The 251,347-nt window shown below is 40.7% G+C and overlaps 1 protein-coding gene across 1 annotated transcript; it reads left to right on the forward strand.

Annotated features, from left to right (window-relative positions):
* Nucleotides 1-10,162: 10,162 nt before the first annotated feature.
* prkn (parkin RBR E3 ubiquitin protein ligase) lies at nucleotides 10,163-243,580 on the forward strand. Its single transcript, XM_056250233.1, has 12 exons — nucleotides 10,163-10,312; nucleotides 77,543-77,706; nucleotides 117,987-118,203; nucleotides 123,493-123,611; nucleotides 142,095-142,178; nucleotides 143,333-143,448; nucleotides 149,185-149,321; nucleotides 218,619-218,680; nucleotides 222,214-222,363; nucleotides 239,896-239,982; nucleotides 240,244-240,361; nucleotides 243,439-243,580. Exons 1-12 carry the CDS (start codon nucleotides 10,207-10,209, stop codon nucleotides 243,546-243,548), a joined length of 1,470 nt encoding a protein of 489 aa, XP_056106208.1. The 5' UTR covers nucleotides 10,163-10,206; the 3' UTR covers nucleotides 243,549-243,580.
* The last annotated feature ends 7,767 nt before the right edge of the window (nucleotides 243,581-251,347 follow it).

The following is a 251,347-nucleotide window of genomic DNA, read 5'->3' on the forward strand; positions in this document are numbered from 1 at the left end:
AACCATAGTGAAATGCTCAGATAGATGGGATGATGATGATGATGATGATGATGATGATGATGATGATGATGATGATGAAGATGATTACTTCAATGTATGTTCTGTTCTTTTTTTTCTTTTTCTTTTTGTTGCTACATTTAGACTGTAATGACCTTTCAGCCATATTCATATAGAAACTGCATTAAGACAACACAGAAAACATTGCATTTTGCATTGCATTTGGTGGAACGGTGAATGTGTGGATGTGTATGAGCTGTAATGTAAATCTGGAAGTGACTTGAAATTGGAAAAAGGGCTTGATTGACAAAATAAAAAAACGACAAACCATTTTGTTATTTCCTTCTTTTCCACTTTCTTCATACAAGAAAGAATTGACCTTGTAATAGCTTTCCATCTCCTCTCACTTAATTGCCATAGTTAAATTCCATAACATGCCAATTACATGTGATACCAATTTCATGTTCGCACATATACAGTTCTTGCATAATTTATTTTTTTAGTTAGTTCTAGTTATTGCCTCGATAATAGAAAATATGAGCTAGGCATCATGTATGACAGTTGCCAAAGTGAGGTATAATGACCAGATCCTGCCATGAGCTATATAGGAGTCATGTATGCACATATAGGGCTTATATGTGGATAAAAAGAAGCAATACAGGATACCTATATGCCTGTATATGCACATATATGCACCTCAATTTTGCCTGTATATGCACATATATGCACCTCAATTTTGCCTATATGTGCAATATATACGCATATATGCAGCATATATATTATCATATATGTGCATATATGCTGTATATATGAAGCATATATGTGCATATAAACTGCATATAGGTTTCATATATGCGCATATATCCTCATATAGGTTCTTTCCATGTGGGATTCAACAGTATTACTGATCTGAATGTACTGACGCTGTTGAATGAGACCTGAACTGAGCTGGACAATGACTTTTTCTTTTTTTTTGCAAAACTGCTTTATAGATTAAATTAACTAATTTAATGATTGATGATCTTTACAACAGAACCGAATCAACACTGAACTGACTTCAGCTGAACAACATCTGGAATGCATAATTTTCCCGCTATCACTGTAAAGCTGCTTTGAAACAATCTGTATTGTATAAAGCGCAATATAAATAAAGGTGACTTGACTTGACCAAACACAAGCAAATCTGCTGCACCCTCTTAGCGAACATCTTTAAAATGGTAAATGGACTGCATTTATATAGCGCTTTCACAGACCCAATGACCACCAAAGCGCTTTACATTTGCCTCACATTCACCCATTCACTCACTCATTCATACACTGACGGCGGTGTCTGCCATACAAGGCGCCATCCAGCTCGTCGGGAGCTGCCGGGGTTAGGTGTCTTGCTCATGGACACCTCAACAACTGGTCAGGTGGAACCGGGGATTGAACCACAAACCTTTCGGTTCGAAGACAACCTACATGAACCACTGAGCCACTGCCGCCCCCTAACAATCCTTTATTCTAACAATCACAGATCGCAAAAACGCTCACCATCACACGCATTTGAAACAAAATAACTTTCTGACATAAGTCCCTCTTCTCCGACTCACAGTGTATTTGTCAGTTGCAACCGCCCTGCTACAGTTTCCTGGATCTGAGGCAGATCTCTGACAGCTTGGAGTTGATCCCGGTACCAATCTGGCCCCTCCGTGCCAAAGGGAAACATGCCAGCATGGCATCTGCGGAGGGGGATCGAGCGACACTGCGACAACAGTTGGAGGCTCATGAGTGAGATAGAGGGACGGAGAAAGCGACACAGCAGTTCCTCAGCATTGCCAGAGCTGTCAAACCATTAAAAAGCCAAATGATGATGAATGAGAGAGATCAGCCTGTCGGAAAAAGCCCCCCTGGCTGTCATCAGCCAGCTACCCCACTCTCAATCCTCATTTCACTTTTGAAGGGTTTTTTCCTTTCAAATCATTCCCATCCCGATGCATCCCGATCCCCGACACACCTCCGAGATACACACTGATCTTGTTGATGATTTGGTGTCAGAAATTGAATTATTGCATACGGTGATAACAGTCACAGAAAAGAATATTCCCGTGCCTCTATCTATAGGGACGTAAAATAGCAGAAGAGATATTGAATGAATAGAGTGGGCTTATGGAAGTGGATGGGAACTGTAAATCAAAGACAGTAAATGGATAAGAGCATCCACCTACGAGTGGAACTTCACAGCGGCAGGAGTCTAAGAGCAAGCTGAGATTAAGTCGTGATGAAAAGCTAAGAGAATTTGTTTAGCTGTTTTGAACCAGAGTAGTGCCAAATCTAGTAGATATTTACTGTACATAACTCTGAGTTAGAAGGGATTCAGGGGAGCAAACCGGCTCCTTTCCAAAACCTAGCAGGCTGCCACACATAGTTAGCTGCCTTCAAAGGTAGCATCCTAACTGTCATACCTCATAAACGATTGATTTGAAGTGCTTTACAAAGGCAGAAACTCAACAAGAGAGACTCGACTTGCAATGATTTTGATAGTCTGACAGTAGCATTTTGCTAAGCTAACGACATGAAAACAACCACACGTTGCAAAGATTTTATCCTTCACAGATATATTGGATTGTGGAAATCAAAAATTGTTTTGAAGTACAGGAAAACATAGCATGACGCCACAAGATGAATGGTGTGCTGTATTAAAATAATATAGCCTAGAAACATTATAAGATTTATCGACATAAACAGTTTTAAGTGTTTGAATTTGTCATACATGTAACAGGCTGTTCAACGATTGTGCCAAATAAAAAAAATCATAGAAAAAGTAAAGACAAGAATCTTTGGAAAATGAATTATTGATAATTATTTTTCATTAAAATAATACTTTATTTTCTTTTGGCTTTAGTAAAGTTTTTCATGTTTAATATCACACAGTACACATGAGTTTTAAGGCGTACGAGACATAAGAGTTTCACATGGCTTTATAATCATAACACATTTAAAAACCTCTGCTTTAAGGGAATACTTAAAGTGGCCCTATTATGCAATTTAAAATTTTAAAGGTTCCTAATTTTGTTTTAGAGTCTCTGACAATAAGTTTACATACATCCAAGGTCAAAAAATATTTTAATTTTTTCATAATATACACTGCAGCATCAACTAATTTCTCAAAGAGTCTGGAAGCGGTTCGTTTCGAAGATTCAGTCTCTCTAAAGACTCTGCTCTGATTGGTTGCGAAACGCCCATCACCATATCTGCATTTCAGCTCCGGAGGTTTCCAAATGAGTTATGTTGTTATGTAGGAACGTAAAAGGAAGTGAGAAATTACTGATAACTGGTTTCGGCAGTTCAGAATCACTTCTTTATTTTAAGCCTGGAACACACCAAGGCGACGGCGACGAACTAGTGCTGATGAAACCCGACTGTGTTGTCGCCTCGCGTCGGGGTAAAAGCTGCACTTCAACACACCGAGAGAACTACTGCCGACTGTTAGCTAGAATGCGCATTTTGCACCTGCATGAGACAACTGACAATTGTTGAGACAACTGTCTATTTCTGCAGATATATTCGTCTATTCGTCATTCAAAAAGGGAAACCGACGCTGCAGGCTGCAGATACACATACCGTAAACCAGGGGTGCCCAATCCGGCTCCTGCCGATCGACTGTCCTGCACAGTTCATCTCCAACCCTAATCAAACACACCTGCCTTTAATTTTCAAGTGATCCTGAAGACCTTAATTGGTTGCTTCAGGTGTGTTTGATTAGGGTTGGAGATGAACTGTGCAGGACAGTCGATCGGCAGGAGCAGGATTGGGCACCCCTGCCGTAAACAATGCAGTGGGTGCTTACCGTTTTGAATATCAAGCCTGCTAAACACTTTCTTTATTCCACTCCGCTCATGTTAATATTGAAATATTCGCCAAGGAACAGCCTTCTACCTGTTCCGTTTTGACTTCTTTGCTCGCTGTTTTGCTATTATTCTCGTGCACTGATATTTCACTAAGCTGAACAGCCAATCAGAGTTCCCTCTTTCACCGGCGGCCCGACGCTGATTCAACATTTCGAATCGGCCGAAAAAAACTGCCCGACGGCCGACCGTCGGCTTGGTGTGTTCCAGGCTTTAGGAGACAATAACTTTATTAGTCATGCACGTTGACCTTTAAAACTTTGTAGAACTTTTACATTCACAAGCAGCTATATTCAACACTGCATGAAAGATAATATCTGAAAAAGCACAATAGGGGCCCTTTAATACTTTCAATATATATATTTTTTCAAAATACATCCTTGTGGAAATCCTTTCCACAACCAGGGTTTCACATGTAGCACTTTTCCAAGGTTCTTGTTTGTAAACAGTAATTTTATCTATAAGCCAATTAGGTTTTTTAATTGAAAGGCGAGACTTTCGTACACAATGCAGTTCGCTATAAGCACAGTTATTTCCTGGATCTTGATAAGCCAGCTCGGGCATTTCCGGTGAAGATGTTTTTCTATACTCGCTGCCTTCAAGATCTGCGTCGGGTCAACATTTTAATCAATTCATATTTTGATAAACCAATATCGATTCTTGTGGCATGGCAGATTGCTGTCATTCAAGCGCTGTTGAAGCTACCTTTAGAAAATGTAATATACCACCACACCAACAAGTGACTTTTCCCCGAAAGTTTTCCAGCTGGCTTATATTATTGAGCAAGTTCGTAAGAACGCTCCATGCATATAGCGGATTCCCATTCATTTTTCAACTCGTGGCTTGTCTCTTATATGTCCCGCAGCTACAGAACAGAATTGTTGAGTGATAAGGCATGGGAAAAGTACCCATGGAAAGGGAAACAATAAAAGAAAAAAAGGAAAGAAAAGAAAAGAAAAGAAACACGTTGAGAAAACAAAACATTTGGAAAAGGTCAGGATCAAAAGTGCAGTATGAAAGATCCCAGATAAAGACTGGACAGATGTTAGAAACACACAGGCAGTCATGGTGTGGCAGCCCCAACTGAGCGAGAGCAGCTTCGCCTGTGGAGACATCGATCCACGTATTGACCGAATCCCCTCGCACCTGCCTTTATCTTACTACAGCTCAGCAAGGCTCCTAGAGGAAGAGTGACCAGCGAGAGGACAAAGAGTGTACGGCAGGAAGAACAGGTCTCCAGTTATTCATCACATATCACCGCCGATGCTCTTGACATTTAGTCTTTGACTCTACATACAGATGACACTTGCTGCAAAAGATATATTCCTTTGTCATTTTCAGATAGGAAGGTGAACAAATATGGCTAGAATTTGAGTAGAATTATGCAAGATCCTTGTGCAGGTTTTGACTAGATGAAGCTAAACAGAGATGGGGATTCTCAAGGCTCTTTCACATGAATCGCATCAAGGCTTTTGATTTGACCTCCACGTGAAAAGCGTTGCAGATAGTATCACGGATGGGCAATTTGACAAGTTTACTATACAGTAGATATAGGAAGCGGGTAGCCTGAATGCCAGCCCGAACCCCGCCCACAACATTTTTTGGTCGGGAAGTTCGGTCTGGACTCGATCCATTGAGGAGTAATTATGATCGGTTCAGAATTAGTCGGGCCAATCAAATTGCCAGGGAGGGCTTTATACGATGATGGACAGATGATCTGCAGTTACGTAATCATCACGTTATCAAAGAGCGCTTGGGTTGAACTGGTTTCCCTCAGAGATGACTGCAGCTGGAGAACTGAGATGTAGAGATCACGCTATCGCGTCTGTTGTAGAAGAAATCGACAGCGCATTAATTTTAAAAGACGAACAGAGAACTGCAAACAAGGCATTTGTCGATCGGAAAGATGTGTTTGCCGTCCTTCCTACGGGATTCGGCAAAAGTTTATTTTATCAGCTGGCTCCGATGGTCGCTAAGAAGACGGGACGCAATGAAAACCCTGTGGTCGGTGTGGTTACTCCTTTGGTCGCACTCATGGAGGACCAAGTAAAAGAAGCAACACTCAGTATTTTACTACTTCTTCCAGCGTGCGTGTAGTTGAGTTCTCTGTTGACAACTTTGCGTAGCTCATTAAAAAAAAAACACTTACTGCGTTGCTCTGATTGGTTGTAGGTCTATCCAATTGAGTGCAGAGTTTTTTTTTTTTTTCTGGTTCGGTTAAGACACGCCTCATAATCAAAGCCCTATGGAGCAGTATCAGACTCACATTCTGACTAGAATATGAGTATGACGAAGTCAGGCTAGGAAGCAGGGAACATACTGAAAAAATTCACCGTTTTTGAGCGGTAGTATATGTGAAGTATATATCTATGCTGCCTTCAAACATCCATCAGATGAAGGTATCTTCAGGAAGTGAAGCTAGCATTGGATTCGGACGTGCCTTGATTTTTTTTGCTTTCGGGCGCAGCTCTAGAGATTAGTTGATTTAGGTGTTTAATGATGTTTGGAGCTAAACTCTACAGGACAATGGATCTCCAGGAGCAGAGTTCAACACATGAGTCATGTAAAAGGTCCTTTACATTTGCACAGTTTAGTCTGAAGAGTCTGAAACCTTCTAATCATTTTCTTCTAATCATTCTCATTGGAGTGTCAACACTAAATCTGGTTCAAAAACAACTCTATCTCTTTCTCTATGATACGGCTTTTCCACAGGGGTTGGTGCCAGAGCCAGTGCCTAATTTGTAACCGAGCTGCATTTTTCCACACAAAAAAAACTTGGATAAGTTCCAAATCCTGGTTCCGAACCAGCCCCCAAAACATTGAGAAGAAGTGTAGTATTTTTAGTTTTGTCAGCAAGAGAAAATAACTGATAATTCTATTCTCCTTACTAATATGACTTTGAGCCATTGATTTTCTGTACCCTTTTTCTCTCTTGCCAGTAACTGAACCTGAAACCAGAAGAACTGAAGCTGGTAGTGTTGTTAAATGAGGGTTCTGGCTTTAAGGTCAAGTCTAACATTTGGTAAAATTCTCAAAAACCTACAACAACCATGCTAGGCTGCCTCCCATCGATGAACTGAGATACCGAGTCAACTCTCTGGTCAGGCATAGGTGTTCTTCGGTGAGAGAGGAGGATCATATAGACCATCTCACGTGGTCTGATGGAAAATGGGGGTATAGTGTGAAAGTGCCATTACATTGTAAGTGAATCTTGATTAAGGTCTAGCAGCACATGTAAGTGTGTATGTGGTGTGTAGTGGTGGTTAAGGCCGCTTCATCCCTGCAACGAGTGAGCCATGAGCCATCACTATTGTGCCCTTGAGAAAGGCACTTAACCCCAGGTTGCTCCAGGGGAATTGTCCCTGTAATAAGTTCATGTGCTGTTCTATGGTGACATTGCGTGAAAGTGACGGAAACAAATTCTGCAGGCTCTGGTCGTGAGGCAATAAATACAGATTCTAATCTGTTTTATATAGTAGTGTCACAATGAGAGCTGTAGCTAAACAAGCTGCTGGCAGTCGTGAGAAATCATGGCCAAAGGAGGTACAAAAGAGAGCAATAAAACAACAAATAAGTCGTTAAATGTTTCCGGCATTTCGCATTTTTATGTCTTGTTTATTATTATAGTATTTTTTTTTTCTTTCTTTCCTGAACTCTGTCATTTAAATAAGATTTGACATTAACAGCTTCCTGGCCAACAGTCCTCATTGTGCAAATTTATGTAACCTTTTTAATTGACAGGCATAGAAAATAACAGTTCTGAGAAGGGCAATTGTTCCACACAAAGCCAACATTTAGAAGAAATGCCTTCATATTTAAACAGGAATGCTGAAAATAATGTGTTCAAATACTTTTGGGAAGAGTTCAGAACTCGCAATTAGGCTACGTCATGCTGTGATAGTCATTTTGTCCAGAATTTTTTTTTTCTTTCTTAAATTTACAAACAAAGAAAGGTTTTTCTTTAGCACTAGTGCAAAAAATGATGTCCTTTAGGTGTGAAATTGATGCTCTATCAATGTATTTTATAATTTTCTGCACCCGAAATTATGAGAAATGTAGATTTGTTGACCAAAGCTCACAAATCGGAGCAATTAGTTGTACAAATACAGTCTCAATTATAAATACAATTAATCCAACATGACTTGAAGGCAGCAATAATCATTCGCATGCGATAGACTACAAACTGAAAAGATTCATGATTGTTTCCTCAGAAGTGCAACTGTTAGCTATCTCGCATAGACTAAAATGTTTACCTGATGAACACAAGATCAAATTAACTTCTATTGTTCTTTAAGTTATCGTTTTTGTTTTGTTTTTTTGTTTTATAGTAATCAGCTATTCCTGGAAAATGAAACATCTAAAAAGGAGTCTGTCCCTTGAGGGAAAAGGAAAAATATTATAATCTGTCATCTAGCTCATTAATATGCAAATTGAATCCTGTTTAGTCAGTCATTTTACCATGCGAGTAAGGTTGTTATATGCCACATCATATTTGTAGAGATGTAAAAAACATAACATTGATGCCTTTTCAATTTGAATATTAATAAGGTTTAAATCATTTGCTGCTCTTCCAGATTTAACAGGTTCTTGGATTTATTAAAGTGTACACAACAAACATCTTCGTAAGATAGATCTTCAAACAGGGCAAGCAATCCTGGGACAGACCAAATCCTATTTGGAAGAGTTAAATGGCTCTGTCTTTGAACTGAATAATGCATTGACAGTGCAAATCAAAATATGCACTGAATTTTAGAGTGAAAGACCAAGTAAACCAAAAGCCACTCGTACAAGTGCAGCAAATACACAACACTTTTACAATATGAGAACCTCAAAAGGTCAATATTGAACTTCACAATTTCCATGAAACAGTCTAATTTGGGCTTGCAGATTTAGGTAACCACTAAACTGTTCAGATATTCTTGGATGTTGATCCAAATGGGATCTGTGATTTTGACACGGGTAACTGCTAAACAATATTGGTATACAGTTGAAGACACTGCCATGTAAGTTTGCAGAAATAAAATATTTTAACTTGTGTGATGGTGAAACAATTTGGAAGGGAGTGTGCACCCAATTCAGCTGGCTTTATAATATTATGTAGATTGTAAACATCTCAAAAGTAAGACCACAAGATATAACATAAAACTAGTAGAGGTACATTTATTTCATAACTCACAATTGTTCGAGAAGAACCACTCATTAATCATTAAAACTCATCTGACCAACGAGTTATTTTTATTGACTGTTAAGATGAAACTCGGTTACAAATAGTCAAAAGGTGAAGAAACAGGAGGATTATTCCCAGGTCAGTATTGCCTGGTGACGGGAAACAGGCGAAAGAACAAAACATAAATCCATTTCACACTTTTTTAAGCCCTCCAAAAAACAATCGGGCACTGGTATAACATCTAGAATTAATATAGGGCCTTATGAAATACCTGCAATATGCTATACCTGCAGGAAAATTATTTTGTTAGAATTCAATAAATAAATAATGGCTAAAATAATAATAATAATAATAATTACAAAAAATATAATATTTATCTCTGTCCCACATTCTGCCTGCAACTGTGTTGATAATAAAACTTAAGAAGTGACACAATTTGGAGTCGGTCATCAGCTTGGCAGGAAGACAAGAACATATCTATCCATATATCTATCTATTCTCATTTTTTAACACAATATTGTCAAACTTCTTTTTGCTTTTATTTATGGGAAATATGATGTAGTGTAGGCAAAATCTATAACACTGTAATCAGTATTTAAAATGTATTTACTTTGTAAATTTGTATTTAATTTTATGTTAGCAGCTAGAAAATAACAAGAAACTAAAAAACAAATCATGGTTTTAAACTGTATTTAGACACATTTTGGCAAAGATTGGGAACCTTGTTAATAAAATAAACTAAAGCTCATATGAGGTGAATAAACAACATTTTGTGACAGTTTGTAAAAAAAATTATTATAATAATCTGCTCAATTATACTGGCAATTGTATGATTTTATGAACAGAATCGTTCCATATTTGTGTTACCTAATTTTATATGCACCTGCTACGATCATCACCATCAACCTCAAATAAACCACTTGCAAAGAACACGCTGGTCCAATAACTTCCTCTGACGTTTATCGAACCAGGAAATGTAGTTTTTCTACCGCTCACGTCTTTAGCACTGTTACCAGTCAGACCCACCTGAATTTGAACTAATCATGTTGTATATGAATCAAATTTAGAGAAATTCAGAGAACGTGTCATTCGTCATCTCCTACGCTAATTATTTCCCCTCCGCTGCAGAGCGGGCTCTCATGGACTACATTTCCCATGATCCCGTGCTGCTTTGCTCTGTTAGCGCACGCGACATGTCAACAAACACCAAAGTCACACACTGGAGTGAATCTGGGCTGTAACAGATATCACAGCATGATCGGTAAGCCCATATTTATTAACAGCTACCTATGGCTGTCCGTAGGCTATAATAACTATGCCTTTATTTCCATTTGAAACAGATTTCAGACGGGTGATGTTTTGTCATGATGTTGACATTGGGCTACCTTTAAATGACAGCTCACTGCGCTCTTAAAATAATCAACATAACACAACATAATTGTTTAATAAAGAAGTGTGAGGCATAATCATATAAAATGTTGTTATACTTAAAATTACGCGAATTCAAAGAAATGTAAAGGAGAGTGTTGACAACATGGACAGTGAGTGTTTCACCAACAAGATCTACTACTACTAATATGAGGCTTGTTGACTTTTTACCTTTTTTTTAATTCAGGGTAAGTTTTGGTAGTCTGCATTTATTTGCAGACACCTTAAAATATTTATGAAATATATTACAAACCAATTCAAGAAACAGCAAAAATGACTAGGTAACAAACAGAAATATCCAATATTTGTTTTCATCTTTAATGTGATTAATAAATTGTATAAATGTATAGCATTTAAATACATAACACTTGCTCCAACAAAAATGTGACCGTATACAGTAGGCTACCTGATATTTATATAGCCTAAAGAACACATTTCAGCCATTTAATTAAAAAATCCACCTTGTGTAGTTGACTGAGTATATGTCGGTGTGATTTTATTGTGTGCACCTGTTTACCCAACAGCTGTTAAAAATGATGATTCTAAAATTTGGATTTAGAGGACATAATTAAAAAAGAAGAGCTTTAGAAGTATATGTTTGAAACATACAAAGAGAGCACAATAATTACAGAGAGCTGTATGACCTTTAAGAAAACTTTCCTGTGTGACACAAAGACACGAATGCATGCATTTAATACTTGTTTGGAGGAAATCATATTTGCAGTCTTCTTAGATAGAATACCATTATTTACTTATCTGAGATTAATGTTTGTTTTTCATCTATAGGCCTATCGTTTTTTAAATAATTATTTTATTGTGTCAGTAAGCATACTTTATTTTTTTACTTTTTAATATTTTATCAGTTCTTTATAGAAATCAAAGGAATTTCATGAACAGTCATTTTGAACACAAATGAAGATCTTTTTGATGAAATCTAAGAGCTTCCCATTGACAGCTACGCAACTGACATTTTGATGCTTAAAAAAAGTAATAAAGAGATCGTAAAACTAATCCATATGAATTGACCGGTTTATTATTAAGGGAGCGCACTTCGCGCGCATTCAGTCATGCCAAACCATGCACTCAGTTGCTTTTATGTTAAATGAACATTTGTGAATGTTAATGCGTTAATAACAAATAATTTATCGGGAGCATTTATGCTGATGTGTAGTGCATGGTGGCGACACGTAGGCTAACTTGAAAGTAGGCTATTTCATGGAGGTAGGCTACAGAAAAAAAATCTATTCATACTTTTTTGCGGGCGGGAGTGGGACAAAACATAAATGTTGTGGGCGGGAGCGGGAGAAGGTAACATATTTTTGCGGGCGGGAGCGAATGAACCTCATTGGTTTGCGCAGTCTCTAGTTGGAGCATTTTTAATTACTCGCACTTGCTTCTCGCCTCCCTCTGCCATTGTATGCTACCACGACAAAGCACGTTCGCGACAAATGACGTCAGAAAAGCTTCAGTAGGCTACATTATAATCGGTTATGGTCTATTACTGAACCGTTACCGAATCGTCCTCGTCTGCATGAGGTTTATTCTCGTGTTACGCATCACGTTTGAGCTTCAGCAAGAACCAATGAGGTTTATTCTCGTGTTACGCATCACGTTTGAGCTTCAGCAAGAACCAATGAGGTTTATTTTCGTGTTACGCATCACGTTTGAGCTTCAGCAAGAACCAATGAGGTTTATTCTCGTGTTACACAGCACGTTTGAGCTTCAGCAAGAACCAATGAGGTTTATTCTCATGTTACGCAGCACGTTTGAGCTTCAGCAAGAACCAATGAGGTTTATTCTCATGTTACGCAGCACGTTTGAGCTTCAGCAAGAACCAATGAGGTTTATTCTCATGTTACGCAGCACGTTTGAGCTTCAGCAAGAACCAATGAGGTTTATTCTCATGTTACGCAGCACGTTTGAGCTTCAGCAAGAACCAATGAGGTTTATTCTCATGTTACGCAGCACGTTTGAGCTTCAGCAAGAACCAATGAGGTTCATTCTAGTGTTACGCAGCACGTTTGAGCTTCGGCAAGAACCAATGAGGTTTATTCTCATGTTACGCAGCACGTTTGAGCTTCAGCAAGAACCAATGAGGTTCATTCTAGTGTTACGCAGCACGTTTGAGCTTCGGCAAGAACCAATGAGGTTTATTCTCGTGTTACGCAGCACGTTTGAGCTTCTGCAAGAACCAATGAGGTTTATTCTCGTGTTACACAGCACGTTTGAGCTTCTGCAAGAACCAATGAGGTTTATTCTAGTGTTACGCAGCACGTTTGAGCTTCGGCAAGAACCAATGAGGTTTATTCTCATGTTACGCAGCACGTTTGAGCTTCGGCAAGAACCAATGAGGTTTATTCTCATGTTACGCAGCACGTTTGAGCTTCTGCAAGAACCAATGAGGTTTATTCTCATGTTACGCAGCACGTTTGAGCTTCTGCAAGAACCAATGAGGTTTATTTTCGTGTTACACAGCACGTTTGAGCTTCGGCAAGAACCAATAAGGTTCATTCTCATGTTACGCAGCACATTTGAGCTTCTGCAAGAACCAATGAGGTTTATTCTCGTGTTACACAGCACGTTTGAGCTTCTGCAAGAACCAATGAGGTTTATTCTCGTGTTACACAGCACGTTTGAGCTTCAGCAAGAACCAATGAGGTTTATTCTCGTGTTACGCAGCACGTTTGAGCTTCGGCAAGAACCAATAAGGTTCATTCTCATGTTACGCAGCACGTTTGAGCTTCGGCAAGAACCAATGAGGTTTATTCTCGTGTTACACAGCACGTTTGAGCTTCAGCAAGAACCAATGAGGTTTATTCTCGTGTTACACAGCACGTTTGAGCTTCGGCAAGAACCAATGTGGATCATTCTCGTGTTACGCAGCACGTTTGAGCTTCAGCAAGAACCAATGAGGTTTATTCTCGTGTTACGCATCACGTTTGAGCTTCAGCAAGAACCAATGAGGTTTATTCTCGTGTTACGCATCACGTTTGAGCTTCTGCAAGAACCAATGAGGTTTATTTTCGTGTTACACAGCACGTTTGAGCTTCGGCAAGAACCAATAAGGTTCATTCTCATGTTACGCATCACGTTTGAGCTTCAGCAAGAACCAATGTGGATCATTCTCGTGTTACGCATCACGTTTGAGCTTCAGCAAGAACCAATGAGGTTTATTCTTGTGTTACGCAGCACGTTTGAGCTTCAGCAAGAACCAATGAGGTTTATTCTCGTGTTACGCATCACGTTTGAGCTTCGGCAAGAACCAATGTGGATCATTCTCGTGTTACGCATCACGTTTGAGCTTCAGCAAGAACCAATGAGGTTTATTCTCGTGTTACGCATCACGTTTGAGCTTCGGCAAGAACCAATAAGGTTCATTCTGGTGTTACGCAGCACGTTTGAGATTCGGCAAGAACCAATAAGGTTCATTCTCGTGTTACGCATCACGTTTGAGCTTCTGCAAGAACCAATGAGGTTTATTTTCGTGTTACACAGCACGTTTGAGCTTCGGCAAGAACCAATAAGGTTCATTCTGGTGTTACGCAGCACGTTTGAGATTCGGCAAGAACCAATAAGGTTCATTCTCGTGTTACGCATCACGTTTGAGCTTCAGCAAGAACCAATGAGGTTTATTCTCGTGTTACGCATCACGTTTGAGCTTCTGCAAGAACCAATGAGGTTTATTCTGGTGTTACGCAGCACGTTTGAGATTCGGCAAGAACCAATAAGGTTCATTCTCGTGTTACGCAGCACGTTTGAGATTCGGCAAGAACCAATAAGGTTCATTCTCGTGTTACGCAGCACGTTTGAGATTCGGCAAGAACCAATAAGGTTCATTCTGGTGTTACGCAGCACGTTTGAGATTCGGCAAGAACCAATAAGGTTCATTCTCGTGTTACGCATCACGTTTGAGCTTCAGCAAGAACCAATGAGGTTTATTTTCGTGTTACGCAGCACATTTGAGCTTCTGCAAGAACCAATGAGGTTTATTCTCGTGTTACACAGCACGTTTGAGCTTCAGCAAGAACCAATGAGGTTTATTCTGGTGTTACGCAGCACGTTTGAGATTCGGCAAGAACCAATGAGGTTCATTCGTATGTTACGCATCACGTTTGAGCCTCAGCAAGAACCAATGAGGTTTATTCTCGTGTTACGCAGCACGTTTGAGCTTCAGCAAGAACCAATGAGGTTCATTCTAGTGTTACGCATCACGTTTGAGCTTCTGCAAGAACCAATGAGGTTTATTTTCGTGTTACGCAGCACATTTGAGCTTCTGCAAGAACCAATGAGGTTTATTCTCGTGTTACGCATCACGTTTGAGCTTCTGCAAGAACCAATGAGGTTTATTTTCGTGTTACGCAGCACATTTGAGCTTCTGCAAGAACCAATGAGGTTTATTCTCGTGTTACACAGCACGTTTGAGCTTCTGCAAGAACCAATGAGGTTTATTCTCGTGTTACACAGCACGTTTGAGCTTCAGCAAGAACCAATGAGGTTTATTCTGGTGTTACGCAGCACGTTTGAGCTTCAGCAAGAACCAATAAGGTTCATTCTCGTGTTACGCATCACGTTTGAGCTTCAGCAAGAACCAATAAGGTTCATTCTCGTGTTACACAGCACGTTTGAGCTTCTGCAAGAACCAATGAGGTTTATTCTCGTGTTACACAGCACGTTTGAGCTTCAGCAAGAACCAATGAGGTTTATTCTCGTGTTACACAGCACGTTTGAGCTTCAGCAAGAACCAATAAGGTTCATTCTCGTGTTACGCATCACGTTTGAGCTTCAGCAAGAACCAATGAGGTTTATTCTCGTGTTACGCATCACGTTTGAGCTTCTGCAAGAACCAATGAGGTTTATTTTCGTGTTACGCAGCACATTTGAGCTTCTGCAAGAACCAATGAGGTTTATTCTGGTGTTACGCAGCACGTTTGAGATTCGGCAAGAACCAATGAGGTTCATTCGTATGTTACGCATCACGTTTGAGCCTCAGCAAGAACCAATGAGGTTTATTCTCGTGTTACGCAGCACGTTTGAGCTTCAGCAAGAACCAATGAGGTTTATTCTCGTGTTACACAGCACGTTTGAGCTTCAGCAAGAACCAATGAGGTTTATTCTGGTGTTACGCAGCACGTTTGAGATTCGGCAAGAACCAATGAGGTTCATTCGTATGTTACGCATCACGTTTGAGCCTCAGCAAGAACCAATGAGGTTTATTCTCGTGTTACGCAGCACGTTTGAGCTTCAGCAAGAACCAATGAGGTTCATTCTAGTGTTACGCATCACGTTTGAGCTTCTGCAAGAACCAATGAGGTTTATTTTCGTGTTACGCAGCACATTTGAGCTTCTGCAAGAACCAATGAGGTTTATTCTCGTGTTACGCATCACGTTTGAGCTTCTGCAAGAACCAATGAGGTTTATTTTCGTGTTACGCAGCACATTTGAGCTTCTGCAAGAACCAATGAGGTTTATTTTCGTGTTACGCAGCACATTTGAGCTTCTGCAAGAACCAATGAGGTTTATTCTCGTGTTACACAGCACGTTTGAGCTTCTGCAAGAACCAATGAGGTTTATTCTCGTGTTACACAGCACGTTTGAGCTTCAGCAAGAACCAATGAGGTTTATTCTGGTGTTACGCAGCACGTTTGAGATTCGGCAAGAACCAATGAGGTTCATTCGTATGTTACGCATCACGTTTGAGCCTCAGCAAGAACCAATGAGGTTTATTCTCGTGTTACGCAGCACGTTTGAGCTTCAGCAAGAACCAATGAGGTTCATTCTAGTGTTACGCATCACGTTTGAGCTTCTGCAAGAACCAATGAGGTTTATTTTCGTGTTACGCATCACGTTTGAGCTTCGGCAAGAACCAATAAGGTTCATTCTGGTGTTACGCAGCACGTTTGAGATTCGGCAAGAACCAATAAGGTTCATTCTCGTGTTACGCATCACGTTTGAGCTTCTGCAAGAACCAATGAGGTTTATTTTCGTGTTACACAGCACGTTTGAGCTTCGGCAAGAACCAATAAGGTTCATTCTGGTGTTACGCAGCACGTTTGAGATTCGGCAAGAACCAATAAGGTTCATTCTCGTGTTACGCATCACGTTTGAGCTTCAGCAAGAACCAATGAGGTTTATTCTCGTGTTACGCATCACGTTTGAGCTTCTGCAAGAACCAATGAGGTTTATTCTGGTGTTACGCAGCACGTTTGAGATTCGGCAAGAACCAATAAGGTTCATTCTCGTGTTACGCAGCACGTTTGAGATTCGGCAAGAACCAATAAGGTTCATTCTCGTGTTACGCAGCACGTTTGAGATTCTGCAAGAACCAATAAGGTTCATTCTGGTGTTACGCAGCACGTTTGAGATTCGGCAAGAACCAATAAGGTTCATTCTCGTGTTACGCATCACGTTTGAGCTTCAGCAAGAACCAATGAGGTTTATTTTCGTGTTACGCAGCACATTTGAGCTTCTGCAAGAACCAATGAGGTTTATTCTCGTGTTACACAGCACGTTTGAGCTTCAGCAAGAACCAATGAGGTTTATTCTAGTGTTACACAGCACGTTTGAGCTTCTGCAAGAACCAATGAGGTTTATTTTCGTGTTACGCAGCACATTTGAGCTTCTGCAAGAACCAATGAGGTTTATTCTCGTGTTACGCATCACGTTTGAGCTTCTGCAAGAACCAATGAGGTTTATTCTCGTGTTACGCAGCACGTTTGAGATTCGGCAAGAACCAATGAGGTTCATTCGTATGTTACGCATCACGTTTGAGCCTCAGCAAGAACCAATGAGGTTTATTCTCGTGTTACGCAGCACGTTTGAGCTTCAGCAAGAACCAATGAGGTTCATTCTAGTGTTACGCATCACGTTTGAGCTTCTGCAAGAACCAATGAGGTTTATTTTCGTGTTACGCAGCACATTTGAGCTTCTGCAAGAACCAATGAGGTTTATTCTCGTGTTACGCATCACGTTTGAGCTTCTGCAAGAACCAATGAGGTTTATTCTCGTGTTACACAGCACGTTTGAGCTTCTGCAAGAACCAATGAGGTTTATTCTCGTGTTACACAGCACGTTTGAGCTTCAGCAAGAACCAATGAGGTTTATTCTGGTGTTACGCAGCACGTTTGAGCTTCAGCAAGAACCAATAAGGTTCATTCTCGTGTTACGCATCACGTTTGAGCTTCAGCAAGAACCAATAAGGTTCATTCTCGTGTTACACAGCACGTTTGAGCTTCTGCAAGAACCAATGAGGTTTATTCTCGTGTTACACAGCACGTTTGAGCTTCAGCAAGAACCAATGAGGTTTATTCTCGTGTTACACAGCACGTTTGAGCTTCAGCAAGAACCAATAAGGTTCATTCTCGTGTTACGCATCACGTTTGAGCTTCAGCAAGAACCAATGAGGTTTATTCTCGTGTTACGCATCACGTTTGAGCTTCTGCAAGAACCAATGAGGTTTATTTTCGTGTTACGCAGCACATTTGAGCTTCTGCAAGAACCAATGAGGTTTATTCTCGTGTTACACAGCACGTTTGAGCTTCAGCAAGAACCAATGAGGTTTATTCTGGTGTTACGCAGCACGTTTGAGATTCGGCAAGAACCAATGAGGTTCATTCGTATGTTACGCATCACGTTTGAGCCTCAGCAAGAACCAATGAGGTTTATTCTCGTGTTACGCAGCACGTTTGAGCTTCAGCAAGAACCAATGAGGTTTATTCTCGTGTTACACAGCACGTTTGAGCTTCAGCAAGAACCAATGAGGTTTATTCTGGTGTTACGCAGCACGTTTGAGATTCGGCAAGAACCAATGAGGTTCATTCGTATGTTACGCATCACGTTTGAGCCTCAGCAAGAACCAATGAGGTTTATTCTCGTGTTACGCAGCACGTTTGAGCTTCAGCAAGAACCAATGAGGTTCATTCTAGTGTTACGCATCACGTTTGAGCTTCTGCAAGAACCAATGAGGTTTATTTTCGTGTTACGCAGCACATTTGAGCTTCTGCAAGAACCAATGAGGTTTATTCTCGTGTTACGCATCACGTTTGAGCTTCTGCAAGAACCAATGAGGTTTATTTTCGTGTTACGCAGCACATTTGAGCTTCTGCAAGAACCAATGAGGTTTATTCTCGTGTTACACAGCACGTTTGAGCTTCTGCAAGAACCAATGAGGTTTATTCTCGTGTTACACAGCACGTTTGAGCTTCAGCAAGAACCAATGAGGTTTATTCTGGTGTTACGCAGCACGTTTGAGATTCGGCAAGAACCAATGAGGTTCATTCGTATGTTACGCATCACGTTTGAGCCTCAGCAAGAACCAATGAGGTTTATTCTCGTGTTACGCAGCACGTTTGAGCTTCAGCAAGAACCAATGAGGTTCATTCTAGTGTTACGCATCACGTTTGAGCTTCTGCAAGAACCAATGAGGTTTATTTTCGTGTTACGCAGCACATTTGAGCTTCTGCAAGAACCAATGAGGTTTATTCTCGTGTTACGCATCACGTTTGAGCTTCTGCAAGAACCAATGAGGTTTATTTTCGTGTTACGCAGCACATTTGAGCTTCTGCAAGAACCAATGAGGTTTATTCTCGTGTTACACAGCACGTTTGAGCTTCTGCAAGAACCAATGAGGTTTATTCTCGTGTTACACAGCACGTTTGAGCTTCAGCAAGAACCAATGAGGTTTATTCTGGTGTTACGCAGCACGTTTGAGCTTCAGCAAGAACCAATAAGGTTCATTCTCGTGTTACGCATCACGTTTGAGCTTCAGCAAGAACCAATGAGGTTTATTCTCGTGTTACGCATCACGTTTGAGCTTCTGCAAGAACCAATGAGGTTTATTCTCGTGTTACACAGCACGTTTGAGCTTCTGCAAGAACCAATGAGGTTTATTCTCGTGTTACGCATCACGTTTGAGCTTCTGCAAGAACCAATGAGGTTTATTTTCGTGTTACGCAGCACATTTGAGCTTCTGCAAGAACCAATGAGGTTTATTCTCGTGTTACACAGCACGTTTGAGATTCGGCAAGAACCAATGAGGTTCATTCGTATGTTACGCATCACGTTTGAGCCTCAGCAAGAACCAATGAGGTTTATTCTCGTGTTACGCAGCACGTTTGAGCTTCAGCAAGAACCAATGAGGTTCATTCTAGTGTTACGCAGCACGTTTGAGCTTCGGCAAGAACCAATGAGGTTCATTCGTATGTTACGCATCACGTTTGAGCCTCAGCAAGAACCAATGAGGTTTATTCTCGTGTTACGCAGCACGTTTGAGCTTCTGCAAGAGCCAATGAGGTTCATTCGTATGTTACGCATCACGTTTGAGCCTCAGCAAGAACCAATGAGGTTTATTCTCGTGTTACGCAGCACGTTTGAGCTTCAAGGGTTAGTTCATCCCAAAAGGAAAATTCTGTCAGTAATTACTCAACCTCATGTTGTTCCAACTTCCAACCCCGTAAGACTTTCGTTCATCTTCGGAACACAAATGAAGATATTTTTGATGAAATCTGAGAGCTGTCTCACTTCTCTATAGGCTTCTATTGTAATTGAAACCTGCCAGCCCAGAAAGTTAGTAAAAACATCGTTAAAATAGTCCAAGTGACTACAGTGGCTCAACCTTAAATTTATCAAGCGACGAAAATACTTTTGCACAAAAACAAACAAAAATAACGACTTTATTCAACTATTAATTTTCTTCTATGTCGGCCTCTGAGTGAGTTTACGTAGTTTAACAGCGCAGCGCTTCTGTGTTATACCTAAGGTTGAGCCACTGTAGTCAATTGTACTATTTTATTGATGTTTTTACTTACTTTTCTGGGCCGGCAAGTTTCAATAACATAGAAGCCTATGGAGGAGTGATCCAGCTCTCAGATTTAATCAAAAATATCTTAATTTGTGTTCCGAAGATGAACGAAAGTCTCATGGGGTTGAAACAACATGAGGGTGGGTAATTACTGAAATTTTTGGGTGAACTAACCCTTTCAGCAAGAGGTTTGTTTTCCCTCATCAAGCAGGTTCGGTTGAGCTTCTGTTTTTGTTCGCTGATCAATGTTTATGTGAATAAAAGCCTAAATTCAATCTGTTCATCATATAAAGCAAACACTTTATGAACTTTTTGAAGCGTCAAAGCGGTAGTTGCGCAGCTGTCAATGGAGGGACAGAAAGCTCTTAGATTTCATCAAAAAGATCTTCATTTGTGTTCTGAAGATGAACGAAAGTCTTACGGGTTTGGAACGACATGAGGGTGAGTAAATGATGACAGCATTAAAAATTTTGGGCGTTAATCTAAGCCCTGTCTGTGAAACCGGGCCTATATAGAATTCGATTGTACCATATTTTCTGGTAAAACTTTCTCTCATGAATCTTTCAGCAGATGTTTTCTGAAAGCAAAATTCTTTTGTCCTTTTTAGGTGTCTCGCATAATTTTCGGACCCGTCATATACCACTTCCCGGTGCCTGCCTAGATTATCTGTGAAAAATTATATCAATGTTGAATCTGAAATAAATCGTTAGAGCTTCTCCTGAGTCTGCCTTTGGACTGCTGGGCTCTGAAGAAGACGTATTGATTGTGTCTTTTCGAGTGTCTCGGTACGGGGCTCGCTGATCCCCGCGAGACAGGGATTTGGTTTGAGTGAACTGACTGGCGCTTGTCTGGCAGAATGAGCATGAATCAAGCAGCACGCCTCCACCCTCAGGCACAGCATCTCCTGCTATTGGAACAATATCTGTGCCAATAGTCATGTCACGTAAGCTTGTTTTTATATTGACTGAGCTGTGAGGAGAACTGACTCTCGTCCCGCCAGGGTAGAGCATGTTCAGCAGCACCAAAATCTGTCTGTCTTGCATGAATGGATCTGGATATGTTTTTTAATTAGAAAAGATTTAAAATGGCTTGAATTGGATGCAATAATCTTATAGTGAGCATAAAATATTCTGCATCTTTTTAATGTTCAAATGGTGCACTCCATACAAATGCTTCTATTAAGAAAATTGAGCTGAACATCTGAATGCTCTTATGACAGTCTGCAACATAATGAATTATTTTTGAAATATTTTAGCTTTTACTCAAGCAATTATTTTAGGGTTAGGTGTCTCTCAATGGTTATAGATCATGTCATGATCATTTACTATATCTGTGAAAAAATGCAAAACAAAATGTTCCAATGTGCTACTTTTTGTCCATACAAGGAAAGTCGATGGTGGTTTACTGTCATAAATGACAAAAAAGCTCCTTAAAAGGATAATAAAAATAGTCGACTTGTACATAAGATTCTATAAATCTCCTGAAGAAATACAATAGCTTTGTACTGGAAACAGACCTAAATTGAAGTTGTTTTTCACACTGTTAATTTAGTGTCGTTAGTACTTCAATATCAGCTTACTTTATTTTAGTTAGTTGCCAAGGCAACATTTCAAATTTTAGTCGTTTTTTTAAGTTTTAAAGGTTCTCTAAGCGATCCTAGGTGACGTCACTTCTTGTTGATGTTCGAACTATTGTCAAACAAAACGGAGGCTAGCTAGACCCTCCCTCCTCCTCATCCGCACACTAACCCCCCAAACCACACCCCCCAAACCCTTCTTGTCGGTCATTGGCTGGAACAGTTTGTTATGTTTCGGGGAGCGGGTCGCCGCAGTTTGTTTTTGTTGCTGTTTGTGGAGCCTGGGCTGTCTACAGAGATCGCGTTTCTTTACAGTGTGTTCAGGGGACAGGCAGCCAGCAGATAGTGAGGAGATGTTTGCTGTATGTGACAAAAAATGTTTTGGCCAAAAAAACGCGTCACATCGCTTAGAGCACCTTTAAGTTTTTTGTTAAAGGTATAGCGGAGGATCTTTCCGAATTTTAGAGAAGACCCACCCTCTCCAATTTGTTTTAAAAGTGCACATGCGCAACACTCTATTTGCTCCCGAGAGGGAACGCCTATTAAACGTGTGCACGAGAGAGCATGATAGCTTACATTAACTTTTACTAGCAGTGATTTTAAATGGATTTCTCCAAATAGCATGACAAACTTTACCTGTCTAGTAGAATCTTCGCGACTGCTGCATTAGTGGGAAGCCCAACATGTGCTTTTAGCGCACGCCAGCGTGTGAAATATTCACCCCAAATCACTCTGGTCTTGTTTCTATATCCTGCGGCCTTTCTCTTCTTATACACTTCGTATACATTTTTTCTCTTTCAACCCTCAGCCATTTTCAAAGGAATGGCTGAAACCGTAACTCATCACACATAATACAACTGAAAGTGCGCATGCGCAGAAAGCGAAAACTACATAGGGACGAGCACGTACGACGGCCTTACGTAAACATATCACCAGAATGATTGACACTTAGGTGGACCAATAGTATAGACTACCCACCCGGAAAAAGAAAATCCTCCGCTATACCTTTAACCATTTATATTTTATTTCAGCTTTATTTCAATTAATGAAATCGATCCTTAATAGTTTTAGTTAGAGTTTTAGTGAAACTATAGTGTTGTGTCACGATATGTCTTGTGACACATGTATGCATGTATACTTTTGTGGTGCTTAGGCAGTGAAAATGTGTTTGTGTTCCCTTTCAGTCGAGAACGTCAGACGTAGTCGATGACGACTGAATGGGGATCACGCTTAGGGAGCCTGTCTTTTTCGTACTACTATTTAATCGAGCCAATTCAACATTGGCGTGCGTGATTACACGCTTTGCCCCGCAGCGCGGGTATACGGAAGTGGACGCACGCACCAGTTGCCTTTCGCTTCGGAGCCGATCGGATGTCTCTGAAGAGTACTATTGTTTAAACAAGAGTGTCGGTGTTCTTGTGGGAAGACCTCCCACTGTTGGTGTTCTACAGCACGAGTGCAGTGGTGATCGCGAGCTTCTCAAGCTCTCAACTGCTGTTTTAACAGCATCAAATTTCTGTCGGCTGTCGGGCTCAAGTGGAACCATCCACCGTGTCCTGCTCAGTCTCAGTTGGATGATTGGTATTCCGGGGCGGCCCGTGCTGGTTTCCCTTCTTTCCCGAAGTGCATGGAGAGCTTACTAGGTTGTGAACGGCTTCTTTATAAACTCTTTCTTCATGTACCTAGTATGTGGTGGGTCATGACCATCTTGGCCCTGTGTCACTTGAATGGGCCCTTTCTCGAAAGCCTCCGTCCAAGTTGCTACACAGAGAGGCATTTTTCAGAATGCCCCGCCCCCAAGCTTGGTCTGCAGCGTTTGACCTGAATGACATGTACTTCAGATCTCTAGCCTTCCGCACCACAGTCTATCCTGCGTGTTGCGTTTGAGGGTTCAAAGCATCAGTACAGAGTCCTACCCTTTGAGTGCTCTGTAGCCAGTTGGGTCTTCAGGTCAACTGGGAGAGAGTATCTCTTTTCCGGTTTGGAGAGGACTCGGTCCAACATGCCTCTTTAAGAAGAGAGTGTGTCCGGTTGGTGCTATATAGAAGTGAGAAAGGGTCCCACTGAAATAATTTTCAGAGGCTCCTGGGGCATATGGCAGACGCAGCTGCATGGCTTCCTCCATAAAAAGACCACTTCAGCACTGGCTTAAAGTTGAGTCCCGAGGTGACCGTGGCAGAGCGGCACACCCTGTGTGACAACAGATCACCCCGGCCTGCCGCCAAACCCTCAGCTCGTGATCAGACCTTTCGTTTCTCCAAGCCAAACTGCTCCTAGAACGAGGTCCACTAACACCGACTGAGGGGCATGCTTTAACGGAGGCCTGGGCGACCTCCGACTGCATTGGTGTAATACCTCTAGTTGTTGCAGTTCACCTCGCTTTGAGACACCGCTGCTCAGCGAGCTGGTACTGATCGGGAAAGACAGCATTGCAACCGTTGCGCTAAGCTTCCCTCGCATGTCACAACTCGCCCATCACCTCCTCCTTGGAGTCAGAAGCTTCTGAGGTCGCTTCATTCCACTATTTCTTCCGGCCTGCTCAATCGTGCCGCCGACGAGCCTCACGACAGTTATGGCCAGGGAGAGTGGAGACTCCATCCCCTGGCGGTCCAGCTGGGCAGGGACCACCTCAGGGCCGCACAGTTACATCTGTTGCCTCTGGATTCGTTCCTCTACCAGTTGTTATTTCTGTCCGAGCAGACAACCCTTAGACAGACACTGGCTCTCAGCTGGCCCAGGGGTCCCGCAGAAATGCATTCCCCAGTGAGCCTTCTAAAAAAGCGGCTATGCGATTCATTGTCGCTTGGTGCCCACTTAAGTTCAGTGATTTTCATCACACTCAGGTGTTGAGCAGAGATGCTCCTGAAGCTCAGTGATTTCTTCACACCTAGTGTTGAGCAGTGCTCCTGTCTTGTGCACGCATGGCGCTTGCACCTACTGTGTTAGGTCAGGAGTGGAGCTGATCTTGATAGTTGCCCCTTATTGGCCCAACCAGACCTAGTTCCCCTCGACAGCCCTTCCTGACTTCCCCTGAATACATTCTCAGGGATGGGGCATGATGGCACCAGCGTTCAGACCCCTGGAGATATTCCAGGCCGGTCCTAAAAAATAAACGCGGCGGTTCAGGTGGCTATCGCAGGACTATGTGATAGTCACCATCACCTCTGCGAGAGCACCCCCTAAGAGGAAGTGTTGCTTACGCCAAATAGAAGTGGAACCTATTCATTGAGTGAGTCTTATCTCCGTGAGGAGATCCTGAAGGCGTTCAGTCATTTCAGTGTTCTCTTTCCTGCAAGATGGGTTGGAGTAGGGCTGTGTCCTCCACCCACAGAATGATGTTGCCTCTATTTTTTCTTGACACACATCATGATGCAGTAGCATGGCCTGATTGTCAGGTTCCTGAGGGAGCATGGGATTCTGCCTTGCTCCCCTCTTTTATCCTCTTGGGCCTTATCTCTGGTGCTACTGCACAGCAGAGACCGCCCCTCAGCCACTGCAGACAGTGAGTTAAAAATTCGTTTTTAAAGAAGCAGTTCTCCTGCTCGCGTGGTCTCTACTAGATGGAAGGGACTTGCTCGCTTGCGGTCAACGAGTTGTGCCTGGAATTCGACCTGGCTAACTCTCACGAGCTGAGACCCCGGCCTGGATATGTGCCCAAGGTTCCTACCTCTCCCTAAAGGTGGGACCAGGTGGTGAGCCTGCAAGCGCTGCCCCGGAGGAGGCAGACCCAGCCCTGGCTTTCTCTGTCCGTCCGCTTCATTACGGTTATACGTGCACAGAACACAAGCCTTAGGACCTCAGACCAGCTCTTGTCTGTTAAGGAAATCAGGAGAGAGGGAAGGCTGTTTCCAAGCAAGGTTGGCCCAATGAATGGTGGCTGCCTTCATATTGGTCTACTTAGGTCGTGAGCTCCTCTGAAGTGAGTGTGTGCCCCCGCCTAGGCATTGACACAGAGTGCTTCGCTGACAGATTCTAGAGTTGAGGGCTGGGCGACACCCATAGTTGAACTGCTGCTTCCCGTGGGCTCCCTTCTCATGAAGCCAGTTTACTGTGAGCCTGGTTCGAAGTGTCGGCTTGCTGCGCCATTCCCCTCCTATGGACTGGATATGTGCGCCATTTCTGCTCCAGTTGAGTTCCCTTTAACCAAAACCTGTTGAGTTCCTCCGCACCCCTCTGACATCGGACGCGGCGGAGCGTCTGGTGTTAGGCCTACCACTCGTAAGCAGTGTGGAACCTGTGTTAGGCTGGGTCCATATGTTGCGATCCCTACGGTGATACCATATGTGTATTCTTCCACGGTACGGCTCCCTGCGGCGAGCCCGTGTCTTCCCTCGGCAGAGCAGGCCAGTGAAGCCTGCTCTCCTGTCACTGTCCGGTTGAATCTCCCCCTGTCATAGGCTGGAGCCACCCCAGTGACATTCCATTTGTTGTACTGCCAAGTTCATCCGCCCAGTTCATATGTGTATTCTCCACATGTTACCTCCCTTCGGGCAGGATGTGGCTTCCGCAGCGTCCCTTCCTTCCATGTACAGGGAACGCTTTCCCAGTGGTCCTGTAGGAACAGCAGTGGCTTCCCTGGCCTAAAGCCCTGTCCCTTCTCTGCCTTAAATTTCGGGAGGATCGGGAGGCTTCTGTCTAGGCACTGGAAGGTGGCAGCACTAGTGGCGTTTTCATTAGATCCCCATTCAGTCGATGACGACTACGTCTGACGTTCTCGACTGAAAGGGAACGTCCTGGTTGCGTATGTAACCCACCGTTCTCTGAAGGAGGGAACGGAGGACGTAGTTCCCTCGCCACTACTGCTGGACCACCGCTGACTCCGGGGGCCGCTCGGCTCCTCAGCTAAAAAGCAACTGGTGTGTGTGTCCACTTCCGTATTTATACCTGCTCTGCGGGGCGGAGCGTGTAATCACACACGCCAATGTTGAATTGCCTTGATTAAATAGTAGGACGAAGAAGACAGGCTCCCTAAGCGTGATCCCCATTCAGTTGACGTCGACTATGTCCTCCGTTCCCTCATTCAGGGAAAGGTGGGTTGCATATGCAACCAGGACGTTCTTTTTCTTGCCAGTGTAAATTTCAGCACTTTTTATTTTGTGCCTCACAGAAGAAAATTAATGATGTGTGGAGAAAGGTCATATGAAGCCTCTGATGGGGAAGAATTGTTGGATTTTTTTATAAAAAGCCATGGATTTTCTGAAACAGAATGATGATTTGGCAATATATATATAATTTTCATTACCTGTTTTTTTCCATATTTTTTTTTTAAATGTCAACCAACCTTATGACAAAATAAAGTGTCTGTTTTATTCCTGAGTTGTCAGACAACTTTGTGTAAGAGGTATTTGTGTATGTGCTGTCTCAGGATTCAGAAATGTAGTCGCTGTCTTCAGTCAGGTCCTCTTCTGATGTCTTTGAGAACAGAGCAGGTGTTACAAGAAGTTGAAGGAGTCACATTTTCTGTGGTCTAAAACCATCTATATTTGAGACATTTCTTTAATACCTCTTGAGTTACAGGTACGCAAACTTCGGGCAAAACACACAAGAAGCATTTTTGCCATTTTTGAACTGTCACCATTGGCATTTAATGCAAGATTTCTAAAGTGAACAGATGTAACTAATAGACCTACCAATCTCTGTGTAAAACTAAAATAAAGAGACTGTCATCTTCCTAAAGTCATTTTTACCCCCTGTAATCTGACTTCAAATATCAGGTGAAAATATTCGTTTTGACCCTCCTCTACAAAATAGTGGATTACTTAGTAAATATACATCCATGACACTTAATATTTTGAAAAATCAATGTTTTTAACAACACTACATTGCATTTAGATTATTATTCCTGATCTCTTTTTAAAAGACTAAAATTACAAACTGTATTATATATACAGTATATATATATATAATTCAACCCACCAAAGTGGCTAGTAGGAGTGACTGCGTTACATGCCACTGCTGGAATCCACACTCATTTGTCGGGTGTTAATGTCAAGCCTTGCTTATAATAACAAATCAGGGTTTGTGAACTGTTATGACCATTACTTTTTATAGCTTTTAGTGTTTTGAAAATTGTGATGGGATTTGGGGCTTCATTTGATGTTAATACGGACTTATTAACTTATTCTTTTTGGATGACTAATACACACACACACACACACACAAAAAGCTAGCTGCTCCCTGACTCTTCTTTGCTGTTTTCAGGGCTGATATAGAGACCGATGTCTCAGTACAGCTATTTCAGTGATGTCTGTCAGGCAGTAGGGACATGTAATGTGCAATATACCCAAAAATATAGCTTGCTGCATTTTTAAGATGGAATAATACTGTGTGCACGTCTCATAACAATCATATTTTGTTGTAAAAGCCATTTGAGGTTTGTAGTACCTTCCCCAAAGCAGATTCTATCAGGGGGAAACCAACCCCACTATAGTCCCTGAACAGAAAAACAGGTAAAGTAAAGGTCGGATCAGGGTGGTCCATCAGATGTGGTTGGAATCCAAAAACAAAGGGATTGCATATTGGGTTCAGCGCTAATGTTTTTCCTGTGCTGTCCTCTGGTGGAGACGGATAGAGACAGATTGACAGTGGATATCTGTCCAAAGTGGAAGTGATCAGGGGGTCAGGAGGGTCTGCTTATAAACTTAGTCAGAGAGAGAGAGGAGGAGAGAGAGCACGCCGTGTTGGTCCTCTCTCGGGACGGCAGTGCAAAGGGACAGGATTATTTACTCGCTGTGTTTGGAGTCCAAGGAGAGAATAAATTGCTATTGATTTTTGCAGTTAAGTGTCTTTCCTGCCTCCAGACTGACTGTGGGCAAAGAATAATTTGCTTTAATATGTATCCACATTCGTCTTACCTCTTTTTCTCCATGTCCAAAGTGGAAAGTTTTTTTTGACGCAGCATTTTTTCTCGCTGTCAGCACTCAGACCCGCTGTGTGTATGAAAGATGAAGAGTGATTTTAAAGAATCCTGAATGCAGAACATAGGGATGGACGAATGCTGCAGGCGTAAAATCATATACATTGGATTACACTCAGAGTCTTTGTGTACATATGTTGAGGCTGCTGCTCATAACTGAATTTGAATTTTAAATCTTGAAGTTGGCTTGTATTAGGAATGCTATTTTCGGAAGTGAGGGCCACAGAACAGCAGTGGACTCAAGCTGCATGCGTCTCTATTTGCATGCTTTTATCTTATGCAAACCTTCTACTTCACTGGGGAGTTGAAAGTATATGTTGGAATTTGTAGGAAGACAATGTGCCTGTATTGTAGCGGTAATACAGTGAGACCAGTTACTGCATATAATGAATTGTCTATTCAAATATCAGATTATCAATGTACAATTTGCAATTAAGGAGCAATTTATGAGTGACATTGTTATGTGAATAATCAAATATATAAGGCTGTAGTATGTTCATGAGGCACAGTCAAAAATGTAGGGGCAGAGTTAAGTTTTTAAAGAAATTAATACTTTTATTCAGCAAGGATGCATTATATTGATCACAGTTGACAGTAATGACATTTATAATGTTACAAAAGATTTGTTTCTATTTGAAATAGATGCTGTTCTTTTGGAATTCCTGAAAAAACATTGATTTCAACATTGATCATAATAAGAAATGTTTCTTGAGCAGCAAATCAGAATATTAGAATGATTTCTGAAGAATCGTGTGACACCGAAGACTGGAGTAATGATGGAAGATTCAGCTTTGATCACAGGAATAAATGTTATTAATAGTATTAATGCTTTTACTGTATTTTTATCAAATAAATGCAGCCTTGGTGAGCACAATTGGCTTCTTTCAAAAACATTTTTAAAAAATAAGAAAAAAATAATATTCACAAAGTATATACATCGGTGCCGATAAGCCTTTTTTTATCTTAAATATGTGCAGCATTAACTGATCAAATAACTAAAATATATTGTTAATGACAAATGAAAATTAATATAAAGTGCTATGAAGCATATTATTCTCATTAGTATGAAAATTCACATTCATTAACATTCAAATATATATAAAATACTTTAATCAAACTTCATAACTAACGTTCTTTGAGGTGCACATAAACTACCTCACATTGTTTTTTAATTGAAGATGTCCTACTAAGCTGTCTGCTTTGCTCATGAATATTAATGACATTACTTGACATTAAGTAACTTATTTGCTGACTGGCAGATATTTTGCACTAATCAGTTGGTGAATTAAGAATCTGGTGAAATTGTGGCTCATGAATTTTTAATGATGTTACTTGACTGGACTCTTCCATAAGGTTTCCGGGCAACATCTGGATGACCCTAGTACATTTAATAAGAAGTTCTACTTGTTCAGAAATCATAATTACAACGTGCACTTAATAAAGTGCACGGAATAAAAAGGACTTTCATTTTCCATTTCATAAACGTCATGCCACAAAAAAAAAAAAAAAAAAAAAAAACACACACACACAGAATACAAGAACATCTCCTGTGTGAACCATAGACTGTAAAAAAGGTGTGAACACAACATTTTTCTCGATGTATTTGCACGGACATAAACGAAAATAGCAGTCTGAAGCATCATTTGCCTATAAGGTTTTATTTTAAGGCGGTTATCTGAGGTTATTATGGTGTTATTTATAAGTATTAACCATGTGTCAGATGGGCAGGTGTTTGCACTGCTCTATATTATATTATGAACATTTTCGGATTGCACAGATTCGGCCTGTTGCGTTTATGACCACGCGTCCCACTGTTTTAATTAGCCTCCAGTAATAAGCCTCAAGTAATCAAGCTGGACTTTACACAAAATGATCATTTCATTAATTAGCAAAAGTTTCTAATGCACAATCTAAGCATATCTATGCCACAGAGCCCCTAGTCACATTCTGTTTCAATTTGCATTTAAATGCAAGCATCTACCTAAATTCATTACCATAAAATTAATTTGTACTCAACTTTGAGGTTTGTACATTTGTCAGAAACTGAATAAAGTCACAAGAAAACCATCACAAAATCTTCCGTTGCGTAAGAGACTGTTGGCAGTATTAGTAGTAGAGGTCGAGTGATTGATCGGTTTTGGCGATTAATCGGCACCGATAACCGATTTCTGGAACAATCGGTTATCGGCAAAAATCCATACTGATATTTTTCCGGGTTGCATCCGTTGTTTGAGCTGCTGAGAAGGGTCCGCTGGCATTATACAATACGAGAGCGACCCCTAGAGGCGAAATATAAACTATCAATGACGCCTCTTGGAGTTTGTTTTGACACGCGAGACTGCGCTGCACAGAGCATGACACTTTATATGTGGATTTAAAACAGACAATGAAATGGTATGTTATACAGTGACAATAATACGAGATATAAACTCGTAATTGTGAAAAAAAGTCAGAATTGCGAGTTTGTTTCTCGCAATTGTGTTTTTTATCTCGCAATCGCAAGTTTTTATCTCGCAATTTTAACTTTATAACATGAAATTCTGACTTTATATCTCGAAATTCTGAAAAATAAAGTCAGAATTGCGAGATGTAAACTCGCAATTGTGAGAGGAAAAAGTCGCAATTATCTTTTAAAATGTTTTATTCTGTGGTGGAAACAAGCTTAAATTTTCATTAAGTATCTATTTTAAAAACTATCGGTTGATTAATCGGTTACCGGCCAGCGTGGGCCAACCTAGTTGTCGACCAATAGTGACATTTACCGACAACGATATCTAATTAGCAGTGACTAGCAAGCATGAAAAGGTATTCTTAATCTCATGCTGTTTAGGACTGATGGTATGTGCATCAGGAGAGAGTGTAATTATCAAGTGAGGTTTTGGGTTAAAGGTTAAAATCCAAGGGTGATAGACAATCTTCATTTTCAAACGCAAGCTATTTCTCTCTGGGGCAGAACTCTTTATATTCCTTTCATAGAAAGTCAGTTCATTTCCCGCCGAACATGGAAATGACTAATTTTCCATTTACATCTTTCAACATTTCAGAGCTTTTTATAACCCGATGACCTTTCAAGAGAACAAATTTGAGATTTAAGGCCAGACTATTTACTGCTTTTCAGGCTGCCAAGAGGGAATTCAAATAGCGTATTTTAATCACATATTAACATTCGGTAGCTCTTTTAGCTCTTTATCTGAAGCCTGATATGTCTTTTCAGTCATATTTCCGCTTATTGGTTCCACCCGAGGCTCAGAAAAAGAAGAGACTTTGAGAAATCGTAGCTTTGGCGTGTGCTGGCAGAAAGGAAATTGGTGTGTCAATCACAGGTTTTCATATCTCCAAGCGAGCTGTCATGAGAATCAGAGAAATGGATGGAGACGCTGAAAGCAAAGAGTGGCAATAAATAGCATAGGTTGGAGAAAGTGAGTAAAGGAGTAGATACCACAACACCAGAGTGCAAGTGCTGCTATCTAATTACCCCCGCACATTGCAGAGCTATTGCTGAAATTGAACAGGATAATGACTGCACTGCTGTCAGTCAATACCAGTACAGGGTCAGTGGATTTGCACAGATATGTTTGTCGCCCGAGCTTAAAGTCTATCATTAGGCCACTTTTAAGGGTCTACAAGGTCGTTTATGTCCTGAATGCTGTCATTCATTGCAGCGGTTTCCAGATAATGGAATACGTGCATCGTGACTGAATGTCTGCGGTAAATAACAGCATAAAAGGACAGCTTAAACCCTTGTGCGTGAACAAAATACAGCGCGTGTTGTTTTACACTGTGACTGGGGAGACTGAAAGTTTTTCAGAAATTAATGAGCTGCGAAGATTTCTTCATAAGATAAATTTCATTCTTTTTGAGCACATCTTTATTAGAATATCACCCTGACCTTTTTTGACTCGCAAAAATGTCAAAATGAATTATAATTCTGAAATTAAAAACATGTTCTTTGTAGAAGAAGTGTATTGATCCAGTCTCTGAAATGAATTTTTATTGTATATTTTTTTTTAAAAATAAAGTATTAATAATAAAAAAAAATGCAGCTTGTTATTTGTTACTATTTTCACTGAAATGAATGTAAATGAGGACTGGGCTGTCTGTCAAGCTCCAAAAATAGGTAAAAGGGGACGATTATCAAATGGAAAGCTTGAAAGATCAAGTCCCCGTTAATTGTAATTGTATGAAAAAGAGCAACCAGGACATTCTTTAAAATTTCTGTTAGAGATGCACCGAAATTTCGGCTACTGAAATTTTTCGTCTGAAAAAGCTATTTTCGGTTTTGGGCCGAAATGGTTTTGGAGGGCCGAAATTAGTGACGGACACAGACGTTTCACTTCTTCTCCGATGGAGCATTTTGACTGTTCAGCGTCTATTTCGTGCTCACAATGTGGATTTTATGTTTCGCAGAAGTCATGCAGGTTTAGATGAGGGTGATTTAAATAAGTATTTTTGGTCACTTATTCCACTGTGACATTTGAAACGCTAAGTAACTGACATTGTAAGTGTAACTGAGAACGTAACTGACAAAGTATGCAATCTTAATTTTTCTACCAAGCACAAAACCTCTGTCTCTAAAATACCTAAAATGTATGTATGTATAGTCTTGCTGCAGGACTAATGCGTTTTCCCTCTCTTGCTCTTAGGACCCCAATCCCATTCTTGAAACACCTCACTTTGATCCATTTTCCCTGAATTAATGTTTTATTGTTTAGTCAATGATTAGACCTAGGAATAATTTCATGGTTCAGTTGTGCCAGTGTGTGAATAGCCACCTGAAACACGCTGGGCTCCTTCTCTGAATACCTCACTTTATAATTAAAACTTGAGGATGGGGTCTGGAAAACAAATTCTGCCTGAAATTGGAATTGGTTACACAGACTCATGCAAAATGTGAGATGGCGGCAGCCGCCCCAGGCCTGACGTGAAGGACGCTGGTGAAACGTTTCTCACTGGAAATAAATCACAAAATGGTAAAAACTAGAGAAAAGATTAGAAGAGCAGTACAGTATGTTAGTCATAGGCCAAAATCTTCACAATAACGATAGCACAAAATAAAAAAGATTATTATATACAATCGAATTATCAAATGAATTAAATACTTCATTAATGAAACACTTCCTCACTTTTTATTCATAACAAATGATTGATAAATGGGAATCATTTCATACTTATAAAACAGGATATAAATACACCTAAGAAAATATTATATAACATAACTTATATAACATATTCAGTATTTATATAGATGCTAGATGCAGAAAAAAACCCCATCAGACACACTACAGTGGAAAAGTTTGGGGTCAGTAAGATTTTCTTAAAGGACAAGTTCGGTATTTTACACTTAAAGGGATAGTTCACCCAAAAATGAAAATTCTGTCAGTAATTACTCTCCCTCATGTTGTTCAACCCCGTAAGACTTTCGTTCATCTTCGGAACACAAATGAAGATATTTTTGATTAAATCTGAGAGCTGGATCACTCCTCCATAGGCTTCTTAAGGGATCGAAACTGGCCGGCCCAAAAGTTATGAAAGACATTGTTAAAATAGTCCGAGTGACTACAGTGGCTCAATCTTAAGTTTATCAAGCGACGAGAATACTTTTTGTGCGCAAAAAACAAACAAAAATAACAACTTATTTCAACTATTCATTTACTTCTATGTTGGCCTTGAGATTTCACGTAGTGAAACTACGCAAAGCTTCTAGGTTGTACGTTACACGCATCACACACATGACCAGCGTCGGCCAATAGTGAGCCTGCGTGTGACGTGCAACCTAGAAGCTTTGCGCAATATCACTACGTGAAATATCACGGCCGTACAGAGAAGGAAATGATTAGTTGAATAAAGTCGTTATTTTTGTTTGTTTTTCGCGCAAAAAAAAAATTCTCGTCGCTTGATGAACTAGTCACTCGGACTATTTTAACGATGTCTTTCATAACTTTTGGGCCGGCCAGTTTCGATCGCTTAAAGGTTCTCTAAGCGATCCTGGGTGACGTCACTTCTTGTTGACGTTCGAACTATTGTCAAACAAAACGGAGGCTATCTAGACCCTCCCTCCTCCTCATCTCCACACTAACCCCCAAACCCTTCTTGTCGGTCATTGGCTGGAACTGTTTGTCATGTTTCGGGGAGCGGGTCGCCGCAGTTTGTTTTTGTTGCTGTTTGTGAAGCATGGGCTGTCTACAGAGATCGCGTTTCTTTACAGTGTGTTCAGGGGACAGGCAGCCAGCGGATAGTGAGGAGATGTTTGCTGTATGTGACAAAAAATGTTTTGGCCTAAAAAACGCGTGACATCGCTTAGAGCACCTTTAAGAAGCCTATGGAGGAGTGATTCAGCTCTCAGATTTAATAAAGAATATCTTCATTTGTGTTCCGAAGATGAACGAAAGTCTTACGGGGTTGGAACAACATGAGGGAGAGTAATTACTGACAGAATTTTCATTTTTGGTTGAACTATCCCTTTAAAGCCTTGTTTTAAGATCGTTTCTGATGAAATAGAACGGTTAAGATTGAAATTTGGACACATGCTGCTGGTCCGAGTTTTCGGTTTCTGTGGTTGCACCCCCCCCCCCCCACCTCCCCCGCCTCCACAATGGTTGCATAGGTGCACTGGAACAATCCTTCATAAAACACATTAAACTTTAGTTTACAAAGACGTGAAACTCACCGAGTGGTCAGGGGTGTTCACTGATGATATGCTCACACAAAAATCGCTGCAAAAGATGCTTTCCAACAGGTTTTGTCGTAGTTTTTGTCTAACTCCATTGACTTGACTTGGACAAAACTACGATAAAACCTGTCTGTTCATCAAAGAATTCTGAAAAACAAATATATCACGGTTTCTGTTGAAAAACTGTTTTTAACATTGATAATAATAAGAATCAGCATATTATAATTTCTTAAGGATCATGTGACACTGAAGACTGGAGTAATGATGCTGAACATTCAGCTTTGACCACAGGAATAAATTACATTTTAAATGTATTCCAATACATTTTTTTATAACAAATTAATTTATAGAAATATAACAGTCATCTATATTGTAAAATATTGTTTTTGCTGTAAGTAAGTTTGGTGAGCATAAGAAACTTTCGAAAACATTATAATCATCATTTTCTGTAAAAATATATTACTGACAAACCTTTGAACGGTAGTGTATGTGGATAAATAGACAGACAGACAGACAGACAGATGGAGTAGGCTGGTTGTTTATAAGAGCACTTGTGCAGTGCTTTTAACTCTTGGACCTCTTGGATTCAGGCAAACAGAACACTTACTTTAAAGAGACTGCAGCTTAATGCTAAATAAACAATACATTTTTCATGTAGAGCTCTTGAACTAAATCTAGCATTTTCAATTTCATCCTAGCTTTTCCTTTTTTTACGTTGCCTCATCCTTGTTTTAAGTGCTTTATCGTTTTGCATCTTTCAGCTGGTTTATAAGTGGCTGGTGGGCTGAAGCCAGTGTCCCTCAGGTGTGCTGGCCCCGGTGCCACCGCCACAGGTCGAGCCTCACTACTTAATTACCATTGTTAATGAATGCCTTTCTGCTCAACCTGTGGCTCAGTGATGGGCCATGACAGACAGACAGTCACGCTCTTGTGTCCAAAATCATCAACACCATTTGGTCCGCCTGTCAGTTTATTGCCTCCAACAGCAGTATATGAATTTATCTTCACAGAGATGATGTCAGTAGATGTCAAGGCGAATCAGGGATGTTCATAATCTGATTTGAGGGACCAGCCGGGGACACAGATCTCAGCCGAATGGCCTGTGACATCATTTTAGGCTTTTTTCACACTTGCTTCAATGGCTTGGTACGAACCCTAGTTTGATTTCACCCATGTTTCTCCATGCTGGTCTCTCACATCGGGGGGCCTGTGGACCCTTAAGGGATGCTAGGGGCTCTATGGAAAAATATATTAAATTAAATAAAACTGCAGTAAACTACACTACTTTTCCTACAAGTCTTTAGAAAGCAGAATTGGGAAATGGTACTTTAAAAATATATATATTTTTAGTTTTTCTTATTCCTGAAATGTCCCCAATTTCAAAACCTCTTCCCCAGACTACCTTTTCAAGAGGATTCATGTGTGATTCGCTAGTGCAGGTTCAGACATGATGCTCAGTGTTGGGGGGTAACGCGAGTTATGTAATCTGATTACTTTAAGTAACTAGCAAAGTAGCGCATTACTTTTAAATTCGTTTTTTAAATAAGTAATTCAAATTTATATACTGATGACATCTTCTGTCCATGAGACATATGCAAACTCAGAATATTATGCAAACTTGCAAGAATGATAAATAACACATATAATCTCACTTTATTAACCAATGTCTTTGCTGCTTACTTTTGATGACCCAGTTCAACCATACGAATAAGCAAGTTAAAAATCACATGTGTGTTTCCTTTTTTATTGCTGAAGTAAGAGTGTTGACTCCTGTGTCCTATACTTCTGCGATCCAGAATGGCAGTGCAACTGAAAGGTTTGTTTGAGATGCGCCCTCTACTGTTCAGGCGTGAGTTTGCATTTCCTTCAGCCTGAAGCTTATTCATTTCACTTTTGGTGTGAAAGCAGCATCTTTACATTTGCCAAAAATAAAAAATAAACATTTTTATTAAAAAACAAACAAGCAAGCCCAGTCCAAGTTAGAAAAAGTAACGCAACACATTACTTTCCATAAAAGTAACTAACACAGGGAGTAACGCAATATTCTAACACATTACTTTTAAAATAAACTTTCCCCAACACTGCTGCATGGACACACATACTCCCGTTGCAGATCTAGGCAGGTGGAGCTGGGGGAGGTGGAGGGGTTCAGAGGAACTCTGATAGCGCACTGCAGGACTAGCTTACAGCAAACACTGAACCAGACTATTTAAATGTTGAGCAAGCAATCTCATTGGCTGCAGGATCAGCAGAGGCCAATCAGATTGCTCCATGCGGTAATGATGTAATTGCATGCAGATTGCATGTAAAAAAGAACATATCAGCCAGTGCCCTCTAGAGTTTCATGACTGAACTACATATTAATCATCCTTGGTGTGAGCCAGATTCACAGATAACTTTAACAATAACTGTAATTAATAAAAAAAAAATAGGCTAAAGTGTGTCATTTGTAATTAAATTATCAATTGTTTCAACACTATATATATTTATTTCCTTTATTTATACCTGAAGTTGTAAATTGTTATGCGGTGATTTACTGCATGTTTCCATTAGCTCTTTCCAAAGAAAAATTACTCGTCCACTGTGCTAATAGGAGAGGACGGATGGAGGAGGGAATATTTCCTAGTGCCACTGCGCGCCTGATGAACAGCGCTCGACGGAATCAATTTGGCCATTGGTCTGCGGATAACTCTCCTCTAGACAGTGCCGCGGGCCTCTCGTCTTTTGCTCCTGTACTCTCTCCCTTTCCCCATTTCTCCTCCACCCTCCTCCTTCCCTTCCATTTGGATGGATAGATAGCACTATAGGTAGTTCTATGTCACTACCACTGAGTTGTGGCCCAAACAACGCAGTCTATTTTTGTCCTTCCAGTCATATCACTAAAAGTCGAGAGGCAGGGAATGAAAAAGCCTTACAGTAGTATTTGTTCTCTTAATTGCTCAAACGGAGTTCTGGAATGGAAGAATCAATCTTCTTTATTGTTATGGTAGGGGAAATTAAAGGCAATGGAGTTGGCAGTATTTTATGGTGCTTTTGTCAGCGTTGTAGCGGTGCTTTATTGCTAATCAATGGCAAGTAGACCGACCCGAGCCCAGGGAAAGTGGCCTGCAATGTCAGCTGTTGTTCCTAAGGTGTTTTTACAGTAATCACCTTCTTATTTCCATGAACATTATAGGGATGTGCAAAACGACATATTTTCTAAATCGACTAGGGCAGTGGGTTAGTCAATGAAGCAGTCCATTAGTCCTTTTCAAGGAAGTCTTGCTAATTAGGGTCCATCAGACCCCGATCAGATGTGTTTCGACTTAGAGGGAGTGCAAACAGCTCAAATTCTTGTATAAAAAAAAAAAAAAAAAACTTGACGGAGCATCACATTGACTTTTATACGTCCCCCAAAATAAGAATTTTTTCAATTCGGGAAAGAAGTTCATTGTCATTATTTTTAAATAAATTAATAGATCTGACAAAATCGACAGTAATGTCATTAACCCAAATGTATAAGCTAAATATTTATTTTTTTATTGCACAAAACTATTAGCCTGGCTCCGCCCTCCTACGTACTTCCGCTCAATTTTCATTTTCCTTCAGTACTACGTCTCATTGTGGTGTATTCTTTGCTTTTCTCTGGTCAATTTTTTACCGGGCCAATCAGCGAACAGAGGGAATGGCTGAGAACGATGACGTTGACGTCGTGCGCTGGTTTGAGTCGTCATACGTCACGACCAAACGTTAGCGATTGGTTATGGCAGATCCAGAGTGGCTCTGGGCAGATCCAATAGTTTTAAACTTCACCAGAGTACCCACCTACAAGGAAGTTAAAGGGATACTTCAGGATTTAGCATTAAGCTTTGTATTAGTAGAAAACCTGTAGTATCCTCAAATTACCGTGCTTTCCACCCTCATATCCCCCTGAGATGAGAGATTTATGTATTTTTTGTCTGGAAAGAATCCTCCGATGACGCAAAAATCGTCATTTTGCGTCATCGGAGGATTTTTTGGCCAGAGGCTAAAGACTACAGTCAGTAGTAGGGGCTGTCCCGCATGTTCTCAACCCGCCCATAGAGGGTGGGATCTCACTCACAGAATGTACACATAGTGTCAGCCATCTTTTTTTGGAAGCTAAGCTAGCAGGCTCTTGTTCTGTGGAGAAAGCTGAGTAAGAGGACCATTCATCCTCTTTTTCCTGGACATGTCCGGCCGTCGAGATCGTACAAAATGTCCGGGATTCAGCTTTTGCTTTCTGCAGTCGCCATTCATTGTTTACATGCACACCTTTTGTTTCAATCTAACTGAATTCATTCCGATTGGTGAATCTGAATGTAGTGTTTACATGAACGCTAAACAAGTGATCGGTTGATGTGCGTTTTAACATTGCTAAGAAAATTCCCGCTCCTCCGTGAGAGATACGAGACCGGTGCGTCTCACAGGTGTCGCTCATCGGTAATCACGCCCTCGGCCTCATCCTGCTCGCCACAGTAAACATAATGAATGACGACTGTAGAACGCAAAAGCCGAATCCCGGACATTTTGGGTGATCTCGAAATCCCGGGCAGACTCATCACGGAGACTCACTAGTTGTTGTTTAACTACTGCGCTCCGTTACCGGTAGGCGTGGCCTACTAGGGCAGCGAATCAAGTGCATTCTGGGAGTTGTTGTCTTTCATCCACATAAGCCAAAAATACATTTTCTGGCTTTTCTCAGTTTAGAAAGCTCCAAATTCAAAGATAATTTCACATTTTTTCTACATAAATGACCCATTTTAAATACACATTCATCTTTCCAGAGGTGAAGTATCCCTTTAACGCTTGTCAATGGAGTGAGGCCAGACTCTCTGTACAAATGAAATGTACGAGAGTCTGGTGGGACCAGGCTACAAAACTATCATAATCCTCCTAAAAATTAGAAGACTTATGCATAGTAACAGGAACATTGCTAGCAGCTGGCACTTTAAAGTCATAACAGTTAGTGTCCTGACATTTATTGTTAAAGATGGTGGATCTGTTACAAAAGCGGTGCGTTCATTGCTGTAGCAGCTCTGCTTTAAAGTGAATGCATTTAGAGATGCAACTTGTAAAGGGTTTTACTGTGCTGACAGCATGGGAGACTGTTAGCAAACTGAACGTTCAGCCCGCTGTCAGCACGCTAAAACCATATCCAAGACGTTGTGCTTCTTAATTTATCCGCTTTAATACACCACTGCTAAAAAGGTATTAAAAGTTCAATTAGAAACAATCAAATCAAAAAATTCTGTTCTTTGTGTGCCTTCAGTCAATTAACTTGCAATAACATAACTTTGTCATGATTTTTCTATTGGCTATAAAAAACTTGTCTGGAACCGAATTCTGGAGTGACTGCAGTTGAGGATAGCTGTCTTAAAGAGTTAGGCTCACACCCAAAATAAGACTTTTGTTCCTCTTTGACCATAAGACTTTTGTTCATATTTGATATCTTTAATGAAACCTGAGAGACTTCTGTACCTTTACTGTCATTTCCATCATAACTTTGACGCATCAAAAAGTTCAGAAAGACATCATAAAAGTAACTCATATGATTATGAAACCAAGTGTTCTGAAGCATCACGTTTGTTTATATTATTTAATTTAGGCATTTTTTTAAATATATATAAACATTGCTCAACAAAACGCACAAGAACCAGAACCAATGAGGTTTGTTCTTGTATTTCACACAAACACACTTCCGCAAGAAACTAAGAGCTTTGATCTTTTGCGTTACAGAAACGCATTCATTTACCATATTTAAAGGTCCCCTGACATGAAATTTTCACTTTCTGGTTTTTTTTAACATTAATATTAGTTCCCCTAGCCTGTATTTGGTCCCCTCGTGTCTAGAAATTTCAGTCGGTGTAAACCAAGTTTTGGCTATCTTTCTCTGCCTGTGAGAAAATGAGATCTCAGACGGGCTGATCTTGAATCTCCCCTATATGACGTCATATAGGGGAAAGGTTACCTCCTCCTTCTCTGCTTTGCCCGCCCGGAGAATTTGGCTCGCCCATGAGAAAACGAACTAGGAACAGGAAGTACGAACGCGCCGGCGCGATTTTAGTTTTTCCTGGAGAATTAGCTTTGAGATTTGAGTTTTTCCTCGAGAGATATCATGGCTTGCAAACGAGCGAAGCATAGCAGTTGATCAGTGTCGGATGTACAAATGAACACAAAAGTATTTTTTAGTTCCTTCATCCGAGCCTCTGAAGAAACAATGGGTTAATTTTATTTTCTCTGGAAATGCGCCGATAAGTTGTGTATGGTCCAAACATTTCACCGACGACTGTTTCCTCAACTCGATGAACGTCTGAAAATAAATCGATCGAGCTACCAAGCAACAATTTCTGATGTGTAGCCTAATTGTTCAAGTTCAGACATAGTTAATCTTTCTCTCAAAATCGTTCAATACTGTTTATGCATCAGTAAGTCAAGCCAGTGACTAAAATATCAACTTCACATCGTTTCTTTTAGTAGGATGAAAATAATCTTATTTAAATTCTGAACAAATTATACAGAAAGCCATCAAAGAACAATCTTTCCACACAGCGCGAGTTTATCTGGACAACTCGTTATGAAATCATACACTGCACAACGAAGCTCTTACTGTATTAGGTATTTACATCATCGTGTTTGCATTGGGGAAAGCATTAGAGAGAGAGCAGAAACTGAGTTGCAATGATAAGATCTTCATTCTCGCGATCATCTGCTTGCTCAATGTTCATCACGGCAACATTTTATGTGATGGGAATAGATCTAAATACTTCTCACGATTCCTTAATCTCGATAGCTGTAATAGTAAAAACGTATAATAGCAGTAGTAAAAGTATTCGAGAAAGTTTTGCATGTAATACAAAGCTATTTCATATGCAAGCTTGCCAGCCAATCACAGCAGTGGCCGGTTACACTGAATCCCACAGAGACACGCCCCTTCAAACAGAGCGTTCAAATCAGAGGCTAAAATCAGGCTAGGAAAATTGCCTTTTATTTCTAAATTATGACTATTTTTGATCTAAAAAACATACTAACATTATAAGGGCAACCCAGGAAACATTATAAAATAATAAAATAACCCCATGTCAAGGGACCTTTAATGTCCTTTTATGTCTTTACAAGCCTTTTAAAGAGTCAAAATTTTGATTGCTTGGGCTTTCAATAGAGAGACGGAAATTTCTCAGGTTTCTTTAAAAATGTCTTCATTTGTGTTTTGAAATCAAACAAAAGTCTTATGGGTTTGGAAGGACGTGAGGGTGAGTAAATGATAGAATTTTCATTTTTAAGTGAACTATCACTTTAATGTATTATAGACATCCTTGAGATGAGCTAGTCATGTGTTTGATGACTAATCGACTAGTTGACCCTGCTGATTTATCCCTGGAACATGAGGAGCCATCTCTGTCCAAACCTTCAAGTCTTCCCCATTCTATTGGGTTTCACATTTACATCTTTCCCTTCGTAAAACATTCTTCTGACCCTGCCTCCTTTCTGTCTCCTTTCTTCTCCTCCTTGGTTCTGTCTGGCTCCAGCGCTAAAGAGTCCCCAGACTCTATTTCTCTCAGATGCTGCAGTACAGAATTAAGCCAATCTGTCTTCATATTACTGACTGCGTGCGGCCTAGATTGATCTGGCCGTCTGCCACTCCAGGCGGACACAAATCATTGGCTGGTCATGAAACCCCGGTCACCCCTCTTTTGATTGACAGCACTCTGCCTCGTCTATCTTGCACTCTTTTATTCTCTCTGCTTTCTCGGTATTACAGTCTCGGCATGTTATCTGTAAATAACACACATTTCATTATAAGATGGCTGGCAGGTAGATTTTCTTCTTCCTAAGCTGCTAAGAAGAGTTGTTTTCTTTAGTCATTCAGGGAATGTGCTCGCTACTGGCGGTTGGTTGTAGATTTCCTTAATAAGAAATGCTTTGGAAAAAAAAGACGGTTTCATACAAATTCATGTTACTCCACTATCAAATGGTGTGGTCTTTCTGTTTTCATGACAAAATGAGCAGGTGGGCATGACATGACCTGCTAAAATAAAGCATTTTTTGACCCAAGTGATTTAGTCATGAGTACCTGTTCCTGGTTCAATAACCTTTGTTGGTCCTGGAACAACATTCCATGAAAACAAATAATAGGCCAAACTCCATCCCTAACCTTACACCTAACTTAAAGGCTGTAGCAGTTCCAGCATATTTTCACTGTTACTGGCAGAAAATAGTTATTTTATAATTATCTTCCTGGTCACCAGGGGGCGACGGCCACAGGTGAGGGTGTTAGAATATCCATATAAGCAAGAGCTAGTGATGTAAGCAGTAGCCCTTTAACTCTCTGGGGTCGGCGGTCTCGCCGGCGATACCAGCTCACTTTTTTCCTTATCAGTGCAAAAGAGACTCAAATTACTCTGTTAATTTTGATCTTACATATAAGTGTTGTACATCATTCGATCCTGTTAAGTTTGTATTTTTTTTGTGGAACCTCATAATAAAAACAAAGTGTTGTGCTTTTCGCCTAATAAAGAAAAATAAACATGATGCGCGTTCTGCGTTCTCTCTGTCAGTGAAGTCCATTCTGAAACGCGTCCGAAAAATCATCTGTAACTCTGCAAATACTCAGTCAAACAGGTATACAGGCACACAGGCATGAAGCCTGAATTATCTTCTTTTAAATGAAGTAATTTATATAAAAAATTTTTTTTCTCATTTTATGTAATCTGTACGAAAAGAGAGAGATGATAGTCGTTCTCGTCTCAGCTCATTAAAGTTAATTTGACCACGCCCACAGAGCGCGCGCTCTATTCAAACACAAATGCGATCCACGCCCACATCAGCTGGATAACCCACGAAAGAGACTCAGATTTACGACGCTGTGAGGAATAATAGTTCTATCTTAATAATAATCCTGGAATAAATTACCTCAGAAGTAGGCTACAGGTAGTTTCATTTGGAGGAGCAACGGATCCAGCCGAGGAAATAGGTACATTCTTTATTTTCAAGTGCTTTGTGCTAATCGCGATATGGAATAGTGTCTGTAAACAAAAAGACTGTTTGAATCGCGTTTTTGTGTGTGAATGAATGAACAGCTTTTACCTAACTATATTCCAATACTGAGATGAGTAAAAATCGACTGAAATATGTTGAAATAAAATATTTTTGTATAAGCAACGTATTAAACTGCAAATTAACATTTATATGTCCTAATCATAAAAACGATGTGTTACATATGAAAGACAAGATGTCGTTTTTACTGTAAAATACTGCCACATCAAATAAGCTTGTTTGCTAAGATGTTATTATAGTGTTTGTTCGATTGTAAGCTATATTCAAACTAATTAATCCGCAACTGTGAAATATGTATGATAAAATGTATACTTTAGTATATAATACAAAGAAAGATTACATTTGAAATATAGTTAAAATTTTAATTGTTGTTGTAATTGTAACCTTTTTATTAAAATAGCAAAAATATATGTAGGCTACATATAAATAAATCTTAGGTAAATCTTAAAAGCTCAATATAAGCCTCCTCTTTAAATTATTTGTATTGTGTTTTATTAGTGACACATTTGGGATATATTCCCAAACTTTCTGTAAAAACAGTATGATAATTAACTGCACAATTACTAGAAATTTTTACATTTGATATTATACAATTTGAAAGCACAATTTGAAAAATAAATAAATAATTGGAACTGTGAACCAATTTTGTATTATATAGGCATATATATATATATATATATATATATATATATATATATATATATATTGTCATTGCATTCTTGTGGCTCAGTGACACACCTGTATGAAAGGGTCATTAGTATGCAGCCCCATTATGCGCTCATTATGCGGGCCATTGTCTTCTCAGGTGTGAATCACAGCAGGTCACACCCCTGCGCATATTGCCTTTCCAAACAAAAAGTGTCATTTTTAAATTTAAACCAATCTATTGTTTTACGGAATGATAAGGCAGGATGATTTTCAGATCATTTTGAAGAAAAAACTCTAGGCGACAACATCCATTAGTCAAAAGTCTTGTGGACAGATATTTAGTATGTGTTTTGTGGCCTTATTTCAGAAACTTTAAGTTTTAGTTTTTTCAATAACCACGCATAAACAATATTCTCTCAAAAATACAAAAATGTACATACATGTTGATAACACATTATGGTAGCCCTGTGTGTGCTAAATAGAGTGTAATTACACCTTTGCCAGTAATATGTTTATAAGCAACTGAAAAAAGCACAAATGTCAGAGTATGTCAAAACATCTCAAGGACCCAAAAAACACCTTGGACCCCAGAGGGTTAAGCCGTGTGGTAATTCAACTTGGTGGATTGCTCACATTTTTTTAAAGCGAGGTGTTTGAGTTCAAGCTCAACTTTTAAGCCAAGAGGGCTCTTTAATTGAGGTACAGTGTGTTAGTAATGCTTGTTTTCATCGACTGTGTTTGTTTGATGTGCTACCCGGAATCTCTGCATTCGCCACAGACTTTACGCCAGCATCAACTCTCCTTCGTTTGGTTTGCCCTGCTAAGGTCGTCCATTCATTGGACAAGGATTCTCAAGTAGGGAAATCAGGAAGTGCAAAAAAGGCTCAGCATGGAGATATTTCATACTGCAATATTTGTTCTTTTACTAATTTTGTGTTATTCTGTGCTACATGGGCATCTGCCCAAATGTTAATAAGGCAGCTCGTCTCTTCGAAGCTCCAGGTCAAACCACGACTCATTTTATCAAATGTAGTAGGCTACAACAGATCACTTTCCCATAACGCAACTCCGACTACGGAAGCCTGTTAACTCAAAGGCGCAGTGTTTTCTTGCAATCGGGTCGGTTCATGTTCACACCGTAAACGAACCGTACCAGAGTTCGTTTGGAACCGTAATGAGACCACCTCTTCAGCTGGGTCTCGGTTCGGTTGTTTGGTCCGCACCCGAGTTCGATTGCTGTATTCACACCTGCCCAAAAGGTCCGCACCAAGGGGGGAAACGAACTAGAGTTTGATTCAATCGAACCAAACAAGGCAGGTGTGAATACACCCTTAGTTATATTAACAATTTTGATTAAAATCATTAAAAAAATAAAGATGAACAAAGTGAAACTGACATCATATTTGAGTTTATTTGTTTTATTACCTGGGACGGATAATGAGCCCTGGGCTCTGACCTGTCTAGTGTACTGGGCACGTTCCCAGTAGGTCCATGCTTTAATTCATCCCTGTTTATGACAACATGTACCGGAGGTAAATACCAGCTTAGAATGGAGGGCCTTCGAAAATTGTCTCAGACAAAGGGCGGTCTTGGTGTCAAAAAAGTTCACACCAAGAATGATAAGCATCCATACCAACAGATGATAAATTCCCGTTTATTATAAACACGTACTTCCGTTATGTTGTCTCCTGCTTTAAATCCTCTAGCTCTTTAAAGTCAGTTGGATTCTGATTGGCTGTCAATGTTTTCAGTGTTCATCAGCTGGGGAAAAATGCTCTGAAATTGGTTCCAATGATATTTTCCCTCTGTGTCGTTATCTTTAAAGGTGTGGTGTGTCCTTCCCTATTCTCTTATAATTAGAATCCATATTAAAAGTTAATAGTTATTGTTAAAGTAATCGCTCTTGATGTGAACTGGCCTTAAAGGCAGGACTTTCAAGGTGTGTTACTTTTCACTTCATGCTGAATTCTGGGTGTTATTGAAGAGCACCGGTAGAAAGCCTAGAATTTGTGTAAATCAAATGAAAATTACAGTCTTGCATCAGCATTTTCAAGTCTTGTTTTCAGCACATTTTCTTTCAATGTAAGGATGACATTTTGCAGGAAACCAAAATGAATTGAAGGTTTATCATGTTCTGTAATAATCGGTGTTTAATCGGTGCACTCACAGAACTGAAGCAAACATTTTAAAGATTCAATTTCCAGTGAGATCCTTTTAAAACTGCAGGAACACATTCTGTGAGATTCAATAAGTCTCTCCCTTACCTGCACTCTTTATGCATCTCTCCCCTTTTTTTCACTTCACCCTGTGCTCAGTTTACTCTTAACACAAATTTATTTTAGATGGTTCAAGCAATTTCCACTGTCATGGTCCAGTGTAACCAAGACACGAGGTCTCAGATAGCAGACGTAATGGGAGCTGCGAAACTGGGGGTTAATGTTCTTGTTGGTTGCATTTAGCTTGTTGGGACCAACAACATCAAGGTCAAGGTATGGGTTTGATTTTCACCTAGTCAACCAGTTTTTCACTTTGCAGTGTAATTATTTGCACCCTGTGTTGAGTAGACGTGAATCTCTAGAAATTATGTTCACCACATTTATCACAATACTCATGCAGACATACAATCTGCAGTTTGTCTGTTTTTGCGACTTAGTTCAGATCAGATTCAGTTTTATGACCAGAACGCTGTACACAGACGTCAAACATTGCGTCAGCTTCCCAAATAAACACATCTGCCCTAGAGGATGAAATTTGATTTCTGCAGCCTGACATTCAGATGAAGGCAGAGCTTCTGCTGGACATTTTTGGAACTTCGATGAGAGAAAATATCCCAACATCAGAAGATGTGCACTGAACCATGACAGCCTTGTTGTTTGGCTTAACATACTTGTGTGAGACAGCATTCTCCCACATGAAGATAACCAAATCCAAATACCGCTCAACCTGAACTGATGAGCACCTGGATGCCTGTTTAAAACTTGCCTCAGCAGCTTCTGATTACATTGGCCTGGCTGATTCATTTGAGTGCAAGTCATCTGAATTTTGTCCTTTCTTTGAATGAAAAGATCTTGCATGATGTTATTTGAATAAAGAAATCAGAACACCTCAACTCAAATTTACAATGTATCATCGAGTCTAAGGCCATGTTTAAGATGCATTTTAGTCGATCGGATCACAAGTAGACGAGGGAGACACATTCCCATTTACACGTGTATTTTAATCCGTCTCTTTTGTCCACTTTCAACCACTTCTGTCCTGAATTCTTCGAGGGGAGGGTCTATGAGTGGGTAAATATAGGGCCTTTTTCAAAATCTTGATTTAATGGACAAAATAAGCTACGTTTTTCATCTTAAACCTAACGTGGGTACCCAGCCAACAAAGTTTAAATCCTGTCTGGCTAGGGCGCTTCCCATAATGTTTTTAAGCATTAGATCTGTAGGTGGAGATTACGCATCTTTTGTGGCTGTATGAACACATTTGATCACATGAGCATCTATCTGGTCGAATGCGTTTTCAACTACCTCTGGGAGTGGTTAAAAGTGGACAAGCTCAAAACATTTTAGATCCCGTTGTAGCGTTTATACGCACGTATAAATATGACTAATTATTATTCATAACGGATTATGATCAATAATTAATAATTTTATTATTTTCAGAATTTACTGTAGCAAAATCAATAGTACGATCAGTTTATCAGTTCATCCAATGAACGGAAAGCATAAACAATTATTAATTCTAGGAAATATAATATCTTCTTGGCCAAGAAAGACTAATTCCCAGCTAACAGCTAAATTAAGAAATAAATCAAGGGTAAAAGCATAAGTAGCTTAGATTGCAGTTCTGCAATAAATCTGTAAGCACATAACACAAGTAATGCTTCTCTTTTCAAATACAAACAATACTTTATTGATTATAAGCCTATGACTAACACATTAAACTAATATCTAACACAAACACACGCATCACGCATTAATACAAGTTGCCGAAAGAAAGAAAGAGTTTGGAAAGAATGAGTTGAAGAGTGAGATGATGAAATCTCAAGATTCTATGCACTTATAAGACACAACCTGAACGAACCATCAATACTTAATTTCACCCTTTTGTTTCTTAGGTTACTAAATCTGTATCAAAATACACCAGTTCAGTTTAAGAGTCTGGAGGCAGTACTTGCTCGTTTGCGTTCCTTTTTTTCTCTTGGGATTCCCTTTCGTCGTAAAAGGGGGTTTCCCGGTCCGTTTGGCTGATCTTCTCGTGTGCCTGGATAGATCTTGGACAGCCAGTCACGTGGTGTGTTGGCGCGCATGAATGAAAGTCTTTAAAGTTGGAAGCTGGTTTTGCAGTTGAAACGTTAAAACGAAACTTTGCAGCAAAACTTAACTTAGAACCGAGACTTTTAACGGAAAAGAAAAGAAACTAAGAAAAGAAAGAAAAATGTGACGAATAGATGGCTTGAATAAATCTGTTTTAACCCTGATCTTGATTTGGGGTCATTTGTCTCTGCGTCTACATGGTTACTATAACCATCGTCTGCTCCAACCGACTTGTTGTTCTGCCGAGACCTTTTTCGAGAGAGAGCCCACCCGACTTCTGTTCTATTCTTCTAGCGCATTATTTTTCCTGCATTATTCTACTACAGTTCTGTTCGGGTCTAAGGTTTTAAACTCCAATGTTTTGTCCCGCCTCCTGGAGGAATTTGGAGTTCGGAAAAATAAGATACTATATGGTTATTTGAGAAGGGGTTCTTTTCTATAATTTCCATTTTAAGAACATAAACATTTTTACACAGATTTCAATCAAGCCACCTTCTGAATTAATAATATACGAGCATAATGATAGGAAACACAACACTTTCATTCATACCTCTAATATTTAAAACAATTATGGATTGTTATGGCATTTAAGCATATTAGGCACACACATATAACATAGAATAACATAGAACTGTGCAGTTGCATGATTTTTGAATATAAGTCCATCAAGAATTGTTCTGGGATGAGTTTTATGGAGTTTGATATGGAGGAAGTCCTTATGTGTGTGTGGGTGTCCTTACGGTCAACATCTGTCGCATTCGTGGTGTGTACCACGTGAGGGTTTAGTTCGCAAATGGTTGTCTTCAAGACAAAGGGTAGTTTTGTATGTACATCCACAAGGAGACGTACTAATTGATGAGGGGAGAAACTAGCTCGGGACCCTGAATGGTTCAGTCTGTTTAGTCGCAGGGGTCAGGTGACTTCTTGTTAGGGCCTCTTGTTTCACCATTTCTGAACAGATCTGTTCTTGCCAAATTATAAAACATTGACAACAAAGGGTCTTTTGGCTTCAGTGCCTGGGGGTAATCTGGAATATGCAGCATCTTGTGTTTGGTTATGTATGAACGCTTCACTCGTGTGGGGTTCATTCTCGTTGTCGCTACACCGTTTACACCTGTATTTAGCGTCGTCCACTTGTGATCCGATCGACCAAAACGCATCTTAATACCTGGTGTAAACAAGGCCTAAAAGTCTGGGTCCGCATCAGAAATCTGGGATTCCAAAATTGTATTTAAATCCTGGAAATAAGCAGAATTTTTTAGCAGAAAGTTTGTTGACTTAAAACTTTTTGAACATAATCCGAGGTGTGTGTACACAACCTCCCTATTATGCTAAAAATCCATCCATTCCATTTTTTATTTTCCTCATGAATCAGAAACAGTGTCTCAAAATAAGCTGTTCAGGAATGCATCCATAGAGTGGTGCCGGTGTGACGTCAGAACCCGGAAGTCTAATTCGTTGCTGGTTCCTTTCAGATTTTCCTATGGGAGTTTATAATAGGGTTTTTGAATTTATGGGGCTGTTTACACCTGGCCACTTCATGCGTTTTCTGTGATCGGATAGCTATCCGATCGTGAAAAGACCAGGTGTAAATGCCCTCCGAAACGCATTCGAGACGGATTTGAATCCAATCGCTCAAACCACTTCCATTCCAGATGAAACTGGACAAGTGTAAATGCATCTGGTTGTTGAAACCACATATGTAAATTTTACTCCTCCCAAAAATGCTAAAAAATTAACGTGTGAGAGCGTGTTATATAGGCTATATGTAATGTTATAGTCAGATATGACGGCGCTACTGCAACACACATCACCTCAGATGAGCAGCTGAGCGTCTATTCATCAAGCCAACGCGCCGCAAACTATCGCAAATCAAAGTGAAAGTAAGTCGCAGACGCTTAACACACAATCATCTTCATTAAAAGTAAAGAAACGAAATGATCTTACCAGGGCTGTGTCCGCTCTCTCTTATCGCCGTCTTTGATTTTGAAATTAGCTGATGATCAATAAAATGCAGCGCTTATCTGTTGCTTTCGGTGACGTGCTCTCCTTAAATCTGCATATAGCCCGGGAATTGAAGATCGGATTTATATCCGTTTTGCAGAAACACATTTATGTGACCAGGTGTAAATGGAATCGTTTTGATAAATCAGATAGCTATCCGATCTGAGAAAACGCATGAAGTGGCCAGGTGTAAACAGCCCCTATGAGTAAAATAAAGCCTGTTTTCGATGTGGGTGTGTGTAATTTATGTTGTAGAACAAAACGTAGAAAAAACAACAACATAAGACCCCATAGGAAAATCTCGAAGGAACCAGCAGCGAAGTCTTCCGGGTTCTGACATCATACCTGCACCACTCTATTGTGATGTCACTGTAGAACAGGCCCCACCTACGACTGGCTATGGAATAGGCTATATGCACGCATAACTTCTGCCTTTGACGCAAGGCTACTCTTCAGTTTCCAGTTGGGGAGATTTAAAACGGAGGAAAGCGGGATTATGGCAGAGTCTTCAAAATTTGCTGTCCTCCTGTCTTTGAAACGAAACTTTCATACGTTTAGATGTCATTTTATATATATATTAGGGGTGGGAATCTTTTACCATCTCACGATTCAATTCGATTCCGATTCTTGAGGCCACAATTCGATTCAAAATCGATTTTCGATTCAAAAAGATTTTCGATTTAAAACGATTCGATTTTATCCATAATGATTTCTAATCGGGTTTCTGATCATGATCTACTCTCATCTGCTTTGCTATACAGAATGTCAAACGGAGACCAGTGTTTCCTCTAGGATTTTTTCCAGCTGTGGTGGCAGGCCCATTTCGCCAGGGGGAGGGGGCATGGCCCATGAGTGATTGCCATTGGCCACGCACCCTTACCCCAGGTGTTTAAACCTCCCCTAAGTATTATAACATTATAACATGAAAGGCTCGAATAAGAGCGGCAAAGCGATTATGCGCATCCCGTGCGCAGAATGATGCACTTGAAGCAACGCGAAGTCACAGCGCGCAGCGCTCCGGATTGAAAAGTTCAAAGCACAAAGCGAAGAGATTATATCTGTCTATCTATGCTTAATGTATTATATATTTGCAACAGTTTATTGAGCATTTTCTTTTAACAGTTTTAAATTTCAGTTACAGTGCGGATGAAGAACAATTCATAGCGCTCTCCAGTGCTGTAATCTAACAGACACCCGGGAGAAAGGATTATGATTCGCTATAACGCGACGCGCTGTGTGAATGCTGAATGGAGAATGACTGAGGAGAGATGAGTTTCCATTAACTTTAACTAACGACTTAAATATTCATTTTTACCTCACATTATGCTATTGAATGACTTTAGAAGTCTTGGAATATAGTGCGAACACTTTATGGTGCTTTACAATGTTTTTTATGCCTTTAGCTTAACAATAACACAATATGCACATTAATATCGGACCTCACTGAGAAGCTGCAGCCGTGGCGGGATTATTTTAGGTGTGGCGGCCCGCCACGGCAGAATGAATGTAGAAGCATCATATTTAGAAGCATCAGAAGCTCTATAAAAGCATCCATATTTGCTTCCTCTGATTTGCCGCTCACGTTCAAAAACCGGCTGCGTGCATGACGTCCGGACGTCCCGTATAGGCTATAGTTACAAAAATGGAGGCGAACAGCCAGCTGATTTTATTTATTTATTAAATCGATTCTTGGACATTTCAGATCGATTCTGAATCGTTGCAAATGAGAATCTAGATTCTTCTGTGAATCGATTTTTTGGCACACCCCTAATATATATATATATATATATATATATACACTCACCGGCCACTTTATTAGGTACCCCATGCTAGTAACGGGTTGGACCCCCTTTTGCCTTCAGAACTGCCTCAATTCTTCGTGGCATAGATTCAACAAGGTGCTGGAAGCATTCCTCAGGGAGTTTGGTCCATATTGACATGATGGCATCACACAGTTGCCGCAGATTTGTCGGCTGCACATCCATGATGCGAATCTCCCGTTCCACCACATCCCAAAGATGCTCTATTGGGTTGAGATCTGGTGACTGTGGAGGCCATTTTAGTACAGTGAACTCATAGTCATGTTCAAGAAACCAATTTGAAATGATTAGAGCTTTGTGACATGGTGGAAGTAGCCATCAGAGGATGGGTACATGGTGGCCATAAAGGGATGGACATGGTCAGAAACAATGCTCAGGTAGGCCGTGGCATTTAAACGATGCCCAATTGGCACTAAGGGGCCTAAAGTGTGCCAGGAAAACATCCCCCACACCATTACACCACCACCACCAGCCTGCACAGTGGTAACAAGGCATGATGGTTCCATGTTCTCATTCTGTTTACGCCAAATTCTGACTCTAACATCTGAATGTCTCAACAGAAATCGAGACTCATCAGACCAGGCAACATTTTTCCAGTCTTCAACTGTTCAATTTTGGTGAGCTCTTGCAAATTGTAGCCTCTTTTTCCTATTTGTAGTGGAGATGAGTGGTACCCGGTGGAGTCTTCTGCTGTTGTAGCCCATCCGCCTCAAGGTTGTGCGTGTTGTGGCTTCACAAATGCTTTGCTGCATACCTCGGTTGTAACGAGTGGTTATTTCAGTCACTGTTGCCCTTCTATCAGCTCGAACCAGTCTTGCCATTCTCCTCTGACCTCTGGCATCAACAAGGCATTTCCGCCCACAGAACTGCCGCTCACTGGATGTTTTTTTCTTTTTCGGACCATTCTCTGTAAACCCTAGAGATGGTTGTGCGTGAAAATCCCAGTAGATTAGCAGTTTCTGAAATACTCAGACCAGCCCTTCTGGCACCAACAATCATGCCACGTTCAAAGTCACTCAAATCACCTTTCTTCCCCATACTGATGCTCGGTTTGAACTGCAGGAGATTGTCTTGACCATGTCTACATGCCTAAATGCACTGAGTTGCCGCCATGTGATTGGCTGCTTAGAAATTAAGTGTTAACGAGCAGTTGGACAGGTGTACCTAATAAAGACTATAAAATACTTTGCTTTAAAAGTACAAAGTAATGACGCATAAAGAATTAACGTACAATATATTTTATTAACATTGCAAAGAACCAACAGGAAAATAAATGTGTGCCTGAACTAGCAGCATACTTGTAGTAAATTAATAATATAACAACGACCGGTAGCCTACAGCCGAGTGTTTTTCCTAAACGTGTCATATGGCTTCATCATGTTTCCGAAATATTTTAGTTTTATTCTATAAAGCTTACAAATAGTGTGGCTCTTGTCCAGCTCCTTTCCCCCTTCAACTTCATAGAAGCCAAAATATTTCCACACGTCAGCTTTTAACGCGGAGGGTGTTTGGATTTCGCGCTCAGCCATCGCGTCTCTGTTATGTGCACGCCACAGACGGTCCGGGCACTGCACTTCCGCGCTTCAGAGATCCGTCTTTTGCGTTCTGTCAGTATTACGGTATTATAAATATATATTTTTAAAAAATATATATTTTTTTAAAAATCGATTTTTGACATTTTGTGAATCAATTCAGAACCGTCCACGTCCGCATCGCGATTTTTTCCCCCACCCCTACAGGCCACCATGTTAATCTCCTCGCTAGAACATTTAAAGCTGCAGTATGCAATTTTCAAAATAATTGTTGAACACTGTTGATATTTGAAATCAAACCAAACAAACACACCCCTCCGTTCATTGCTCCAACCCCCAAAATGCACGAACACGCAATGCAAGAGTGTCTCTTTCATCATAGCAGAAGTGAAGCAAAATAATGCTTTGTGAAGATGACGTACGAATGACAAGGAAGCACAAAAATGTAACATACAGTACAAAAGAGTATATACAAGCAAGAGTCCATTGTTAGTCACCAGCAGCACACACTCACAACCATGTTACTCACGTGTGGAGCAGAAACAACGCAACATCGGCGTCCATTTTCAGGCCTTCCCGCTTAGGTCTCTCCAGTGCTGGAAAGCTTTTCTAATATTAGCACGAGTCCTAAAGCTCTTGCCTGATCATATCCCCTTCTTCTTCCAGTGATATTCCTCTGAGCCTTTCTCTTTTGTAATGTCTCTCTCTCTCAGCCATCTCTCATTTCTTCAAATCTCCCTCTTGCTGCTCAGCTCACTCTCCTCAGCACTCATGAGTGGACACGCCCTCTACCGCTGACTGGCTGCAAGTTTGTTGTGGTGCTCGGTCTGATGCACTTTCAAAAGCATTTTTCAAAAATCGCTCACTGCACCTTTAACAGCAGAATTCAAGTTAAAAAAGGATTCTCTTATTAAAGCTACTAAATTTATTCAGTCAAGAGCAGTGAGTGAATCACATTAACAACATAGCAGCAGCTACTCAATATTAGGCTGCTGCCACTTTAATACACATATCTAGTATACACATGCAAATTATTTCCCAGCTGTTTACATTCACAGACATAACCGACTGTGTTTATGTGAGCTTTGTGTGTTAAAAGGTCAAGCGCAATAAGACGGGAAAAATAACTAAGTTTAGTGCTCATGTGACGCGGCGTATGACAACCTGCTTTCTGTGTGTGTGCTTTGTGTGTGTGCTCAGAAAACTGCATATTAAAGTTTAAACTGATATGGCTTTCGCATGAAAATAATAAACTTTAATGATGATGAAGAACTGCAATGTCACGTAAGCGTAACCGCAATAGAGATAATAAACAAAAACAAACAGATCTTTTGTTTGTTGTTGGCAAGCTGTCGGCACAAGCTTTAAAGGCTCCGTAACAGCAGCTCATTTGTATTTAAAGATACACGCATTAAAAAAACACCACGTTTTTGCTTCCAGCCAAAAAGGGGCATTTACAGCATGGTATAATGAATGATCTGTGGGGTATTGCATATTCCGCCATGTAAATAGCAATCCACCATGGTGCGAGCGCAAGTGGGGCCTGTACCATGATGGTAGTTATACAAACTCAGGGTTGCAGGATTAGTTTCGAGTTGACAAAACCAAACCAATCCAACCTGGCTTTGTTGGTACCATGAATGCTGATGATCAACTTTCTCTGTCAACTCAGGCTTTGATCCTGAGTTTAGGAGTTTAGGTGTGACATCAGCAGCGAACAGCCAATCACATGCTGAGAAAGAGTGAAACTGCGATTCATTTCTCGCGAGAGAAGCAGCGCAATTCACTTATTAAATAAAAGTATTAAAATATTAAGAATTTAAACAAATTTACACAGCAAGAAGAAAATAGCTGTCTATGAAAGAGGACAACTAAAAGAAAGTCTCGCTACTGTATATCAGTGCAAGTAAAAGTTGTGAAGTTAGTTTATAGAGTTGATAAAGGTATAGAGAGAATTGAACATTTAAGCTCATATAGTCATTTTATAGCTTCATCTATTGACTCTAAAGCGTATTTATATTAGCTTTATATATTTATTCATTTAAACTTGTATGCGTAATAATAATTGATGAACTAAAATTATACATGTGTGATCAATTAAGGGTATAATAATTACATAATATCTAAATCATACAAATTTATTATTCTAAATAAGCATTACTAAAAGCCAGATGATTTTGTCTTTAATAATCATTTGCTATGTAGTAACCTTTAATTTGGAGTGGAAACCGGTGGAGTGACTTTATCGCGTCAGACATGTGTCACTTTGCTCACAGCTGATTGGTCCAAGTTTGTTTTGCAACCTCTTACCTGGAACATAACCTGCCCCGGCCCAGGTTTACAATGGCGATGAACACTGCTAAAAGCCAAACCACTTTCATGGTGCCTAAAACCCAGGGTTGGTGCAAACTAAACTGAAACATCTATGCATTTTAAATGTTAACATTTGTTTCTGACCTCCTTATCTTTATTCAAAGTGTCGAAAAACGTCAGACTTGTCTCTGATGACGTATGCCAGATTTCTCCAATCATTATATCCGCTTAAACCCCATCACTCCACATTTGACAGTAAGCGTATGTTCATTGTGGAGTGCAACACCAACATCTCAATATCCAATCAAAAAGCTTTTTGATAATTTGTTACACTCACTCAGCTATACATCACAATACAGAAGAAAAGATCTGTTGCTACTTCAGTTTCATAGTGCCTTTATGCAAAATACTAAGCCATTCTGTTAATTAGTTCAACTTCTCATTCTAATTGTTATGATGCTAATTTGTATTGGGAACAAAAGCATTCATTTTAACTAATGGACTTTTGGATCCCACTGCATATTTTGCAAATAACATCTGCTTGTTAAGTTGTGACTTATTGAATACTGTTTCCAGGTCCAAGCCTCCACTCCTATTAAAGTAAAAATACTATCCCAGCAGCCAATTTAGAGCCCTTTTAATTTGTAGCACACAAAGCTTTTAAAATCTCACGCTGTATACTACAGTCTCCACGCTTACGGACAACATTATTTTAATGATTCATAAAGAATACATCGCTATCTGGCCATTAGCAGCTTAAAAGGTCAGACTTAAAATCAGATAGCATTATGAAACACTCCTGGTTCATACCACTGTAACAAAAGTCAGTCTGTAGTTCTTGAAAAAGCACACAAGAGTAGTAATATCTGGATATCTGCGAGTTAAACTAGGGCTTGAATTGTAGCATTCTAGAGTTTGGCCTCATTGCTTTAAAATCGGGCCCAGTGGTGCGGTGATGATTGCTTTCTGTCACTCTCGCCGACTGACGAAAAACTCTGACAGTCCAGGCACGTCGAGATGCGCTCGCAAAACTGACTCCTGCTGTGATGAAACATGACAAAGGGGGAATTTACTCATTTGTTATCCTCCTGGAAGGCAGACAAAACAATGAGAGACATTATGGAAATCAGCACGACAGCACACGTCACCCCCGACCTGGCCTGACTGTGGCTGTGCGCTCGCTACGGGCTTATCTTTCTCTCAACTGTCAGCGCAGTCATTGCTATTCCTAGTGTAATCAGTAGAAATGGTCTGAATGGAAATAGACCAGTTGCCCCGACATTAAAGCCCGCTTGGTGTTACAGCGTTAAGAAATATAGCAGTGATGTGTGTAATAAAGAAGGAAGAGGCGTATTTTACGAAGGCAATGAAATACATTGTGATATTGAAAGGATAGTCCACACAAAATTGGACATTCTGTCGTCATTTTCTCACCTTCATGTTGTTCCAAGCCTGTATGACTTTTATTTCGTCTTTGGAAAATAAAACAAGATAACGGTTTCCAAACAACATTGGATTCCACTGACTTTCATTATACAGACAAATTGTTTGTGTATAGCCTACAGAAGAAAAAAAGTCAAATGGGTGCGTTTCCCAAAAGCATCTTTAGTCAACTATGTCAGAAGTTCTACTCGGTTACTATCGTAACCTCAGTTCCCTGAGATAGGGAACGAGTATTGCGTAGCTATACGCAGTGGGGAAACTCCCTTTCCTCGATTTACTGAAGCTTATATGTAAAACGCATTTGCAGCTGCACAGCCAGCCCCCTGAGCGTCTGACCCGCTCATAGGCTGTGCTGCAGCAACTGCACATCCAATGGCGCGGGCGACTCTGACGCACAACCAATAAGCTAGCCCAACGTCAGAGCCCGTCGAGGGGGCGTGCCCCGCCTATATAGACCCCCGAATTCGCCATTATAGCAGGTTATACGACTGAAGCGACAACTTCACCAGTTACTAAAGTGCGGCCGGCTACGCAATACTCGTTCCCTATCTCAGGGAACTGAGGTTACGATAGTAACCGAGTAGTTCCCTTTCGAACGGTCACTTCGTATTGCGTAGCTATACGCAGTGGGGACACCATGCAAAACGCCGCACCCTGAGTAACTGGTTGTCCTGCCACTCAGGAACCCAAAAAACATATGCATATACATGTATATATAACAGACCAGACACAGTCGGGTCTGCCTAATATACATAATAAGTCAGTCACCACTAACAGAATATACTAACAAAACCAGACACCGTCGGGATTATTAGTATACTTTATTACCGGCCGAAGCGGGTTTATATAATATGTATGTGATTATGCACAGTAATTTTTGTAGACAAGACCAGCCACTGTCAGGTCTCAATCATACCGAAAGCACCTTCGCCTGCAGGGAAGGTACCTCCATATTATAGAATTTCATAAATGTGGAAGGCGAGGACCAGCCGGCCGCATCACAAATATCTTGAATGGGAAAACCAGAAGACCAAGCCCACGACGAGGCCATACCTCTGGTCGAATGGGCCTTGACACCTATGGGGCAAACCTGACCCACTGCGGTGTAAGCCAAAGAGATGGCATCCACTATCCATCTAGACAGTCTTTGCTTAGTGACTGGATCACCCTTAGATCGGCCCCCAAAGCAGACAAACAGCTGTTCTGATTGTCTAAAAGACGCAGAACGCTCCAAATAGATTCTCAACGCCCTGACAGGGCAGAGAAGATTAACCTCCCCATCCTCAGCAGAAGGGGGAAGGGCTAATAGCGTAATAACTTGTGCTCTAAACGGCGTTGAGAGCACCTTGGGCACATAACCAAGCCTGGGTTTGAGAATGACTCTGGAGTCATCCAATCCAAACTCCAAACATGCAGGACTCACTGAGAGGGCCTGCAAATCTCCCACTCGCTTGATAGATGCCAATGCCAACAGGAGAGCAGTCTTTAGCGAAAGTGGTTTTAGATCAACCGACTGGAGCGGCTCAAAAGGTGGACCCCTCAGGGCCCTAAGGACCGTACCGGACCGTCTGTACCGAGAGCGCGCGCTCTTGAGTGAGCCGCGCTTTCATTGTCACCGAGTCCAAAACCGTGCCCAGAAAGACCACAGTCTGGCTGGGATTCAGTTCGCTTTTGGCAACATTGATAGTGAGACCCAAGCATTTTAAATGACTGAGAATCAAATCCCTGTGCACTATTAGTTCGTCTCTCGACTGCGCTAGCACCAGCCAGTCGTCGAGATAATTCAGCACACGCACTCCCTGGCTTTTCAGCGGGGAGAGCGCCGCATCCATACATTTCGTGAATGTACGGGGTGCCAGAGCCAGACCGAACGGCAGAACGGTGTATTGATATGCCCTCCCCTCGAAGGCGAATCTCAAAAATGGCCTGTGACGAGGGTCGATCTGAATATGAAAGTATGCATCTTTCAGATCCATTGAAACAAACCAGTCCCCCGGGCGAACCTGCGCGAGAATCTGTTTGAGTGTTAACATTTTGAAAGGCCGTCTCATGAGAGCCCTGTTCAAACGCCTCAGATCTAGAATGGGTCTGAGCCCGCCGTCTTTCTTTGGTATTAGGAAATAGCGGCTGTAAAACCCCGAATACATTAGCGCGGGAGGGACTGACTCTATCGCTCCTTTTGCTAATAATTCTTGAACTTCGGTGCGAAGCACGTGATTCACGCCGCTTCTCACCGATGTCTCGATAACCGCCTGGAATTTCGGGGGTCTGCGAGCGAATTGGAGCGAGTAGCCTCGCTTTATAGTGTTTATGACCCAACTCGACACACCAGGGATGGCTTGCCAGGCCATCACTCGTGTGGCTAGGGCGTGACACACTGAATGGGGGGGACCGCCTAACATAGGGGGACCTGATACCCTTATAATGTGATTTGTGCACATACTGAGTGTTTGACTGACTATATAGGCTTTTGCCTGGGGGGAAGTCAGTGTTACAACAGGGCGGGGGCCGCCTAGTGGAGGGGGGACCGTGAACCCGTGTGTTGTGATTGTGAAACATGCTCTTTTTGTGCTTTATTTGGGTCGCCGTGAAAACGGCGTTTGTTTGCAGAGACGCGCTCACTGCTGCGGTCCTGTTTACAATAATAAAATCCCCAGCCGCCTGAACTGAACAGGAAGCTGTGGGAAGTTTTGCTGGTTTCTTCGAGGGTGGTCCGGCTAGCGCGAGACACGAGCCCTCTCTCTTTCCCCTCCGTGCTAGGACGACTTCGGAGGCGCCTGGTCGGCCGCGGCGCTGGGTCGAGGGCCTTGACGCCTGGGGAGCGGGTAGCGCTTAGCGGGCCTTGACTGGCGCTAGCTATCAGCCGCAGGGCGGGGCTGAGAGGCCTGTTTCGCCGGCTTGGCTGGATGAGGCGAAGGCGGAGGTTTGGGCTTGCTGGACGCGGAGCCCGAACGCTTCGGCAAGAAGTGTCGCATGGCCTGGGACGCTTTCTGTGCCTCCGTGTACCTCTCCGAGAATCCCTTCACCGCCGGGCCGAAGAGACCGGAGCTGGACACCGGAGCGTCGAGAAACCTCGTTTTGTCGGCCTCCTTGATCTCGGTGAGGTTAAGCCACAGGTGGCGCTCGAGCACGACCAAACTAGCCATGTTTCGGCCGATGGCTTGTGCTGTAGACTTAGTAGCCCGCAGCGCTAAGTCCGTAGCACTCCTCAGGTCCCGAAACGTCTCCGGGTCCGGGCCAGCCTCGTCCATGGACCGGAGGAGTTTGGCCTGGTAGACCTGCAACACGGCCATCGTGTGCAGGGCCGATGCAGCCTGGCCGGAGGCGGCGTACGCGCGTCCAGCGAGGGCTGAGGTGTTACGGCAGGGTTTGTTGGGATGAGCGGCTCTAGCTCGCCAGCTAGCTGCAGAGCTCGGGCAAAGATGAGCTGCCACGGCCTCTTCGAGGGGCGGCAAAGACTCATAACCCTTTTCCGCTGCGCCATCCACGGAGGAGAGCGTCACGGAAACTGCGGATCCCACACGTGCTGAGTATGGAGCGCGCCAGGCCTTGGTTAGCTCCTCGTGGACCTCGGGGAAAAATGGCGCCGGTTTGTGACGCGGGGCCTGCTGGCGCCCCTCCAGAAACCATCCATCCAGCCGACTACGAGGCGGCTCCTCGGGCGAGGCCCACTCGAGGTCGAGGTCCGCGACGGCCTTCGTCAGGATCCGAAGCATCTCGGCGTCGGAGTTCGTCCTGGTCGCTAATCCGCTGGCCACCGATTGAGAAGCGGTGACGGGGTCGAGAGAGCCCGGCCACTCGTCCTCAGAAGCGGCGATGGATAAGCTGTCGTCGCGCTCGAGAGATCCGCCGAAGGAGACGAGGCCCGCCACGTGAGGGGGGGGGGCGCTGGTCTCCTGCGAACCGGACCGGTGATGGCGTTTGAGTCGGAGAAAGTGAAGCACGCGGGGACGCGGCCGGCGTTCGTTCACAAATCTCCATACCCTCCAGTTGCCGTTGGCTGCGACGCTTCTTCTTCCTTGGAACGGAAAGCGTGGATGAAGCGGCGTCGCCGTCCCTGGAGAGAGCTAGCCGATTGCGCAGCGCGGATATAGGCATGCAGTCACAGGCCTCACATCCGCCGGCAGAGAGAGCATTCTCTGCGTGGTCGATCCCCAGGCAGGAAATGCAGCTCGTGTGCTGGTCTGCCTCGTGCAGACGGCCTCCGCACGTGGCGCAGGATGGACGAGGCATACTGAAAAGAATGTTAGCAATATAGAACAAAGGATATAATGTCGCCGGATAGCCACAGGTGAGACGGCGTCAGGAGAAATCGACGTGCAGGCGAAGTCTGCTGAAGAGAAGCACGCTCAGGCTGAAAGGCTTGTTCGACGGCGAATGCTACAGTAAAAAGCTCAGGGACATGTGTACTGTCGCTGAAGGAGTAAAATCTGCTATAATGGCGAATTTGGGGGTCTATATAGGCGGGGCACGCCCCCTCGACGGGCTCTGACGTTGGGCTAGCTTATTGGTTGTGCGTCAGAGTCGCCCGCGCCATTGGATGTGCAGTTGCTGCAGCACAGCCTATGAGCGGGTCAGACGCTCAGGGGGCTGGCTGTGCAGCTGCAAATGCGTTTTACATATAAGCTTCAGTAAATCGAGGAAAGGGAGTTTCCCCACTGCGTATAGCTACGCAATACGAAGTGACCGTTCGAAAGGGAACTGTTGTTACTAACATAGTTCAACGATTCTGTGTTTCCTAAAACCATAGTTCCAACAAGCATTTGCAAACAGCATCAAAAAGTTGTGTGGTTGGACCTGCAACAACTAATCAATACAATTGATTATTATCGACAATGAAAATAATTGACAACATTACATTAGCCAGTCACGTTGCTTTACAAAATTAATATGGAAAATAGTGGAAGATACAAAGTGAAAATATATATTTTTTTAAATTAAGTGTAGGTTTAAAATACTATGTAACACTTGTAATCATATTTATGAGAACAGTAACGGTAAAGGCACTATTGTTGGAATAGTGTCATGATTCTGCCCTTGTGTCTTTGTATTTCTCTTGAATTTCTCTATTTCTCTATTTCTCTTGTCTTGAGGCAGGATCATGACAGACCCATGTTTTGTGTACAAGCACATGGCCATTTGTTTGGGCCATGTGCTTGTGTTGTCTCGTTACGTTACCCCGCCCCCTTGTTATCCTCGTCTTGTCATTATTGTCTAGTCCGCTTCACCTGTTCTTGTCAGTAGTGTTCCTTATATCATCCCCTTGTGTTTGCTGTCCTGTGTCGGTTCATTGTCAATCAATGTGTAACCTGCCTGTGTTTGTGTCATTGCTGAGAAGTCCTTGTCAAGTAAGAGTTTTATGTCTGAAGAGTTGTATGTAGTATAACCCAGTTCTTAGTCTAGTTATAGTCTTGCTTGTGAGAAAACCTTCCTTACCTCTGTGAGAAAACCTTCCTTACCTCTGTTTTACCCCCTCGTGGGTTTTGTTTTCCCTGTTTTCTGTTATAAATAAACCTTGTGTGTTTGCATATTGTCTGCAATTGGGTTCATCCTTCCACCACATGACAAATAGCCCATTAATATAATATAAATACTATGTTCAGACAATTGAATGTGTGTGTTCTTCATACCTCGTACAAGTTAACATTTTGTGTTTTTGTTTATTATAATTTTGGTAACACTTTACAATAAGGCTCATTAGTTAACTACCGTAGTTAACATGACCTAAGAATGAACAACACGTCAGCCTTTATTAATCTTAGTTAATATTAATTTCAACATTTACTTATACGTTATTTAAATCAAAGGTTGCACTGTGAACTGACATGAACAAACAATGAACAGCTGCATTTTTATTAACTAACATTAACAAAGATTAACTAAAACAGTAACAAATGTATTTGCTCATTGTTATTTCATTAACTAATGTTAACTAATGAACTTTATTGTAAAGTGTTACCATAATTTTCAATTTAGTCAAATTGTAAGCAATCAGCTGATTTTAGGTTTAAAATGTAATGTTTGTATTTTAACCTTTTTTTTTTTTTTTTGCTTATAATAAACAGCATATCTACTGTAGAATCACTATATTTGTTTATAGGCTTTATATTACACATTGTTTGGAGGACAACACTGGGCAGAATGTGGAAAAACATTGTTTAAATTAATGGATTGACATTTTTAACTTTTAAAAATAATCTTTAATGTATAATAATTGTTTGTTATTTCATCTGATTAATAAAAAAAATCGCTTATCAAAATAATCGTTAGTTGCAGCCCTAGATTGAATCAAACATCTGTAAATAAAGCAAAGCAATGGAGAACTAAAATAACTCAAAAAGTAGTCCTTCGATGCCATGTTCAATAATCTTACAATAATCGAACTCAAATCGATTAATTAGCAGGAGTTATTACTCCATGACCTGTGTACATAACCAGCCAGTGTTCACTTTAAAACTCGTGAGCTTGCCTTAGCTCGATTCAAAACGGTCACATCTGTACACATAAAGAAGAGTCTCGGCTAGTAGGCTATGAGTGTGAGGATGTTGGAGGTGGAGATTTATAGCCTTTTCTCACAGCACTTGATAATTAAACTTATCAATTTGATGGCGGATCCAGAAAGGTTCAAACGACAATCACCAGTGACAACTAGAGACTCACTCGCTGTAAAATACAAAAGACTTCGTTCGGACTTTGGAGTAACTACAGAAAAGAGACACTGCAACCGGCCCATGCGAAAACAAGGATACATATCGGAAGGGCAGTAAATGCAGTCACGCAATGCTGGCGTTGTTAACATTAATAATTTGAGAACAAAGTATAATTTGCACGGTTTTGCGTGATAAGCGATTTTTAGGTTTAATCAGCGCGATTTACTGCAATGTCAGAACCAGACCAAAAGTGGATGTTACTTGTTCAGATGACATTTTCCGGTGAAAATTATTATGTTGGTCATACTTCCAAAAAGAATAGCCTAATCTGTGATTCTGAATGCCAGTATCCACACCGGCGGCGACTGACAGCCGCACATTCTCCTCAAAACATTGGATTCATCCGCGCTGTCCCGTGCCGAAGCACAACCCACGTAAAGTTGATAATTCCCCGAAAAACTGCAATAGCAGATTTCGAACAGAGATGGCGACAAAGAGGAAAAACTACGGACTGCAGCTTTAAGAGAACTATACTTTTAATTGTCCTTTTAATCCAAGACTGCTTTTTGCTCTTCCAAACCATCCATGTGCAGGTTTCTTCCTCTGTGTTTGTCTGCTCTCTCTCCGATATGATTTGTTGTATTTTTGGCCTGGTGTTGGCTCAAGTGTCATTTGTCTTCAAATATAGTCAACAGAATGCCTTTATTAGAGAATGTCATGCTTTAACAACAAGCAATCACTCAAACCCCTCTTAAAGAGCATTGCAAGACCCTCGGCTTCTCTCGTTTAGTAGCAATCAGTGCAAGCGTTGCCCCCTAAGTCAACAATATCACTGATGCAATTTCCTGGAAGAGCAATGGCTGAGTGATATTGAGTCTACATGACCAAATCTCTCTCTCTCTCTCTCTCTCTCTCTCTCTCTCTCTCTCTCTCTCTCTCTCTCTCTCTCTCTCTCTCTCTCTCTCTCTCTCTCTCTCTCTCTCTCTCTCTCTCTCTCTCTTCTCTCTCTCTCTCTCTCTCTCTCTCTCTCTCTCCCTGTCTTTCATTTTTTTAATATGTTTGTGTGTTTCCGGAAAAGACGTAATGTGTTAGTTCACCCAAAAATGAAAATTATCCCATAATTTACTCACGCTAAAGCCATCCTACAGTAGGTGTATATGACTTTCTTCTTTCAGCCAAACACAATAGGCGTTATTTAAAAAAATATCCTGGCTCTTCCAAGCTTTATGATGGGAGTGAACCTGAGTTTTGAAGCCCAAAAAAGTGAATCCATCCATTATAATAGTAATCCATACAACTCCAGGGGGTTAAAAAAGGCCTTTTGAGGCGAAGTGAAGGGTTTCTGTAAGAAAAATATCCATATTTATAACTTTTATAAACTATAATCACTGGCTTCCGGTATTGGCCGTACGCGAGTCGAGATCCGGCGGAAGAGTGACCTCTGACCCCACGCATGATCCCTTTAAGAAAGATAAAATGGCTATGTTTATACAGAAGCATAGTATAGTTGTCTCTCCTATTTTAGAGCTAAATACGATTTTGTTCACACAGTTCAGTTATAAACTAGAGAATTCTATAACCATCTATAAACAATTCTATAACTAATTATTACATTTTTAGCATTTGCTTTGTGACGATGCTGTATGTTTAATTTGAGCTAATTACCTTGAGTGTGGAGAAAAAATACCTTCACACCTGTCCTCTCATCCTTTCCAATTTTTTCATAATGTGGAATTTTTGTGGGTTTTTTTTCTTCAATATCAGTCATTTTTCCATTTTCGGTTTATCTCTACGCCTCTGGGGGCTCTGAAAAGGTTGACTTATTTCAATTAAAATAATAAGCACACACGATAACAAGAAAAAGTCCTTCTTCACCAAATCGCCATCATCTTAATGAAGGGGGTTGTGTTTTTTAGAGGAGGGACGCCACAGCCTGAATGTTAACATGGGTTTCTATTGTGTCTCTGATGGTCTCCTGTCCTGTCCTCGTCCTCGACCGCTGTTATCTATGACTCCTGTCTTTAGTCTCTCTGTGAGTCTGTCCTGTCCTCGTCCCCGACCGCTGTTATCTATGACTCCTGTCTTTAATCTCTCTGTGAGTCTGTTCTGTCCTGTCCTGTCCTCGTCCTCGACCGCTGTTATCTATGACTCCTGTCTTTAGTCTCTCTGTGAGTCTGTCCTGTCCCAGACCGCTGTTATCTATGACTCCTGTCTTTAGTCTCTCTGTGAGTCTGTCCTGTCCTGTCCTCGTCCCCGTCCGCTGTTATCTATGACTCCTGTCTTTAGTCTCTCTGTGAGTCTGTCCTGTCCTGTCCTCGTCACCGACCGCTGTTATCTATGACTCCTGTCTTTAGTCTCTCTGTGAGTCTGTCCTGTCCTGTCCTCGTCCCCGACCGCTGTTATCTATGACTCCTGTCTTTAGTCTCTCTGTGAGTCTGTTCTGTCCTGTCCTCGTCCTCGACCGCTGTTATCTATGACTCCTGTCTTTAGTCTCTCTGTGAGTCTGTCCTGTCCTGTCCTCTTCCCCGTCCACTGTTATCTATGACTCCTGTCTTTAGTCTCGTCTGTGAGTCTGTCCTGTCCTGTCCCCTACCGCTGTTATCTATGACTCCTGTCTTTAGTCTCTCTGTGAGTCTGTCCTGTCCTCGTCCCCGTCCACTGTTATCTATGACTCCTGTCTTTAGTCTCTCTGTGAGTCTGTCCTGTCCTGTCCTCGTCCTCGTCCGCTGTTATCTATGACTCCTGTCTTTAATCTCTCTGTGAGTCTGTTCTGTCCTGTCCTGTCCTCGTCCTCGACCGCTGTTATCTATGACTCCTGTCTTTAGTCTCTCTGTGAGTCTGTCCTGTCCTCGTCCCCGACCGCTGTTATCTATGACTCCTGTCTTTAATCTCTCTGTGAGTCTGTTCTGTCCTGTCCTGTCCTCGTCCTCGACCGCTGTTATCTATGACTCCTGTCTTTAGTCTCTCTGTGAGTCTGTCCTGTCCCAGACCGCTGTTATCTATGACTCCTGTCTTTAGTCTCTCTGTGAGTCTGTCCTGTCCTGTCCTCGTCCCCGTCCGCTGTTATCTATGACTCCTGTCTTTAGTCTCTCTGTGAGTCTGTCCTGTCCTGTCCTCGTCACCGACCGCTGTTATCTATGACTCCTGTCTTTAGTCTCTCTGTGAGTCTGTCCTGTCCTGTCCTCGTCCCCGACCGCTGTTATCTATGACTCCTGTCTTTAGTCTCTCTGTGAGTCTGTTCTGTCCTGTCCTCGTCCTCGACCGCTGTTATCTATGACTCCTGTCTTTAGTCTCTCTGTGAGTCTGTCCTGTCCTGTCCTCTTCCCCGTCCACTGTTATCTATGACTCCTGTCTTTAGTCTCGTCTGTGAGTCTGTCCTGTCCTGTCCCCTACCGCTGTTATCTATGACTCCTGTCTTTAGTCTCTCTGTGAGTCTGTCCTGTCCTCGTCCCCGTCCACTGTTATCTATGACTCCTGTCTTTAGTCTCTCTGTGAGTCTGTCCTGTCCTGTCCTCGTCCCCGTCCGCTGTTATCTATGACTCCTGTCTTTAGTCTCTCTGTGAGTCTGTCCTGTCCTGTCCTCGTCCTCGACCGCTGTTATCTATGACTCCTGTCTTTAGTCTCTCTGTGAGTCTGTTCTGTCCTGTCCTCGTCCCCGTCCACTGTTATCTATGACTCCTGTCTTTAGTCTCGTCTGTGAGTCTGTCCTGTCCTGTCCCCTACCGCTGTTATCTATGACTCCTGTCTTTAGTCTCTCTGTGAGTCTGTCCTGTCCTCGTCCCCGTCCACTGTTATCTATGACTCCTGTCTTTAGTCTCTCTGTGAGTCTGTCCTGTCCTCGTCCTCGACCGCTGTTATCTATGACTCCTGTCTTTAGTCTCTCTGTGAGTCTGTTCTGTCCTGTCCTGTCCTCGTCCGCTGTTATCTATGACTTCTGTCTTTAGTCTCTCTGTGAGTCTGTTCTGTCCTGTCCTCGTCCCCGTCCGCTGTTATCTATGACTCCTGTCTTTAGTCTCTCTGTGAGTCTGTCCTGTCCTCGTCCCCGACCGCTGTTATCTACGACTCCTGTCTTTAGTCTCTCTGTGAGTCTGTCCTGTCCTGTCCTCGTCCCCGTCCGCTGTTATCTATGACTCCTGTCTTTAGTCTCTCTGTGAGTCTGTCCTGTCCTCGTCCCCGACCGCTGTTATCTATGACTCCTGTCTTTAGTCTCTCTGTGAGTCTGTCCTGTCCTCGTCCCCGACCGCTGTTATCTATGACTCCTGTCTTTAGTCTCTCTGTGAGTCTGTCCTGTCCTCGTCCCCGACCGCTGTTATCTATGACTCCTGTCTTTAGTCTCTCTGTGAGTCTATCCTGTCCTGTCCTCGTCCCCGACCGCTGTTATGTATGACTCCTGTCTTTAGTCTCTCTGTGAGTCTGTCCTGTCCTGTCCTCGACCGCTGTTATCTATGACTCCTGTCTTTAGTCTCGTCTGTGAGTCTGTCCTGTCCTGTCCCCGACCGCTGTTATCTATGACTCCTGTCTTTAGTCTCTCTGTGAGTCTGTCCTGTCCTGTCCTCGTCCCCGTCCACTGTTATCTATGACTCCTGTCTTTAGTCTCTCTGTGAGTCTGTCCTGTCCTGTCCTTGTCCCCGACCGCTGTTATCTATGACTCCTGTCTTTAGTCTCTCTGTGAGTCTGTCCTGTCCTCGTCCCCGACCGCTGCTATCTACGACTCCTGTCTTTAGTCTCTCTGTGAGTCTGTTCTGTCCTGTGCTCGTCCTCGACCGCTGTTATCTATGACTCCTGTCTTTAGTCTCTCTGTGAGTCTGTCCTGTCCTGTCCTCTTCCCCGTCCGCTGTTATCTATGACTCCTGTCTTTAGTCTCGTCTGTGAGTCTGTCCTGTCCTGTCCCCGACCGCTGTTATCTATGACTCCTGTCTTTAGTCTCTCTGTGAGTCTGTCCTGTCCTGTCCTCGTCCCCGTCCGCTGTTATCTATGACTCCTGTCTTTAGTCTCTCTGTGAGTCTGTCCTGTCCTGTCCTCGTCCCCGTCCGCTGTTATCTATGACTCCTGTCTTTAGTCTCTCTGTGAGTCTGTCCTGTCTTGTCCTCGTCCCCGACCGCTGTTATCTATGACTCCTGTCTTTAGTCTCTCTGTGAGTCTGTCCTGTCCTCGTCCCCGACCGCTGCTATCTATGACTCCTGTCTTTAGTCTCTCTGTGAGTCTGTTCTGTCCTGTCCTCGTCCTCGACCGCTGTTATCTATGACTCCTGTCTTTAGTCTCTCTGTGAGTCTGTCCTGTCCTGTCCTCTTCCCCGTCCGCTGTTATCTATGACTCCTGTCTTTAGTCTCGTCTGTGAGTCTGTCCTGTCCTGTCCCCGACCGCTGTTATCTATGACTCCTGTCTTTAGTCTCTCTGTGAGTCTGTCCTGTCCTGTCCTCGTCCCCGTCCACTGTTATCTATGACTCCTGTCTTTAGTCTCTCTGTGAGTCTGTCCTGTCCTGTCCTCGTCCCCGACCGCTGTTATCTATGACTCCTGTCTTTAGTCTCTCTGTGAGTCTGTCCTGTCCTGTCCTCGTCCCCGACCGCTGTTATCTATGACTCCTGTCTTTAGTCTCTCTGTGAGTCTGTTCTGTCCTGTCCTCGTCCTCGACCGCTGTTATCTATGACTCCTGTCTTTAGTCTCTCTGTGAGTCTGTCCTGTCCTCGTCCCCGACCGCTGCTATCTATGACTCCTGTCTTTAGTCTCTCTGTGAGTCTGTTCTGTCCTGTCCTCGTCCTCGACCGCTGTTATCTATGACTCCTGTCTTTAGTCTCTCTGTGAGTCTGTCCTGTCCTGTCCTCTTCCCCGTCCGCTGTTATCTATGACTCCTGTCTTTAGTCTCGTCTGTGAGTCTGTCCTGTCCTGTCCCCGACCGCTGTTATCTATGACTCCTGTCTTTAGTCTCTCTGTGAGTCTGTCCTGTCCTGTCCTCGTCCCCGTCCACTGTTATCTATGACTCCTGTCTTTAGTCTCTCTGTGAGTCTGTCCTGTCCTGTCCTCGTCCCCGACCGCTGTTATCTATGACTCCTGTCTTTAGTCTCTCTGTGAGTCTGTCCTGTCCTGTCCTCGTCCCCGACCGCTGTTATCTATGACTCCTGTCTTTAGTCTCGTCTGTGAGTCTGTCCTGTCCTGTCCCCGACCGCTGTTATCTATGACTCCTGTCTTTAGTCTCTCTGTGAGTCTGTCCTGTCCTGTCCTCGTCCCCGTCCACTGTTATCTATGACTCCTGTCTTTAGTCTCTCTGTGAGTCTGTTCTGTCCTGTCCTGTCCTCGTCCGCTGTTATCTATGACTCCTGTCTTTAGTCTCTCTGTGAGTCTGTCCTTTCCTGTCCTCGTCCCCGACCGCTGTTATCTATGACTCCTGTCTTTAGTCTCTCTGTGAGTCTGTCCTGTCCTGTCCTCGTCCCCGACCGCTGTTATCTATGACTCCTGTCTTTAGTCTCTCTGTGAGTCTGTCCTGTCTTGTCCTCGTCCCCGACCGCTGTTATCTATGACTCCTGTCTTTAGTCTCGTCTGTGAGTCTGTCCTGTCCTCGTCCCCGACCGCTGTTATCTGTGACTCCTGTCTTTAGTCTCTCTGTGAGTCTGTCCTGTCCTCGTCCCCGACCGCTCTTATCAATGACTCCTGTCTTTAGTCTCTCTGTGAGTCTGTCCTGTCCTCGTCCCCGTCCGCTGTTATCTATGACTCCTGTCTTTAGTCTCTCTGTGAGTGTGTCCTGTCCTGTCCTCGTCCCTGTCCGCTGTTATCTATGACTCCTGTCTTTAGTCTCTCTGTGAGTCTGTTCTGTCCTGTCCTCGACCGCTGTTATCTATGACTCCTGTCTTTAGTCTCTCTGTGAGTCTCTTCTGTCCTGTCCTCGTCCTCGACCGCTGCTATCTATGACTCCTGTCTTTAGTCTCTCTGTGAGTCTGTTCTGTCCTGTCCTCGTCCTCGACCGCTGTTATCTATGACTCCTGTCTTTAATCTCTCTGTGAGTCTGTTCTGTCCTGTCCTCGTCCTCGACCGCTGTTATCTATGACTCCTGTCTTTAGTCTCTCTGTGAGTCTGTCCTGTCCTGTCCTCGTCCTCGACCGCTGCTATCTATGACTCCTGTCTTTAGTCTCTCTGTGAGTCTGTTCTGTCCTGTCCTCGTCCTCGACCGCTGTTATCTATGACTCCTGTCTTTAGTCTCTCTGTGAGTCTGTCCTGTCCTGTCCTCGTCCCCGTCCGCTGTTATCTATGACTCCTGTCTTTAGTCTCGTCTGTGAGTCTGTCCTGTCCTGTCCTCGTCCCCGTCCGCTGTTATCTATGACTCCTGTCTTTAGTCTCTCTGTGAGTCTGTCCTGTCCTGTCCTCGTCCCCGACCCCTGTTATCAATGACTACTGTCTTTAGTCTCTCTGTGAGTCTGTCCTGTCCTCGTCCCCGTCCGCTGTTATCTATGACTCCTGTCTTTAGTCTCGTCTGTGAGTCTGTCCTGTCCTGTCCTCGTCCCCGTCCGCTGTTATCTATGACTCCTGTCTTTAGTCTCTCTGTGAGTCTGTTCTGTCCTGTCCTCGTCCCCGACCGCTGTTATCTATGACTCCTGTCTTTAGTCTCTCTGTGAGTCTGTCCTGTCCCAGACCGCTGTTATCTATGACTCCTGTCTTTAGTCTCTCTGTGAGTCTGTCCTGTCCTCGTCCCCGTCCGCTGTTATCTACGACTCCTGTCTTTAGTCTCTCTGTGAGTCTGTCCTGTCCTGTCCTGTCCTCGTCCCCGACCGCTGTTATCTATGACTCCTGTCTTTAGTCTCTCTGTGAGTCTGTTCTGTCCTGTCCTCATACCCGACCGCTGTTATCTATGACTCCTGTCTTTAGTCTCTCTGTGAGTCTGTCTTGTCCTGTCCTCGTCCCCGACCGCTGTTATCTATGACTCCTGTCTTTAGTCTCTCTGTGAGTCTATTCTGTCCTGTCCTCGTCCCCGACCGCTGTTATCTATGACTCCTGTCTTTAGTCTCTCTGTGAGTCTGTCCTGTCCTGTCCCCGACCGCTGTTATCTATGACTCCTGTCTTTAGTCTCTCTGTGAGTCTGTCCTGTCCTGTCCTTGTCCCCGTCCGCTGTTATCTACGACTCCTGTCTTTAGTCTCTCTTTGAGTCTGTCCTGTCCTGTCCTCGTCCCCGTCCGCTGTTATCTATGACTCCTGTCTTTAGTCTCTCTGTGAGTCTGTCCTGTCCTTTCCTCGTCCCCGTCCGCTGTTATCTATGACTCCTGTCTTTAGTCTCTCTGTGAGTCTGTTCTGTCCTGTCCTCGTCCCCGACCGCTGTTATCTATGACTCCTGTCTTTAGTCTCTCTGTGAGTCTGTCCTGTCCTCGTCCCCGACCGCTGTTATCTATGACTCCTGTCTTTAGTCTCTCTGTGAGTCTGTCCTGTCCTGTCCCCGACCGCTGTTATCTATGACTCCTGTCTTTAATCTCTCTGTGAGTCTGTTCTGTCCTGTCCTCGTCCCCGACCGCTGTTATCTATGACTCCTGTCTTTAGTCTCTCTGTGAGTCTGTTCTGTCCTGTCCTCGTCCCCGACCGCTGTTATCTATGACTCCTGTCTTTAGTCTCTCTGTGAGTCTGTCCTGTCCTGTCCCCGACCGCTGTTATCTATGACTCCTGTCTTTAGTCTCTCTGTGAGTCTGTTCTGTCCTTTCCTCGTCCCCGTCCGCTGTTATCTATGACTCCTGTCTTTAGTCTCTCTGTGAGTCTGTCCTGTCCTGTCCTCGTCCCCGTCCGCTGTTATCTATGACTCCTGTCTTTAGTCTCTCTGTGAGTCTGTCCTGTCCTGTCCTCGTCACCGACCGCTGTTATCTATGACTCCTGTCTTTAGTCTCTCTGTGAGTCTGTCCTGTCCTGTCCTCGTCCCCGACCGCTGTTATCTATGACTCCTGTCTTTAGTCTCTCTGTGAGTCTGTCCTGTCCTGTCCCCGACCGCTGTTATCTATGACTCCTGTCTTTAATCTCTCTGTGAGTCTGTTCTGTCCTGTCCTCGTCCCCGACCGCTGTTATCTATGACTCCTGTCTTTAGTCTCTCTGTGAGTCTGTCCTGTCCTGTCCTCGTCCCCGACCGCTGTTATCTATGACTCCTGTCTTTAGTCTCTCTGTGAGTCTGTCCTGTCCTGTCCTGTCCTCATCCCCGACCGCTGTTATCTATGACTCCTGTCTTTAGTCTCTCTGTGAGTCTGTCCTGTCCTGTTCTCGTCCTCGACCGCTGTTATCTATGACTCCTGTCTTTAGTCTCTCTGTGAGTCTGTCCTGTCCTGTCCTCATCCCCGACCGCTGTTATCTATGACTCCTGTCTTTAGTCTCTCTGTGAGTCTGTCCTGTCCTGTCCCCGACCGCTGTTATCTATGACTCCTGTCTTTAGTCTCTCTGTGAGTCTGTTCTGTCCTGTCCTCGTCCCCGACCGCTGTTATCTATGACTCCTGTCTTTAGTCTCTCTGTGAGTCTGTCCTGTCCTGTCCTCGTCCCCGACCGCTGTTATCTATGACTCCTGTCTTTAGTCTCTCTGTGAGTCTGTCCTGTCCTGTCCTGTCCTCATCCCCGACCGCTGTTATCTATGACTCCTGTCTTTAGTCTCTCTGTGAGTCTGTCCTGTCCTGTCCTCGTCCCCGACCGCTGTTATCTATGACTCCTGTCTTTAGTCTCTCTGTGAGTCTGGTACTTTCACACTTTGCCTTTATGCTGTTTACTGTGTGTTTGTGTTGTTTCACTTTCTTGTCTCTAATACAAAATTATTTTAAAAAATGGAGGTAAATAAATTTATAAAACTAACATTTTAGGTAACCTTTTAAAATTGAATCAAATTAAAATTATACTTAATATTGTTTAAATAAATTGTATAATTATTATTAATACTTTAAGAAGTTCATTCTACAGTGCAATAGTAATGTATTTCTTTTATAATATCTTCAAGTTAAACTGAACTTTCACTTTTCCAGGTTGTAATGAAGACCTTTGAGTTTCTGTGTTCTTTGAGCTGTTCTGTGTCTCCAGAAGTTCAAGTTTATGTGTAAAATGTATCGGTCTGGTTATGGTATTTGCCCATTATGCAGACTGCATGGCTAGGTACTTGATTTTATACACCGGTGGCAATGGGTCTGATTGAGATTGGTCTGGCCAAAAAAAAAATCGCTGTTTGGATTTAAATAGGCAAATGCTTAAGAGTCAATGATTGGATCATTATTGCAGTGATTATTATGTTTCTAGCATGTTATATGTTTGGCAACCGTTCTTTTGCATTCGCAAAATGTCTGTGCTTAGAGAAGTTCCACACTTTCAGAGGTTAAAACAACACTGCATTCATTCAGTACACATGCACAGCAAATATTAATTTTTAGCACGAATATGTGTAGCTACACCTACTATGTCCAGGTTATATATAGTCTATTGCTTGGTCTATATCCTCTGTTGCCTTTTCTATACTCTGTATCCTATTGATATATCCTTTTTTATACCCCATATCTCTTTTTATATACCGGTTCAGACTGATCTCATGAAATGGCGTATGTATGACACGCCAATTCGTATTTCCTTTTTTGGCGTGCTATCAACACGCATAATCGCTTTTCAGCGTGTTTATCAACGCCTTTGACTTAACGTTATGTTACTGTATTATGTATATATAGATATATGACCTACCCCAACCCCGTCCCTAAACCTACCCGTCACTGGGGTTAATACCATTTATGAGTGTTCCCCTACCATCCTAGGAAAAGAAATATCGCTCCACAGATGTAGATATAGATTTTGCTTCGTTTCGCTCGGACATTTAACGGCGTACACATACACGCGGAATCACTCGGACGTTTAATGGCGTAGACATACACGCAAAAGATTTCGGCGTGGACATACACGCGGATAGCTCAAAATGCGTATAGATAACACGCCACTTGACTTGAAAGTGGCGTGTATGTTTACGCAAAGTCATGATGTCATGTTGCTTTTCTATAACCTATAGCCAATTTACCCCAGTGGTTCTCAAACTGTGAGTACAGTACATTTACCATTGGTGGTACACAGAAGGTCCCCAAGTGGTACATGGCACGAAACATTTCTGATTAAATAAATAAAATAAACATTTATTTCCTTATTTATTTATTTACAAGCTTTATACAGCTTTGTTCTTCTAAGGCTGTATTGCATAGGCCGAATTATTTTGAGATGTCAAGCTGTGCTCTGGTGTGGAAATACTGATAAGGACTCCTTGCATCAGAGTGTAATGCACCATCATTTTAATCCACATTCAAAAAAAGAGCGAACAGTATCAACTGCCTCTGCAAAAACTTAGGCACTTGATATCAAAAGATATTATATCTAAGATATTAATTATTTGACATTAAAGCTGATTTAATAGTGACCTGCTTTTGACTCTGACACTTTGCTTTAACCTCCAGTTGTGGTCAGAATTAATGGCACCCCTGGTAAATATGAACAAAGATGGCTGTAAAAATCTGCATTGTTTATCCTTTTGATCGTTCATTCCAAATATTCGCAAAAGTCGAGCCTTTCATTGAAGTAAAATAATTTAAAGTGGGGGGTAAAATATCGTGCATTAGGACGATAAAGACACACGGCCTCTTCCAGGCCAGATTTAGGACATCTTTAGTTGATTGGAAGTTCTTAATTTTTGCCCTGATGGTGGAAATGGGAAAAATAATGTTTATCTCCAAACACGTTGCCCACAATTATTGGCACCCATAGAATTTTTTATCAGTAAAATATCTCTGAAGTATATTCCCATTAATGTTTAAAAAAAAATAATAAAAAAATACAATTTTTGACTAGGAACATGACATTGTCTAGCTATGACTTTTGGAGTTTGGAGTTCAGGAGTTTAAATACGAGGAAACACAAAGGCCAAAAACCAAAGAATATAGTTCTGATGTGCAGCAAAAGACGGTTGAGCTTCACAAAATAGAAAGTGGCTGTAAGAAAATAGCTAAAATATTGAAAATTCCCATTTCCACCATCAGGGCAATAATTAAGAAGTTCCAATCAACTAAAGATGTCATAAATCTGCCTGGAAGAGGCCGTGTGTCTTTATCGTCCTAATGCACGATATTTTACCCCCCACTTTAAATAATTTTACTTCAATGAAAGGTTCGAGTTTTGCAAGTGTTTTTAATGAAATATCAAAAGGATAAACAATGCAGATTTATTTTTACAGCTATCTTTGATCATATTTACCTGGGGTGCCAATATTTTTGACCGCATCTATATATATGGTTTATATAGCTTATTCCTTATATCCTTATGTCCCTTTTTGTCTTTGTTTTATCGATGTCTCATTGTCTCCTGCTCTCTTAGTGTATGTGCGGTTTAATTCCAGCCATGGGTTCCCAGTGGAGTTGGAAAGGGGTGCGAGTGTATCTGAACTGAAGGAGATGGTGGGGCGTTTGCAGGGCGTACAGCCTGATCAACTGCGGGTCATCTTTGCTGGACGAGAGCTCTGCAATGAATCCACACTTCAGGTAAAACAGTTCAATTATAATCAAGTAATGTACTTTATATGTGCTTTAGTATGTTAGTCAACACATCAAAATAAGTGTAAAATATACTTTTGCACATTCAATACGATTAAGCACACTTCTTTTTCACAAGGGTTTGCTTTCTCACTCTCTTTGTGCATTTGTGTTTGGATAATTAGGTTGCTCTTTGCACGTAAGAGAACATCTTGTAAAGTGTGTGGGTCAAACCCTGTAATGTATTAGACAGGGCAGACAACTTGTTATTACAAAGCTTTTCATTTCTATTTCTCATGCTTTTGCTTAGTCTCTCTCTCTCTCCCTCTCCCTCTCTCTCTCTCTCTCTCTCTCTCTCTCTCTCTCTCTCTCTCTCTCTCTCTCTCTCTCTCTCTCTCTCTCTCTCTCTCTCTCTCTCTCTCTCTCATTCTTTCTCAGCATTGTGAATGAGGAGGTCTCTGTCAGAGTAAACAGAGCCAAAGTATCTCCTGAACTTTAGTCCGGAGTGCTTCATTAATCCTGACCTTCTTAATTATGCATTAAACCAGACACACACATACTGACATTCAGTACATTCAGAAGCACTTTTCGTTGTCCACGCACATTCATGCTAAAGAGGTCTACAATAACCAGAGAAAGCAATCTGTTGCTTTACCATGCATCTAAATGGCAGTTGCTTGGCTGACACAGGACCCCTGGAAGTACATGATTTGAAATCTGCCATATTACTTGAGTTTTTGAGTGATTTCCTGACCTGAGCTGTGAATGTCATGTGCAGTGTTGGGGGTAACGCATTACAAGTAAAGAAGTTACATAATTAGACAACTTTTTAACTAGTAAAGTAACGCATTACTTAAATATTACAACAAAATATGTTACTTTTTTAAATAAGTAACGCAAGTTACTTTGTTTTCCCATTTATTGACTGACGGCTCTCCTGTACTTGTGTTTGGAGAAATCGGGAGTAAGTGCAGAGGTGTTGTGTGCGCTGTGTGAACATGATGGTTATTGTAGTTCTAGACTAAATGCAAGCATGAATTTACTCATCTCACTTGCACAAAAACAGTATTCAGTATTCCTCAAAATATATAAAGATAGTAAAATGTAAACGTCTCGGTTACGTGTGTAACCCTCGTTCCTTTTCAGTCGGTCACGTTTGACGTCACGTCCACTTCAATTGTAACTAAACGAGCCAATGTACATTTGCATGTAAGTCCATGCAGGTCCAATGATGCCGAAAATTCAGCTTTGAACAAAGGAATAAATAAATTTGTCATTTGACATTAAATTAGAAAACCAGTATTTTAAATTATAAACATTTCACAATATTACTCCAACCTCAAAGTTTTGAATGGTAATATATGCATATATACCTAACATGGGTTAAAACTGCATAAGCAGTTCACATTTTGAGTTGTGCCATACTTATGCCATTGTGGCACTGATTATGCCACTCATCTCATAAATATGATCAGTTTAACGTGGATCTTTGCTTTTATGTGGGTCAAAACGATGGGGAAAGACATTGACCTATATGTGCAGACAACACACACGGCAAGGAAATATAAAGAATTTGAATCTCCCAGTGCTAAATATGGGAGTAAATTCGGGTTTGAGCTCTTGTGTATGTCAACAGCAAGGTTTGTCTAGTTTTTGCCACTAAAGTCTGAACAAAGCACAGTACATTTGTGTGATAAACAGTACCTCATTTTCACTGATTAAACTCCTGCAGTGTGTAAGAGCTGTAGCAGATGCTGTGTGTAGCTCAGCGTCTCACCTCATAACTCAACTGAAAATCATCTGCTCGTCATTTGTGCCACCGGCGATAAGGTGCACATGATGTCACACACTATGACTATGAAGTGTAATAATAGTAACAGTGGCAAAGTAAATTGGTATTTATAGCCTACCATTTAGCTTTAGATTGTTTAATTTAGGCTTTAAGATTTAATGTTAATACACAAATGTCTTCAAACACCATACATGGCATTTCCTTTAGATTGGCGGGTTTGAGTGTGGCAAACATTCAGCAAACTGATTTTGTGTTCAGCAATGGACCTTGTTGGGAAACCAAATTCTACATCGCTGATCTGGGAATATTTTGGATTTGTGCCAAACGAGAAAGGTGAACCAATAAATTGGGATGAAGCCATATGTCGGCTGTGTAAGTGTTAAAAGGGCGAACACTTCAGTCGCGTTTGTTCGAGTGATGTCTTCATGTTCCTGTGAATGCAAACGCACAGCTGGTCAGGTTGGTATTGGAGAGGCTTTTTTCCAAATAATAACAACAAAAATTTATCAGAATCTCTTCGCTGTTCATTCAAGGAGTGGGGATTCATTGAAAGAAAGCTTGCATGCATCACCACATAACTGGGCCAATATTGTAGCCGCTGTTAATAAGTTAGAATGATCGTGGCTGAACTGATGTGGCCACAATCTTAACCTGGCCGTCACAAATGGAGTGTCAGCTGAAAAGGAGAGGACAGCCAGGACCTGCGCTGAAATTTGGTGGATGCATTCGCCCACAGTTGGCAGAAAATGAGAAATCTTTTTGAAGAACAAGAGGCCCTAAACCTGATGAGTTGAAAGAATTTTGGGAGGACGTTTCATTGTCAATTCCTGTTAGAGGCGGGCGAAGTCGGGAAAAAATTAAATCAGCCTAGTCATAATCTTGAATTTGATTAGGAACCCGTTTTAGCCTACATTTTGAAATAAAAAATGCATTCATTTTTTTTATTTTTTTTTTATAGTTCTATATTTATTTAGCTGCTCAAAATCATACACTATTCATATTGGCTCAATAAATGGCTTCCGAATAATTATCCCCATGCAAAAATAATCATTGTTCTAATCATAGCTTAAGGTCTTCACTTAAAATGTATACAATTTACAGAAATTCAATCAGGCCAATTGAAAATCTAGTGACCAGTCGCTAGAAAGATCTGAGTTGGAGAGGTCAGCAATTTTTTACAGTGTACATTTGAGAACTTTTTATTTTAACACTTGTTTACATTCCAATGAAACAACTTTATGAGGAAAGAAAACCACTTATATAAAAACATATTTATATTTTATCAATTGTACCTCACAGAATACCCAAACCACAGCCGGTAGTTAGTCCATCACCACAGCAGTGGTAAAAAAAACTGCCACGTCACAGTCCTAACTTAAGGTAATCTTTCAATCACGCTAGAGCTCATAAATCAGTGGAGAAACATTAATTGTACAGACTTAGATTGTTCACACATTTCCTGTCATTTTCCAGTCCTTACTTGAGGTTTTGACGGATAGAACAGACATTTAGAACAGTGTTTGTCTCTAGAGATCTTATGCTGCCTTCATGTCATTTCCAGGAAGTTCCTACTTACAGAATAAGTTTTGAAGTGCATTACAATGCAATACAGTGTGATTTAGAACAAATTAGACATGTTGGACAATTTCATATTTCTTTCTCCCTCTTTCTCTTCCTGAGAAGCAAAATCTATCTATTATTCCTCATAAGTGTGAAGTCAATGCTTTACCCTATCTGTTTATAATTCTTGTGCTGCCAAAGAGAATGGTGAGAAAGGTAGTAGGCTGGGGAATATAGCCTGCTGTCTCATAAACTGTTAGTAAACAAAATGTATGCAAACTACTGTAACTGTAGAGCGAGCACTCACAAAGAAAATTGTGTTATGATCAATACCAATTTGCAAGGTTTGGGTGCAAAAAGAACATTTCTCACTGGTAATTACACCATTGTGGTGCCGTTTATGGCACTCATCTCGTAAATATCATCAGTTTAATGTGACTTGAAGGAATTGCAATTCTCTACTGTTGTTCTCTGGATATTCATATAAATCTCTCTCTCTCTCTCTCTCTCTATATATATATATATATATATACTGAACAAAATTATAAACACTTTTGTTTTTGCCCCCATTTTTCATGAGCTGAACTCGAAGATCTAAGACTTTTTCTATGTACACAAAAGGCCTATTTCTCTCAAATATTGTTCACAAATCTGTCTAAATTCGTGTTAGTGAGCACTTCTCCTTTGCCTATATATATATATATATATATATATATATATATATATATATATATATATACACTCACCTAAAGGATTATTAGGAACACCATACTAATACTGTGTTTGACCCCCTTTCGCCTTCAGAACTGCCTTAATTCTACGTGGCATTGATTCAACAAGGTGCTGAAAGCATTCTAGAAATGTTTGCCCATATTGATAGGATAGATATCTTGCAGTTGATGGAGATTTGTGGGATGCACATCCAGGGCACGAAGCTCCCGTTCCACCACATCCCAAAGATGCTCTATTGGGTTGAGATCTGGTGACTGTGGGGGCCATTTTAGTACAGGAAACTCATTGTCCTGTTCAAGAAACCAATTTGAAATGATTCGAGCTTTGTGACATTATCCTGCTGGAAGTAGCCATCAGAGGATGGGTACATGGTGGCCATAAATGGATGGACATGGTCAGAAACAATGCTCAGGTAGGCCGTGGCATTTAAACGTTGCCCAATTGGCACTAAGGGGCCTAAAGTGTGCCAAGAAAACATCCCCCACACCATTACACCACCACCACCAGCCTGCACAGTGGTAACAAGGCATGATGGATCCATGTTCTCATTCTGTTTACGCCAAATTCTGACTCTACCATCTGAATGTCTCAACAGAAATCGAGACTCATCAGACCAGGCAACATTTTTCCAGTCTTCAACTGTCCAATTTTGGTGAGCTCTTGCAAATTGAAGCCTCTTTTTCCAATTTGTAGTGGAGATGATTGGTACCCGGTGGGGTCTTCTGCTGTTGTAGCCCATCCGCCTCAAGGTTGTGCGTGTTGTGGCTTCACAAATGCTTTGCTCAAACCTTGGTTGTAACGAGTGGTTATTTCAGTCAAAGTTGCTCTTCTATCAGCTTCAATCAGTCGGCCCATTCTCCTCTGACCTCTAGCACCAACAAGGCATTTTCGCCCACAGGACTGCCGCATACTGGATGTTTTTCCCTTTTCACACCATTCTTTGTAAACCCTAGAAATGGTTGTGCGTGAAAATCCCAGTAACTGAGCAGATTGTGAAATACTCAGACCGGCCCGTCTGGCACCAACAACCATGCCACGCTCAAAATTGCTTAAATCACCTTTCTTTCCCATTCTGACATTCAGTTTGGAGTTCAGGAGATTGTTAATGTAACATTACGTGACATATTGTTTACAATCTGTTTTACTGATGTCTTTCCACGGTTGAAACATTGATTGAGTGATACATGAAACATGAGACAGATTTCGGTAAGTTGTAATGTATCTTCCAACATACCTCCTGATGTTCATTCATGTTTAATTTGTGCTACAACTAGTAGTAAAGCGGAAGAGCTGATCAGATCGCGTGCGCTGTGTTGCCTTGAACTACACTTGAACTTGCTATGGCGATATGTTACATCACATTATGCCGGATTCAAACTACACAATATCTGTTTGGCGTAAGGTGTCGTCGTGATTCATAAACGACCATGGGCGCAAGGATGGATGCAAGAATCGATCGTTTCATCTCGTATTGTGTGTCATAGTGGACGACAACCGGCGCAGCATCTGCGGCGCTTCATGATGTCACAACAGAAAGACTAGCATGTTTAATTGTTTTCTGTCCTCCACAACGGGTTCTGTCACATCTGTGACATTGACCAATAGGAGCACAGAAGCTCTTCCGTACACAGCTTTCAAACATGGCGAAACAAAAGAGAGATGTGTTATTGGTGCTTCTAGGAATTTTGCAATTGAAGAAAGGTTTGTAGAGCTATGGCAACAATACTCCTGCCTTCATGATGTTTCCTCGAGGGATTACCACAACAGAGTGATAAAAGATAAACGCTGGGGAACAATAGCCGAGGCGTTTCAGCAACCCAGCGAGTGCTGGAATCGGCATTAAGATAGCATGCCACTTTGGCTAGCCATTGTTTGTTTATGCTCTTGTTTCCGGAAGTCAGTCGCTAGATCTGTCCTCTCGATGACATCACGCACGTCGTTAAAGACGGCAAGCAATGATTGGTCGGGGAGAAGCGTGTAGTCTGGCATGTTCTCTTACGAGAGTATCTCTCGTACTGCGTAATAGCTTATGCTAGGGGAAAAACTCTTTTCCGCGAGATATTGAAGCCAAAAATTATCCTTAATTTTTTATTAATGTAAAACGCTTTGCAGCAGCAAGCAGACATAGGCGAAACAGCTCGCGCGCCTATTGGTTGCTCTGCAGCAAATGCAGCAGCCTATCGAGAGAGACTCTGCGTGACGTAATGACCAATGGGGGCAATTCGCGCCCATATCGTCATGTCCCGCCAGAAGGGGCGTGGTCTCACCCTATAAATATGCTCGTTAGGCTGATACAAGCTGATTTTTACCTCTTCAGCGAAGCACACGCATCGCTGGATCCGGAGTGAGAAGCCGCGCCGTCGAAGCAAGCCTTTCAGCGGGACGAGCTCTGGAGTCGCTGGCCTCGCCGCCTTCAACTGCCGTACCTGCTGCGCTTTCCGGCGTTCTATATCCTTTTATACTCTGTGTGTATTTACTCTGTTGAGAGTGTTTGCTCGCTTACTTGACGCGACTCACACTTCTCTCACAAAAGAGCTGCGTCTTTTTAAAGATGCCTTCCTGTGGCTCGTGCCGCGCCCCGCTCAGCGATGGAGACCGGCATGTCATCTGTGTTTCCTGCCTGGGTGAGGATCGCGCGGCTCTCGCGCTCGCTGACGGCGGATGCCCTCATTGCGAGCTTTTGCCCATGGTGACTCTGAGGACTCGCCTGGCATCATTCTCCGAGCCTTCACCGCAGCCCGCCGTGGTGCCGCGCCGCAAGATGCGCCGCGCCCAGCGCGCTCCCGAGCTTTCTCCAGCCCGCCAAAGCTCGCCGGTTCGCCCGCCAGCTTCGCCGGCTTCGCTCGAGTCGCTCACTGACGGACAACGGCCGCCGCCTGCCGCCGCGTCCATCCACGAGTTTGACGAACCCACCGAGGCGTGTTCTCTTCTGGCATCCGATAGTGAGGATTGGGCGAGCTCCGTGGATCTCCCCTCCGCTAGCGTTTCCCGCCAGACCACTGGTAAGAGAGCCGGCATTGAGACTGAGCTGATGCGTCTGCTCTCTCAGACCGTGGAAAGCATCGGCCTCGATTGGGAGGCGCCCGCGCAACCGCCGCGCAACAAGCGAGCTCTGTGGACCTCCGCCTTCTGTCCGCGAGTCGTCAAGGTAACGGGCCAGCATCAAGACCGCGAGCCCTAAAAACCGCGGCTAGCTTTCTTTGCGTTATAAGAAATCTACCCCGCCCCCCATGGGCGTGCGTCACCGACAAATGAGAAAAGAGTGTGTTTTAGTCCCCGCCGAGGCCGGATTAATCTCCATTTCTCAAACATTTCTCAGCTCCTAGTTTGAGCGGCTGAAAATGTCATTATTGCAGCAATGAGCCTGTTGTATAACACGCACACCTGCATACAAACGCCGACACACACAAAACTGTGATGATGCTCTCTTATCTGCTTGCGCTAGTGTAGTTCTCCCTGTGGCCCAGTGGCGGAACCCGAGGCTTTCACGCGAGAGACCCGTGTTCGATCCCGGCTCTCGCAGCAGATAAAAATTTAGTCTCGCCGCGGCCAGACTTCCACCGAAACTTTTCGCTCGTTCAGTTCCAGAAAATGCGACTGTTCCAGTGTATTTTGCAGTAAACAAGTTGGTACCACGGCCCGCTTGCCTGCACATAAAGGCCGTTTTCATGGCGACCCAGAAAAATCATGTCATCATTGTATTTCTGGTTTTCCGGCCACAGCCGATGGTGTTATAAGTGTAATAAAATGCTCACAGCCCAGTGTTCATTTCTACACACAAACACAGCCCGCCACGGTACAGGGCTCGCACAAATGAAATCGACGCATGTCAATTGTGCATTAAATGTAGTGAATGTGCCCACAACCCAGTGCCCACAAACACTACCACGGTTTCTGTAAAACGAAACCAACACAAGTCTTCCTAGCCTCCTAGGAAATCGACGGTGTTTCAGTCTCGCCGTGGCCAGACTTCCACTGAAATTTTCGCTCGTTCAGTTCCAGAAAATGTGACTGTTCCAGTGTATTTTGCAGTAAGCAAGCCAGTACCATGCCCGCTTGCCTGCACACAAATGCTGTTCCCACGGCGACCCAGATAAATCACATAAATGGTGTATTTTCTGGTATTCCGGCCGATGGTGTTATGAGTGTATTGAAAATGCCTACAACCCAGGGCTCATTTCTACACACAAACACAGCCCGCAAAAATGCAGGGCTCGCACAAACAATCCGGCCACGGCCGATGGTGTTATGAGTGTTGTAAGAATGCCCACCCAGTGCCCATTCCCACACCCAGACACAGCCCGCCACGGTGCAGGGCTAGCACAAATAAAATCGACTCAGGTCGATTGTGCAAACAATGTAGTAAACGCGCCCATGTCACCATGCCCGCTCACACTACATGCTGCGTGTCCCTTGGTTTCTGTAAAAACGAAACCAACACACATTCAGTCGGCCATGAACGACAGTGTTTTCAGTGTAATAAATGTGCCCGCAGCCCCGCGCCCACATTTTCTCACAGACACGCCGATTCCTACGGGATCTCCCCCGCTCGCTTTTTCTGCACAATCTGCCATAAAAAAGCTGAGCGCGGTCAGGCCGCCCGCTGTGATCAGCGCGCCCCCCGCCTCGAACGCTGTAAACACGGTGTTGTGTTCCCAGTATGCCCGGGCTCTCGAGCTGCCGTTTTGCCGCGACCAGAGCCCGGATTTCATTCTGCCCCTAGCTATTCACGCAGATGCGTGGTCAAAGCTTCCCGGGGTATCAGAATGGGTGCTGAACACTATAAAGAGAGGCTATTCGCTACAATTCGCTCGACGCCCGCGCGTGTCGAAACTACGGTGAAAAACGAGGTGTCTCATCTACTTCGTGCCGAGATAGCGAAACTACTGAGCAACGGGGCTATAGAACCTTTATCTCAGGCTCAGAGCGAAGGGGGCCTATACAGCAGATATTTTCTGGTGCCGAAAAAGGATGGGGGTCTCAGACCCATTTTAGATCTACGACAGCTGAACAGAGTGCTTGTCAAACGCCAGTTCAGGATGCTTACGACCAGGAAAATACTCGCGCAATTGCGCCACGGGGACTGGTTTATGTCGATAGATCTGAAAGACGCCTATTTCCAAATACAAATAGCGTCCCATCACAGGCGATTCTTGAGATTCACCTTCGGGGGCCAGGCATATCAATACACAGTTCTGCCGTTCGGCCTGTCCCTAGCACCTCGTACATTTACGAAGTGCATGGACGCGGCGCTCGCACCCCTGAGACTTCAGGGCATGCGAGTCCTGAACTACTTGGACGATTGGCTGATTCTAGCTCGATCACGATCGGAGCTCATAGAACACAGGGCCGCATTACTCGAGCACCTCGAGGAGCGGGGCCTCACAGTCAATTGGGCAAAGAGCTCACTGTCTCCCAGTCAGAAAATTTCCTTTCTGGGAACCGTGTTGGACTCGCTGTCCATGACAGCACGCCTGTCACCAGAGCGCGTGCTAAATATTCAGCGCGGCGTGAAATCCTTCCGCCACGGCGCGATAGTTCCGCTCAAAAGGTTTCAGAAAATGCTGGGGCTGATGGCCTCAGCAGCCTCTGTACTCCAGTTGGGCTTGCTCCGCATGCGCCCACTGCAGATGTGGCTGAAAGCGCGGGTTCCACCCAGGGCATGGACAGCGGGTCTGTTTCGCCTCAGGGTCGACCTTCAGTGTGTTTCAGCTCTGGAACCTTGGAAAAATACCGACTGGTATCAGTCAGGTGTGAGTCTGGGGACCGCTTCGAGTGTGAAGGTGGTGTCTACGGACGCCTCCACCTCGGGGTGGGGAGCGCTGCTCGAGGGCAGACCGCTAGCTGGCCTGTGGTCAGAACGGGAAAAGCTCCTTCATATAAACTGCTTGGAGATGATAGCAGTCGACAAAGCGCTACGGCGTTTTTGTCCCCAGGTAACAGGCCACCACGTCTTGGTCCGGTCGGACAACATGTCAGTGGTGGCATACATAAATCGCCAGGGCGGCGTCAGGTCACGGAACCTTCACAGGCTGACGGAACGCCTCCTGGTCTGGGCTCAGCACAACCTGTTCTCACTGAGAGCAGCGCACGTGCCTGGTCACCTGAATGTGGGACCAGACAGACTGTCCAGGAACAATGTTCCAGCAGGGGAATGGTCGCTGCACCCGCAGACGGTCCAGCTGCTGTGGAAAACGTTCGGCAGAGCACAGGTGGACCTATTCGCGTCCCACGAAAACGCTCATTGCCCGGAGTTTTTCTCGAAAAGCAAGGACGCGCTGGCTCATGTTTGGCCCCGCTGCCCCCTATATGCTTTTCCTCCTGTCTCGCTCCTGCCTCAGGTGTTGGAACGAATCAGGGAGAACGGATGCCCAGTGCTGCTCGTAGCTCCGCTCTGGACAAACCAGACGTGGTTCCCTGCCCTGAAGCAGCTGACCAGCACTGCCCCATGGCCTGTACCGTTGAGGAGAGACCTCCTCTCTCAGGCGGAGGGCTCGATTTGGCACCCTCGCCCGGAGTTGTGGTCTCTGCACGCATGGGCCATCAACGGGTACCCGCTAGCCTCCCAGAAGGAGTGTTAAACACGATCGCGCAGGCTAGAGCTCCGTCTACCAGGCGGCTCTACTCCTCGAAATGGTCTGTTTTCTCTGCATGGTGTCAAGCCCAGAGCTTTTCACCTGTGGAATGCGGGGTTTCGGAAGTGCTTTCCTTCCTTCAAGAGCTACTGGATAAGGGCAGGACCCCATCCCCGCTCAAAGTATATGTGGCGGCCATAGCAACGTTTGCAAAACCGGTGTCTGGCCAGTCGCTGGGGAAAAACGACTTAGTCGTGCGTTTCCTTAGGGGAGCTCGGAGGCTGAACCCTCCCAGGCCCCCTTCAGTCCCGACGTGGGACCTTTCCACGGTCCTGGAGGCCATGAAAGGCGCCCCGTTCGAGCCAATCCAGCTGGTGGACATGAAACACCTGTCGTTCAAACAGTGTTTCTCATGGCTCTCGCTTCAGTGAAGCGCATAGGGGACTTACAGGCGCTTTCAGTAAGCGCGTCGTGTATGGAGTTTGGGCCTAATGACTCGAAGGTCATTCTCAAACCAAAGCACGGGTATGTCCCGAAATCCCTCAATACACCGTTCAGGGCCCAGGTAATTTCCCTGTGCGCCCTTCCGGTTCTCAGTGAGGAGGAGGATGCGAGTCTCCTTTGCCCCGTCAGGGCATTGAGAGCTTATGTGTCACGCTCGTCTGTTTTCAGACAGACGGAGCAGCTTTTTGTTTTGTTTGGCGGGCGTTCCAAGGGACTCGCCGCCTCAAAACAGAGCCTATCCAGATGGATAGTGGATGCCATTGCGCTCGCTTACTCTGCGAAGGGCCTACAGTGCCCCTTGGGTGTCAGGGCGCACTCCACGAGAGGCGTGGCCTCTTCGTGGGCATGGTCAAGCGGGGTTTCCCTGCAAGATATCTGTACGGCCGCGGGCTGGGCCTCGCCGTCTACATTTATAAAATACTATAACCTGGAGGTACCCGCCTTACAAGCTAAGCTTTTGGCGGTCTAAAATTCAGTGCTATCTGCCCCGCTGTGCGGCCCAGATGCTGAGTTTATTGCAGCCCCATGAGTGTTGACACACGTATGGCCACCCAGATCAGGCTGAAAGCTTTCACCCTGGCTGCGCGTTTTATTGTCATATAATAGCCCCGCTGGGTGCTTTTTTATAGGGAATGACGCTTCCAGCCTCTCTTCCTCCACTCTATGTGAGTTTATGGTGATTATGCACTACATGAGCCCTGGGCTTCGGCCCCCGGGACTTTGGTGTTGGATCCCTGTACGCACGGCGTGTTGCATTGTGTTCCCCTAGCGTAAGCTATTACGCAGTACGAGAGATACTCTCGTAAGAGAACGTACTCGGTTACTAACGTAACCTCGGTTCTCTCTAGAGAGGGAACGAGTACTGCGTATCTTGCCGTGCTTGGAATACGCTCTGGTTCGCTTCAGCAATAAAAACCAGCTTGTATCAGCCTAACGAGCATATTTATAGGGTGAGACCACGCCCCTTCTGGCGGGACGTGACGATATGGGCGCGAATTGCCCCCATTGGTCATTACGTCACGCAGAGTCTCTCTCGATAGGCTGCTGCATTTGCTGCAGAGCAACCAATAGGCACGCGAGCTGTTTCGCCTATGTCTGCTTGCTGCTGCAAAGCGTTTTACATTAATAAAAAATTAAGGATGATTTTTGGCTTCAATATCTCGCGGAAAAGAGTTTTTCCCCTAGCGTAAGCTATTACGCAGTACTCGTTCCCTCTCTAGAGAGAACCGAGGTTACGTTAGTAACCGAGTACGTTTCTTGTTCACGTCACAAGAATTTAAGAATCAAAATCGCATAATCTGACAGACAAAAATATTGTGTAGTCTGAAACTGGCATTAAAGGGTAGCAAAACGATTTGAATTAATGTTATTGACCAACTTTGAAAGTTCAGACTTTTTCATATAAAAAAGAACAAAGCATCAATCTTATTATGATTTATTTGATTGGAGACACGCTACAAATAATATTTAGTGAAGTTTTTTTCATCCATCAACTGAAAACAGCATAGACTATGATAGACAGAATCAATTTTGGGTCATCAAAATAAGAATCGATTAAAGTCGAGAAATTCATATTTTCAACCCAGCCCTTGAGCCCTAGTATGTTGCACAAGACGAATCCACAAAGAAAGAAGAGTTTAAATCATGCATTTTTAATTTTCATAGTTTGACCAATAGTGTATTTTCCACTAAAATATGAAAATCTGGCCAATAACAAATAACAGGTAATTGGCAGATCCTTTTTAAAATCAATTTATATGAACAAAAACTTTTTATAATTGTTTTTATTTTACCACTAGAGTTCCTCTAGAGTAAAAAATCCATTGTCTATTGTCAATATTGTAGTGATGTATAAAGTACATCACACACAACCACTTTTGTTTTCTGTTGGTCATCGCAGTGAATCCACGTGCCGAACTTGAACCGATTGCAAAATGTTGGGAAATCCTTCGCCCTCATTCAAAATGTTTTGATTCCTATTGAAATTACTTTACTTCTCCTTCAAAAATGTGCAGACCAACGATAAATGTGACTGCACATTTGTACTGTAGAACCAAAGACTTGAAACGGCAGAACCCTCCATTGCCGGTCACAGAAGAACGCAGATAAATAAAAAATTATTGCGAACAATCACTTTTTTTTTTCTGATAGCTGATAGTTCCAACGAGCAAGTCTGTGACGATTTATCTGAAAACCTGAAATATTGGTCAATCTGTAATTAAAAAATAAATGAAATGACTGTTTTGTAATGGCCATTTGACTTGTTTCCTGTCAGTCTATAGTGTCTCGTCATTCTCAGGTCAGGTTGCAGACTTCTAGTTTGTTTGGTGGCCATATTTCTGAAGCATGCAGAAAACAAGCCCAAACGATTTTATGTGTCAGTAAATGCGTGAGAATCCTTGTGTTTTCCCTTGGCTCAATTCTCGAGTGGCTCTTAAGTGTTGACACCGGCAGCAGGTTGTCACCTTGCTCTGTGGAATCAATATGCTGTATATTTACTCAATTTGTTTTAATAAGCTCTCATCTTCTCTCAAAATTAATTTGCGTGTCTCATCCATATTTACCACAGCTTCATTGTGCAGTGAATTTACTGGGGCACAGATAAAACTCGCACTAATTAAAAAGAGTTGGCCTTGTGTTTGCGTGAGTGTGTTGTACTGAGTGTTTCTGGAGAATGTAACCGACTAATAGCTTATTTGCACAGCTCATAGCTCCTGGGTCTCACGTTATGTGTTTCTCACAGTCACAGTCTGTGATGCTGTAATCAACTCATCTTTAATTCCACCTGCTCTGTTCCAGACTGTCTTACGGGTTACACATACACACTAAAAAAAAATGGTGCTAAACAGCACTAAAAGTGGTTCATTGGCTCGTAATCATAGGGGAACCAGTTTTGGTGCTATATAGCACCCATTTTTGCAGGTGCTATATAGCACCCATTTTTACAGGTGCTATATAGCACCCATCTTTACAGGTGCTATATAGCACCTGTAAAAATAGATGAATTTCTTCAACAAAAATGGTGCTTAACAGTACCCAACAGTGGTTCTTTGGTTCATAATCATAGGGGAACTTGTTTTGGTGCTATATGGCACCTATTTTTAAAGAGCTTTTTCAAATGGGACTTTATAGAACCATTACGTGCCATTTATTGTTTTTGAATTTTGCCCTAGTAGGACTCTTAAATCATGGCAGATCCTATAGACAAGTTAATATGCTTCAAAATGGCAACTGCAATTACTTAAAAGGTGAATGATAGTCATTTGTTACCACAGTGGCTCAAAAAAAAAATCTAAATCATGTACTAAATACTTAAGAAACAAGATGCATTACCCTTACAAAAACCTTTTAATTAATTTTTTCCACAGCAAGTATATTCCGAGCTGACAAGTCGGAGAAAAAACATTTATATAATATACAAACAGACACACATATATATATATATACACTATATATCTATATATAAAAACAATCACAATATACTTCCCTTTTATAGACACAAAATAATCCATCAAGCTATACTGTAATATGTACATTTTAAATATGTTAAAAAAATAAATAAATAAAAAAGTTACTGTAGCCCAGCAAGCTGATCTCTTTGTGGCTTATTCAGGCATAAGCCTACTTCTTAACTATATATATATTATTTGTAAAATCTATATTTCTTTAACATTAAATTAGCAAGTGAAAGAAGTGAAACTGGCTAAATACAGTTGACGTATACAGTCCTCGAGTATTGTTCAGTCAACAGCACAATAAGATGTTTATAAGGATTTCAAAAACAAAAGAAAGTGGAACTAGAAGAGAACGAGTTCAGTGTAAAAGTCCTTGTTCTCTTGAACTGGCCATCCAGAAAGAGATTGAGTTTTACAGTCTACTCAGAGATTGAGTTGTAGACTCTTTTTATTGTGACAGGAAGTCCGGCTGCATCTTTCAGTTTCAAAATAACACACTCCAAAAAAGTCAGTGTCTTCTTGAGCCCTTTAGGATACTGGATCCCAAACACAAAATAAACACACAGGAGGAGACCCAATGCCATGGAGATGTCCTCGCTCTCTTCGGTGATTACCTGCCCATCCATAATGAGCACAATGTGGTCATACTGCATAGGATGACCTTCCCTGCAGCCTTTAAGCACCATTTTGGGTGTTGAGATCCCATGAGTGCTGGTCTGAGCATGGCCCTGGGGAAGAGAGGACACTAGCATTAACCATCTTCTCTCACATTCATTTGAAGGCAAACCTTATGAGTAAACAAATTAATTGAACTACCATCATACAACTGCTCAAATACTTTTGGCCATTAACTGAAAATAAATGTAATTTTCTTTGACAGCATAGTTTGTAGAGAGCAACAAACAAAAACCTAATGTCTGCGTTGAAATTAGGTCTGTAAAAGCCATTGCAAACGGAGTCCGAAATTCCAACATGACATCATGACTTTTGCGTAAACATACACGCCACTTTCAAGTCAAGTGGCGTGTTATCTATACGCATTTTGAGCTATCCGCGTGAACCGTCATCTTTTGCGTGTATGTCTACGCCGTTAATGTCCGAGTGATTCCGCGTGCATGTACACGCCGTTAAAATGTCAGAGCGAAACGAAGCATAATGTATATCTACATCTGGGGAGCGATATTTTTTTTCCTAGGATGGTAGGGGAAGACTCATAAATGGTATTAACCCCAGTGACGGGTAGGTTTAGGGACGGGGTTGGGGTAGGTCATATATTTTATATATACAGTAATGTAACGTTAAGTCAACGGCGTTGATAAACACGCTGAAAAGCGATTATGCATGTTGATAGCACGCCAAAAATGGAAATACGAATTGGCGTGTCATACATACGCTATTTCATGAGATCAGTCTGGAAATTCGCATCTGAAATTTTCACGTGTAAAAAAAAAGGCTTAATGAACTTGTGCTCCATGCTTTCACCAACGACGCTAACGTGACGTATCTCAATCACACTAGGCTTGTTTGACTTGAGCCGGCGCTGCACAGACCGATTGGTTTATGACATTCAAGTACCGCAAGAGCGATTCAAAAGCATGAGCGTCTGCTCTCTAATCACTCTCGCGGTACTTTGATGACCCGCCCTGCTCTGCTTTTGATAGGCTTGTAACGTTAGTTAGAACTGCGTTCCTCTCATATGATTGGTAGGTGAAATCAATTGACTTGAAAATATTAAACCGCATGCAAGTTCCCAATTTTTTTCTTCTCACGACCGCACGCCGGAGATCCGGCACGGTGCCGGAATACTTTAAGCCCTGCTCCTGTATTTGACCCTGAAAACCAACTCATCAGAGTCGGAGGACAACTGAGGAGAGTGGAAGTTCTTGACCCAGCTACCGTGCACCCTATTGTACTTGATTCTCATCATCCTAACACTCAGCCTTCTGTCTATTGATAAACTGTAGGAAATCCCTGATAATGGTGGCTAGCAAGTTATAGCAGTTATAACTTTTGAGTCAAGTCTTTTTTAAAGTCATATTTGTCATGTGACTCGAGTCTACAACTCTGCATTGTAGTCAACTGTTCATGGCTCACCTCAACTTCAAACATCAACCCTGGGTCCTCCTTGAACAGGGCAGGCAAGAGCAGAATGGCTGCTTCCAACTGTAGGCCTTAATACAAAATAACATTAAGTTAACATAACATGTTGGACGCTTGTACCTAATGCCTTTAAAAAAATAAAAAAATTATTACTGTGTGTGAGAAGGCTCCTTGCTGAAAAGAAGACAGTAAGATATAGGTCACAGGTATATGGAAAATATGTAGGGGTGTCAGTCCATCAACTAAGTGGTACACTGAAAATCTAAGCAGTGCAGATTTAGTTACCTTTTTTCAGCCTGCCATCTTCACAGTCATCAATAATGCACCTCAACTTCTCCTTAAGTGGACTCCGTGAAACCTGAAGGACTTGAGGTGCCATTGCAGAGAGTTGTGTGACAATCTGTTGGTCTGCATCAATGTTTGTGTGGTCTCGCAGGTCCCAAAGGAGCTTATGTTAAGATGAAGCAAAGTAGAAAAGACATGTATTAAAATATAGTTACAACCCATACAATTAAATAATGAGGTAGTTAGCACACTACTGCACTTACCATTTTGGCTAGTCTGAAGCACGGAAACTCAGAGAGAGTTTCCTCTGTGCTGTGGTTTGACACAAAATTTCTTCTGTAGCCTTTTATCAGTGCCATCCTTTCTTTCAGGAGCTCTAAATTTGGTCTAAGCTTCTCTGTTTCCACTTTAATTACTCTCAGATGTTCCCTGATGCTTCGTTCATCTTCTCCTGCATCAACCTATTGAGGTAGTTAAATTGTTACATATTGGGGGCTGTCAGTAAAATGTAAAGTCCTAGTTGTTATCCCACCATATATATAGAAAGACAACTCTTTGAAACCTTAAAGTCCCTGTAAAGTCAAAATTAAGTATGTGTCTGAATTTGTCACACCACAGAAAAATGTGTTATTAGCCACCCAGCCAAATTTGAATTATTTTTTTGAATTCCTGCATCAATTGACAAGTATTGTATACCGCTTAGTTAAAAAAAAAAATTTAACGATCCCTTTAAATCCCTTAAAAACTTTTTCAGTGAATAATTGAGAAATTGCAATGCCTACTGCAGAATTTGAGATTTTTACCGTGGTGCTTGGATTAGGGTTAGCTGTCTGGTGAGGCCGCTTCCTTCCTGCCAATCTCCCTTTCATTCGCTGGATTTCACTGTTGGCCACAAGTGGCTGCCTTTCCTTCTTGAACTTATTCCTTAGCGATTCAAGCAGGGAGTCCTGTTAAACAGAAGGGGATTGTAGATTTGGTGAAACACTTAACTTTATGCTAACACAGTGAGCCACACTGCAAAACTGTTGGAGCAAGTTTGGGTTGTATATACAGGTGAAATTCGAAAACTTTGAATATCGTGCAAAAGTTCAATTATTTCAGTAATGAGCAATTCCAGCATTATGGACGTGACATTTGCAGTCAAAACGTAAAATATAAATTCTCAGAAAATGCATTTAATACCAATATATTTAAACGTCTGTTTATATGTCCATACTCCCTTAATAAAGGAGTCCAGACACACACAAAAAAGACGCAAATTTGTGGGAGACAACATACTTTGTAGAAATTCAACTTAAAATGTGAAACTAATATATTATATATACTCATTACATGCAAAGTGAGATATTTCAAGCCTTAATTTGATATAATTTTGATGATTGCGTACATCTTATGAAAAATCTCACTTTGCACGATATTCAAATTATTAGAGCTTCACCTGTACTTCTTGGCTATCTACATTTTGGGTACATGCTTACTTGCAGTATGTTATTAAAAAGTTGGATTTATAAATGTAAAAAAACACTTAATGCATCATATCTAAATACAGAGCCATCTTGCTCTTAAAACGTTTTACTGCCTACTTGGTTAGAAAGTAAATCCATAACTTGCAAATATGCATTCATTTTGAATGATCACTTTTATTTCTAGTGTTTTAGTTAACGGGCGATTCCATGCAAATGTCAACCTTGCCATGAAAAATAAAGTTATTATCACAATATCAAAACCCTTTCTAGTTGTACATTTGGGTCTGTATTTTATTGTATTGATGTGCTCAACATGTTCAACATTGTTACTGCTAAAACCCCCCCCCGCACATAGGCTATATTAAATTGATCTATATTACTGTACATCAGAACATTTTAGAAAACAATTAGTACCATAATGTTAGCATCATTACAGTCTCTTTAAAAGAGAGAGAGAGAGAGAGAGAGAGAGAGAGAGAGAGAGAGAGAGAGAGGTAACCATTGCGATCATTTTGACACAAAACATAGTATTGCAATCATTGTAACACTATTGCGTTTTGCATACAGCTCTCTAGACTGTTTGTTCTATATAGACTAGGGCTGTCAAATGATTAATCGCGATTAATCGCATCCAAAATAAAAGTTTGTGTTTACATAATATATATGGGTGCACTGTGTATAATTATTTTATATATATAAATACACACACATTCTTGTATATATTTAAGAAATATTTTCATGTATATACTGTATATAGATTTATATATAATTTTTATTATATATAAATATAAATATTTTATATATAAATAATTTTTTTTCTTAAATATACATGCATGTGTGTGTATTTATATATATACAAAATAATTATACACAGTGCACCCACATATATTATGTAAACACAAACTTTTATTTTGGATGCGATTAATCGCGATTAATCATTTGACAGCCCTAATATAGACACATGCATACACACTTTTACAATCGGATAGCGTTTCAATTCATGAAATGAAAACTTACATATCCTGACCCAATACTTTCCCTGAGGAATGGATGGTCCATTATCACAATCGACAGAAGTTCAATATACTGAAGATGAGTTGGGTACCTAACAGGAAAATCAGAAGGAGAAAAGCATGGTGTTCATGAAGTGAACAGTGCATTCTAGTAGCCGCACACGCATAGCTCATTGCTGCAAAGCTGCCTTCACCTATTGGTCGATCATTTGTTACGTTTTTTTTTTTTTTTGGAGGGAGTACTGAAAGCTGCATACACACGACCATAAAGCGGTTTCAAAATTCATGACGCCTGAATGGAGATATCACTCCTGTAAAAACCTGCAACCGGCAGGCCTCTCCGCTGTGTCTGTGTGACCATCAGACCATCCATGTGGTTGCAACTCGGCAGGAAGCTCTGGCCTGACATTATGTAAAGAGGTGGCTTCCAGCTCATTTTACTGTGTGGTAATCACCATGTTACATTTGATCCTAAATGCTAGAAAGGCACAAGTAGTAGCAACTTACATTGACTTCTTACTCAGGTGGTCAAAAAGAGTTTGGATCAAAAGAGTCCGTAGTTTTGTTTTATTTGCACTCTTCAGATCAGAATCTCTTCTGTCTATGGCCATCCTCAGCACTGTTGGAAATACTAAAGAGGTATTAGGACTGGACTGTGCTTGGCTGGAGTCATCACTGCTTGTTGAAGGGTGCTCTCTACAGAGGAAAAATAGGAGTAGAAAAGAGACACTGAATAGAGAGATGGCCATCAAAGATTGGAATAAAAATAAAAATAAAAAAAGCAAATTAACAGTTAGCAAATAACTGGTGAACAACAATGTAGAAACAGAGTGGGCACAGTGCTGCATTTTGACGTATGGGATACCGTTTTGATTACCTGCTCGTTCGGTTGGTTTTAAGTTTCTCCAACTGGGCCAAAAACAGACTCTGCTTGCGAATGACTGGAATGAGCCTCTCAGACATCCTCTCTGAAATCACAGCAAGAGTGGCCCCATCTATTTCATGCTCTGGGAAGGAGAAAGCATTTAACAAAGAACGAGAGGTTTAATAACTCATAAATGGCCAGCACTGTTATGAATTTATCAATTATACATTGCATTGTGATTGGCTGAGCTACATTCCAAGAACAAAATCTATGTTAGCATGCTGTTACATGTATGCTATAGACTCTAGTGAGGTTTTGAATAGGTAACTGTGAATCTATGTTGTATGCCATTGACATTAAGGCAAATTCCTGGTGGACTTGTTATACTTTGTGAATGAGGCATTTGTTCAATCAGATTGTTCACCACTGCAATTAGGGATGCACCGATACCATTTTTTTCAGAATCGATCCGATACCAGTAGGGGTGTCGAAATGAATCGTTTCTACGATGCATCGCGATGCAGACGAGGACGATTCGGTATCGGTTCAGTAATAGACCATAACCGATTATAATGTACTGACGCTTTTCTGACGTCATTTGTCACGTATGTGCTTTGTCGCGGTAGCATACAGAGGGAGGCGAGACACGATCGCAAGTAATTAAAAATCCTCAAACTAGGCCTACTTTAAAAGCCTACATCTGGGCACATTTCGGCTTTTATGAACAACCTGGTAAGCACGACCTAGAGAAGACACGCGTTAGCGAGTCACGAGCCATCCCGCTACATAGCCTCTACGTGGTTATTGGATGCCGCGCACAGACTTCATTATAAAGAAAAACAGCAAACTATTAAATTATGATCATAATCTATGACAAAAATGCTATTATAAACCAGATTAGTGGATAATTCAGCAGTAAAATTTTGTCTAGAAAAATCACGAGTGCACAGTAATTGTATAAAATCTGAACATTTAGATAAATAAGAGACAATAAGTGTAACACTAAATCTGGTAAAACTTTACACATTGCTCTTTGTATTGGTGTAAAATGCATTCAACAAAAATAAAAAATATAGCCTAGCCTACTATAAAATTGAGACATGTTTTAAATGTATAGCACAGCTGTTTAATGAGGCAGCAACATATGATAGATAGGACAGAACAAGAAAGGCTATTAATAATCTTTCATTGCGTCACTGTATAATATGAAACTAGGCTCCAATAAGTGCGGCACAAAGCGCTTATGCGCATCTCGAGCGCAGATTGATGTGCTTGAAGCAACATGGAGTCACAGCACGCAGCACTTCGAGTTTGCATAGAAAAGTTCAAAGCACAAAGGAAAGACATATTGATGCGTTGTGTATTATACAGTATCTATCTATCTATGCAATATTTTATTGAGCCTTTTCTTTTAACAGTTTAAAATTTCAGTTACTGTGCGCGTGAAGAACAATTATAGCGCTCTGACTCTGCTCTAGTGTTGTGATCTAACAGACCCGGTAGAAAGTAACATGATTAAGTTACAGCAATAAAGTCCAGCAAGATACAGTTGTTTTATTCGAAACCATATACCTTTATCTACAGATCAAGTATAATAATAGTAACATTGAATCATCTTTTTGAGAGTTTCATCGACTGTCGTAACCGAACGCGTCGCGCTGTTTGAATGCTGAATGATTGACAGCCCCAGCAGAGGGAAAAGTTTACATGATCTTGAATTTAATGTCTTAAATATTTATATATATCTAACATTATAATATATAATGCCTTAAAAACACTCATAATATAGTGCACGAAAACTTTATGGTGCTTTATAATGTTTTTGTGCCTGTTGTTGGGCTTAACAATAACACAGAATAATATGCACAATATCGGATTTGGATCGGCCTCGTCTGATCGATACCCGATACTGAGTATCAGATCGGTGCATCCCTAACTGCAATCAAACAAATCATTCAATTTTAATCAATTTGAGGTTGCAAATAACTTAGTATATCTCACAGGCCTATGAAGCATTGAGATGTACAGGTTGTCCTCTTGATCTGCATATGCGTCAAGTGCATGGAAGTCAGTTTCCTCCCCAGGTGTAATGGCCACCCACTGAGTTGTTGGTTGGACCCCGTAGGCATGCAGATGCTCAGAGAAGCACCAAGTTTTGTAGAGTCTTCCGCACAATTTCCACTGACTGTGGTACTTAACAATATGTATAACTTTTAAAAAAATTGGGATCTCCTCAGCATGCACAAGTTCAAGGATTAAGAAGTCTCCAGTGGTGTATTTGACTCTGTCGTATAGCAATTGTTTGGTTTTCCAAAGAGTCTCACTCAGTTCAGATGTGTCCTTTGCAATAATCTCCCTAAGCTGCAAGGGTAGTGCATGCAGAGGTATCTCTATTAAAGAGTACGGGACATCTTCCAAGCCATGGTCTCTAGTTGATTGTGCTTCCCAACATTGGCGCATTTGATAGCGCTTTGCCAGAGTCTTTGCAATATTCTGGTAATTGTTTACAATCGATGAAAGACGTTTAAAGTATAGGTGTTTGGACTCATACCTGAGACACCAATGTGCTCTCAGCGGACCGTGCTGTTGGATTAATCGAGGATAGTGAAGCAGAAAGTGAATCTTTGGAGTGAAGTTGTCAGGGAAAAGCTTCTGAAAGCTCTTTAGAAATTCTGTGATGAGAGCAGACAGTGGACTCAGCCAACTTTTTTTGATCACAGGTGCCAGCACTATGTCACATATAGATCTCAATAGCAAATAGAGACCCCAGTAAGTGTTTTCCTGAGGGACGAAGTTTCCGATCAAAAAAGGTAAGAGTCGGAAAAGGGTCAGTTTTTCAACTGCTTTTCCTGGGATGACACCTTGCTGCAGAGCAGATGGCTTCAGCAAAACAGGCTTGTGAGTGACATCATTTTGTCCAAACGGGAACTGTTGTAGCTGGTCATTAAACTGTTGCAGCGTTACCAGTCTTTCACAGCTAAGCTTTAGCAAGACTAACTTCAGAACCTGTGGGATGACTCCTTCAAGAATATCATGCATCAAGTCAGGCGGAAAGGATTCAGTAACCTCAAAATTAGGCAGTTTATCAAAGGGGCAGCGTCCAGTAACACCATACAAGGATTTACTATTTGACACTTGTAAATGTCTACGGTGTGTGTCAGGAGTCCGGAGAATACATTCACTTTCCTCAGTTTTGTTACCGATGTCACGGTGGTGGCACAGACAGAAACGACAGATCCGTCCTTGACTAAAGCAAGTACTGAAGCCGGCCAAGGAATGGGCTGATAAATTATCAGCACAAATGGAAATCACAGAGCCTTTGAGAACACGGGACCAGTCTTCAATTTCAACTGATACCCCGCGGCACTGAAGTTCACAAAGGTCGCGAAGAAGAGGTTGTAAAATTGGCTCATAACCATACTTCTGAAGCAGTCTGTGTCTGACAAGAACAGCCACATGTATATTTTGAAGATTGGAACGATACTTCAAAGGAATATTTCCAAGAACAAAGTAGACACTTGAAATTTTGTGAATCTGCTTTTTGGATCCTAAACAATTTACAATTTCAAATTCATCAGTGTATAACTGGAGTCTCAGCTGAGTCTCAGAGCCATCAAAAAAGGCATGCTGTTGAAAAATTAATCCATCTGTTAAGTCTTTTAGTGTTTCCTCATCAAACAACGTGTCCTCCACAACATAATGAAAAACATCCTCTCTTCTCAGAATATTTTTCAAAACTTCCAAAATGGGAATGTACTGGAAAGTCTCTTTTCTTCCTACTGAGTCATATCCAAGTAAATACTCGACTGGTTCAATTAACCCAAACTCTCTAATACAGTACCTCTCAAACTGATAGTCTGACACAATAGCATCAAAACACTTCCCAAAGAAGTTGTCTTCAACCAAGGACTTCAAGTTTGAATGATTGTCAATCTTGATATTTGCTTCTTCAAGACAGAACCGTAGAAGGTCTCTAGACTGTTCATTAAAAAGTTCAAGCAGTATTTTCACCTCACGAGTAACAGTATGCCGAACAGTTTTGGGGAGGATGTGCTTTTCTTGAAGTTTTAAACAAAACAATGCAAAATGTTTCTCAATTAGTGATCTGAACCCACATATTTTTTCAGAAAAAGAGATATTTGGTTCTTCAGAATCAAAAGTTTCCTCGAAATCATTAAAAGTAGGTGAGGTGCCGGGAATCTCCTGATTGTTCTCCGAATCCTCTGCGTTCCTCAAGATTTTGTGAGTCCGAAAAACATGGACACGTAAAGAACTCACTCTTTTGTAACTTTTTTGGCAGCCATTGTGTCCACATACAACAATGAAATTTGGCTCATTCTCATGGAAATACTGCAGGTGTTTGAGGTATCTGTTGTAAGAGACTGTTCTTACATGGCAGTTAGGGCACTGGTGCATCGAAATACTTGAAGCTCACCCACAAATGTTTCACAGAATTCCCCCAAGTCAATATCTCTCAACCATTGACAAACTTGGACAAAAGTCCAACATGTGAAGTCCGTCATAACCTGAAGATAGAGAGAGAGAAAAAAAATCAAATTATAAAACTGTAATGTTAGCTAATGAATGTTAGCCTTTAGCTCTATCTGCAACATAGTGATGACAAACATTAGGCCTCATGGAAACATGAATGACTCATATTAGCTAACATATAATAAACAAAAATACTAGCTAGATAAAAAGAACAGTAGCTACAGTAACAGTAATGTTAAATTGTTAACTGAATAAAATTAATTAACACGATTCGTTAAAATATTCACGACAAGATATAGGTTTACATCAATAAATAATGATAAATAGCCTAAATTCAGCATACATTTAACTTAACAGCATTATTGTTTGTTTCCATTCTAGTACACTTGCAAAGAAGTGTTTAGCATTAGGTTACACTGGCTAATGTAACATATGCCTCTTGCATGGTAACGTTAATACATTATTTGAGCTTTAACCCATTTAATCCCAAATTTTTCCCAGACATAAAAATATCCAAATCATGTGTCATTAGTATCCCTTTGAAACAATCAATCATAATTTTTTTTAATTTTCTTGGAAAAGTGTGTGAAAACGTGAGTTTTATGATCGGTCACAATTGTGACCGGTGGGATAATGTGTTGTATCAACCATTGGAGAGACTGAATATAGGTCTATAGGACCTGTGCAGTGTGTTTGTGTGTGCGTGTGTGTGTGTGTGTGTGTGTGGGGTTTGTGGTGTGCATGTGGGGTTTGTGGTGTGCGTGCGTGCGTGTGGGGTGTGTGTGTGTGTGGGGTGTGTGGTTTGTGTGTGGGGTCTGTGGTGTGGTGTGCGTGGGGTGTCTGGTTCAGAGTTTCCGCTAGAAAAAAATGGTGCAGGTCAAAGTGACCGGCAGAGGTTTCGTTTAACGGACATTTTGATGATATGCCGGTCAAATATCGCCTCTTAATTAGTTAAGTTGAGGAAAACTGGAGGCAGGCCATATAACTTAAAAAATGACATAATCAGGCCGTATAGAATGCAACATGTTATTATTAGCCTAACTTTCAAATAGACGGAAAAAAACATGAAAGTCCGATTGGCGTCAATCAACACCAATTGTTTTTTTTAATATGGTTTCACACACATTCACTTTTTGAAACATTGAGGCACGGATGTACCTAATACAAATAAATAAAACATATCCAGTTAACTAGCAGATCATTTATTTAGTTCGCTATTAAATAAGAGATCTAGCGCTAAAATCAGTTGTTTTTTAAATCAAGCTGAGCGCTCGTGTCCGCTGCTATCAGTTGCATGGACGACGCGCTGCGCGAGTTGCGCAATCTTCACTCGGACGCGCGTTTCAATCTATCGCCGTTGCGGAGACTCTACACAGGCGAAGCACTGCTACTTGGGCGCAGAGATATCACGCAACACCTGAAATAAAGCTTGCCACAAAGAACCGGCGAAAGTAATGATTATGCATGAAACATTTAAATTGTTGATAAATTGATAAAGTTGACGATGCAGACTCGACATCTTCGCAGTAGTGAACGCGCCTAGAGAGAGAAATGCACACTTCATATGAATACATTCTTAATTATTAATCCAGGCAAATTTGTTGATGAAACATTGATTAAAATGAAGATACAATTTATACAAAACGATATAAACTTTAAAGAAAGGCTTTCTACAAAACAAAACTAAATAAGTGGTCAAAATCATGTCTGACCAATTCCAAATGTTTTCCGATATATAGGCCTATTGGTGATCTTATGATCCTATCTTACTCATCTCATGCGGTTCCCTTTTCATATAGCCTAATCAACATAGATGATATAAAAAAATAATAACATTATATTATTTATGAATATGAAACGTATATTTAAGTTTTTTAACTTATAATAATCGTCACACCGCTCCGCTTTGCTCACATGCTCTGGTGTGTAGGCTGGTGTGCATGTGGTGGAGGGCTGCGATTTTCGAATAGTAAAAATGTATCTTGATTAATTCTAGTGGTTATTTTGGGAAAAACGGGTGGGGGGCGTTTTACCCCAGGGGGGCATTTCCCCCCACTCTACCCTAATAATCAACCCAGCGATCTTCGAATATTATTTTTGCTTGAAAATTTAGTTTTGTATAAATTGTATATTAATTTTAATCAATGTTTCATCAACAAATTTGCCTGGATTAATAAATAAGAAGCAATAGTGGACAATATAGACTAATCAGGACACAGAGGCGTCGGCGCGTGCACACTTCTCTCTCTAGGCGCGTTCACTATTGCGAAGATGGCGAGTCTGCATCGTCAACTGGTCTGGTGTCCGTGGGGTGTCTGGTGTCCGTGGGGTCTGTGGTGTGCGTGCGGTGTGTGTGTGTGGGGTGTCTGGTGTGTGTGTGTGTGTGGGGTGTGCGTGTGTGTGTGGGGTGTGCGTGTGTGTGGGGTGTGTGGTGCGTGGGGTCTGTGGTGTGTGGTGCGTGTGTGTGTGGGGTGCGTGTGGGTTGTGTGGTGTACGTGTGTGTGGGGTGTGTGCGGGGTGCGTGTGTGGAGTGTGTGGTGTGCGTGTGTGTGCCTACCTGTAATTGCGTGTGTGTGTGTGGAAAATTAGGTAGAATTAGTTAGCTAGCTAGTCTTTGTGTGTGTGTGTGTGTGTGTGTGTGTGTGTGTGTGTGTGTGTGTGTGTAAAATTAGGTAGAAAGTTAGGTAGCAGCAGAAAGTAAGGTAGAACAGTTAGCCTATGTGTATTAGCATGTAGATACAATGGGTTATCCCACCGGTCACTATTGTTGCCGGTGACATGTTTGTAAGTTCTATGACCACATTAAACAAAGTTGAGTAATTGCAAATGCATATATCAATACTAGACACCTTAAACATGATGTGTACCAAAAATCTAAGTCCTATCTTTATGTTAACATGCTTTACTGATCTTTTCTTTGGGAGCTTTCTTGCTGCCATCCTCTTCTCTTGGCACAAACAGGAAATAAACAGCTCTGGTCATGTGACAATTTACAGTAAACATGTGACACTGCACATATTTCATTGAGACCCTTTATTATTTCAATATCTGTTGGAAATGCACTGATAGATCATTCAGTAACATTTTTATAGCCTTAGAAATGAAACATTTTTTTACGGTCACTATTGTGACCGGTGGGATTAAATGGGTTAAATGGTTAACGTTACTATATCTATTAGTTAATTCTTGTAATATAACATTAATACTTAGTCATTTTTTTTACTTTCATATTCTTAAGTTGTTCATATTTAGTACTTTTCTGCTACACATGCAGCTATAAAGCCTGTCACCACGGGATCAGACATCATTTCTAGGAGTCAACTGGCTAACATGCGGTTCAGCCGTTAGCCCAACGCCATTTTATTTTCACCGCCATCTGCTGCCTGTCACCACTATCAGCGATATAAAAGATATTTAAAGGGAGCATAACATAAATGAACGACCCCAGTTACACTAACTTACACTTAAGTGTTTGTACAGCAACAAATCTGTCCATATTAATCATATTTTAAGTTACAGAATATTAAATTATCGCTCTCTCTGTCTCTCCAGAGTGATCAGTTAAGTTAGATCAAAGGCATTTCAGTAACGTTAACGTTATCTTTGGTTAATTACTTAAGTTACTATAATATCGCAATGTAATATGATATCTACCCGCAAGTTACCATAAACATAACTTAACGTTAACCTTAAGTTCGCCCCGTTGGTCAGGCTTCACGGTCAGCTAACCTTAACGTTAGCATGACTCATTAAAGTTACAAAACACGTAGCACTAAAATGTTTGAAAATACCAATGAAAATTTCCCCTGACAAGCAAGTAACTTTACGTTAATAGTTAATACACTCACCTCAAAAAAATATCTGCGTACTGTAATTCTGAAGCCGGTTCCTCCAAATTTTCGAGTCCAACGGTGCAGTAGTTTCCACTTCCAGATTTTTCCAGATCTTTCCAGATCTTTCCCGCCGCTCTCGCGCACTGACCTGCACATAGGCGCGCAGGGGTACGTGGCTCTGCGTGCTCTGGTCAAATGTAGTTCCGTGTCAAAAACACATTTAATGACAAGTGCCCATTGTATAATTTAAACTGCAACTGACAGCTTTCAGTATCCTGTCTTGTTGCATTCTCCTGGCCACCCGAATCTCCATATATTTTAAATATGTTACTCCATAGGGTGACCTGTTGCAGGTCAGCAGACCTGATTTTGCGGGACACGAGGGAGATAACTTACTATTATTATACTAGGTGAATAAATATTGATTTTATATTAGATGTCTTTTTGCAGTGATGTTAACATGCTTTAAATTGCTAATAGGCTTTATAAAAATTAGTAATGACGGCGCTGTGAACGTCACTAATAATATAAAACTAATTTTAGCAGCACGGGTCAATCTAATTAATTAAAAATCTAATCGCTAAAAAGCACATTTCGAAATAAGAACATCAATTCCATTAGGAAATCCCCTCACCTCCATGCGTGATGGTGAAACTTCGGTGGCAACACTGCAATCTTCTCGGGAGCTCCGGATAGATCAATTTTTCTGTTGCAGTTTTTTTTTTTTTTTTTTTTTTATCTGTGTGTGTGTGTGTGTGTGTGTGTGTGTGTGTGTGTGTGTGTGTGTGTGTGTGTGTGTGTGTGTGTGTGTGTGTTTTTTCACAGTGTTTGTTTTCACGCACTGGCTAGAACAAATAATAGGCTAATGGCTGCGCTGCGCATGTTCAGTGTTTTCTTATTTAAAAAAATGTATTGTAGAATTGTAATTTAAAAGACGATGAAATAAAATTAGCCTATGCAGACACAATTAAAATGCGGGACACTGCTTATAACGTGCGGGACAAAGCTTCAAATTTCGGGTGGTCACTAGGTCTACACTCTTACATTTAACAGGGATTAATTTTCAATGGCAAAAGCTGTTTCAAATCACTTTCTGAGGTGATGGAATATATATTTATAAATGTTGGGGAAGCTGGGGGAAAAAAGGTTGAAAACCACTGCTTTAATATGTTATCATCAGGAAATAGGCTACATTGTTTTATTGTATTCAATTATTTCTAAATTTCTAAAATATGAGAAGACAGAGTTTATAAAACCTTTAAATAACCAGACAGAGCCTTAACAGGTTCTTTGTATAGTTGAGGTGCTATATAGCACCTCAACTATACAAAGAACCACTAAAGAACCACTAAAGAACCATACTGGGCTGAACTGGTTCTTTTTATGGTAGTGGTGCTATATAGCACCTCAACCAACCCAAAGAACCACTGAAGAACCACTGAAGAACCAAAATTTTTTTGTGTGTACAGACACTGACATATAAATTCAGTTTTCATTAAAAGAGCTCAATTTAATATTATTGTGTGTCTGTGTGTGTTTTATTTTACACAAGAATATGCATATTTGAGTGTTTTTTCCTTGAAAAAAATTCTTCATGCTTTAAAATAGCTTGAATGTAACTCTACACCCTTGCCTCATTTAGTATACTTGGTTCTATGAATATGCTAATGAGCTCTGCCTCCACTCACTCACCCAGCACAGAGATCCACTCGTTGACGATCACACGTCGATCTGATTGGTTACAAGGTCGTTTGTGACGTCAGAAACACCAGCGATTTCAAACCGTGTTTTTGAGTCTGTCTTTGGTTCACTGCAGTTTTAAAGGTCCCGTTCTTCGTGAACCCATGTTTCAAACTTTAGTTAGTGTGTAATGTTGTTGTTAGAGTATAAGTAATATCTGTAAAATTATAAAGCTCAAAGTTCAATGCCAAGCGAGATATTTTATTTAACAGCAGTCGCCTACATCGAACGGCCCGTTTGGACTACATCCCTCTACTTCCTTCTTTAATGACTTCAGTAGAACAGTTTTTTGACTAACGTCCGCCCACAGGAATGCTCCCTCAACTCCCTCAATTTGTGCTCTTCTTATAACTTACCGTGTTTACTCAGCTCTTACGGTGATTTTCTAAAGTAAAACTGACGCTTCATCTTTTGTGTGATGTACAATAAACTTTATTAAACTCATCAGTATATGTGTGATCATCATTCGGACCTGGTCCGAAACAGCAGACTTGTAGGCAAATTAATAAATAATGGATACAAGCAGATGACAAATACGTTATAATAACCGTAATTAAACTACTAAACTATACCTGTTCCATCTCTATACAGCACTCTGGCTCTGTAGGCATTATTGTCCGACTCAAAATGAACACCGTTACTGAGAGTTTCTGATATTATCATCATTCCGTGAGATTAAATTGTCCTGAGAGACTGAGCGCGAGCTCATGAAGCTCCGCCCCCTGTGCCGGCAGCAGCAGCTTATTTGCATTTAAAGGGCACACACTAAAACAGCGCGTTTTTCTGAGCCCCCAAAAATGACAATTTAAACATGCTGTAAAAAATTATCTGTTGGGTATTTTGAGCTGAAACTTCACATACACAGTCTGGGGACATCAGAGAATTATTTTACATCTTGTGAAAAGGGGCATAATACGGGACCTTTAAAGAGAAAATACTCAGCAATGCTGTCGACTTTTGAATTTACACATGGTTTGTATTAAAGCATATCAAAAACACCACATAGACATAAAAACAACATTAAAAACTTGATTTTCACCACAAATGAAAATGAAAAATGTTGCCTTGGCAACTTACTGAAATAAAATACATTTGAGTTGAAGTACTAAAATTACTGAAACTAAAACAAACAAATAAATAGATCAATAATATCTAAATAGAAATACTTTTTTAAAAGATCATAAACATTACAATTACTAAAACTTAAACTAAAATTAACGCGAAAACTGTAAATATAAAAATTAAAGCTGATATTTATTTATATTAAATATTTACAAGTACTATAATAGTATATAAATAACAGTAAAGTGTGTCAGATTGTGGTAGTCTGCTGCTGTATCCTTCACTCAGAACCTAATGGGTGTTCTACACTGTGTAAACTGCATTCAGCACAGATTTCATTGGCTTGTTGTTATCACCTTATTTGCATAATTCCTTTAGCGAATCAGATGCTAAAGCAACGGCAGCATGCGCAAGTAAACAACGTTACCAGTGTCCGGATTTCATTCTTAATGAATTCCCTGAAGAGAGTTCATGTTGCTGTCAGTATTTTGTCTGCAAAACAAAAAACTCTTTGTTTGTCTAGTTGTTTGTCATTATTTCTCTCTTTTACGTCCCGTGTGCCTCCTTTGCTCTGTTCTGTGCTGTTTTTTTTTCTGTCTTTGTTATTCTTTTTCTCTCACTCTTTTATATTCCTCTCTGACCCATTGGCTTGCTCACTGTTATTACCTCTACTTTCCAAAGTGCTCATCTCCCCCATTTTTCTCTCTGTCTCGTCCTCCTCCTTTCACACTCTCCACACTCTCTGAAGGAGCAATACAGATAAACGCCAGTGCTCTGAAGGTTACAACATGCATTCAGCTTCAAGGACTCTTCGTGAATGAGAGTCATCCTCGTCCTTGCCTTTCGCCTCACCAAGGAGCCAATCACCATCTTATTTCAGGCTTGCGCCACGTGTTCCCTTGGGCCAAAGATATACTCAACGCTAGTATGCAAACGTGAATGCTTGGTCAATGCATTGCAAGGACGGAGTCCCCTTGTAAATACTTAATGGTGGTTTCAAAGCGGATGTTGGTATGTGATTCTAGTGTCGCCCTTGACTTCCTAAGCAGCTTAACCGGCGAGATGCTCTTGTTTTTCCATCTTTGTCTGGTGTCGATCTTCCACAGTTGGAAGTCCCGGCTCATATTAGTCACAGTGTCCTCTCAGGCTCTGTGTCTCAAGGCCAGCTCTCCACACCATCTGTCTACATGGGGAAGTGTCTCAGCTGAGCCCAACTCACATTGTCAGTGTTTTCTGAAGATGCTTAGTCATCTCTGATTGAACTAACAGAGTGGATTTTAACTTGCTCCCTAGCGGTGCTTTAATATGGGATTTTATAAAATGGGTTTTTATTATATTAAATTATATTATATGGTATTACACTACATTTTTCATGGTCATCCAGTTTTGTCTGATATGCGAGCAAAGGCATTTGCTTGAATTGCTTAAAGTCCCCGTGAACCGAAAGTTGCAAACGACTTTTCTCCAGTGTTGTGACGTATTTCCGAGAGAAACGAAATACTAAATGAGGAAAAATAGTGGGCGTGGCTTTTTTTCCAACTAGCACCTGATTGGATCTAGAAAAGTAGGTGTTTTCATTCAGCCTGTCTACTGTCAGTTGGAGGGGCGTGGTTACGGATGTTAAAGGGTAACTAAACCCCTGGTCAGAGCCTGACTCCACCCACTGGCAATATTTGAAAAATGCTAGAAAAGTGGGCAGAGCCCAGCGGAGATAGAGGGGACGAACCGAGGGCAGGACGACGGATTGATTGACAGCTGCTATCAGACTCTAAAATGGAGTGTGACTGGAGTGACGCAAGTAGCTTTGCAACAGAGCGGTCACTTGAAGTCGAGGACCTTCACCTGAAGTGGAGGAGGGTGAATTGTCTGTGAACACAGGGCCATATCAATTCCAGGCGCTGGCTCAAACTGCGGTCTTTACTCCTGCATCGCGATCAGGAGTTTTGTCGAGTTGATGTCAATAGCGCGCGCTCTCCGTAGGCATAAACGCAAGCGCGTTTGTCGACCCCAGAGGATTCATTTTAGCCTAACCATAAATTGCGATTTAAATATACATGATCACTCACATCAAGACGCCGCTGCGGTGGTGAGGTCCATGCAGGAGGAGCAGCGTTTGGCACTGTCGCTTTTCAGCGCGAGCTGTGTGGAGAAGCCCATCTCCACCTCTATTCCGTTACCATCCTGATCGCACTGTACTAAATACAGATAAATATATGCTAACTTGAAGCTATCCTAACTGGTGCAATACTATGCTCCTATGCTTCTAACAATACTACATTATAAAAACTATGCTAATTACTTAAGCTGTACGAAATAATCTTATAAAAATAAATGCTATGATAAATATAGATGCTAAAATACTCTATCCTGATCGTTTTCTCCTCTATCCTGATCGCCAGTGGTTTGTTTTGATGAAACAAGATGTTTTTATACTGTCAAGGGCGTGGTAGCTCGTACCAAGGGCGTGGTGAGCTGGAAGCTGCCTACGTCACCATCAATCGTATACGTCACGAACAACCGCAAACATCCAATAGGAAATTCCACCGTTCAACCTGAAGAGGGCAGCACTCAGATGTTTTTGGACCATATATTGTAGAATTAAAACACTTTTTACCCAAATGTCAAAAAAGATACTCGAATTGATGACAAGTGGATAATTGTAATGTGTGATTACAACCCCTTCACACACAGGCAATAAAAAAAGGATTCATTTTAGAAGAAAAGTTACATATAGCACCTTTAACTGCTTGCATTTTCCTCACACAAATCTATGAGAAGGCTTAAAATATATGCACTACACTCTAAAAAAAAAAAAATCTTTTTGGGATGTATTGTTCCATGAAGAACCTTAAACATCCATGGAACCACCATTGCTTCAAAAGGTTCTTTACAGTGGAAAAAGGTTCTTCAGATTATTAAAAAGTGATTATTTTAAGAATCTGTTCACTGAAAGGTTCTTTGGGGAACCCAAAATGGTTCTTTAATGGCATCACTGAAAAAAAAAAATATATATATATATATATATATATATATATATATATATATACACTCACCGGCCACTTTATTAGGTACACCTGTCCAACTGCTCGTTAACACTTAATTTCTAAGCAGCCAATCACATGGCGGCAACTCAGTGCATTTAGGCATGTAGACATGGTCAAGACAATCTCCTGCAGTTCAAACCGAGCATCAGTATGGGGAAAAAAGGTGATTTGAGTGACTTTGAACGTGGCATGATTGTTGGTGCCAGAAGGGCTGGTCTGAGTATTTCAGAAACTGCTAATCTACTGGGATTTTCACGCACAACCATCTCTAGGGTTTACAGAGAATGGTCCGAAAAAGAAAAAACATCCAGTGAGCGGCAGTTCTGTGGGCGGAAATGCCTTGTTGATGCCAGAGGTCAGAGGAGAATGGCCAGACTGGTTCGAGCTGATAGAAGGGCAACAGTGACTGAAATAACCACTCGTTACAACCGAGGTATGCAGCAAAGCATTTGTGAAGCCACAACACGCACAACCTTGAGGCGGATGGGCTACAACAGCAGAAGACTCCACCGGGTACCACTCATCTCCACTACAAATAGGAAAAAGAGGCTACAATTTGCAAGAGCTCACCAAAATTGAACAGTTGAAGACTGGAAAAATGTTGCCTGGTCTGATGAGTCTCGATTTCTGTTGAGACATTCAGATGTTAGAGTCAGAATTTGGCGTAAACAGAATGAGAACATGGAACCATCATGCCTTGTTACCACTGTGCAGGCTGGTGGTGGTGGTGTAATGGTGTGGGGGATGTTTTCCTGGCACACTTTAGGCCCCTTAGTGCCAATTGGGCATCGTTTAAATGCCACGGCCTACCTGAGCATTGTTTCTGACCATGTCCATCCCTTTATGGCCACCATGTACCCATCCTCTGATGGCTACTTCCACCATGTCACAAAGCTCTAATCATTTCAAATTGGTTTCTTGAACATGACAATGAGTTCACTGTACTAAAATGGCCTCCACAGTCACCAGATCTCAACCCAATAGAGCATCTTTGGGATGTGGTGGAACGGGAGATTCGCATCATGGATGTGCAGCCGACAAATCTGCGGCAACTGTGTGATGCCATCATGTCAATATGGACCAAACTTCCTGAGGAATGCTTCCAGCACCTTGTTGAATCTATGCCACGAAGAATTGAGGCAGTTCTGAAGGCAAAAGGGGGTCCAACCCGTTACTAGCATGGGGTACCTAATAAAGTGGCCGGTGAGTGTATATATATATATATTATTTCCAAGAGTCTTGAGGTATTGACCTTTTATGTGCATTTTTTCTTTTCTTTTTTGGAACTTGAGAACCCCCTTACTATGTTTAAAGCTTTGACATTCTTTGCAAAGGACATTCATTTTGTGTTCAACGTTCTGAAAAGTAAAATATCTTTTTTGAAAGTAACATTGAAATTGTCAAAATGTCACTTCCTCAGTAGGGCCAAGTTTTGTAGAACATCCATTTTTCAACTTTTAGTTTTAATTCGAAGACAAACTATTTGCTAATCATGCACAGTTGACATTCAGCTCACAGTCTAAGCTAATCCAGTGTCCCTTTAAGATGAAATATAGATGAATATATGATGCCAGCAATGACCATAAATGACCTTGAGAAAGTGTCCAGACTCTCTGGGGCTGCTTATGATTCCGGATGAAAGATAAATTGATTGTCTCCGTGCTTTCAGCATTGAAATTCAGCCGCTGCGTATCTTTAAGAGCCAAGTCGTTGCTAATGCACAGTGTCCCGGTCTTTAAAAGACTGACTTGTTGATCAGGCTCCCCCAAGAGAATGTCTCAATTGAAGAAGGTCACATGTGCGTAAAATGAAGGCACTTTCTACTCATCAGGAATACAAGCGCCGCTCTGTCCCCAAAGTAAGTGGATTTGAAGATGTAAAAAAAAGAAAATATATATATGCATAAATAAAAGTCAGCATCGAGGCGGGCTGACAACCTCAAATGCATTTGCTGTGGAGACTTTATTCTTAGGTTACGGACGATTTTTCCGTCTCTTGGTTTTGTGCTCAATTTTCAGGCTGTGTGTGTGTTTTGTTTGGATCAATGCTTTTTCTAAATGTCACAAGTTCACGTCCTGGAAATTGCTTTTTATCTCAGAGTGCATTTGTAGTGTTATTTTTGTCCAAAGCTTTTCCCTTTACTCTGAGAACTGGAGTTATCAGGAAAACTGCTGGCTCAATTAATGTGAATTAGAGGTTATCGCGAGTTCTGTAGGCGTGCCGTTCGAATGAAAAGGATCATCTCGCTGTTATTTTGTCATGGAACACAAATGTAAAGTCAAAAATGCACTGCCGTGCGACTAAATTGATATTGACCAGCATATTTTATGTCACAGCGGCCATCATGTAACTAATGATCAATGCTAATTTCCATTCCTGCATTTCTCGATAGGGATCTGGCAATGTGTTGCTATGGCCGCTTTGTTTCCCAGCATGCGGCCCATCTTTCTTCCAGCCTGTATTAGTAGTCTCTTCTCTTACAGGAAAGTGTGATAAGGCTTTGCTGGGTGTCTGTTCACCTGGAGCGAGAGGGTCTTTCTTTAATTTATGTTATGCCATTGAACAAATCAACCCTCAGGGACTGATGGAGAAAATGGACAAGATGAGATTCACACCTTTATTTTGTCTGTCTATGTTGTTTTTTGCTAACACTAAGAAATAAACACTTGTTTGAGAACGGTTTCAGACAAAAGAACCACTTTCCCTGTCAGAGAGGTTTTCTCTTCTTGAAGGAATGTTTTTGTCTGATTTGCATCAAACATTCTGCTATTTTTTCAGGTAGAAATAATTCTCTGCTCAACAAGAGGTAAAGACAAATAGAGCATCACAGTTTAATAACTGGTGTGTGAATCGACATGATCTAAAAATTTGATGAAATTTCATGAATGAATAAGTACCGGTATTGTAAAACACACACACATATATATATATATATATATATATATATATATATATGCGAGAATATGTCTTTGGATGTTTTTTTAAGCTTGGCAAATGTGGTCACTATAAACCATTCTATTTAAAAAATGGCAAATGTATAATGACAGCATAAGGTTTTATCATTTTTGGGTGAACTATTCCTATACCCACTAAAAGATGAAAATATGTACACAGTCATGGTCAGAATGATTTGCACCCTTGGTAAATATGATCAAAGATGGCTGTGAAAATAAATCTGCATTTTTTTTATCCTTTTGATCTTTCATTAAAAAAAATATACCGTTTTCCTTTTTTTACTTCAATGAACGGTTAGATTTTTGTAAATATTTTTAATCAGAAGGATAAACAATGCAGTTTTATTTTCACAAGCTTCTTTGTTAATATTTACCAGGGGTGCCAATCTTTCTGACCATGACATATAGGTGAAACTCAAAAAAAAATTATATTGTGCAAATTTGTTATTTGTTTTATGATTATTATGGCTTACAGCTGTGAAAACCTTTTCACAATATTAATTTTGAATTTGGGGTTTTCATAAACTGTAAGCCATAATCATCAAAATTATAACAAATAAAGGCTTGAAATATCTCACTTTGCATGTAATGAGACTATATAATATATTAGTTTCACCTTTTAAGTTGAATTACTGAAATAAATGAACTTTTGCATGCTATTCTAATTTTTAGAGTTTCACCTGTATGTATATACACTCACCTAAAGGATTATTAGGAACACCTGTTCAATTTCTCATTAATGCAATTATCTAATCAACCAATCACATGGCAGTTGCTCCAATGCATTTAGGGGTGTGGTCCTGGTCAAGACAATCTCCTGAACTCCAAACTGAATGTCAGAATGGGAATGAAAGGTGATTTAAGCAATTTTGAGCGTGGCATGGTTGTTGGTGCCAGACGGGGCCGGTCTGAGTATTTCTCAATCTGCTCAGTTACTGGAATTTTCACGCACAACCATTTCTAGTGTTTACAAAGAATGGTGTGAAAAGGGAAAAACATCCAGTACGCGGCAGTCCTGTGGGCGAAAATGCCTTGTTGGTGCTAGAGGTCAGAGGAGAATGGGCCGACTGATTCAAGCTCATAGAAGAGCAACTTTGACTGAAATAACCACTCGTTACAACCGAGGTATGCAGCAAAGCATTTGTGAAGCCACAACACGCACAACCTTGAGGCGGATGGGCTACAGCAGCAGAAGACCCCACCGGGTACCACTCATCTCCACTACAAATAGGAAAAAGAGGCTACAATTTGCAAGAGCTCACCAAAATTGGACAGTTGAAGACTGGAAAAATGTTGCCTGGTCTGATGAGTCTCGATTTCTGTTGAGACATTCAGATGGTAGAGTCAGAATTTGGCGTAAACAGAATGAGAACATGGATCCATCATGCCTTGTTACCACTGTGCAGGCTGGTGGTGGTGGTGTAATGGTGTGGGGGATGTTTTCTTGGCACACTTTAGGCCCCTTAGTGCCAATTGGGCATCGTTTAAATGCCACGGCCTACCTGAGCATTGTTTCTGACCATGTCCATCCATTTATGGCCACCATGTACCCATCCTCTGATGGCTACTTCCAGCAGGATAATGTCACAAAGCTCGAATCATTTCAAATTGGTTTCTTGAACAGGACAATGAGTTCACTGTACTAAAATGGCCCCCACAGTCACCAGATCTCAACCCAATAGAGCATCTTTGGGATGTGGTGGAATGGGAGCTTCGTGCCCTGGATGTGCATCCCACAAATCTCCATCAACTGCAAGATGCTATCCTATCAATATGGGCCAACATTTCTAAAGAATGCTTTCAGCACCTTGTTGAATCAATGCCACGTAGAATTAATGCAGTTCTGAAGGCGAAAGGGGGTCAAACACAGTATTAGTATGGTGTTCCTAATAATCCTTTAGGTGAGTGTATATATATATACTATATATATATTCTTTTAAATACCCACTAAAAGATAGATATAAAGATGTGGTGAAAATGATTAAGTTCTGAACATCTTCTACAAACCACATTTCTACTCAAAGAGACCATTTTTTAGTCATATCCTGAAAGGAAATTAAGAGACTATGTTTCTACAATTAAGCGAATACTTAAGGGAATTGTACCGTATTAAAGTGCTTCTCATACTGTATGATATCTTTGTCATTTTTCTGCCTTCTCCAAACAATGCTGTTTTTACCTTCATCTTCCCTTCATTCTTTGCGAGATGCAAGGTTTTTGTCAGTGTCTTACAGTGATTGGCATGTTTATTCTCTCTACCTGTTTTCCGGCGCTACAATCCCACCGGTCTGCGGCGTATGTGCCAGCTTGATTACTCGAATTTGTGAAGGTACTTACGACGGCAAAGTTTGATCCTTTCTTTCCTCATGCTGGAGACTGAAATGAAAGACAAGAGGATGAAAAGATCCTCTCGCAGTGCGCTTTCGAGACTACGGCACCATAGAATTGCTATTCATATCACTGACACTGTGGATGGTCTCAGAAATAAAAATAAAAAAAACATTTTCTGAGCAATTTTTGATCTGACATGGGGTTACTACATTCAGTTTTTCCATTAATAATTACCATAAATTGCTTAGCAGAAGTGGACCTGTGAAAACTATTACAAAGTGGATCATCATGAAATCTAATTTACATGAAGACAGCAACCACATTAATCTCAGAACAGGACCCAAACCTGACAAAAGCATAGGTGTTTCTTTAGAGCGTAGTGGTGCATGATGGGTTACAGACCAAATCTGGTTTGAGAATCCCTGAGGTATAGTGATATTAACCATGGATGAAGCTGTAACTATCTGCTTGTCCTCTTCTGTGACAGGGCTGCGATCTCCCCGAGCAGAGCACGGTTCACGTGGTCCTGCCCCCGTCCTCGACCCGGCGCTCTGAGCTGGTCCTGCAGCGCATGCTGGGCCACGGGACCGAGAGCTTGACCCGACTCGACCTCAGTAGCTCCCGTCTGACCACCGCATCCGAAGGCCTGGCTGTCATTCTGGAGACAGATGCGTCCAGACAGGGGGACTCTGCTGGACACACAGGTATGGGGCGTAGAACTGTGTTTGTGTGTGTTGTTTTATGTGCGTATGTTTGTGTTGGTGTGGATGAAATATATTTGTAAATCCAGTGGCAGCTGGTGCTTTATAAGAGTGAAGAAGCACAAATAGTTCATGGAAGAATGTGTACTTTTTGGTGTCTCAGATTTTGCTCGAAAATACTACTAAAGGTGAAGTAGGGGAGCACGGGGCACAACGTAATGCGGGGCTAGTTGTAACACACTTGTTTTAAATACTTGAATGCCAGCATGACGAAACTTGGTGTATTTACTAGTTGCCATTTCAATATAGAGAAAAAAATGCGCCAAAATTCAGAAATCTTTGTAAGATATCACTGAACATTTATTTAACCATAGCAAAAGTACATTCCTTACTTAAGTTAATTTTTCATCTCTATTTTTTGTGTTTATTTAAAATTAGACAAATCTGATATTATTTTAATCTTCAATCTGTCGTTTAACAGTTGATATAGTTCTTTAATGCTTCGCTAACTAGCAGAAGACACTAGCAGGGTTTAAACCCCAGTTGTGCAGTTGGGGCATGTTGTAACACTGCGTTACAATGTGCCCCTATTAGAAATATGCTATTATATTCTATACTTTTATGAATTCTATTGAGAAAACATGAGAAACATGTAAATAAAGACTGAGAGTCAATGTTCAGAAATTATTAATTATTATTTTGTTTTGAACTAGCTGTGTTTTCCGGTGTGTTTGTTGTCAAACTCAAAAATTAGTTTATTTTTAATTATTAAAAAATGCCATTACTTTATTTGAAAAAGTTAATAATTGTATTTTATTAAGAAAATATTTTGGTTTGACTTGTATATTTTTTTTATTAGATCAGATAGCATTTTAAGCTGTCATATGGTGATGTTTCAATGTGCCCCTCACATGTTTACAATGTACCCCACCTATGGGGCATGTTGTCACATTTCACTTCCATTCTTTCGGGGTAAATTAAGAAAAAAGTATACACTGTATTAATAAAACAAAACCACATAATTGTACTAGACATGTGGGAAATTAATGTGAAAAAAAAAAAAAAACTCTAAACCCTAAGTAGATTTACACAAACTGAGAAAGTCAAAAAGCGTTACATTGTGCCCCGCTCTCCCCTAATCCACATTAGCTCATAGGAAAAACATGCCTCTACATTCATTTTTGTTCTCCAAAACTTACAAATAACTGCAGTTTTCAGTTGAAAAAACAAAAGCACTTATGGCAGTAAAACACCAACAACTTTTAGTCCTTGTTCTAGGTGCAGATTATCGATTTAATAAAGACAAAATTTGTTCCTTGCACAATACTGTTATGCCTTCAAAACACTTACCATAGTGCATGATTTGTAAACTAATACATTTTGACATTTGCATCACATAACCACTTCATATGTATGGCGTTTCCTCGCTCACCTGGTACAGCACTGCGCTTACGATTCGGTCACGAGTCCAAGCTCAAAGCTAAAATGGCATGGTTGCTTCTGCAAATGCATTTGTATCTCTTTACGTTTGCTTTTGTTAACACTAACGGTTGGGTTTTGTGTAGGTGGTACGTTATTTTAGCGTCTGAACCACTAACCTTTTAGCATCATTCACTGGGCATTTCATTTCCAAACTGCTGCAGTTTGTACAAAAATCAATGTAAATAAAACGTTGCCATTTTCACAAAACTGAACATGCTTTTAGAGCCACTCACTGGACATTTCACTTTGAAAGTGTTCCAAGACATGCAACGTAATGTCATTTTGGCATGCCAGAGGTACGTTTTTCCACTTAGCCTGGGTTAGAAGTAATGTGTATATGTGCTGATTTTAAAGATAAAGATTATTTGCACAATGACAAATTTGCCATTGCCATTTCTATGTACATTAATAGGACGTTGTTCTTCCTGTGCAATCTTTGCAATTGCCACTGACTCACTTCCCATATGATGCTTTCAGTCCCAAACTAGAATTCCTTTGTAAGTACTGTATATCCTTTCATTTACATTAGTTTGTGCACCGCTGAGGCTTTTGCGACCTCCGTCAGCAGTAATACGCAGCTCTCAGAGCGAGCTTTTGAATGTTTTTGTAAGCGCACCGGTTGGTGAAGTGGATGCTGTCATTTGCCACAATGGCGCCGCTTTTACAAGCTGTCCTCTTCCCGTCCTTCCCTTTTTAACCTCGCTCTGGCTAGCGGCCCACTCGGCTACTTTGTCCAATCATGCTACCTCTTTTATCCAGCCCTTCTCCCTGTAAAAGCATTAGCATAATGGAGGAATCATGCAGAAATCATAAATAATAGGGTGCCTGTCTTATAAAACCCACTCTGCTCGATTTATTGTTAGCTGTGTCAAGGTATCTTGTACCTCTTCGCTGCCCCATGCTTTTAGCTCTAATGAGAATGCTGCTCCCAGGTGTGTGTGTGTGTGTGTGTGTGCATGAGTGATTTAAACTGGGATGGGACAGACTGATAGGACATGTCCTCTCTCAACTAAATCATACGCAGAGAAGATGTCTGGATCTTCTTTTCTGGGTAATTGGATCGTGAGCTCTTTGTCCTGGGACTGTGGTGGCTTGTTGAAGCACTGCTACACCTTGTTCTTATTCTCTACTCGGTGCTCTAACCAACACTTACGTCCCACTCAAAACACTCCACAGCTGTTAACTAATAGAGGACAAGAAGCAAGGGATGCAAAATTAAAGCAAACCGAAGCTTGCTAAGATTTAGTCTGCAGTGTTGCTCAGCTCATCCCATCCGTTCTTAAATAAAAGAATGTACTTGATTTACTTGAAGTGAAAATTCGGCACCAAACAGAATAAACAAAAAATGAATTGAAAGAATGCAAACATATTGACTTATTCTCTATTGGTAGCCTACGGTCTACCATTGTTTGGTATACACACAAGTTGTCCTGCCCTGAGGGCTACAGTCTCCACTCCAGTGTTGTAGTCGAGTCACCAACTGTCGAGTCCGAGTCGAGCCTCGAGTCCCAGTGTTCGAGTCCGAGTCACCAAAGAAGAGTCCGAGTCGAGCCTCAAGTCCCAGTGTTCGAGTCCGAGTCACCAAAGAAGAGTCCGAGTCGAGCCTCGAGTCCCAGTGTTCGAGTCCGAGTCACCAAAGAAGAGTCCGAGTCGAGCCTCGAGTCCCAGTGTTCGAGTCCGAGTCACCAAAGAAGAGTCCGAGTCGAGCCTCAAGTCCCAGTGTTCGAGTCCGAGTCACCAAAGAAGAGTCCGAGTCGAGCCTCGAGTCCCAGTGTTCGAGTCCGAGTCACCAAAGAAGAGTCCGAGTCGAGCCTCAAGTCCCAGTGTTCGAGTCCGAGTCACCAAAGAAGAGTCCGAGTCGAGTCCAAGTCGAGGGGAAAAATAGATCACGGCCGGTCTTGGACCTCGAAACAGGAAAAGTGTAACATCTTATATCAAATTTTTATAATCCATTTAGTCAGAAACAACGTCATTCATTTGATGAATGCTTAAGTCCGATTTTATATATTCTCGAGTCCAAGTCCCAGTACTAGTCATCAGTCCGCGAGTCCAAGTCGAGTCACGAGTCCAGAGAATGGAGTCTCGAGTACTCCATCACTGGTCCACTCTTAAAGGTCACATAACACACACAGTTTCTGCCAATCTCATGTTAATCTTGAGTACCTATAGAGTAGTACTGCATCCTTCATTTCTCCGAAGAGTCTTTAGTTTTATCAGATTTATAAAAGACAAGTACGCTGTACCGATTCTTTCCAAAAACAGCTGAGCTCCTGGAGGCGTGCCGTGGGCGGAGCTAAAGAGTCACACGCAATACATCATCGCATTATCCCGTATGATTCACTATACGTTCGTGTTGTTTACATCATATGCACTTACATGCCGATTGCCAACAAAACAGACATTTGATGTTACTCACCGCCTGCAATTCCCAATCATGACCGGGATCTTTTATTGCTGGGACCGTTCCATCTTTCAGTTTCAAACGATCTCCAAATCCAGTGAGAAACGTTTTTAAAAATGGCGGGTGCCGGTGTTTCATATGGCATGTGTTCGGCCAATCAGCGTACACTTACGTCACTGATGCTTCATTATTGTGCCTGAAGTAGGAGCTTATTTAGTCCTTTGGAGGATGCTTTGGAGAACCGAAACATGTTCTTCCTTTTGGAACATATATTTTAAGTACTTTTTTTGCAACCAGTCTTCCAATGGTGTGTTGAGAAAATTTACAAACTATGTACTTTCTTACCATGAAACTGTGTTTTGCATCATTTATAATACAAATCTATATTTTTGTCCCTGTGCATATTTTCTTGCATATTAGTAACAAATAGTGCAGGTCATGTGTCACTCACAGCATACAGTATATGAGATGAGACTCCATCTCTCCATAAAATGCCACCTGTTACAAAATGTGAAGACACATTATGATTTTGACCCTCATATTTCCATTTCGGTTGCTTAATGTGAGGAATATTTCACATATGTGTTGGCACATACAACGGATGTAAAAGTTAGAAGATTCATGCTTTTCTTCAGTAGACCGTGTTTGAATATCTTACATCATCATGGGTAAGTGATATAACCATGTCTTATGTTACAGATCTTAATAAAGTTGCTGGCCAACTGGCAATAATATGAGTTTTTACATGCTTTAGGATGTCAACCAACAAATGGTTTAATAGTCTGAGCACTGAGATAGTAGAAACTGTAATAGGACAAAATATTTTAAAGGGGTCATGAACTAGCTTTTTAAAAAACGTTATATTGTTGTCTGAGGTCAACTTATGACGTTCGCTTGGTTTTTACATTCAAAAACATCAAAATGAATAAGTAATAGGCTATTTTCTACCCTAGTTTTGAGCCTAGCTCAAAAACGCTCGGTTTTTATGGGCGTCTCGCATTGAAGACTCGGAAGTAAACGCCCACTGCTGTAAGTGGAGAACAGTTTTGCATATTATAATGAGTTTCGTGTAATGCGCGAATCGGTGGGCGGGGCTAAACCGGCCGCGTTGAAGTAGGCGTTGATCTTCTTCTGCGGGGGTGGTGTTTTATCCTCTTTGTCGTCATAGTTCCCCACTTTGAAAAACGAGTCGTTTGCTGAGCCTGGTGTCAATTAAAACTTATATTGGACTAACAAGGATGTTTTCAGTTCTGAAACTTACAGGATATTCTTATAATATGACAACCTCTAGATATCAAAAGCTCAAGGAAAATTTGATTTCTCAGTTCATCACCCCTTTAACACTGAAAAAAACCCACACACTTCAACATTATTGCTTGTTTTTATGATGTTTTTGTTTGTTCTTACAGAAACTAAAGGCCACAGCAGTTTCTATGTGTTCTGTAAGGCGGTCTGCAAGGCCATCCAGCCTGGAAAACTACGTGTTCGGTGCAGAGACTGCAAACAAGGCACCCTTACTCTCAGCAGGGTATGTATATGAACGCATACCACTAGAATTGCTTGCCCTAACCAGGTACTTTCACTGCATCAAATTTACTACTGACATGTTTTTGTTTGTTTGGCGTTCAGAAGACATTTAGATAAGTCATCTAGTCAATATCGCTTTTTTCTTGCCTTTATTTGCACTCTTAAAAATAAAGGCTCTTTATTGAGATTGAACTTCCATGGAACCTTTTTATTGCACAAAAAGTTCTTTATTGGAAAAGTTTTTTTTTAGATTGTTAAAATGTTCTTCACAATAAAGAAAATGGTTATTTTAAAGAAATGCTCTTGTTCTGTGAGGAGGCCAAAATGGGTTTTAAACTATGAAAGCTTGTTTCCGCCATGGAATAAACAATAAAAAAGGGAATTGGTACTTTGTTCAAGCTATCATGATTAGGTTTTTTTTTTTTTTTTTGTGAGTTTATGACTTTTTTTCTCGCAATTGTCACAATTCTAAACAAAAGGGAGGTTGTGGTTTATAAAGTTGAGATTTTGAGTCAGAATAACCAGATATAAACACACAATTGTAAGAAAAATGTCAGAATTGTGAGATAAAAAGTCATTACCGGAAACAATCTTTCATTAAAAACACACAAAAAAACAACAACTTTTGGAACCTTGATTTTTAAGAGTGTACCATTACCGACACTAAGGTAATCCAACAGTTTGGTATTTTCTATTGTGGCATTTGGAATATAAAAAATATATATTAAAAAAATAAAATAAAATAATTTCATACATACAATGACTTGATTGCACCTTTTCTATGATGAGCACGTTTTTAATTTCTGAATTAAAATTCATAAAGGGGGCATAAAATCAAAGAGCTATACAGCTCTCCTGATATTGTAAACAGTTATATTTTTATTTATTATTTTATATATTTAGAAATTTTCATTACTATTAATATTATTATTGTATTTTTGGAAAATTTGAAAATGGTATATACGATTTTTAAAAACAAATGAATTCAAAGAGTATATTTTAAAGAACTTGCCATTTTTAAGAACTTTATCGGCTGCATTTTGATCAATTTAAAGCCATCGACATCAGCTGTAGCATGAAAAAGGCAGATATAACAAACCGAGTTTATTAATCAACTGCATGAATGCACATGAATTGTATAATATCTGTTGCACAACGCAACATATTTCTAATTATGCATAAAATAATAAAATACTTGAATGAAATCGGTACAAATATGGTTTGTCAGCATATATAAAGTTGATAGCAAAAATAACCTCTGAAGGTTGTCAAGTCTCATTTGTATCTTGTATTTTTTTTTAAATCTTTTGTTCCTCACTTATAATGTTGGCCTGTTGAATGTTAAATTAATCCAATCCATAATTTAATGATGCAGCAATAAACTAGCTAATATACCTTAATGCATGTTTTTTTGTGCTTTGCTTATTTAAAACATGATCAAAACAATAATCAATTTTAATAACAACAGTGCAAATAAGTATGCAAGTGACAAATATCGGTGATATTGGCCAATAGTTGTTTGTTGAAATCGATATTGTATCGTGCAAAAAACAACAACAACAACAAAAAATTCCTGTCGGACCATCCATAGTTTTAACTACATTTTTAAAAGAATTTCCTTTCCTTTATCATGGACACTCTTAAATGTCCTCATTTAAAGTCATAGATCCTCATTTTAAACCATATTTGGTGAGTTGTTCTAATGCATCCCACATCACTGAATTAAGACTGTAGGGGGAAAACCTGCTTATTATTTCTGTTCTTTAACTAAAGTCCCTACAGTCTTAATTCATAAGGGCTTTGAGAGAAAAAATGTAACCAGAAACATTTGCTCTGTTGCCCCAAGTCTCATAACTAACTAACAGTGGCACTTCCTAGCCGGCAGAATGAATGCAAAACAGCACAAGCCCACGTCTCGGCTGTCATAAGCCCCATCCCTCCGTGATTCTGCCCGTGGCCCGTTTTATCTTTCGGCCCGTATGGACTCTCTGTCCCAGCGCGTGGGCACCGTTCCCACCTCTCCACGTTCTGCCGTGTTTGGGAAAGCTGACTGACACGTCGCTAAGCTGCACCTGCCTTTTCTTTCCGCTCGCGGTGGTCTTCGGCGCTGAGAATCTGTTTGTCCGCTGTCTCAGTGCCAGTGCCGCCCCGTTCCTTTGCCAATCTTGTGTGATGCGATTGGCTCTTAACATCCTCGGGCCTGAAACGGGTTCCAGCTCTTCTCATCTAACTCTCTCCGGAGAACTTGCTGAGGAGGAGAAGACGGCAAAGTTTATGCACTCGCTGTCAGAGCTCTTCATTTGGGCCTTTGGAGATATTGGACTTAGCAACACTTTCAATCATCTACAGAAACTCCTATCTTAAACACCCTGCCTTGGCTTTGAATAGATTTACTGTATGATTAGGCCCAGATCTTCAAAACCTACATCACTGAATTGGGCCTTTAGGGGGAAAACCTGCTTATTGTTGCTGTTACAAGTTTCTTTGTGCTTTGAACATTAATAGAAAATAACCTTGGCTTGCATCTCTCCAGAACGCAATTATGAGAAATACAGTTTTGACTAGATTGCTGGCATTATAAATATCTCAATGTGCCCTAAGGCTTTAATTAGAAGTTTTAATTATAATGTTCGGGGTGTTCTCGTTGTAATAAAACCCTCGGCCCCACAGATATTACATTTCACACTTTACATTTCAGCGTTCATATTTACATGTATCAAGTCGAGCTGTTCGGTTGTTCTTAAAGGAATGGTTCAACAAAAAAAATGACAATTATTTAATCATTTACTTGCCTCATTTTGTTCGAAATTTTATCTATGGAGCACAAAATAAGACTTTTTGAAGAAAGTGGGCTGTCCTTTTTTTAATCGACTGCAGCTGTCAAGCTCCAAAAAAGACCAACAATATCATAAAAGTTGTAAAAGTGGATCATAACTTGACGGAGAAGGCTGAAATGTAACAATATACAGCATTTCGTTATCGAGTACTGCAAAAAATTACTGGATAAATTGTGTTATTTAAAGACCCCCTGTGGTGTTTATATGTCTATGTGGTGTTTTTAATATGCTTTAAGACAAACCATGTGCCAAGTCAAGAGGAATGTATTTTCTCTTTAAAAACTCAAAAACAAAAACGTGGCTTGAAACCGAACCGGTGTTTCTGAAGTCACAAAATACCTTGTAACCAATCAGGTCACGAGGGGGGCGGGCTTTAGCATATCATTAAGCAGGAGAGTCTCGGGAGATGCCACGTTATCCCGGTATGTTTTCTGTTGATATGAAAAATCGGGTAGATTTAGAAATATAGCGGGTGTATGATGTATATTACGATGTTATGATGAATTAAATGCCTTTCTGCACTGACGTTCTGAGTTGTTCAAAGTGTTTCTGATGATTGTTAGAAGGCAGACTGAGATGGCGAATGAGAACATGGTTTGTGTAACATTAGCAACACATTATTAGCGGTTTGCTAACATAGTCAAGCAAAAGGCTAATTATATCATATTAATCACCGTTATGTGTCCGACTGTAAAGAGCGACACTATTGTGCAGCGTTTACCTCAGTGAGTTGGCCGAGCGAATCTGTGAGCTGGTGCGAGTGATTGGAGGCGGGGCTAATTTGCATATTCATAGAACCGTGCATATACTAATGAAGCAAGGGGGTAGAGTTATATTCAAGCTATTTAAAGGGATACTCCACCAGTTTTTCTTATTAAACTATGTTATTCCCTTAACTAAGACGAGTTGATACATACCTCTCTCGTCTCAGTGCGTGCACTATATCGCTCTGTATTGCCGCAAAACTATGTTAGCACTTAGCTTAGCCCATGCATTAAATATGGGCCAAGCAGAGAAGCGACCAAACACTTCCACGTTTTCCCTATGTAAACACAGTTACTCGAGTAGTGTAACTTGACCTGGGCTGGTGACACAAAATAAACCGTTGCGCTTTTCTAAGCGTTTAAAATTGATGACTATATTGTATGGCGGAATACCATAACAAGTGCTTTTGAGCACTTCGACTTGGCGCAATAATATCTTCACTCGTGAAAAGTCCCGGCTCCCGCTTCCTCTCCCCCTCCCTCTGATATTTCCGTCAATACAACCAACGTGACTTTTACTACCTGTGCTGTGCTATTAGCAAACTGCAGATCATTTGCAATGGCGGACTTTGTAGATGATTATGACTTCTTTGTAGAAGACCCAGAGCCATATCTGTTTGAACCCGAGTACACGGAGGAGGAATTAGCTCTTATGGACCGTGAGAGGCAAGAAAGATATGATCCAGAACAGACCGGAGCTGGCGAAAGACCACGGGCAAACAGCAATTGGTGGTGCAAGTGTGACTGTTGCGAACAGATGCCGACCGAAATTGAGAGCCTGTGCTGTTTAGAATGCTAACTAAGCTAACTAGCTTCCAACAACCTGTTACTTCGTCAACTCCGCTCGAACTACTACTACCGGCGCATGTCACGTTGGTTGTATTGACGGAAATGTCAGAGGGAGGGGGAGAGGAAGCGGGAGCCGGGACTTTTCACGAGTGAAGATATTATTGCGCCAAGTCGAAGTGCTCAAAAGCACTTGTTATGGTATTCCGCCATACAATATAGTCATCAATTTTAAACGCTTAGAAAAGCGCAACGGTTTATTTTGTGTCACCAGCCCAGGTCAAGTTACACTACTCGAGTAACTGTGTTTACATAGGGAAAACGTGGAAGTGTTTGGTCGCTTCTCTGCTTGGCCCATATTTAATGCATGGGCTAAGCTAAGTGCTAACATAGTTTTGCGGCAATACAGAGCGATATAGTGCACGCACTGAGACGAGAGAGGTATGTATCAACTCGTCTTAGTTAATGGAATAACATAGTTTAATAAGAAAAACTGGTGGAGTATCCCTTTAAAGGTTGTGTAGGCAAGAAATTTATAAAAAAACTTTTTTCCAAATTTATTTAAACTTTCTATATATATCAATGCATAATTAAAATCTAAGTACTCTGAAAAAAAGAGTATAAAAATCAATTGACTCTAGACCGTTTAATCTGCATTAAACACAGCTCATTATTTCGAACCGGGACGAAACAACGGATTGGCCTAGGCGACTGTCACTCTCTCGCAACCATGGCAACCACCCCTTCGCCACACAGGACCTGCCCTTTTGCGCGCACTCGTTTGGTTTGTGTAATTCAAGAGCCACGGAACCTAGGATTACCAAAACAATGGCAGAGAAAGACCAATCTAAGTCCACATTTGCAGTTCACGAAGGCAACCCAGTCAAAAAAAGGAAGTCATTTACATTACAAGAAAAGGTAATGAACAAAAAGTTGTTGGATAAACAAAGAAATAAAACTCGGGTGAATATCGGCGTGGCTTTCCAGCGTTGGCGAGAACTGAGGGACCTCAAGGGGCTGAAAAGTGACGCCTTGATGGCTTCATTTCTGCTGGACAGGTAAATCTTTCTTTTTGTATTTAGATCATACAGATTTTTTTGTTTATCTTTTCAAGAAGCATGCGTCATTAGCACACGTAGCTGCCTAATATAGCTAACATAGCATTACTCAGCGAGCCGTAGTAGAGACGGTAAATAATAGACTTAGCTCAAGATGATAGCTGTAGTGTTGAATTGTGCATAATTTTGTTTAGATAACTAAATGTAGGTTTAACAGATAGCAGGTGTAACGTTACTCCGCATCCTGGTATTTTTCTTAGTATTATATTTACCCTCTGTCTAACTCTTTTAACATGTTTACCATGATTTATCATTTTTTTCATCTTTGTTTTGTTTTTATATTCTAGACCGATGTTTACTGATGTCTTTATCGTGTATCTTTGTGTGTCGTACACACTATGTTGTATGTGTGTGTTAATATTTTGTGTCTGCAATGCATTTGTGAGTTGTTATTTGAGTGTATGTTTCTCTGTTTATCTATAATCAAGACATTTTATAAATGTGATGGTTGTGTTGATTTGTATTTTTTTTCCTACAGTTATGAGAAAGACATATCAACATCCACTCCGTCCAAAAGTGGATTTACACGGCCACCACCACCTGTATCCACTATTGTCTCGGAGTCGCTTTCTGACCGGTGAGACTTGTATGTTGTGTCGTTCAGTGAACGAGTGACAGTTTTTATAACAGTCCACATTTTTAACTGTTTTTATTGTCATTTTCTTAGAGATGATGACTTCTCAGTACATGGAGTTGAAGAGTTGGATAGTAGCAGCATACAGGAGAAAAACATTCATGAATTAGATGCAAGGTATTGATTGATTTTTTAGACATTTATTTACATTATTTATTAAACTTCACTTTATAGTTGTCTCCATCATTACCTCAACCAGTGATGGTGACATAAAATCTTGTTTGTTATCTCTCTTTAGTATGTCATCACTGGATCTGGATGTCATCAGTGAAGATGAATTTAACAATATTAAAAACTCAACGTAAGTGGTTGTGTTGACTGAATAGATTTTTTACATTATGTTGTTAGATTCGATATATTTTTAATTTTTTACTACATAGTATCGATTGGGAAGATGACACCTGGTGTCCTGATATGGAGACAGAGTCTGTTTCATCATTTGAAGAAGACGAAACAAAGGAAATTGATACAGACTATGATGACAGTGATGATGAAGACTATATGCCACATATTTGTGTGCGGTAGGTTCAATAATGTATACATTTTATACTGAAGTTATTAATATGTTTGCTTCACATTTTGTTAATATTTATGTTATAACAGGACAGGCGGTGCTCTGAAGACTCCGATTTGTCTGGATTCCCTTCAAACAATTAGTATGGAGGACACTGTGCACGATGCAGAAGACAACTCCCAAGACCCTACTATTGCAGACATACATCCAATCCCAGAGACTGTTAAAATCCTGGTTGAGGATGATATAATTGGCCAGCAAGCATCTATATCATACCACAGTTGTCTGAAGCTGCTTGCCGAATATCTGGTTCTACCTGTGAACATGTGTACTGCTAAGGACACAAACACAAATGCCGAATGTGGGGCACATAAACCATTTGAGGTCAACATCCATTCCAGGGGTACAGCTGCAATTGTGGAATGGGTGAGTCTGAACTTTGTGTGTTTGTATAGATAACATGTTTTGAACAATTCAAAGTGTTTCAGATTTGTAATATACTTTAAATTTATTTTTTAATTTTTTTCCTTTTTCAGATATGTTGTAACGGGCACACTGTTTGGAAATGGTCTTCACAGCCCAATTTCAAATATGCTATGCTTGCTGGGGACTTTATGTTGGCGTGTAACATACTGCTGTCTGGCAACAACTATTCCAAGATTTCACTTCTCTTTAAATTTATGAATATGGGGATGGTGGAGAAGTCGTCTTTTTTCCGAATACAAGACTCCTACTGTGTGGACACCATAAAGGAATTTTGGAAGGAGAAGAGAACTGAAATCATTGCCCAGCTACAGTCCAAAGGGCCTATTGTGGCTTTAGGTAAATTCATATACACACTAAAAATAAACAGGATATCTATTAAAACGGAGTACTGAATATTTCACTGGACGGTCCTTGATCTACAATGCAATTACAAGAGGCAATGTGTGAATGATGGCTAAACCGTGTAGAATGAGATCCTCAGATTTGTATGTATAACCCAATTTTTACACCTTGCCTCATGTGACCCTATTGACTCAAAGGATGGCAGTGTGAGCCAATGACAATTGGCAACACTGTAAAGGTAAAAAAAAAATCCTATATTGGAAATAACTTTAACTAAACAACATTTTGCAAACTGGAAAGAGACACTTTGATGTTTTTTGTGTTGTTTTTTTCATGTTGTTTGTTTCACAAAATCTGTAGTAAATTAGTAAAAGATACATGCATTATAAAGAGCAAATCTCATCAATGGTTGCCCAGTGATTTTATGCAGTTATTTACAGTATGTATAAAATGATTATGTCATTGTTGAACAAAATAGATTGAGCTCTTTTACTTTTCCGTATAAAAGGTGATGCTCGGATGGACAGTCCTGGATTCTGTGCACAGTATTGCACATATTCTACAATGGATAATGAAACAAAACAGATCATCAGTATGGTCAACATCGACAAGAGGGAGACACAGAGGAACTCTGTTGTAATGGAGAAAGAGGGCTTTCAACAGACCTTCGAGGCACTCCGTCAAGAAATAAATCTGGCTGAAATTTGCACCGATGCTCATTCCCAAATATCAGCTCTCTTCAGTAAAATTCTTTATTATTGTCTTTATGGTTTTTGTAAATCATTAAAAATGTCTGCACTCATCGCAGACAAAATTCATCAATCTGGTAATGACATGATATTGTTTTGAGTTATTTTGAGTATGCAATTAATTCTTAGCATTTGTCCTCCAGACAAAGGGAAATACAGAGACAGCGGAGTTCACCACACTCTGGATGTCTGGCATGGGTCCAAAAACTTGTGCAAAAAAATTCATGCTGTAAGTATAATAAATCACCATCACTAATTGCATTTCATCTGATCACAATATAATCTTACACACCAACTCCCTTCTATACCTATTTATTTATTATTTAAATAATTTTATGTATTTTTAATCCTGTTGACATAATCATAGTTTACCTAACAGAAAAGAATAATTGTTTATGCATCCAGGCAGGACAGCAAAAGGGGTGTGCCATTCTCCAGATGTGGAATAAAGACATCTGCAACCACTTCTGGTACTGCTGTAAAACGGCAGATACCTATGAGGAGTTTATTGTGAGTATTTTCTTTTTTTATCTATTTTTTTACAGTTTAAATATTTAGAAACATAAGAAATTGAAAGCATATGTTTACATAAACTAAACTAACATATGTAATCACCCGTTTTGGTGTATTGTTTTGAAAAAGAAATAAATTATACTGGGTATGTATTGTACAAATATAGTGACATATTTTGGGTATTTGTTATTATTTTTTGCCTTCAATTACATATATAATGCTTTAGTTGATCACTATTAAAATATAAAAAGAAAAAAATGTTATGCTGTTTGTGTAAACTCTTGTTGTTACTTCTTTATGCAATTAGAATTTGCAATCAGGTTGTAAATGTTTTCCAACAGGACATGTGGGTGGGAATCCTGCACCATGTCACAGGAGAACACACGTGGGCTCTTGGTGAGTGTAAACATGGCCCCTTGCAGGACAGCAGAGACAAAGAATTGATTGAGAATGGTTCAGTGGCACATGACAGGCTGGCTGAAATTATTCTCGATGAACGCTGGTTGAAGGTCGTCCCCAAATTTCTGAATTTCAGGTACATAAGCTGCTTCATATAGTTCTATATTGTAAATGGTGAAATCAACTATGTGAAAGTCATTTTACTGTAATTGTCGTTGATTTTACATGAACTACATTGTTATAAAGAAAATATCTTGTATGTATGTTTGTCTACTGTGCACTCAGGTCAACTGCAGATTTGGAGTCGTTTCATAACCACATACTGATGTATGCCAGCAAGCGCTTCAGCTTTTCCCCTCCAGTTTATCATGCTCGTACCATGCTGGCTGGCCTAGACTACAACCATCATCTCCATAGACCAGCCAGGAGAAAAGCTGATGGCACAATTCAGTAAGTTTTGAATTCTTTTCAAAAATGAACATGAAATTTAAAACATTTTACTAAGCTAGTACACCTTTCTATATTGTCAGGTATGTCAAGCTGTACAACAAAAAGTCCAGGAAGTGGAGGTTGTGCTCATTAAAGGTGGATAAGGACTACAGCTACATCTCTGAACTACAGCGTGCCATCCTCCATCGACGGATATCATCTAATAAGGGGATGCCCAGAAGAAGAACCAGGAGACCTGATGATCCCCGTCAACATGGCTTACTGTCTGGTGCACCTGCTCCATCAACACAGGAGCTATTGCAAATTCAAGTCAGCAGAGGTTTAGGTGAGTTATTTAAATACTGGTACCTATATGTTATATGTATTTATTGAAACATAGATAAAATGTTAATTTAAATTACAACATTACATATAACATAATTTTAACTGTAACTTATCTAACTCAGAAAGAGTTATTAGAATATGAAATGGTTATATAAAAGTAATGCTACTATCCAAATATCACGTGGGTGACTTTTTCATCCAAGACAAATGTAGACTAAAAACGCAATCAAATAAAACTATTCTCCCCTAATATATTAGATATTTAACTTTACTAATGTGTTTGATTTTGAAATGGGGTAATCATGCCAGATCGATAATTATTATGTTCTTTGTATAGGTCAATCGCTGCCGGAAAAATGAATAATCGCCACAGGACAATAGCTGGTGTGATGCTACATCCCAAGTCTCACCCGTCTTCCAATCAAGATTCCTTCTGGAAACACTTCATTGTCTTCTTTCATTTTATATAGTTGTTTTTGATTGTGCTAATGTTTTTTATATTTGTGATATAGTTTATGCGTTTTATAATACAGAAATCAAAAAGTGACATTCTACATTTGGTTGTCGTTATTGCAGAAAGAAATACATAAATGTAGTTTTGTAATAAAACGTTTTCTATTGCAAGTGTAATTTTCAATAATAAAATTTATTTAAAAAGAAAAGAAAATAGTCAACCAAACTAAAACATAACAATATTTTTATAATATAAAACGTACAAAACAAAAACTATGTACATGTATTCGACAAAACAATAGATTGACAGTTTTCAAAAGCACTCTAGACTCTTAGACTCTACTGGGAATAAAACCTCTGTACTGTTGCAGTGGATCAGGATAACGGTCACGTATCTTCCAGACGCAGCAACTTGGTATCACGACTCTGTGACCCTGTCCCAATGCTCCATACTGCCACACTACAAATTGCCTGTATGCTGCGTGACGGAACTGTCTATTACTTTGTCCTGGTTCAGGATTATCAGTCAATGCACGAATGTCATTCCAGATACGTCTGGCAAGGCGCAGAACACCCTCTTCCAAAATGTAGGCTTCCATGTGTGGCAGTATGGAAATACAATAATCAGGATGTTGTCCACAGCACTTTTGTTCGACAAATGTGGCCATTCCTCTGCACCGCTGGCAGACACACCAAGGGGGTTGCCCTGACACAAGAGGGCCTGGTGGAGGAGCATTTTCAGACATCCTTTCCAGAACATCAAACATAAGACTTGGGTCACGCGTCAGGCAGAGCTCCAGGACTTGGTGTGCTTGTTCCAGGCTCAGTCCTCGAATTCTGGCCTGCAATGGAATATATAATCATAAAATATATATATATATAAAAAAAAAAAAAAATATTCATGAAATTACACAAAACATATGTCAACATGATTCAATTTTTGATTTTATTTATATATAGCTTTATTGTTCTCTGAGATGACTTGTGTACATTACACTCCACATCATATATAGCCTACCTGTTCACATGCCCTTGTTTGTGCTTGAAGATGCAAAACTCGACTCAGGTCCTCTTGTCCAAGAAGTGCACCTTGTCCTGCACTTCGACCAGCCCGTCCTCGGCCTCTACTTCCTCTGACCCTAGTAGCACGACCTCTTGCACGACCTCCTCTGCTTCGCCCTCGACCACGGTTCTGTCCTCGAGCTGACGATGTGGTACTTGTCTCGGGAGTGTAGTCCTCATCAGAATCAACTATGCTTTCATCAAGCAAACTCTTACATGCATAACATCATATATATGTTATAAATCTTACACGAAATTCATCTACATCACAGTGTAAATTATGGCAATGGAACAACGTGTATCACGCAACCTGTGTTTAGCTTTGCCTTATAGATAACTAGCTCGTTAGCGAATCAATAAATATATATTGTAAAGTTTACCAATATCAATATGCTACTTTGATAGTGAGTAATAAAATACAACTTATTTGTTTAACTTCATAATGATAAAGTTAGATTTTTTTATTTACATGTGTGTCTGACATGATGTCACTACATGCACTCGTTCCTCTACTCTTCGCTCGTCTCAGGTAAATAATGCGTCTTCAGCTCAGCGGTCGGAGTCGCGCGTTCATGTGTTTTGGGGGTGTGGCTTTGGAAGGAGACCAGAAGGGAGGGGGTGAAGTGAATGTAAATAATGAGCTGTCTTTAAAACAGTCGTGAGAGGTCTACAGACACTCGATTTTTATACTTTCTTTTTCAGAGTACTTAGATTTTAATTATGCATTGATATATATAGAAAGTCTAAACAAATTTGGAATTTTTTTTTTTTAAAAATTCTAACCTACACAACCTTTAAGGCATGACGATTTTTTTTTCACAGGAAAAAACATTTAAATATGTAATTTTGGTAAATAAAGTTGAAGGCATACATTTATTGACAGGGGGACAGTCAATAGTGAGTAGTGCAATAGTGAAGTTAAAGTAATATTATGTAGCCTTGATAAATCTCAGAAGACAAATACACTTTCAAAAAAAAATGTATTCCAGGATATGAAATTGCTCTGTGTCTCTCTCCAATTTTGTTTAGATTTTTGCACTGGCACAGCCCACATAATAATAGCTGATGTGAATTATCCGGTAATCATTGGCTGCGCTTCGAAAGGTCAGCTGCAAACAGGGTCAACTTTGAGCGTCGCATTACAATGCTTCACCTGCTTTCAACACAGTGTCAGGGTGATGCTGAGGCTTCATGCTTCACTCCACACACTTCAATACACTGATAAAACATGGACACAAATCACATTAAAAGCCCTCTATAGTTGGGATTAAAGACTATTTATTACTTGGATGTTAGTAATATGTTTTACTTTGAGGAGGAATGAATGTGTTCCTGGCACTTTCCACAAATAGGATGCAAAATACATCCTGAAAAAAAAAAAAATGCGATTTTTGCGACAGAGTTAACAAAGTTTGAATTGTTATATGTTATAGCAATAAACTCTAAATGAACATGAAAATTAAATTGACAAATGAATGTAAAAAATACATATGTTAATACATAAAAATAAATAAATAAAAACAGCCAGAATGCGTAACAGAGCAGGACGTAACATGGCTTCATATTTAGCTGCACTCCGGCTAGTTTATGCTCGATTATTGGGTTTGTTTAATGTACAGTGGTCAGTGAATAATTCTCAGTCATTTTTTTGATACTAAAGACAAACTTTGGTGTCAGTAAGATGTTTTAAAAAGAACGGTATTATGTTCAACAAGGCTGCATTTATTTGACCAAAAATACAGAAAAAACAGTAATATTGTGAAATAATTTTACAATTTAAAATAACTAGTTTATGTATTATTATATTTTACACTGTAATTAATTTCTGTGATGCAAAGCTGAATTTTCACCATCATTATTCAAGTCTTCAGTGTCACATGATCCTTCTGAAATCATTACAATATGCTGATTTGGTGTTCAACATGTCATAACATTTCACATTTCATATTATTAGTAGTAGTAGTATTATTACTGAAGTGTGGAAGTATTTTTTCAGGATTTTTTGATAGAGAACAGCATTTATGAGAACAGCATGTATTTGAAATATAATTATTTTGTAACGAAACAATGTAAAAGGATATTGACTGTAATTTCTTTACCAATTTAATGCATACTTTCTGAACAAAAATATTTTATTTCATAGTGTGATTTTTCAATAATTTTACTTCTTTGAATAAAAGGTCAAAAGGATGAACAACGCAGATTTATTTTTTACAGCCATTTTTTATCATATTTACCAGGGGTGCCATTAATTCTGACCACAACTGTGTGTGTGTATATACAGGTCCTTCTAAAAAAATTAGCATATTGTGATAAAGTTCATTATTTTCCATAATGTAATGATAAAAATTAAACTTTCATATATTTTAGATTCATTGCACACCAACTGAAATATTTCAGGTCTTTTATTGTTTTAATACTGATGATTTTGGCATACAGCTCATGAAAACCCAAAATTCCTGTCTCAAAAAATTAGCATATCATGAAAAGGGTCTCTAAACGAGCTATTAACCTAATCATCTGAATCAACTAATTAACTCTAAACACCTGCAAAAGATTCTGAGGCTTTTAAAAACTCCCAGCCTGTTTCATTACTCAAAACCGCAATCATGGTTAAGACTGCCGACCTGACTGCTGTCCAGAAGGCCATCATTGACACCCTCAAGCAAGAGGGTAAGACAGAAAGAAATTTCTGAACAAATAGGCTGTTCCCAGAGTGCTGTATCAAGGCACCTCAGTGGGAAGTCTGCGGGAAGGAAAAAGTGTGGCAAAAAACACTGCACAACGAGAAGAGGTGACCGGACCCTGAGGAAGATTGTGGAGAAGGACCAATTCCAGACCTTGGGGGACCTGCGGAAGCAGTGGACTGAGTCTGGAGTAGAAACATCCAGAGCCACCGTGCACAGGCATGTGCAGGAAATGGGCTACAGGTGCCGCATTCCCCAGGTCAAGCCACTTTTGAACCAGAAACAGCGGCAGAAGCGCCTGACCTGGGCTACAGAGAAGCAGCACTGGACTGTTGCTCAGTTTTGCATGTCATTCGGAAATCAAGGTGCCAGAGTCTGGAGGAAGACTGGGGAGAAGGAAATGCCAAAATGCCTGAAGTCCAGTGTCAAGTACCCACAGTCAGTGATGGTCTGGGGTGCCATGTCAGCTGCTGGTGTTGGTGCACTGTGTTTTATCAAGGGCAGGGTCAATGCAGCTAGCTATCAGGAGATTTTGGAGCACTTCATGCTTCCATCTGCTGAAAAGCTTTATGGAGATGAAGATTTCATTTTTCAGCACGACCTGGCACCTGCTCACAGTGCCAAAACCACTGGTAAATGGTTTACTGACCATGGTATTACTGTGCTCAATTGGCCTGCCAACTCTCCTGACCTGAACCCCATAGAGAATCTGTGGGATATTGTGAAGAGAAAGTTGAGAGACGCAAGACCCAACACTCTGGATGAGCTTAAGGCCGCTATCGAAGCATCCTGGGCCTCCATAACACCTCAGCAGTGCCACAGGCTGATTGCCTCCATGCCACGCCGCATTGAAGCAGTAATTTCTGCAAAAGGATTCCCGACCAAGTATTGACTATTAAATGCATAATTGAACATAATTATTTGAAGATTGACTTTTTTTTTTGTATTAAAAACACTTATTTTATTGGTCGGATGATGAAATATGCTAATTTTTTGAGACAGGAATTTTGGGTTTTCATGAGCTGTATGCCAAAATCATCAGTATTAAAACATTAAAAGACCTGAAATATTTCAGTTGGTGTGCAATGAATCTAAAATATATGAAAGTTTAATTTTTATCATTACATTATGGAAAATAATGGACTTTATCACAATATGCTAATTTTTTGAGAAGGACCTGTATATATACATATATATATATATATATGAATGGATGGATTGATGGATTTTAGTGCTCAAAAAAAGTCATGTGACATCAAAGTGTACTATTTGTGCAATGTGCCTAGTCTAACTACAGCGTATGGTTAAACCAAAGATGGTTTCTTAAATAAGCCAAGATTTGATGTCACCGTGATTAGTACTGTGTTTCCTGAGTATTTGCTGTGTGTGATTCAACTCTGTTTTCTCTGGATGTGTGCCATGTTTGTGTTTTCGTGGACTTCAAATGTCTATAATTGAATGTGGTGAACGAACAGTCGACCAATCAGGCGCTTTGACTCGGGTCTGTGTGTGTATCAGATGTGTCTCTGCTGGATACAGGAAGTAGAATCCTCACAGCTGGCTCACACACACACACACACACACACACACACACACAGCCCTGTTTGTTAAACAATAATGTAATTAAGGCTTTGTGGGACTGCGATGTTGATTCTCCTCCATGGAGGAAAAAACCCGTCCTGAGAGGGTGGGGAGGTGAGACTGGTGTGAACAATGCGGGAGGTGTGTTGTTGAATAATTCATCTGCGTTTTTCTCATTAATCATTTACACTCTCAGTGGCGTACGCGTGTGTGTGTGCGCGTTTGTTTTGAGCCGACGCGTCGGGGGTCTGTGTGACCTTTCCTTGCTGTCTCTAAGCAGGTGTCTTCGTGTAATCTCCGGGCTCCTCCACCACGGCACGCGTTTCATCCCTCCTTCCCGTCACCCCCTCCCGCTCCCCCTGTGGGCGAGTAATGATTTTCTTAACCTTTTCTCTTGCTTATTAAGGGCCCTGTCAGAATGTTTAAATGCTTATGCTAATCAGGCGGGGTGGGGGGGAGAGACGTTGTCCCAAAACAATTATGGATGGAGAGAGTGTCTTAATCTGGCAGAAGGACAAGGAAGAGTGTGTGACGGAGGTGGCAGGTATAAAGGAAACCGTGTGATGCTGGTGGTTTTTAAAGGGATAGTCCCCTCTAAAAAATATTTTTTTATATATATGTATTATCTATAATTATTTAACTTACACACTCTAAAAAATGCTGGGTTGTTTCAACCCAAATTTGGGTCAAATATGGACAAACCCAAATGTTGGGTTAAAAATGTAATTAAACAATTTACAGTTGAAAGTGAAAGGGTTAAAATTTTAAATTACATTTTTTAACCCAACATTTGGGTTTGTCCATATTTAACCCAGATTTGGGTTGAAACAACCCAGCATTTTTTAGAGTGCATTGATATTTTTCTGTAGATTTTCACAAAAAGGTCATTTTGGAATTTTTACGCAGCACTATGTATGTTTTTTTTGGTTGTTTTAGGAGCAACTCTCACTATACTGTAAAAGAGCTACAGTACATAAAGATTCTTCAAAAAGTCTCTCTTTCAAGAGAAAAAAACAGATTGGAATGACATGAGAATAAGTAAATAATGACAGAATTTTCCCTTTTTTGGTGAACTACTTCCTTAAAGGAATAGGTCACTTAAAAATGAAAATTCAATCATCATTTACTCACCCCCTAAAGTTGTTTCAACCCTGTATGAGTTTCTTTCTTCTGCTGAACACAAAAGAAAATACTTTGAAGAATGTCTGTAATCAGACAGGAGTTGATGGACCCCTGAAGTACTATCGAAGTCAATGGGGTCCATCAACTGTCTGGCAGGGGCGGCCTTGCCTATGTTTCACCCGTTTCAATTGAAACAGGCCCCGCCCTCCAAGGGGGCCCCAACAGGCCAGCAAAATCCCATTCATTTTCTCCGTAGGATATTGATTTTCAGCCATAATGTCTAAACCATTCGAGGTAGATTGACCACGAGCTACGGGGTTGTGAAACGACAGTTTCTGCTCCTTTAAAAGCCACAAGCTACGAAATCAACCTTGTTATTTGCAAAACACTGACGTCTGATTGGTAGAACTCGCGGTTACCATGGCGACGTTTACCACCCCCGCGAACGGCTTAAGCGATCTGAAGTATAATACCGGCAGTTTATGTATTTACACCTTTGCCTTTTTTGCCGTTAGGTTATTTTGAGCAGAAAAAGAATTTTAAGAGGAAATGAAACTGAAAAACGAAAGATATCGGACAACAAAAGAAAAGCTTTATTCAGTCTACCCTGCGTGAAAGGGCGAGGCTTATTCCAACGTAAAACGCTGTATAATTGTATATAGTTTTAATCAAATAAGGTTGGATTATTTCTATGTCGAGCTGCCTGTTTATGAAGCTGAAAGTGCACGTGATAAAATAATATACCATTGATGCAAACCAACAGGAATCCTTGCTTTTTCTGCTCTATTATGTTTATGTTTTATGTGGGTAGGGCCCCCATATTAGTTATTGAAACGGGCCCCCGGATGCTTAAGGCCGCCATTGCTGTCTGGTTCTTCAAAATATCTTATTTTGTGTTCAGCAAAAGAAAGAAACTCATACAGGGTTGAAACAACTTGAGGGTGAGTAAATGATGACAGAATATTCATTTTAAGTGAACTGTTCCTTTAAGGCAATAACATTTTATTTGGGTAATCAGAGTTAGAACAATTAGCGTTTGCATTTCAAGGTCTTAGGTTTTCAACCCAGGTTCATTGGAAAAACGTGTCTGTGGCGACATATCTGCAAAATGATTTTGCTTCAATTTTCTGTTTCACAACACTTTCAAAGTGAAATGTCCCGTTAGAGGCGCTAAAAGTGTGTTCATTTTATCCGAAACAGATGAACGTGAATCTGTTTGTTGGTGGTTGTACGTTTCGCAGCGTTTAGGAAATTAAATGTCTGGTATGTTGTAATCAAAAATATCGTAAACCTAACCGATAATGTTAACAAAAGCAAACTTGAGATAAAAACGCATTTTCTGAATCAGCCGTGCCATTTTAGCTTGCTTCAACAAATATTTGAGCTCTTTTATCGTGATTTGTGTTTTATGGGACTCGTATTCGAGTGCTCCGCATCGCAAGTGAAACGTAGGTATAAAGGCATGTTTTTCCAGTGAGGCAATGTTCAGATCCGTTTCTTTTTGCGTTAAACTGCCCTTCTGTCTTTTGACCCTTCTTTCTATCTTACTCTATATTCCTCATCACATTCCTGCCCTTTACTTGTCGTCCAATTACTATAGTCTTCCTCATCTCCCTGTGACTGGTGTCCGTCATCTCTGTGATGTTGTGTGTGTTGTCTGTAGGGGCCGTGCTGCTGGGATGACGTCCTTCTCCCTAACAGGATTCATGGAGTATGTCAGTCACCAGACTGTGATGGCAGACTAGCGGTGAGACAGCAACAATTTTGTCATATGATTATATTAATTATTCTATTGCCACTTTCCTGAATAAAAAAAACACACCTTTAAACTGGCTGGGAGACCAGCAAAACCAGCCTAAACCAGTTAAAACAGATTGGTTTAAGCGGTTTATTATCCTTACCTTGGGTCATTTTGACCCGAAACAATTTATTTTAAAAATTGTGTTCATCAGAGGGTTAGTAACAAATCCTTCCCTCACGTTTCAATTTGACCCCCATAGGAATGAATGGAATGCAAGGAATGCTTCAGTACAGATACAAAAACCTAAAAATGCTCAAAATTCTAACTAAAAATGCTAAAACTTTGCCTATTTTTTTTTTTTTATGTCTACATGTGTATCTGAATGCATACTGAAGAGAAATGACTTTAGGACCCAGAGGAAGAGTCTTTGTTTTTGCTCCAAATACAGCTATAAGGCTATCTAGTGGCAAGATTCATGAAATTACAAGTTATATTTTCTTTTTTTTCCACAAGAGATTGGCAAAGACACCCAATGTCAGATATTTTGAGCTGAATTAAAAGGGTTATGCATGAAATTGTGAGTTATTTGAAATTCAAGTTGAAAGAATGTGAGGAATGTGCTTAAATTACTAAATTACTAGGCTTTTTATTTATTATTAATTGATCAAATCTAGTCATTTAAAGGTAAATAAAATTGCATTGAAAATAGAAAAAATATTATCAATATTAAATAAAATAAGCTTTATGGACAAAAAAAAAATTAAGTATAATTTTAGGGCTTCGGGTAATGTGTAAGCGAGGTAAAGATATGTTACAAAATTCGAGGGAAGGATAAGGGTTAAGACGGGAAAGTGTGGTGAGAGATGGAGGAATTGGCTGGATTTACACCTGAAATTCTCTTATGGTGTCTTGAGTAAATGTTTTTACAGCTAGTCCACACTTTTTTATCATTACATAGTAAGCCATTTTCAATGAGGCATACTATTTATGGTGCCTTATTTGTCTGTCTAGTGCTGTAAGTGCTTGACAGACAAAGAGCACCGTCCACTTGTTGCACTAAATTGGTAAATTGGTAATGCTACCCTCATGCAGTGGGGTTGTTTTAGTCTGTTAGTGGGGGTTTGCAGGACACAATTACATCTGGTTTGTGCTTCTTGTAGGAGTTCTACCTGAAATGTGCTGCCCACCCCACCGGTGATAATGACACTTCAGCAGCGCTGGACTTGATAATGCCCAACACACGCAGAGTGCCCTGCATCGCCTGCACCGACATTGTGTGAGTTGCTCTCGGTTTTTCCATGTGTCTCTAAACCCATCATGGAGGTCGAAATGAGTCTCTTAGGCTGCACAGCAAAGAGCCAATCTGACAATTCATTACAACATTAGTCTCAGCATGTCCCAAACAGGCGTGATGCGATAAACCAACAAACGATAAAAGCTTTTGTCCTAACCAGCCACCATTACAAAACATTTTGTTTTTGCTTGGTTTCTATTAGGAAATTGATTAAAACCTATATATAAACCCTGAAACCATAAATATATTAACACAATGAATCCCTGAATTAATACACACACACACACACAGTTTCCACTCAGAAATTGGCAGTAAATTGGTGAAATAATTACAAATAAATGGCAAGTCGCATATCGGATTAAGTGGGAAATGTTTAAGTAGAAAGACTACAAGTGCATTTTATTGTAAAACGTACTCCAATAATATTTGTTTTATTTACAACAATTAAAAAAAAAAAATTTAATCATTTAAATAATATTGGTTTATAGGCATATTTTTAACTTGAGGCTTGCAGATTATTTCGATTGATGCATACTGGAATTGCTCTGGAAGTGCCACAGTTATAAATCCCAGTTATTTTGTATGTTTTGTCTTGTTATTCTGCTTAGCTCTGCCTACAATACAAACTCATCACTGCTTCGAAACTCTGGCTTGTCAAGCTACAAACTACTCATTATTTAAAGTAGTTAAACTACAGTCAAAGTTCCCTTTTGAAAAAGTACTCTTGTGAAAAAGAATACACTTTAGCATACTTTTAAAAGAATACGTATTGTGGAAATAAGACAGGCATGGGGTATTCTTCATGAATAATTGCTGGCTGGCAACAGTGGGCTCTGGGATGGCATCCGGCAGCTAACCTGTGCTGGTGATGGGAACTGTTAGGTGATCATGGGTAGGATTACACGCTCCTAAAGAAGACCTGTTAGGTAATACCTGCTGGCACCAAAATTGTGCCTTAAATCGCTGGAAACGGCCTATAGGGACGTCTCGATAGGGTAATTCGACCAATAGTTGATGGTTTCCCACCATCATTCTATGGGCGGAGGAAACTTCTCACTAGTATCCGACCAGAAGAAGGTCAATGGCCATTCAATGGAGCTTTGGCCCTATTATTTTGGCATTTGAGACCTAGCACTGCTAACTCCTCTGGCGGCATCCGGTTTCTCTATGAGATGTACTGGCATTGCCTCTCCTCTGATCAAGATGGACCCGGACGAGAGAAGCCCTTGATAAGTGTTAAGTGCCTGATACACTTCAAGCAAAATTGAAGAACAAACTGATGTGACGTCATTTCGAACTAAATCAATCCAAAACGAAGTTTCTTTTGGAGTTTGTTTTGGGAGTTCGATACAGCTTGCCGAAACGAACTTTCCGAAAAAGTTCGCTCCAGCTAGTATAAACATGAACATACTGAAGAGCTGCTTTATGATAGAAATTTAAGTTGTACTTCTGATGAAATGAGACGCTGACACTGTTTTTCACGTTTAATTCTTTGAAGCTGCTTGTTTTTAAACAATCTATTGAATAAAGTTCTAGGCTTTATATAAATAAATGTGACGTGACTTTACAAGAGCTCATAAAAACATATCCACATTCTATAATCAAATGCTTTTCTTACTCTTTATTAAAAGAAATGCATGCTGTTTTCTCAATTTTGTTGTGCATTTATTTTGTTTTTGAGAGAAAAGCACGCAGCACATATTTAAATATTAACCGTCGCTCCCAGCAGAGTTGGTGGCATCGGATGTTCGCTTACAGTATACCACTGATCACATGTTTCGAACTTCGTTTTACCCCTAAGCGAAAAACATAAAATAACTTCGCCGTGAGTCTTTAAGGCCTTTAAGATAACACAAGGTAGCTTAAACTGTCCTGGCGGTGACAAAAGTCGACTTGTCCTGACCACTTCTCCTGCAGAAGAAACTTGTGGCTGCAAATGGCTTTACAGAAAAAAACCCAGTTTGAGATGATTACCAGTGATAAGCTGGAGCAATGGTGATGTTGTGATCATTCTAGAGTGGGCGGGGCCAAGCCCATGGTGAGCTACCGCCCGCCCCTGACCAATAAGGAGCTTCCACTCAGCACAGCACTACCAGAATGGGTGTACTAGTGTGGTTTGTGTTCTATTTCACCCAAAAAGTCAAGATTCATCTTTTTGACTCACTTAAGTACTTATGTATATGTCATTTTAATAAGAACTTCTACCCTTGGTTTCACATGTAAGGCTTAAGTCAGGTCCCAGACTAAAATGTATGCTGTTTTAAACTGAAAGCAACTTGCACTGGTATATCTTAAAATACGTCAGTGCCATTGTTTTGTCTCAAGATGCACATCAGTAATGGGTTTTTTTTCTAAGGCACGTTTATAAAAGCTACTTAAATGTCCTATTTGAACTAAGGCCTAAACCTGGCTTAATCTAAGCGCTGTCTGTAAAAGCAGGACTTATTATTGTTTTTTAAATAAGATTTCAATGTACTGTTTGGTTTAAGTGTATGGTAAACGAAAATATACTTTGATGTCATTTCTATTGAAAGTGGTCTATCAAGTATTTAAATATATTTGCAATTATAGTTTCACTTGAATACATTTAAAATAAAATAGCTTTAAAAGTAATAGTAGGCCAAACAATTAATGCTGTTGTTAATAGGCACCTGGTTTGCACATTGTGAAAGACCAAAGTCCCTTTAAGACACGTCATTTCACTCGGCGGCCATCTTTAAAACGCCTCTCGGTCATGCAAGTGCAGCTCCTATCTCTCTGAATGGGGAAACATCAAATTCTCAAAAAACTGTTCGCCAAGCTTACGATTAAATATTTGAAAATCTGACAACTGTCTCATGAATCTTGTTTCTAAATGCTTGAATCGTGATAAAAAACTGCATTTTTCAGACTGGACCAAGCTAATGCGCAATCACAGTCTTAAGCGCTCGTCCCAGAACACTCACTGTTTCTATCATAGACAGTATAAGAAGTGGACAGAGCCATCTCATTGGAACTCAGTTGAGACAGTTGAAGCCCATTTTTAGCGATTTCTGAGCACTTCCGTTCCTGACGCGCAGACTCAGACCGACTCAAACTAAGCTTGATGACGTGAGCAACCTGTCTGACAGACATAAATCTTCTAGTAGCTGTGTCAAGAGGAATCTGAATCATTCCCTTCCGAAACTTGCAGAGCCGGAGATCGTGAGTATTAGCTGTCCATGAGCTCGCAGCAGGAGCAACTTTACAACTCTCTATGGGCTTCTCCCTTGACTTTATGCCTCCACGTCCCCCCGATTGCGCGCGAGTTTCTACTTCAGTCTATACGGTAATTTTCTCTAGTGTGCGCCAGAGAGTCGCGTGTTATGACGCAATCGTTAGCCTATTTTTACAAAAACGGCTTCTACCGGGTCATAACGTAAGATACAAAGTAATGGAGCCTTTTATACATTGTCGTGTTTCTTTAGAAATAAATAATGGACAAATGGACTCTTTAAACGCCTCAGATGTAAAGTTATTCGCTGTCAAAGTGACGCCAAAATGAATGGGAGTCAATGGAAATGCTAACGCAAGTGAAGTTCTGCTACAAGATGGCGGCACCCGGACGGCTTCAACTTCCGGTCGATGGATTACCCCCTTGGTTTCTATAGGAACCAGCTGCAGTGATGCGATTACTTTACCAATCGACGATTGGCTCTTTTCTTATGAAGGCGGGACGGATTACGCCATATTGGGCGTTGCACTTTCTCCAATTCGTAATAATACGAGTGCACCTTCTTTCTGTACATAAAGTCTTAATAAGACTCAGTCATAGACCATTAGACAGATCAAATTACAAAGCAACAGACAACAACCAGAAAGGAAAAATAACTTTCTAAACAAAGCAAGTTTGACAGAGCAGTTTGGAGGCTTTCGGATTGATCCAGCAGTCAGAAAAGATGAAATGCCTGCAACACATTGGACAGGTAAACTAAATATTGATACAAACACTCTGAAAGATAAGCTTTCTGTACTCTATAACCTACGTACACCTCCTGCTGTGCGGCCCTTCAATCAACAGTGGCCATTTTTCCAGAATAAGTGAGCACCAAGTGTGTCCTGCCAATGAAGGTCAGCCATTAGCGGGGCGGTCCCGCGTAAACGCTGCTACCTGCTGCTCTCCGGTCGAGCGCCTGGAGAAACCAGACAATGAAGCCCAATCACCAACCACCACCATTCAAATCAAGGACTGATTGAAGTAGTGCCGCAATTACCTCCCTGAGTAGAGCTTTGTTTTCCCACCGTCCTCCATTCCACTCTTCTTCCTCCTCACAGATCTCCTCCATTTGTTTAAAAGGTCATCGACAAGAACGCGGCCAGGCTCTTACAATAGAAGCGAGAGAACCGGGTCAGAGAGGTGGAACACTGTGTTAGCAAGTTGACTTCCAGTCAAGTGAGTGTGGGTTTGCGTGTGAAGGGGGGAGGCCTGGAGAAATGGTAAGAAAATTGTCATGAGATTTTCAGAGAGTTGTTTCTTAGCTTACTACTCTAAAGTAACAAGGGTATTTGAGGTTTTCCGAAGGTTTTGAACAAGCAACATATCTAAACAAGCTCTACCCGCCCCCGTTCTCCCAGCAGCCCTCTCCTCATCAGTGTTCTTCTCCAGGGAATCTCATGAAACCTGTACAGATCATATCGCACACCAAAAACTCAATAGCTTCCCTGCCTTGGACAAGTTTTTCCGGCAATCCACTGCTATACCGTAGGGGGCGCTGTTACGCATCTTCTGATATAGTACAGCATCTTGGGATCCAAAAGCAAGCAAAGAAAAAAGATCTGAGTAAACCAGGAACGGATAGAAGATTGCTTACGCACTAGAGAGCTAATGTGATCATCAGACATTCAACAGCATATAAACCAAAACTGCCTAACGCTGCAGAATGAGATGTCGGACCCATAAAGAAGTAACAACTGTGAAGCTTTGAGGATGTCGATGTACGGGATCTACTCAATTTTATGTTTTGATCATCGGTCTGAATCCGATACTTTTGACAAAAACCCAATTTTCTCAGATTTTTGTTCGATTTTCTTTCTTTTTTTTTTAAATGAAGCATCCACATTCAAGTATTAATAATAACTGAATGAAACAAGAATAAAATGTCTTTATTTTAATTATTTTGTTGTTGTGTAAGAGCAGAGACTCTGTTCTTTCTTTTTTGGCCATACAAAAATGATGGAGGATGTATGGATAATCAAGTGAACTTTAGTTGCTTCAATCCAGTAAATGTTCATCTTGAAATATTACATGCATACGATATAAAAGTTATTCTTGTGTTAACTTTATAAAGGTCATCAAAGATTTCACATCCAAAAGACATGTGAACCATGACATGAAGGTGGACGTTTTTACTAAAAGTGATTTTACTTAGTATAGTTTTTGAAAAGTATTAATCAGACGACAGAATGCATGTAGTAGATTCTGTAAGACAGGTTTTTCAGCAATTTTGATCATGTTGATCATTTAGAGGCCTTAGACATTTGTGTATAAAATACGATACATTAAGCTTTAGGGTTTAGCATAAAAATAATCAGAATCGGTATATCGGAAAATTCCCTCACTGACCATCTCTGTCTAACATCCGAAGTATGGCATTCAGTGTGGAAAGACTTAGTTTTTTTCTTAAAAGCACTTTTATAGTATGATGCAAAGTAGTGTAATGCACCCTGTCGGTGGGATTCATGCCTCTGTGTGTCCTCCAGGACTCCAGTGCTGGTGTTTCAGTGTGCCGAGCGTCACGTGATCTGCCTGGACTGCTTCCACCTGTACTGTGTGACCAGACTCAATGAGCGGCAGTTTATCCAGGAGCCGCTGGTGGGATACTCCCTGCCCTGCGCAGGTAAACACACCTAAAGTGTTCATGGACGTGAATGGCTATTAGTGTGCGCGCATGTGTGTGTGTGTATTTCGTGTGTGTGTGTGTGCATAGGCTGCTGTGTTTGGCAGTGATTGATGGTGGTGTGTTGGTGGCTGCAGTGAAGAGGAGATACTATCAAATTGTTCTCCTTCACTCTCTGACGCACACATTCACACACACTGGGCCCTCGCCGTGCCCCCGTTGGCCCACCACATCCGTTAATGCCACCCGGTAATGGGGCTCCGGGGAGAAGCATTGACCCCCTATCAGGCAGAACACGCCACCAATCTCTCAAACGCTGTATCTATCTGTATCTACCACTGTCTTGCTCGTGCACTCCTTCATTTGTTTCGCTGCCATTCTCCTCCTTTCGTTTTCTCTTTTACTGAAATTTTTAAACATGAACTAACAATGAAAAACACTTTTTTATTAACCTAATGTAACTTTTGGCCCTCGGTTAAAAAACAAAACTGCGTGCATTTTGCAGAAGAACATTGTTTTGGTTGTGCTTTGGCTCTGCGTGACTGTGCGGATGAATATGGTTCTTTCTCATAACTAAAAAAAAAGAGAGAGATATTATCCTACTGCTCATAAAACATTCACTACTACGCTTAAGAGTTATAACCAGTTTAGATGGAAAAGATCTCAAGCTGACTAGCTGAAGACGTTACTGTAGCTTTACCCATTAATAGACATGAACTTCCTTGAAAATAAACTCCAGCACAGGTACAACAACCATAATGACACAACCCTGAACAATAGATAATGCTTTACAGTGAACTCTGTTAGAGAGATGTATCTGTTCAATAAAATACATTACTCAGCTGTTGAAAACACCATCATCTCTCCATCGCTTCTACAACATTTCAAACCCATCAGTTCTCCGAAAAGCCGAGCCGATGTTGATTTATCACGAGCTCTGTCTCGATCTCTTTTTGCCAGCAGACTCTCCTCTGTTTGGAGTTTGTTTTAAACGGGGGATTCTCCAGAGATTGGAGATTTAGCGGCTCCATGTCAAGCTTTCTCACTCTTCGAGCCGAATCTGGCGGAGCACGTACGTCTCACCACATCGGCACCCAGTTTGTGCGACTAGATTAGTTGCTTACATTTACAAAATGATCCTAAAATAGCAGACATAAGCCTTTAAAGGGTAACTAAACCCTAAAACAACTTTTTTTTAGTTAATGATCTGTAAGACTGGGGCTTTTTTAATGCTGTTCATTGATTCAAGTACATTTTTTGACATTTGGGTATAAAGTGTTTTAATTCTACAATATATGGTGTAAAAACGTCTGAGTGCTGCCCTCTTCAGGTTGAACACGCCCTTGCCTACAGAGAGATGCGGGTCTCAGGTGCGGAGCCAGGTGAAAGTATAAACAAGGCTTGAAACGGCCGTAATACATACTGTAATAAATGTCTCGCTCATTGTTAGTTAGGCCACATTTACACATAGCCGGGTATTTAGAGAAACAAGTATTCCCCCCTTCCGTTTTCAATAGTAACATCGTGCACACAACATTGTTTTCAACTAAGTTGTCATTTACATCAACCCGCATAAATACGCCGTCGAGCGCCATCATGACTATGCCAAACCTATAGGGCGGCAGTGTAGGGAGAAGGATAAAGCCATGCAAGCCAATCAGAATCCTAAGAATGTGACGTTTGAGAACCTAAAGCCTAGTTCACACTACATGATTTTAAGCCCGATTTAAGCCCGATTTGCAAATCGTTGAGCTCGCCGACAGGTCAGGGTGTTATCGCGGGGGATTAGCGTGCGATGAACGCTCGCCAATCTGTTAGTATGAAAGAGCCAACAACGCATCAAAGACGCTCGCAGACGCCTCGCAGACGCGTCGCCGACCCCATAAAAATATCTAGCATGCTAGATATCCAGAGCTGTCGCACGACTCAAGCTCACGTGATGTCATGAGCTACAGCCAATCAGAGCAAGGCATGTTCGCGTGTTGTGTTCTTCTTCGCTGGGTATTGGCACGCGCTGTTTCGCGTCATTTCCGGTTCGTTTTATCGCGTGATTTTTCGTGACAAAACGTGGTTTGTAGACAAGATAGGATGACAGAGTTGTTGTCAACTCGTGTAGTGCGTTACCTCCTGTTGCGGATCAATCACGTTGTGTCGTGTGGTGTGAACTAGCTCAACAACTTGAACACTCCTGATTTCACAGAGAGCAAGTCATTTAGTGTGAACCGCAGAGTTCAGCCCGACGTTTTAAAATCATGTAGTGTGAACTAGGCTTAAGTTGATACGGCAACACACAACCGGTGTTATCAGAAATGTCCACTTTGGCCGGAGTTTTTAAAAAAAGATAAAGACGGATTTAGATAAAAACTGGGTTTTCGTGTAAATGAGAGGCCAAACCGCAGGGAAATATCTGCATCTTCCCTTCGTGTAAACGGGGCTTTAATGTTAATGCATTAACTAATGGGACCTTACTGTTATCAGACAATCAAACAAAACTGAAAGTGCACAGCTCACATCAGCGCTGGGTAGAGATGGGATTTGTAAGGAATTTAATGATTCACGTTCAGATTCTGGTTACTTGTGAGTAACAGGCAGTCAGTTGTATACTGATTTATAAGAATGCTCCACCCAAAAATAATATACCGAAATAATACCCGATGTTCTCATCGGTTTCTCACCTGTGTGTGTGTGTACACTTGTGTTACTGTTGTGACAGCGTGTCTTTGTGGCCATCTATCACTGTGTGTGTGACTGCAGACTGGAGATTGTGTAGAAAGGTCAGACATCAGCCTCAAATGCCATTTCCACTTTTAAACACCTTTCAACAGTCCAGCCAAAACACGCTTGTCCAAAAGGCGCAGATGAAAGAGGCCAGGCACATCCGCGAAATGTGAAGAAATGATCGGCTGCCTCCGATAAACATGATTGTGTGAGCTCAAGAAGATTTTTCTCTGAAAATACAGCGGAAGCCAGCGCAGCCTTAACCTTCTTTTGAAATGAGCTTTAACATAACACCATATTACAAGCTGACCTCAAAGGCACAAAATCTCCACTTAACATTTAGTCACACACACACACACATGGCTTCCTGTGTGTCCAAGCATGATGTGAGATCCCTCCTCTCCTGTTGCTCTGAATCATTCGCATTAAGAACAAGTTGAATTTTACAGATGCAAATGTGCTGAAAATTACAGCAGTAATGTACCTGTTCTTCATTTTACTCTAAATCAGGCCATTATTTTGAGTGGGTCACTCTGTGTATCGTGACAAATGGAATTGTCTGTGATCTTTTGAATCAAAAGAGTTAGATGTACTATGTAAACATGTTCTATTGTAATGTTCAGAACTTAAAACCTCCTCCACGGTTCAAAAAATCTGCAAAAATGGCTGTTCAGTTTTATTTTTAACAGTGCCCTCAGTCATTTCAGCCGTATCTTATTTGAGCGTCTCATTTCAGCAGATTATTTTGTGAACTTATAATTTTGTTATGTTTTACGAGTTTTAGCAAAGAGGTTGTTAGTGCCACCCATAACCAATTTTAACCTATAATAAACCATATGGACACAGATACATTAAAATGCATTCATAAAAAAAAAAAAAAAATTCAGTGCTCCTGTAAGAAATCATCAATTATTAATTAATAAATTAAATTAGTCTATTATTAAAAAAATTATAATATGATATAATGTGTGGTTTTAGAAACAATCTAGCTTTTTTTTGTGTGTCAATGGACAGACCTGACTAATTCTAATCACTTAAAATAAAGTATTGTCAATATCATTCTAGCTGCCATTTCTACATCGGTTGTGAAGCAATAGGTGACATTGCAGAAAGGTTCTTGGCCATTGCAAGTTGACTGAAAGTATAAACAAGGCTTCAGACGTGCACTCCCCCTCGCTCCGCCGCCCGCTTTCTGTTCCAGCGAAATAAAGTGCAACCCGACGCCCCCATTTCTGAAATGCATCCTCTGATACACAGTAGCTATTTTGCTCTGTTTATGAAAACGTATATATGCGGGTGGGTTTTGAACCCACTCACATCAAAGGCATGAATCATACCATCCGTATATGTGCACATTTCATTTTGGATCATTTAACTTTTGCTAAAGAGATTTGTTGATATAAATGAATGCATTTAAGTGATTTGGCTGTCAAAAATGACAAAAAAATCTGTAATAAGTATTATAAAAGTAGTCCACATGACTGATATTCCAAGTTTTCAGATGTTGTACACTAGTTTCGTGTGACGAACAGGCTGAAATATTGTGGTCTTGACAGATCTGCACTAGCTCTCCCTTGCATTCGTGCATTCATGAGAGAAATAATCGTGTCCTATTTGTGAACGAATCATTCACTTGAGTTGGATCTTTTTAATCATTTGTTCATGCATCAGACCGATCCAACATGTCACATGACGCTTGGTTGGGATCACATGTTATTTCTCGACATGCCGATTACTCCATTGCTTTCACTTGTTTGCCTTATTCGTCCGATCAAGATCATTTAATTATTTGCATGCACTTGTAAAAGTATAAATGGTTTTTATAAAGATTTGTACTTTTATATATATATTGGAGCACCTAACCCTACACCCTAAACCTACACAAATAAAACACGTAACAGGCAGATAAAAGTAGTCACCGATACTTATTACAAAAACTGACCTTTAAAAGTATTACAAACAACTTGTGTTGCATTCCAAGTCTTCTGAAGTCATAGGATGTCTTTATATGAAGATTAGAGCACACACACACACACACACACACACACACAACAACAACAACATATGGGGAAAAACCCTTCTGTCTGAAATGATTCGTTGTTTAGGGGCGGCTCCTTTAAGGCTTGTCGGCCACTGTTGTGATTGGCTAGCATCACTGCATAGGAAACAGTATCAGCCCAAAGTGTTTTCAAAACATTCTCCATATTAAACCGTCATTTACAGACAAAGCATTGACATTTGTGAACTCTCCTTAACACTGTGCCTCATTTACAAAACAATCTGCTGTCAAATTCTCCAAACAAACATATAATCCTCCGATGTGATCCATAACGCCATCCACTTGACCTGAAGCTGGTATCCTTATGAGATATCCTCCACAGAAATGAGTAAATGAGCTGTTTAAAACAGTATGAGTCAAAGTGAACGTTCCTTTACGCTTCCATATACTCTTCCATCTGTCCTGTTGTCGACAGACTCTGGCGCATGGATGATGTTATCTGTGTACTGTATCAGTGTAGACAGCATCCGTGATTATAATGAGTTCTATCTGATTCAGACGTGACGCGGCGCTCGCATCCAGGCACGTGTAAGCCGCTAATCGACTGAACGCCAGTGGGCGGGGCCTGTGGTGTGATGATGTATAACTATTCGTCGATGTCTTGCTCTGGATGTGGGCATATGCAAATGTATTTGCCCGTGTGACATCACAGATCCCACATCAAACGATCAAAACGAGCTGTTTTTGGAGCTTGATTAAATTAAAACATCCTTCTCATTATAAACAGCATTAATCTATAAAACTCGCAGGATGTTTTATTGGTACAAAGACCTCTTATATGTCACTTATATAGGTCACAAGACACACAAGAGCCAATCAAAGCTGATGTAACGCTTCTTCCGGCGGCAATTTTCGAATGTGTGCACAGGATCTGGGATAAAACGTGCGTACACACAGATTTGAATTTAGAGTGTGTGTGTACGTTAAAATCCACACCAACGTTCATATTTATAAAAATGGTCTTTGACGTGGAAAAGTGCTCAGCGCCATGTCAGGGTCTGAGCTGACGAACACACTTTCCTTGTGGCTGAGAGTCAGTCTGCTGGTATTTGGAAATCTCAAGTAAAGGATTTGGATTTTACTGGTGCTATTTTTTTATATGTTAATGACTTTAATTAGGTGGTGTTTACAAGGCGGAGATCTGAAACCATTCAGCTGCACACAATTTCAAGGTCATTTACGATCTTGATTTTCACATCAGGAAAGAGAGGTGGACGCACATTTTTTTTTTTTTTTTTTTTTTTCGTGGATGGTTTCTACGCAACATTTTATAAATCAGACCCCTGATCTTGACTATGATCGCTTTTAAATCTGTTCCTCAAACAAATCAATCGCATGGCCTCGGAACAATATTTGTATTTTTTTATTATAAATTGTGACTGTAATTGTATCTGCCTGTTATATCCTACGTTTTAAATTATATTTTAAAACACAAATGTCCCGTGGGTGTAAACATACTTGGCAATAAAGCTCTGTCTGATATAATAAACAAATGGTTCGGTTTTAGGGGTTGGGTTGTGTGCTCAAAAATAGTGTAATGTAAATTAGTGTAATGTAAATAAAATGTTGGTTTCTGGTTAAATTGCAATTCATACCCCATATGTCATATTGGCAAAATTATACCCCAATAAAATTTCATCATGACGATAACATTCCCATACCCATGGCATCTGTGTATCGATGCCAAAGGTTTCTCATTGAAAGCAATGGAAGCATCCATATGTGAAGAGTTGACAGTGAGAAAGTGTTGACTGATCCAGTTCTCAAGTTCAGTTTCTTTGTGTACTATGAAAAAAAAAGTCAAATGGGTTTGGAACAACATGAGGGTCAGTAATAAAAACCTGCCCGTTTCTTACAATCGACTGCAAGCTCACAATCACATCTGTCATCCAATTAACAAATGATGAATAGAATCAAATAGAAACAATTTTTTTTTCTATTTTAATAATGTGTTTCACACAGTTATATGTCACAATACAGAAAAACATATCTGATGCTGTATGTGTCAGCTACACTGTACAAACTTTTCTCTAATTTTCCACCTATAATTCCACCTTTTATACAGTTTCTTTTACATCTACATTTATTATTATTCCTGTCATTATATCAGGCATGTAGGATGGCCGCCTCCCACGAAAAAATCACAGGGGTGCCCTCCACCACCTGCGGGTCCCCAGTTAAAAAATCGGATCATTGTACTTCTAAAGAAACTCTCTCACACACACACACACACACACACACACACACACACACACACACACACACACACACACACACACACACACACACACACACACACACACACACACACACACACACACACACACACACACACACACACACACACACACACACCAATTACTGATTTGAGTAAATGTGAGTCAGTGAAGGGTTGGCTGCATGTTTCTGTGTGGGCACACTTATCAGACAGTGATATGAGCAGAGTTGCATGTTAACTGGGCTCAGCCCGATGGCGAGTGAAACGCTAGATAAGGTGGAATTGCTGCAACACCTGTTGGAGGAAACCTTGACATTTTATCAGCTCAAAAAAATATCCTTAAATACCACAGACTGCCTGCAGCCACTCCTAACACCAGCCAGAGTCAACTCTGGACAAAATCCAACTGAAACTTCTTTGCTTCTCCGCTCAGCTCACTTTAGCTCTTGCTAGTGCGGGTCTGGGGACGAATATATATATATATATATATATATATATATATACTCACCTAAAGGATTATTAGGAACACCTGTTCAATTTCTCATTAATGCAATTATCTAATCAACCAATCACATGGCAGTTGCTTCAATGCATTTAGGGGTGTGGTCCTGGTCAAGACAATCTCCTTAACTCCAAACTGAATGTCAGAATGGGAAAGAAAGGTGATTTAAGCAATTTTGAGCATGGCATGGTTGTTGGTGCCAGACGGGCCGGTCTGAGTATTTCACAATCTGCTCAGTTACTGGGATTTTCACGCACAACCATTTCTAGGGTTTACAAAGAATGGTGTGAAAAGGGAAAAACATCCAGTATGCGGCAGTCCTGTGGGCGAAAATGCCTTGTTGATGCTAGAGGTCAGAGGAGAATGGGCCGACTGATTCAAGCTGATAGAAGAGCAACTTTGACTGAAATAACCACTCGTTACAAACGAGGTTTGCAGCAAAGCATTTGTGAAGCCACAACACGCACAACCTTGAGGCGGATGGGCTACAACAGCAGAAGACCCCACCGGGTACCACTCATCTCCACTACAAATAGGAAAAAGAGGCTACAATTTGCAAGAGCTCACCAAAATTGGACAGTTGAAGACTGGAAAAATGTTGCCTGATCTGATGAGTCTCGATTTCTGTTGAGACATTCAGATGGTAGAGTCAGAATTTGGCGTAAACAGAATGAGAACATTGATCCATCATGCCTTGTTACCACTGTGCAGGCTGGTGGTGGTGGTGTAATGGTGTGGGGATGTTTTCTTGGCACACTTTAGGCCCCTTAGTGCCAATTGGGCATCGTTTAAATGCCACGGCCTACCTGAGCAATGTTTCTGAACATGTCCATTCCTTTATGGCCACCATGTACCCATCCTCTGATGGCTACTTCCAGCAGGATAATGCACCATGTCACAAAGCTCGAATCATTTCAAATTGGTTTCTTGAACATGACAATGAGTTCACTGTACTAAAAAGGCCCCCACAGTCACCAGATCTCAACCCAATAGAGCATCTTTGGGATGTGGTGGAATGGGAGCTTCGTGCCCTGGATGAGCATCCCACAAATCTCCATCAACTGCAAGATGCTATCCTATCAATATGGGCCAACATTTCTAAAGAATACTTTCAGCACCTTGTTGAATCAATGCCAGGTAGAAAATAAGGCAGTTCTGAAGGCGAAAGGGGGTCAAACACAGTATTAGTATGGTGTTCCTAATAATCCTTTATGTGAGTGTATATAGGCAAGGCAAGTTTATTTGTATATTTCATACACAATGGTAATTCAAAGTGCTTTACATGGAAGGAATTTAAATAATCAAATAACAATTGATGCATAAGAATTAAAAATAGTAATAAGAGATGAGAATAAAAGTGTATATAAAATATATTAAGACAGTTTAAAATAAAAAGGAGGATACTGAGGGCTAAAATAGTATTCTTGACTACCTGAATCCCTAAGCCCTGTCTAGAATGGAAGAGATTTAGAGTACATTAGACACACTTATCCATTATACTGTTACACATGCGTTTTCTTTATCAACTGTTTACATTCAATTAAAACATAATTGACTGTTTACGTGAATACTCGCCAAGACCGACATTTTAACAATATTTTGTGTGTATTTGACACACAAAAACTCAAATACACGTAAGTACACGTATTTGAGACAAATACACTCAAATAAACGTAAAAAAGAGCTCAATTTAGTACTGAGAGGCAGCTTTATGTGCGTGCACTTGTGAGCACAAAATCTGCGGGAATGAGTAAAAGTATGCTCAATGCACGCAATCCCATGCTGAAATTCAAGCCCGGTAACACATTTTGTTATATGTATATATATTTTATCAAATTCAACCCGCCAAAATGGTTAGTAGGAGACTAGGAGTAACTGCGTTAGACTCCACTGCTAAAATCCACCCGTATTTGGTAGGTTGGTGGGTGTTAATGTAAAGCACTGTATATACAGTGTGTGTTTTATAACTGATGAATGCTTCTGCAGGAGCGTACATTGAGCTCGGAGATTATCATAGCAATCCTGCTTCTGGACTTTATTAGTATTCATATAAGAATCAAAGTCTTTGGCGTATAAATAATCCACAGTAGTGTAAGGATTCAGGGCGGATCTAATCCGTGGGGAATTTGCATATCATAATTAATAATTGGTAATTAATAATTATTCATACATGTTTGGATTAGATCAGTCTTACATGTTAATAAATCTCCCGATAAGGGAGGATCTGTCATTCTACCTGCATGCGTGCATGTGAATCCCTGAAATTAACCACAAGTTGATTGCAGTTAATTACACGGACCATGTTTCACAAACAGGTAAAATGAATTAGCTCAATTGTCAGGATAATATTTGTGGGATCCACAATATCATCTTACTTTATAGGATTTCAGGAAACGCAATTCTCTGGCCAGAAGAATTGGGTTTCCCGCCCTATCAACACATACTCTTTAAAGTATCTTTAATTCGTAAAGCTTGTAGCATAAGTTAGACCTTTGGCACTTAAGGGACTTGAAATTGAGCAAAGAGACAGCACATCAATCAAAATGAATATAATGGGTTTAATAAAGGCATGTCTACTTATATATTTACTACGGTACAAGAATATATATATATTTACAAACAAAAAAGACATAAACAACACAATAAGACATCAATGAACGAGAAAGTGTGTGAGATATAGAGAAATGGATAAATTACACGCGTGAGAGCGAGTAAGAGAGAGAGAGAGAGGGTTACGTTCACCTAGACAGTCAACTTTCCTGAAACAACACGAAAACACATTCTTAATGCTCTAAAAAAAAAACAGGGTAACCCAAATTTACTTGCATGTGGAAGGGTTCTCTCATGTGTTGCTGCGTTCCTTGAGCGGCCTGCATGGTCTAGCCGCGTTTTGGACGGCAGATCTTTTGTTCTCCGTGCGCGTGCGGCCCGCATGGTTTAGCTGCGTGCGTGAGCTGAATCCTTGGTTCCGTGGAGTCACGTGATGCGGCGCGAGTCTTTGAACAGCGGTCGGAAGTCTTTTAGGTCACGTTAGCAACGGAAATAGTTCGGCTCAGGTCATTTCACTTCGTGGAAGTGAAACAAGTTGAGTACAGAAAACAGATCTTAGGCTAGAAAGTAAAGAAAAGATCCAGGATAGGATCTGATCCCCTGAGGGGACATCCGCGTGAATTACATGTTTCTGACGCGCTGGAAAGTTCAAGAGAGAGTTGGGCGGAGCCGCGCTCCTACATTTATCACCTCGGAGAAATCCATCCCCTTCCTGTTCACTGGGCCAATCGGGGAATGGATGTTGCACGCGGGAACCCTGGTTTATTGTCCTTTGTTTGGGAGAACGTGCCCCTCGTGGTACAGGGGTGTGTTCCAGGAGGGTGTATAGTTTAACAGTTTGAATCTTCAATGGCGGTAAAACCTATTAAAAATACACTTTACTTTATATCTCTGTGCATATTCAGATAGCCCGTTCCATAAACATTTTAGAGGTGTCAAACACATCAAATGAAAGTCAAAGGAAAAATACAGAGGTATTTAATATGCATAAAGAAGGTATTTCTAATGTCTATTTATGCCGTGGCCAAACAAAGATATTTCACTGTGACATGGGGAAAAACACATATACATTTAACAAAATATATTTAATGGTTTTTATGTCTTTACCCAACAGAAATGTCCGTCTCTTTGTTCAGAGACATTCTGCGACATTCCGATGGGTTATAAAGTCTCGTAACAGGAGCTTCCCTCGTGTGTAGGGGGAGGGAAGGGCTCGTGTGTGTGTGTGTGTGTGTTTGTGTGTGTTTTTTCAAGTTCCAGGCCTTTTGGGGCTAAAGGCTTTGGGGCTTTTAGCACGGAGGTATTTAGTTATTCAGATTCACCCTCGCCCAGTCCTTACAGTAGGCTGCTATCCGCTTTAGATGAATAATCCCAGAACTTTGTGCATCAGTATTACTGTACGGTTGGCGTGATCTGGTGTAAATTTATAGGCCTGTTTGGGATTTTTATCAGCTCTTTGCTCTATCTGTAAGTCTGTATGTGTCTGTAAAGGCCTGTGCTGCTCAAGGTGTTCTGGAAGATTTTCTGGGAAGATTCATTTCCCTTCTTACAAAGGGAAAAATCTCATGGAAATAAAATAAAATAAACAGTAAAAGTGTCACTTCATGGATGAAGGAGGGTTATTAGAAGGGAATCAGGAAGATAAGGCAAGAGAGAAACACAAGCACACGCCAACACAAGTGGTCGTTAGCATGTTAGCATTAGCCAGGACTATCAAGCTCCTTTCAGTGCCTTAGACGGGTGTTCAAAAGAATCTGTATTTATACAGAAGAATATACAGATTTGTGTCTGCTGTATATGACGTTCGCGACTGTGTATTCTTGTTTTATTTATACAAAATAATATACAGATGTTTTGCAACTTTTAAATCAAATATTTCATTACAGTAGATGATTTAGCAGTAGGCGTGTAACGGTACACAAAAGTCACGGTTCGGTACGTTTTCGATACAGCAAAAAGTAAGAAATGCCAGAGAAATGTCCTATGTTAAAAGAAAACATATTTTTTAAATAAGTGTGAGTTTTCCTACATCTTGAAACTTTCAGGTTTATAAATGGGTGTCATCTTTGAAGGATGAACAAATAATGTTTTGGTCATCATCACATTAAAAATAACATTTAAATATATGAAGAGTTCAGATGCAAAAGCCATTTGAAATTTCCTTCTAGAATGATCATTTTTATCAAGCTTGTATATTTAAGTTCAGTAATTTCACTTAAATGGCAATAAAGATTAGGCCTACCTATTAATTGTCATTTGAGTGAAATTACTGAACTTCAATATACAAGCTTCATAGAAATGATCATTCTAGAAGAAAATTTCAAATGGCACTTAGAGGCTTTTGCATCTGAACTCTTCATATATTTATTTATATAATATTTGAGTTTTGAAGTGCTGGAAAAAGATGTGTGAAGTACTTGAAAGCATTTCACTATCCCAGCCAAACTGGTTACATTTAGTGTTACTATATTAAATCCATGGTGAATGTTGCTGGTCTGTGGACGTACTAGTTCATTCACGGCACAATATTTCTCCTGGTGTCCACGTCAGCGCTGTTTGATCTAATAGAGATCTACGGTTAATAACGGAGAAATGTGAATGCTTCTCACTAGATCTCACAGCGATGTTATTACTTCAGTGGCGAATTCAAATGTTTTCTTCACTGGATCTTAGCGCTGTGTTGTAACAGTGTCGCTTGATCGAGATCGGCTCGCGCTGCACAGATGTTGCTGGTCCGAACTGATAAACGATCCGTGAAGCACAATATAATGAGTAGCGCAGTTTCGTTCCGCTTTCATTACGCTTGCCATTTGATGTTGCGCAACGTTGTGATGATCGCGCCAGCGCGAATTTTGTCGGCAGGAAAAATGGTCCAAGGAATCGTTCGGTTTGTATGCGTACCGAACCGGAAGCCTCGAACCGAAACGGTTCAATACGAATACATGTACCGTTACACCCCTATTTAGCAGTGTCACGGCACGGGTTGGGAAAAAGGTGTGAGGACTCAAATGCAAACAATGGGTATTTAATAGGAAAATAATAACATATAAAACAAGAACAAAAACTCCCTCGTGGGGGAAAACAGGCAGGATACCAGATACACTAAAACACAATCAACAAGAACCAGGGTAACATGTATAACGAACCAGCACAGTACTGAGAACACAAGGAGATTAAATAGAGAGGCAAACAAAAGAGCTAACGAACAGACAGGTGGGGCAAATGAACCAATAATGAGATAACAAGATGGGCGGGGAATACAATGACAAGAGAACACATGGTATAAAACAACAAACACCCAAGTGCAACACAAGACAGGACAGGCATGTGACATTACCCCCTCCCTACGGAGCGGCTACCAGACGCTTCATCAGGCGGGACGGGAGGAGCAAACCAGGGCGGGACAGGAGGAGCAAACCAGGGCGGGACAGGAGGAGCAAACCAGGGCGGGACAGGAGGAGCAAACCAGGGCGGGACAGGAGGAGTAAACCAGGGCGGGACAGGAGGAGTAAACCAGGGCGGGACAGGAGGGACAGACCAGGGCGGGACGGGAGGAACAAATTTCTTAGTCCTGGGAGACCCGGGCAAAACCCAAAGTTCATCAGGTGGCCAGGGTGGTGCAGACCCCTCGGGCGGCCAGGGCGGAGCAGACCTTTCGGGCGGCCAGGGCGGTGAAGACCCTTCGGGCGGCCAGGGCGGTGAAGATCTCTCGGGCGGCCAGGGCGGTGAAGACCCTTCGGGCGGCCAGGGCGGTGAAGATCTCTCGGGCGGCCAGGGCGGTGAAGACCCTTCGGGCGGCCAGGGCGGTGAAGACCCTTCGGGCGGCCAGGGCGGTGAAGACCCTTCGGGCGGCCAGGGCGGTGAAGACCCTTCGGGCGGCCAGGGCGGTGAAGACCCTTCGGGCGGCCAGGGCGGTGAAGACCTCTCGGGCGGCCAGGGCGGTGAAGACCCTTCGGGCGGCCAGGGCGGTGAAGACCTCTCGGGCGGCCAGGGCGGTGAAGACCCTTCGGGCGGCCAGGGCGGTGAAGACCCTTCGGGCGGCCAGGGCGGTGAAGACCCTTCGGGCGGCCAGGGCGGTGAAGACCCTTCGGGCGGCCAGGGCGGTGAAGACCTCTCGGGCGGCCAGGGCGGTGAAGACCCTTCGGGCGGCCAGGGCGGTGAAGACCTCTCGGGCGGCCAGGGCGGTGGAGCAGCAGCAGGCACCGGCTCGGGAGCAGCAGCAGGCACCGGCTCGGGAGCAGCAGCAGGCACCGGCTCGGGAGCAGCAGCAGGCACCGGCTCGGGAGCAGCAGCAGGCACCGGCTCGGGAGCAGCAGCAGGCACCGGCTCGGGAACAGACACCGGCTCGGGAACAGACACCGGCTCGGGAACAGACACCGGCTCGGGAACAGACACCGGCTCGGGAACAGACACCGGCACGGGAACAGACACCGGCTCGGGAACAGACACCGGCTCGGGAACAGACACTAGAACAAAAACAGTCACAAAGACAGACACAAACACAGAAACAAATACTGGGTCCGAGACCGACATGTGCTCCAGCTCTGGAACAGGCACTGTCTCTGCTACCGGCTCTGGAACGAGCACCGGCTCCGGCTCAGGAACGGGCACCGGCTCCGGCTCAGGAACGGCTGAGACTGGCATATTCAACATCTGAGCCAGACGCTCCAGGTATTCCCAGTTCAGAGAGGCAGAGGAAACAGGGACAGTCTCTCGCTGTGCAGACGGGACGGGGACGGTCTCTCGCTGGGCAGACGGGACGTGAACGGTCTCTCGCTGGGCAGACGGGACGCGAACAGTCTCTCGCTGGGCAGACGGGACGTGAACAGTCTCTCGCTGGGCAGACGGGACGTGAACAGTCTCTCGCTGGGCCGACGGGACGTGAACAGTCTCTCGCTGGGCAGACGGGACGTGAACAGTCTCTCGCTGGGCCGACGGGACGTGAACAGTCTCTCGCTGGGCAGACGGGACAGGAACAGTCTCTCGCTGGGCCGACGGGACGTGGACGGTCTCTCGCTGGGCAGACGGGACGGGAACGGTCTCTCGCTGGGCAGACGGGACGGGAACAGTCACTCGCTGGGCAGACGGGACGGGAACTGTCTCTCGCTGGGCAGACGGGACGGGAACAGTCACTCGCTGGGCAGACGGGACGGGAACAGTCTCTGACTGGGCAGACGTGACGTGGACAATCTCTGACTGGGCAGACGCAGGTCTCCTTCTCCTCCTCCGTTTCGGGACCACTTTACTCGGGACCACCGGAACATGGACCACCGGAACTGGGATCACCGGACTAGGGCCCACCGGAACAGTCACGGAGGAGGTCTTTCCTCTCCTCCGTCGTCCCTTCTGGCGAGATGCTGGTTCCGGATGGGACAGGACCCACGGCGAATGGTGTTCTGGGCTGCACGTCACCGGATCATGGTCGAAGGAAGACCGAAGTTGAGACTGAGTCCGGGACTCCCCTCTAGTACTTCCTCCTCTGCGAGCTCCACGGGTCCCTGAAAATCTTGCCAGACGCTCTCCTCTAAAGGACTCTCTGTCGTCGAACGAAAAGTCCTTAGGAAATCTGAGCGTCGTGGCCTCCTCCCTTTGCCGAGCCATAAAAGCAAACGCCTGCAGAATGTTCATGTTACTGGACCCATTAGGGGACAGAGTCATTCTGTCACGATCGCTAGCGGAGAATTGGGTGGATCCAAAAGTAGCAACATGATAATCAGGGCAATCCAAGTCATCGTCATCCATGCAATCGTCATAATCCCAACAATCAGAATCCTCCTCACCCATTGTGCTGAATCCTCAGATGGCTGGTTCGTTCTGTCCCGGCACGGGTTGGGAAAAAGGTGTGAGGACTCAAATGCAAACAATGGGTATTTAATAGGAAAATAATAACATATAAAACAAGAACAAAAACTCCCTCGTGGGGGAAAACAGGCAGGATACCAGATACACTAAAACACAATCAACAAGAACCAGGGTAACATGTATAACGAACCAGCACAGTACTGAGAACACAAGGAGATTAAATAGAGAGGCAAACAAAAGAGCTAACGAACAGACAGGTGGGGCAAATGAACCAATAATGAGATAACAAGATGGGCGGGGAATACAATGACAAGAGAACACATGGTATAAAACAACAAACACCCAAGTGCAACACAAGACAGGACAGGCATGTGACAAGCAGTGTCAGGTATTTGTTCCCTGTCTGCTATACACACAGCAGAAGATTTGGAAGTGTGTACTCATCAGGGAATCAGCATCATGATGGCATTTTCCTACAGCTCCAGGGTGAAGTGCAGCTTATTCTGACCAAGGACTGTCTACAGTTGACAAAAATAAATATTGGTTCCATGTATGGTGTTATTTGCTCCACCATAATTTGAATCACTTGTGTCTGCAATAGCATAAAAACAAGATAAGGACTGCACCGTTTCAGTGTGTTTTTCCACAGTTTTATGTTTCAGCTTAGTATTCCAGAAAGCTGAGTAACACAAGATGGAAAATAACTGATTTTCCCACTGGACATTTCTTGAGAGTACATGGAGTGGGAAATTGCTGACTTAAATTAGTCATATCTTTCTTCTACAGTGATTCTCTCGCTTTCTTAGTAGGACTAGCTGTCAAAGGAAAGATCTCCTGGATTTGAACATTCACCGTACAGTATATTTTTCTGCAGTTCACTGTAGGGCTTTGATACAAACAAACCCTTGAATTGCAGCAGTGCTCAGGTACGGCCCTCGTGGCAGAAGGTTACAGTTCGCCTCTGAATATTAAACTTTTCCCCCTCAGACAAAAGAGTGGTGGTGCTCCGATGAGGCCTTCTCTCGGTTATGCAGACACCCACACGGATCTGCAGGTCGACTGGCTTTGAACTTGTGAAGCTCAAAGCCTGGCCTCTGTGGCACTAGGTGCTTGTTCTTTGTGTTTTATGTATAATGTGATAAAGCGAGCAGGGTTTTGAGGGGAAAACCCAACCGTTAAATAATAGAATACAAAAAAACTGTAGACTTCTCCGAAATCCTTACCAGTGAAAGATGAATGAAAGAAAAGCAGCTCTTTTATATGAGACCCTGGCAGGCTGACTAACAGCCAGTCATCCAGCTCATGCTGGGTTCGGTTCAAGGGGACATTGTGCCATGAGTGAAACACATGAAGAGTTTGGTTCCAAAACACGATAAACGCCATTTTTAAAAAAAATTAGTTACTGCAAAAACCAGTATTGTATCTGGTTGGTATTGAAAAGTCAATGTTTAATTTTAAGTAAAATGCGATATCCGCCGTGTTATTCTGTCATGTTTTCTCCCTTTCTTTCCAAACCGCAACAAACGCCAGTCCGCTCTCAACCAATCACAACGCACCATTCCACGCAATGTAAACAGTAACGGCAGCGCCTTAAATACACCCGGCTTCCTAGATTTTCTTATCTATTTTGTACTTTTCGATCAACAAACAAACAAGAAAATGAATAATTTTGACGGCATTGATGAACCTGTGGTTGTTTCTGCGGTGGGTAAGAAACGTAAGGCATCGAAATCGAATCATTTACGTGAGGAGATTAAGAAGATGAGGCACTCGGGAGGAGGACAAATGTTTTCAATCTTCTTTACAGTTCTTAATAAAAATATTATACTAATAAACTTACGTTGTTGTGTATTTTCAACAGTTTCAATATGAAAAAAAAAACAACTTTTATATTGATTCAATGGATTAATTGATTTTAGATTTTTTTTTAAATGGAGGGAAAAATAATCCGTTTTTATAATAATTCTTAGAAAATCAAAACCTGGATTTTTTTTTTTTTTTTGTTATTATGACCTACAAATGCTATGTGAAAGTTTGAAACAGAAAATAGTGGTTTTCATCTTTCCACTTTCTTGGTAAAGAAAACACATGAAGTGCTTCACATGGCAAGTGCAGCGCTGGACCAGGCGAGCTAACAAGCAAATTTACTACATCAGAAAAGCCAAACGTATCGAGCTGGTTATGTGGTTCAAACGTCTAAGTGTATTAGTTTACAAATCATGCGTTTTGAGGTCATGACATTTTGCCAGGAGCCATGTAAAAATATGTTCCTTTAATAATAATTTGTGTAAAAAGGAATACAATTTGCTGCTGTTTTACTGATACTATTGGTCGTTTCAACTGGAAACTGCAGTGAATTGTATATATTTTTGGGACTTTTGGGGAAAAATGTAGAGAGGCAAAAAAAAAAAAAAATCCCCCAGTGAGCCGACGTTGATTCTTTTTTAGCAAACATGAGACTTGAAGTTCTTCTTGTTGAGCAGATATTTTGTTGATCTTGCTACTCTTTCAAAATTGTCCTTTCTCATGTTTATAAGTCATGAACACTGAACTAACTATGGCTGGAGTCCTTTGAAAGTTATTGGAAAGTTTTTCTAGGATCTTTTGAGCCATCATGGTAAGGTGTTGTTGTGCCCTTGGAGAAATGCTGGCCGGTTGGGCTTTTCATCACTTCTCCATTTGGATGCTCACTGACTGTAGTTTAATGGAGTCCAAGAACCCAGAAATGACTTTGTAACCCTTTCCAAAATGATACATCTCCACTTTTTTTCTCAGCTGTTTTAGAATCTCCTGTAACACAGCACTGTGTACCTGGGGTGGCTTCTTCTTTATTAAAAGCTCCAATATATATATATATATATATGCGATTTAAACTTTAAAGTCTATCTGTGTTTGTGCTCTTCAGAATATCCAACCAAAATATTGTCAATTTCTCTTTCAATATAATTATTTTTTTCAGAGCAGCAATATGATTAGAAGCCCTCAATATTTGTAATCTTAAGGCACATTTATTACAATGTTATTGCATTATATCAAACTAAGTGGCTTTTATTCTAGATATATATATGCAGTGGTTAAATTGGGCCGGGGCTCTCCGGGGCTCAGCCCCGGCACATAAGCCTGCTCGTTTGCAGTCAGTTGCCTACTGGAAATTATGTCACATACAATTTGATGAAAGTGATGCTTTTGAAAACATATTTCTGACAATAAATGAAAGATTTTTGAAATGGCATGTCTATTTTGTCTCGGCGGAGCTGAGATGAGAACAATCGGAACACGGCCGTATTTTTGTTCAGCTGCTTAATCTCGTTGTCAGTCGACCATGATCGCGCACCGCTCGCGCATGCGCATCTGACACGCAGCAATAATGAATGTTCCTGGGAGACCGTGGTTGCGCGGGATGTGGATGTTCCAAAAATGTCAACAAAAAAAAGTGCCCTGGCCTTGAATGACAAGGTAAGGAAAATAAGACTAAATCAAAATTAAATAACCAGGACTAGGTTGACCATGTGATTTTTCTCAGGAGATGTTTTGAGCATTTTACTTCAGATACCGGATTATCAGCAAACTGCCAAAAGAACTGCTAATTTAACGTTAGCTGGCTACTTAAAATAAACTAGCAATCTATTCAGTCAGCATATTTGTATTTGCAATTGCAGTTATTCGCGGAATTATCAACTTTACGTGGGTTGTGTAATGAGGCAACCACTGGAGCCAGAAATCAAAACTTTGCCTTTTTATGTGTGTGTGTGTGTGTGTGTGTGTGTGTGTGTGTGTGTTGTCGTAGTAAAGAGAGAGAATGGGAGAATGAAGTTTGTATGAGGTGGACCTGGTCACCACAGACCCAAATCTTCTCAGCTGTTGCTACTGACACTGTCATATGCTGCACTGTCTCTCCATGTGGCACATTATGTTTGGCACATTGTATGGGTCACTATATCATAACAAGGTAATACAACGTGTAATCAAGTGATGACTGATTAACAGTAATGTAAATGCTAAATGTCCTAATACCTGTTGCAAAGTAAATGCTCTTAACCTTGCAGTTTTTCACATATCATGTAATACACAATTTCTCTATTTCTTTGCACAAAACTCTCCAGAAAGTGGTATTTAATGGTTTATTTTTCAAAAAAAAATTCCCGGGGGGGCATGCCCCCGGCCCCCCCTAGGGAGAGCACCCCCACATAATAAATCCCAATTTAACCCCTGTATATATGTATATTTGAATAAATTGGTAACACTTTACAATAAGGTTAATTAGTTAACTACCGTAGTTAACATGAACTAAGAATGAACAATACTTCTTCAGCATTTATTAATCTTAGTTAATATTAATATCAACATTTACTAATAATGTTGTATTTGTTAACATTAGTTAATGCACTGTAAACTAACATGAACAAACAATGAACAGCTGGACTTTTATTAACTAACATTAACAGAGATTATTAAATACTGTAACAAATGTATTGCTCATTGTTAGTTCATGTTATTAATACATTAACTAATGTTAACTAATGAACCTTATTGTAAAGTGTTAATAAATTCTTAAACAATCAGTCGGGTATTATTGTTTTTTTCTGCGCAAACTCACCATGCGTTTCATTCAAAGTTGAATTTAAGGGATTCATATTCGATTTCTTTCATTTCTGACCATAACAGCATTCCATTGCCTGATGCTTGAAGTGTGTCTTATAAGCAGTGTTGGGAACGTTACTTTAAAAAAGTAATTAGTTATAGTTACTCACTACTTGTTCCAAAAAGTAACTGAGTTAGTAACTGAATTACTCTATAATAAAAGTAACTCATTACCAGGGAAAGTAACTATTTGCGTTACTGTTAAAAAAAAGTTGCTATATGTCAAAGAATTTGGATTTTTTTTAGCAGTTTTCACAAGTCAGTTGAAATGAGTAGAACAGACAGTTGTTTGTACGTAACTTTCGATATTTATTGCACGTCGACAGACAGCAAGAGGTTTATCCTGCAACTCAAGTATTATCTTTGTAAGAAAAGTAAACAGTTACACCATATAAAGTGCATTTAACTCTAGCGAATTAAATCAAACTCTCTCAACCTGAGACAACTGGTCAAGTTAACAACCTGTACTTTCAAGTGTTTTGTTCACAACAAAAGTAAACTTTTAAACTACAAATTCTTAATTAAATAAATCAAACTCCCAATGTCAGACAACTGGTCTGGTAGACATTCTGTACTTCAAGTATTTTCTTCAAAAGTAAACAGTTAAATAATATAAAGTGTGTTTGCAGTAACTGCAGCAAATTAAATAAATCAAACACCCTCTAACAACCTGAGATAAATAGTCTGGAAGACATAGGCTGCTGTATTTCTTTATCTTCATTAAAAAAGTAAACAGTTTAACAAGATGGAGTGCTTTTAAAGATTGAACTTTAGCTCCTAGATATAGCTGTATCTATATATATAGTCTCCGCAACGGCGATAGATTGAAGCGCGCGTCCGAGTGAAGACTGCGCACGCCGCGAGCCACAAGAGAACAACTGTATCCATGACACTGATCGCAGCAGCACGAGCGCTCAGCTGGATCTCAAAAACAACAGATTTAAGCGCTAGATCTCTTATTTAATAGCGAACTAAATGAATGCTCTGCTAGTTAACTGGATATGTTTTATTTATTTGTATTAGGTATCCGTTCTATGACATTAGTATATTTTTTACTAACCGTATATTTACGTATATTGCGTCGTTGTACCCAGCACTTCTGAAAGTGCACTTCCGAATGCGTCTCTGTCCCCCACACATTTCAAACCAAACTGACGCCCATGAATCAACGCATAGTAACGCACCGCATTTAACGTCCAGTAACGTTAACGGCGTTGTAACGACGGAAAAAGTAATTAGTTAGATTACCCCGTTACTGAAAAAATAACGTCGTTACCTAACGCCGTTCTTTTAAACGGCGTTATTCCAAACACTGCTTATAAGTAAACACAATCTCTGTTAGCTTTGGAGGTGTCAACAAAGACTCCTAGCAAACACATTGTGGAAGATTAATGATGCTGCGAAAGGCTAGCATTTGTTCGGCAGGTGTACAATTATCAACAGAGATCATGTATTGTTTTACACCTGCTGCTGCTAAATAGGTTTACTATCATGTACAGTTGGAACGCTGAGTGATTTGATGCCTTTTATTTGCTTCTTGTTGATTGTTAATCATCTCCCTGGGGGCCGCCATGTTTGCTTGACATCATACATCCGCATCATGGAGTTTAGAGTTTCCACAGTTCCAAGTCTGACTTCAAGTACCATTTCTTTTTCAAGTCAGCTTAACATTAGGGTAGTTCTGAGACAAACGTTTTTAAATTGCAGATGACCTTAGTTTGATAATTAGGGGTCCAAACACAGATCGTGCTGGAACCCTATTGTGTTTGTACTGATCTTCTCCTTCTCCTTTTCCTCCTCCTCCTTCTTCTCCTTCTCCTTCTTCTCCCCCTTCTCCTCCTCCTTCTCCTCCTTCTCCTTCTTCTCCTCCTCCTTCTCCCCTCCTCCTCCTTCTCCCCTCCTCCTCCTTCTCCCCTCCTCCTCCTTCTCCTCCTCCTCCTTCTCCTTCTTCTCCTCTTCCTTCTCCCCGTTCTCCTCCTCCTTCTCCTTCTCCCCTCCTCCTCCTTCTCCTCCTCCTTCTCCCCCTCATCCTCCTTCTCCTTCTTCTCCTTTTCCTCCTTCTCCTTCTTCTCCTTCTCCTTCTTTTCCCCTTCTCCTCCTCCTTCTCCCCCTTCTCCTTCTCCTCCTCCTTATCCTCCTTCTCCCCCTCATCCTCCTTCTCCCCTTCTCCTTCTCCTCCTTTTCCTTCTTCTCCTTCTCCTCATCCTCCTCCTCCTCCTCCTCCTTCTTCTCCTTCTCCTTCTTCTCCCCCTTCTCCTTCTCCCCCTCATCCTCCTTCTCCTCCTCCTTCTCCCCCTCCTTCTCCTTCTTCTCCTCCTCCTCCTTCTCCTCCTCCTCCTTCTCCTTCTTCTCCCCCTCCTCCTTCTCCCCCTCATCCTCCTTCTTCTCCTTCTCCTTCTTCTACCCCTTCTCATTCTTCTCCCCCTTCTCCTTCTCCTCCTCCTTCTCCTTCTTCTCCTTCTCCTTCTTCTCCCCCTCCTCCTTCTCCCCTCCCCCTTCCCCTCCTCCTCCTTCCCCTCCTCCTCCTCCTCCTCCTTCTCCTCCTCTTTCTCCTCCTCTTTCTCCTCCTTCTCCTCCTCCTCCTTCACATTCACCTTCTCCTCCTCCTTCACCTTCTCTTCCTCCTTCTCCTCCTTCATCTTCTCCTCCTCATTCTTTTCCTCCTTCTCCTTCTCTTCCTCCTTCTCCTCCTCCTCCTCATTCTCTTCCTCCTTCACCTTCTCCTCCTCCTCTTCCTCCTTCTCCCCCTCATCCTCCTTCTCCCCCTCATCCTCCTCCTCCTTCTTCTCCTTCTCCTCCTCCTTCTTATCCTCCTCCTCCTTCTCCTTCTCCTTCTCCTCCCCCTCCTCCTTCTCCCCCTCATCCTCCTTCTTCTCCTTCTCCTTCTCCTTCTCCTTCTTCTACCCCTTCTCCTCCTCCTCCTTCTCCTTCTTCTCCCCCTTCTCCTTCTCCTCCCCCTTCTCCCCCTCCTCCCCCTCCTCCTTCTCCTTCTTCTCCCCCTCCCCCTTCTCCTCCTCCTCCTCCTTCTCCTTCTCCTCCTTCTCCTTCTTCTTCTCCTCCTTCTCCTCCTCCTCCTTCACATTCACCTTCTCTTCCTCCTTCACCTTCTCTTCCTCATTCTCTTCCTCCTCCTCCTTCACCTTCTCCTCCTCATTCTCTTCCTCCTTCTCCTTCTCTTCCTCCTTCTCCTCCTCCTCCTCATTCTCTTCCTCCTTCTCCTTCTTGTCCTTCACCTTCTCCTCCTCCTTTTCCTCCTTCTCCTCCTCCTCTTCCTCCTTCTCCTCCTCCTTTACCTTCTCCTCCTCTTTCTCCTTCTCCTCCTGCTTCTCCTTCACCTTCTTCTCCTCCCCCTCCTCCTTCTCTTCCTCCTTCTCCTCCTTCACCTTCTCCTCCTCCTCCTCCTTCTCCTCCTCCTCCTCCTTCTCTGCCTCCTTCTCCTCCTCCTCCTGCTTCTCCTTCACCTTTTTCCTCCTTCTCCTCCTTCCCCTAAAAGTGTATGGGCATCAAAGACCGTAAATCGTGAAGACTCCAAAGTCGGTCCTATCTTCTCCAAAATAGGCTACCATAACCAGAATGTCACTTTTCAGTGAAGATTCAAGATGGACTTTCCTGTAAAAACCACATCATAACATACATTTCAATTAAATCGCTAATCATTCACATGGGCCATTAGTGCTCAAACCCCGATGTTTGCTGTTTGCGGCTATAGTCTTCTCTATTATGCAACATGTGTGTGTGTGTATATATATATATACTTTTTGGGGCCACTGTAGGGGTGGGCGATATCTCGATATTTAAAATATATCGAGATATTTTTTAAACACGATATGGATTTTGACATATCGTATATATCGATATATTGTTTATATTTAATCCTGATTTCGCCACTTTGCTTGTTTGCCTTCTCTGTGCTGTGCTCGCCCCCGCCTCCTTGCTTTTGTTCCCCCTCACCTCGCGTGTTGTCTCATTCAACAATTGTCTCATCCGCAACCAGCCCGGAGGCTACAGAACTCCGAGTGTGTCTGCGCGCGAGCGACAGAGCACGAGAGAAACCGAGTGTGAGCATTAATTGCATTAGTAAATTGGTAGCCTACATACTACAATATATAATTACTATATAAGAGGCATGGAAGTTCGATTAATGGACTCCAGTAATCAGAAGGCTACTACAAACGTCTTGTTTTAAACTATTGCAGGGCTCGAATTTCGGCGCGGGTATTGCGCATAATTCTAATCATTCCCGCAGGTCTCGCATTTATAATGCGGGAAATTCCCGCAATCGTAATCCACACAGATTATAAAATCAAATCATTCTTTTAACAACTATCTGCCAGACGCAATTTCACAAACAGCGTGAGTGTTCAGCGGTGCCGCTTCTTTCTCGTCTCTCATAATGTGTTGTGCAAGGCAAGCATCAAGAGCTGCGGCGATAATACACACTCGCGTTTAGCAGTCGGGACATGATGGATATTCACTCGCACAATCGGGCCAGCAGTGCATCGTGACTGAAGTTTACCATTTGCACGTCTTTTTAAGTCTTACCAGTTTAAACATTCAAGCGATTTTAAACTAATCAGTGCTCGCGCGCTCTCTGAGAAATTATTTTCTATGCGCACATTCATAGAAAATCCGCCTTAAGAACAGCTGGCCAGTAACAAAAGTTATTTTCGCGGATTATATTGCTTTAACACGCTAAATTGTCAATTTCGGTCGTCGTGAGTATACTCTAAACATAGTCGGTTTTGTCTTTAATAAGCATAAAACGCATGCCAGTATAATGAACACAGGATCCGTGCACTAGCTCTTAAGTGACGGCAGCCATATGTGTGTCATTCATTTTGTTGTCAATACAACAAAAGATAGCTTTAAGTTAAAGGAATCAGGATTAATAACCTATGTATTTAATTTATTCAGGACTAAAATACTACTCAGTGTTATTTTCCATTTGATTACTTTATTCAGTTTCTGTATATGAATCACGTGATTAATAATGATGACGAAATTCAGGCCCTGTGTTTAATTTTTCTCATTTGGTTACATTCTGTTATGGAAAATTAATTTTCTATTGATTGTAGGCCTATATTTTGAGTTGTATTCACATCCATTTTCCTGTAAAGATATCGAGATATATATCGAATATCGAGATATAGCAAAATATATCGAGATATATTTTTTGCTCCATATCGCACAGCCCTAGGCCACTGTACACTGACAAACACACATTTCAGGGAAGGGACCGAACAAGACCCCTTCCACCCGCATCCTGACAGCAGGAGATTAATGATAATGTGTCCACTGAAACAGTCGGGCTCCCAACAGTACAGTATGACATTTCAGTTATGCAAGACTGGTAAGGTTAAAATAGAGCCATCAGAAAGAACGATTGGTTTGGAAATAGCTTCATCCCCATCCGCGCTGTTTCGCTTTCTTCATAGCGGAGACGTCGAGATTGCTGAACTTCGAAGGACCTTATTAGGCCACAATGGAAACTGTTTCAACATTAATGTGAGAGAAGTGACAATAGGGTTTTTAGTACGGTCTCTTAAACACCAACTCAGGGCCCAATTACTGACAAAACCGAAGCTGACTCACTGACAGCAGGGCATTATGGGCCAGCTAATACTAGAGCTGTTGACGTTAAGCTCGCGGCTGACACTGAAAACCTGATACTCTCTGTGTAGCACTCGCTGAAACCCGCCACATTATGCAGGAACGCTGCTGCTAATGTGCTTCTTTTGACACATGGGATATTGAAAGCCTAATTTCAAGAATTACGTTGAATGGCTTTATTAAATTGCTGGAATCTAAAACAAAGCCTATTTTATCATAAACTCTGATGCCTTCGTTCAGAATATGTTCATTAGCTTAACGTATTTGTATCCTGGGTGATAATCTATTTTATACCTTTTGATAACTGTCTATATATTGATTATGCATTGGTCTAAAATGGGTTATTTATTTCAAAAGAGCATTATTTCAACCTAACGCTGTTTATTCAAAATGTTTGAAAGAAGCACATCTAATTAAGTTTCCATGAAATTAAATGAAGGCAATACAAAAATATATATTTAATAGTTTTCATGTACTGCATATGCACAGTACATATTTATTTTTTATATAGCAATAAAAAATAAAAGTCGTTTTTTTTTTTAAAGAAGCCTCTTCTTCTCACAGAGGCTGCATTTATTGGATCAAAAATACAGTAAAATGGTAATATTGTGAAATAGTATACTGTTTTTTTTTTTTTTTTTTTTATTTAAGTACATTTTAAAAAGTTTTTTTTTTCCTGTGATCAAAGCTGAATTTCACATGCTAGCATGACGGACCGTAGTGTATTTACTAGTTGCCATATCAAGAAAAAAAAAGTGCCAAAATTCAGAAATCTTTGAAAGATATCACTGAACATTTATTTAACCATATCAAAAGTAAATTTCTTATGTTAATCTTAATCTTACTTATGTTGTTTGTGTGTATTTAAAACTAGACAAATCTGGTATTATTTGAATCTTATATCTGTTATTTAACAGTTGAGATAGTTCTTTAATGGTGATCTAACCAGCAGAAGACACTCGCTGGGGACACTAGTCTCGCGTAGCCAGACCTTCAGACTGACGGCTGAAGGTCTGGAACTCATAGCAGCTTTCTTTGGCCAAGGCCCGCCCATAAGGCCGTTTGACCGACATGTCAAACAACCAATTACAGTTCGTTTCGTTCAGCGTCACGTTTCGGGGCGTGGAAATGTCCCCACAACAACAGACCGGCGTGCAACAAGTCAGTCAGCATAGAAAATCAAAGAAGGAGAAGAAAACCGAACACAATACTGAATCGGCCAGCTGCGATGTCAGCGTCTGTTGTTTCATGTTTGCCCGCAAACGCGGCTGATAGGCCTACCTTCACAGTTAGGTACTTCACTTGATCTTCCATAATAGATCCTAGCTGTCAACATTGAACATTGAATATAAGGGAGATTTCCCGGAATCCATCCCCAAAATAAGGGATTTTTTTTTTACAAGATTCTTACCCACCACAAACTTTAAAAATAAAGCACTAATCATTAAAAGTCTAAAGAGTTTATAACTACAAATGAGTGAGAGAGAAAGAGACAGTGTGTGTGTGTGTGTGTATGAGAGAAAGTGTGTCATTTTTTATCAGAGAATGTTTAAATACTAATATCAGCGTACGAGGGAAACGGTACGTGGTGCTTCGGGGGCTGCTGGAGATGATTAGGGAGAGGTCTGTGCTCCTTTACCGATCAAAGCGCGCGCTGACACGGAGTATAATTGTTTATACTTGACGCGTCCGCACGAGCGCGGCAAAGATTACGCGTTGGGTGCGCAAGACCGGCAAGACCCCATTTCGCTTGGCTGTGTGCACAGCTTTTTTTGTAACAGCGCGCGCGGCGCCGCATCCGACGATGAACGACTTCAAGCCGAATCTGCCCGAGCATGTACGTCTCACACAATCTAATCAGAGCGTAAAAATACGGGATATTTTACGAGAAAATAATAAAACGGGAAGACAGCGGGAAAAGAGCTAAAATACGTGAGAAACCCGGAAAAAACGGGAGGGTTGACAGCTATGTAATAGATAGGAGGGGACACACAACTAGTAAAGTTGGATCTGCTGGGAATCCTTATAAATGCTGACAAAGGGTCGGCCAGGCTTGGAAAATAATACTCTTCCCAAATCCCGTCGGCAAACAGGCTAAAATATCTCTTTTTGTCTCCACTAAGTGCCTCAAACAAAACTCCTGGACATCTCTTAAAGAGTCTACGCCGTGAACCTCGCATACTTTTGAGAATCCTACGTTTAGCTGATCTTGATAAATGCTCATTGTCACTCATGTAAACACAACAGTTTTTCTTCCGCAATCACACGTCTGCGCCATAGACAGTATAAGAAGGGTCTGCGCTTTGTTTCCCGGCAGACCGAAAATAAACGCGACACTCGCGCCCCCCGGAAATCCGATACAATTCAACCAATCAGATGACGACTTCGACATTCCTGAAGTGTTTCCAGTTAAGTGTACCATATGCATCAGACGTTTAGCCAACGTTCCGTGGGCGTGACGTCTGAGGCTGAGACTATGGGGACACTAACACTGCGTTACAATGTGCCCCTATTAGAACTACGCTATTCTATTCTACACTTTAATGAATTCTATTGAGAAACTGTCACGGTATAGGCTTGGAGATGGAGGCAGACGAATCACTACATCAAAATCAAAGGTTTAATTTCCAGAAGGCAAAATACAACAAAGAGCTCCACACAGAGAGCGTATGCTCAAACATTGACCGACAAACACTGAATAAAGAACAGGAACTAAATACACAGATGATAATGGGGTACGACAGGTGACGGTGATGAAGATAGACTAATTAACTAAACACAGGTGACTAAACTGAGGACAAACGAGGAGCGGGAAAACTGAGATACAGGACTGAACCAAAACACAATGCAGGGGGAAACACAGGACACACATGTAACATAACGCCCCCTCCAAAAAGGCGCGTCCTCGCGCCTTATAACTTCAATAGGGGTGGGGGGGCGGGCGCCCTGGAGGCTGACGAGGGCGTGGCCTACCCTGAGCAGGAAGCCTCCAGGGCGGAGCAGGCTGGTCAGGGGGCCATGGCGGAGTAGGAGACCACCCCTCGGGCAGTCCTGGCGGAGAATCCCCTTCGGGCGGCCATGGCGGAGAATCCCCTTCGGGCGGCCATGGCGGAGAATCCCCTTCGGGCGGCCATGGCGGAGACGCACCTTCGGGCGGCCATGGCGGAGACGCACCTTCGGGCGGCCATGGCGGAGACGCACCTTCAGGTGGCCTATATCCCCCCCCCCAAAACTTTCTTGGGGGGAATCACAGGCTCTGGGACAGGCTCTGGGTGGGCAGACGGGACGTGAAAAGTCTCTGGCTGGGCTAGCGGTGAAGGCCCGGCTATGCTGGACGGAACCAGCGGTGAAGGCTCAGAAGGGCTGGACGGGACCAGCGGAGAAGGCTCAGAAGGGCTGGACGGGACCAGCGGAGAAGGCTCTGAAGGGCTGGACGGGACCAGCGGAGAAGGCTCTGAAGGGCTGGACGGGACCAGCGGAGAAGGCTCTGAAGGGCTGGACGGGACCAGCGGAGAAGGCTCTGAAGGGCTGGACGGGACCAGCGGAGAAGGCTCTGAAGGGCTGGACAGGACCAGCGGAGAAGGCTCTGAAGGGCTGGACGGGACCAGCGGAGAAGGCTCTGAAGGGCTGGACGGGACCAGCGGAGAAGGCTCTGAAGGGCTGGACGGGACCAGCGGAGAAGGCTCTGGCTCGGCCGGCGTGACGCGAAGCTCCGGTCCGGCAGGCGTGACGCGAAACTCTGGCTCGGCAGGCGTGCAGGGAAGCCCAGGCTCGGCAGGCGTGCAGGGAAGCCCAGGCTCGGCAGGCGTGCAGGGAAGCCCAGGCTCGGCAGGCGTGCAGGGAAGCCCAGGCTCGGCAGGCGTGCAGGGAAGCCCAGGCTCGGCAGGCGTGCAGGGAAGCCCAGGCTCGGCAGGGAAGCCCAGGCTCGGCAGGCGTGCAGGGAAGCCCAGGCTCGGCAGGCGTGCAGGGAAGCCCAGGCTCGGCAGGCGTGCAGGGAAGCCCAGGCTCGGCAGGCGTGCAGGGAAGCCCAGGCTCGGCAGGCGTGCAGGGAAGCCCAGGCTCGGCAGGCGTGCAGGGAAGCCCAGGCTCGGCAGGCGTGCAGGGAAGCTCAGGCTCGGCAGGCGTGCAGGGAAGCTCAGGCTCGGCAGGGCTGCAGGGAAGCTCAGGCTCGGCAGGGCTGCAGGGAAGCTCAGGCTCGGCAGGCGTGCAGGGAAGCCCAGGCTCGGCAGGCGTGCAGGGAAGCTCAGGACTGGACGGAATCAGTGGCGAAGGAAGCTCGGGGCTGAGTTCATGGGCTGTAGATGTGTGTGCTGCCCACACACACAAAACAGCCACAGACACCACAATGAACTGGACGGTCTCTGGCGCAGGATCAGCGAGCTCTGGCGCAGGATCAGCGGGCTCTGGCGCAGGATCAGCGGGCTCTGGCGCAGGATCAGCGGGCTCTGGCGCAGGATCAGCGGGCTCTGGCGCAGGATCAGCGGGCTCTGGCTGGACGGTCTCCGGCTGGACGGTCTCGGGCTGGACGGGGCTGGATGGAACCAGTGGCGAAGGCTTTGCTGACTCTGGATCGGCTGGTGCTACAGTAAGGGAGGAACCACAACTCCAAAGAGCTCGGTCCATAAACTCCATAAAAGGCAGATCTAACTCTTCGAGCAGCAGAATCTGGGCTAGAGGATCATCGAGTCCTCTCCAGAACCGTTGCTTTAGAAACTCTTCCTCCCAGTAGACATCCTGGTGCAGATGCAGATAAACTTCGACAAACTCCTCCAAAGAACTCCCGTTCTGATCAAACAGAAACGCCTCCATTGCGTCGTCCTCCATACTCACTTTTGGGTCGGTCAATCTGTCACGGTATAGGCTTGGAGATGGAGGCAGACGAATCACTACATCAAAATCAAAGGTTTAATTTCCAGAAGGCAAAATACAACAAAGAGCTCCACACAGAGAGCGTATGCTCAAACATTGACCGACAAACACTGAATAAAGAACAGGAACTAAATACACAGATGATAATGGGGTACGACAGGTGACGGTGATGAAGATAGACTAATTAACTAAACACAGGTGACTAAACTGAGGACAAACGAGGAGCGGGAAAACTGAGATACAGGACTGAACCAAAACACAATGCAGGGGGAAACACAGGACACACATGTAACAGAAACCATGAGAAAAAAGGTGAATAAAGACTGATGTTTAGAAATTATTCATTATTATTATTATGTTTTTTACTATGTTTTGTGGTGTTTGTTGTCAAACTCAAAAATTAGTTTATTTTTAATTATTAAAAAATGACATTATTTCATATGAGTAAATATTTAATTTGTCTTGTATATTTTTTTATTAGATCAGATAACATTTTAAGCTGTCGGATGGTCATGTTACAATGTACCCCGCCTATGGGGCATGTTGTCACATTTCACTTCCATTCTTTCGGGGTAAATCAAGAAAAAAAGTATACACTGTATTAATGAAACAAAATCACATTAGTGTACTAGACGTGTGAAATTAATGCAGGAAAAAAAAAAATACTCTGAACCCTAAGTAGGTTTACACAAACTGAGAAAGTCCAAAAGCATTAGGTTGTGCCGCGCTCTCCACTACTTCCAGGAACATGTTTGATTGTGGATGCAAACAACAAAGTGACTCGTGGACATAATTTGAAATTTACTCACTCTAATGTTGATGTTGTTACTGAAGTTGAAATCAAGGGACGATATGAAAACATTTAAAAGTCATGGATCTTAAAGTTAGTATTAGTAACTTGAACACTCAAATGAAAAGTGCAATAAAATAATATAAATAAATATATTTTTTTTTAGTAAGATACAAGCGAGATTGAATGTTTTCCTAAAGATGAATTAATTTGATTCTGTAATTTTATGCTTTTGATCATCTTAAATTGGAAAGTGTACAAACGTAATTCACAATGGCAGTGTGTTACATCAGTCACCGGAACAACAGCTCCATTAATCCTCATCACAGTGACTGTCACATGTACACACTCGCGCTTTCTCCTTAATCAAAGAGATAATTAGGAGATAATTAGTGGGTTGGAAATTTGGGCACGGAAAAGAGAAAAAAGACAAAACTGTTTTACTTCCTCCATCAGAGGCCAGATTGAGGTGCAATCTGTCTGGGAGGCAGACTCCTCCTGTCAGGGGAATTGGGAAGGTGTGGAGGGGTGTGTGTGGGTTCACCTCCACACGACAGAGAAAACAACTCGTTTGAGGGAATGAAGGGATGATACCATGAGAGAGAGAGAGAGAGAGAGTATTATAATGGTACACTGTAAAAAAAACCCTGTTAAATTTACAGGAAAACCCTGGCAGCTGTGGTTACCAGAGTTTTCCTGTTAAAAATACGGTAGCAACGTTTTAGGTTTTACAGACTTTTTACCGTATATAATTTTACAGCAATAAACCGTATTTCATTATCTGATATAATGTTAATTTACTGACCTTTTGAAGTATTAATATCTGTTTTTTTCCATTGTAATACACTGACAGCCAACAATCACAGCAGTGATGAGAGTCAAATGGTCAACCAAAGCTCATCATATGCAGCTCTTCCACAAGAAAGATAATACTAATATAAAAAAAAAGCTGCACAGTGTCATTCACACAAACATTAAACACCATCATGGTAACATGTTGAAATTTAAAAAATGCAATAAGCATTAATTTAACAACATTAAATGTAACATAAAACCCTAATGTACATAACTTATTAGAAAAAAACTAAGAAAATTATGAAGAAACAGTTATTTAAAAACAAAATACATCAAATGTGAAGTGTCACGCAGGGAATTGTGGGAATGTCAATTTATATTTTTTCACTGTAAATTATACAATGACTTGTTCTTTTTCACTTCCAAAAACTGTAAATTTAACGGTATTTTACAGTAAAATTACATTAAATGTACCATTATATATATATCACAGTTATTTACCGTATATAGTAAGGAAACTTTCTGTTAACCAATTAACAGTTTTTTCACTGTAGCATTTTTACAGTGTTTTAACGTTAAAATCACGATCAGGCCTACTGTCAAAAATAATAATGCAAAAAAATGTGTTAAAGTAGTTCCAGCTATTTAATTGGCACAAAAAAACCTAAACAAATGAACTGGTTGCTTTACAAGTCAATCAGACATGTTGCTGGTTCAGAAAAGTGGATGGTTCTCTACTTGAAAAAGTTTATCAAAATCTGGCTATTCAAAACTAAGTTCATTGTAACTATCCAGCCTGTTCTCACGTTAATGTGTCTCTATAGCACGCATTGTGTTTTATCGTGCAATTTATACGCGAAAATGAGTTTTTACGTGCATATGATACGCAGTTTTCGCGTACATTTGATACACAGTTCAGTTGCGTGTAATACACACGCATTGCGTGTAATACACACGTGGGGTGCATGTGTGTAATACACACGCACCCCACACCACTACTAAACCTACCCTAACCAAGCCATGCGTATCCTATGCACGTAAAAACTCATTTTCGCGTATAAATTGCACGATAAACACCCTGCGTGCTATAGAGACGCATTTAGTGTGATCGGGTTGAACTATCACAAGTGTAGCAACAGCGAGACAGAATTGTCAGTAACAGTGGAGGAGGATTCATAAACTCAGTCTATTGAGTCATAATTTAGTCCATTAGAGCACAATCTACTATATTAAATCATAATTTAGTCCATTTGAAGGAGGAGTCGCTCGCATTAGATTGTTGTTATCTCAAATGGAGAGCCTTGAATTTTTATTCAGACTTTCTTGTTCTTCAAATCCACACACACTCTCTCGTATCAGACGACATTTCAGTTTCTCATTATTCTCATGCTGAACGCAACAGCTCGGCCCTTTTGTCTGGTCAGTTGCCCTTCATGCTGGAGAAGGACATTAAAAATGAGATTTGGAGGCCCTTTATCACTGCTGGACGGCCCGCCGGAGGCACGGCGAGCGAGGAGGCCGGTGAAATATAGCGCATCTCTCTGCTGTGGAGACTCTAACCACACTTTTATATGGGTATTGATTCACTGGCTCTTCTCTTTATGAAAAAGACACTTTTTTTGTTATCTGTTTCAGCGAGTTATTAAAGAGGAAATTGAGTTATAATTCTGATGGATTTTTGCAGCATGTTTGGGCCCATTTTGCACTTTTTCTTATTTCGGTCTCGTTTTCTCTCCGTTCCACCTCATCCATTCCTTTACATGTCTTTATTCACAGTTATTCTGCATGTGTCATGTGGTTAAGTAATGCAAGCTTCTTAATTAATGGACATTTTTGGCATCTCAGTTCACATTTAATGCGTAATTTACAGTGATGGATGAAGTACACAAGTACCCTAATGAAATACTCTAATAAAAGTATAACTCATCCTTTTTCATTTTACTTAAGAAAAAGTACAAAAGTAGGCTACTTTATCTAATGTACTTAAGTATTAAAAGTTAAAGAATACCGTTTGATGAACCATGTTTATTTATTTTGTAATTGTATAGTATAAGCATACAATATACAGATGTCACATGGGGCAAATTAACATTTTAAGAAGAATTATGTTTATGTAAACATACTAGTTTTATATCATTTGAGACTGCGATGAAGATGCATGGGCATTAATTCGGGTTATTTTAACATTATTTATAGTTTTTACCTAAAGTAACCTATACTCAGTACAGACGGTAACAGGCAAACGGTAAACCACACCCTTTTACATCAGATTTTGTTCACAAATATATGATCGTCTTTACCTAAATATTATTTTCATTTACAATAATCAATGCAAAAATTCTCCATTTTCCATCAGTCTTGATTGATTGATTGATTTTTTTTTTGACCACTTAAATATAAAAATATGATACAGTATGAAACTGTGTCATACATTAAAAAAAATACATAAGTAGTCAGGGATAACACAATAAAGCCCGAAGACTTATTTCCATGGTCTCTTATTGAAACACCCTTTAAAGCAAACCAAACTCACACTATGATTACAAGTTAAAGCCCACAGTAATAATGATGATTATGCAGTGTAGATGACCTCAAGCTGTTTGCGGTAAGGTTGATTGCGGGTTTTATTACGGCCCACAGCGCTATGTAAAAAAATAGGTGCTTATGGCTTCATTGATTGATTTTGTGCATCATTGCACTCTGAAATGCTTCAGACTGCAATTCATAAAACAGTGCAGTTCCAATACATGTTGGATTCTCAGTGTCACCGCTATTGATTATACACACATTGATTATATTGCTAACTTTCGGTAACCTTTCATTTTTGTTCAAATACTGTACTTTGAAGTGAATAGTTTGAAGAGAATTCGGCTGAGCAATTTAGTCAAAGTCTACATATTTATCAAACTTGTTTTTAACGTAAGAACGGGCCATTTGTAACGTGAATGTGCGAGACTTCTGGAGTTTGACGCTTCCAGTTATTTTAGATACTTGATACTGCAAATTGGCATGTTATCATATTATTTTAATTTATTATTATAATCATAGGGTTAGTACAGTAATCATTTACTGTGCTTTGGTAATCTTCTAGTTATTGACCTAAAACAGCAAATCAATCTGAAGTCTCACACATTCACAAGAAATAGCGATAGGAACCGAATTGTTCATGAATTAGTTAATTGCTTTTTAGGTGTTATAAAATCAGGACTTTACATTGGTTATTTTAGTTCCATGAAAAACTAAAAATGTTTATTCAAACTGGGAATAAATTATATACAGGCGAGCAAAGAATGTTCTCTATCACTGAAGCGGTTATGCACTCTTACAAAAGAGTTACTAAAGTTGTCTGAACTGCTAAGTTAATCTCTTACATCGTATCTGCACTTGGTTGTATATGATAAGAGAATTTGCGAGAATGCAGATTTCAGTTAGTAAGTGTGTGTGCACTGAACAAAACTTTTTCATCTAATCTAAATGACTCTGATTGGCCATTGCATTAATAACCTCAACAGAAATGTGTGTAATTGGTTATAATGCTCAACACTGGAGAAAAAAAAACACATAAAAGGGAAATCTAATGCAACGTGTGAGCAGATCTTAATGTAATGCTCTAATCAACACTTTTCATTCATTTTCACATTTTACTTTAGGCACAACAGCCGTACTAGATTTAGTTACCTGAACCCTAGAGTGGGGTCCAAAGGTTATCAACACACACAAACATTCTACCGAGTATAAGTTGTTTCTGCAGAAAGATGTGTAAGCCTTAAAATCCATCAGGCCAGAATAAAATGCTCAGAGTGGGAAAATAAGGTGCAGGGCAGAGGTACTAAACCTGGTTAGATGCAGGAGGAGCCTGGCGAGGAATCACCCCACAGAGCCCAGTCGCTCCATGCACCCTAGCCTCCCGAGACTTGCAGAGTAGTAGTACAATGGATAAAGGTGACGTGGACAGATGACTTAAAAACATGATGAACATAATCATCATTTATGCCTCTGAGAGGTTTGGCCACATTGAGAAAGGAAAAACTAAGCCCACCATTTATGCCATGAACCGAAGAGCCACCAAAATACATTAACTGCGTCAGGAGCTTCGAAACCCAAAGCCGCCGTATAAGTCTGCCTCTGAAGAAGAAAAGCCAGTGATAGCCAACTTATGAGAGATCTTGAGGATTTTTTCCAAACAGCAGCTGTTTGTCTCCAAGCAGCTGTTTGGAAAAACCAAAAGGGTTTTCGATAAATGTAACACACTGCTTGGCTCTCTCTCTTTTTTTTCCCTTCTTCTGTGCCGCTCTGCTCTTCGGAGGGTCATAAGCCTTTTCTTCAAGATGTCTCATAAGTGGCCGCCTCATGTGTCCGAAGAAGGAGGTAGATCGTTTTCTCCATGAGACTCTGAGCGATGCAATGTGGGGGCTAGAGCTTGAACCCAATAATGTTCTCATTAGTCCAGCACCCCCAACAACAGAGTTTGATCTAACAGAGCCAAGTTTTAAAGGAGGTTAAGGAGGTCATCAAGCTGTGCTCAGCCTCCGCTCCAGGTCCGAGTGGAGTATCCTACATCGTTCATAAGCATTTCCCCAAGCTTCGCCAAAACCCGAGGAAGATCTTGAGGGTAATTTGACATAGGGGAAGAGTAGTGGACAATTGGAGGTGTGCTAAGCGAGTTTGGATTCACTGAGAAGAAAACACAAAGGATCTCAACCAATTCCAGCAATCTTACTGTTGATGTTGATCTTACTGATGCATTGAAGGAAAGTTGTTTTTCGGCATTGTTTCCTCCTTTCTCCTCAAGAACAGCTACTTTGACCCTTAAGTGCAGAAAATGGGGATTCCAAGATTTTCGAGATGGTCCTTACTGCAGAACACGAGATCCAGGGGGAGGGGTTGGATCCAGATCCAACTCCTCCAACCTTACATACACCTAAACCTACCCATCTCCACCCCCTGATCCCTAACCCTACCCATCTCCACCCCTTAGATCTGGATCCAACTCCGCCCCCTGGATCTTGTGTACTGCAATGAGGTGCTACTGGGATTTCCAGGGTGTCTGGAGGATACCAGAGTAGGTACACAGTTCATCAGAGAAGCCTTTAAAAACAGAGGCGACCTAGTTGTTCTGTGGTCAAACTTGGCAAATGCTTATGGGTCAATATCACAAAGGCTGGTTGAGTTGCCTTGATCTTGGATTATTACAGCAAATTTAGGGTGAGGGTCACATCTGGGTCAAAATCAAGCTGGCACAGGCTTGAGAAAGGATTAATAACAGGTTTCACCATTTTGTTGGTTCTTTTTGCTCTTGAATTGCTCATATTGCTATGAATATGGTGGTCAAATCAGCCGAGGTAGAGTGCAGGGGGCCCTTGACAAAGTCTGGTGTATGACAGTCCCAGATAAGAGCATTCATGGATGACTTGACAAATGTCTGTCGCAGGGAACAGGTGGATTCTGTAAGTCCTAGAGAAACTTGGAAGGATGGAAGAGGCAAATGTATTGCCGGAGCAAAGGCTGTAAGCCATACTGTGAGCCCATAGAGGTTGGTTGTAAGGGGCTTCGCAGGACGATCACTTGGCAAAGTCTTCAGCTGGCTCAGGATTACGAGGGTGGTAAAGAGAACAGCCATCAAATCAATATGTGCAGCTGCAGAAAAAGCCAGGTGGCTTTCGATCAAGAGGGCTGATCCATGAACAGTTGCTACTGGGGCGCAGGTTGGGACCTGACTAACCCCAGCCGGGTCACCTGGGAGAGGGTGTCTGATGTTGAAAGACACGAAACACCCGATGACCCCAGGGAAACATCACTGATGATGCGTCCCAGATGTATCTTCCATACATACATATATAGTTTAACCGTGCAGGGCCCTTTTTTTCCACCTTATCTTGAATTTGGGGCATTTTTGTTCATTTTGGGGGCACTTTTGGCCCATTCCACCAATCATTTCCAACCTTGCTCTACGTTCCCCTTCAGTATAGAGGTTGGTTACTGCAAGAGTACAGGTATGCACTTAATGTGTTTGCGGATTTGCGTAAAGCAATGGTCGCCAACCCGTCGATCGCTTTTGTGGTGCAACCTTTTTTCAAGAGTTGCAATGGGCGACCGGCCATAAATCGGAAACAGCCGGTTTGAGCTCCAAACACACAATCGGCAACTGGGCGGTCTTTAGTTTCACTTTGGATGCTCTCTATTCCATACTTGCACACAAACTGCATTGCAATCGTTTCCCGAAATGGCATTTGTGTGAAAATATTACGAAGTCTGTTAACAGGACGTTAACATAGGCCAGAGGTGGGACAAAGAGACGGACGTAAAGAGAGCGCAGACGCGCAGCAGAGGAAATACCAGACACAGCAAGATCACTGTTTGTGATGCTCGAAATATAGGAATAAAAATATAAATGTTGAATTGGGGTGGGGATTTATAAGAATGTATCTCTGAAGGAAACTGATTGTCTTTAGAATAGTTTCAATGGCATTTCCTTTTCCTCTTACCTCCTTATAAAGTCGTGTTTATAAGTGCAGCTGCTTTTTTACAGCGGCACCCAAAGAAGCGCTTCTTTTCCATGAGCACCACCTGCTGTCAAGAGTTAATTTGCATTTTCATTGTCCGTCTGTTTTTGTTTTATGCAGGTGTCTTATGTAACAATTTCACAAAGCTAAAGTCAGACCATTCTTTATTTGCTCTAAGTCTTGAAATCATGCAATCTAATTTAAATCAAAAACAACATGCTACATGTGTGTAGCGTCTTTGTTTGGATTGTGATTAAAATGCAGCGATTGACTCTAATTTCAAATGGCTCAAATGGTTCAGATTGGACTGTTATAGAGCAAATTAACAATTTTGCTTAAAGAAAAAGATAAAAAATGGCAGCTGGTATCGGAATTGGCCAATTTGCTTCTATAGGTAGATCTTGCCTTTCATCGAGGCCGAGGTCAGGGATTTTGGGCTTGGAAAGATTGGTGACCACTGGCGTAAAGTATGTATCTGGCCTTACGTTACCACATTCTTGTTATAGTTCTGGATAGTATCATGATGACCAGAGTTTAACTCGCCTACAAAGGTATCAGGGAGAGAGAGTGTATCCTGTCAGCGAGAGGTAAAGTTTGCGCAGGCTTTGTGTTTGGGCTGATGAGCTGGGCGTTTTCTGCACTGGAAGCGGCTGTGAAAGTAATGCTTGGTAAAGGGTTTTGCCATCAGGAGAGGAGATAAGGTGTTCTCTCACTTTCTGTATTTCTCCCCCTCTCTGGCTGCAGCGCTTTTAAGTGGTTCAGCCTTTGAAGTGGAGGCAATTGGTTCTTGCTGCATGTATTGCCATGGAAACGATTTGACTCTGCCATTCACAAAGAGCCCCCTGTAATATGAGAGCATCTTTGGAAGTCAGTCGGGGTCCGTCCTGTAAGTGTGAGAGGTGTGCGAGTCTACTTTTAGGGCTGAACAATATTGAAAAAAACTGGCATTGTGATTTTGTTTGTCTGCAATATATATTGTGATATGAAAAAATACAGGAAGCATCACCAGATAACTTGAATAGCTATATTTGGAAAGATTTTGCGATTTTGTTGGGGAGTGCATCTGCTTAGAAAATTAAAAAAAAGGCTTTTTAAAAGTGTAAAACCCTTTATAGGTTAAACGATTTGGGAAAAACTTGAACAATTTGGATGTTCATACATGGGCTTACAAGAACCAACTCAAACCAAACAGAGTTTTTTTAATATATATATATATATATATATATATATATATATATATATATATATATATATATATATATATATATATATCTTTCCGCTTGAGTTTTCATAGGCCACCTTTACACAGTGTTTGACCAATTCAACATAAAATAATAATAATTATGATTTTATTGTGATTATTATTAAATATAATAAAATATGAAATATATTGTAATAATGCTATTGTACAGTAAAATAAATGTTTTAATCTTTATCTTAATTCAATCAGAGTTTTTTTATTTTGATGGGTTGTCGTCAAATAACATATATTTAATTAAATTTTTGTTATTTGACAAAAAACCATCATATATATATATATACACACTCACCGGCCACTTTATTAGGTACACCTGTCCAACTGCTCGTTAACACTTAATTTCTAAGCAGCCAATCACATGGCGGCAACTCAGTGCATTTAGGCATGTAGACATGGTCAAGACAATCTCCTGCAGTTCAAACCGAGCATCAGTATGGGGAAGAAAGTTGATTTGAGTGACTTTGAACGTGGCATGATTGTTGGTGCCAGAAGGGCTGGTCTGAGTATTTCAGAAACTGCTAATCTACTGGGATTTTCACGCACAACCATCTCTAGGGTTTACAGAGAATGGTCCGAAAAAGAAAAAACATCCAGTGAGCGGCAGTTCTGTGGGCGGAAATGCCTTGTTGAACACGCACAACCTTGAGGCGGATGGGCTACAACAGCAGAAGACTCCACCGGGTACCACTCATCTCCACTACAAATAGGAAAAAGAGGCTACAATTTGCAAGAGCTCACCAAAATTGAACAGTTGAAGACTGGAAAAATGTTGCCTGGTCTGATGAGTCTCGATTTCTGTTGAGACATTCAGATGTTAGAGTCAGAATTTGGCGTAAACAGAATGAGAACATGGAACCATCATGCCTTGTTACCACTGTGCAGGCTGGTGGTGGTGGTGTAATGGTGTGGGGGATGTTTTCCTGGCACACTTTAGGCCCCTTAGTGCCAATTGGGCATTGTTTAAATGCCACGGCCTACCTGAGCATTGTTTCTGACCATGTCCATCCCTTTATGGCCACCATGTACCCATCCTCTGATGGCTACTTCCACCATGTCACAAAGCTCTAATCATTTCAAATTGGTTTCTTGAACATGACAATGAGTTCACTGTACTAAAATCGCCTCCACAGTCACCAGATCTCAACCCAATAGAGCATCTTTGGGATGTGGTGGAACGGGAGATTCGCATCATGGATGTGCAGCCGACAAATCTGCGGCAACTGTGTGATGCCATCATGTCAATATGGACCAAACTCCCTGAGGAATGCTTCCAGCACCTTGTTGAATCTATGCCACGAAGAATTGAGGCAGTTCTGAAGGCAAAAGGGGGTCCAACCCGTTACTAGCATGGGGTACCTAATAAAGTGGCCGGTGAGTGTATATATATATATATAGTGCAGCCCTTTCTCGTTCCCTGTTGTACAAGTCTATATGTTTTGTGGGAGGGTGAAAGTCATCCATCTCTATTTCTTGCTGTCAGTTTCTTTGTCATAAACATGTCCCTCTGATATCTGTGGAGGTTTTCTAACAAACTCAAATCACCTCATGATGTCATATTCCCTCTATAGGTGCTTCCGACTTTTTGTTTCTGTATATCTCTGGCACTCGAAAGCCTTCAAGTATATTTTCCTCTCAGGCAGGCCCGTGTGTGCGCCGCCAAAGTGCTCGCGTTTGTTCTGCACCTATTTCCTCCAGAAATAATCTCATTTCGAAGCTGGCTAGTGTTTGGCAGTTCCTACTCTCTCATCCCAGGAGCCTCTCGCTCTTCGCTGTCTTTCGGCAGCAGAAGGATTTGATTTGATAAAACCACCGCAGAAACATCCTCCGTGCTCGTTTGTTTACCTCCGCTGACTCGGATGCTACTTCAAAGTCAGTGGAGACAACATTGGGAGCTGGGGAACTAGTGTGAATGTGTGTGATCTCGCCCTGTCAGTGGTTCTGTTCTGTTTGTGTGTGTTAGAGATTAACTGATGGCCGTGGACAGGCTTTCTGGAGCTTCGCTGGTGTTAGTCAGGAGGGAGATGTGGGTGTAATTGAGGTCATTTGTCAAAGTTTTGACCTTGTCTAGACTGGCCGCTGTCTGTTGAAAAAACATAATGTTATTTTTTTTATATAGAAAAGAAGGAATTGATGTTTACCAGGCCAGAGGCCCATGTAAATGTGACAATTATGTTCTGTCTTGTCTGCACCTGTCCTTGTTAATCCCTGATTAGTTAATCTTCCTTCACCTGTGTCTAGTTAGTTTCCTGATTTCACCTGGTGTATGGCTGCGTTTACACTTGGCTTTAACATGCGATCACTGTGATCCGATCAAGCAGATCGGATCATTAGCCAATCAGGACATGGCGCGTTTACATTTGTTGACATTAAGTAGCCTCTGTATCTGGATAACCGATCGGATTTCTGTTTCCTGCTTAATATTTAAATTAGGTCTGTGGCATGACAGATTTAGGCCCCGTTTACACGAGAACGATTCCGGGTGAAAACGTAAAAATATTTGATCGGATGTGCCTTTCGTTTACACGGCAACGGCGTTTTGGGGGCTTAAAAACGCAAAAACGCAAACTCTGCTCACGGTGGCTCTTGTCGCGTACGCGTTTACGTCACATGCATGCGCCAGTCCAGGAAAATAACAACCAACATGTCAGATTATTTCCATACGTCGGACCTTCAAGTTGCCCTAGCAGCTCTGAAAAACATACAAGAGTCTTTTCAGCAGTTGTACAACATATTCTAAGATATTGGTGTTGTTGTGTGGCAGTGCTTCACATTGCCACCTATCCGCCTGGAGAGCATACTACATCGGATTTCACACACTTTTGCGTCACCATATGCACGCGGATTTCCCGACCATAACGCTCGTCTAAACGCAGAATAAAAAGTGATAACGCAACGCCACTTTTGCGTTTTCTCTTCAGATCGTTTACGTGTAAACATAGCCTAAGATCTCATGACTTACTGTGATTGTACAGGCGATCGCCTCGTTCAGATAATGTTGGACAATTAAAATGAAAAATGACACATAGTATCATGTAAGTCTAAATAAACTGTTTTAAAGATTGACGTTATTGTGACGTTTTATTGCTTTCCTCTCAGTTACAAAGTAAACACAACAAAAATAACAGCGGTGAGAAAACAGCAGTTAAGAAAGCATCTGATCATAGCGATATGGACATATTTGCACAAGCTCTACAATCCGGCTCTCCAGTCAAGTCACGTCATGTTTATTTATATAGCTCTTGAGTAGATGACATGACAAAACAATGTCAGTGTTTCTTTCAATTAGAATTTACTATAAAGTGCTTCTCCAGTCTGACCTCGAATCTACAGAAGAAATTGACGAATTAGACGGAAGAAGTTTTCCAAGTTAAAGAAGGCGGAGCTTCATAGCCACACCCACCTATTTCATAATCGCCACGAACCAATGGTACACGAGTGTTTACCAGCGGGAGCAAGCCTTTCTAGAAAGTTCGCTTTGGCAAGCTGTTTCAGACTCCCGAAACAAACGCAAAATCTACATCGTTTTGGACTGATTTTGTTTCAAATGAAGTCGCATTAGTTCACTTGATGTTTATCGGGGCCTTAATGTTATAATTGCATTGAACATGCTGAAATTTGCTGGTGCAGCTGAGATGTTAAACTCTCTGAAATACTTTCACCAGGAGTTTTATTTTCAGTAATATTTCATTTTGAAACAGGAAGTTGAAAAATCATACATTAATATGTTGTCTGTTTTTAAGATTTTAGTGCCCAACAAAGAGGCGCAACAGTCCCATGAGTTCTATGACAGTCATATATTTTTATAATTTAGAGGGTGGGGACATAGCATTTTATTGGTCAAAAATTCACCCTGGTTAACAAGATGATTTATTTTTGTCAACTTTTAGGAGTATACTAACATATAGATGGTTCAGATCTAATAGACATGGACTGAATGTCACACAAACCTATTGATTTCATGGGGTCTATAAAGGTTAAAATCCCACATGGGACAATCAACCTTCTACTGATAGCGATCACAGTTGTGCCCTTGAGCACCTCAGGTTCCTCCAGGGGGAATGTCCTTGAGACTAAACCTGGAAGCGGTCTCTAGAGCAGAGGTATTCAATTAAGAGTCTAAGAGGTCCGGTGTCTATGTTTCCTTTCCGACGGAGGTCCGGACAATACGTTTTGGAATAGTTGTGTATATATATATTTATATATATATATATACACTCACCTAAAGGATTATTAGGAACACCATACTAATACTGTGCGCCTTCAGAACTGCCTTAATTCTACGTGGCATTGATTCAACAAGGTGCTGAAAGCATTCTTTAGAAATGTTGGCCCATATTGATAGGATAGCATCTTGCAGTTGATGGAGATTTGTGGGATGCTCATCCAGGGCACGAAGCTCCCATTCCACCACATCCCAAAGATGCTCTATTGGGTTGAGATCTGGTGACTGTGGGGGCCATTTTAGTACAGTGAACTCATTGTCGTGTTCAAGAAACCAATTTGAAATGATTCGAGCTTTGTGACATGGTGCATTATCCTGCTGGAAGTAGCCATCAGAGGATGGCCATAAAGGGATGGACATGGTCAGAAACAATGCTCAGGTAGGCCGTGGCATTTAAACGATGCCCAATTGGCACTAAGGGGCCTAAAGTGTGCCAAGAAAACATCCCCCACACCATTACACCACCACCACCAGCCTGCACAGTGGTAACAAGGCATGATGGATCCATGTTCTCATTCTGTTTACGCCAAATTCTGACTCTACCATCTGAATGTCTCAACAGAAATCGAGACCAGGCAACTCATCAGACCAGGCAACATTTTTCCAGTCTTCAACTGTCCAATTTTGGTGAGCTCTTGCAAATTGTAGCCTCTTTTTCCTATTTGTAGTGGAGATGAGTGGTACCCGGTGGGGTCTTCTGCTGTTGTAGCCCATCCGCCTCAAGGTTGTGCGTCTTGTGGCTTCACAAATGCTTTGCTACACACCTCGGTTGTAACGAGGGGTTATTTCAGTCAGAGTTGCTCTTCTATCAGCTTGAATCAGTCGGCCCATTCTCCTCTGACCTCTAGCATCAACAAGGCATTTTCGCCCACAGGACTGCCGCATACTGGATGTTTTTCCCTTTTCACACCATTCTTTGTAAACCCTAGAAATGGTTGTGCGTGAAAATCCCAGTAACTGAGCAGATTGTGAAATACTCAGACCGGCCCGTCTGGCACCAACAACCATGCCACGCTCAAAATTGCTTAAATCACCTTTCTTTCCCATTCTGACATTCAGTTTGGAGTTCAGGAGATTGTCTTGACCAGGACCACACCCCTAAATGCATTGAAGCAACTGCCAAGTGATTGGTTGATTAGATACTTGCATTAATGAGAAATTGAACAGGTGTTCCTAATAATCCTTTAGGTGAGTGTACATTTCCTTCTGGGCAGAAAAAAAAAATCCTAAATAGTCATCAAAGATGAGGAAGTTTGGTCCCAAGAGCCAAAGCAGCTTGGCGTCTAAGAGTTGAAATATATATGGAGGTCAGGTTCTCCACCAGTATTTGGAGTTTTTACTCTTTTTCCACCAAAGCATTTTGAGAGCCGGTTCGGAGCCGGTGCTACTCGCGAAACAGTTCTTTGTGTTTCGACAGCCAAAGAACCGGTTCTCGGCCAGGAAAATTGGTTCCAAAGCGGCACCAACTCTTTGCCGGACTAGAACCGTTCTTTTACCAAGTCATGCTTACGTCGGGGGCAGGGCTATTGTGACCAACAACGCGACGGGAATGGGAAAGTATTGCGACGTACACAGTGACGTAACGACTTCGTTTACTGGGCTCTCTAGTCAGTGGGAAAACCAACAGGTTCTGAGAAGGTTCACAAGTTGAGCCAACTTTGAACCAGCACCAGTTCCAAACGAATTATTTTTTGGTGGAAACGAGGTACATGTGGAAATATAGGCGTTTTAGCCTATATGTGATATGGTGTTTTTTTTATTGTTTTTTTTTTATTGTTTGTGTTTCTCTTTCGGTTTGTGTTTTGGGCCATATGTGTCCTTAATAAAGCTTTGATGATGATGAGATATATATATATATATATATATATATATATATATATGTATGTATTATTATGTGGGTGATTCCTAATATGCAGTACATTTCATCACCTCATCAAAAAAGTTGTAATGTGCTGGATTAAATAGAAAATATACACTATCATATATAAGTTTGGGGTATGCAAGAAAGTACCGGAGAACATATTACTGAAACTCTGAATAAACCTTTTATAGAAATTCCCCCTTAAATCACCCTCAAGTATATTTCTTTTTAAACTAGTTCAAACGGTCGAGCAGAACATGAATGAGCCATGTCTTATCTGTGGGAACTGGTTAATCTTGTCTCTTTGTTTCTCCTCATGCAGTCTGATTTACACGAGTCATCTCTGCCTGAATGAGTATTAACGGGTCTATTGGGTCATTACTGATCCGCCCTGTAATCGCATGCTTTCTCTTTATCTCTCATATTCTCTTTTCATAATTCAGTCTTAGCCACCAGCAGAGCTCTGTCATACAGCTGTGTCATCAGGTTTACCAGAGTGAGACTCCTCGGACTCTACTGGCTTCAGGAGCCCAAACCTTCCTCTTAAACTTCTCATGGTGTCTTTCTTTGCTATCACAAAAGAGCAGCATGCAGGGCAGCTTCCCACTGAGCAGATACACATCTGGTTTGGTTATCGACAGGTAAACTCCTGTCATGCTAATCACACGTCTTACGCCTAAAGTGTGCCTTAAAGAGTCATTTGAAGGGTAAATTCACCTCAGCATTATATCTATCATCAGTGGCGTATAGCGCAAATCCACGGGCCCACCCTGTTTACATTTAAGGCCCCGTCCACACTACTGAGTTTGCGTTTAAAAACGGAGACCTTTTGCTACGTTTGCACCTCCCGTCCACACTAAAAAGGCAAAAACGGAGACCCAAAACGGAGAAGTTTAGAAACGCTGCCGATTCGTTTTTCGTTTTGATTCTCCGGAGGGCGTTTTAGTGTGGACGGGTCAAAACGGAGGACTTTAGAAACGATGACGTAGTAGAGGCTCACGCTCGGCTCTATGATTGGGTGTCATCAGTCATGGCGTATATCTTTGCTAGCAGCTGTTGTACAAGTCAATTCTGCATTTTACAACGCTATAACTGCCTACATGCGCCGGAGTCAAGCTATTATTCGAGCGATCTGTGACAATTCCCGTGTGCAGCGGCGGCGTTGACCGTACATGGAGCGTCGGTTTGGGGTTAACCCAGAGCATGGTGGGATCATTTGATCAATGAAGTTGTGTTTACACCGGCACGCGCATGCCCAGTGTTAGTGAATGGTCACGTGATCCGCGTTTTCAGTCATTTTAATGTGGACGGAGATCAATTCTAATACGCAGCTAAAACGCTGGTGTGGACGGAGATCGTATTCGTTTTAATTATCCATTTCTAAACTAAAACGCAGTAGTGTGGATGGGGCCCAAGTCAGAGAAGCCTGAAACCCCGTCAATTATTCACTACAGAAAGTGAAAGTAAAAACATCTGACGCTGCATTAACGGTTCATATTCTCTCCGAGACGCTGAGAGCTGAATCTACTTTAACGTGCTGATAACGGTATATAACTGTCTTAATATATTTCCTAATATTTCTCTTGTGGCCCATAAGTAGTGAAGTAGTTTCGTTTTAAACAAGTTGTTTTTGAAATGAGGACTAAGCTAATGTAACTATAATCTTATATTTTCCTCGCAGCTCGTCGGTTATGGGGTGATGCGCTATAAAATGATTGCGGGGAAATTGAATTTTAGCTATAGCCTATTCATTTAATAATAAAAGTAATAGCTAATAATAATTGATTAGGTCAGCTGATGCTGATCATCTTCTGATCATCATCTATCGGCAAAACCTGGCACGGGAACTGAAAGCTTTCCGCGGTCCGCTACGCCACTGTCTATCCTCGATTCAGTCACACCTTCAGACTCAGACTGGAACAATCAAAAACTATACATAACACTATCATTCAAAACTATCGTTTCGGTAATACTTTTTTATATATTTTGAAAAAAAGTCTCTTATGATTGATTACCAAGGGTGCATTTATTTCATTAAAACAAGTAAGTAGGCTTATATTGTCAATTATTATTTAAAATAACTGTTTCTATTTAAATGTTTAAAATGTAATTTGGGTAACACTTTATTTTGTGATTTGCTTAGTACAGTAATAACTGTAAATTATGCACACTTACAATGAACATATAGGCTAGTTCATTAAAAATAATCAGTACTTATTTGAGTATTTTTTTTATTCCTGTGATCAAAGCTGAATTACTCCAGTCTTCAGTGTCACATGATCCTTCAGAAATCATTCTAATATGATGATGTGATGCTCAAGAAACATTTCTGATTATTAACAGTTGAAAACAGTTGTGCTGCTTCATTTTTTTGTGGAAACCCTGATACATTTTTTCAGGGGTTTTTCTTTTCTTTATAAATAGTTCGAAAGAACAACATTTATTTGAAATATAAATATTTCGTAACATCTCTTTAATATCACTTTTGATCAGTGTAATCCAGTTTAATTCACTTCTGCATAAAAAAATCATTGATTCATAAAGACCCGAGCATTCCTACTAATAGTGATACTAACAGTTTGTAGACTTTTTTAATATAATATTTTTTTATATTCAAATTGAATTGGAAACTTTTTTATCATTCCTTCAGCATTTGTTGCTTTTCTTATGCTCTTTTTGGATAGATTTGATTATTTTACCCTTGTCCCAAACCAACTTATTATATGAAAATCCATCATAAGAATATAAATTATTACACTCTAAAAAATGCTGGGTTATTTCAACCCAAATTTGGGTCAAATATGGACAAACCCAAATGTTGGGTTAAAAATGCAATTAAAAAATGTACAGTTGAAAGTGAAAGTTGAAGTTGGGTTAAAATTTTAAATTAAATTTTTAACCCAACATTTGGGTTTGTCCATATTTGACCCAGCATTGTTTAGAGTGTACTTTTAAAAGAAAACTAAACAAGAAAAGAAGAGAAATAACAATATTTAGCCGCAGTGTGTACATCAGTTTTTTTCAAATGAGCAAATTTCCCTCTGGTGTGTAACGCTGCGAGCTGAACCTCTGCCGGGTGTTTTGGTGTCTGACTGCAGAGAGATTTGATTGGAAAACAGGAGAAGGCGTTTGACTGTCATTTCTTATGCATGCTCTTTATTGGAAATGTCATGGGTGCACGGGGCGTGGGGGAGGGGTGCGGGGGGTATTGATTATCTACATAATTAAGTATTCTTTAAGTACTTGGCTTTTGATTGGGCTTTCACATGCTAATGCTGGCCGCTTGTCTCAGAGTGCAGAACAATCAGAGCTTGATTTGTTGGGATAAGGTGATGTTAATGGAGTATGGCGGAGTTGCAAGGGTGACCTCTTGCATTTTAGCCAGTTTCCATAAATGAGGAGGGCAATGCAACAAAGGGCTGTCAGATGTGAGGTGTCAGACACACACGACCTTGGCCCCGGCACCAGGCTATCAAAGGTTATGAGGCTGCCGGCCAGAGATGATAGAGACTAGTTTATGAGCCTGTGTCAGGGGTCCCAGTGTTCTCTCGTGAGTGTAAAATCTGCAGCCAAGAGCTCGACGGGACACGTTTTGATAAGAGAAGTGATGCAAAAACCTACGGGTTTAGTTTGGTGATATCTAAACCCTGGACCCTGGAAACCCTGGATTTTGGATCTGTTTTTTCCAAATCAGATATGAAAAACTCTTCTTTATGGCCGGGTCTGTAAAACTCAGCCCTTCCCATTCATTATTTTTATATCTAAGGTAATGTTATTTTTGATCGATGTCCTCAAGGCAAGCTAAACCAAGAAAATCTTCTTACAGTTCAAAGTAGGAACAATAGATCGCATTTAAGATCGAAATCACACAGGGAGTAAAGCGAGCCAGAATGTGTCTGCGTCTCCTCTCTTCGTCCCTGGAATGAAAAAGTGTGTGTGCCTCTGGTCATTTCTGCTCAGCTGTAGCACATTTAGCTCATAGACAGACTCAAGGGTCATGAGTACGTCTTGTAGAAGGTGATAAAAGAGGACTTCCTCAGTCCCGTCTCACATGTGACACTCTTTAGAGTCGAGGCAGATTATTATCATGCATCCATAACTCGCATAATGAGAGTCCGTGCTGGTGAATTCACAATTTATGTAACATCATTTACTCACCCTCGTGTCATTCCAATCACTTATGACTTGCTTTCTTTTGTTTTACACAACGTAATTAGACGTTTTAAAGAAATTTACGTGCTTATGAAAGCATGCAATGAACATCTATCAACTATCAAACTCCAAAAGGAACAAACACTATAAAAAGCTTTGTGTGGTAAACATGTCCCATCCGTCATTTGATTTTTTAAGGAATGTATGAAAAGCAAGTGATATAGTTTGCACTGTTATTTTAAACTGTCATAAATGTAAAATACTACATAATACTTTTTTTTTTTTTTTTTTCATGCATTGACTAACATTGAGCAATACTTTTGGTAAAGTATTCATTCATCTTTGTTAATGTTAGCTAATAATAATAATAATACAACTTATTTATTAATTCATGTTAGCTCAGGTCCATTAAATAAGATTAACTGAGACAACTGTTAATTTTAATAATGTATTAAATAGTATAAATAGAATTTAACATGAACTAAGATTAATAAAGACTTTAGAAGTATTTTTCAATGTTAGTTCACGTTAACATATGTGGTTAACTATAAAAAATGGAACATTATTGTAAATTGTTAACTAAAATAATTTCATTCATGGAATTATTAAATAACAAATCCATGAAATATTATTTAAACAGTCATAATAATTACTACAACATTCGCCAATCGCTCATACAATGCATAACAATAGAGTGTATATAGTGTAAATAGCCATAATGACTATTAAATTGTAAATCATTTTGTATAATTTCTCATTGTGAATTGATATTAAACAATTGATACCCATAAGACAGCTTTGTGTGGTAAACAGGCTAACATGTATAGACTTTGTGAAATGCCATTCACAACTCATTGACTGAATCCATCATGAAAAGATTGGATTGTAAAAAAGTGGCCATTACATACCAGAATATTATTAAATTAATAGTTCACTCAAAAGTGAAATTATGTCATCATTTATGAATCCAAAACTGATTACTTTCTTTCTTCTGTAGAACACAAAAGAAGATATGTTGAGAATCAGTGTTTTTTGTTGTTTTGTCCATGTAAAAGTCAATGGCCTCCAATGTTGTTTGGCTCCAACGTTCAAAATATCGTCTTTTGTTTTTCGCAACAGAAAGTCATTTAGAGTTTGGAATGGCAGTAAGGCAAGTAAATGATAACAGAATTGATTTTTGGTCGGATTATTCCTTCTATCCCATAGCAAGTTTTTGATTTTGATAAAATATTACAAAAGATTGTTTTTCTTTGGAGTAATGTTCACTGATCAATCGTGCGGAATAAGATGCACATTAAACAAGGGAAAGGGTCAGTATAGGTTTCATGTTGAATTTAAGTCTTTTCCTCCATTAAATCTCTCAAATCTCATTTGCATATCCACATGTAGATGTATTGCAGTACACTCACATACAGCAATATACTGTATCTCAACTTGATTGTTTAAATTGTCGCAAAATGCAAATCTAACTTTATCCTTACACTGTAAAAAAAATCCCGTTGTTTTTACTGAAAAAAACTGTCAGCTGTGGTTACCAGAACTTTTACCGTCAAAAATACGGTATCAACGTTATTGGTTTTACAGACTTAACTTAAAATTTACAGTAATAAACCATATTTCATTATCTTATATAATGTTAATTTACCAACCTATTGAAGAATTTATATCTGTTTTGTATCATTGTAATACACTGACAACCAACAATCATTACAGCAGTTATGAGAGTCACATGATAAATCAAAGCAGTCTTCCACAAGAAAGTTAATACTATTATAAAACCCTAATGTACATAACTGATTAGAAAAGAACTAAGAAGAAACATAGTTATTTCAACAAAAATAAATCAAATGTGAAGTGTCACGCATGTCAATTTACGGTTTTTCACTGTAAATTATACAATGAGTTCTTTTTCACTTTCAAAAACTGTAAATTTAACGGTATTTTACAGTAAAATTACATTAAATGTACCGTTAGATCTATCACAGTTATTTACCGTATATAGTAAGGAAACTTTTTGTTAACCAATTAACAGTTTTGCACTGTAGCATTTTTACAGTCTTTTACCGTTAAAATCACGATCATTTTTTACAGTGTATCTCTAATCAGCTAGGCATGAATATTTAACATCACGGTTTTCTGTAAAGCTGCTTTGAAAAAGTGTGTATTGTGAAAAGCGCTATACAACTGAAATCGACTCGACTATTAAAGGGATAGTTCACTTTGAAATTAATTTTTGGTATGTTTTAACTTACCTCAAGGGCATCCAAGATGTAGGTGTCTTTGTTTCCGCAGTAAATTTTAAATATCAAAAAGTTCAATTTTGATATTTTTAGGTCAAACCGTTCTTGTCTGTCAGTCATATAATGCAGGTCTATGGTCACCACCTCAAAGAGCATGCACAGAGAAGTCCAAATTAAACATGATTTAATGACTCGTAAATGTAAGTACACATTGATGGCCTAAGACACGAAACGAGCGGTTTGTGTGAGGAACAGTATTTATATCGTTTTTACCTGTAACTTTGGTCTGCGCAAGCGCCGGAAGTGATTTCTCGCGCGTGTACGTCACTCGTCATTCAGAGATTTCGGGAGTATTACCTTTCACTGTGAAGATCTAAACATATTTAGATATACAGGAAATCGCAATGGAAGACAATTTCGATATATCAACAGACAACGTTGAATTCTTTCAGAGAGATCACTTCCGGCGCTTTCAGGCGCTTGCACAGACCGACGCGCCCGCGCCCTCAGATCACTTGGACGTGGCTGTGTTTACTAGAGGTAAAAACGATATAAATACTGTTTGTTTTCTCACACAAACCGCTCGTTTCGTGTCTTAGGCCATCAATGTGTACTGACATTTACGAGTCATTAAATCATGTTTAATTTGGACTTCTCTGTGCATGCTCTTTGAGGTGGTGACCATAGACCTGCATTATATGACTGACAGACAAGAACGGTTTGACCTAAAAGTAGCAAAATTGAAACTACTGCGGAAACAAAGACACCTACATCTTGGATGCCCTTGAGGTAAGCTAAAACATACCAAAAATTAATTTCAAAGTGAACTATCCCTTTAAGTTTGATGTCAAAAAACTCGAATTCGAACATGACTCAGAATTCACGATTTCTCCTGTTGCGTTCCGTGAAAGAAAGAAAGTCCGAAGGGTTTAGAACGACATCAGGATGAGTAAATAATTGTAAAAAAAAATCGTTTTGCATGAACTGCCCTCTTAATATGCAGTCAAAGGTGCGCCCATGGTCACGTTGGGAACATCCATTGGCTCATTATCTCCTGTGGAGGGGAGTGTTATTGTACTTGTAACACAAGCTTTTATCAGCATTGCAGTGTGCTAGAAGCATAAGATCCCCATTAAGTAGCTAACTAACCCCTGCGGTTGGATTCATTTTAGAGTTGCCGTGGACCCGCTGGTTTCATTTCCTAAAACATTTCTTGAGCGTGACTCAAACAGCTGTGTCAGTCAGCGGGAGGCACTATACATTAAGACGCCTCCCTGCTGGCAAACTGCGAATAGTAATTAAGCTATGAAAGTGGCTAAATGAGGCTTTAACAGTCGTGCCAGGCTTATGATGCCGTCTTTGTAACTCTGTGTGTGTGCGTCAAACATCTTTCGGTACAGATCAAAAAGAAGGGTGGGAGTTAAACTTTGATCTTCCTGCTTTTGTTTGCATCTTTTGATCCCTCCCGAACGGTCCGTACACAGGAGAAACTGTTTGAGCTCTGAGGATCTGAAGTGCTCTATAGTTCCACTAGTCAAATTGTCGTGACACCGCACGTTTACACGCCGAACAAAAGATGTCTGTTTCGAGGCAAAGGCAGTCATTAGCGTGTGTCTGTATAGATTTCATCATGTCGTAATACATTTTCTTTTGCAAGCGAAATTGAATTGTACAACACAGCACAACTGATCAATTGAATTGCACGGGAGACTAAACAGATATTGACCAGCCAAGCATGAGATGTAAAGGCTTTTTTTTTTTGCTGTTTCTTTAGCAGACATTTGATCATAGTTGTGCCTGGCAGATGGCGGATCCTCCAGCATGACAAAAAAAAATCAATGGAAGTTTCTTTGTCTCGCTGTGTGACTTTTCCCCTCATTGCAGTACATCACTTCAACTTTCATTTGCCATTTCGGGTTTTATTATGCTGCATGATTCTAAGTTGGCCATGTCAAATGAATGGTACTGTATTAACATCTCCATATAACTGCTTTTTCCAGACGCTACTTCTCAGAGCCGCTTCTTTTCTGATGCGCTAACTTGCCCTGCAGGACTATCAGACACCTTTTTTTTTTTTGGCATTATTAAATAGCACTTCATGAATCCTCAAGTATAAAGGGGGTCGCACACCGGACGAGAAGCGCAGCGCCGCGTCGCGCAGCGCCAGGTCTTTAAAATTCGAACACATTATTCTCTATGAGTGTACACACACCGGCGGCGCCATTCGGCGTCTGTCCGCGGCGCCCAGCTACGGCTCAGGACCTTGTTCAAAACCCTGCCGCGCCACAGAGCGCCATTTGCATAGTTTTATATTAAATTTGCATTTATTTGTCTCAAATCGTCGTTAATGTACATGGCTTCACCCTGTGCTGTTTTCACTCGGGTTAGCTAAACGCTAGCTAAATAAATACTATTGTATTATGTGACATAGTTGCCTAGACAACGGATAACGTTACAACAAAATAACAGACTCAACGTGATAGACACTTTTACTTGATTAACGTTCAAACATCAGCTATTATTCAATGAACATAAAAAAATAAGTAATAAATCAAGATAAAACACACATCGTGCAGCTCTTCTACCAGGAGTTGATTCAAAATTGTGCTCGCGCCATTAGAATGTGCGCGTCCGGTGTGCGATACCTGGAGTTGTCCTAGACGTGGCGCGACGCGGCGCTGCGCTTCTCGTCCGGTGTGCGACCCACTTAAGGATCCCCTTGTAAGAAACCACTTCTTTAAAATATAAAGGCAGCTAATACAGGATATATTAAAGGGGTGGTTGATTATGATCTGCAAACATCTGCAAAGTTACATCTGCAAAGTTACATCTGCAAAGTTACAACGCTCAAAGTTCAAAGCAAAGGGAGATATTTGCTTTTAAAGAAATCTTTTTTTAAGGACTACAACAAATGGCTGGTAGGAACTACACAAGCTTCCTCCCGGGTTAGTGACATCACTAACCCTAAAATTTACATAAACCCCACCCCCGGGAAGCGATTTTTTTTTTCACAGGATGGTAGGGGAAGACTCATGAATATTCATTAGGGAACTCATCCCTGATTGGTCTTAACCCCAGTGACTGGTAGGTTTAGGGGCGGGGTTAGGGGGTAGGTCATCAGACCAATCAGGGATGAGTTCCTTAATGAATATTCATGAGTCTTCCCCTACCATCCTGTGAAAAAAAAATATCGCCCCCGGGAACACACAGTCCATGTTGAGAAGAGGAATAATTGTTGTAGTCAACCACATTTGTGAGTCAGCTCAAACTGTAGCATCCATCGATTCACATGCAATAGAAAGTCACTATGTGTGCATCTCACAACAGTTCCTATACAAGCGATTTATAGATTATCCTGACAGAATATGCTAATTGAAGATAGTTAACTCCACATCAGCAACATCAATTCATCAACTAACCATTCAGAGATGTCCTGTTGCATTCTACATGTTGTCACTTCTTCTTAGTCTCTCCATCTTTGTCTGACTCCGGTTTAAACATAAAAGGCAGAACAGTTTCTGACATTTTAGCATGTGTCTGCGTGAGGTAATGAGTAGTATGAAGCTGCAGACTCGGAGACCTGCATCTACAGTCCCCCTGCACCCAGAGTCCCGCATTCTCAGACCCCTCGTTTTTCGAGACAGCGCCTCCTATCAAATTGTATCGGATAAACATGTGAAGAACATGTGAAGAACTTAAGCCAAAACGTGAGTTGGCTATCTTCAATTTTATTTAGCGAATCGTAGTAGCCTACTCGTTTGATTTATTTTTTAATAAAACTAATTTAGCTCATCGATACAACATATGAATAGTCCATTTAATATTTGTAAAGATAGTTTGTAACACGATTTGAGCCGTTAATGTATGTTTTTTCGCCCTCTTCCCCCCGAAAATATTTTGATAGCTAACGTTAGCCTTTAACCTTGGACTTTTTGTAGATATGTCATAAATGCTGCAGTGATTTTCACTGCCCATTTTGTGCCCGCATATATTTCAAACCCACAAAGTTGTCCAAAGTTCAAAAACATCTCAAGGGACACTTCAACAGAGCAGTGCATCATGAAGGTAACATTTGCAAACATCTTTTTTCTTTTTTTTTCTTTCTTTTTGAAACATCATAAGACATGTGCTATCGGGCCTATACTGTTGGAGGCTATTCCAGGGTACACCATACATCGATGGAGTCGCCCCTGCCGAACCCAGCAACATATCATTTTATGATTATGCAAAGCGACTTATAAATTAGTTTTTTAATGCAATTGAAGACGAAAAGTAAAGTCACGAACACAGTTTTTTCTTCCTTTTTTCTTTACAGCAAGATGATGTTTAGGTGATCATTAAATAAAGTACAGAATTGTTTATTATTGGTGTTTTGTCTATTCTGATTTGTTTTGCTTCGCATTCAAAATATAAAAAAAACAGATTTTGTAATGTTAGCATGGTAATGTTAATTAGACCATTATAGGTTGAACTGAAAGAAAAATTGGAATTTGAATAAAAAAAATATTAAAAAAAAACATTGTAGCAATATAATATCACATACTATTTTTCAGAAGATAGTTCCAATCTGTAATTGTATCCCTTCCATCGCAATGAGTTTTTTTTTTGGCACATGCATTAAGCAGGGAACGCAAATATTTATTGGATCATTTATTTGGAGACCGTAATATTGCAGGGAACGCAAATATTTATTGGATCATTTATTTGGAGACCGTAATATTGCATCCTATTGTTTTTAATTGCATTTGGATAAGCGTGCGCTGTACTCTGTGTGCGGGTGTTATACGATCTTTCGAACAGCAGGAGGCGCTGTGTTCGAAAAACGAGGGGTCTGAGAATGCGGGACTCTCGGTGGGGGACTGTAGTATGGCGTTATATATGTGCCTCATTCCTGAGCGAGTAATTGTAAGTTTTGAGATCAGAGAACTATATTTTGCAAGCAGATTGCATTATATTTTGAACAGAAATTAACAATCGCAAAAAAAAAATTCGTTTGAGCAAAGAAAAAACGATTCCGTGCTCAATAAATGTATTTGCTATTATCCATATTAACGTGCAATAATAACCCCTCTCACGCAGTTTACTCAGGTGCTCTCTCACAAACTTATTCTCTGCGCTCCAGTCAAGTCCCTCTCTCTCTCTCTCTCTCAACCTCTTAATTCTGTGCGCGCTCAACTCTTGACACACGCGCGCTCAACTCTTGATACACACGCGCGCTCAACTCTTGACACACACGCACGCTCAACTCTTGATACACACGCGCGCTCAACTCTTGACACACGCGCGCTCAACTATTGACACACACGCGCGCTCAACTTGCAACAGCGTTACAAGTGTGCCACAAAATCAACCAATCGGAAAATTAAAGGTCAATTGTGATTGGCTGTTGGTCTCCAATCACCACGCAGCACAAAGAAGAAGAAAAAGGAATTTTATGGATAGATGTCTTCTTTAGTATGGAATGCCAAAGCTGACTTAATTAAAAATAAATAAATACATAAATAAATATACGAAGAAATGCAAAAAAGCAAAAATACATAAATAAATATACAAAGAAATGTAAAAAAAATACAAATAAATGAGTATTTATACTTTTATTTCCTTATTTATGTATAATTGTATTATTTCCACACATTTTTTATTTATACATTTATTTATTTCCACTTTTATTTATTTCCACATTTATATATTGTATTGTATTATATAAATTGATTTCCAGGGGCGATCAGCATCATATACTGCATGTCCAGTTCTTAATATTAATCGATAAACTACTTAGTTATTATAATAATAAGGCACTATGGCTGTTATCAGTAAAATAAAATTGACCAAAGTCATTAAGTCATTAAAAGTCAAAATCTTAATACAGAGGAGAATGTTTTTACACTGCAATTACAATTGCATAAAAGTCGTAATGAGATTAATGTTAAAAATAAAACATTTGAATATAGAAATATGAAATGATGGAATCAATTAAATTGTATGTTTAAATATGAAACTAAAACAGCCAGTAGGTGGCGGTAAGTCACTGTCTTAAACGAGTGAGTCATATCATTAATTCAGACCGATTCATTCAAATACTGATTCATTCAGTTCGGGAATAAAATTATCTCATACATGGGCTTTTTTACAGCATTTTTAAATGCTGACATTTTTTATTAATGTTGGTGCCACGTCGCCCCGCCATAATTTTGATACCTGAGCTGTACAGTTGAACATAACACGTGGTGTTTTTTTCCCCGAAGTTCAGTATTTGAATGAATCGGTCTGAATTAATGATATGACTCACTGGTTTAAGACAGTGACTTACCGCCACCTACTGGCTGTTTTAGTTTCATATTTAAACATACAATTTAATTGATTCCATCATTTCATATTTCTATATTCAAATGTTTTATTTTTAACATTAATCTCATAACGACTTTTATGCAATTGTAATTGCAGTGTAAAAACATTCTCCTCTGTATTAAGATTTTGACTTTTAATGACTTAATGACTTTTGTTAATTTTATTTTACTGATAACAGCCATAGTGCCTTATTATTATAATAACTGAGTAGTTTATCGATTAATATTAAGAACTGGACATGCAGTATATGATGCTGATCGCCCCTGGAAATCAATTTATATAATACAATACAATATATAAATGTGGAAATAAATAAAAGTGGAAATAAATAAATGTATAAATAAAAAATGTGTGAAAAAAATACAATTATACATAAATAAGGAAATAAAAGTATAAATACTCATTTATTTGTATTTTTTTTTACATTTCTTTGTATATTTATTTATGTATTTTTGCTTTTTTGCATTTCTTCGTATATTTATTTATTTATGTATTTATTTATTTTTAATTAAGTCAGCTTTGGCATTCCATACTAGAGAAGACATCTATCCATAAAATTCCTTTTTCTTCTTCTTTGTGCTGCGTAGTGATTGGAGACCAACAGCCAATCACAATTGACCTTTAATTTTCCGATTGGTTGATTTTGTGGCACACTTGTAACGCTGTTGCAAGTTGAGCGCGCGTGTGTGTCAATAGTTGAGCGCGCGTGTGTCAAGAGTTGAGCGCGCGTGTGTATCAAGAGTTGAGCGCGCGTGTGTCAAGAGTTGAGCGCGCGTGTGTGTCAAGAGTTGAGCGCGCGTGTGTCAAGAGTTGGGCGCGCACAGAATTAAGAGGTTGAGAGAGAGAGAGAGAGAGGGACTTGACTGGAGCGCAGAGAATAAGTTTGTGAGAGAGCACCTGAGTAAACTGTGTGAGAGGGGTTATTATTGCACGTTAATATGGATAATAGCAAATAGATTTATTGAGCACGGAATCGTTTTTTCTTTGCTCAAACGATTTTTTTTTTGCGATTGTTAATTTCTGTTCAAAATATAATGCAATGTGCTTGCAAAATATAGTTCTCTGTGCTCAAAACTTACAATTACTCGCTCAGGAATGAGGCACATATATAACGCCATACTGTAGATGCAGGCTCCGAGTCTGCAGCTTCATAATATTGGAGGTAATCGGAGCTGCTAACACACACACTCTTGAAGCTCCGCCCACTGTGTCGTGAGCTGCAGCTCATTTGCATTTAAAGGGCCAGTTTTTGCTAACCCTCAAAAAGTGACAACTTTAACATGCTATATAAAAATATCTGTGGGGTATTTTGAGCTAAAACTTCACATACACTCTCTGGGGACATCATAGATTTATTTTACATCTTGTGAAATGTTAAATTACATCTTTAATGTATAAAGATTAGGAGTGTAACGGAACACAGAAGTCACGGTTCGGTACATACCTCGGATTTGACATTTGACAAAAGACACGATGCGCACATGCGTAGCCAATTTCACATGGTATAAAACCTAATTCACGTGCGCAAATGAAAAATGATGAATTCACAAAAAGCAATTCACGTGCGTAAAATAAAATGATGTATTCATAAAATACGTTTTACAAACTGTGCACAAAAAGTTTTGAATGTTTAAAATTTACGAGTTTATCGTTGAATCTGAATGTTTACATCATCATTTGTGTGTGAATCGCCATGGATTTGTGTGTGTGTGTATTTTTTAGACTTTCCTGGAAGCGCTCATCTCCCACCCGGGTCAGTCGTACTCTTTAACCAATCAGATTTACGCTTATCAATCGACCAATCGCGTGAGGGCGTGCCTACCTGGATGTTACATCATCACCTTTTGACCCCAGTTCAAGTCATGTCTGAGCTATGTGCAGTTAAACGGTTCATTTCTGTGTTTTCTGAAGTTGAAGAAGTTATTATAAGATATTTTGCGCCAGTTTCCCAGGAAGTGACGATTTTGTTCTCTTCAACACATGATGGAAACGCTGCTTTATTCACAAATGTTTTATTGCGATATTCCAATTTTGCGCATGAGTTAAATTGATTACTTTTGATCAATGTAATGCGTCCTTTTTGAATAAAAGTTTTAAAAATTAAATTGTACTGACACGAAGCTTTTGACCGGTAGTGTATATTAAATGGAAAAGAGCAGTTAGACTCGTTGATAATAACTCCTTATGTGTTCCACCTGCATGTGGCCTCTTCATTGTATAGATAATGTGGGTATGGGAATCAAACTGTGTGACAGTATTTCTAGCTGATGTGCGCTAACAGCTGTGCCACAGCTCTGACCTAAGGTAACTCCACAGGAGATATGCTAGTCAAACTGGTCTCTTTCCATATGTCTCTCTCTGTATGTGTGTGTGTCTGTCCTGAAAAGTTCACCTCTCAGTATGCTACACTCCTTCATTGCCATGGTAACAACATGTCATCCCTCTGTATTCTTTATCTTTAATTATTTTTAGACAAATGTTAGCCTTTTTTCCCTTTTATAATTCTAATATTTGCTGGCAGCCTGCGAGTCCCCCAGCGGGTCCAGTGCGATTAGTCCGCGCGGCCCCATTTGCATGAGAAAAGTGAGCTGGTGTTTGCGCTAGCAGCCCTGGAGGAGGATTAGCAACATGAGCATTCTGCAGTCCACAGGATGGTGTGTGCGTTCGAGACTTCAACTCTGCTACAGGTTTCTACTGTGTGACCTTTACAACTTTGTCCATTTTCTTATTGTGGAAATTTCACTGTAATATGTGGCTATTTGCTTCTATCCCATCACACTTGGAGACACATTAGAATGAAGGTGTAAATGCAATTTACTAATATTACTGATATTGGGTAGGAAATGTATGTTGTAACAGGGGAATGTTTTTAGGGAAACCAGTGAATGTCTTTCTTATAGGCTGAAAAATGCTGCCTTCAGAGGATGCTTTCCAAGGTGTAGCGGACGTAGGCCAGTGAGAGCTGTGTGTGTAAACCTCACTCCCCTGATCTCAAGAGTCGCTCTAGCAACTGACGCTAGAGGCTGCAGTCTTCAGCCTCCTTGTTAGTGCTCCCACCTCCCATGCAGAGGTTCAATATCGCTCGGAGCAGATTGAGTAGAACCGGTTACATTTTGTGCCTTGACCCGGATGAGAGAGGTTTAGGGGGGTGATTGTAACGGACATAGGCCAGTAAGAGCTGTGCGTGTAAACCTCTGATCTCAAGAGGTGCTTTAGCAACTGACACTAGAGTAGTGTTGTCAAAAGTACCAACTTCGGTACCAAGTCGGTACTGAAATTGTAAAATTGTGACGTTGTTGAGCGGAATCGTAAACACCTCTGATTGGCCATTGTGTTCACACGCTCATCAGATATGTTTCTGATTGGCTACAATGATCAATGCACGGGAGCGTTTGAAAGCACAAACGCTCCCGTGTGTATCTTTGTAAGTGCTCAGGGCCAGATACACGTACATTTGCGAACGCAGCGTTAATAGTGGCATTGCCAAGACGCAGAAAGTGCTTGATGTGAAACCGCAGTGTGCGTGTTATGTACCAAACCTGCAGTTCATCAGGTAATCAGCGCCTGTCCCCACCCACTATACCGTAAATTGTCCGTATTTAAACGCGCAATTGAATGGGCCTTCTCCTCTCACTGCTGATGCTATGACTGTTTGAAATGATCCTGATGCCAATAATTGTAATGTACGGAGGAGTTTAACAACTGCTGGAATGGAACGTGAACGCTGAGTCGGAGATTCGATGACATCTTTGATTTCTTCCAGTAACTATAATATTGCGTAGCTGCTTAATCTGTAACGCTTAATGATTTCGTTTTCACTCAACTGAAAAAGTGTGACTCTTGTGGCAAACATTTTTTCAGCTCGTCTCCTTAGCCTATGTCTTTGTCTTGCTCGGATTACTGCTGCCGTTTCACCAGGAGGCGTATGCCAGGAAACCCGCTTCCTAAATTACACCTGCTTTTAAGAGGCGGAGAATTTTCAGCGCAAAATAGAGGCGCGCTTTCACTGGCTTTTTCTGTACATAACGCGGAATACATAATTAGGCGCAGTTTACGCTTCCCCTCCCATCTCTTTATGTGACACTCCCACTTTCCCCTTGACCATCCCATGAATGCATATGCATGACACGAAAAGCGCATTTTGCCATTTTCAGTTCCCGCGACAGGCAGTCTGCGCTTTCATCTCGGTGCGTCCCGTTCGTACATACCTCGCCATGGTTTTATGCGCACTTTGTGAAACAAATACGCCTGAAGTGGGCGCAAAAGCGTTAGTACATCTGGCTCTCAGTGTCATTGATGTATATTTACAACATGGTTTTGAAGTGCTGATCATTTTAGCTAATCAAAGTCATATTACTTAGCTTAGCTCAAAGCGTCACATATTTTTAAAATTTCAGTACCGACTTGGAACCGAAGTTGGTACTTATGACAACACTACGTTAGCGGCTGCAGTCTTTAGCGTCCTTGTTAGCGCTCCTACCTCCCATGCTGCAGACCACGGTTCAAGTCTTGCTAGGAGCTGGTCAAGTAGGACCGGTTACAAAGGCATGTTCGAATCCAATATTAGCTTCACTTCCTGTCTCCTGAGATACCTTCATCTGATGGATGTTTGAAGTCAGCATAGATGTATCCTTCACTGCCTTTGATATCCCACAATGCTGTGCGTTCCATTCTGCGACAGTTGAGCTAAAAAAAAAAAATGCCATTTGAAAGTTGCAGTTGGTAATCAGTTTGTGTGTAAATGTACATTTTTGACCAAATTTTTCCACTTTTGATGTCATTTCTAGCAAGAAATTGGTATTGTAGTAATTAAATATTTGCTTAGTTTTCACCAAAGCTTGCTTTACTTTACTGTAGATCTTTAAACCGTTATGCTGGCTCAGAGGTCTGTCAGAAATCAGTTTCTTTTCACCTTTGTGCACCAACCAGTGTTGGGAAAGTTCATTTTCTACATGAACTAGTTCAAAGTTCAGTTCACAAATTTTAAAATGAACTAGTTCAATTCATAGTTCATACTTCAAAAAATGAACTAGTTCAAAGGTCTTTTTTTCCATATGTTGCTGCGAGGTTTTTTTAATTAATTAATTTATTTATTAAATTTTATTATTGCCACAGCCCATATACAACCACAGACAACAATTATTTTATAGACGGGCAAAGTTTGCACAGAAATGTAAGATTTTTCCAATCCACACCGACCTTGTCATAAAACTCGTTTAAATGATCATACGACGCCTCCTCGCTGTGCGACACTGGTGGCTGGTGTTGCCAGATTGGATGTTTTTTTTGCTACATATTAAGACCTGTTTACGTGTGTTTTAGCTGGGTTTTCGCCTGGAAGGCTCTATAGAAATCTGGCACCCTATTGAACGAAGTTAAACTGAGAGAGCGTGCGTTCACAGACACCAGAATGAACGCGTTCACAGTAACGTTCATCAGGCAGTAATTCAGTACGTTCAGTTCACGTTCGCCCAAAATATGAACGAGTTCATGAACTATCGCGTTCATTGTTGTCAGGCACAACACTGGCACCAACGCTCCCTGCCAAGTCATTGCCTGATTAGGCAGCGAGACAACAAGTCACTGCCTAAGCTTTCGGACGCAGCCATAGATGTGTCTGCACTTTTTTAAATGGGAAAGAAGAAACACAATTTAAGACAATTTTAAAGGGTCAGTTCACCCAATAATGAAAATTCATATAATCATATAATCATGTCGTTCCAATCCCATGCGACTTTTGTTCATCTTTGAAACGCACACAATGTTGATATTTTAATTAAACCTACCTGAGAGATTTCTGTCCCACCATGGAAAGTCCTTTCCTCTAAAAGGCTGTTACACAACAAACCGATATCAAAGAATTGGCCAATGGCCAATTAGCATGTACATTTAGCGCCTGCATGAGAGGAAATAACTGCGTATTACCAGTAGGTGGCTGTAGTCTGTATTTGTCAATCAAAAAGGGAAGCCGGTATTGCTACCTCCCATTGAAACAGTAGGTAGCACAATTCAATAGCGAAAAATGCTACCTATGGATTGTGCTACAAGCATCATATTCGTGTGGTTTGAGGCTTTATTAACATCCATACCTACCCCTACCCTAAACCTACCCTTAAAACAATGTAAATGTAGTGTTGGTAGCTTAATCTGATGGGTAGCATTATTTGTCAGAATCAGGCATTAAGAGCGCAGATAAACAAACCGCAAACAAAACTATGCTTGCTTACCATTTTGAATATGAATCAGGTATATGATTCATAATTGAATTTGAATCACATATTTGTTTATTGTAATGCTCATGCAACATGAAAATGTAAAATTGGAAGAGCCTTCTATGTGCACTTTTTGGCGTTTGCTCACTTTCACTATTCTTTTCGTGCACTGGTTTGCTAATCTAAACAGCCAATCAGTCCGATCCTGACTCCAATACAACATGCTCAGTTGGCCAAAAACTTCAGCTGGGGTCAGACAAGTGAACAATGCAGAACACAACGCAAAAACTAAGATGCATCCTTGTTTCCTTCTGCTTCCCCCGTCATGTTTAGGTGAACTAACCATTTAAGGGCATTTCCACACCTAGGTCGTTTGTTTTGTTCCGAAACAGGGACTTCATTTGTTACAATTATGCATTTTCTTCTTGGTTTGGTTCGCTTTCACAAGGCAACACTTCAAACCGCACCAAAATGCGTTTATGCAAGTCACATGCGAGTAAAACTGTCCTCTGAGTGGTCAGAGTTTCCTTTGCGTCATCCATCAAGATGATTGACAAGTTCACTCCACAAGCTCATTGTGGCTTATTTGTAACTGTCAACAGATACACACGCAAACACTACCCATTCCCACATTATTATATAACCTATGTAATGCAGGAAGCAAGGCATTACATTACGTAATGAATTATGGTTCATTGGTTGGTTCATTGGTCCGTTGGGTTGGATTCCTTTCACACCTCAACCGAACCGCCCCAGAGTTCGTCCAGGCGATCTCGGAGCGATTGGTTTGGTGTGGATCCGAGAGCGATTGCCTAAGAGAGAAATCGCACCAGATTCTGAAACAAACGCTCCAAACGACCCAGGCTTGAAATCACCGTAAGATTAACAATTTGAATAATAATGTAAATAACTGATTATATTAAGATTAAAATTGATGTTCTGGGTTTAAATTTACTGTCTTTTGTGGCTGTGAAGATGTTACTTAGTGGCCACAAATAAACCCCGACAACTTCCATATTTTCTCTATCTATTCGCACAAAAGCAAATTGGTGGGGAGCAGATCGTCTGTGATTCCTTCTGGCCGTTTTGATAAGCATGTGTTTTGTACTGTTTTTTGTACAGCCTTTGTATCTAGATTCATCTTTTTAGAGATCACATTTAAAGTTCCACTCTTCTTAGGTTTACAGAGAAGTCCAAGGATCTCTGTGCGTGCGTGTGTGTGTGTGTGTGTGTGTGAGTGCCGTCACATGCAGATTAGAGTAGTCATTAGTCTCCGAAGAGATAATTGGTGTGTAGCAAGAATCTTTGGTCCAAAGCAAAACGTTTCCCTACAAAAGGGACCAGATCATTACACCACGGTTGTTAGAGGAGAGGATTGGACTGCCACTTTGGGGTCAGACCCCTGCCTAAGCTCACACACATTCATCTTCACTCATTTGCCTTCCATAATTATCCTGTGTGGATTTAACAGCGAGTTTTTCTTCTTCTGCGGGCCAGGAATACGCAGGAGCTCTTTGGCTCGGTTCCCCATTAAGGTGCTTCTCGTCTCCTCCTGAGATTAGGTGGCTGGAATGAAAGGCGTCTCCTCTCAGAGCGTGACCCTGGGGTGGATGTTGGGTGCGCATCAGCATTGCAAGCGCCGGGCGTCCTGAAGAGCACCGCTCATTAGCGTTTGTGTGCGCCCGCCTACGGGATATGGAGCGTTATGTATGTTAATGCATGCACTTGTCAATTCTTGTTGCATTTTGATGAGGAACGTCCTGCTGAAATGACCAGCATATACTGTATGTGGTGTTTTTCGGATGGTGGCTTCATGGCTAGCTTGACGCGTAAGACTTCAAAGTAGCGAGACTAGAAAGCTCATAGGTCAACCAGCTTCACCGGCTATGTTTTGCTATGGGTCAGTGATAAATAATGGCGCTTTTCCACTACACAGTACCAGCTCGCCTCGGCTCGGCTCGGCTCGGCTCGACTCGACTCGCCTTTGTTTGGTTTTCCACTGTGTAAAAGTTGTACCTGTACCTGCTTTCGGGTACTTTTTTTCGTACCACCTCCGGCGAGGTTCTAAGCGAGCTGAGGCGAGCTAAGCCGATACTAAAATGTGACGTGAAAACAATGCCGACTGCTGATTGGTCACAGAGAATCTGCGTCATCATTGCACGCGCCAGATGGAGTATCCAGAATAACCCCGCCATTTTTAAATAGTTTGGCCAGAGATAGTTACTAAACTTACTACTATTATTATGGCAACTCGGAAGAATACGCCGTGGTCAAACGAGGAGGTGCAGACATTCCTTTGTTTGGTTGCCGAAGAGAGGATCCAGCGAGAGCTTGATGGGGCAACGAGACACGAAAGACGTCGCTATGACGACCGGGTACTATTTGTGGCGGTACTTTCTGCAATGGAAAACGGAGCGAAAAGCGAGCCGAGGCGAGCCAAGGCGAGTCGAGTCGAGTCGAGCTGGTACTGGTAATGGAAAAGCGCCATAAGTGGCTATGAGGAAGACATTTTTTATATTTAAAACAAATTAAAACTTATGTTGGATTCATATTGATAACGTTGTGGCACAAAGAGTCTTAATGAAATAAACAAGGAATACTCGATCGCAGAAGAACAACCATGTTAACTTAGACGATACTGGAAACCGAAAAGAAAGAACTCAAGGCTTGAACAAATCAAGGAGAACAGAAACAGGTGTGTTAAACTAATTAACAGCCAGCGTAACTAACTAGGAACTCGGGCAAACCGGAACAGTGAAAACACAACATAACAGAATTTACACGTTACACGTTATTTAGAAAATTTGAATACCATTTTCACCAAAAGTTGAATGACTCAAAAAATGTCATGTGGTATAACCATCAATTAAAACGTATGTACATATTTTACTTTACACCTTGAATACAAATGATTATTTTTAATAATTAGAAATAGAAATGTTTTTTACAACTATAATTAATTATTAATTCATAAATTATATTAAATTGGGATCATAATGCATTTTGTGAAATAACCTTACCTTGGAAATAAATGTTAAATTCATTAAAAATGTATTATCAGATATTTGAAAAGACTTATTGACCCTGACTTTTTGCGAATTTCATCCTGTTAATGAGGCATTTTTCTTCATTATAATATCATGAAAAGGGTTATTTGAGACTAAAAGGGTTATTAGAGACTAAAACTAAAACCATAAAAAATGAATAAAATAAACATTAACTGAAATAAAATAAAATAAAAAACAAAACTTACACTTATTTTATTTCAGCTAGTTGCCAAAGCAACGTCTCATTTTCAATTAGTTTAACTTTATTTAGTTTAACTCAAATTAAAATTAATAAAAATAACTAATAAATGGCAAAATGTCATAAAAGTGACAAAAAAGACAACAAAAAACCCTATTCAGATCTAAAATCTCAATGATACTAAAATAACACTAATCAGGACTGACACATTTGCTTTCATGCCCACTATAAATTATAAATGAAAATGAATTTTTTTTTTTTTTAGAAATTACAAAATGTTCATTGAGGTGTATTTGTCATTGTCAATTGCCTTTTTAATGTATTTTTGAATAAATGAATAGATTTACACAAAAAAGAGTATCATATCAAAGGCCTATTCATACCATAAGTAAATTGAAAATTCGCTCATAATTGAATCACTCTCTTGTCCTTCCAAAGCTGTATGACTTAATTTTTTTAAGAATATCTTCTTTTTGTGTTGCACAGAAGAAATAGTCCACACAATCAAATGGGTCCCAATGTTGTTTGAACCCCAAAACTGTTTTCTTTAATGTTCCACTGAAGAAATAAACGTATTTAGGTTTGGAATAACATGAGGGTGAGTAAATGATGATAGATGTTTTTAGTTTTGGGCAAACTATCTACTGTACACATCTGCTTCAGCCCATGCTAATGTTCCTGTTTTCTGTCTCTGTCTCCAGCCGGCTGTCCTGATTCACTCATTACAGAGGTTCATCATTTCCGAGTCCTGGGAGATGAGCAGGTAGGTTAGGTCTCATGCACACACACACACACACACACACACACACACACACACCTTCTCAGCAACCTTCCCTGTCCTGATCACGGCTCATGAGAAATCCACGCTCATCCTGATCATCAGATGGCGAGAAGCCCCGCGCTCGCAACAAGACCTCACCACCGTGCCGTCTCACCAGCCGTCCTCGCGGGGTGAAAGGGTCTTCTCAACCATTTTCCTCATTCCTCCCTCCATCTTCATGTGTCACCTTTGCAAAGCTCCATTAGGGATGTTTCTGCAGTCGCTTCAGAACATGTTGTCCTGACATCTGTGTGCATCTTGTTCCTCTCACTCTCTCTGTCCTGTTGGGACGCTCGGCTCGCGGGCCAGATGTCACAACCAAATGAACACTGGGTTGTTTTTATACCAATACTTTTACCATCCGAATTTAATTTCAGGGATCATAACATAATAATAATTTGATCAACGGCTTGTTAAAGCCTACTGTATCATATATGATACACACACATAATCAAAACTTTGCTGAAAAACCTGTTGTACACAATCTACTACATGCATCCTGTTACACTTTTTAGCAAGTAAAAGCGTCCACCTTCAGGTTGTGGTTCGCGTGTCTATTTGCTGTGAAATCTTTACTGATTTGTATGTAAATGCTAGAATAACTTTTATATTGTTAGCAATATTTCAAGATGAACACTTACTGGACTGAATCAACTTATATTATAACATGATCTTTCTATTAATAAAAAATATACACTCACCGGCCACTTTATTAGGTACCCCATGCTAGTAACGGGTTGGACCCCCTTTTGCCTTCAGAACTGCCTCAATTCTTCGTGGCATAGATTCAACAAGGTGCTGGAAGCATTCCTCAGGGAGTTTGGTCCATATTGACATGATGGCATCACACAGTTGCCGCAGATTTGTCGGCTGCACATAGGGGTGTGACGGTTATTATATAACCGTGAGACCGACGGTTATAGTTGAACACCGTCATTAGAACTCTATAACCGCCAAAACCGTGCTATTAAAATATTTTTTACAAACATTTTTTATCATAGAGAATGTTTAAATACTAATATCAGCTTAAGAGGGAAACGGAGGCTGCTACTACTGGAGATGATTCGGGAGAGGTCCGTGCACCTTTACCGATCAGAGCGCGCGCTGACATGGAGTAAAGCCTTGTTTATAGACTGGTTTATACTCGACGCGTCCGCACGATCGCGAAGGTGCGCGCGGCAAAAATGACGCGTTTGGTGCGAAAGACCGGCAAGACCCCATTTGGCTTGGCTGTGTGCACGGCTTTTTTTTTGTAACAGCACGCGCGGCGCCGCGTCCGAGGATGACCATGACCGACTTCAAGCCGAATCTGCCCGAGCATGCACGTCTCACCGCACCGGCTCGGAGTTTGCGCGTCTAAATTGCAAAGTTCATTCCAAAGTTTTTTCGTTAAGGTTTTGTTTACAGTGTGATTTATTAAAAAAAAAGCACGTTCATTGCAACGTTTGTTTGTTTTGTTAGTTAAGGATTTGTTTACTGTAACAGACGAACAGTTATTCAACATCCCCCCCCCCCCCCCCCCCACCGTCATCACCAATTCTGAAACCGGCACACCCCTAGCTGCACATCCATGATGCGAATCTCCCGTTCCACCACATCCCAAAGATGCTCTATTGGGTTGAGATCTGGTGACTGTGGAGGCCATTTTAGTACAGTGAACTCATTGTCATGTTCAAGAAACCAATTTGAAATGATTAGAGCTTTGTGACATGGTGGAAGTAGCCATCAGAGGATGGGTACATGGTGGCCATAAAGGGATGGACATGGTCAGAAACAATGCTCAGGTAGGCCGTGGCATTTAAACGATGCCCAATTGGCACTAAGGGGCCTAAAGTGTGCCAGGAAAACATCCCCCACACCATTACACCACCACCACCAGCCTGCACAGTGGTAACAAGGCATGATGGTTCCATGTTCTCATTCTGTTTACGCCAAATTCTGACTCTAACATCTGAATGTCTCAACAGAAATCGAGACTCATCAGACCAGGCAACATTTTTCCAGTCTTCAACTGTTCAATTTTGGTGAGCTCTTGCAAATTGTAGCCTCTTTTTCCTATTTGTAGTGGAGATGAGTGGTACCCGGTGGAGTCTTCTGCTGTTGTAGCCCATCCGCCTCAAGGTTGTGCGTGTTGTGGCTTCACAAATGCTTTGCTGCATACCTCGGTTGTAACGAGTGGTTATTTCAGTCACTGTTGCCCTTCTATCAGCTCGAACCAGTCTGGCCATTCTCCTCTGACCTCTGGCATCAACAAGGCATTTCCGCCCACAGAACTGCCGCTCACTGGATGTTTTTTCTTTTTCGGACCATTCTCTGTAAACCCTAGAGATGGTTGTGCGTGAAAATCCCAGTAGATTAGCAGTTTCTGAAATACTCAGACCAGCCCTTCTGGCACCAACAATCATGCCACGTTCAAAGTCACTCAAATCAACTTTCTTCCCCATACTGATGCTCGGTTTGAACTGCAGGAGATTGTCTTGACCATGTCTACATGCCTAAATGCACTGAGTTGCCGCCATGTGATTGGCTGCTTAGAAATTAAGTGTTAACGAGCAGTTGGACAGGTGTACCTAATAAAGTGGCCGGTGAGTGTATATGTATGGATAATCAAGTAAACCTGAGTATCAAATATGATCCATCAGGCTTTTGAGGAAGGTTTATTTGGTCATCTCTCAATCATCATTGTATTGCATTGCGAAATATGTTTTGCCCCATCAATAAAAACTACAGAGCTTTGATCCAAGCATAAAACTAATCATGTAAATATCATCTTACTAAGACATTATTAAAAGATATAAAGTGATAAAGTGATATCGCAATGATTACAAGCTATCAGAATTTCATTTGACTTTTTTTCCATATAAATACCATCAACTGCATATTTTTGCTCATATTTTTCTAAATAAAATGTTGGTGTTTTTTTTCTTTTTCGAAGCCTGGTGTATAAAATATGACAACAACAACACAAATGCATTTAATGCATTGTTTTTCATTTAATAAACTGTTCCATTTAAAAATAAATAGATTTTTACTGACTATTGTTTTATATGCCAGGTCTTTTGGGGTTAACAAATAATTTCAGTAAAATGCTAAATGAATGTGTCTTATGACTCATTTTTATTGAAAAGTGTACAATCATCCAGTGTTTGACTTTTTTTTTTTTTTTTATGAGAATCTTTAACACATTTGAAGGGATAGTTCAACCTAAAATAAAACTTCTGACATCATTTACTCACCCTCATGTCATTCCAAATTGGTATGACATTATTTCTTCTGTGGGTCATAATATAATTATATATTTTGAAAAATTATGAAAAATATTTTCGTTCATAAAATGGAAGTCAAAGTTGTTTGGTTACTACTTTTATTTCTGCTGAAGAAAGATGGAGGTTTGGAATGACATTTTTTTTGGGATCAGCTATCCGTTTCTAACATTACGAGCTGTGTTTTAGCCTCGGCCCCTCTCTGTTTTCCAGTACGAGCGCTACCAGCGCTACGCAGCCGAGGAGTGTGTTCTTCAGATGGGGGGAGTTCTGTGTCCCGCTCCCGGATGTGGTGCCGGGCTGATTCCTGTGGCTGATGGAAGGAGAGTCAGCTGCGAGTCAGGAAATGAACTCGGCTGTGGGGTAAGATCTTCTGAACATCACTTCACTGACCTCACAACAGCTTTAACTGTAAGTTACAGAGACAACTGTCAGAATGAGTGGATGCACGCCAGCTCCTTTTACACCCGTATGTCCAGAGGAGTGGCACATGCAAATTCCACTCGCTTATTTTCATTGGCCGGTTCTCAAATCATCAGAGCTGATTGTGGCTCCCAAGAATGATCCCTAGGGCCAGATTTACTAAACAGGGCAAATTAGCGAGCAATTCAGCGCAGCGCAGATGTGAGTGTAAAGTTCAGCGCATGATCTACTGACGACACACACATTAAAGAACACAGACACAGCCGGATCATTTATGACCAACACAATCTACCAGTTAGCGTCTGGTTTAAGATGTGCTTTTTTGGGGCAGTAAATAATGGTGCAGATACCAGTAAACTGACTAGCGCAAACCTTAGTAAATCAGCTTGCATGATTCATTTAAATACTCTCCTCACATACATTTTGCGTCTGCAGTGGCGGTTCTACATTGAATTACACCCTGGGCGAGACCCCCTTCTAGCGCCCCCCACATAACAACAAAAAACAACAACAATAAAATCACATACCGTTCATTTGAAAAACACAGTAAGAAAATCCAGTTATTTTGCTATATTAATCTAACTTTCAGGGAGGAACCATTAGCTCATTGGTTACTGCCTTGAATTCTATGCATGGCACACTTTTAGTTATGACTTGTTAAACTATACTTTGTCAAGAAATAGAGTTTTTAAAAGTGAAAGTGGCCGAGAGATACAACATATGTAGTAACACAATACTTATCTCTTAAATAATTTCTAATAACTTTAATATTAACAACTATCCAAACTGTTTTAGACCTAAAATAGCTTTTGTAGGCCTATGCCACTCTTAAATGCCAGGACAGAATCAGAGATTATTTTTTAATAGAAAATTGTACTTTGCATATTATAGGCTACTGTAAAAACACATAATTATAGTTGATTTTAGTTGATCATTATGAAAATTATTTTCATTTCATGAATATAGTGACCAAAATGATCGCGGTTAAACAGAATCTTGTTCAAAAAGTAGGCCTAATACAAAATGAAATCAATTCACCAAGTTAATAACATTAAAGATGATGGCCAAATTTTAAAGGAGTGTCTTTTATGTTATCTACTAACATGTACACGTTCAAATAAACTTTTATTAGATTTTATAAAAAGATAAACCTCACATATTTTAGCCTTTAAGTCATCTTTATAAAAAGAATGAGCCAATAAAGATAAATTCCTGACATTTAGCTTTATTGACATTTATCTTTATTGATAAGCACAGTAGCTTATTTTTTATTATTAATAGTAAAATTCGGTCCGATTTTCCCATGGCTGTCGTTGCTATACAACCATGCACTGCGCTCTCCACAACGACAAAGAAGTTTTAGTAGCTAATGGATTTCCACCACAGAAAAACGCTTGCTGTAGCTCTGCTAAAAGATTTATTTACGGAGAAGAGAAAAACACCCACGTGTTTGGGTGCACCCCCTTACTGAAAAAAAAGGTTAACATTTATCATCTCGCTGCTCCTGGAAAAAATGAGCGCGTCGCTTCAATTATGAGCGCGCTTCCCGTGCGCCTACATTTGAAATAACGACTTTGAGCGCGCAAAAGACGCGATATGTGAACGGCCCCTTGGTAAGCTCCTCCAATCAGGAGACTCCCTTGACATCGCTTCTGTGCACGGCACCTTCTCAGCAAGCAGGGGCGCCATTACCAATAATTGAATTGAAATGCTAGAAAATAGAAAACCTTCGCGGTGCAGAGGATTTTTTTTTAACTGCTCGTGCCGCCCCCCATGTGACATGAAAAAATGCCGCCCTGGGCGACTGCCCGGTTCGCCCGTGCCTAAAACCGCTACTGTGCGTCTGAAAGGGAAGCTCCTACAAATGCGTATGCAATAAAGTCAGACGCAAAAATAACCCTGTCCACGCCTTTTCAGCGCTCATTTTTCACTGTGTGTCTTTAGTAAATCCTGACAGTGTTTTTTAATGCCAAAAGAGGGTTTGTGCTGACGCAAGCCGGTCGTAAATCTGGCCCTATAGTGCCAGTCATTGACATCACGTCGAAGATGACAGATAGGGAACGGGAGGTTTGAAACTGTGTTTTTGAGACTTGTCTTTTTAAGTTTTAAAGAGAAAAAAAATACAACAATGGTGTTGACTAATGAATTTGCACATGGTTTGACTTATTAAAAACACCACATAGACATATAAACAATGTTAAAAACTTTCACTACAGGGAGTCTTTAAAGAATGCTTCATGCCAAAAAGGTTGAAATGTCTTCAATGATTGCACAATACTTTCATGTATAACATGTTATTTCAATTTTTAAGAGCTGTTCAGTTCATAAAATGTAATTAAAAAAAAAAAATTAAAGCTTAATCTATCAAATGATCCCATGACGGGAACCCCTGAGGATCAGTATGTGAAGTGTCTGACAGAATCCTTTAGACTTGATTCACAGCAGCGCCATCTTTGATTTCTATCTGAAATGAATGCGAGTCTGTGAGGGACAGACATACATCTCTTCAGTGGCCTGTGCTGTTATTGAATGTGTTTGTAGATTGTTCTGCTGATTAAACACGGCAAAAAAAAATCTTTTTGAAGAAATGTCAGTAGACAAAAAAACCTCATAAGTGATCTAGAAGCTTTATACAGCGAATGACAGTGAAAACACAGTAAGTCTATCCCTCACAGCCTCACTTTCATACGTCATGGCACTGCTCTGAATAAGGTCTATCTACCTTATTCCTGCGCCCCATGACACTTTGCGCGAATTATGGGTGTAACTTCCGTTAAGCTGTGCACAATCAGTGAAAGGCTCGCTCTATGAACGCAATACGTTAAAAAAGTGTCACAATGAGACATTAATCGACTCACCCTTCAACCATCGAATATTAAAATTAAATTTAAAAGTTTAAAAGAATCAACAAGGTACTTTCAACAGACCAAAAATACCCCCGAAAGCGCAAGTCTTTGGTTAAATATCACTGTATAGGCAAATATATTGTATAACAAGCCTTAATCAAAAATGTTCATTAACTTCAGCATTACGTGACACTATATCAAAGTGATTTCCGTCATTTTGACAGATTATAAATTGCATTTACGTGTGAAAACAAACCTGGAAAGAAACGTGAGGATTTGAGGAGAATAACGAGAGATTCTTTGTGCATTCCAGTGAATTATTAATGGGATGTCGTAAATTAAATTCGTGAGAACAGACCACAAATGTGCCGTATATGTTGTCCTTTTTCATACTTTTACAGCGGATTGCAAAGGAAAAAATAAAAATCATCATGAGGAAAAGAAAGCAGCGACTGAAAAGAGCTCTTGCCATAGATATTCTTGTTATAACATGTCACGTTAAAATACCAAGTATAACGTTATTCTCATTATGTCTGAAAATAAATCATGAAGGAGAATTGACAGCTCATCCAGTCAAACTGACGGATCAGCTTTATTTGTAGGGCAACCTTATGATCTGAAATGATTCGTTTCAGCCTTTTCGAATGGAAGTTCCCCAAACCGGAAGTGCCACCCATAATTCAAAACGCAGTAAGGTCGTCAGGAATAAGGTGCATATAGAACTTTTCTTCTAAGAGTGTAGCGGCTCAGAAATGACACACTTTACCTTATACATTGTGCTGCCCGTAATTATATAGTTATCTATCAAACAATACAGTCTCATGCGATACAGACATAACAGTCAGCCTGCAATGACAACGATTGCATTCTTAGAAACCTTTAAGCCAGTATATCCCGTGTTTAGGATGGCATTCCTGTGTTTTTTCATCCCTGCCCTCTATCGCTTGCGTACTCCACTCGTCCAATCACGGAACGATTAAGATGTAATTATCACACAATTTGCATGATGTTTTCTAATTAGCCAGTCGATTAAAGATTAGGGTGCAGTTCAGCTGCCATTAGCACTGACTGATTGCATGTTTGCAAACAAAAACATCATCATTCCAGTGGGAGGAAACCCTGTATCTGCGCTTCTCTGTCTCTGCCGAAGGTGCGACTGGTGACCCGCGTCACAGAGCCATGCCTCAGACCCTTCTGCTGACATGGACAGGGCTTTGAGCTGGAGATGAGCATTAGACCAGGCTACATTTGCTTGAGGATTATTATTATTATTGTGTATGTTTTAGTGTTCATCCAAACAAGCACAAATTTAGTGTTGAACACCAACAAAACATGGTTTTAAGACACAAACTTAATGTTCCCATTAATGCCCTTTTATGCGTTATGGTCTATACAAACACAAAACTGACTTAAACAGAAAGTAATTTTTAAACACTATTTTATTTGAGTCAGACCAGCACAAACTGAATATATCACAAGGATTTCTGAGGTGACTCACGATCTTCGCAGTAGACGCGCCAGTAGACGCGCCATTTCAGTAGAGAAATGCACATTTCATACGGATTACATAAGCAGAGAGCAGTCTGTAGTCTGTTTTCTTTCGTTTTGAATTGTTCTGTTTAAAAGTAGACATGTCTGTGAGGCAAGTAGGTTACCTTATACGCCGAGTTTCGGTTCATTTATGAGACGAACTCCAGTTCACGCGCCGGCGCCTCCATTTCGTGATTATCTATCGTCTGCTATATTTACTTCTTATTTATTAAATCCAGGCAATTGGTTGATGAAACATTGATTAAAATTAAGATACAATTAATACAAAACGAAATTCACTTTAAAGAAAGGTTTTGTGCTTTCTGTTTGATGTCTCTGCAAGTATTAAAGCATCTTTTAGTGCCGCTTTCAGAGCGCGTCGCGTCCGTAACGGAGAACTGTCACGTCCGTAACATTGTTTTTTCCTCATAAATGCGAACACTAAAAATAAAATAAAATGAATATTTTGTTCTGTGGAGACTGAGAGCCAACCCTTCTTCATTCGGTGGGTAGTAGTTTGCGCAGTGTAATTCACATAATTACTAAACAATATTTATTTTAGGCCTATAAAATTCAGCCCGTATAAATGTGCATTTTCTAAGCTTAGAAAATGGACAAAATTCATTTGATTCTAATCATAATGTAACATTATTGTGAAATTGATTTATTTATAGGCTATTTGCTATTAGTATAGTAAAGCCTATGTTATTATCCAACTAGGCTATGTGTGGGCCTTATGTAAAACACGGGACAAATCGCGTCCCTTATTGATTTATACGGACGCGTCATTTTACTTGTAAATACGGGACAATTCCGTATTTTAAGGGACGGGTGGCAACCCTACCACCAACAATGCGTCGCTGCTGTAAACAGGTTAGGCTGTAGGCTACACTTCAGCCAAAATTAATTAATTAAAAAAAGTAACGGACAAACGCACCATATGGTAACGGTAAGTTAATTTATTTAAAAAGTAATGCGTTACAGTATGAGTTACTGTCAAAAGTAACTGCGTTACTGCCCAACACTGAATGTAGTGTAGATTGCTAGAAAAACATACAAAGCATGGTTTTATAAAACAATTTTGGCAATAGAATTTAATTTTTTTTGGCCAACCCGTGAGTTCGCATCACCCTGGTTCCCGCGACAAAAAAACAATATGATTTTTCCACTGGCTTGTGGATTATTGCTGGAAATAAACTCTGTGATCAGCAAAATTTTCATATTCAAAAACTCATTCAAAAAACAATTGACTTTGGGATGGTGGAACAGGAAGTGCTAAAAGGCTAACTCGTTTCTGGGTTTTGGCAAGAAAAATAGGTCATCTCAGCAGCACAACATTGGGTAACACTTTATTTTAAGGTGCTTGTAATAAGCAGTAATTAACAGTTAATAAGACACTTATAAGACCTTATAAGATGCATATAAGATGCATATAAGCATTAACTACTTCATATAAGGGTTAATTAAAGGTCCAGCCCTGAAGAGATCAGGGAAACTACTCCCTCTTGGGAAGGTCAATTTTTAAGTGTCTGGGAGTTTGTGTTACCATTTATGTTTGTTCGGCTGTTCTAAAAGTGCAAAGTATTGATACTTGAGAAATGTATTATTTAATTGTATTTATTTATTATCCTTAGTTAATGCTTATATGCATCTTATATGCATCTTATAAGGTCTTATAAGTGTCTTATTAACTGTTAATTACTGCTTATTACAAGCACCTTAAAATAAAGTGTTACCCAACATTGTAAAACAAAACAAAATAAAACAAAAAATCCTGTAACGGGCAACCAGTTTCTAAAGTTGAAGCTCCTTCTGACTGCAAAACAACAAATTGAAGAAAATTACACTTTATGTATAAATCTCTATGAATGCTAATGCGATCTCATATAACCACATTGGTGAAGTTTTAGCTGTTATAGATAACATGACATGGTTTTGAGCTGTAGATGGGCATTAGACCGAGATATATTTGCCTGAGAATCAAACCCTCATCCTTCCCTCGGGTAATTTTTTCCCTTTTATAATTAAAAAATTTAATATTCATCGGAGTGGTCAAATACCTTAGGACTTTTGTCACACTTAAACCACAAATACACATAAAAACAAAATTGAGTTTAATTGGTTGTAATAAAAATAATAACACATCCGTTCCTCGCGGGTCAGTTTGACCCCCTTAGGTCAAAATCTCACCCAAAAAAAGCATTTAAATTTTTTTAAATATAAGCTTTTCTGAACAACAACAAAAAAAAGAGTTTAATTTTAGGGCTTCGGGTCATTTTGACTCGCGGGGGAAGGATTTGTTGCAGGATGCGAGGGAAGGATGAGGATTACTTCGATATTTTATGTTCCGTTTTTCATCCAAACAAATAAAAAAATAGTTCTGATCTCTGCAAAAACACACAAAGCATGGGTTTTTAGACACAATTTTGGTAACAGAATAACAAAACAAGAACCGTCCTGTGTTGGGCAGTTGCAGCAAGGAGAGTAGTGAGGGAGGATCTGTACGCAGCCGTCACTTAATTTAACAAAATACATGCAGGAGCATTGTAGGAGATTCACAACAGGAGATTCACAACCAACTAAACATAGACGAGAACGGAAAACTAACATCAATGAGGGCTATAAATCCACAGAGAAACCAAATAGCTAAACAAGGAGCAGGTGGATCAACTCAATGAAACAATGAGTAACCATAGCAACTAACAAAAGCATGCTAAGAAACCATGGAAACTGAAAAGAAACACTGCATACAATGATTTACAAACTAAAAGTCCAGGACTACAAAACAGAAGCCAAACTGAACGTAACAGGCAATCAGCAGTTTCAGCAATTTCACTTTATATTTAAAGTGCCCCTATTATGCTTTTTTGAATATTACCTTTCATGCAGTGTGCAATAGAGCTTTGTGAATGCAGAAGGTCTGCAAACTTTTAAAGATCAAAATGCACGACAAATAAACGTATTGATTCTGAACTGCCAAAACGAGTCGTCAGTAACTGTCACAGTGTCTGGTTGTGTTCCCTTGTCTATCACTAGAGGTCCTCGGTCTCACAGTGTCCTTCACATTTGACTTCAATTCCCAGCATTCTGTCTTTTACTGTCACTCATCAGTTCATTGCACTCAGCTGTTCCCCGTAATCATTGTTCCCAGCTGTTCTGTGTTAGTCTTGTTAGATATGTTCCCACACTTCTGAGGTTTGTTTCTGCTCGTTTCTCGTTCTTGTTGTTTTGTTCTTGGATTGCTTATAGGGTGTTTGACCCTTGCCTGGACTGGATTACGTGTACGGATTACCCAATAAACATACTGCTACTGGATCTACTGTTTCCCTGTGTGTGCGTCGTGACAGTAACTCCAGCCTGTTACAAATCTATGTTATACATTTGCATAATGTCAGTCTATGGTGTTCATTGGCTACCCGCAAACAACGTCTACTTTAGTTGTAGTTGTACAAACACTGTAGTTGTATCTGACACTGGAAGAGTTTGGTTCATGTTGTCGATATGTTGAGAAGACGCGTTTTCAGCGCTGGGAATCCACTTTCCTGCACTTCTAAAGAAGACTCGCGCTGGAATTGACCCTTCGCTAAGCCACGCCCGAAAACCGCCACTGGCCAATCGTGGCTTAGCAACCGTAACTAGGCGCGGGAGGTCGGTCAAGCTTTCGAGCGAGGGAAACATGCCGACGCGTTGTGCGTATGGATTGTGCTAATCTGATACCCGGTATTCAAAAAGTTTGGACGGTGGGGTGGCATTTTTTCTCTTCCCGAAACCTAAAAGCCAAAGAGGAGAAATCCCGGGCGTGGATCAAGCAGTGTGGAGACCCATTCACAACTAAATGTCGACAGGATTAACAAAAAAAAACGCCTATTGCTTGGAAATAATGGCGGTTCTTTGTTCATAAGGGCCGTTACATAGTCAACGCGAGCAAGCAACGCGAGCGACGCGAGCTACGCGCTCCTTTTCATAGTACACAAGCGTCACCGGCGATGCGTGAAATGCAATACACCGATCGCGCAGTAGGGGGTAGTAGAGTCTAGAGTCGGGTCACGTAATATTCAGATCAAAATGGCAACTGAAGAGGAGTGCATATTGCTGATTTTACATCGGCGGCAACAAAGGATGTATACGAACAAGCTCGCATAACTTTTCCTCTTCGCCCGCCATTGTATTCAAATCTTCTTCTTCTGTAAACATAATAATATACCTTTTTATGTACATTACTTGCAATGTCGCCCCCACCGACAACGCATAGTATTGCGTGCATCGGCGCGTCGCGTATCAAAAACTAGGATGACACATTTGGCTACGCATCGACGCATAATGGCGGCCGAAGCGTAGCGATGTGTAGCCTTGCGCACGCGTATGCGTACCGATGCGTTGACTATGTAAGGGCCCTAATGCATATATTTGAACGTAAAATAAGACGATTAAAGGCAAGACGGAGGCTCACTGACATACTTTAAAATATGTTTCAGCATTGTGTTAATCGACGGCGGACAGCCTACTAACGTTAACTTTACCCCTGTAACTTTACCTCAATCCGATCGCGGCTCTCCCGGTGTTAGATTGATGGATAAACTGTTTGATTTAAATTGATTTGATATTAGATTATTTTCACATTTCACTTACTCTGGTGTGCATGAACATAGCTGTTCAATTTGTGTGTTTCCCATGTGAATGGTCTGCTAAGGAGGCGGCTGCTGCTTGCGCTGGGATCTAACGTTATAGGCTTTAGCTTCAATTTTGATGAAATTATTCTCTAATCGGTTGCATATTATGTCGTGGATATATCCCTCGAATGCATACTGCAGTCCCTTTTGTCTTGCTCTCTCAGATATTTCACTTGTTCGCCAAAAATGACTAAATATCTCCTTGGTAATGTCTGACACCGGTGCATTCACACTGTAATAGACGTGGCAGCCGCGAAAGCTTGACAGGCGTAGCAACAGTAACTAAGGAGGGCGGGGCTTAGCGAAGGGTCAATTGATACGGAAAAACAACAACGCTATCGTTACTGTCCGTGTGTATGTCAAGTGCTGAGGAAGAGCTGAAATTAAAATATTATAATGGGCATTTGGTTTCTGACATGCACTGTAAGCAGTCGACCAATCACAACAGACTGGGCCGTCTGACCAATCAGAGCAGAGCAGGCTCTCAGAAAGGCGGGGCCTGAATCTTCTTCACACTCCGAGAAATGATGTGATGTGCAATGTATATTATGAAAAAATCAAAGTGTTTTATGACTTTTGATGCATCTAAATCTATTGTAGGAGACCTTAATAACAAAATAAGGGACCTTTAAAATAGCATAATAGTGGCACTTTCATTTATTATACATGGACTATGTAATTCTGAGAAATTGTGGGATATAAAGAGTTTATATCTTGCATTTGTGATTTTTTTTCTTTCTCAGAATTGTGAAATATTAAAGGTGCCCTAGAATGTTTTTTTATTTATTATTTTATAATGTTTCCTGGGTTACCCTTATAATGTTAGTATGTTTTTTAGATAAAAAATAATCATAATTTAGAAATAAATGGCATTTTTCCTAGCCTGCTTTTAGCCTCTGATTTGAACGCTCTGTTTGAAGGGGCGTGTCTGCTGTGGGATTCAGTGTAACCGCGGCCACTGCTGTGATTGGCTGGCATGCTTGCATAAGAAATAGCAACGCATTACATGTGAAACTCTCTCCCGAAAACTTTTACTACTGCTATTATACGTTTTTACTATAACAGCTATCGAGATTAACGAATCGTGAGATGTTTTTAAAGTATTTAGATCTATTCCCATCACATAAAATGTTGCCGTGATGAGCATTGAGCAGATGACAGTGTGTTGATCGCGAGAATGAAGATCTTATCATTGCAAAGCAGTTTCTGCACTCTCTCTAATGCTTTCACCAATGCAAACACGATGATGTAAATACAGTAAGAGCTTCGTTGTGCAGTGTAACGTGCGTCATTGATTTCATAACGAGTTTGGCAAGTGTCCAGATAAACTCGCGCTGTGTGGAAAGATTGTTCTTTGATCGCTTTCTGTATATAATTTGTTCACAATTTAAATACGATTATTTTCATCCTACTAAAAGAAACGATGTGAAGCTGATATTTTAGTCACTGGCTTGACTTACTGATGCATAAACAGTATTGAACGATTTTGAGAGAAAGATTAACTTACCTGTCTGAACTTGAACAATTACACATCAGAAAGTGTTGCTTGGTGGCTCGATCCGAGGCCAGCTCTGTATTGGCCCAAGTTGAGGAAACACTCAGTGAAATGTTTGGAAATTTCCAGAGAAAATAAAATTAACCCATTGTTTCTTCAGAGGCTCAGATGAAGGAACTAAAAAATACTTTTGTGTTCATGTGTACATCCACACTGAGCAACTGCCATGCTTCGGCTGCGCAGTTCAGCCTGGCATTAAACATGGGCTGGCATTATGCAAATATTTGGAGGCGTACATATTAATGATCCCGACTATTGCGTCACAGTCGGTATTGTGTGGAGAACCGACCGTTTTTCAGGGGTGTTTTTCATAAACGTGAATTAAATGAGAACGCGAAAACAGTCCCGTTTGAGATTCACTCTATGTCATGTCCATTCACTGAACTCTTGTTATTTGACTATACCAAGGTAAATTCAATTTTGAATTATAGGTCACCTTTAAATAAAATAAATGTGGAAGAAGAAGTAAAAATACTACAGCACAAAGGGCCAGATTTACTAAACAGGCTAAATTAACACAAGAGCGCAATCCAATAAAAGCATCGATGTGAGTGTAAAGTTCAGCACATGATCTACTGACGACACACACATTCAGATATAGTAATGCGCGTTTTGTTTCCGACACCTGCTGTATGCGGTCGACCAATCACAGCAGCCTGGGCCATCTGACCAATCAGAGCAGAGTCTGCTCTCATTAAGGAGGAGTTTAGAGAGACTTGAATTAACCGTTTCAGACTCGTTGAGGGGTTGCTGCAATGTACATGTACATGAAAGTGTTTTTTGACCTTGGATGCATGTAAATCAATTGTAGAAGAAACCAAAACAAAATTAGAAACCTTTAAAATACGATAACTGGGTACTTCAAGATTTTCAAGACTTTCAAATTGAAATGAATTTGATAGCAGGTAACGTCCTGTGGTGGGCAATATTTTAAATTTTTAATTTCTTCTGATATATTTTTGCTAGTGAGATCGCATTGGCTAATGGTTACATACAGGTGTGGCTTTAGCTGTGATTTAGTCAATTTTTTGTTAATAAGTTTGAATTTGGAGAGCTTGTCCCTTATCTTCTAACCACACCAACTTCTACAGTGTGTGTGTGAGAGCGAGCGAGCGAGTGTGTGTCCGGTTTCTGCTGTGGTCAGAGCTGTGTCTGTGAGCTGCAGATAAAGGCTTTATTGGAGGTGGTGTTAATGAACCGTTGGCACCAGCACACACACACACACACACACACACACACACACACACACACATATACCAACGATGGCACATAAAAACACAGACAGGTTTTTACACGCTCTGGACCTGAGGGACACCTCGCAACCTACCTGTCCTACTTCCCTTACAAGAAAATCAATATATCCCCTCTCTATATCTTCTTCTCCGTTTTATTCAGCCTTCCTCTCTTTTGTTTGGGGGTTTAGGTGCCCTGTTTCAGCAGTGTGTGTTGAAAACTAGAGTTGATCTCGATGTATTCAGTTTCAGTTTTTTAGTGTGTGTGAATTCAGCAGGGTTTGCTGTTGTGGTTTGTGTGTACAGTAAGTGTGTCAGCTCTCGGCTTCATGAGCTTCGAGATGAGTTCGCCAGTCTCTAGTGATGGAGAAAGATCTGCTGCTTGCAGCTTTAATTCAAATTGTTATTTTCCTTCACAATAGAAATAGGTCAATTTAACTGTATTGTGGGATAGTATTATATTTGTGTGTGTGTGTGTGTGTGTTTGTTTGTTTTATCAGAAATTTTAAATTAGAATGTTATTGATGTCTGTTGATTGGTTTTTAGTCATTTAATGTGTAAAATAATTCTAAAACAATTACAAAGTGTTTTAAACTTTTTTTCAGGCATTTTTGGTTTGCACGGGGAAAAAGGAATGCAAAATGAAGACATTTAAAATAATAATAATAATAATAATAATAATAATAATAATAATGTGATCTGAAAAATAATGGACTGAAAAAAGTTTATCTAAAACAATTTTCACCCAGAAATTCCTAACGAATTTCATACATATTGGTTACATATTCAGTTTTTTGAAAAATTTGATTTAAAAAGTGTTATTATAGTATCATTGAGATACTATTATAGTTTTTTTATATATATTTTGAATGAGATTTTGTTTGGTTTTTATTTAATTTAAAACAGTTAAGTATTAATGATTAGAATATATTTATATTTTTTATTATTATTTATTAGTTTTTATTTCAGTTTTTTTTTTTTTATCAAGTTAAACAACATGAATATGATAAATGTTGCCTTGGCAGTTCAGTTATAATAATAACCATATGGGAGAATTCACAGTGTATCACCTTTCGTTTGTTTGCGCCTTTAAAAAAATAAAATAAAAAACACTTTTAGATTTAAAGATTTAAGATTTAATTTTCACTCATCTTTTCAACTTTGTTGAAAAATATCAAAACTTTGACTGTGTTTTAAAGTTCCAAGCCCTGATTTGTGCCGTAATTGTAGGAAATGTCAGATAGATGAAGTCTGTTGTTAAAATGACATGTTTATGGATGGTTGCAGAGTGAGAAACTGTTCTGTACAATCTGTCTGTTCTCTCATTGTGTGTGTGGCTCTGCTCTCAGCGCTGGGTACAGTGAGCCTGGTGTCAGAAAGATGCTATTATTGCACTGAAGCCATACATTTGGGTCAGGACTGTGTGTGTGTGTGTGTGTGTGTGTGTGTGTGTGTGTGTGTGTGTGTGTGTGTGTGTGTGTGTGTGTGTGTGTGTGTGTGTGTGTGTGTGTGTGTGTGTGTGTGTGTGTGTGTGTGTGTGTGTGTGAGAGAGAGAGAGAGAGAGATCAGTCTGGCAGGTGATCAGAGAAGTCTCTCTCTCTAAGAGCTCTTTCACCGTTTCACTCTGACGTTCTTATTTAACACACATCAGGCTGCCACTGTCAGATCCTGTCTAAGTCTACACACACACACACACACACACACACACAAGTGCAAACAGAGTTGACAGCATTTATAAACGCTGGAGCCCAGATCAAAGCGTCCTATAGTCCCCACAATGCTTTGTTCGTGTGCAGTGTATAAGTGACAAAGTTTATTACAAAATGCGCTCTATAAGTCTGTTATGGAATGGCATATTTAAAGAACAGATACAACTTTTTCCTGTGGCATTTATGTCTTTGCTGATTAATATTTTTGTGGAAAGACTACCTTTGAAAAGTTTAAGGTAAGAATTTTTTTTAAGACACGTTAAATTGAGTTACAAAAGTACTTTGAACTTTCTGTACTTTAAACTTTCTGTTAATGAAGGAATCCTGAAAAACTGTCACAGTTTCCACAAAAATATGAAGCAGCACGACTGTATTATTTATTTAAACATTGATAATAATCAGAAATGTTTCTTGAGCAGCAAATCATCATATTAGAGTGATATCTGAAGGATCATGTGACACTGAGGACTGGAGTAATGATGCTGAAAATACAGCTTTGAACAGAAATATATTATAGATGTAAATAGAAAAGTAATTGTTAGTTTTTTCCCTAGCATTTTTTTTGCTGATTTTAAACATTTAAAAAAATAAAAAGATAAATCCTAAGATTTATTATTAACTTGTATAAATACATGGTTATGTTCAAGAAATTTGTATTCGGCTAGATTTTTTTTTTTTTTTTTTTAGAATCTGTAATCTTTTTTAAAATCCGGTTAATGATGAATGATTGGAAAAGTCATGAAAAATAATTAGTCCGAAGGTTTAGGATCCCAGAACTAGCTCAGATATTTAATAAACAAAAGCAAGAGCGATGATCGGCTTCATGGCAGATGTTCTGGATCTGCTGAGGATTCTGGGAGTTATTGATAACATCACTGTTGTTGAAATGCTTATTAGCGACGAGAACTGACTTGACAATTCAAATATTCCATTCCTCGAAAAGTAAAGAAACCGATACACTTTGTCCAGGACTGCAAAGTGGCATTAATTTCACACTAAGAACTTGGGTTTCACACTGTTCCGCATCAAACGCACGGTATCACACACACACACTCCGGAGAAATGAGCTGGAGAAGGACGTCACGCCAGCGACCAGGGTAATAAACATGAAGGGTGTTCGCGTCTGAGAGGGAACAAATGATAGCCGGGGTGAAAAAAAAAAAAGTAGAAAGAAAGTGGCTGTCGAAAGAACTCTGTTTTCTCATCATTACTGGAGAGAGGGAAAACAAAGAAGCATCTGTCTCTAGACCTTGAGAGGAGGATCTGTCACGAGCAGCTGGAATTATAATGCAAAGAGATGATGTGATGTTCCCGACTTCACACAGTCTGATCTCTGAAGAAACACGAGATCAGTGGAGCTTCAGACGAGGAAGAGGAGGGCATGGAGAAACACTGCCCTCTTGTGTGGCCTTCCGATGCTGCGTCAATATGCATTTGTGCTAGCTGCGTCATAACTGGTATTGTAAACATAATGATAATTCAAACAGACCGAGGACAAAGTGTCTGCAAGTATTGGGGAATTAAACCTGTGATAAATGGCTTACATCTAGTCAGTGCTGTTAACTAAAACTATTTAAAGATATTTGCTAATTGTGATCAAATATAAAACATTAGGGCGGAAACTAGAAAGATTGCCTTGGCAACTAACTGAGAAAAAAATGTAAGCACTAAAACTGAAATAAAGAATAAAGTAAATCAATTTTTTTAACTAATAAAAATGGCAGAAGCAATAACATTCCTCAACTTTTAATATTACCTAAATTATATTAACTTTAAAATAAATAAATAAATAAATATAAAAAGATTAAAGCTAATTCAAATTATGAATACATACTATAATATACTGTATATATATATATATTACTAAAATACTAACACAGCTTTTAGTTGTCTCTGCACATTATTCTGGAATAGTTTACATTATTTTACCATTGTAAAAATCAACAACTTCACGTGTTATACAGGTGAAACTCGAAAAATTAGAATACGGTGCAAAAGTTCATTTATTTCAGTAATTCAACTTAAAAGGTGAAACTAATATATTATATCGACTCATTACATGCAAAGTGAGATATTTCAAGCCTTTATTTGTTATAATTTTGATGATTATGGATTACAGCTTATGAAAACCCCAAATTCAAAATTAGAATATTGTGAAAAGGTTTTCATAAGCTGTAATCCATAATCATCAAAATTATAACAAATAAAGGCTTGAAATATCTCACTTTGCATGTAATGAGTCGATATAATATATTAGTTTCACCTTTTAAGTTGAATTACTGAAACAAATGAACTTTTCCACCATATTCTAATTTTTCGAATTTCACCTGTATGTTGGTTATGTTTCCAGTTAACCAAAAGCATCAAATCAGCAGTGATGGGAATAACGGCGTTATAAATAAACGGCGTTACTAACGGCGTTATCTTTTTCAGTAACGAGTAATCAAACGAATTACTGTTTCCCCCGTTACAACGCAGTTACCGTTACTGACAAAAAAAATGTGGCGTTACTATAATTGAACTCACTGAAGCGGCTTTCATCCGAGTAGGCTCTCTCTCCGCCATAGGACCTGCAAAGTTTTTTTCTCTGGTGTGTGTGTGTGTGTGTGTGTGTTTATGAGGCGCCGGAGTGGACAAAAGCGAAGCGATTGGCGCGAGCGCGCTCAATGCGCGAGAGAGACCGAATGTGTCCGAGAGCGCGCTCAACAGTTGCGCAAGAGAGACCGAGGGTGTCCGACTCCGAGCATTATATAGTTTGTTTATAAATAAATGACACATATCTGCAACGTTAATTAATTTACAGGGTTATACAAGTAAAATCTAAAAAATTACCGTCAGGTAACGTTCTGTTTAGGTTATAAAATAAACCCGAAAATAACCTGCAGGGAACATTCACAGAAAACATATTTGTTTGACCGGTTGTAAACACGTGCGGCAAACATGTCTAGAATTTGGCTTAAATAATCTCTGATGATGACGTTCGCTATTATAAAAATAAACCCCCAAAATATTATATTTTAGTATTATATATATTTTTTTTTTGGTAAATTGTTCAGTATTATATTAAGAGAGCACTTGTTAAACTGTTTACTTTTGTTAGGAAGAAAATACTCAGGCTACAGTCTACTAGTTGTGAAGTTGTGTAACAGTTTTATCATTTTAATATGCACAAAGAGTATGCATATTTTTTATTATTATTTATTCATTTTTGGTACATTTCTTAAGAAGCATAATTTATTTTTAAACTTATTTGTTGGCCAGTTGGGGTCTGTGCGATATTAAGTAAACCATCTATAATGTTTTATTGTTCTACTATAGTAATGCTAATATTTAGAATAATATATTGAATTTAATAGGCGTCTCTCACATTGTCCCACAGCAACATTAAAATAGTATAAATTATTATTATAAAACATTGAACACTAATCTACACTATTAAGTGTCCATTTCATTAATTTAACATATTTAATACTGGGGGCATCCAAATTATTTGACATAGGCCTATTTGATTTTTTTTTTTTTTTTAAGTAACGCAATAGTTACTTTCTTTGGTAATTAGTTACTTTTATAATGATGTAACTCAGTTACTAACTCAGTTACTATTTGTGAGAAGTAACTAGTAACTATAACTAATTACTTTTTTTAAGTAACATGCTCAACACTGCAAATCAGCATATTATAATGATTTCTGAAGGATCATGTGACACTGAAGACTGGAGTAATGATGCTGAAAATTCAGATTGATCACATAAAAAATATGTTCAGATAGAAAACAGTCACACACACACACGCATATAATACTATCCCACAATGCAGTGAAATTGACCTATTTTTATTGTGAAAGAAAATAACTATTGTAATACTAATAATACTAATAATTACTGATCAGTATGAGAGCTGTGGCATAAAGTGATCTTCTGTTTGTGTCAGTTGGTGTTTTGCAGGGACTGTAAGGACGAGTATCACGAGGGCTCCTGCACACACACGAAGGCCACAGCAACAGGACGTGCCCTACAGGTGAGAACCACACACTTTTAATATGACTTCATCACATATGCATGAGCACAGTTCAATTTATGTTGGCCAGATATCATCAGTCATCTCCATTTTGGGTCGAGATTATAGTCATAAGAGTCTTAGTGCCGGACAATGCCTGCAAGCCGTTCACAAATCACCTGATTCATGAAAGAGCCATAGAAGAGGAGGAATCTAAAGCTCAACTCTGCCGTGCTGTGTGTGATCCCTGCTCTACTGTGTGTGTGTGTGTGTGTGTTTCAGGGTTATATTGTAGATGAAGAAGCGGCTCGTCTTGCCCGCTGGGATCAGGCCTCACAGGACACTATAGCCCAAACCACTCACCCCTGTCCCAAATGCCAAGTTCCTGTGGAAAAGAACGGTATGGATGGGACCTTTTCCCTTTCTCTAGTCTCTCAGGGGCTTTTCAGAATACAGTACTACCATACTGCTCTTATTATTACTATTACTTACTACTTACAGTGCTGGGTAGTCACTGATTATATGTAATATGGGTTACGTAATCAGACTTTATTAAAACGGCATTAAATGGATTATAATCAGATTATATTACCTAAAATGTGTAATGTAATAGACCGTTTCTAATTATAATTTCTGTCATGTAATTTGTAATCAGTATCAGACTACACTTTATAAGTAATCTCAGCACTGCTAATGCAATAGCGCCATATTTCATTTCTGACAGGAATTAATACGAGCTGTGAGGGATAGAAGTGCAGTGTGTTCATTGGTTCGGACTGTTGTTTAACAACACACCGATTGTTTAGCTAATCTTCAACTCCATGAAATGTTGTGACTTGTGAGTCGTGAAAATGATGTGATCTAGGACCGTTATACAGTGCATGCTATTGTAAGAAACTGTACTTCTATCCCCCATTATTGATAAAAATAAGCATTTTCATTTTACATTATGCATTTTAATATGGAAGGGACTTTTTTATTTTGAATTTTTGTTCCACACAGATTTTAATTTCTTTTGAATTCAAACAATAGTGTGTGAACCACCTGCTGTCCTGCTACGGACACCTAGGGGCCGCAAACCCGCTCTTAAAGGGATAGTTCACTTTGAAATTAATTTTTGGTATGTTTTAGCTTACCTCAAGGGCATCCAAGATGTAGGTGTCTTTGTTTCCGCAGTAGTTTCAATTTTAATATTTTTAGGTCAAACCGTTCTTGTCTGTCAGTCATATAATGCAGGTCTATGGTCACCACCTCAAAGAGCATGCACAGAGAAGTCCAAATTAAACATGATTTAATGACTCGTAAATGTAAGTACACATTGATGGCCTAAGACACGAAACGAGCGGTTTGTGTGAGAAAACGAACAGTATTTATATCGTTTTTACCTCTTGTAAACACAGCCACGTCCAAGTGATCTGAGGACGCCGGCGCTTCGGTCTGCGCAAGCGCCGGAAGTGATCTCTCGCGCGTGTACGTCACTCATTGTTTACACAGAGATTTCGGAAGTGTTACCTTTCACTGTGAAGATCTAAACATATTTAGATATACAGGAAATCGCAATGGAAGACGATTTCGATATATCAACAGACAACCTTGAATTTTTTTCGTACACGCACGAGAGATCACTTCCGCCGCTTGCCGGAAAAGACCGAAGCGCCGGCGCCCTCAGATCACTTGGACGTGGCTGTGGTTACAAGAGGTAAAAACGATATAAATACTGTTCGTTTTCTCACACAAACCGCTCGTTTCGTGTCTTAGGCCATCAATGTGTACTTACATTTACGAGTCATTAAATCATGTTTAATTTGGACTTCTCTGTGCATGCTCTTTGAGGTGGTGACCATAGACCTGCATTATATGACTGACAGACAAGAACGGTTTGACCTAAAAATATCAAAATTGAAACTACTGCGGAAACAAAGACACCTACATCTTGGATGCCCTTGAGGTAAGCTAAAACATACCAAAAATTAATTTCAAAGTGAACTATCCCTTTAAAGAGCCCTAAGCTAAATTATTATCCACAGTGTGCAGTATACAGAGCACACTGCATTAAAATACTGTATCTCACAATGGAATTTTTAATATACACTCACCGGCCACTTTATTAGGTACACCTTGTTAGTGCCGTGTTGGACCCACTCTTGCCTTCAGAACTGTCTTAATTTGCGTGGCATTGATTCAGAAAGGTGCTGGAAACATTCCTCAGAGATTCTGGTCCATATTATCATGATCGCATCACACAGTTGCTGCAGATTTGTCAGATCTGAACATCCATGATGTGAATCTCCTGTTCCTCCACATCCCAAAGCTGCTCTAGTGGACTGAGATCTGGTGACTGTGGAGGCCGTTTGAGTGAAGTGAACATGTTCAAGAAACCAGTTTGAGATGATTTGAGCTTTGTAACATGAGTATTATCCTGCTGGAAGTAGCCATTAGAAGACTGTACACTGTGGTTATAAAGAGATGGAAATGATCAGCAACAATACTCAGGTGTGCTGTGGTGTTTAAACGGTGCTTCATTGGTACTCAGGAGCCCAAAGTGTGCCAAGAAAATACCATTACACCACCAGCCACAGCCTGAACCGCTGATACAAGGCAGGATGGATTCATGCTTTCATGTAGTGTATGCCAATATATGACTCATCAGATCAGGCAACATTTTTCTAATCTTATATGAGCCCGTGTGAACTGTAGCCTCAGTTTCCTGCTCTCATCTGACAGGAGTGTCACCGGCGTCTCTTCTGCTGCTGTAGCTCTTCTGCTTCAAGGTTGGACATGTTGTGTGTTCAGAGATGCTCTTCTGCAGACCTCGGTTATAACGAGTCCTTTCTGTATAAGCTTGAACCAGTCTGGCCATTCTCCTCTGACCTCTGACATCAACAAGGCATTTTCTCCCACAAAACTGGATATTTTCTCTTTTACGGATCATTCCCTGTAGATGGTTGTGTGTGAAAATCCCAGTAGATCATCAGTTTCTGAAATACACACACCTGCCCGTCTGGCACCAACAACCATGCCACGTTCAAAGTCACTTAAATCCCCTTTCTTCCTCATTCTGATGCTCAGTTTGAACTTCAAGAGATCGTCTTGACCGTGTCTACATGCCTAAATGAATTGAGTTGCTGTCATGTGATTGGCTGATAAGATATTTGTGTTAACAAGCAGTGGAACAGGTGTGCCTAATAAAGTGGCCGGTGAGTGTTTACAAATATATACACAAATGGTTAATTCAGCAAATTGCGTCTAGTTAATGCCAGAAATATAAATGGTTATATAAATATATATATGGTCTTGTGAGCATATTATTGTATGAAATGTTTTGCATTATATCCTGAATACTGTTTCACATTTTAAAAATAGGTTGGTTATCTTTGTTTTTATCTTTACACTTGAAGAGTGTATCATAATGATGCTGTTATCTCCTTCAGTGCAGATAATGCCCCTCTCGGTGTGTGTTGTCATGATCTCCCTCAGGTGGCTGTATGCACATGGTGTGTCCGCGTCCACAGTGCAGGTTTGAGTGGTGCTGGGTCTGTCGTGTGGAGTGGAACAGGGAATGTATGGGAAACCACTGGTTCGGATGAAGACTTGTTTTGGATACGCTCTGAAACTCAACCAATGGGAAACCTTTCAGGACACTGTTCAATCACTATCACTGTTGTGAGGTACATATCATGAAATGCTGCTGACATGCAAAGGTATAAGTTGTGGTAACCACAAATATTTTGGTTGAGATGGAAAAAAAATTCTAGTGTTATTAAAATGTTTGAATGAAATCCTGAGTCGTGTTTTTTTTTTTTTTTTCATCCAATTCCAACATATTTAATTTGCTAATGGGAGTGTTGCTGTATTTCTGACTACACTCAATAACCACAATGAAAGTTATTCTAACCTGATCCAATCTAAAATTCAAAATCTAGCAGTGGTATACACTATCGTCCAACGGTTTGGGGTCGGTACGATTATTTAACATTCGAAGTCTTTTATGCTCAACAAGGCAACTGACTGATCAAAAATAAAACGGGAAAAACAGTAATAATGTGCAATATTGTTACAATTATTCTTTATTATTATTAGGAATAATAGAGAGAACTTGTTTTCGAGGGGTCGTAGCATACTACGTAACACAATCATAACAATATAGCTGCGAGCAGCGATTACGGGCCCAAGCCGGTGGCACCGCAACCCCGGTGCCTTTAGTTACCTAAAGGCACCGGGGTGGCGGTACCACCGGCTTTGGCCCGTAATCGCTGCTCGCAGCTATATTTATATATATATATATATATATATATATATATATATATATATATATATATATATAAAGCCGGTGGCACCGCCACCCTGGTGCCTTTAGGGTTATTGTGCACGACGTGCAAAAACGTAACCCTGCTTTGACTGTCGAAAAGAAGTGTGCTGTAGAGCTTGTATCAGTGTGGGCTCTGCAAAAGTGTGCATTGAGGGCACATGTCAACCACAAAGTATGCGAGAGCAACCTTCTGAAAGGTCAGGTCTACATCCAGGTCTACATCTGCCGTGTGTTTACATCATAGTAGTGAAGTTTGAAGCAATCAGGTGATTTCAAAGCTTTTTGAAAGTGACAGACTTCCTGCTGCCAGTTGGTGGCGCTATAACCGGGGTGGCGGTGCCGCCGGCTTTGGCCCTTTCACGCTGCTCGCAGCTATATTTATATATATATATACACACACACACACACATATATATATATATATATATATATATATATATACATAAATATATATATATTGTTTTTTTAAGAGACAAGACAGAATATTACTTGCCTGATCTGATTAGAAAAATAGTGTTTGTGTGTGTGTGTGTGTGTGTGTGGCGTAATTGAACAATGTAGACATAAAGACATACTCCGTCCTTTTGTTCATACAGGACATTATTCAAACTGCAAAGTGTTTACTTATATTTGTGTACACTCGCAATAAAACACAACATTGTGCTTTTGTCAAACTATAAACTCTTGTCAAACTGTAAACTACAACTGTCACCCAACCAAAATCTCTTACACACACACACACACACACAGTTTAAAAGCAAAAAATATCAAACAATCCTATTTAAAAACAGTCTGTGGGAGCCATCTTTTGGACATTCATCATATCGCATTGGTTTTCATTTCTTGTCATCAAACAGAGCCCTAATCTGTTTATTTTTTCAGTTACACATTCTACATTGATTAAAAAAGAAAAATCAAAGGTGTTTTTATTTTATACAGAAATAAATAATCTATCATTCAGATGAGAATAAAGTTAGTGTTAGTTCAAATTTTAAGGAAAACAAATATATGATCTGAAATATAGCACATTCATGTAAAATTCATTTAGGTTCGATTACCAAACATACAATCTTAATGTAATTTTTAAGCAAACAATACATTTAAAATATATGGGTTGTATGACTATTTTTTAATATAAAAAGATATATATCCAAAAAGACAAGGTCTAAAGTTTAACAAGGGTTAAACTCTTATCACTGTAACAGACACAATCACACACACAATCACACACACACACACAAGTCAAATCACTTACATTTTAGATGCAATATTGACTTTTTTTCTGTTTCAGCAGCGAAAATAGCTAAACAAAGATCACAGCAGAACCATCGCGCATCTCACAGCAACGCGTTCTCATTACTGAATGATTCAGCATTTTGAACGAATCGGTTGACTCAAAGATTCAATGACCAATCAATCCATAAACATCTATCTCATAAGTGTTTACTTATATTTGTGAACAATCGCAATAAAACACAACATTGTGCTTTTGTCAAACTGTAAACTACAACTGTCACCCAACCAAAATCTCTTTTTTATTTTATACAGAAATAAATAATCTATCATTCAGATGAGAATAAAGTTAGTGTTAGGTCAAATTTTAAGGAAAACTCTGAAATATAGCACATTCATTTAAAATTCATTCAGGTTCAATTACCAAACATACAAATCTTAATGTAATTTAAAGCAAACAATACATTTAAAATATATGGGTTGTATGCCTATTTTTTTTTAATAAAAAGATATATATCCAAAAAGTAACAGACACAATCATACACACACACACACACACACACACACACACACACACACACACACACACACACACACACACACACACACACACACACACACACACACAGACACACACACAAGTCAAATCACTTACATTTTATATGCAATATTGACTTTTTTCTGTTTCAGCAGTGAAACTAGTTAAACAAAGATCACAGCAGAACCATCGAGCATCTCACAGCAACGTGTTTTCTCATTACTGAATGATTCAGCATTTTGAACGAATCGGTTGACTCAAAGATTCAATGACCAATCCATAATCTGTCTCATTCATGAATGACTCAGCCGTTCGAACGAATCGTTCGAACAAATGAATCAATGACTCGCTCATTAAGACGGTCGCCTGGCGACACCTAATGACGGCTTAGTGATATGTTTAAAAGTATCATTCTTTCAAACGATTGTTAATTAACTCATATTTGAAACATAAGCTATATATATATATATACACACATATATACACACAAAAATAAAATAAAAACACATTTGAAGCGTGTTTGCTTACTAAATTGTGAGCAGAACGAAAGTTGCAGCAAATATCAGCAACAGGAGTCAAATTTCATTAATCACGAGAGTGAAGAGCTGACTGAAAAGATGATGACGGAATAGGCTATTTTATGTAAAAGCCCCTATTTAAGCGAATCTATCATTGTACTCTTTTGTTGTTGTGTTTTCCGTGAAAAATAATAGACTATTGAACTCACAATTCAAGCAATTGGCCCCCGATATTGCACTAATTTTAAAGTGACACTAAAAAGTATGCGGCTGCAGTGGCATTCATTACGGTGCGCGTCCATGGCGACGAGCGAGCAAAACAGAGCGAACGTTTTTTCATTTCTACTTCCATAGAAATTCATTCGAGCGCACTGTGAGCGCCACCACTATAAATGTCCTTACTTTACTTTCACTTTTAACTTAGCGATATAAAAGCCCCCGGTGTTACACGTCAAATAACCGGTGAGAAAAAATTCTCGGAGTCACATAGCAGCTACCTATATTTAAATACAACAGGCCTACCTGATTTTGAACACAAGAGGGCAGTATAGCCCTATGTATTATTTGATATATTTATTTTTTAACTGAATAGTGCATCCTGGCTGTTTTTAAACTTGTACATTATTCTTAAATTGAAAACAAGAATAAAATGGGTTTAGTTCTGATATTTGTATAATTTTATCTAGAAATAAATGGTGTATAATTAAATTTTTAGAAGATATGAGGCTTTTAGTGTTTATTTTTTTTTACATGACTTTAATCCCTCGCCATAGCAAAACAATTAGAGATATTCAATAGATATTCACAATTATGCTTCTTTAATGTATTTTCATCATGTTGAAAAAGTTTGGTGGGAATAAAATAAACCACTTAAGAGGAGTGGGTAAAAATGTAGAGCCTGGTTTTGCAAAACATCCACATTAAGACCAAAATAGCCCACTTCCTGTTGGGCTGGCTTAAAGTTGTTTGGCCCGATGAGATCTATATGTGTACAGAGTTTCATAATATTACATGCAAGTGTGTTTGATTTATGGACCAAATTTTCTGACCAAGTTAATTTAATTAATAAACTAATTATATAAAACTATTTTCAATGCACTACAATTCAACTGGTTATATGCCTTTACTTATTAATACAACTTATTTAAAAAATACAAGGCGTAAGACATTTTTTTTTTTCTTTTTTAATGCAGGCCAAACCACACAGCAGTCAAATGGTTAATCTAGCCCCCCTCCCCCTCCCCACACTCACAGACACACACACACACACATAGACGTAGGCTCAGAGAGAGAGAGACATAAAATGACAATTTTCAAACCAAAATATCTGACTTCCTGTTGGTTGGAGCTATTGAGTGTAAATTAGAAAGTTGTCTGGCTGGAGGAGAACAATACACATACCGATTTTTATTACTGTAGATAAAATCAATCCCCCCACTTTTGACAAAAGGTGGCGCTACTGAGCCCCTCACCACGCCCGTTTCTGAAACTCTGCACATGTCTACTGTCTAATAAATGTGATGTGTCTGTCGGGTTTCATGCAATTTCAAGTATGTTAAGAGTCTCAAAAGCATCAACAAAGAATAATAAAGTTTGATGCGTTGCCACGGCAACAGTATCTAAGATATCAATAATCCTTTCTCAGGTCTACATCTGCCGTGTGTCTACATTATACACATAAAGTTTGAAGCAAATTGGGTAAAAATAAGAGGGTCATTTCAAAGCCTTTAGGAAGTGACACACTTCCTGCTGCCAGTTGGTGGCGCTATAACTTTGACTCACAATAGTCACATCCATGTGATCGGACTCTTACAGCGAACACACTGCTGAAGTTTCATCAAGATCAGTTAATGTATGCAGAAGTTATAACACACTTCCTGTTTCCTTTATTCGCCATAAATTCGTTTCCTCGCCACGGCCAAACCGTTCGAGATATCAAAAATCCCCTGGCAACTTTTCATCCTCAATGTCTTGACTTCATGCTGACCGAGTTTCGTGGCGATTGGTTGAATTCTCTAGGAGGAGTATATCGAATTCCAGGGGCATACGCTTCCAAACAAACCATAATAGCCGACTTCCTGTTGGGCTGGGGTAAAAAGTAAAAGTACAAAGGATATATGAATCGATGAGATCTATATGTGTACCGAGTTTCATATTATTACATTCAAGCGTGTTTGATTTATGGACCAAGTTTTCGGACCCTGTTCCAGGGGGCGCTGTCGAGCCCCCCTGCCACGCCCGGGTACCAGCTTCAGCCCGGCCCTGATGGCCGTGGGTTCTGACCCGTGTGCAAAGTTTCAAGAGTTTTTGAGCATGTTAAGGGCCCCAAAAGTGCGCTGAGAGTCTCAAAAGTATCCAAAAAGAATATTAAAGTTTGATGCGTTGTCACGGCAACAGCATCTAAGATATCAACAATCCTTTCACAGGTCTACATCTGGCGTGTGTCTACATTATACACATCAAGTTTGAAGCAAATCGGGTAAAGCCTGTTTGATTTATGGACCAAGTTTTCGGACCCCGTTCCAGGGGGCGCTGTCGAGCCCCCCTGCCACGCCCGGGTACCAGCTTCAGCCCGGCCCTGATGGCCGCGGTTTCTGACCCGTGTGCAAAGTTTCAAGAGTTTTTGAGCATGTTAAGGGCCCCAAAAGTGCGCTAAGAATCTCAAAAGTATCCAAAAAGAATATTAAAGTTTGATGCGTTGTCACGGCAACAGCATCTAAGATATCAACAATCCTTTCACAGGTCTACATCTGGCTTGTGTCTACATTATACACATCAAGTTTGAAGCAAATAGGGTAAAGCGTGTTGGATATATGGACCAAATTGTCTGACCCGTTCAAGGGGGCGCTGTCGAGCCCCCCTGCCACGCCCGGGTACCAGCTTCAGCCCGGCCCTGATGGCCGCGGGTTTTGTCCCGTGTGCAAAGTTTCAAGAGTTTTCGAGCACGTTAAGAACCCCAAAAGTGCCCGAAAGCATAAAAAAGCATGAAAAAGCTTAAAAAAAGGAATATTAATGTTTGATGCATTGCCATGGCAACAGTATCTAAGATATCAATAATCCTTTCACAGGTCTACATCTGGCGTGTGTCTACATTATGCACATGAAGTTTGAAGCAAATCGGGTAAAAATAAGAGGGTGATTTAAAAGCATTTTGAAAGTGACACACTTCCTGCTGCCAGTTGGTGGCGCTATAACTTTGACTCACAATAGTCACATCCATGTGATCGGGCTCTTACAACGAACACACTGCTGAAGTTTCATCAAGATTAGTTAATGTATGCAGTAGTTATAACACACTTCCTGTTTCACGTTTCTCGCCATAATTTCGTTTACTCGCCACGGCCAAACCGTTCGAGATATCAAAAATCCCCTGGCAATTTTTCATCCTCAGTGTCTTGACTTCATGCTGACCGAGTTTCGTGCCGTGTGTTTGAATTCTCTAGGAGGAGTATTTCACATTCCATTGCATGTGTTTTCCAAACAACCCTTAATAGCCGACTTCCTGTTGGGCTGGGGTAAAAAGTAAGAGCATGAAGTATATATGAACCGATGAGATCTATATGTGTACTGAGTTTCATATTATTACATGCAAGCGTGTTTGATTTATGGACCAAGTGTTCAAACCCCGTTCCAGGGGGCGCTGTCGAGCCCCCCTGCCACGCCCGGGTACCAGCTTCAGCCCGGCCCTGATGGCCGCGGGTTCTGAGATGTGTGCAAAGTTTCAAGAGTTTTCGAGCACGTTAAGGCCCCCAAAAGTGCCCAAAAGGTAGTAAAATAATAATAAATATATATATATATAAATATAGCTGCGAGCAGCGATTACGGGCCCAAGCCGGTGGCACCGCAACCCCGGTGCCTTTAGTAACCTAAAGGCACCAGAGTGGCGGTGCCGCCGGCTTTGGCCCTTCATCGCTGCTCGCAGCTATATTTATATATATATATATATATATATATATATATATATATATATATATATATATATATATATATATATATATATATATATATATATATATATATATATATAAACAAGCCGGTGGCACCGCCACCCTGGTGCCTTAAGGGTTACTGTGCATGACGGGTAATAACTTAACCCCGCTTTGACTGTTGAGAAGATGTGTGCTGTAGAGCTTGCATTGGTGTGGGCTCTGCAAAAGTGTGCATTGAGGGCACATATCATATGCGTGAGCAAACTTCTGAATCCTAAAATGAAAAATGAGACACCCTACGGTCTCATGGACTTAATGGACACATGAAATAAGTACACAAGATTGAAAGTTATATGAAGTGTGCCAAGACAGAATATTACTTGCCTGATCTGATTAGAAAAAATTGTTTTTGTGTGTGTGTGTGTGTGTGTGTGTGTGTGTGTGTGTGTGTGTGTGTGTGTGTGTGTGTGTGTGTGTGTGTGTGTGTGTGTGTGTGTGAGAGACGTGATTGAACAATGTAGACATAAAAACATACTCCGTCCTTTTGTTCATACAGGACATTATTCAAACTGCAAACTGTTTACTTATATTTGTGTACAATCGCAATAAAACACAACATTGTGCTTTTGTCAAACTGTAAACTACAAATGTCACCCAACCAAAATCTCTTACACACACACACGCGCACACACACACACACACACATACACGTAGTTTAAAAGCAAAAAAAAAATCTTTTGGACATTCAGCATATTGCATTGGTTTTCATTTCTTGTTCTCGAACAGAGCCCTAATCTGTTTATTTTTTCAGTTACACATTCTACATTGATTAAAAAAGAAAAATCAAATGTGTTTTTAT

Source organism: Rhinichthys klamathensis, unplaced genomic scaffold (assembly GCF_029890125.1).
Source record: "Rhinichthys klamathensis goyatoka isolate OS25496 unplaced genomic scaffold, OSU_Roscu_1.1 h1tg000003l_1, whole genome shotgun sequence".
Classification (NCBI taxonomy): Eukaryota; Metazoa; Chordata; class Actinopteri; order Cypriniformes; family Leuciscidae; genus Rhinichthys; species Rhinichthys klamathensis.

Bases quoted from the DNA above. Each gene is read 5' to 3' on its own strand.
- prkn (XM_056250233.1), top strand. From the start codon at position 10,207: ATGATCCCGTGCTGCTTTGCTCTGTTAGCGCACGCGACATGTCAACAA. The intron at 77,707-117,986 runs GTAAAACAGTTC...CTTCTGTGACAG, and splicing joins GCAATGAATCCACACTTCAG to GGCTGCGATCTCCCCGAGCA. The intron at 123,612-142,094 runs GTATGTATATGA...TGTTGTCTGTAG, and splicing joins GCACCCTTACTCTCAGCAGG to GGGCCGTGCTGCTGGGATGA.